Source organism: Oryctolagus cuniculus, chromosome 19, assembly GCF_051225735.1.
Source record: "Oryctolagus cuniculus isolate XC-2025 breed Fujian yellow rabbit chromosome 19, ASM5122573v1, whole genome shotgun sequence".
In the NCBI taxonomy this organism is placed as follows: domain Eukaryota; kingdom Metazoa; phylum Chordata; class Mammalia; order Lagomorpha; family Leporidae; genus Oryctolagus; species Oryctolagus cuniculus.
Genome location: NC_142885.1, coordinates 18,879,647 through 19,141,947, shown reverse-complemented (window position 1 = coordinate 19,141,947; position 262,301 = coordinate 18,879,647). Strand labels below are relative to the sequence as shown.

The 262,301-nt window shown below is 45.9% G+C and overlaps 1 protein-coding gene and 4 pseudogenes across 8 annotated transcripts; all 5 read right to left on the bottom strand.

Annotated features, from left to right (window-relative positions):
• Positions 1 to 60,565: 60,565 nt before the first annotated feature.
• Positions 60,566 to 61,873, bottom strand: LOC100339883 (nucleophosmin pseudogene; annotated as a pseudogene).
• Positions 61,874 to 94,491: 32,618 nt separating this feature from the next.
• LOC108175470 (serine/threonine-protein kinase LMTK3 pseudogene) lies at positions 94,492 to 98,915 on the bottom strand (annotated as a pseudogene). Its single transcript, XR_016225727.1, has 2 exons — positions 97,095 to 98,915; positions 94,492 to 95,756 (listed from the first exon to the last, which is right to left on the bottom strand). The product of XR_016225727.1 is annotated as a serine/threonine-protein kinase LMTK3 pseudogene (transcript).
• On the bottom strand, positions 98,912 to 99,690 carry LOC149120377 (serine/threonine-protein kinase LMTK3 pseudogene; annotated as a pseudogene).
• A 126-nt stretch (positions 99,691 to 99,816) lies between these two features.
• Positions 99,817 to 100,452, bottom strand: LOC149120376 (uncharacterized; annotated as a pseudogene).
• A 21,436-nt stretch (positions 100,453 to 121,888) lies between these two features.
• On the bottom strand, positions 121,889 to 236,818 carry LOC149120375 (uncharacterized). Of its 7 annotated transcripts, none has more exons than XM_089322000.1 (14): positions 236,729 to 236,818; positions 229,219 to 229,401; positions 227,967 to 228,135; positions 225,069 to 226,429; positions 201,665 to 201,945; positions 195,432 to 195,564; positions 179,497 to 179,623; positions 168,051 to 168,148; positions 142,277 to 142,815; positions 140,381 to 140,490; positions 137,192 to 137,420; positions 129,990 to 130,122; positions 125,625 to 125,836; positions 121,889 to 122,258 (listed from the first exon to the last, which is right to left on the bottom strand). In XM_089322000.1, exons 9-13 carry the CDS (start codon positions 142,354 to 142,356, stop codon positions 125,798 to 125,800), a joined length of 591 nt encoding a protein of 196 aa, XP_089178126.1. In that variant the 5' UTR covers positions 142,357 to 142,815; positions 168,051 to 168,148; positions 179,497 to 179,623; positions 195,432 to 195,564; positions 201,665 to 201,945; positions 225,069 to 226,429; positions 227,967 to 228,135; positions 229,219 to 229,401; positions 236,729 to 236,818; the 3' UTR covers positions 121,889 to 122,258; positions 125,625 to 125,797. The 7 variants fall into 7 exon arrangements, with proteins under 7 accessions (XP_089178126.1, XP_089178128.1, XP_089178131.1 ...); XM_089322002.1 differs by lacking the exon at positions 195,432 to 195,564 and adding an exon at positions 178,273 to 178,366; XM_089322005.1 differs by lacking the exons at positions 142,277 to 142,815; positions 195,432 to 195,564 and adding an exon at positions 178,273 to 178,366.
• Positions 236,819 to 262,301: the final 25,483 nt, after the last annotated feature.

Here is a 262,301-nt window from a genome sequence, read left to right as displayed (position 1 = left end):
CAGCTGGGACTTGAACAGGTGCTCATGTGGGATGCCAGCCCTGCAGGTGGTAGCTTTATCTGCTATGCCATAATGTTGGCTCCAGGAATAGATTGTTCTGAACTCTCATGCCTTAGTGGATTTAGTGAGCTTCCTGGACTCAGTTGATCAGTTACTGTCTGTGAATCTTCAAGGGGTTATGATTATATCAGTTGAGACTACTGGAGTTTGGGCTCACTCAGAAGACTGGTAGTTGACAGTTTATCAATGGAAAACTCACTAAGATTATAAATCAGTGTTAACATAAGCTCTCATGTGTATCACTGTATGGTGGCTAGTTTTATTATTATTTTTTATTTTCTTGTATTCTTTTTCTTTCTGCAGAATTTGGAATCACATTTCTAAAAATTTTATTTAAGTTATACAAGTTTCATTTATTTAATATATACAGATTTAGGAACACAGTGATACTTCCTACCCTATCCTCCCTCCCACCCATGCTCCAACCATTCTTTCTCTTCCCTATCTCATTCTCACTCTTAATTTTTATAAAGATCTACTTTCAGTTTAGTTAATGATCATCAAGTTAACCCTACCCTAAATAAAGGAGTTCAACAAATAGTATGAAGAAAAAAAACCCACTGCTCCTCAATAGATGAGACAAAGGCTGTAAACAATCATCAGATACCTCAAAATGTCCATTTCACTACAACATATTACAATTCAGGTACTCTATTAGTTACCTTGGATCAGGGAAAACATATGGTATCTGTCTTTTTGAGACTGGCTTATTTCAGTAAGTATAATGGTTTCCACTTGCATTCATTTTGTTGCAAAAGAGAGGATTTCATTTTTTTACAGCTGAGTAGTACTCCATAGTGTATATGCCATAATTCCTTTATCCAGTCAACAGCTGAGGGACATCTGAGTTGATTCCATATCTTAGCTACTGTGAATTGTGCTGCAGTGGACATGGGTATACAGATAACACCTTCATATGTTGATTTCTTTTGGTTTGGCTAAATTTCCAGGAGTGGGATGGCTGGGTCATGTGGTAGGTATATATTCAGACTTCAGAGGTATCTCCAGACTGTCTTGCACAGTAGCTACACCAGTTTACATTCCCAGCAACAGTGAATTAGGATACCTTTTTCCACACATCCTCACCAGCATCTGTTACTTGTTGAATTCTGTGTGAGTGCCATTCTGACTGGAGTGAGTTGAAACCTCATTGTGGTTTTGATTTACATCTCCCTGATGGCTTGTGATCCTGAGTATTTTTTTCAAATGTCTGTTGGCCATTTTATTATTATTATTATTATTATTATTATTTAAAAGGCAGAGTGACAGAGAAAGAAGGAGCGACAGAGAAAGAGGGAGTGACAGAGAAAGAGATGTAGAGGGAAAAAGAGATCTAGGAATAAATTTACCTAGGAATAAACATAGGATGTCAAAGACTTGTGCAATGAGAATTATAAAACACTAAAGAAAAAAAAGAAGACACATAAAATGAAAAAAAAAAAAACTTCTATGCTCATGGATTGGAAGAATCAGTATCACCAAAATGTCCATACTTCCAAGAGCAATTTACAGATTCAGTTCAATACCAATTAAAATACCAAAATCATTGTTCTCAGATCTAGAAAAAGTGATGCTGTAATTCATTTGGAAACACAGGTGACCTTGATCAGCTAAAACAATTGTATACCACAAACACAAAGCCTGAGGCATTACCATACCAGATTTCAAGACATATTAACAGCGAAGTCACTGTACACTTACTTCCCATGCAGGACCTTGGTCCTAAATAAGTCATACTATTAAATTCAACTGTAAAACTTGTTCTCAGTTTTTTATATATATTGTGTTCTTGTGTACAAATAGTTGAAATATTTACTTAGTATAGAGTTGGTCTTCTGTATATAAAGTTAATTAAAAATGAATCTTAATGGAGAATGGATCTGGGAATGAGAAGGAGTAGTAAGAGGGGAGGGAAGTGGGGTGGGAGGGTGGATATGACAGGAAGAATCACTGTATTCCTAAAGACATACTCATGAAATTTATACACATTAAGTAAATGGTTTCTAAAAAAATTAAACCTTCCGAAAAGTATAAAAAAAATAGATGTCTGCAAACATTACTGGATATAAAAGAGATACTTTTACATAAGAATTGTTTAACTTGCTATGAAAAAGGAATGAAATTTTGACATTTGCAACAAAATGGATGGAATGGACTTCATCAGCTAAGTGAATTAACCCAGACTCACAAAGACAAATATCAAATGCTTTTTATTATTTGTGGAAGTTGATATACAGAGAGTAAAATACATGGGCAAATGGGGGCTGGAATTTTGGTGCACCAGGTTAAACCATTGCCTATGACACCAGCATCCCATATCACAGCCCCAGTTCAAGTTTCAGCTGCTCCACTTATGATCCAGTTCCCTGTTAATGTGCATGAGAGAGCAACCCAAATACTTGGTCCCCTTGCCACCCATCTAGGAGACCTGGATGGAATTCTAGGTTCCTGGCTGTAGCCTGGCCCAGTCCTTGCTGTTGTGGCCATTTGGGGAGTGAACCAGTAGATGGAAGATGTTTGTCTCTATGTCTTTCTTTCTCTGCTCTGTCAGTCTGCCTTTCAAATAAATAATTAAAAAAAAATTGAAAGTGGCCAGCCTTGTGACAGCAAGTAAAGCCACTGCCTGCAATGTCCATCCCATATGGTTGCCAGTTTCAGTCCTGGCTACTCCACTTCTTTTTTTCTAAAGATTTATTTATTTATTTGAAAGTATGAGTTGCATAGAGAGATAAGGAGAGGGAGAGAGAAAGAGAGAAAAAGAGAGAGAGAGAGGTTTTCCATCTGCTGGCTCACTCCCTGATTGGCCATAATGGCTGTAGCTTGGCTCATGCAAAGCCAGGAGCCAGGAGCTTCTTCCAGCTCTTCAACAGTATTTTTGTTTTCTGATTTCTTCTTGCTTTTGGTCTGACTATAAAATTTTCAGGGATTTGTGTTCTAGCTTAGATATTCTTTCTTCTGCCTCACCTACTCTGTTGTTAAGACTTTTCACTAAAAATTTTATGTGAGCTATTGAATTCTTCATTTCTTGTATTTCATTTTGATTTCTCTTTAAAACCTCAATTTCAAATGAAAAATTTTCAATCATATATTTTTTCTTTAGTTCATGAATTTGCTTCTGATTGCTTCTATGTAATCCAATGATTAATTTTTTGAATTCTGTTTCTGGCATTTCCTTAATCTTTTCATCATCATTTTCTAATATTGACATATTGTGATGTTCCTTTGGGGGTCTCATAGTGTCATCCTTATTTTTGATTTTTTGATTGTTGCCTTTGTTCATGGTATTTGTAGACTTCTTTTCTCTCTGGTTATATCTGTGGTTTGTAGGCATGCCAGATACTCAATTGCTTCAGCCCCACTTGCCACTCAATTGTACTGGCTTGTAAAAGGCTCCCTTATGCAGCTTTCCCCCTCTTCTCTCATTACCAGACAACCAGTGGTGTGCAACTGACACTAAAGCTCCTTGCCTGTGTCCAACACTGGGTGTAGGCTCTCCCCCTGCTGGCCACAGGTCTCCACTGTAGCAGTGATGGCAGAGGGAATAGAGATGCACATTCCCCCCCGCTTTTTTTTTCCTACCCATGTGAGATCTGCATGAAATTCGAGTAGCAGTTCATTAAGCTTTCCCTCCCAATGTTCTACCACTCTGAGGTCCCTTATGAAACTTCTCTGAGTCCCTGGGGGCTAGTGATGTGTGTAACATATGCCTGGTGAACTACAACTGAGAGATGAACTTGGTCTTTATTCTTTGTCTCCTGTAGCATCTGGGCTGAGGTACATCTTGTGATTCAAGAGCCAAGGGAGCACACCAAAGAAAGAAAGCCTGTTTTGGGACAAGAATTAGACCAAGAAATAACAGATAACACTATATAAAATGTCACCAAAAGAGGGTGAGAATAATATAACCTGAATCAGAAACTTAAAGAAACTCTGACTTTTGTTTGATCTACTCCAGCTCCTCAAGGGGCAACCTGAGCTGAGCAGTAAGGATTGGGAGAGGAACTTACTCCACAGTGACTTGTGTACCTGGCCAGGGAGCTTCCCTGTTGGACCCAGATTAGGTTTATAGGGAGTGGATGCACCACTTCCTGTAGAATAAGAATATGACCATGAGGCTCTGGTCTAATAGAAGTAGTAGGACCTGAACACACTTCAACAAGTTGGAGAAGAAGCTTTGCCTGCAGGGCCAATTCAAGGTAATGAATTTGTTTGTGGGTGCAATAGGAAGAGACAGGGTGGTGTTCATAATAGCCTAGAGATACCGGAGGAAATGATCTATTGCTCTGGGACAAGCTGATGAGCTGGCTAAGAGAAAAACCTTAGAAAAAAACAATGAGAGAGTACCATTTGCCTCTGTAGACACTGACCATTTAGCCCACTTTCTACAGTCATCCTTTACAGATGATCCTCTTTCTGACTTGAGCCAGCAATGACTTCTGTAAGGGTGATAACACGTCAGCAGAGCAGTAATACACCAAAAATGAAAATGTGTTTATTCAAGAAAAGGTCACAAATAATGACTGAGCTTCTACTTCTCAAATTTTAGTTTCTGATCCAACCGAAGAAGTGTCTATTCTAAACTGTTACTGCTATAATTATGTGCATAAAACATTTATTAATTTATTTGAAAGTCAGAGTTACAAAACAAGAGGGAGAGACAGAGAGATTTTTTCAACTGCTGGCTCATTCCCCAGATGACTGCAACAGGCAAGGCTGGGCGAGGCAAAAGCCAGAAGCCAGGAGCTTCATCCAGGCCTTTCAAATGAGTTACAGGCATCCACGTACTTGGGTCATCCTTTCCTGCTTTCCTGGGCCATTAAAAATGTGTTGGATTGAAAGTAGGGTAGCCAGTATATGAAACAATGTTCATATGGATGCAAACATCACGGGTGGCAGTCTGGACCTGCTATACCAAAAGAGTAGCCACAGCATTAAGTGAATATAGCACTGTAATCCATAGATGCTAATAGATTTCACAGGTAGAATTACACCCTCTGAACATCCAACAGGATGCAGGTGGAAACAGACAGGAGACCTCATGTATAGAATTCTGTGTAAGTACATATACATGCTACAACCTGGATAACCCTTGAAAATGTTACACAAAGTGAAAGAAGCCAGGTGCAAAGTGTCAAATGTATTATTCTATGCACCAGAAATATTCCAAATGGGATCTTCAGAGAGAATGTGGGGGAGTGGATGCCAGGCATTGTAAGATAGAAATGGAGAGGCCGGTGCCACGGCTCACTAGGCTAATCCTCCACTTTGCAGCGCTGGCACTCCAGGTTCTAGTCCCAGTCGGGGTGCCGGATTCTGTCCCAGTTGCCCCTCTTCCAGGCCAGCTCTCTGCTGTGGCCAGGAAGTGCAGTGGAGGATGGCCCAAGTGCTTAGGCCCTGCACTCCATGGGAGACCAGGAGAAGCACCCGGCTCCTGCCATCAGATCGGCATGGTGCGCCGGCCACAGCACACTGGCCGCGGCAGCCATTGGAGGGTGAACCAGCGGCAAAGGAAGACCTTTCTCTCTGTCTCTCTCTCTCTCACTCTGCCTGTCAAAAAAAAAAAAAGATAGAAATGGAGAGTTTATCAAAATATTCTAGAATTGGGGATGATTGAAAACTCTGCAATATAACAAATATATGCTTAACAGTGGTAGATTTTATGGTAGCTGAATTTTACTTCAATAATAATAGCAATAATGTGTTTTTTCACATTATCATGCCTCAGTTTCTTATTTCTATAATAGCAACATATCTACTGATTTTAAAGGCAGAGAAAGGAAGAGGGGAACCAGTGAGAGGGAGATTTCCCATCCTCTGTGTTACTATACTAATTCCTGCAACAGCTTGGCCTGGGCCAGCCTTAAGAACGAAAAATAGACCTTAATTCAGGACCCCCACATTGATGGCAGTATTTCCCAATCTTCCTCCCAGGAATTGGAAAGAGGAAGCTGAACTGTGATGTTTGCCCAGCCAGTGATATAGAGTATGTCTTTACAAGCAGTATCTTAATCCTAGTGCCAAATATCACCCTCACTCTGCTCTTGTTCCCTGCATCTTTATCCAACAGTGCATCTCCAATTAATAGTGAGTGGCCAGAATGTGAGCTGACGATCCATTGTGACAAAACCTCAGAAGAAAATTTTGAATTTGTGAATGGCTTTTAGCAGAAATGAGGCAGAGGTAAGTGATGTTCCCATGTGGAAAGACTTCTGTCAACTTAATTGGAAATGTTTTAAGGGATTTGCAGGTAGAGGGATCTGTACCTGAGATCTGGCTCCAGTTCTCACATCAGGGGGACCTGGGCAATACTCACTCCACCTTGTTTTGTACATCAGCAGTAAGTGGAAATGCAACGCTTTCCTCACAAGTTGAATGCATTTGAAATAATAATCATCCCACCATGTGTGAATTCAGTGACATCAGAGGGTTCCAACCTGATAACTCCTTTGCTCTAATAAGTATGAGGAAGTATTACTTGTATACTTATTTAGTCTCTATAGAAATCAGAACAATTCTCGGTTCAGGGAAGAAAGCCTAAGCCACTGATTCCATCTTTCTAAGAGTAAAATATTCTCTATATGCATATATTGTGGGTCTAAAAGCCAAAAGTCTTCAGAGGGAATGCTAGGTATTAAAGAGTGGATTCCAGGAAAGCCATTCAAATGAAGACTCAAGTCTTGTACTTCTCTTGATATCCTAAAGGATAGTCTATGTCGCTGGAGTAGTTTCATGTCATACGGAAGAATGCTGCAGACGCCTGTGCACTTTGCTCCTGATGATCCAGGAGTGCAGTCCTCTGTACAGGCAAATGATGCTGCAATGAATACTTCTCTGGTTCACTGATCGCTCTGCATGAACCAGTGAAACACAAACATTTAAACCTCACTAAAAAGGTACTGCCTGTCCCTCTCCTGTAGGTGTGTTTGCTTCTGCTTACACTGCTATCTCAAGGATTGTAGTGAGAATGAAATGCCATCATGTGTAGAGTACTTAGCCAGAGGCCTGGCATATGCTACTCAAGTAGTTGTTACTGTTATAATGATCTTTCACTAGCACTTCCCAAGCTCATCCTTGTGTGAGATTGAGATATGTGACTTTGTGCCCCCCATGATTGTCATTTTGACAAGGAAGGTTTTGATATATATTACTTTCTGCCACTGAATGTCAAGTCTACTGACACAAGAAAATAAATTTTAAAAGAAACCTTTCATTCATCTCACAAAATGATACCATTATACAGTGTCTTTGGGAGACAGTGTAGGGTGGGTAGAGAGGCTTTAGAAGGTATTCGATCCATTCCACTTCTTCCTCTACTTGGAGAGGAATATTCAGCATCCCAATGTCAGTCCACTTGCCACCCCAAGTTAGATAAGTACAGCAGCTGAACTGAAGAAACCTGGACTCCAGGAGAGTCCCCTAAGTCTGAGGTTCATGAAAGCTGGTTGGGAATGGAAGCCAAGAAAGTGAGAAGGTGGGTGCTCCCACCACAGTATCAGCGTGTACTGAACATGCACACGGTGGATCACCAGGCACCACAAAAGCATACTCAGTGTTAACAGTGATTTTTAGTGGAATTCAGCCATCATTCAATAGGGTTCAACCATATAAGAAAAAAATCTGTCAGTTAACATTGCATAAGAAGTACCACTGGGCCCTGTTCAACTCTATATGTGTTGGAACCAAAGGAAAACATCTGAAAAGTAGCATCAGCTTCATATCTATTCTAGACATAGATGGTGACTATGTGTATGCAGGAGAATATAGATAAACTATTGGAGTGCCTTGGTATCTTTAAAATGATCTCTTTTGGGTTTAGAACAAAACATGCAAGTGACAAGTAGGAAATGCTGTATTTAATGACATTGAAAACAAAACAATGCCCCCAAAGTCTGAGGAAGGACTTAGGATGTAGGGAGGTCTAACTGATTTTAGTAGTGTGAAATGGCAACATGCTGCCTGTGTGAGGGAAAAGAAGCCATTACAACATTGAGTAGAGCCAAAAATATTTTGAGACAGAACAGGACACAAATTATTATTTTTTCATTCTGTACGTGCTTTACTCTGCTTTCTGACCCTATACTATTTAATGGCTATAGAAAGGCTTGCAGAAACCCAGAGAAGAGCATCTTGGTAGTTTATCATGTGACATGTCTCCCTGGAGGAAAAGCCTGGAGACCCATTTTAACAGAAAGGCAGGGTGAGTGACTTCCTGAGAGCGCTTTGAGAAAATAACACTTGTTTGGAAATGAATTCTTCCTTAGTGTTTTCCACACAGGGAGGGAGAGTGGGAAATGTGCTTAGATTTTCCTAGTGGAAAATGCAGGTGTTTAAAATCAGCACTGGGCGCGCTGCTCCTGAGAATGAGGAATGAGTTGGTGGTGCCTTTAAGAAGGGACCAGGTATCCTTGGCGACAGGAAGTCAACAACTCCTAACATTCCAGTACCGGCCATCTTCTCATTCTGCTATTGCTACTTCCAACAGTTACTTGGCAAGCTGGCAAGCAGGGAGTTCATTCTCTCACTTGTGACAGTGACTGAGTAATAAGAAGTCGCTTAAAAGCTGAGTGTTGATCACTTAATAGTGACAGGATTTTGATTGAAGACTTTGAAGTTCTGTGGGGTGTTTCCCAACAGTAAGTTCAGAAATATGGCTGTTGTCATCCCCCAGCCCTCATTAGAGCTATTGAATGTCATTTGTTGTAACTCATTCTGTTCTTGGGTATCTTCCACCTAGTCTCTAGCCCCCTGGTCTGCCAGAACCATCAGAATGGCAGTACCACTGAGCCCTTCGTCCGATCCAGCCAATAAAAATAATATGGTTGTGTGTAACCAGGCATCGCGTTGCCGACTAGCAGAGAACCAGCGGGAAATGCAAGATCTGAAAGAGATAGTTCATCATTTCAGCTTCCTCCTCCACCAAGAGGAAAACAGTGAGTTCCATAGGTCCTCTCACTAAAGTGGTAAATGATGATTTGGTCCCTCTGAGAAAATAAAGGCTTTCTAGGTTTGGTTCTTCCATTTATCCTAAGAAAATCCATTGTTAAAATACTCTGAGAACTGTATAAGCTATTTTCATGTCAATTTGGAATAACCAAGGCACTAGTTCAACAACCTTTCCATGTTTCCTTTAAGTGTGGGGTGAGATGTCAGTTAACTGGCAACCTCTTTGTCCTGTACCAGCTGGTGTGGGTTTCATGTATGGGGCTAATGAACTTCTACTCAATTCAAGCTTCTTTTGAGTTCCAGTTGGCAAATCCTTGTGCTGGTCACACAGAGAAATGTGAAGAGTCCACAAGATCTCTGTTATAGGTGCTAATGGAGTCTGTGCTGACATTGTGGTACTTGTAAATGACATTGTCTAGACCAGGGACTGCCCTGGTCAGGGGGAAACCCACTCATGGAACAAAAGCTCTTCTCGAAGAGGAAGAAGGCTCCTGAGTCTTTGTGGTAGCACAGAGCAGAATGTAGAGCAGGGACTCTGAGACCCTCCCTGGGCTTTTCTCCAACTTGCCAATCTCTGCATGCCTTAGACCCCTCCTCGGTTCCCACAAGTGCTGTCATAATTCCTACCTCTGTAAATTGTTGCCATGAAATATGGGATATATTTTTTGTACAATATGTAAGGCAATTCCTGGCCTGGAGTAGATTTATTCATTCCTTTTCATTTTTTTTCTAATTTAACAGGAGCTGTATTAGTAGGTGTGTATATTTCTTTCAGGGCCTTTGGGTGTTTAGCACTGTTTTTACACAATTCTACTTAGCTGTGATTTTGTCTTTGGAAACTCCCCAAACATGAAAGTTGAACTTCTCAGCACAGAAGAACCACTATCCCCAGTGCTAGTGTACTTTACCAACCATACTGGAGGTCACTGCTTCATGCTACAAGTTAGTGCTTGACTTAAAAATTTGCAAGGTGTGCTAACTACACTGCCATGATTCAGTCACAGCTTAGTGGAAGGGAATTCTGATTCTGTCAAATACTAGTTGAACTGCCTTGTCAGGTCACCATTCACCTTGAAACACTGTTCATTCTAAATGGGGGATTATCAGATATCCTGTTGTTGGGAGGTGGAGAGACAAAGATGAAGAAATGCTTACCTGGAGCATGGTACTAGAGTGGCTCCTCCCTAGAGACAGTGACCTCGGCTGCGTGTCCAGCTGTCCACTGAGGCACGTGTGTCTGTTTCAGATTATGGTGAGGGCCGAGAGGTGATTCAATCCAGGCTAAGGGAGAAGCCAGCACTTGGAACTCCACAGCTTGAGAAGCTGGCACCTGCCGAGTTCAAGTAAGTGGGGCTTGGGCATTACAAGCAGGAGGAAGATATATGTGGTATCAGTGAAGTGGGCCAGCTCAGCTGGGGAAACAGACTTGCATCAGGAGAAGGGCAGGAATTTACATGTTGGGGACCTATCTCATAAATATTTATAAAACATGTGCACAACAATGAAAATACTACATGATGGGCTGTGGTGCTTATCAAAGCTTCCTTTCCTCTTTCAAAAAACAAGGAATTTCTTGAGTTCAAATTCTCATAACTAACCAAACAGAGAATAGTGAGCAATGCATGGCGTGGTATGCACATGATGTGTTGTCATCACCGTGTCATTCTCTCTAGATCACCATCACCTCCTGATTGAGGATATTGTCTAAGATTGACCCTGCCAGCCTTTCATTTCTTTCTGAAGAACACCAGTAATAAGGGACATGCATCTGAGTGCGCCTTGGTGTTCAGTCACTGCAGTGGGCTATGTGTTTTACTTGGAAATGCCTGTGGTTAAACTGAGCAGCTAAAAGAGCTTCTGTGTGGGGGGGGGATGAAGGAAGAGTCCTGGCAATGTGGACTGAACACAGGGTCACCCTCTAACACAGAGGAAGCTCTCGTTTTGTCTTCTTCACCACAAGCATTTACCCGAACCTGTCAGTGCTGCTGTTTGCAGGGCTCTGTGAGAGAATTCTCCATGAAATCTGTTGAAATACAGAGATGGTATCATGCACATATTTCTATCCTTACATTTTCTCTCCTGTCCTACCTTAGGAAATGCCAGGTAAATAAGGCACGCACCCGCAAGCGGCGCTGGCTACGTAAGAAGTCAAGAAAACAGACACAGATTTGTCATCTCAGCCTACATCCCAGAGCCCTCCTCACCCAGCATGACCCTGACAGCCACTACACACGGGGCTTGCTGGAGCCACTGGTTGTTCACGTCAGGCTGGAAAAGCATCTTGTCTACAAATGTAGCCTGGGTAAGGGGACCTCAGGCTCTGATTTCAGAAAGTCTCACATTTACAGGAGACTCCACTTCCCTGCAGGAGACTTTTTCCTGCTACCTTGTTTTCATTGAAATATCTGTGGCCATGACATGATCAGGAATTCTGGATGAGAACCAGAGTGAGAAACGCACAGGCTTGAAGTTCCTAGCATTTCAGAAGTCTCCATTTTCCCCAGTGCAGGTGGCCTTTGATCAAGATGCAGTATCCATCCAGTTTGAAAGGACAGGAAGGAGGTTGGGGCAGGTGGTGGCTTGTAAGAGGGGGATTGAGCCCTGTGCTGAGAGTGAAAGGGCCCACCTGTGTCCTCAGCACTGTTTTCACTGATTGTAGAAAGATCATTGATTTCTTTTCTGTATTTCTGTTTCCTCTTCTACGGAGTGGGCCCATGAAATGTTTGCCTGGCAGTTGCGGCATTGCCATTAGGAACAATTACACATGTAATTGTTTTAAATAAGACACAGCCTTTGCCATGTGGCATCGTTACATATACTTGAGGCAGTAGAACCTGTCTCTTGACGATCTATGCTTGCACACTGCCAGAGGCATCTTGTCTACATCTCTGTTGCAGACATAACCCACATTTCTCCAAATATAGCCCATCCTCTGTATCTTTTAAGTTCTCTTCTTCCAGCTCATTATCCATCTAAACCTAGGACATAAAATTGAAGCCACTCCCATACTTCCAAGATTTCCAGAGGCAACAATGACCACTGTAGCTTGTAGTGGTCATGAATGACAACTGTTTCTGTGAAGCATCGAAGACTAATCTTGAGAAGAAATTGAATATATCTCATCCTCAGTCTCACCTCAGTGTATAGATTCCTCTAAATCATCTACATCCTGACATTCTAACAGGAGAAAAGTGAATAACTTTTAATTCTTTTAGAATGCAGATAGGGTAGTTTCCCAGAATTAGTGGGGAAAAGATGAGGTTCATTGTTTTCAAGACAAAGAGGTCTGGATATTGATTTTCATGCCAAGAAGGTTTTGCTCAAAGGGTCAGCACATGAAATATTTCTCTCACAGTATGCCATTGTCAAATAGAGTTTATGGGTATTACTGTGTCATTGTCAGGAACTGGATTGCACATGTACTAGGACCTCCCTAATTTGACCATCCCTGTTGGAATTTATTTGCAGCAAAAGAAATGACGCAAATGAAGGGTGGTTGCTGGGACTTAATCTGCCCCAGGTAAGACTAAGGAATCATGGATATTTCATTGATATTGACATCTGGGGACTCATATTTTAGGGAGAAACTGAATATGCTGAATGGAAGGATTTCACACACCCTAGGTGATCACACTGTTTCTCTATGAAGAGTATTATTGTAATCATTTTGGCACCCATAGAGATTGCCATTTCTTCCTCAAACACCCATGTGGTCTCCATTAGGTTGCTTCAGATCAACTGGACTTTACAGGGGTCTCCTGCAGTTATTACTTCTGTTGTGCATAGATTAAAAGGGTTCCTTATCTTCTTTTTTTTCTCATCTCTGTGTTTATGGAGATGGCTGATAGAAAGAAGTACAGGGGAAAATACCATACCAAAATGTTGAGAAAGCCAGCAGGGTGGCCACAGAACTAGAAGCCCACTGTGCTGTAGCAGGTACATTACCACACCTGAGATTAGTAATATTCAACTGATTTTGTCGAATGTGACAAACACTATTTGTTCTGCTTGTATCTGGGTGTCATGAGGATTCCATTACTGAGCATCACAGCTCTTTGTTCTTCAGCTGGAATCCTGGCCATCTTCCAACACCATCTCTCCATCCTTTTTCTGGTGCCTCCACCTGTAGCTCATGCTGTGCCTCCACGTCCTGCAGTTCCTCACTTTGCTCAGCAAGGGGAGGATCCTGCTCAGACAGCTGTTAGCTGAAAGGCCCATTTTCATTGGTGGCAGAATCAACCTGCCTGTGATGCAGGCCTGATAGGGCCCTCTAGTACCTTAACTACCATGATAACTTCTCTGCCCTTCCTAATCCAGCAGGATCAGTGGGTGCTTTCCACCTCAAGTAGAGCCTGAGTTGGTACCAGGGCTGATCATGGGTGAATATTGTTGGTGCATTGTCATGAAAGCCAAGCTGGCTATGCAGCAGCATTATCCTGGTGGTGGCTGGACGATAGTGCTGGAAGAGTACTCGTGGTGCACAAGGTTTGGAGGTGAGTACACCAACTGGGGGGGTGCTTCCAGTGCCACTTAGGGTAAGGAGTAAACCCCAGCATACTTGCCCTGCTCTCACAAAGACCCTGGCGTGGTTGGGAAATGGATGGGCTGCTCTAGTTGGACTAGAAAGGAAAGCCTAAGAACCCCCAGAGGGAGTTTGAAGCAAAGATGTCATGTGGGTCTACACCTGTGTGTTCACCCAGTAGCTCTGCTTCCCCAAAGGGTGGTTTTCCTCAGAACACTGCTGTGCTGCAGCTCCTCTAGCAGGGGTGACAACATGGCAGCAGTCTGTGGATCCCAGCGTGGTGTGCATCAGCCCTGTGCACATGGCATGGTGTGTTCCAAGCCTACACTTGTACTAGTGGATCAAGTGGCCAGTGGCAGTCTTCCTTGTGAGATCCCTGTCCCAGTCACATGCTATGACACACTGCCTGTAGGGGCCACTATCATCAAAGCTACCCTCTCCACTTGTGATCTCACGAAAGACCCAAAACCTCTAAACTGAGACACAGCATGTCACTCTCCCACATTGAGTTGATGTCACTCTTTCCTTATCTAGAGCCCTTGGCCATACCACTGATTGCCATGTGGAGGGAACCAGTCCGATCATTATGACTCTCACAGGTCCCTAACATTTGGGGTGTGTTCATAACCCTAAAAACCCCTATGGGAATAGGTTCCAGGGCTTTCCCCATCCAATCTATGGCACACTGCAACATGAGAACCACAAAGGCCTGGCTGTTGGTTGTGGAGAGGCTCTTTAGGGCAGCTGTTGAGGAAGAAACCAGCTGGGCCATTTGCAGTGATCCCACAGGGCCAAACAGCAGCTGATCCCTTTTGGAGTTTGGGGATGCCTGATATGCAGGAGGCAGGCAGACTGGAAGAGAGATGTGGTCCCCTGTTAATGGGCAAAGGCCACCAAGACAGCTGTCAGCAGGCATCTCCCTGGGCCTCTGGGGCTGTTCTGACCTATAATTGGGCTCTTTGTCTCACAGCAACTTCCCTATCTAAATTTTATTGTAGTCTATGGGAATTCCCTTGAGGACAGAGTGCCACATGAAGCCAAACCTGTGTAAGTCTACAGATGGATGGAGGGTTCTTTGGTATGGACATTTGGAGGTAGAAGGCATGGGGAGGAGAGAATGGGCCCCACGGAGTAATTACCCCCTCAGAGCTCATTCTGAGGACTCTGGTATCACCACTTTTCTCCATGTGCTGAGGTGGATCCCCACCTCCCACCTCCATTGGACATCTGCATGTGGTGGCCTGGGATCCAGTCATGTTTCCAGGCCATTGCTGCTTTCACAGCTTGTGTGGCCTCCATAAAAATTGGGGAGCCCTTCCCTAGGCCTCTCTGCTTCTCCTTCCTCAGTGTTCCCATGGGACTTTGATAAGGACAGAAGTGGCCAATGTCTTGGGTCATGCCCCAGTGCTGAAGGAAATGGGTCCAGGAGTCCTGCATTGAATCTGCATCCTGTTGGGTCTGTCCATTCCCTGTGAAGGCTCACTTTGTCTCAGAATGGGAAGTTCACAGTCCAATGGCTCTTAGATGATGGCATGTTTTCAATGAGTGACAGACCCTTTCTTCCTGCTAGGAAAGCCAGGTGGGACTGGGGTGGATAGGAATGCCTGTGTGTTAAACCCTCATCCTTTCCATCTCCCCTCTACATTTGCACTTCAGATTGTGTGAAAACCGATCTCTAGCTGAAGGGCATCGCATCATGGCACGCACACACCTTGCAGATGCATCTTACATGTGGCATGCCTCCTGGGGGGACAAGCTGGAAATACTGTTCCAGGCCTGGGCCAGGGTCCAGCAGCCCTTAGCCCAGCAGTCCATCCACTGGATAGAGGCCATTGAGGGTGAGTGTCCCACTGGGAATCTTGCTGCAGCCCTTCTGGAGTTCCTGCATTCACCATAACATTCTTGGCCCTCTGGTGAAAGGTGTGATGTGGTGGGAAATCCTAAGGGCACATGTGGATGGATGGAGGCAGACGTGAGGATGGAGTTTGCAACATAAAGATAGCATGGGTCTACACCTTTGTGTTAGCCTCGTATCCCTGGGTCACAAACACCTTTGGCCTCAAAGTCCCTGTTGGGTCTCCTTGCCTGAGGCCCCTGCAATGGCCATGGAGCCTTTAAAATGCATGTGGCATGGTTTCTGCCAGGCCTCCACTTGGGATAATGGAATTGTTTTTGTGTGCAGTGGCAGTCTTTCTTGTGAGATCTCTGCCCTAGCCACATGCCATGACACTGCATGGCTGCCAGGGTAGCTGCCATCATGACCAGCTTTCAGCACATGATCTTACCCAGGTCTCCCTGAACCAGTCTATACTCTGTCTTCCATGTTGACTTCACACTTCACTGATGTAGAACCCTTGGCCATGTCTTGAAGTTCCATCTTGAAGCATCCAGTGTAATTTTCATGCCTATCAGGCTACCCTGCAAACCCTGCAAACCCTGCATAACTGCAAGGACTCCCATGAATGGGAGACTCATGGGTTACACTTGTCCATCCCAAATACCCTCAGGTATTTGACCCTTAGAGCCCATAGCTCCCATTAGTTGATGTACAGGGGGGAGGCAGTTGGTATGAGCCTCCTATGTTGTATTTAATCTCTTAGAGCACACCTGACACATAGCCAGGGACCCTTAGTGAGGAAAGTGGCTGACCACTTGTGGAACATCAGGATGCCTATTGTGTGGGATAACATGCTACCCAGACAGGGAAGGAGGTCTCCATTTATTGACAGAGGACTTGCCACTGTAGGCATGACCTCCTGAGAATGAGACATTTGCTAACAGAGGCAGTGCCACAGGCAGACGGCATAGAAGTCCTCAGATGCTAATGGGACATTGCACAGTACTTGTACTTTACTTTACCATAGCATTTGCATGTCATCTCATTTACCATTTCCTGCTCATTTTTCTCCTTTGCAGGGTATGATACCTCCTCCCAAAAGGATGAAGTGGTATCTGCAGACAGAGCTGAGGTTATCCCCAGGTAAATCTACAGATGGGCTGAGGGTATTTTTGTATGGACATGTGGAGGTGGCAGACACGGAGAGGAGAGAAGTGCCCTGAGAGCCATTTATACCACTCAAAGGTCCTCCCATGAAGACTCCGGGAGCACCTCTTGGAAAATCCATGTGCTGAGTCAGGCCCCAAACACTGTGTCCTTAACCTCGCTGAACAACTGCATAAGTTCCCCTGGGAATGAACTGCTTCTGTGTGGCATTCATAAAGTGAGGAGCCACTCCCTCAGCCCCTCTACTTGTCCCTCATCCACATCCCTGCAATACAATGACAAAGACAGGGAATATCCTTGCCCTGACACACTCCACAGTGCTCACAGAAATGGGCACACAGTCCCAAGGTGGTCTGGGGTATAAAAGTGCTTTAGCTTCATTGGGACATTGAGCGCCAAGGGGATTCTATTCCCTGAAACTAGACAACTGGCTTCTGGCAAGCTTGTTCTTTCCTGTGCCAAGGGTGCTGGAAGAGGGGCACCAGAGCCCTCTGCTCCTGATGTGCCTTCTGGCCTTTAGCTGACAGCATCCTCTGCTCCTGTGTTTCTGTCTAACCCTCTCTATGTCCTGCTGGGTCTGCCCTATCTTTGTGAAAACTCACTTTGTCTGAACAAGGGGAAGATCTAGATTGGATGGCTCATAGAGGATGGTCCTGTCCCTTTGATTAACAGACCCTTTCAGACTGCTAGGAAGGTTTGGTGGAACTGGGTTGGAACTGAATGACCTTGTGCTGAGCCCTCATCTTTTCTACCTCTTCCGTCCTCCCCTCTGCATTCACACCTCAGGGTGTGTGGAGATCCACCCCCACTGGAAGGGCCAGATACCATCGTGCCCATCCTCAAGGAAGATGGATCCTACCTGCTCTGTGGATTTTGGGCTGATGAGCCTGAAGCACCAGCCCAGGCCTGGTCTGAGACTGTGAAATGTACAATCCAGCAGCCCATCTGCTGTGCTGAGGCCATTGTGGGTGAGTCCTCTGATTTGACTCTTGCTGCAGACTTGCCAAATCTGAGTGCACCCCAATGCACTGCTTGATCTAACCTGCCAAGGACAGGTGGTAATGTGAGAGGCTGTCCCCTGGCTACATCTGAGTGGACTATGGGAGAACCCTGGATGGAGTTCAAAGCACAGATGTAGTGTCATCAGGTGTTTCTTAACCTCAGAGCCCAGATTATGCTCTGTATTCCTGCACTGGACCCATCCATGTCTATGTAGCAGAGGCCAGAGTGATGGCATGGCCCCAGCTATGCAGCCTGTGCTCACTCATGCTTGTGAATTGGATGAGCAGGATGCCTTTGGGCAGTGGCAGGCTTCCCTGTGAGACCCCTGCCCCAACCATGTGACATAACACTGCATGCCTGATGGGAACTGTAATCATGGCTACTTTCTCGGCCTGAGATCCTAACCTGATGCCCCTGAACTAGGCCATGCTGTCTCTCTCATTCCTGTTCTATTGTCATCACTCCTCATCTGGAACCCTGGGCCATGTGCAGAGGGTTCCACCCTGGGGTAGCCTCTGCTGACCTGTCAGGATCCACTAAGTGCCACAGTGCTACATGGAATCAAAACGTTCCTGTGTGTGTGAACATCTATGGGCTTCACATGTTTATGTTGTGGCAGGGTGCTCATATGAGCCTGGGACTAGCCCCATGTTGTGCAGTCAGTCTCTTAGAGCACATAGACCAAGGACCCAGATGGCTGATGGCTGCTTCCCCCTTGTGGAAGATCAGGATGCCTAAAGTGTGGGATACCACACTCCCCAGATGAGGAGAGAGTTCTCCTTGGGTTGGCAGTAGACTTGCCACTGCAGGCATGTCCACATGGGTGTGAGGCTCTTATTAGCATAGGCAGTGAAACAACCAGACAGCATGGGCATCCTTGGAAGCTCTGTGACAGTGGGCAGCCCCTGAGCTTTATGATGCCATCTCATTTACATGTCATCGCACTTACCACATCCGGCCCCAATGGCCCTTTTTGCAGTGGAAGACCTTTCCTACAAAAAGAAGGAAGGGGAGGTGGCAACTGCAGTCCAGACCGAGCCTATCCCCAGGTAAGTCTACAGATGGGTTGAGGGTGTTTTATCATGGCCATCTGGATAAGGCAACACTGGAAGGAGGGAACGTGCCCTGTGAGCCATTTATACCATGGAAAGCTCCTCCCACAAGACTCTGGGAGCAACTCTTGCAAGCTCCCTGTGCTGTAGTGGGCCTCAAACACTATTCAGGTCAGCCACCTCTCTCCAACTTCCATTGGACAGCTGCATAAATTTCTCACAGAACCAGTCACCAGTCCGGTTTATTCCTAATGTACTGTTTCATGCGGCCTCCATTAAAAGTGTCCCTTGCCGGCGCCGCGGCTCACTAGGCTAATCCTCCGCCTTGCGACGCCAGCACACCAGGTTCTAGTCCCAGTCGGGGTGCCGGATTCTGTCCTGGTTGCCCCTCTTCCAGGCCAGCTCTCTGCTGTGGCCAGGGAGTGCAGTGGAGGATGGCCCAAGTACTTGGGCCGTGCACCCCATGGGAGACCAGGATAAGTACCTGTCTCCTGCCATCAGATCAGTGTGGTGCGCTGGCCATGGTAGCCATTGGAGGGTGAACCAACGGCAAAGGAAGACCTTTCTCTCTGTGTCTCTCTCTCTCACTGTCCACTCTGCCTGTCAAAAAATAAAAAATAAATAAATAAATAAAAATAAAAGTGTCCCTCATCAACATTGATGCAGTATGTTGATAAAGACAGGGAATGTCCAATGCACCGACACGCTCCACAGGGCTGACAGAAGTGAGACTCAATCCCGAGGTGGTTGAGGATACTAAAGTAGTTTAGCTGGGTGGCAGAATTCCATAAAGCTGATTCTTTTCCCTGAAGCTAGAGAACTGGCTTCTGGCCAGCTTGTCCTTTTCTGTCCCCAGGGTCTGGGAATGGGTTCTAGAGCCCTCTTCTCCTCGGCATGGCTTCCAGCCTTCCTTCTGTCTTTCTGTGCAGTCGTCCCTAAGTTCTACTGAGTCTTCCCTATCCATGTGAAAACTCACTTTATCTGAACCTGGGGATGATCCAGATCAGATAGCTCTTAGAGGATAATCCTGTCCCTGTTGGGTAACAACCTTTCCAACTCCTTGCAAGATTTAGTGGGACTGGGTTGGAACTGAATGACTTTATGTTAAGCCCTCATCTTCTCTACCCTCCTCTCCTCTCTACACTCACACCTCAGGGTGTGTGGAGATCCACCCCCACTGGAAAGACCAGATGTCATCCTGCCTATCCTGAAGGATGACGGGTCCTACATGCTCTGTGGATATTGGGCTGATGGGTCTGGAACACCAGTGCAGGTTTCTGCTGAGCCTTGGCACCTTACAACCCAGCAGCCCATCTGCTGTGCTGAGGCCATTGTGGGTAAGTCCTTTGATTTGAATCTTGCTGTTGCCCTACCAAAGTTCCTGAGTGCACCCCAATAACCCTGGCCTGCTTGCTGTAACTCCCCCAGGGAAAGTGGTGATGTGGCTGTCCCATGGCTACATCTGAATGGACAGAGGCAGAACCCTGGGTGAAGGGGAACAAAATAATTGTAGGCAGGTGTCTCTTAACCTTGGAGTCCCAGGTTATGTTCTCCTTTCTGGCACTGAAACAGCCAAGATGCTGCACCAGAGTCAAGTGTGATGGCATAGCCCCAGCTTGAAGTCATACACATGACAGGTTTATTCTAGGCCTACCCATGGAAGAGCTGGATGCCTTTGGCCAGTGCCAGGATCTCCTGTGAGACATCTGTCCCAGCTATGTGTCATGACACTGCATGCCTGCCAGGACAATTATAGTCCTGGCTATGTTCTTGGCCTGAGACCTTAACCAGATGCCCGTGACCTGGGCCATTCCTTCCCTTGTTCTCTTTGTGGTGACTGCAGTCCTCATCTGGAATCCTGGGCATGTTCTGAGGGTTCCATCCTGGGGTAGCTGGTGCTGGCCTCGTGCCTCTCAGGATCCACCAAGAAGCACAGTGTCTGCATGGCACCAGAAGGTTCCTGTGTGTGTGAAGCTCGATGGCATTCATATGATCATATGGCAGCAGAGTGTATGAGCTGGGGAGCCCCACTCTAGTGGCTGTTGAATGGGACAAGTCTTCCATCATGTGGTTGGTCTCTTAAAACATTCAGACAAAAAGGCCATTGACTGACATGGTTGAAAGTGACTGACTGTATGTAAGGTCAGAATGATATGTGTGGGGTGTCACACTCCTCAGACAGGGAGGGATTTCTTTTTGGTAGATGCCATCTCATTTGCTTTCCTTTGCAGTGGAAGATGCCTCAAGCCAAAAGGAGGAAGGAGAGGTGGCATCTCCAGACCTGGCCGAGGCAAACCCCAGGTGAATCTACAGATGGGTTGAGGGTGTTGTAGTATGGACATGTGGAGATTGCAGACACAGGGAGGAGACACTGTGCCCCATGAGTCATTTATACCATCAAAGCTCCTCCCATGAAATCTCTGGGAACACCTCTTGCAAGATCCATGTGCTGAGGTGGGCCCCAAACACTGTCCAGTTCACCACCCCCTTAACCTCAATTAGACACCTCTCTAAATTTCCCTAGGAGCCATTTAACTGTCCAGGTCATTCCTCATGCCCCTGCTCCTGTGTGTCCTCAATAAAATGTCAGGCACCCCTCCTTCGGCCCTCTGCTTGTCCCTCATTAGCATCCCTGCAGTATAGTAATTAAGATAGAGAATGTCCAGTGCACGGATACACTCCACAGTGCTGCAGGAAATGGGACTCAATACTAAGGTGGTCTGGGGTGCCAAAGTGCTTTAGGTGGTTGGGAGCATTCCACACAAAGGGGCTTCTTTTCCCTGAAACTAGACAACTGGCTTTTGGTCAGTGTGTCCTCCTTTTCTGCCCCCAGGGAGCTGTAAGGGGGGGGCACCAGAGCCCTCTGACCTCAGTGTGACTTCTGGCCTTCTGCTCCCAGCCTCCTCTCCTTCTATCTCCTGTCCTTTCCTCTCTGCATTCTACTGGGTCAGCCCTATCCAGGGGAAGGCACTTTTTGAACATGAGGAATATCAAGATCACAAGGCTCTTAGAGGATGGCCCCATCCCTATTGGATGAAAAATGCTTTCAGAATGCTAGGAAGGTTAGGTGGGTCTGGGTTGGAACTGAGTGACTTTGTGTTAAGCCCTCAACTTTTCCACCCCTCTCGTCTTCTCCTCTGCATTCACACCTCAGGGTGTGTGGAGATCCACCCCCACTGGAAGGGCCAGATGTCATCGTGCCTATCCTCAAGGATGATGGGTCCTACATGCTCTGTGGATTTTGGGCAGATGATGATGCTGAAGCTCCAATCTGGGCCTGTGCTGGGGCCTGGCACCCTACAATCCAGCAGCCCATCTGCTGTGCTGAGGCCATTGTGGGTGAGTCCTTTGATGGGAATCTTGCTGAGACCTGCCAAACCTCCTGAGACCACCCCAATAACTCTGACCTACTTGCTGTAACCCCCCAGGAAAGGAGGTGATGAGTAGGCAATCACATGGCTACATCTATATGGACAAATGCAGAACACTGGGTGGGGCTACAGCACACATGTCATGTAGGCAGGTGTTTCTTAACCTCAGAGTCCCTGGGAGGGAGTTCTCCTTTGGTTGGTAAAGACTTGCCATTGGAAGCGTGTGCTCCTGGGCGTGACACTCTTTTTAGCACAGGTAATGCCACAACTAGACGGCATGGATGTCTCTAAGTTGTGTGATGGGGGGCAGTACCTGAGCTTTACTGTGCCATCGCATTTGCATATCATCCTGGTTACCACATCCGGCCCCATTGTACTCTCTGCAGTGGAAAACCCCTACCACCAAAAGGAGGAAGTGGAGTTGGCATCTACAGACCAGGCGGAGGCTATCCCCAGGTAAACGTTCAGATGGGTTCAGGGTGTTTCAGCATGGCCATCTGGAGATTGCACATAGGAAGGAGAGAATGTGCCCCAAGGGCCATTTATACCATTCAAAACTCCTCCCACAGAGACTCTGAGAGCAGCTCTCCAAACCTCCATGTGCTGTTGAAGTCCCCAAAGACTGTCCAGTCAACTCCCTTCAACATCCACTGAACACCTGCATAGTTACTTTGGGAACGAGTCAGCAGTCCAGGTCATTTCTAATGCCACTGCTTCTGTGTGGCCTACATTAAAGTGAGAGGCCTCTCCCTTGGCCCCTCTTCTTGTCCCTCATCAGCATCCCTGTGTTACATTCATAGACAGGGATTCCAATGCCTGGATGCATGCTACAGTGCTGATGTAATTAGGACACATCCTGAGGTAGTCCGGGGAGCTCAGGTGCTTTAGCTGGGTGGCAACATTCCATGACAAGGGGATTCTGTTCCCTGCAACTAGACAACTGGCTTCTGGCCAGCTTGTCCTTCTCTGTCCCCAGGGGGTTTTGAGAGTGGGCACCAGAGCCCTCTGCTCCTCAGTGTGTCTTCTGGCCTTTGGCTGCCAGCCTCCTCTCCTTCTGTCTTCCTGTCCCATACTCTCTGCCTTCTGCTGGGTCTTCCCTATCCAATGAAGGCTCACTTTGGATCAGGGGAGGATCTAGATCACATGGCTGTTAGTGGTCGGTCCTGTCCCTATTGGGTGACAGATCTCTCAGATTGCTAGGATGGTTTGGTGGAAATGGGTTGGAACTGAATGACCTTGTGTTAACCCTTCATGTTTTCTACCTCTTCCATCCTCCCCTCTGCATTCACACCTCAGGGTGGGTGAAGATCCACCCCCACTGGAAGGGCCAGATGCCATCGTGCCTGTCCTCAAGGATGACGGGTCCTACGTGCTCTGTGCATATTGGGCAGATGAACCTGAAGCACCAGACCAGGCCTGGGCTAGGGCCTGGCACTTTACAACCCAGCAGCCCCTCTGCTGTGCTGAGGCCATTGTGGGTGAGTCCTTTGATTTGATCTTGCTTCAGACCTGCCAAACCTGATTGTACCTCAGTGACACTGGCCTGCTTGTTCTAACCCCCAGAGAAAATGTCCTGATTTGGTAAGATGTCCCTTAGCTCAATCTAGATGGTCTGAAGTAGAATCTTGGTGGAATTTGCAGCAAAGATGTTTTACAGGCAGGTATCTCCTAACCTCAGAGCCCCAGGTTATGCTCCATTTTCTGGCACCAAAGCCAGTCATGTCGGCACCCGAGGCAGGTGTGATGGCATGGATCCAGCGATATATACTATGCTCATGCATGGGGCGGGTTTTTTTCCTAGGCCTTACTTGGTAGAGTGGGATGCCCTTGGCCAGTTGTAGGCTTCCCTGTGAGACCTCTGCCCCAACTATGGCTAAGATACTGCATGCCTGCCAGGACAGCTGTAGTCTTGGCTTACCTTCTCAGCCTGAGTTCTTAACCACACCCCCCTAAACAGGACCACACTGTCTCTCTTATTTCCTTTGTGTGACATCACCCCTTATCTGAAGCCCAGGACCATGTACTAAGGGTTCTATCTGAAATTACCCGTGCTGGCCTCGAGCCTCTGAGGATTCACTAAGGGGCATGGTGTCTGCATGGCACCAAAAGACTTCAATGGTGTGAAGCTCCTTGGGTTTCCCATGTTCATATTGCAGCAGAGTGTGTGAGCCTGGGAGTCTCCCACATTGGCTGTTGCGTGGGACAGTCCTCCCATTGTGTGTTTGGTCTCTTAGAACATATCTGACCCACAGGCCAAGGACACAAAACATTGAAAATGGCTGACCAATTGGGAAGGTTAAGGTTCCTGTTGTGTGTTGTGAAACACTCCCCCAAAAGGAGGTAGAGCAGCATTGTTAGTCAGAGGACTTGAGCATTACTGGCATGTCCTCCTGTGAATTAGGCTGTCACTATCCAAGGCTGTGCCACAACCAGACAGTACAGATTTACTCTGAATATGGTGGGACAGTTGTGATACCTGTGCCTTACTAGCCCGTTGCATTTGCATGTCATCTCATTTACCATGCCCTGCCCCATTTGCACTCCTTTGCAGTGGAAGACTCCTCAAACAAAAAGGAGAAAGTCAAGGGGGCATCCTCAGATCAGGCTGAGGCTATGTCCAGGTAAGTTGACAGCTGGCTCCAGGGTTTTTAGTATGGTATGGCTATCTGGTGATGGCAGAAATGGGGTGAGAGAAAGTGCCCTGTGAGATTTTTAAAACATTCATTGCTCCTCCCCAGGAAGACCTGGCACCCCTCTTGAAATCCCCATGTGCTGAGTTACACTGTGCTGCTGCCCAGGTCACTGCCCAGTTATCTTCCCCTGGACACCTGCATAAGTTTCCCTGGAAACCAGTCACCTATCTAGATCATTCCTAATACCACTGCTTCTGTGTGCTTTTCCTAACAAGTGAAGGGCCACGCCCTCAGCCCCACTGCTTGTCCTTCATCAGCATCCCTTGTCCTTTTCTGTCTCCAGGGGTTGACAAGAGGTGCCCCAGGGCCCTCTGCTCTTCAGCATGCCTTCTGACAATTGCCTACAGCCTCCTCTCCTTCTATCTTCCTGTCCCATCCTCCCCATGTTCTGTTGGGTCTGCACTGTCCATGTGACAGTTCACTTTGACTGCACCAAGGGAGGCTCTAGATCAGATGGCTCTTAAGGGACGATCTTGTATCTGTTGGGTGACAGACACTTTTGGACAGGGAGGAAGGATTGGGGGGACTGGATTGCAACTAAATGACTTTGTGTTAAACATTCCTCTTTTCCTCCCCTCTTGTCCTGCCCTCTGCATTCACACCTCAGGGTGGGTGAAGATCCACCCCCACTGGAAGGGCCAGATGTCATCGTGCCTATCCTCAAGGATGATGGGTCCTACATGCTCTGTGGATTTTGGGCTGATGAGTCTGAAGCACCAGTCCAGGCCTGTGCTGAGCTCTGGCACCTTGCAACCCAGAAGCCCATTTGCTGTGCTGAAGCCATTGCAGGTGAGTCCTTTGATGTGACTCTAGCTGCAGACCTGATAAACCTCCTGAGTGCACCTGGTGACCCTGTTATGCTTTCTTGAACACTGCTGGGAAAGATTGTGATGGGGTAGGCTGAACCATGGGGCAGATCTAGATTGACAGAGACAGAACCTGGGGTAGAGTTTGCTGCACTAATTTAGGCATGTGTTATTTAACCAGAGATCCCCATGTTATGCCCCATGCTCAGCAATGAATCTGACCATGTCACTGTGCCCAAAGCAGGTGTGATGGCATGGCCCGGGCTTTGGAGCCTGTGCTCATTCATGTGACAGGGTTTTCTTCCAGGCCTCCACTTGAAGAGTGGGATGCCTTTTATCAGTGCAGGCTTCCTTGTGAAACCTCTGCCCCATTTGGTTACCAAGACACTACATGCCTGCCAGGACAGCTATTCTGGCTACTTTCTCAGCCTGAGATCTCCACCAGATCCCGCTGAGTAGGGTCACACTCTCTCACGTTCCCACTGTGGTGATGTCATTCCAGATCAGGAATCCTCAGCCATGTATTGAGAGTTCCATCCTGAAGTAGTCAGTACTGGCCTCGTGTCTATCTGGATGCTCTAAGGGGCACAGTGTCTGCCTGGCACCGAAAGACTTCAGTGCTGTGAGCCCCTGTTGGATTCACATGTTCACATTGCAGCAGAGTGTGTGTGCCTAGGAATCTCCCACTTTGGATGTTGCATGTGATGGTCCTCCCATTGTGTGTATGGTCTCTTAGAACATATCTGACTCACAGGCCAAGGACACATATGGTTGAAAATAGCTGACCACTTGTGGAAGATCAGGATGCCTGTTTTGTGTTATGAAAAACTTCCCAGGTAGGGAGGGAGGGCTACATTATTAGACAGAGGACTTGCCATTCCAGGCTTGTCCTCCTGTGAGTGAGGCTGTGGCTAACACAGGCAGTTCCACAACTTGACAGCATAGGTGTCTTCAGAAGCTGTGTGACAGTGGGTGGTGCCTTACTTTATGCCATCTCATGTACATGTCATCCCATTGACCACATCCTGCCCCATTTGCACTCTCTGCAGAGGAAGAGTCCTCCTGCAAAAAGGAGGAAGGGGACTCAGCATCTGCAGAGCAGGCCGAGGCTATACCCAGGTAAGTCGGCAGATGGGGTGGGGGTTATTTATTATGGACTCCTGGAGATGGCAGACATGGGGAGGAGAGAATGTGCCCCATAAGCAATATTTACCATTCAAATCTCCTCCCATGAATATTCTGCGAGTACCTCTTCAAAGTTCCATGTGGTGAGGCTGGCCCCAGGGGTCTGGGAGAGGGACACCAGAGCCCTCTGCTCCTAGAATGCTTTCTGGCCTTCTATTGACAGCGACCTCTCCTTCTGTCTTCCTGTCCCATCCTCTCTGCATCCTGCTGTGTCTGCCCAATCCTGTGAAGGGTCTCTTTGTCTGAACAAGGGGAGGATCTAGATCAGATGGCTCTTAGAGAGTGCTCCTGTCCCTATTGGTGAAAGACTGTTTCTGAGAGCTAGGAAGGGTTAGCAGTGCTGGGCTGCAACTGAGTGACTTTGTGTTAAGCCCTCATCTTTTCCTCCCCTCTTGTCCTGCCCTCTGCATTCACACCTCAGGGTGTGTGGAGATCCACCCCCACTGGAAGGGCCAGATGCCATCGTGCCTATCCTCAAGGAAGATGGATCCTACCTGCTCTGTGGATATTGGGCTGATGAGCCTGAAGCACCAGTCCAGGCCTGGGCTGGGGCCTGGCACTTTACAACCCAGCAGCCCATCTGCAGTGCTGAGGACACTTTGGGTGAGTCCATTGATATGATTCTTGTTGCAGGTATGATAAGCCTGTGAGCATCCCAATGACCCTAGTTGCTTGCTCTAAGCCCCTGGGGAAAGGTGGTGATGTGGTAGGCTTTCCCCAGGGCTACATCTGGATGGACTAAGGCAGAACCCTGGGTGGAGTTTGCAGCATGGATGTAGTCTAGGCAGGTGTTTCTTGCCCCAGCCCTGTGCCATGACCCTGCCATTTCTCCCAGGAAATCTGGACTCCTGGCTACCTTCTCAGCCCAAGATCTTAACCAGATGCTCTTCAAGTGGGCTGTTCATTCTCTTGTTCCCATAGTGGAGACTGCACTTCCCCTCTGGAACACTTAACCATGTACTGGGGGTTCCATCCTGAGGTTGTCAATGCTGGCCCCGTGCATCTCGGGATCCACTAGGACCACAGTGTCTGTATGACACCAAAAGGCGCCTGTGTGTGGGAAGCTCTATGGGTTTCCCATGTTCATTTTATGGCAGGGGATAGTAACCAGGGAGTCCCCACATTGCCTACAGGATCAGATGAGCCTCTAATTGTGCAGTTGAACACTGAGACACCTAAGAGAGCCAGTGGATTGAATGTGGCTGACCCCTGTGGGAGATCAGGATGCCTGATGAGTGAGTTGACACACAGGGAGGGAGATTTCCATTGTTGGGCAGGGGACTGGGCAGGGGACTTGTCAAAACATGCATGTCCTTATGGTTTGGTTCTGTTGCTAACCAAGATAGTACCACAACCAGACAGCATAGATATCCTTGGAATCTGGTGTGACAGTAGGCGGTACCTGTGCTTTAGCATGCCCTCACATTTGCTTATCATCTCATTTGCCATGTCCTGCCCCATTTGCACATCTTTGCAGTGGAAGAGCCCTCATTTCAAGAGGAGGAAGGTGTGGTGGCACCTGCAGACCAGGCCGAGGCTAATCAGAGGTAACCTAGAGATGGGTTGAGGGGACTTTACTAGGGACCCCTAGAGATGGAAGACGTGGGAGAAGAGAAATTGTCCCACTCAAATCTCTTCCTACAAATGCTCTGGAGCACCTCTTGAAGGCTCCATGTGCTGAGGTGGACCCCAAATCCTGCCAGGTGCCATCACTTATCCTCCTTTGGACACCTGCACAAATATTCCTGGGCCCAGTCTCCTGTTGAGGTCATTCCTCGTGCCACTGCTTCTGTGTGGCCTCTCTAAAAACTGAGGGCAACTCCCTCAGCCCCTCTGCTTTTCCTTCATTAGCAACCCTGCAATAAGATGATAAAGACAGGGATGCACTGCACAGTTCTGACAGAAATGGGACCCATCCTGGGGTTGTCTGGACTGTTGAAGTACTTTCCCTGGGTTGGAGCATTTCACATTAATGAGAATCTTTTCCCTGAAACTAGACAACTTGCTTCTGGCCGGCTTGTCCTTCATTGTCCTCAGGGGGCTGTGGGAGTGGGCACCAGCACCCTGTGCTCCTTCTTCAAGCCTTCTACTGACAGCTTCCTCTCCTCCTATCTTCCTGTCCCAGCCCCTCTTCATTCTAATGTGTCTGCCCTGTCCATGTGAAGGCTCATGTTGTCTGAATGAGAGGATGATTTAGATCAGCTCGATCTTAGAGGATAATCCTGTCTCTCTTGGGTGACAACCCTTTCAGACTGCTAGGAGGGATTGGTGGGACTGGGTTGGTGGAACTGAATGACCTTGTGTTAAGCCCTCATCTTTTCCACCCCTCCCAGCCTCTGCTCTGCATCACACCTCGGGGTGTGTGAAGATCCACCCCCACTGGAAGGGCCAGATGTCATTGTGCCTATTCTCAAGGATGATGGGTCCTACATGCTCTGTGCAGTTTGGATGGATGATCCTGAAGCACCAGTCCAGGCCTGGGCTGGGGCCTGGCACCCTACAACCCAGCAGCCCATCTGCTGTGCTGAGGCCACTGTGGGTGAGTTCTTTGATGTGAAACTTGGTGCAGGGCAGCCAAACCACAGGAGTACACCCATAAACCCTTGGCCTGCTTTCTGCAACACTCTGGAAAAGGTCTGAAATCTTAGGCTATCCACTAGACTTCATTGAGGTGGACTGAGGCAGAACCTTGTGTGGAGTTTGCAGCAACTGTTTAGTGTAGGCAGGTGTTTCTTAACCTCAGAGCCCAGGTTATTCTCCACTTTCTGGCACCAAAGCCAGCTGTGTCACTATGCCCAAGGCAGATGTTGTGGCATCGAACCACCATGAGCCTGTGCTCATGCATGCAACAAGGTATTTTTCTAAGGCTCCTCCTCTTGGAAGAGTGGGATGCCTTTTGCCAGTGGCAGGCTTCTCTGTGAGACCTCTGCCCCAGCAATTTGCAAAGACAATGTCTGCCCACTAGGCCAGCTATACTTCTGGTCACCTTGCTGAACTGAGATCTTAATCACATCCCTTTGAACAGGGCCATACTGTCTCTCTTATTCCTACTGTGGTGATGTCATACCTCATCTGGAACCCTGGGCCATGTCCTGAGGGCTCCATCCTGTGGTAGCCAGTGCTGGCCTATTGCCTCTCGGGGTTCACTAAGGGACACAGTGTCTGCATAGCACCAAAAGTCTTAGTAGTGTGAAGCTCTGAGGGTTTCACATATTCATATTGCAGCAGAGTGTGTGAGCCTGGGAGTTCCCACCATGGCTGTAGGATGGGATGAGCTTCTCATTGTGTGGTTGGTCTCTTAGAACATATCTAATTCATAGGCCAAGGGCCCATATGATTGAAAACAGCTGACCACTTGTGGAAGATCATGATGCCTGTTGTGTGTGATGAAACACTCCCAAGAAAGGGAGGGCTGCATTGTCAGGCAGAGGACTTGCCATTGCAGGCCTGCCCTCCTGGGAGTGAGGCAGTGGCTGACCAAGGTCATGTGACCACACCTTTCTTATGAAGATGCTAGAATATGGTGTGGTACCTGTGCTTTACTAGGCCATCGCATTTGCATGGCATCTCATTTCACATGTCCTGCCTCATTTGCATTTCTTTGCAGTGAAAGATGCCACCTACCAAAAAGAGAAAGTCATGTTGGCAACTGCTGATTGGGCTGAGGCTACCTCCAGGTAAATCGACAGATGTGTTCAGGGTGTTTTAGTATGGACATGGGGAGATATCAGACGTGAGGTGAGAGAATGTGCCCTCTGTGAGATTTATATCATTCAGTTTTACTCCCACAATGACTGGATGCACATCCTGAAAGCTTCATGTGCTGAGTTGCACTGTAACACTGTCCTGCTCACCGCCCATTTACCCTCAATGGACCCCTGTATAAATTTCCCTGGAAACCCGTCACCTGTCTAGGTCACTCCTAATGCCACTGCTTCTGTGTGGCCTCTCTAAAAAGTGAGGGCCACTCCCTTGGTCCCTCTGCTTGTCCTTCATCAGCATCCCTGTGGTGCGATGGTGAGACAGGGAGTGTGCAGGGCATGATGGCACCACAGTGCTGATGGAAATGGGACCCATCCCGAGGCTGTCTGGAGTACTAAAGAGCTTTAGCTGGGTGGGAACATTGCACCCCAAGGGGATTCTTTCCCTGGAACTAGACAACTGGCTTCTGGCCAGCTTGTTCTTCTCTGTCCCAGGATGCTGTAAGAGGGCCCTCTGGCCTTGGGCTGACAGACTCCTCTCCTATTTTCCTGTCTCACCTTCTCTGCATCCTGCTGGGTCTGCCCTGTCCCTGTGAGACTCACTTTGAATCAAGGGAGGATCCATTCTGATGGCTGTTAGTGGATGGTCCTGTCCCCACTGTGTGACAGACCTTAAGGACTGCTAGGAAGGTTTGGTGGAACTGGGTTGGAACTCAATGATTTTGGTTTAAGCCCTCATCTTTCCCAATCCTCTCATCCTCCCCTCTGCTTTCACCCCTCAGGGTGTGTGGAGATCCACCACCACTGGAAGGGCCAGATGTCATCGTGCCTATCCTCAAGGATGACAGGTCCTACATGCTCTGTGCATATTGGGCAGATGAGCATGAAGCCCCAGTCCAGGCCTGGGCTGGGGCCCTGCACCCTACAGCCCAGCAGCCCATCTGCTGTGCGGAGGCCATTGTGGGTGAGTCTTTTGGTGGGAATCTTGCTCTAGACCTGCCAAACCACCTGAGTGCACCCTAGTGACAGAGGCCTGCTTGCTCTATACCCCTGGGGAAAGGTGTGATGTGGCAGGAACTCTGCGCTACTTCTGGATGGACTAAGCAGAGCCCTGGGTGGAGTTTGCAGCAGGGATGTAGTGTAGGCAGGTATTTCATGACCTCAGAGCCCCAGGTTATGTTCCGTTTTCTGACAAGCAAGCCAACCATATTGCTGCATAAGAGGCAAGTGTGATGGCAGGGCCCCAGCCTGTGCTCCTGCATGTGTCAAGGATTTCTTCTAGCCTACACATGGAAGAGTGGGGCATCTTTGGCCAGTGACAGGCTTCCCTTGAGGCCTTTGCCCTAGATGCCATTACACTGCATGCCTGCCACCACAGCTCTACTCGGGTTACCTTCTCAGCCTGATATCTTTCTCAGATCCCAATGAACTGGACATGCTGTCTCTCTCATTCCAATTGTGTTGATGTCACTCTTCATCTAGAACCCTGAGCCATGTCCTGAGGGTTCCATGCTGAGGTTGCTAGTGCTGGCCTCATGCCTCTCAGGATCCACTAAGGGCCACTGTGTGAATGACACCAAAAGGCTCCTGTGTGTGTGAAGCTCTGTGGGTTTCATATGTTCATACTGTGGCAGGGTGTACGTGCCCAGGAGTCCCCCACCAATGACTGCTGTGGGGATGAGCCCCCTGTTGTGACACATCAGACATAGACCAAGGAGCCACGTGGTGAAAGCGGCTGGCCCGTCATGGAAGATCAGGATGCCTGATCTGTGGCTATCACACTCCAGACAGGCAGGGAGCTCTCCATTGGTAGGCAGAGGACTTGCCATTGCAGACATGTCCCCTGGGAGTGAGGCTGTTGCTAACACCTGTTCACTAAGTGAACAGCATAAGCGTCCTCAGAAGCTGGTGGGGCATTTGTGATACCTGTGCTTTACTATGAGAATGTGTTTGCATGCCATCTCATTGACCATCTCCTGCCCCATTTGCCCTCCTTGCAGTGGAAGATGCCTCCAGCCAGAAGGAGAAAATAGAGGTGGCATCTGCAGAGCAGACTGAGGCCACACCCAGGTAAATCTGCAGATGGGGTGTTTCTTTCTTTTTTCTTTTTTTTTTTTTTTTAGTGTGAATATCTGGAGATTTGTGACACGGTGGGAGACAATGTGCAACTGGAGTCCATTTATAGCATTCAAAGTTCCTCCCAAGTAGACTCTGTCTAAGGAGGGCCCCAAATACTTTCCACATCAGCCCCATGTCCAGCCTCCATTGGACAGCTGCAGAAGTTTCCCTGGGAAAGTCACCAGGCCAGGTCATTCCTAATGCCACTGACTCTCTGTGGCCCATTGAGAGAATGACCACTCGCTCAGCCTACTGGTTGTCTCTCATCAGCCCCCCCCCCACCCCACAGTACAATGGTAGGTACAGGGAATGTCCACTGCACCCATGCACTCCTTAGTGCTGAGGGAATGGGGACCATCCTGAGGTGCTCTGTGGTGTTAACGGGCTTTAGGAGGGTGTGAGAATTCCACCAAAGGGGACTCTTTCACTGAAACTAGACAACTGGCTTCTGGCAATCTTGTCCTTTTCTGTCCCCCCTGGGGAAGGGGGGTGAGTGTTGGAGAGGGGCGGTGAGCCCTGTGCTCCACAGTGAGACTTCTGGCCTTCTACTGACAGCCTCCTTGTCTCCTGTCTTGCTGTCCAGTTTCTCTACATCCTGCTGGGTCTGCCCTATCTGTGTGAAGGGTCACTGTGTCTGAAGCAGGGAGGATCTAGATCAGAGGCTTTTAGAGGGTGATCCTGTCCCTATTGGGTAAAAGATGCTTTCAAAATGCTAGGAAGGTTTGGTGTGACTGGGTTGGAACTGAAAGAATTTGTGTTAAGCCCTCATCTTTTCCTCTCCTCCTGTCCCCTCCTCTGCATTCACACCTCAGGGTGGGTGGAGATCCACCCCCACTGGAAGGGCCAGATGTCATCGTGCCTATCCTCAAGGATGACGGATCCTACCTGCTCTGTGCATATTGGGCAGATGAGCCTGAAGCCCCAGTCCAGGCCTGGGCTGGGGCCCTGCACCCTACAGCCCAGCAGCCCATCTGCTGTGCTGAGGCCATTCTCGGTGAGTCCTTTGATGTGACTCTAGCTGCAGACCTGATAAACCTCCTGAGTGCACTCCTATAACCCTGGCCTGGTGCTCTGACTCCACTCATCTTCTGGAATCCTAGGGAATGTACTGAGGATTCCATCCTGTGGTTGCCTGTGCTGGCTCGTGCCTCTCAGGATCTACTAAGAACCACAGTGTCAGCATGGCACCAAAAGGCTCCTGTGTGTGTGGAGCCCTGAGGGTACACATGTTCATATTTTGGCACGGTGGAGGAGTCTGGGAGTCCCTCACCATGGCTTAGGATTGGATGAGCCCCCATTGTGTGGTTGGTCACTTAAAACACATCTGGGTGTCAGCGCCGTGGTGCAGTAGGTTAATCCTCTGCCTGCGGTGCCAGTACCCCATATGGGCACCTGTTCTAGTCCTGGCTGCTTCACTTCCAGTATAGCTCTCTGCTATGGCCTGGGATAGCAATATAAGATTGCCCAAGTCCTTGGGCCCCTGCACCCGCATGGGAGAACAGGAAGAAGTGCCTGGCTCCTGGCTTCAGATTGGCGCAGCTCTGGCTGTTGTGGCCATCTGGGGAGTGAACCAATGTAAGGAAGACCTTTCTCTCTGTCTCTCCCTCTCACTGTCTGTAACCCTAACTCAATTAAAATAAATAAAATCTTTAAAAAAGTAACACACACCTGGAACTTACAACATATAGCCATGGGATTGAGAGCAGCTGATCACTTTTGGAAGATCAGGATGCCAAATGAGTGAGAGGGCACATGCCCAGCAGGGAGGGAGATTTCCACTATTGGGCAGAGGACCTGTCTAAACAGGCATGTCCTCCTGTTTGGGAGCTGTTGCTAAGCAAGGTAGTGCCACAGCTGGACAACATAGATATCCCTGTATGACTGTGGGTGGTACCTGAGCTTTAATATACCATCGCTTTTGTTCATCATCTCATTTACCATGGCCTGCCCCATTTGCACGTCTTTGCAGTGGAAGAGCCTTCATCACAAGAGGAGGAAGGGAAAGTGGCACGTGCAGACCAGGCCGAGGCTAATCAGAGGTAAATCTACAGATGGGTTGAGGGTGTTTTACTCTGGACATCTGGCATGGCAGACACGGGAGGAGAGAAAGGGACCCATGAGCCATTTTTCCCATTCAAATCGCATCCTACAGACTGTGGACCATGTCTTGAAAGCCCCATGTGCTGAGGCAGGTCACAAACACTGTGCAGGTCACCAACTACATATCCTCTTTGGAACCTACGTAAGTTTTCCTGGGGTCCAGTCATGCCGAGGTCATTCCTCATGCCACACTTCTATGTCACCTCCATAAAAAGTGTTTGGCAGCTCCCTCAGCCCCTCTGCTTGTGCTTCATCCACATCCCTGCAGTACAACAATAAAGACAGGGATGTCCAATGCACCAATGCTCTCCACAGTGCTTAGTGAAATGGGATCAATGCCAAGGGCATCTTGGTTGTTAAACTGCTTTCATTGGTTGGAAGCATTCCAGACCAAGGGGATTCTTCTCCCTGAAACTAAACAGGCTTCTGCTCAGCTTCTCCTTTCCTGTCCCAGGGGGCTGGGAGAGGGACACAGAACCCTCTGATCCTCAGTGCCTTCTGCCCTTCGGCTGCCATCCTTCTCTCCTCTGTCTTCCCGTCCCATCCTTCTCTGCATCCTGCTGGGTCTTAGCTATCTGTGTGAAGGCTCACTTTGTCTGCACCAGGGGAGAATCTAGATCAGATGGCTCATAGAGATTGATCCTTTCCCTGTTGGCTGACAGACCCTTTCAGACTGCTAGGAAGGTTTGGTGGAACTGGGTTGGAACTGAATGACTTTGTGCTAAGCCCTCATCTTTTCTACCTCTTCCGTCCTCCCCTCTGCATTCACACCTCAGGGTGTGTGGAGATCCACCCCCACTGGAAGGGCCAGATGTCATTGTGCCTATCCTCAAGGATGATGGATCCTACCTGCTCTGTGGATACTGGGCAGATGAGCCTGAAGCACCAGCCCAGGTCTGGGCTGAGGCCTTGCATGCAAAAACTCAGCAGCCCATCTGCTGTGCTGAGGCTTTTTGGGTGAGTCCTTAGATGTGAATCTTGCTGCAGACCTGTCAAAGTGCCCGAGTGGACTCCTATGATGCAGGCCTGCTTGCTGTTACTCCCCAGGGAAAGGTGGTGATGTGGCAGGCTGTCCCCTGGGCTATATCTGGATGGACAGAGGCAGAACCCATGGTGGAGTTTGCAGCACAGTTGTAGTGTGGCTGGTGTGTCTTAGCCTCATAGTCCCAGGTTATGCCCCCCTTTCTGACACTGACACTTGTTGTGCCTGAAGCACGTGATGGGGCATGGCCCCAGCTTTTGTTACTAAACTTTTGTTGCTGAACAAATTATTTACTCTTAAGTATTTATATCTCATTTGAGGGTTTTGGGAAAAAAAATCTGTATTCTTTCTGTTGGACTATTAAGTCAAATGGTTTTCAGAATGTCTGACTTAGAATTGTTTTGTAGGTTCTAGGTTTTCTTAGTAACTCATGCGCTGCAGATGAGCTGAGTTTGGTCCTAGTCTCTGTCACTGCTGAGCAGTCCCTCCAGACTCAGCTGGCAGCAGGCCCTGACCAAGACTCTCATTTGATTTCTTTCTGTCTCCCTCTCAGCTGCTAAGAACTTCCTCTGGTGGATACCATGAAACCTGACTCTGTTCATTCCAGTACCCCATTTATATTAAAGTTTGGTTTTGTTAATTATTTGGGTTGAATATTTTGCTCCATAATCTTTAAACCTCACAAATACATGGATTAGTATAACACTGGAACCTGGAATTCTAGGTGTCTTCTGATAACTGTAGTCAAGATTGCTCCTATGCCACAGGACGTGTCTACATGCATCAAGTCTAGTGAAAAAAGCCAGACATAGTCCAATACCATGTGAGTACAGGTTAAAGCAGACCTGCTAGGAGTGCACAGTAAGGAGGCAGTTCTAAGGTGAATGCAAGAATGCATATACTCAAGATGAGCATGAGAATCTCTCAAGACAGTGAGGGAGTGTCATTAGAAAGGCGTGTGGGACTCTTCTGGAATCTTAGTGGGGATATTCACTTTCAACAACATATTAATGTGTCCCCTTGAATTTCATGGGTCTTTCTCCATACTGGTTTACAAAACAAAGGAAAATGATCGGGCCGGCACCATGGCTCAATAGGCTAATCCTCCACCTAGCAGCACCGGCACACTGGGTTCTAGTCCCGGTTGGGGCACCAGATTCTGTCCCAGTTGCTCCTCTTCCAGGCCAGCTCTCTGCTGTGGCCAGGGAGTGCAGTAGAGGATGGCCCAAGTGCTTGTGCCCTGCACCCCATGGGAGACCAAGAAAAGCACTTGGCTCCTGCCTTCAGATCAGTGCGGTGTGTCGGTCACAGCGTGCCAGCTGTGGCAGCCTTTGGAGGGTGAACCAATGGCAAAAAGGAAGACCTTTCTCTCTGTCTCTCTCTCTCACTGTCCACTCTGCCTGTCCAAAAAAAAAAAATGATCATTTCCTGTCAGCACATCATCACAGGAAGCACACAGGGAACTACAAAATTTGGCTGTTTCTCTTCTGCACAGTGCAGTGAGCCTTGGGCCCCTTGCTGCCTGACTGTTGAGCAAAGGGTAGGAGGTGGCCCACATCCCAGCCAGGCCCCAATGGTGGTGTACAACTGGTGGAAGCCTCCCTCCAAGGGGAGTGTTGGCAACTGTAGAACCAAACTTATGTCCCTGGACTGACTCAGTGTCTCTGAGAAGCTGAGAAAGAGACAAAGAGAAACAGAGAGAGAGAGAGAGAGAGAGGGAGAGGGAGAGAGAGAGAAAGAGAGAGATATCTTCCATCCACTGGTATGCCCGTGACAAGTGCAATGCTACGACCACCAGGCAATAGGCCGGTGGACCCGTTAAATAGAAGAAGAGACAGAAACCCTGGAAAGGAAAGGACCCAACAACTGGAGCCGCTGCCTGCTGCCTCCAAGTGTGTGTTAGCAGAAATCTACACCTGGACGTGGAGCCGGGACTTGAACTCAGGCACTCTGATACAGGATGTTGCTGTCTCAAGGGGTGTAGTCCCTGCTGTGTCAAACAGCAGAAGTTAACCAGGGGAATCCTGGAAAGGGAAAGGCAGAGATGACCAGTAAGGTTCTTAAAAAGATATTACATCTTGGGCCAGGAACTCCATCTGCCTCATGAGCGTCTGAGCCACTGTGGCTCAGGGTCTGTATTTCTTATGACAGAGACAGCTGAGAAACCATAGAATGGTTCCTGAGCACTCTCAAGGGAGGAAAGTGAGAACATTTCAGGAGTGCATCCTTCCCTTGCCAGGTGGAACAAATTAGGAGCTCATAACATGGAGCTGAATCTTTAGTGCAGAGGTTAAGATGCCCGTGTCCCACCTTAGAGTTCACCTGGGTTCACTTTGCAACTGTGCTCCTATGAACCCTGTAATGCAGACCCTGGGAGGCAGCAGATGTCTCAAGTAATTATTGGATTCCTGTCACACACAGGATGGAGTTGGCTGGGGACCCCACCTCCTGGCTTTGGCTCCAACCAGGGACTACTTTGAACATTTGTGGGAGGAATCAGTGGATGAGAGGTCTGTCTGTTGTTCCTCTGTCCCTCTCTCTGCCTCTCTAGTGTATGCAAAAGGGGATTTTTAAAAAACACCTGGTACACCAGGTTGCTGTGTGGCCATTTCATGTTGTTGTTTGGGCAATGCTGGGAAGCATGTGCCAGAGATCAGCCCCCTTTGTACAATGGGAAGCAGTCATGTCTGCTTCTCTTCAAAGTCCCAAAGCATTCAGTAATCACAGAGAAAGGGGCCAGGACCTCCATTTGGGTCTCTCACTTGGGTGGCCCTAACTGGCTCATTAAGAGGAAGCTGGATTGGAATTAAAGTAGTCAGGACTGGAACCTGTGCTCCACAAGGGATGCCAATGTTGCAAGTAGTGGCTTAGCTGCCTATGCCACAATGCTCGCACCCATAAAAGGCATTTTTGAGACAACTGCAAAGCCTAGAAGTGTCCTGAGGCTCCAGTAGTAGTAACATGTTCCAATTGCCTGACTTCAGTCATTACCATTTGTATATACCAGAGACTGTCCCTGCTTTGGGAAATACACATTGATACACTTGGTGAGAACCCATGGAGTGTCAATGTACTCTGAAATGCCTTGGGAAAGATTGTTAGGAATAAAAATTTTCTATATATCTTAATTAAAAATACAAAAACAATTTATATCATTGGAAAAAGAATGAAAACAAAAAATAGTTTCTACTAATAAAATACTAATAGATGTTCAATAAATCAAAAAAGGAACATTTAAGACATACTTCAAAAATAATGAAAATACTTTTATAATTATTTGTTTCAACAAGTATAAGAAAATCAATTGGTAAATACATCATAAATATATCATCACACTGATGGTTATAGACTGGTACAAAGTATATTTCATATGGAAGTCATGAATATTTTAGATTCAAAATTCTGGACAGAATTAGGAAATCAGAAATTTAAGCAGTCTGAATCAATTGTAATTCTCAAGAGGAGGCTGGAAATACATGATTTAAATCTTGCTATGTATATACATTAAATTTATTGTAAATATAACAAAAATGAAAAAAACACCTGTGGATCTTTCCGATGCAACAGATATATATTAAGCTGAAGCTCACCAGTGGATTGCAAGATTTTAATGAATACCCAAGAAAAAGTCTAAAATATATGTACTATTATATCTGCATTTTGGTATAACAGTGTCCAATAATTTATGAAATTTCAAAGGAAACCATTGCAGTTCCCTTAGTACAAACTGCTACCACACTAAGCTGTATAAGCGTCACTATTGATTTGATGCTTCCTCTTCCACTATCATTTAACTTTTGAAAATTTTATTTAGTTGAGAGAGTGTGTAGGAGAGAGAGAGCATGCACATGTGATTTTATCTGATGGTTTACGATTTAAATGCCTGCGATGTTCAGGCCTCAGCCAGGACTGTAGTCTGGAGCCAGGATCTCAATCCAAGTACCTCCTTGGCTAATGGCCATTATTGTGTAACCCTGCGTAGAAAGAGCCTTGTGGGATGCTGCTGTTCTGCTAGGTCACCTGTGCTGCTGGTGCTGCTCCTGGCTGAATAAAGACTCTGCATCTGCTTACAGCTCTGGGAGTGTTCTTTCAGAATCTGGCCCAGAGTGCCTCAGCATCCCTGATGACTGTGCATGGGTTTGACATCTCTCACAGTCCACAGTATTTGGATTTCCTGCCAGGGAACATGTGGCCTCTTATAGGACCATAATACCTTGTGGCAGAGGTCCTAATGTCTTGGACTCCTCTTCAGGAGTGGAAACAGGTAAAATGGGCTTTGCATGTCCTGGAAGTCATAATGCTGGAAGGAGATCAGACCAGTGCTGTGTGGACAGGATGGATGTCGCTCACCATGTTAGGGTGGCAACATGAAGGCTTCCTCACTGTGTTAAGGTGTCAGTGTAAAGACACCCATATCACTGATGCTCAGGTAAAGGAGCTATGTGCTGGGGAGATGCAGCTGAATATCTGGGCACAGGCTTTGGAGCAGGACTGGCTGTGTCTGTACAGGGCAGAGTATGAATGGGAAGTGAGCAGCCCGGTGAGGAAGGACCCAGTGAAGAGCTGGGCCCCTGCCACCTCTGCATGCCCACCATGGGAGAAAGTGTCAGCTGGAGCTCAACCAGCATATAGCCCCAGGACGTGGGCCACAAGGCCTCCCTCAGGAAGTGAATTTGCTAATACTGCTTACACCCCAACCAAGCAGAGGGAGTTGGGGAAGCAAGCAGACAGAGGCCAGGAGAACCAAGAAAAGTATGGCTTTTGTGCTTGTGGAGTGATGGAGTTGATAGTCTCCAGTTGTCCCCATTAGAAATGAAGAAATTAACTTCCATTACATTTCACCCATTACTATGACAATGTCTGTAAATCAGCCATTGCCTTGGAGACTTGCAAGGGGATCATTCCCTGATGGAGTGCTTAAGGGCTACTGTGTGAGTAAATGGGCCATGCATGTGGACTTGGCTCACGTTATTAGATAAATGCCATGCCCATGTGGCAGGGTATGTTTAATGTGAATACTAGGGGCACTGGTGTTGAGCACTTAACCACTCAAATGAAAAATTTGGCCTCTTTACCTCCTCCTGCCTTTGGGTCTCTGCAGCCATAATAACCACCTATATTGACTGCCATGTTTGTGAGGTGACCCATGTTATGGAAAGATGTAGATGGTGTAGAGATAAAGCAGCAGGATGACAGGGTGGTACAACTGCTAGGAAAAAAGTAAAGGCAAACAAATGAAAATTCTGCCTTGGGGAGAGGGAAAAACAAGAAAATGGGTCATTAAAATGTCCCAGATATAAATTTGGATTGACCTGCCAATGGCAGGAATAAGAAAGGACAAAATCAATCACCAGCCAATGACGTGCTGTTAATGTTAGGTGACAGCTGCCCACTGGACAGCACTATTGGAAAATGCCCATGAGAGAAAAGAACTCAATTCACCCAATATGCCTCCAAGATTTCATGGGGGCTCCAAGAGAAGAGTTTTCCCTATTAGACTACTGGAAAGGCTGAGGAACTGAGTTGTGGGGGACCCAGGTGAATGGGAGGCCACATGTGGAATTAACAACCTATTGTCCCTCCTAATGTTCAGCATGTGCTGATACTGGTTGACACTGGAGCTGACTGCAGCCTTCTGTATAAGATTCCTGATTGCTCCAGTGTTTCTGTGGCATCCGTTGATGGCTATAGAGACCACACAATCTGGTGTGACAGGCAACAATGACTTTAGGCATAGGCCATCTTCTGCCCAGGCATACACAATTTATGTCTCCTCAGTACCAGAGTATATTTTAAAATAGATGTGCTCAAAGGATTGACTGTGCTCACCACACAGAGTGAATTCCCATTGTGGGTGTGAATTTTAAAGCCATGGTCAGGGGACACCTGCTGCATGTGGTAGTGACTTTGGAAGCACCCTAATTAGTAGTCTGGGTGTGACAATATTGATTGCTTAGAGGAAGTGAAGAAATTGGACAGACTATCCTGAAATTGGAGAAAGCTGACATTGTGTATCTTGCACACAGTCCCCACAACTAACTAATACGGCTGGTGTGGAAGCAAGATGGTACCTGGTGAATGAATATAGATTACTGAGAGTTAAACAAGGTGACACCACCTCTGCATCCTGCTGTTCCCTTGATTACCAACCTCTGGATCATTTGACTCTGATTTTGGGATGGTACTGCTATATAGTGGACCTAGCTAATGCCTTCTTCTCCATCAATGTAGCTCCTGAGAGTGAAGAGCAGTTTGCATTTACAAGTGAAGGGAGACATTGGGCCTTTGTTGTTCTTTCCCAAGGCTATCTACACAGTCCAACCATCTGTCATGGACTGGAAGCCAAGGACCTCATAGTGGGTGATCCCAGCAGTGAGCCTGAGCCCAGGCACATTTCTCCCCACCCCCACCTTCTGCCAGTCAGGCAAACTGCCCACATGGAAACCTATCCTCAAGCTGATTGGAGAGGCATATGGGCGCCAGTGTCAGTTCTGTCCTATAGTTAGTGTTCCCCAGAGTTAGTTGCACCCCTTCTCTTTCTCCCTGCCCTTTAAAAAGTGTACATGCTGCAAATAAAGTTGGACATGGTCACTGCAACTTGTCTCTGGTGCTTCTTTTGGGAAGGACACTGTTGCCATACTCTCCAATAATGTGGCTTTGCAGAACAAGCCACACCTGGTTACCTGAGAAAGGCCTTCCACTGTTGTATTCTTTCTTTCTGCAGACCCCAGGGCACAATCTGTGTGCTGCACTGCCAGTGTATGGAGGGTGTCTGCACTCATTGGCATGTGGCCCTGGCCTCACATGCTTCTTCCTCTGCTTCTGGGCCCTGCTGTCCTTTTAGAAGGGATCCAAGCTTACAGGGGACTAACCAGTCAAATGTGCCATCTTGGTGTCCCCAATCATAATGTCTGGCAAACCCCTTTTTCTGGGTAGGAAGTATATTCATAGGTGTAGGGATTGGGGTGTGGGCATCTTTGGGGTCACCATTCAGCAGCCCTCACACAGGTATCCATGTTATATCAACAAGACAGGTAAGTCTCACATACACCCAGTCTTGGAGGAACCTGGTGGTGAGATGATAATGCAGAATCCCTGGCCCCAAAACAACCCTGAGCTGCAGATATTTTGGGAGGAGTGATCCTGCCATTCAGACCACAGGACAGGGTGTACAAGTCAAGAATAACAGAGGAAACAATGCTTCTGTTCCACTTTGGTCACTGGAAGTCACACATCAAACTTGCTCTTCCAGTTTGCTTTTTTGTGTTGAGGACCTACTCACAGCATCCTGAAAATGCATTGCAAATGGAAAGAGAGCAAATATGTATGCACTGAGGTGAGTACCGGCCATGGGTGCCTGCACATGATGCTGGTGTGACACAGTGGCTGCAAGGACCCCCAGAGCGGCTTCTTCAAGTGAAACCCATGCAATGCCCATGACATTTCTACCATGCATTTATTGTAAGCAAGTAAAATATTGTGTAAAAATATCACTGGGTCTGGAATCTGGACATTGGGGGCTGCTGTGAGTGAAGGAACCACAACATAGGGGTTACTTCTATGGCATTGTTACAATAAAGTGGTGACTCTGTGAAGCTTTGCTCATCAAATTTAAGCTCCATCCATTGGAATAACTCAATTATAAGTAGTCATTATCTCTTTACCAGGATTCTAACAGAATCCCAGAAACATGCATTTTCTGGTTGATTTTTTTTACAATAAATGCTTTTTATTGTATGCTCATTTCAATGAGTAACATTTAGAAATTATAATCCCACATAACAGTGACAGTCTTATTTTATAGCATGTACATCATTTACAGCCACATAACACACAAGTTTAGCTGATTTTCAAAATTAATATTCTGAAGTTAAGAAAGATAAAAAATTTATTCTTTAGAAACTGTCTTATCTGTTGCCAAAACAGAAGATTTGAAACACAAAGCCACAATATATAGCATGAATTAAAATACATTTAAAGTATGTTGAACTGCTGAATGTAAACATGAAGCAACTAGGCATCCGCACTGCGTTCTTGAAGTTGTAAAGTTCCCAGCACACATGGACAAGTCCTTATGTGTGCTGCCCTGAGTGGACTCAGATTACAGCTCCACATTTGCCTCCAGGTGTCTGAAATCATTTCCCCAATATTTTAAAAACATCCCTTTCTTCCTGAGGCTCCATATCCTAACAAGAAGCAGCAGACAAAAGCAGGCCAGGGTGGCACACACATGTGTAGGAGATGCAACGGGACCACCACTGCCTCCAGAGGAGGGGTGCAGAGAACACAGGAGCCTCAGATGCTGAGCAGGGGCTACTCCAGTTCTCTTCTGGACCTGGCCAGAATGGGTGTTATCTCAGCCCTTGCGAGCAAAGATTCAGAAGATGAGTTACACACATGCAGCATGCATCAGCCGGCCCCATGTCACCTATGTTGGTGCAATTCCTCTTCCCCCATGAGGCAAACACTGGACATAGAGGTCCTCACCAGGCTGTGATCCAGTTCCCCTGTCACACAGTGAAAGAGCAGAACTGGAAGATGTGTGTGGATGGTGGGGGTGGAGACACTTGCTCAGCCCACCAGAGAAGAGGGGCTTGTGTGAAATTGGATATGGGGCTGGAAAGAGCCTGATAATTCTGGAGTGGGCAGTGTCTTTGATACTAACAGAATAGCATTCTTTCTTAGAGTTAGAGAATCAGAGCAAAAGTGAGAGTGAGCAAGAGAGAGAGTGAGAGAGAGAGATCTTTCATCCACTGACTCAGTCCCCAAGTGGCCTCAATGGCCAGAGCTGGGTCCATCTGAAGCCAGGAGACAGGAGCTTCACCTGGTTCTCCCACATGGGCACAGGAGCCCTAGGACTTGGGCCATCATCCACTGTTTTCCCAGGTGCAGGGAGCTAGAGCAAAAGTGGAACACCCAGGACATGAACAAGCACCCATATAGGATGCCATTTACCTGCTATGCCACAGTGCTGGGCCCTAAGTCCTATTTCTCCAAATAGAAGCTTTTTTTAATGTTTACTAGGATTTGTATATGTGATTACTATTCTGGTCTTGCTCTGCCTCTCTACAATTACACCAGTAAAATTTGTTTTAAAAATTGATTAAGTTGACCATATAATTTAGCAAGCAACAAGTGAGCTATATATGGATGATGAAACTTGATGCAACTGCACCTATAATTGTGTTCTTAGTGTCTCTAAGCCACAATTCTAATGTATTGTACTTGAGAAATGAATATATTTACTGTAATCATAGTTTTATTTAAATATCTAAATAATATCTGTAGGATTTTTATGTGTTTGTGGTTTGTAGTATTGATGGGGGATATTCTTGAACCTCAAGAGTTATTACCAATGTGTTATTTTTGTTTTTATAGAATAATTTAAAACAAGATACTAATTTTATAGGTAATATTTAGAGATTTTATAATTGTATATTTCACAACCTATTAAAATGTTTTTATATTGGAGCTTTTTTTACATTGTTGTAACATGCAACAGACACTTGTTTGTTTCAAAATAATGCATTCATTCAATAAATGCTTCATGTTATGGACCAGAAACCACAAGACTCTATGGATTCACAGAAAATGCACAGTGTTTGTTGATAGGCACCTAAACATTAGAAATGGAAAAATGTGAATTATCTTCTATAAATATTTCTTCTTTTAATTATTTGAACAAAATCTTTGGATTCAACATAGAGCAGAGAAACAAAATGACTAAGAATAATTACTATATATACTATAATTTAACAACTGAAGAAGTAGACCAGTGGGTGATGGAGCAACTGGTGAGTTCATGGACATGAAGAGTCTCCTTGGGATAAGGATGCGCTGGTGGCTGTCCTGAGCAGACACTGTGGAAGTGCAGTCCTTGGAGACACTGGACACTGTGGGCTCAGTTACTGGGCAAGCTGTGAGCTCACAGGAGGTCAGCGCAAGCAGGACCAAGAGGGGATGATGGAGAATCATCAGGCAGGAGTGTAGCAGCCTAAGAGTGGGTGGGGTCCAAGACTAAGCACAGGTTAGGTGAGGCCTGAATGACTGTCCTGGCAGGAGCAGGGCTGGGAGGCTTCAGGCTCCTCTGTGTGGGAGGAGCTGTGCTATCTCCTTAACCCTGATGGTCACATGCCCTGGCCAGGCCAGCAATGGTGTGGGGTTATCACAGCATGAGTCAGGGTTAAGGAGCAGGGAGTGGGACCCTGTGGGGCATCAGGAGGGTAGGACCGGCTGCAAGGACATGTTCATCATTACTCCCTCCTGGTTAGTCTCCAGTGATTCAGGTGGATGGCAGAGGAGGGCATGACAGATGGGAGGTGCCCCCATATGACCTTCTGAGTGACAGAAGCAATGTCCCTGAGGTGAGTTCTCCCAGTTCTCATCTTGTATTACTCAACCCATGGCCTGGTCAGCAGCACCTGGTAACCCAGCTGCCCTGAGACCTTGGGAAGTGGTTCATCCTTGGAGCCCCTGAATGTGATGATGTCTGGGGCAGGGTGGGGATCCCTGCCCTGCAGAACACACCCAGCACCACACCACAGTCACCTCCACCAGCCAGGGCCCAGCTTCCTCACAGGACCCTGCCCTTGGCCTCCCTCCATCCTCACCTCCAGGGGAGACCAGACAAGGGTGGTGAGGAGACAGGTGAATACAACAGCAGCAATGGAACCTGCATAGCTAGGAACACACATGGGCTTGTGCACACAAACACACACACAGGCTCACACTTGTCCCCAGTGGGATATTACAGCTCAGGCCCCCCAGGACAGGGAGAGTAGTGACAAGCTTGGCCACAGCAAGACCCAGGAGGCTCCACAAATCCTGCAAGGCATTCACTGTCCCTGCAGGACCAGAGGCAACCATGCCCAGCTGAGGAGCTGGAAGGGGACTAATGGTGCTGACGTGAAGGTGTCCCCCAGACATAGATGTCCCTCATCTGGGAGCCCTGGAGATTGTGGGTGCTCCTGCCCCATATGCTTATTGTCAACATCAGCCTCTGTGTGGTCAGCACCAGTGTCAGGGGCTGGTGGTGAAGTCATAGTGACTCAATACTTCACTCTTGCCTGTGTCCAGAACAGAGTTCTTGTTCCTTCTGCAGTCTGGTCCCTGCTGGCTCACGGTTCCAGGCAGGAGGCAGGCAGCCTGCCTCACCACTCACTCTAGTCCCTGGACTCTTTGACACCCAAAAGCAACAGCAGCAGCAAGGAAAGGCCAGAGGAGGACAGGAGGCACAGCCTGGATCAGCAGTGCTGGAGTAAGCCTGTCTTGTGGCAGGAGTTTGTGCCACTTGGAGTCCCCAATTCTGGTCATTTGCAAGGGTGGGGAAAGTAGGGAGACCTCAGGTAGTTGTATACCAATTGTGAGGGCACTCATTGCACTCATATTAATCCAAAATGCAAATGCTCAAAAGTCAATACAAAATATAATTGTAGAGGAGGAAAAGGAGGATGGAGGGTGGCATGGACCTGGGACCTTGTCCAGTGGGTGACAGAAGGCACTGGGACATCTGAGCCCATGACATACCTCCCACACATCTGTCCTTTTCTCTTGATCCCAGAAGAGACCACAGGCCCCCTGCTAGGGGATTCTTATTCCTCAGGGGGTTGGGAACCCTGACCCTGAGACCTGCTGATCTAGGAGGGTACCATTGTGACTGCACTCCATGATGTCATCATTGCCAAGCACTGCTCCTTCCATATTCTACAGCAGTTAGAGGCCACTCCTGTGTCAAGTGACCGGCTGAGCTGGAGTTTGTTTTCTAGGCAGCAAGCAAGTTCAGGACACGGGGATGGATTCAGGTCCAGGTGAGTGGGACTTGCTCTCTTCATGTCATGATGATTTGGGGACAGGTTGTCCCAGCTGTGTGGGCCTGGCCTCTCATGGCTACTGCAAAGGGCCATGCTGCCTGAGTGTCTCTCTCTCTCTCTCTCTCTCTCTCTCTCTCTAGCAAGTTTTCCAGCTACAAAACATGAAAAATTTGATTCTCTCTCTGAATACTCACAATGGAGATGTAGAACCTGAAATTAACTATGCCACTTTCAACTAATTTGAGAAAATGAAATGCTTATGTATAGTATTAACAAAATATGTATAATATTGTAAACTATAAATAACAAAATACTGATTTAAAAAAGACAAAGTACATCTAAAGAACTGGAAACCGTACTGTGCCCATGGATTACAGGATAAATGTAATAAAGGCACTGGTTTCCCCAAAATAGTAAATAACTCTAATACAATTCCATCACTATCCCAGCAAGATTTTTGTAGGTCTAGGTGAACTTATTCTAAAATTCATATGGAGAGTTAAGACAGTCTTGGGAGAGTGGGAAGAACAAAATGGGAAGATTCACTGCAGTCGATGTCAAGTCTCACTATGTAGATACAGTAATCAAGAATTTGTGACACTGGGGAAAGGACAGACATAGACAAATAGAACAGAGAACCCAAATAGGCCACACAAATATGCTCAATTGAATTGTTTTACTCAGTACCACAGGGAATTCAAAAAAGAAAGGATAACATTCAAAAAGTGGGGTTTCCCTGCCTCTGTTACACATCAGAGTGCCTGTGTTTGATGCCTGGCTCTGCTCCTGACTCCAGCTTCCTGCTACTGCAGACCCTGGGAGGCAATGCCAAAGGCTCAAGTAATTGGGTTCCTGCCCCCCACATGGGAGACCTGGAATGAGGCCCTGGCTCACTGCACTAGCCTGGCCCTGCCCCATCTGTTGCAAGGATTTCAGGAGTCTATCCATGGATGGAACATATCTCTGTCTCTCCCTCCTGTGCTGTCACTCTGCTTTTCAAATAAATATAAGGATCTTTAAAATATCTTTTAAAGGAAAAATACAGGACTCCAAGATGAATTTTCTCAACAGTTGACCAATGCATAATTTGTGAGTTTATTCAATATTCTATGCAATATTTAGATGCATTTGCATTTCTAATCAACCCAGATCAATTCACATGTCATATGAATGGAAAAAAATATATTTCATTCCATGGAACATTTAGGATATGATACACTAAGGGGTCATGTCATTCGAAGTTTATCTACAAATGGAACTGGGCATTTGGGTGTTATTGTTTCAGGTACTGCTGTTTTTTTCTTGGCTAAATCTGGCAGCCCTATCAGGCTAAACTTGGAAGTAGGGCCTTCTCTATACCAATTTCACCTATGACAAGTGTCAGACTGTCTTTTTTCCTCTCTGTAAAGTGGGGGTGATGACTTTTATTTTGCAAGGCTGCAAGCTTCCCAAATCACACAGCTCCACTAGCTGTTGGTGATGGTGAATGCTTAGCAATAAACATGCATGTCTGGGGATGATGGGTGGAGCACTGAATCTTTTTTTAAAAAAGATTATTTATATAAAATGGAGAGAGAGGGAGAAAGAAGGAGATGAGGGGAGAGAGAGAGATAGAGTGAGAGAATGATCTTCCATTTGTTGGTTCACTCCTCAAATGGCTAAAACAGGGCTGTACTAGGTCTTGAGCCAGGAACTCCACTGGGGTTTCCCATGTGGGTGGTAGGGAGCCAAGCACTCAGGCCATACCTCACTTCTCTCCCAGATATACACCAGCTGGATCAGGCACAGAGCATCAGAACTTGAACCAGTGCTCTGACATGGGATGCTGGCATCACAGGTGGTGCTTTAATGTGCTGTTTCACAACACAAGTCCTTAATTAAACACATCTTGCTTGTTACTGTATCCCTGGGTTAAAGCAAGTGAATACTAGCAATATTATGGGCAAATTTATTTTTCAGTTAAATTTTACATGTAGGCATTTATTTGAACAGCAGAGAGCCAGCAAGCTTTCATCTGATGGTTCACTCTCCAAATACCCACCACAACCAGGGCTCGGCCAGGCCAAAGCCAGGAACCAACAACTCTGTTCAAGGATCCAATCACTTGAGCCATCACTGTTGGTTCCCAGGCTGTGTATTGGCAGGAAGCTGGAGTCAAGAGCCATTTGCAGGACTTTACTCAAGCACTCCACAGTGCGACATGGGCTTCTTAAATTCCAATTAAACACCTGCCCCATAGGTAAACCTAAATGGCCTGTGGAGTTGGCAGGGCCAGTGTGATCACACCCTGTGTGACATGACAAGTGATAGAAGTGGAGGAAGCAGCTTCAACATCCTGGCTTTGCCTTCACTTTAACCACCCAGCTGGCTTTTCCAGGCTCAACTTGGTGCTCATTTCCTCCACTAACTGAGCTGGGACATTTCCCAGATGCCTCCAGGCTGGTTTTAGAAGAGATGACAATGTAATCCTAGGTGTCATTGCCTGTGTCTGCGGTAACTGTTTGTTGAAATTCTAGGAATGAACTTTTGCCAACACCTGCTCAGTGTCAGGGTTTAGGCTTTTTATTATGTTATTCATTTATTATTATTATTATTATTAGTATAAGAAAGAGAGACATAGATATCTTCCAACTGCTGGCTCAATCTCCAATGCCTGTAAGAGCCAGCCATGGCGGCCGGCGCCGCGGCTCATTAGGCTAATCCTCCGCCTAGCGGCACCGGCACACCAGGTTCTAGTCCCGGTCAGGGCGCCGGATTCTGTCCCTGTTGCCCCTCTTCTAGGCCAGCTCTCTGCTGTGGCCAGGGAGTGCAGTGGAGGATGGCCCAGGTGCTTGGGCCCTGCACCCCATGGGAGACCAGGAAAAGCACCTGGCTCCTGGCTCCTGCCATCGGATCAGCGCGGTGCGCCGGCCACAGCGCGCTGGCTGCGGCGGCCATTGGAGGGTGAACCAACGGCAAAGGAAGACCTTTCTCTCTGTCTCGCTCTCTCACTGTCCACTTTGCCTGTCAAAAAATAAAAAATAAAAAATAAATAAAAAAATAAATAAAAAAAAAAGCCAGCCATGGCAGGCAACACCCAGGAGCCTGGAACTCTATCTGGGTCTCCCACATTGTTGAGCCATCAACTGCTGCTTGCCGGGGTGTGTACTAGCAGGAACCTAGGGTTGGAGGCAGAACCAGGCTTCAAACCAAGGACTCTGATATAGGATGTGCAGTCCCAAGGAGCGTCTTAACCTCTAAGCCAAATGCCCACCCCCAAGTGTGTATCTTACACCACTCTAATGAGAATCAGAGAAGGGAAGTGCAAAGGAAAAAGCCTGTGTTTAGAGTGAGATGGGCCCAGGTTCTCAATGTTGCTTTACTGGTAGCAGCATCTTACTTTGTCAACTCTCTTCACCACTGAGCCTCCATATTCCCATTAAATTAAGTAGAAAAGCTATTGGAGGCACCTTGTTCATAGAGTTTGTTCCTGCTTGTATGGTTTACATGTTTCAGGTGCCACACAGAACATTCTAGGTTCATTCATGGCCTGAATTGTGTAGGCAGGCTCTGAGATAGCCACTGTTGATTCCCACCTCCTGGTACAACTTGTTTTTTAAAAATATTTGTTATTTATATGAAAGGCAGAGTTTCTCTCTCTCTCTCTCTCTCTCTCTCTCTCTCTCTCTCTCTCTCTCTCTTACACACACACACACATACACACAAACACACTTTCCATTCACTGGTTCACTCCCCACATGGACACAATGGCTGAAGCTTGGCCAAGATGAAGCTAAGATCCCAGAATTCCATCTGTCTTTCCCACGTGGTAGAGGCCCAAGCTCTTTGGCCATCACCTGCTATCTGCAAAGCAGAGTGTGCTTAAATAGGCAACTGCATAGGAAGTGGAGTAGCCAGGACTTGAACTGGCCCTCTGATATGGGATCCTTCTGTTGCAAACAGAACCTTAACCCTGAAGTGGGGTCTAATCTTATTCCAGGTCTTTGCCTTCTACCTAGAAAAGCATTTGAAGCACAGAAACATGTACAGTACACAAAATGATAACATTTATTTAAGGGATGATAAAGGAAACGTGAGCATGGGTGGGGAGTGGGCCGGGGAAAATGGAGGTAAGAAGAGAAGTGGAGAGACAGCACCTCAGCATCCGTCTCCCAAGAGCAGGACACACTTCTTCCAGTGCGGGCTGCTTTTGAGGTAGAAGTGTGGTGGAACTTCACATGGCACGTGCCCCACCCAGAAGGAAACACGCCCCAGTAAGGGGCAGTTTATTGGACAAGTAGGATAGAATTACATGGGGGCGAGCACTTGTGACTTGGGACTTCCAGCTCTGTGGCCCTAAGCTAGCTACCTGCCTTATCCCATCTCATCCCCCCGCAGAGATTTCCAACCCTTAATCTTAAGGGGGTGCTGAAGGATGATGATCTGTCTTCTGTAGCTACTTCCTGCTGGCCAGGGGCGTTGTCCCTACCTATCCAGGGTTTGGAAACCTCTTCTTAGCTCATCTAATTGATCCATCTCATGAGCTGGGGAATTTTCATTGTCACGGCCAATCGCTGTTGCCCTTGCATGGTCATCATCATTTTGAGAAGCTGTCAAATTCTGAAACAGAAAAGTTAGTCAATCAGGATGAGCATAATTGGAAAAAAGATAAATTGCAAGTTGAATCCCCTTCAGGATAGGAGGAGTATATTCCACTGTTTCCCAAAACATGGGCATTGATAGGTTGTCTTTGCCCAGATTATAAAACCATCTAGCATAGCCATAAAGACTGGTAGTATCCTTTTCAGTGAATATACAACTGTTAGAGTAGATGCTGCAGATTCCATTAATCACTGCACACGCTCCTGGTTTTGCCAGTATGCATTTTATGGCCAGCTAGTTGTCCATGACTAACTTAGAACACCCACGGACTCAAGCAATTGCTGTAAAATCTGGCCTGAAGTGTAGGCTCTAGTTTGGCCCACACAATAAACAGATTTTTAAATGGTTTTCTATGGCCTAGCAGGATCTCCTACTATCATACTACAAGAACTATGGAGTTTTCCTCACAACAGCAGCCTCCTGAGAGAATAAAAGATAGGCAAACCATGTGTGCCACTAAGTGTAGCAGGTTCAATATGATAAAAGCAAAGGTTTTACTCACCCTTTTGCCCCTTGAAGATGTATTCGAGATCTTGGATGCATTCACAAGAGTGAGCAGACTTGTTCTCTGTGTGCCCCTGTGAAGACTAAAGAGGTAGAACTGAGATCCTTGACAAATGTACCCAGCTTGGGATGCCCTGAATTTGACTTCAGTAGGAGTGCTGAGTAGCACCTGGTAGGATCCCTTTCATCTAGGCTGCAATTGATCAGAGGAAGAGTCTTTGCTCCAAGTGTCTCTTAAGACTTGGTCTCCTGGGCACAGGCTGTTCATGATTTTGGGACCTGGCACTGTGAGAATTTTATTACCACAGTCCATTAGCCTCTTGTATAGGAAAAAGATTAATAATAAACTCTTACCTGATCTGTATCCCTGAGTGAAAGAGGGTATCAGAGATGAAGAAGACCTTTTTATATAGCATTTTAGACAGGCAGTTTTAAAGCAGCCTTAGGTGCCACTTTCATCCTGAGGGCAATAGGTAAGAATTTAAGCCATCTTTCTGAGGTCTCTTGGCAAAGATTCACCAGGACATTCTTAAGAATATGATTAGCTTTTTGACTTTGATGACTAAGGTCTCCAAGGGGTATGGAGATAAGAAAAACCTAAAGCAGTCACCACATGCTGAGGTACTTTCTTTATGACAGTATGTAGCCTTTACCCTCCAAATACCCAAGGAACTCCTGGCATTAAACCTTCTCTTCCAAATAGGGAGAGTCATGTATTAATAACCCCCCATTCAGCACATGGCCTTATGACTGAACACCCACCTCCACTGGCGTCCTTCATGTTCCCTGGTTGAGGAGAACATTCTATGACAGGGTTTGTGTAGTGAGGATACTTAGTGACCAAAAAGCTCAGGTAGCAAAGCTATTTCTAGAACTTGCCCTGCAGCAGCGACTTTTGCTGCCTTATCTGCTAGCACATTTCCCTGAATAGCATGGCTATCTGTCTTCTTGTGTCCCCTGCAGTGAATGACAACCACTTTCTAAAGACTCCAGTGCTCCTCAAGGAGAGCTAACATCTCTTCTCCTTATTTAATGGGAGAGCTCTTTGAAGTCAGGAGGGCTCTTCCTTTCCAAATTGCTCCATGTGCATGGAACTCAAGGAAAACAAACTGGAGTCTGTACATAATAACTCATTAGCTCTTCCCCATTGCAAGGTTCTAGTTAAAGCAGTAAGTTTGGCCTTTTGTGATCAAGTGCTAGTTGGCAATGTCTGAGATTCTATCACCTGAGTAAGACCCACCATGGGTCCATACTTTGTGCAACTACTGCTGTCAGTAAACCACTCAGTATCTTGATTTTCTAGAGTTTTTTAAACTGTACCCTTAGGAGTCAGTCCACAGGGACGAATGAGGAGTCATATACAGCTGAAGTTTCGGTAGAACCTGACAAGACAAAAGTGATATGGCTCTCCACAAACCCTGTTATGCTTATACATGTGATACAGATCCCTTATATTAATTGTATTGGATACATTACAAAGTTTTTATACCCCAATTTGAGGTCCTCAGCTTTAAGCAACCTGCCTCCAGGGCTCCCTGTGGGTTGATCTATATCTAAGGGCATCTTCATTACCCAATGCCTTACATAATCTGGCCATTTGAAGAGTGCTGCTGCTTTTGCAAAGGTGCCAACAACTCAGGAGCAAATGCACATATAATTGGGGCATTTTCCCAGCATCCAACATGAGCTTATGGGATGTCATCTCTGCAAGAAATGATCTCTAGTGGGGCACTGTTCCTCACGCCAGGAGGAAAAGCTCCTGGGTTGTAAAAATAACACAGCCTATGCCTGAAGACCAGCTGCTAGAGGTTGTAAGCCCTGAAGCTTCTGTGTCCTGAACATTCTCTGGGGCTAGGACCAGCATATCTAGAGCTTGTGACCTCAGGTAGCATTGAAATCCATATCTGGGTGTGTATTCCAGGGCAGCAAAAACCAGCATAAAGCTAAGATAAATGGTAGTGCTGCTGACTAGGTACATGGCTTGCACTAGCTTTGGGGTCCACCATGGTCAGGTGGGGTCCATTTCCATCATCCACTGAAAAGCTGAAGTCACACTTGAGGCTTCCATGTTGGGCAAAGTCCCTCCCTGGGCTCCTGTTGAGGAACTCCTGCCATGTTAGGAAGTACCACCTGCTGACAGGGGGTGTGGCACATATACCCTGCACACCTGTTTTTAGGACCACTCCAGTCAGATGAAGAGAAGTTTGCTAGCAAAAGGCGAGTGCTTGGCCCACCTGCCCATCTTAATAAGGAAAACACCACGATTCAAAATCTCAAGACAGAACTTTTTAGCCAGGTGTATTGCATCCAGTAGAAACTAAATTCCAAGTTCCAGGTTTTTCAGCAGCAAGAATGAATTTAAAAAACACACTACAAACTAGAAACAAAGATTTTGGGCACAAGGCCACAAACTGTCCAACTCTCTTCCCATTCCTCTGTCCAGATCTTCCTTACAAAGACATCTCATTGTCGCCTTTCCTCCCCTATAGCTGAAACTTAGGAACAAGGTCCCCACAACTGCATCTTAACAGATCTGCCTGAGATCAAGAGCAGGGAGACTGGAGGAGACACTTTTGAATTTTCACAAGGAGGTAAAAGCTTAGCACAGCTGAGACAGAAACAAATTGAATTCCACTTACCACTGTTGCTTTTTTGGTTCACTGTTGGGCTTTCTCAGACACCTGGCTGGCTCACCCATAAGAAGTGAAGTAAGTGGGGTGGCTGAATGTGTATTCCAGGTCTGTGCCTTCTGCTTAGGGAGACATTCCAAGTACAGGCACATATACACTGTCCAGAATGATGAAGTTTATTAAAAAGGTGAAAGAACACACATGCATGGGCATAGGTGGGGAGTGGCCAGCAGCATAAACAGCGGGGGGAGGGGAATAGGAGAGGCAGCACCTCCTTCTGTCCTGGTCTCCAGCTGAAGAGCTTGCTTTTCCTGGACTCTAGACTAAGTTAAGGTCCCCATTCCATCTTTCTGCTCATGTGCACCTTGGCAGGCAGCAGGTGATGGCTCAAATACTTGAGTTCTTTCCACTCCCGTAGGAGACCAGGGTGGAGCTCCAAGTTCTGGGCTTCAGCCTGGCCCAGCCATGGCTGTTGTGAGCATTTGGGGAGTGAAGCAGAAGATGGAGATACCTCCCTCTCTCTCTCTCACGCTCTCTGTCTTTCACTCTCTGCTTCTGCCTCTGTAAATTTGCCTTTCAAATTAATAAATATATTTTAAAATTAAAAATAAATATAAAGCTATTTCCTTATAACCAAAAAAACTTATTGATTTGAAAGGCAAAGTCTGTGGCAGGGAGTGGGAGGAGAGAAAGAGAGAGAGACTCCTCCATCTACTGCTTCACCTCCCAAAGGACCAGAACAGACAAGCTGGGCCAGGCCAGAGGCAGGAACTTCTTCTGGGTTTCCCATGTAGGTGGCAGGGGCCCAAGTACTTGAGCCAACCTTCATGTCTTTCCCAGAAGCATTAGCGGGGAGCTGGATTGGAAGTAGAGCAGCTGGAACATGAACTGACTCCAATATGGAGTGTGGGTGCTCCAAGTGGTGGCTTAACCTGCTACACCACAAAATAGAACTGCCACCCAAATTTTTAAACATTGAATTGTCAAGTAGCCCATCTAGGTATATATACATCTAGGTGTATATATATCTAGGTATATGACTCCAAGAATTGGAAACAGGGGTGGGTGTTGTGGTGCAGCCAATGAAACTGCCACTTGGGAGGTCCACATCCCATACTGGTGTGTCTGGTTCCAGTCTTGGTTAATTTGCTTTCAATTCAGCTTCCTGCTAATACTCATGGGAAGGCAACAGATTATGGCTCCAGTTCTTGGGCCTCTGTCAACTGTGTGGGAGACCTAGATGGAGTGCAGGGCTCCTGGCTTTATCCTGGCCTGCCTTCACTGTAGTGGCCATCTGGGGAGTGAGGCAGAGCTCTCTTTCAGTCACTGTGTCTTTCAAATACATAAGTACATACATAATAGAAGAATTGAAGACAGGGTCTCAAGGAGTAATTTGTACCCATGTTCACAGTAGCATTATTCACATTACCCCTATATGCAAACAACCCATGGGGCCATCAAAAGAAAATGAGTGTGGGAAAACAATGTGGTCCAACTGAACCACGGAGTATTATTCAGCCTTCCAAAGGAAGGATATTCTGACACTTGCTACTGCAGGCATGAATCCTGAGGACTGGATAATACAAGCCAGCCACAGAAAGACAAACACCAAGGGCAGGCAGTTAAGATGCCTGCGTACCATGTCAGAGTTACTGGGTTTCACTCTCAGCTCTGGCTCCTGACTCCAACTTTCTGCTGTTGCAGACAGGGAGGAAGCAGCTGATGGCTCATGTGATTGGGTTCATTTCATGCACATGAGAGGCCTGAATTGAGTTCCCAGCTCCTGGCTTCAGCCCAGTCCAATACTTGCCATGACAGGCCTGCAAGGAGTGAACCAGCTGACAGGAGCTCTGCCTGTCTCTCTGCCTCTCAAAGAGCAAATACTGCATAATACTTGAGACAGAGTTGTCCCATTCATTAAGACAGGAGTACACCTGGGGGTGCCGGGCTGGGGATGGGGGTGGGGAGTGTTTCATGTGGAGGAGAGGAGTGGTGGTGATGTGCACACAACCCTGTGAATGCTCTTCATGCCACTACTGTATACTTAAAAAGGGTTAAAATAGTAACATTTGTGTTTTGTATTATTAGCATAATTTAAAAGGTAAAAGAATCCCCCACTCCAATATCTATCAATGCAGACCAAAGTTACTCAATTTGACTATAGCTGCCAATACTAGGCTGGACTTGATAGTGACCCCAGATATCACATACCGAAGTGGGCCACTGGGGCCAGCAGCTGCCAGTCATCCCCCAAGCAGCCAGTGGCCCCTGCACACATCCCAAAACAGCATGGGAGACTATTTGAGTATAACCTGAGAGCCCAGTACATTCATGCTAGAAGGAAGGCTTATCTGCCACACGTACCTGGGTTTCCCTGAGCAAGCACATGGCTGGATTTGTCATCCCAGAAACTCCAGACCTCACTGTGTCACAAGGACTTTTCAGAGCCTCCTCCCCAACTTTTTAGTGGTAACCAGGGCTCAGAATATGAGGTACTTGCACAGTACCACACACCTCATAGAGGGGAAGGCAAAGTTTGTACAGCTCTTGGAAGTCCCAGGGCCTGGTCTCTTTGTTCCTTTTTTCTACTTTTTATAGAATCAAGGAGATGTTTATGCATACAGTTCTGTGAGTTCTGCTGAATGCACACAGTGTGGCTCTGTCCTCAGAATCCAGATAGAGAAAGCCCCTGAGGCTGGCACTGTGCCCCAGTATGTTATGCCTCTTCTAAAGGAGCTTCTATAGTAAGTCCTTATAAATGGATACATTCACTACAGCGTTTCAATGTCAGGTGTCTGTTTTTCTGGTGCCTAGCAAATGGTCATGGATGCCAACCAATAAAAATGTTATTCTGCTTACTACTTGAACCATGTGACAACCGAGAAATGTCACTGACCTGACACTGAAGTGAGGTTATGCTCACCTGATCAGCTGCTTGCACATGAGACACAGGACCTGGTGGTGTGGTCTGGTCTGACGCCTGATCCTAGTTCCTCCTACGAGACCCATTGCCTTCACTCCCTGCCTGTTATTTATTACTGCCTCCCCACAATCCCTCCTCCCAGGCAGGGATCATAATTTCCTCTTGAGCATTTCCAGTGAATGAAGCTATGAGGCCACGTTTCTCCTCTGAATTCAGAGATCTTCCTCTGGGTCTGGCAGGATACAACACACCCACAGAAGGCAGTTCACCATCCTCCTGCAGACCCCCCAGCGGCCCTTGCTCTTGGCAGCTTTAGCAGGTGAGGTCCCTGCCTCCTCGTCCTGTTGGTTTTCTGGGAGGCTCTCATTCTCTGTCACTCCCTGGGAACAGCTCCTGTCTGCTAAGTGGTCTTCACTGCTGCTGGAGCTGAGAGTGGATACGGAGGACACAGGGCTGTTGTACCTGAGGCCTGGCCAGGGAATATAGGTCTCCCTCCTTATCCCAGGTTGGGGGCCATCTGTCCTCTCAGCCTCACTGCTGGTGACGCTGATAGTGGCTATGGAGGACAAGGAGCTGTTGTGGCTGAGGACTGGCCCAAGAATGTAGGTCCTCCTCCTTATGACAGGGTGGGGACCATCTGACCTGCAGGCCTCACTGCTGTTGGTGTTGAGAGTGGATGGAGAGGACACGGAGCTGTTGTACCTGAGGACTGGGCGAGGAGTGTGGATCATCATCATGCCAGGTGGGGAGCCGTCCATCCTGCGGGCTCCATGGCAGGCATTTAGCCCTGATGACGGGTCACCTTTGGGCAGCACTGGGGACGTGGCGCTGGCTTGGAGACTGGGTGTCAGGGAGGCTGCTTTACGGCTCAGCTGAAAGCCCAGCTCCACCAGGTAGCTTTGGGCCTCAGCATCCTGGGGAGATGCTAGAAGCTCCACTTCAGTGAGCTCAGGTCTCGCTGCTCCACTGAAGCCCTCCTGGGATTTCCCCCAGCTCAGAGCAGCGGACAAGCAGCCATCCTCCTCCTCACGGCCCAGCTGGAAGAGGAGGCCTGAGAGGTATTTCGGACCTTCAGTAACATGTGAAGGACCTGGGAGCCCCATGTAAATTTCGCTTCCTCCTCCTCTGAGGTGAGCCTGTAGCTGGGCTTTTCCCCACAGGGGGCCGTCCTGTTCTCTGAGGCCCTCCTGAGAGCTCAGGCTCTCCACACTTTCACTGAGGTCCTCGTCCTCGGTTGAACTCTGAGTCTGTTTGGCTGTATCTTCACTCAGTTTGGGCCCTTTCTGCTCCATGCTGAGCCACTTGTGGCCCATAGCATCTGCCACTGTGGGCCTCTCAGCAGGGTCACAGGTCATCAGCCAGTCCAGCAGCTGCTCCAGTTCCCCGCTTATAGAGGAGGGGATTAGGTAAGAGCCAGCCAGGATGGCTGCCTTCAAGTATGCAAAGCTGTCCCCTTCAAAGGGCAGCCACCCTTTCACCATGGTGTATAGGAGCACGCCCAGGCTCCACACGTCGGCCTTGTACCCATCGAATTCCTTCCCTAAAAATTCTTCCAGGGCACAGTATTCGAGGCTGCCACACAATGAATTGAGTTGTTGGCCTTCAGCCAATTTTTGGCTTAAGCCAAAGTCAATTAGTTTAATACACATGTTTCTGTCCACAAGGAGATTTTCTAATTTTATATCTCTGTGGACAATGTGCTGCTTATGGCAGTACTCCACTGCTTCCAGGGTCTGACTGAAATAGTAGCACGCTTCTCCTTCCTCAAGGTGGCCACGCACTGCCACTAACTTTCCAAGGTCCCCCACGCTAATATATTCCATGAACAGGTATGCTCTCTCTGCCATGTAGTCTACCTGCATTAGCTGTACAATGTGAGGGTGATGCAGAGAACTCATAATCTCTGCTTCTACCCTTGCTTGTGGGAACTCGGAGGAATCCCCGTGCCCTCTGGCAATGATCTTCACAGCCAACGTGGTCCCACTCTCCACATGGCGGGCCAGCTTCACCTTGCCGAAGCTGCCCTTGCCAAGGGTTCTGAGGACTTCATATCCCCAGAACACCTCCTCCTCTGTGTGGGAGGATCTGTCACCACTCATTGTGGGGATATCTTGGTATCTAGTGTACTGGGAGTAACACTAGCTAGTCTCCTACAGCACCTACGGTGACCTGGCAACCCAATGAGAAAGAAACAAATGAATAAGTCAATATGTTAATACTACTAACAGGTAACACTACATTTACTATACTACAGACTAATTCTATTCACTATACTCAAGTTACTAATATAACAAGAAAAAGAGAAAAAGAAAAGATATTTAAATTAAATACACAGAGATAAAAGGAAAAAAATTGAGTTGGGGGAAAAAACTAAGAATAAAAATAAAAAAATAAAGCTCTTAAAGAACAAATAGACAAAAAAACTGCATATGAACTTCACTGTACTAATCAATAAGACCAATTCTAATTCACTATGTGATATTTGAATACAGAAAGAGAAATCAAAAAAGAAATGAGATTTTTTTTACTTTATTAAAATACTGAGTTTATTTCACATGTATATTTGTCTCCCCACCATTTCCACGTCTGACCACTGCTACTACTGTGTCCTATCATAACATTCCATACATACTTAAAACCAAGCAAAGGGTGGAGTCCCTTCTTTTAAAAACTAAACAGGCATTTTGGACAACACATTCTTGGCAATGGAACCTGGACAACATTTATCAAACACGGTAGGGAAAGTTCTCACTCTGCATTATAAAAAGGACAGCCAGATATCAACTGTTACAGAAATGAAATAAGACGGAAAATTTTAACAAACTGTTTAAACTATTTTCTTAAAGAGACTTCCTCCACTGCCAAAGATCTTGAATAGCCTCCTGGTCAGTCATCCGGAAGCAATTCTTCACATAATTGATGAATTTGGCTTCCACTTTGGGAAGAGAACCACCTTTTTCTATACTTGCTTGCATTTTTGCTTTAATGTCTTCTACGGAAGTAGGTCCTTTTGGTGTTTTAGGAGTTTTTTCCTGTTTTTTGAAGGATTCTTGACCTTTTGATTTTGGTGTTGATGGTTTTGAGTCTTTCCCATTCTGGTTTGATTTCTGTGCATTTTTGGCTGGGGTATCTCGTATAGATTTCTTCACTGGAGCTTTTTCTTCAGTTTCCTCATCATCAAAATCATCATCATCATCATCTTCATCATCATCATCGTCGTCGTCGTCATCTTCATCATCTTCTTCAGCAGCAAGCTTTACTTTTTTCTGTGGCACCTTGCTGCCACCTCCAGGGGCAGATCGTTTTCCAGATATACTTAATAGCTTCACATCCTCTTCCTCCTCGTCTTCTGATTCTGCATCTTCCTCCACAGCTACTAAGTGCTGTCCGCTAATATGCACAGGCCCTGAACCACACTTCAACCTTAAGACCACAGGTGGTGTTATTTCAAAGCCCCCAAGGGAAACCGTTAGCTGTACAGACATTTTCAGCGTTGCCAGTGTGACTTTAATCGGGCTGCCTTCATAATTCATTGCCTCTGCTTCAACAATGTGCAGTTCATCCTTGGCACCAGCGCCTAAACTGACCGTTCTTAAAGATAACTGGTGCTCATTTTCATCATTGTCCACTTTAAAGTGATAATCTTTGTCAGCCTTTAGTTCACAACCGAAAAGATAGTTCTGGGGCCTCAGGGGGCTCATGTCCATGTCCATCGAATCTTCCATGAGGCGGAGGGACGAACTTGGGTAGGAGAGAAAGCGGACGGAGATTAGACGCCCACTGCTGCAAAGAACAGCCGCACAGGACGGAATCACGCCAGGCAAGAAATGAGATTTTTAAATAAAATACACACAGATAAAAAAGCAAAACTTTGAGGGTGAGAAAAGAGGAAAAAAAAAGAACAAAATAAACAGCACTGAAAAGAACAGACAAAACAGCAGTATATAACTACACTAATTATTAAGATTAATTCTGTTCACTATGCTAATATTTTGAACAAACAGTACATATGAATTACACTCTACTAATCATAATTAAAACAAAATAATCAAGCAACAAAACAAAAAAATAGAAAACCATAACAGAAAGTAAAACACCAACTCTTATAACAAACTTACAATACTAATCCTCCTGTGTAAAGCGATTACAGATGAGAAAAAAATGAAAAAGGTGAGATACACAAGAATTAAACTATTAGAAAATGAAAAAAGAAAATAAATAGAAGAAATGACAAGAGAAATCAAAAAGAAATGAGATTTTTAAATAAAATACACACAGATAAAAAGCAAAAATTTGTGGGGGAGAAAAGAAGAAAAACAAAAACAAAAAAACCCCAACAAAATAAACAGCACTAAAAAGAACAGACAAAACAATATGAAGTACACTAATTATTAAGATTAATTCTATTCACTATGCTAATATTTTGAACAAACACTATATGTGAATTACACTATACTAATCATTATTTCAAACAAAATAATCAAAAGTGACAAAACAAAAACAAATGAATGAAATAAACATGATAATAAATAAATAAATAAAATGAAAGAAACAAATGAATAAGTCAACTAACAGGTAACACTACATTTACTATACTACAGACTAATTCTATTCAATGTACTCATCTTACTATTATAACAAGAAAACGAGAAAAAGAAAAGATATTTAAATTAAATACACAGAGATAAAAAATTGAGTTAGGGGAAGAAAACTAAAAATAAAAATAAAAAAATAAAGCTCTTAAAGAACAAATAGACAAAAAAACTGCATATGAACTTCACTGTACTAATCAATAAGACCAATTCTAATTCACTATGTGATATTATGAACACAACAAGAGAAATCAAAAAAGAAATGCGATTTTTAAATAAAATACACACAGATGAAAAGCAAAAATTTGTGGGGAAGATAAGAGGGAAAACAAAAAGAACAAAATAAACAGCACTAAAAAGAACAGACAGAACTGAAGAGCCAAAGTGACTCTATTTTGAAACAATCAAAAGCAGCCTCTGTTTCCCATAGCAGACCCGAGTCCTTGTAAAAGCAGGCATTCAGGCATTCTGGAGATATCCAAGTTTACCAAGGACAGCTAGCTCAGCAGACCAAGGTCAGCTCAGTAGAGATTACCAACTGAGGTAACTTCCTGAACCCAAGCCAAACAGAGACACACACCCCCCACCCTGCCCAATCACAAAAGGTCCCTCACCTTAAGCCCTTGATGATGTATCTCCCCTTTAAAAGTGTCCCCAAACAAAGACCTGGGCCTTTTCTCCTTCCTCTGCTGCGCCGGTTGGTTGGATGAGGTCCCTGTCGCGGCTTGTACCTTTTTAATAGAAATCTTGCTTTTGGATTTCAGTGTGATGAGGTTGTTGATAGTTTATTGGGGGATCTACTTATCTGGGCATAACAAAAACAACAGTATATGAAGTACACTAATTATTAAAATTAATTCTATTCACTATGCTAATATTTTGAACAAACACTATAATGAATTACACTAATCAGTGATTCAAACAAAATAATCAAAAGTGACAAAACAGAAACATAGAGAACTGTAACAGAAAGAAAACACCAACTCTTATAGCTAAACTTACAATACTAAACCTCCTATGTAAAGAAAGTGATTACAGATGAGAAAAAGAAGGTGAGATACATAAGAATTAAAGAATTAAAAAATGAAAATGGAAAATAAAGAGAAGAAATGACAAGAAAAATCAAAAGAGAAATGAGGAGATATTTAAATAAAATAAAAATGCACAGATAAGAAGTAAAAGATTGTGGGGAAGGGAGAGGACAAAATGAACAGAACAATAAAACAGCAAAAACAACAAAATATGGAAAAACTTATAGCTTTGTCCAAGTCTCGCTGGCCAGCATCCAACTGCTTCCTGGAAAAAACGGACAAAGTCCTCTGCCCAGCCAGGGATTCAAACAGGCAGTTGGAATGACATCACAATGCACCTTCCAACGTCAGAGCAAGAAATGAACCAATCACAGTTGGTGATACTCCACGGCAGTTTCCAGAAGTATCTGTCCATTTGATTAAAGAGAAAGTACCCCCAAAAGATCTTTGCTTAGGTTAGTGATAGAAATTGATATTTATTTTTTGCAAAATTAGCACATGTAGAATGTTCCAATTGCCTCCTAAAGTCTACACCCCAAATAGCCTTTCCTTTCAATTTAACATCTGAGTGATAGGTCTCAACATGATGGGACCACTTTCCTGGCATCATGACACTACCACAAAATGTTCTGTGCCCGTGACAGCTCAGGTGCGTTGTTCATATCTGTAGAGCTGAGAGGGAGGTATCTTCCATCATTTCCCCTACGTTCATGAGCAAATTGCTCATCGGAATCCCTGGAGGACCACAAGGCAGAGGGCTGATGTGGTGCAGTGCAGAAGGCAAAATAAAGGCATAAACTGAGGAATCTGTAGCCCACAAAGCTATGCTTCAAATTGTAGGGAGAAAAGCAAGACATTCCTAGAGATTTCAGTGCTTTTTAGCTATTGTAACAAGACCTTGTCTTGGGTATTTGAAAATTTTCACACTGTTTTCAAGGCTGGGGAGAGTAAAATTGAGGACCAGCAGACTCAGTAACTTGAAAGGACTCACTTTCTGCTTCTATGTTGGTGCCCTCGTCAAAAAAATTGATAATGAAAGGGAAGGCTGGAGGCCTGCTATTTACCATATGTCTAAGAGTTGAAAGGGAGCATTGTACCCCTTTAAATATACCAGTATGACTGAGTTCAACATCCAAACATTAGGAAAAAGATGGCTCCTTTTTGAAGTGTCCTCACAAGGTGGAAGAAGTGAATGGACCCCTCCAAAGTCCTTGCAGAAAGTCCCTCCTCCTGGGTCTCATGTTGAGGTGCACTGGGTTAAGCTGCACTCTGCGATGCCAGCATCCCTCTACATGCACTGCGTTAAGCTGCACTCTGCTGCCGGCATCTCTATGTGTGCTTTAAGGATTCAATAAGTTGGGGGGCTAGGGAATGATACAATGAAGTTTGTGGTTTAGGAAAGTTCCTCTTGGGATGTTAATGCAGAACCTATAGGTAAAACCTCTTCAATACTGGAGCCACCAAGAGGCCCTAAAGTAATAAGATCTAGAGTCTAGGTCACAGACCCAACTGACTGAACAGAGGGAATGAGAGAGCTGGAAGCATCCAAGATGACTCTTCTAAAATGACTGAAAAACACAGAAGTGCACCTTAGAGAACTTTGTTTTTGAGAATGAATACTTATGAATATCCATAATGAAGAAGAAACTCAAGGATCTAAATAACAAAAAATTATCTGAATATAAAATGGGCAAATAACCTGTACCGATATTCTCAAAATAGGATTTACAGCAACCTACAAGTATATGGAAAAATGTACAATGTCACTAGTCATCAGGGAACTGCAAATCAAAATCACCATCTTATTCCAGTTAGAACAGTTTGATCAAAAGATAAAAGTAATAAATGCTGGTAAGGGTGTAGGGAAAGGGGATCTCTTTGTAGGAATGGAAATGACTGTCCTTGTTTTGGAAAACAATGTGGCCAATCCTGAGAAACCTAGAAACAGAACTGCTATATGCCTCAGCTATCCTACTACAGGGTGTGTATCTATGAGTTGAAAGTATGTTGAAGAGATGTGTGCACTCATGTGTAGCATTATTCACAGTAACCATGATGTAGAATCAGGTGCCCATCAACTGGAGAATGGATAATGAAAATGTGGTATACACATGCAAAGGAATGCTAACAGAGTGGGAGGCCAAGGCAACTTTGGCTTGCTGACAAGGACATAACAGAAGGTCTGTCTCAGCAAGGCATGAGAACAACAGCTGTGGTCCTCTTGGTGGTTTTAGGTTTGTTGGGATCTACACTCTGCATAAGAAAGTCAGACCTTCCTGGTGGTCCCATTAATGATTGTTATATTTCTAATTTTAGGGAAGAACTCTTAGTCTCATGATCCCCAAAATGTCCATTGCTTTGTAGAATTTTAATCAAGCAGAATGTTAGTGTAGGAGAAGGGATTAATGCTTTACGCAAGGTTGATCTGTTTGTGGAAAAGAATTACAAGGTAACAGGCTCCTTGGTATATTCTTCCCACTAGAAAAAAAATAAATGTTATTAAAACTTTAATTTAATATATGCAACAAACACAACAATGGTTAGGATGCCAAAACTGTGGAATAGATCTAAGGGAACCTTTAGATAAGTACAAGAAAGAAATTAAAGTGTTACAGAAAGAACTGCAAAAGAGGGGATATATTGAAAAAAGGGCCTTCTCTGAACATTGGGGCTTCTAGTAAAGATTTTATTAGGAAGGTAATATTCTAGCTTGTGTAGCCAATGTCTGCATAGCTAGATAGCACTCTAGGCCTTGGTTTGTGTGGGCAGCCTGTTATCTCGCATCTGTCTGTGATAGTAACCCATGCTCTGAACATGCCTTTGAAAATTGTCGTCTCACACCTGTGATTGTAACCCATGCTCTGAGTATGTCCTTGAAAACCAAAGAGATTGTGACTAGATAAAAGTGAACAACAAACTTGGTATAGTAAGAAGAAAGAATCATTATGGGACTTATATAAAGAAACAACCTGGTACTCCAGAGACAGAGCCATGCCATCAGCCTTGCTGTGAGTGTGTCTCTCATTTCTTCCTGTGCCAACACCTCCCACACCTTCAGGAACCCCTGGACTTGATGGAGCTGGACTCCACCATTTACTTCAATTTTTATTGGTTGGAAAATTTAGACGTATGATTCATGTACACTCATACTCCTTGCAGACTGCTGCTCTCTTTTCATACATAATCATTCTAAAATTCATCCATGGCATGTTTTTGCCTTTTCCACCTCTCTTTCCTCTCCCTCTATTAAATAAAGTAAATAAATACATCTTTTAACATGGCAGGGATTTGATGAAGCAATTACGATGCTACTTGGGACACTTGCATCCAATGTCAGAGTGCCTGGGGTTGAGTCCAAATTCTGCTTCTGAGTTCAAGTTCCTGTTAATGTGCATCCTGGGAGAGAACAGGTGATGGTAAAGGTACTTACGTCCCTGCCAACTACATGGGAGATGTGGATTTAGTTCCAAGCTCCTGGAATTAGCCTGGTCAAGTTCCTGGCTGTGGCAGGTAATCGGGTGGTGAGCCAGTGCTTGGGATTTCTCTGTCTCCCAAATGAATAAATACATATATTGACATATTTTTTAAAGATTTATTTATTTATTTGAAAGTCAGAGTTACACACAGAGAGGAGAGGCAAAGGGAGCAAGAGAGAGAGAGAGGGAGAGAGAGAACCATGGTACAGCATGTGAAGTGTGTATTTTGAAGGGAGGTTTTATTCACTATTTTCAAATAATGTTTTTGAGGATATTTTACATAGTTATAGAAAACTTATTTTTTTGCAAAATGTCCATTCAAATCTTTACTGATTTTAAAAGTTTTTTTCTGTTCTTTTAATTTTATTTGTTAGAGTTCATTATAAAATTAGTCACATTTTTCTTAATTTTCATTCTATGTATTTTTTGCTATTTTGAATAGTATCTTGTACTTTTTAAACATACAGGTATTTATTTGAAAAGCAGAGTGACAGGGTTAGAAAAAGAAGCAGGGTGTTGGGAAGATGGTGGTATAGCAGCAGGACGTTCCAAGTTGCATAGGAAAAAATGGATAGTGAGTGAGCAGAGAGGATACAAGCCAGTGGCAGAATAGCCAGAAATTCATAGAGTGGCCCAGGACTCCACCAGAGACTGCTCAGGTCTACACTGGGGGAGCAAAGAGGAGGGGGAGGTGGTGGATGTGCAGCAAAGGAGCTGCAGAGGGAATAAGCAAAGAGGTGCTGCCCCCACCACCAGCGAACCATGGGGAGAGGTTGTGAGTCCACAGAGCTGTGCATAGAGGCAGGCAGGAAATCTTGGTTAACTATGTTTGAAGTTCCAAGCAGGAAGAAGGAGAAATTGTAGAACAGGCAGAGAAATTGGAACACCATGGTCTGTCTGTGTCTCCCCTCTACCCACAACTGGACTTACAACCAGTGGAGAGAAGCCATATTGATAATTAACATTTTTGAGCATAAGCAGAGGGCTTCTGCATTTGCATCCCTCACACACACCCATTAATTGTGAGGTGCACCTCACAACATGCCCCAAAGGATCACAACATTTCAGAGTGATTTCTTCCACATTATGCAAGCTGTACAACTAGGATTAGTCCTAAATCTCAAAAATCCAAGATCACTGTACACACCAGTGAGAAGAGAGCCCAGCCCCTAGTAGGCAGGGCTTAGTGCATCAAAGCCCTGGTACCTATCTCCACCAGGATCTAGAAATAAACAGGACTCCAGGAGACAGGTCTGCATGATTTCACTTGCATAAACACATGGCAGCCAATAGCAGAGGGAAATAAATTTTAAAATAAAATCAACCAGAAATGCTGAAGAACAAAGGAAAAATATGGAATAAGAATAAGGAAGACTCTATGAACTCCCCAAAGGAGCAATAAAAATCTTCAATAATGGAGGCTGATGAAGAAGAGATCAAGGATATGCCAGAAAAGGAATTCAGAAAATTAATAGATTAATTATGTGGCACCGGCACACTGGGTTCTAGTCCCAGTTGGGTGCCTGATTCTGTCCTGGTTGCCCTTCTTTCAGGCCAGCTATCTTCTATGGCCCGGGAGTGCAGTGGATGATGGCCCAAGTGCTTGGGCCCTGCACCCACATGGGAGACCAGGAGAAGCATCTGGCCCCTGGCTTCAGATCAGCATGGTGCGCCAGCTGCAGCGACCATTGGAGGGTGAACCAATTGTAAAGGAAGACCTTTCTCTCTCTCTCTCACTGTCCACTCTGCCTGTCAAAAAAAATTTTTAATAAAAATAAAAAAGAAGGTCTTGTTAATGAAATAATAACTGTTAAAAGAGATGGAGAAGGGCACTATGTAATGATTAAAGGATCAATTCAACAGGAAGATATGACTATTATAAATGTATATGCACCTAATTACAGGGCACCTGGCTGTTGAAAAGAACAAGGGTTTTAAAGGGAGATATAGACTCAAATACAATACTAATGAGAGACTTCAATACCCCACTTTTAGCAATGGACAGATCAACCAAACTGAAAATCAACAAGGAAAAAACAGAGTTAATTCACTCAATAGATCAAATAGACTTAGCAGATATCTTCAGAGCCTTCCACCCTACAGCCACAGAGTACACATTTTTTTCTCCAGTGAATGGAACTTTCTCTAGGATTGACCATACACTAGGCCATAAATTGAGTCTCAGCAAATTCAAAAAAAAATCATACATGCATCTTCTCAGACCACAATGCAATGAAGCTGCAAATCAACAACTCAAGAATCTCTACATCATACGCAAACACATGGAAAATGAACAGCATATTTCTGAATGAACAGTGTGTCATAAAAGAAATTAAAAGAGAAATAAAAACATTCTGGAAAAATAATGAAGACAACAATGCAAAATACCAAAATTTGTGAAATATAGCAAAAATCGTGTTAAGAGGAAAGTTTATAGCAATAGCTGCCTACATAAAGAAACTGGAAAGGCACCAAATAAATAAACTATCTATGCACATCAAGGAGCAAGAGAAACAACAGCAAACCAAACCCAAAACTAGTAGGAGAAAAGGAATAAAATTAGAGAAGAAATCAATAACATTGAAAGCAGAGAAAGCATTTGACAAATACAATACCCTGTCATGATGAAAACTGGATTTTCATCAAATTGGGTTTAGAAGGAACATTCCTCAACACAACAAATTTAATTTATGACAAAACCACAACCAGGATCATATTGAATGGGGAAAAGTAAGCATTCCCACTGAGATCCAGTGCCAACACGGATGCCCACTCTAACCCTGCTATTCAATATAGTCCTGGAAGTTTCAGCCATTGCCATTAGGCAAGAAAAGGATATCAAAGGGATACAACTTGGGAATCAGAAAGTCAAATTATCCTTAACTGCGGATGACATGATTCTATATATAGGGGATTCAGAAGCCTCCTCTAGGAGACTATTGGAACTCATAGAAGAGTTTGGTAAAGTAGAAGGATATAAAGTCAATACACAAAAATCAACAGCATTTGTATTCACAGACAATGCCATGGCTGAGAAAGAACTTCTAAAATTAATCCCAAACAAAATAGCTACAAAAAAAATCAAATACCTTGGGATAAATTTAACCAAGGATGTCAAAGATCTCTGCAATGAGAATTACAAAACATTAAAGTAAGAAATAGAAGAAGATACAAAAACATGGAAATTTCTTCCATGCTCGAGGATTGGAAGAATCAATATCATCAAAATGTCCATTCTTCTGAAAGCAACTTACAGACTCAATGTGATACCAATCCAAATACCAAAGACATTCTTCTCAGATCTAGAAAATATGATGCTGAAATTCATATGGAGGCCCAGGAGAGCTCGAATAGCTAAAGCAATCTTGTACGCAAAAACAAAACCGGAGGCATCACAATACCAGGTTTCAAGACATACTACAAGGCAGTTATAATCAAAAAAGCTGGGCACTGGTAGAAAAATAGATGGATAGACAAGTGGAACAGAACAGAAACCCCATAATTCAATCCAAAAAACTGCAACCAACTTATATTTGACCAAGGAGCTATAACCAATCCCTGGAGCAATGACAGTCTCTTCAACAAATTGTGCTGGGAAAATTGGATGTCCACATTCAAAAGTATGAAGCAAGACCCGTACCTTACACCTTATACAAAAATCCACTCAATATGGATTAAAGAGTAAAATCTTAATCTACAACTTGACACCATCAGATTGATTGAGAACATTGGGGAAACCCTAGAAGACATTGGCACAGGCAAAGAATTCCTGGAAAAGACCCAAGACACACAGGGAGTCAAAGCCAAAATTAACAAATGGGATTACTTCAAATTGAGAAGCTTTTGTAAAGCAAAGGAAACAAGAAAATGAAGAGGCAACCAACAGAATGGGAGAAAGTATTTACAAATTATGCAACTGATAAAGAATTAATAACGAGAATCTACAAAGAGATGAAGAAACTCCACAACAACAAAACAAAAAACCCAGTTAAGAGATGGGCCAAGGACTTAAACAGACACTTTTCAAAAGAGGAAATCCAAATGGCTAACAGACACATGAAAAAATGTTCAGGATCACTAGCAATCAGGGAAATGCAAATCAAAACCACAATGAGGTTTCACCTCAGTCTGGTTAGAATGGCTCTCATACAGAAATTAACAAAGAACAAATGCTGGAGAGGATGTGTGAGTAAAAAGGTACCCTAATTCACTGTTGATGGGAATGCAAACTGGTAAACCCACTATGGAAGACAGTCTGGAGATACCTCAAAAATCTGATAATAGGCCTACCATATGACCCAGCCAGTCCACTCCTGGGAATTTACCCAAGGGAAATGAAATCAGCAAACAAGAGTTATCTGCACCTCCATGTTTATTTCAATTCAATTCACAATAGATAATACATGGAATCAACCTAAGTGCCCATCAACCAAAGACTGGATAAAGAAATTATGAGATATATGAATTATGGAATACTACACAGCCATAAAAATAAATGAAATGCCATGATTTGCAACAAAATAGATTAATTTGGAAAACTTCATCTTAGTGAAATAAGCCAGTCCCAAAGGGAGAAATACCATATGTTCTCCCAGATCTGTAAGAACTAATAGAACTCCTATAACAAAAGCTGTAGAAGTCAAATTGACACTCTGAGAAACAACAGTTTGAACAGCCTTCATCTTGATTGTCGAGGAACAGTTATTTTTATTATTTATTTATTTTTCTTTTTTAACTTTTATTTAATGCATATAAATTTCCAAAGTACAGCTTATGGATTACAATGGCTTCCCCCCCATAACTTCCCCCACCACCCACAACCCTCCCCTTTCCCACTCCCCCTCCACTTCCATTCACATCAAGATTCATTTTCAATTCTCTTTATATACAGAAGATCAGTTTAGTATATATTAAGTAAAGATTTCAACAGTTTGTACCCACATAGAAACACAAAGTTAAAAATACTGTTTGAGTACTAGTTATAGTGTTAAATCGCAATGTACAGCACATTAAGGACAGAGATCCTACGTGAGGAGTAAGTACACAATGATTCCTATTGTTGACTTAACAAATTGACACTCTTGCTTATGGCATCAGTAATCACCCTAGGTTCTTGTCATGAGTTGCAAAAGCTATGGAAGCCTTTTGAGTTCAAAGACTCTTATCATATTTAGACAAGGTCATAGTCAAAGTGGAAGTTCTCTCCTCCCTTCAGAGAAAGGTACCTCCTTCTTTGAAGACCTGTTCTTTCCACTGGGAACTCACTCACGGAGATCTTTCATTTAGGTCATTTTTTTTTTTTTGCCAGAGTGTCTTGGCTTTCCATGCCTGAAATACTCTCATGGGCTTTTCAGCCGGATCCGAATGCCTTAAGGGCTGATTCTGAGGCCAGAGTGCTGTTTAGGACATTTGCCATTCTATGAGTCTGCTGTGTATCCCACTTCCCATATTGGATCGTTCTCTCCCTTTTTTGTCTTTAATTTTTTCTTTTCTTCATACTATATGTTGAACTCTTAACATAGGGTTAATCATATATATATATATATATATTATATCTCAATTGAAACTAGATCTCAGTAAAAGATGAGAGGAGGAATAAGAGAGGGAGGAGGAAGTTTGTAACTGTTAAGATGTATAGTTATGCATACAGTCCTATGGACTTACTTTTTTAAAGATTTATTTTATTTATTTGAAATACAGAGTTATAGAGAGATGTAGATACATAGGGAGAGAGAGTGAGAGTGAGAGAGAGAGAGAGAGGATCTTCCATCTGCTGGATCACTCCCCAAGTGACCACAATGGCTGGAGCTATGACAATCAGGAGCCAGGAGCTTCTTCCAGATCTCCCACGTGGGTGCAGAGGCCCAAGGACTTAGGCCATCTTCTACTGCTTTCCTAGACATAGCAGAAAGCTGCATCAGAAGATGAACAGCTGGGAATAGAACCAGTTCCCTTATGGGATGCAGGTACTTCATTCCAGTGTTTAACCCACTGTACCAAAGCGCAGGCCCCCAGGCATACTTCTAAGGGTACAGTTTAAAAAGTTTTCATGGGACTCCAAATCCAATTAAAATAGGTGGTAAAATGCCATCTTAATTGTTCAAGTGGGAGCCAGTGCTATGGTGCATTAGGTTAAAGCCACTGCCTGCAGTGCTGACATCCCATATGGGCACCAGTTCCATTCCCAGCTGCTCCACTTCCAAACCAGCTCTCTGCTATGGCCTGGGAAATCAGTAGATGGCCCAAGTGCTTGGGTTCTTGCACATGCATGGGAGACCCATAAGAAGCTCCTGGCTCCTGGCTTCAGATCAGCTCATCTTTGGTCTTTGCAGCCATTTGGGAAGTGAACCAGCAGAAGGAAGACCTCTCTCTCTCTATTTCTCCTGCTCTACCTCACTCTGTAACTGTCTTTCAGATAAATAAAATAAATTTTTTAAAAAAAGTTAAAGGAACATATGTGTTAAAGTGAGCATATAGATATGATTAAATGTTAAAAAAATCATATAAATAGCATCATGTGCCTGTTAATAATAATAGAATTAAAAAGGAGGGAATGTCCAACATGGGAAGCAGTCCACATGGCAGACTTACAGAATGATAATCTCTTTAAGTAACACTCTGACCTCAGATTCAGTCCTTAAGGAATTTGGATGTGGTTGAAAAGTCCGTGAGAACATTTTGGGCATGGAAAGCCAAGGCACTGTGTCAAAAAATATCCAACATGAAGGATCTCTGTGACTGTGACCCCAGTAGAAAGAAGGAGCCATCAAAAAAGATATACTTTTCTCTGAAGCGAGGAGAGAACTTGAATTTTGTTTATGGCCTTGTCTAAATTCTGACAGAGGTTGTGGTATTAAAAGCCTTCCATAGCCTTGGCAGCTCATGGCAAGAGCCTTGGGTAATCACTGATGTCATAAATAAGAGTGTTAATTGTAAAATTAACTACAGAAGTCTCTGCATTTACTCTGCATGTAGGACCTCTGTCCTTAATGAGTTGTACTATGAGAATTAACTGCAAAACTTGATCTCAAACAGCATTTTATATGTTGTGTGGGGGGATGCAAACTGTTGAAATCTTTATGTAGTATAGAGTTGATCTTCTGTATATAAAGTTAATTACAAATAAGAAAAAAAATAAGAGATAGAGGAAATAGGAGAGCAGGAAGGGGAGGTGGAGGTGGAGAGAGATACCCTGTCTGCTAGTTTAATCCCCAAATACCCATAACACCTGGGCTGGGCCAGGCCAAGGCCAGGAGTTGAACTCCATCTGTGTCTCCCATGTGGCAGTCAGGAACCCAACTCTAGGCCATCATCTGCTGCATCCCAGGCACATTAGCAGGAAGCTGGATCAGAATATTTTAACATTCCATCCCAGGCACTCCAGTATGGGATGTGGTCATTCCAAGGGCAGCTTAACCCCTGCAAAATGCCCATCTCTGAATGGTATCAATATATTCTTAAGCACTGTACAGAATATTCATTATACTTTTCATAGAAATGTAATTTATTTTATACTAATCTCACACACTGCAACTTTGTAGAATTTATTAATTGGAATGGATTTTCAGTGAACTATTTAGTATTCTTTTATACTTAGGATTACATATTTATCACAAAAAAATCAAGTTTTATTCCTTGCTTTGCAGTCCAGAATCCTTTTCTCCATTTTCACCACATTACTTTTTTTTAGCAGAAACCTTCCTGATGACATTTAAAAGACATGCACAAGAAAATATTTGAGTCTTGTGGCTAACCATTTGGGGAAATCATTTTGCATTCCTCCATTATATGCGGTGTTTACTGTAGGCTTTCTTTTGGTGCTCTTTTTAAGATTTTGGTATTTTATACATTTTGAATGAAAAGAAAGAAACAGGGACAACCAGAGGAAAGAGAAAAAGTTATTTACACACAGAGATCTCTCCCATATGCTGATTTCCATAACAGATTCTTGTAACATCCAGAGCTGAGTCAAGGACAGAGCCAGGACGTGGGAGCTCCATGTAGCTCTCCCAGATTCAAACACTTGAGACATCACCATTACCTCCCTGGATCTGCATTAGGAGGAAGTCAGGAAATAGAACCTGAAATTGAACCCTTGCACTCTGATACAGAACTTGGGATTTCCTACATGTATGTGAATTACTAGACTCAATTCCTGCTCCCCACAGGTGATTTTATCTAGTTGTGGGAATTTCCTTTACATCTTAGTTTGCTTAGGGTTTTAATCATAAATGGGTGGTGGATTCAGCCAGATGAATTTTCTTTTAAGATGATCACATGTTCTTTAAATTCACGTTGGGGTTTTTCTTAATATGCATTATTTTCTGTCTTTCTTTCTTTCTGAGATAGTATTTTCTAAGAATTTTTTGAGGACCCTTCATATAAGCAAATTCATTTTATTTAGCACCAAGATTTTAATTAATTAGTATGATTCTTCTTGCATCAATTTTGATAATTTTTATTCTTGTAGGTTTTTTATCATATTCCATGTTTCTGAATTTTCATGGAAGTTGTGGGAAAAATAAAGTGAAAAAGAATGCACAGGGCAATCTGCCATCACACTCTACTTCAGTTTATACTGAGGTAGCATGCAGAAAATATCTAACTGCTCTATGTGCTACTCAGTTATTTTATAAGACAAATGAAATATTGTGCATAATGTAAACTGATATATTGTGCCATTTGACTTTGGGTTTTATCAACATGACAAACTGAATGTACATTTTCTTTTGTGTCCTAATTTAGATAATGACATTAAAATAAGAAAAACATAACATTGTACGAAGAACAACATAAACATGCTGATCTGATGAACCAATGCTTAAATCTGATATGTTACACACAGCATCCCATTTACATATATTTATGTGTAAGCATAATAGTATTTTAAATGGATAAAATATCAGGGTACATGGGTTAAACCACTTCTTGGGCCCCTCACATTCTTTTTTTTTTTAACTTTTATTTAATGAATATAAATTTCCAAAGTACGACTTATGGATTACAATTGCTTCCCCCCCATACCATCCCTCCCACCCACAACCCTCCCCTTTCCCACTCCCTCTCCCCTTCCATTCACATCAAGATTCATTTTCAATTATCTTAATATACAGAAGATCAGCTTAGTATACATTAAGTAAGGATTTCAACAGTTTGCTCCCACACAGAAACAAAGTGAAAAATAATAGATGATTTTTTTTAAATGATGATGAAATCAGATCAGACCTATTGTCATGTTTAATCCCAGTGAGAGTCAAGTTGGGAATTGATAATTTATTTTTTTTTTAAACAGAGAATCAGTTTAGTATGCATTAAGTAAAGATTTCAACAGTTTGTACCCCCATAGAAACACAAAGTGAAATATATTGTTTGAGTACTCGTTATAGCATTAAATCTCAATGCACAGCACATTAAGGACAGAGATCCTACATGAGGAGTAAGTGCACAGTGACTCCTGTTGTTGACTTTACACATTGACACTCCTGTCTATGGCATCAGTAATCTCCCTATGCTCCAGTCATGAGTTTCCAAGGCTATGGAAGCCCTCTGAGTTCTCCGACTCTTATCTTGTTTAGACAAGGTCATAGTCAAAGTGGAGGTTCTCTCCTCCCTTCAGAGAAAGGTACCTCCTTCTTTGAAGACCTGTTCTTTCCACTGGGATCTCACTCACAGAGATCTTTTGCCAGAGTGTCTTGGCTTTCCATGCCTGAAATACTCTCATGGGGCCCCTCACATTCTATTTGGAGTGCTCTTAGACTAAGTCCTACTTTGCTTCCTACCCAGCTTCTTACTAATGCACACCCTGTTAGGTGGAAGATGAGGACTCAAGTACTTTGGTCTCTGATACTCACATTGGATACTCACATGGAATTCCTGGCTTTTCATTTAAGCTTGGCCCAATCCCAGCTTCCGGGCATTTAGTCCTCTCTCTCTCACGCTCTCCTTCTCTGTCATTTTCTTTCTGTGTTACTTCACCTTTCAATTAAATAAATAAGATTTGGAAATTTAGAAAAATTCAAAATATTTATAGCATAGTGGTTCACTTTAAGAAGGATAAATTTATGTATTTAAAACCATAATAGGTGATATTAAACCTATCACAAGGCTGGCGGTGTGGCTCAGTAGGCTAGTCCTCTGCCTGTGTCACCGGCACGCCGGGTTCTAGTCCAGGTCGGGGCACTGGATTCTGTCCCGGTTGCCCCTCTTCCAGGCCAACTCTCTGCTGTGGCCCAGGAGTGCAGTGGAGGATGGCCCAAGTGCTTGGGCCCTGCACCCGCATGGGAGACCAGGAGAAGCACCTGGCTCCTGGCTTCAGAGCAGCACGATGAGCCGGTTGCAGTGCACCAGCTGCTGCGGCCATTGGAGGGTGAACCAATAGCAAAAAGGAAGACCTTTCTCTCCGTCTCTCTCTCTCTCTCTCACTGTCCACTCTGCCTGTCAAAAAAAAAAAAAAACCTATCACAAACTGATTGTTAGTATATTATAAACATACATATGAACATATAAATGATAAGTAACTTTACTAAATTAACAAGATATTGAGATACACTTATAGACAATATTTTAACCAGTTCACACAGAGAGAGAATAGTATTTCCAAATAGGAAGACATTTGAAACTTTCAAGGTTTATGGACCCAGTCATGTCATGAAGGCATAAATCTAAAAATCCTGTACTCTACCATCTATGAAATGATAGAAATACTACCAATTAAAGTGTTACCAAGAAGTCATTTAGACACATGCAAATTTTACTTAAGATTATCTTACATTGCATTGGTCCAGAATCATTTTTCAGGAATCAGGAAAGTATTAAGTGGGGATTGTGATTATTGCACTCAGAACATGAAATCAGGTAACTAATTCAGCTAAGAATTTTTAAAAGTTATCTTTATAAAACAGACAAATATTAAATGTGAAATGTGACATATTTTAGATTTGTCTGAAAATGTATAGCTATTCACAAATTTGTATAAAACGTAGCTTTGTATAAAGCATAAAATTATTTATAAAACATTAAATATGTCACCATTGTAAAATCATTATTAGTATAAAGTATATTACTTGGTCATTAGATGTTCCAAGATAAGAAATTTAGTATTTCTTTCTTTAAAAAAAGATTTATTTATTTACTTGAAAGTCAGAGTTACACAGAGAGGAGAGGCAGAGAGAGAGAGAGAGGTCTAGAGAGAGAGAGAGAGGTCTTCCATCCACTGGTTTACTCCCCAATTGACCACAATGGCCACAGTTGTGCCAATCCAAAGGCAGGAGCCAGGAGCCTCCTCCAGGTCTCCCAAGTGTGTGCAGGGGCCCAAAGACTTGGGCCATCTTCTGCTTTCCCAGGCCATAGCAGAGAGCTGGATCAGAAGTAGAACAGCCCAGACTCGATCCAGTGCCCATATGGGATGCCAGCACTACAGGTGGCAGCTTTACCTGCCATGCCACAGTGCTGGCCTGAGAAATTAAGTATTTCTTATGAGATCATGTTGTCTTGCACAAACTATCCCTGTGAAATATTCTATTCTTGTGTGCATTTGATGTATACATGCATATGATAAAACAAATGCCTCATTTCCTCAAACTCTTACATTGCATCCACTATGCTTACTTTCCAGTACAAAAATGATAAAATGTGCAAGATCATCAAAAGGAACATTGGAGAATTTCCCAGAGGCCAACATATATCAATAGAAATATTGAGAGGACAAATCAAGCTGAAGGACTATTTTTGTCCCCAGGACAGTTGCTGAATACTTGAGCCTCAAATCCCTTTGGGTAAACCAGATTTCCCTCTGGTGAACTGGAATAAATAAGAAAACATGCCAACTAGCGATTACCCAAAGGTTAGGCATAGCCAACATGTGCATTAAATTGGAACTAATGAAGCATACAAAGAAATAAGCTACTAGAATTGAGTTTCACAGATTAGATAATGTAATTACATTTCAAATATTTAAATAAACATCAAAAATGAATGAATTGAGATAATAATGAGCTTGAGAAATAAGAACAAGGAACAGCAAAATTGATCATATTTGGAAAAAAGCCAAATAACCATAAATATTTGAAAACTGTAATAAACAAATATACAATACAGAATTTAAAAATTAAGTTAAACTCAGGTTTTCCATGCCTGAAATGCTCTCATGGGCTTTTCAGCCAGATCCAAATGCCTTAAGAGCTGATTCTAAGGCCAGAGTGCTGTTTAGGTCATTTGTCATTCTATGAGTCTGTGGTGTGGCCTGCTTCCCACATTGGATCATTCTCTCCTTTTTCATTCTAACTATTGTCATTACCAGACACTTGGTCTTATTTATGTGATTCTTTGACACTTAATACTACCTATTTGATCAATTAGACACTTAATATGATCACTTTAACATGTGAGGTGGCATTATTACTACCCAGCTTAATGGGATTTGGTGTGTCATGAAAAGCTTTTAGCTTTACCCTAAAGGGTAAGTCCCTGAGAATATGTGCAGAACTGTACAGCTCCTCTCTCTCTTAGTCCCACTCTTATTTTTACTGGGGTTTATTTTCAATTGACTTTATACACCTATGATTACTTCTATGCTAGGTAAAGAGTTCCACCAATGGTATTAAGTAGAAAAAATAAAAATGATAATAAAATGAAATAACAAACTGTTATTTGTCAGTCAAGACAAAGGCTGTTCAAGTCATTGCTTCTCATACTATCAACTTCACTTCTGCAGATTTCCTTTTAGGTGCTCCGTTATTGTCACAGATCAGGGAGAATAAATACTATTTGTCCCTTTGAGACTGGCTTATTTCACTAGGTATAATGTTTTCCAGTTCCATCCATTTTGTTTAAAATGACTGGATTTCATTTCACAAGTGAGAGAAATAATACATTTACATTGCTAACAGAAATTAGTATATAAGCTACAATTGAATATTTACCTATTTTAAAGAGAATAAAAATATTTTCAAATGTAACAATCAAGAAAAACTTGATTTTTTTTAGTGGGAGGTAAAATAGCAAGGTTTATTAGGGCAGGGACATCATAAGGATGGATGGGCACCTCTCCAGACAGGACCTGGGAGACTGGGGAGGGGGGGACGGGGAAGGAGTGAGGTTACATGGTTGAGTAGAGAGATTACACCTGACCAGGCCAGGTGGGCGGCTCAGCAGAGAGGCAGAGGGCTGAGCGTGCAGTCCGGTTGAGGATGGGGGTTTTTAAGGAGATGGGTCTTGCTTCCCCACCTGTTCCTCTTGGAACAAAGGGCTTTTTGGATGCAAATGTTAAGGAACTTCTCCCTGAGTTTTCTCCTGAGTCTGAAACAAAGGAATTCAAGGATGCAAATGTTATCAGACAGGAGGAAGGGAGCAGGGTGTTTGAGTGCAGATACTAGGCTGCACCTGGGAGATATCAGGTAGAAGGGGTCAGGGCAGGGCAGGATGTGAACACCGGGCTGCCCCTGAAACACCATCAGGATGACCCTGAGATGCAGCATATGCTGGACACAGATGTCCTCTCTTTGGGCCTTTATGTCACACACACATAAGCTCATAACTGACTTTCCTACCTAACATTCCCCCCTCAAGAGGTAATACCCAAAATTCTTCTTTGGGATTATGGATGAAGTTCCGTTTTCTGTAACTTCTTCAAAGCTGGCATGTGGGCGTCGAGGGGGAAAACTTGATTTGTTATGTGTATTTCTAAAGTATTCATGTTCATAGTAACAAAGGTCTAGACGAACATTTTTATCATCAACAAAGGTCCAAGACAAACGTTTTTATCATCAGTCTTTTAAAATCAAAACCTTTTTCATGGTATATTGTGCAAAATATTGAGTATCCTCTTATCAGAACAAATAAACACCAATGGACTGACAGTGGCATAGACAATGACTACAACACATTGGACACCAATGATAACTGAGTCATATGACCACTGTGGAAGATTGAGCTGCCAAATTATATCACAGAATGACAATGCAGTAGAAAATATAAATTTCATTATATGACAACTAGAATGAGAATGAATAAGACACATTTATCTGTATCTTTAGATATAGAGAAATTATACAATTATGAAATATGCTAGCCCAGTAAAGCAATTCATAAATAACTAACACAGAGACATAAATTATTGATATCAGCATTTCATTGTATTAAAAATATATAAATAAACAGAAGTATTCAAACAGAAATAAATGTTGAACTGCATAACCAAGTAAGGGTAAAATTGGAGAATAGAGAAAAAGAAATACACCTAAACAATCTACACAGCCCTTAAATAATCCAAAAAAGAGAGATACAAAAATTATCATTGCTGACAAAAATTATTTTCTAGGTTATATTTGAATATTTACCTATTTTTAACTTAAAATGTAAAATAAAATATTTTCCAAAGTAGATCATGAAAGATTTGATTGCCATCAGAAATATCTAAGGTATTCAATTTAAGAAGAAAGAAAAGTTTTCCTGTCTGATTTTCTGAAATCAGAATGAATAAACAAGAAACTTATAAACATATGGAAATCTTAAATCATGCTGGATATAGAATTAAAGAAATGTAAATTCTGGACAAAATAGGTCTGAAAACATTTAGATATAAGAAAATATAATGAAATAAAATGGAATTGATTAGATAGAAACCTAATGTAATAGAATAATTTATATGTTCTCAGAAACATCTACACTAAGACAGTCATTCTTAAAATTATGTATTTGCTTTTTCTTTATTTAATGTCAGAGAGAACATAGATGATAGATAGATAGATAAATGATAAATAGGTAAATATTCATACATTTCATTGTTCATTGCTGATGTGCACAGCCAGGATCAGGCCAGGCCAAAGGCAAGATCCTGTCACTCCCATGTGGGTTACAGGAATACAAGTACATGAGCAAGCACATGTTGCCAATCACAGTGTGCACTAACAATTAGCTGGATCAGAAACAGAGGCAAAATTTGAAACTGGGCACTCCAATATGGGATGTGGGATTCCCAAGTGGTACCTTAACTACTGAAAAATATGCCCACTAAAAGACAATCATTTTTGTCACAAACTTGTTAAAATTGAAACCTTTTCCATGATATATTGTACTAAACAATGAGTATTCTTTTAACAGAACTGATAAGCTGTTCTGGACTAACAGTGGATTAGACATGGACCACAACAATCTGGACACCCAAGATAACTGAGTCACATGTCCACAGTATCAGGGAAGAGGATGAGATGATGAAGTCCACCCAGTACATGACCACAAAGAAAGTCACCAGCAACAGGATGCTCTGGATGACCCTTTTCTCTGGGGAGGATATTGGGGAGAGGCTGGTGCTGTGAAGATTCAAATTCTGCCTCTGTTTCTGATCCAGCTAATTGTTAGTGCACACTCTGAGGGGCAGCACATGCTTGCTCAAGTACTTGGGTTCCTGTCACCCACAACATCAGAGTGACATCTGGAGATCTACGATCTTGGTTTTGGCCTGGCCCAACCCTGGTTGTGCACATCAGCAATGAAGCAGCAAACTTATGATTACCTATATATTTATCATCTATCCATCTATCATCTATCTATCCTTCATCTCTCTTCTCTCTGACATTAAGTAAAAATAAATAATTTTAACAATGACTGTCTTGCAATAGCTGTATCTGAGAACAAATAAATTATTCTACTACAACAGGTTCCTATCTGATGAATTCAATTGTGTAGAATTATACTTTTCTTATATCTAAATGCTTTGATTCATATTTTGTCTAGAATTTACATTTCTTTACTTCAACATCCAGCATGATTTAAGATTTCCATGCATTTACAAGTTTCTTGTTTATTCATTCTGATTTCAGAAAATCAGATAGGAAAACTTTTCTTTCTTCTTAAAGAAGACATATGTTTTAGACATATCTGATGGCAATCAAATCTTTCATGACTTACTTTGAAAAATATTTTTATTTTACTTTTTAAATTAAAAATGGGTAAGTATTAAAATGTAAACTGGATATCCATTTCTGTCTGCAATGATAATTTTTGGTATCTATCTTTCTTGGATTATACAAGGGCTGTGCAGATTGTTCTGTCACTTTTTTAGGTTGTATTTCTTTTTTTCTCTTCTCTAATTTTATTTCTACCTGGTTATGCAGTGTAACACTTATTTCTGTTTGAATGTTTCTATTTATTTATCTCTATTTTAATGCAATGAAATGCTAAATCAATGCTTTATGTCTGATTGCCGTGTTTGGTATTTATAAATTATGTTATTGGGTTATTATATCTCATAATTGTATCAATTTTCTAAATCTAAAGATACAAATAAATGTGTTTTATTCATTCTCATTCTAGTTTCACCCTATATATAACCAAATTTATATTTGCTACTGCAATATCACCCTGTGATATATTTTGGCAGCTCGATCCTCCAGTTAATCACTCTCATCACCTGAGCTGAATGTCTAAATTCTGTGTTTACTTTATTTTGCTTACTTTATTACATATTTTTTCAAATATTTACATTTCACTTGGTTCTTATATAAATATGGCTAATCAAATTTGCAGTTCCCTCATCTTATTATTTCTAATTCTCAATACTAGTTCAATTTTTTTTCATTTTCTGTTTAATTAATTAAATATTTGAAACATAATTCTGATATATAATTTCTGTGAACCTTCATTCTTGTGGCTTATTTCTGTGTATGCTCCATTACTTCCAACTTGGTTTTCATATTTGGTCTATTTTGATCCTTGGAAATCTCCAGTTTTCATATTGCCTTGCTTCATCCAGTTGGCCAGAGGGAAAGTTAAGTGTTCAGCCAGTGTCCCTAGGATAGCACTTGTCTCTCAGTTTGATTTCTCCTCTCTCTGTTGATTTATGTTTGATCTTGGGAAATTCTTCAATTTTCCTTTTGACTCTCTTGGACATTTTAAGGATGTCTGGAACTTCTTGAGTACATGTAGTTATTTTTTTTTTTTTATTTTTGACAGGCAGAGTGGACAGTGAGAGAGAGAGACAGAGAGAGTACATGTAGTTATTATATTTGAAATGTTTTAGGAACACGTGGCATATATTTTATCATATGCATGCATATACCAAATGCACAGGAGTATAACATTTTACATAAATTGTTTGTGGCAGATAAAAGAGTCTTAAAAGACATACCAGGTTTCTCATTATGGAACCTTCCATGAAAGAATAATGTACAAATCCATTAATAATGATTTCTGGATTTGCTTATTTTTTAATGTTTTATGGGTAATTTTATGTTTTCTACACATTTATGGAAATCCAAATTTTTATAAGAGTGATTAATATGAGAATATAGTCATAATTAATATTTTTCATAAAAATATAATTTTTAGAAGTTACTAGCTGAGTTAGTTACCTGCATACATTATTTTCATGTAATCATCAAATTCCTACCTATGACTTTTCTGATTCCTCAAAAATAATTTCTTTGCATGTTTCATTTGATACAATGGTTAAATAAGATGATTTAAATAAATCATGAATTTTTCTGCATGACTTGCTGATAACATTTTAATTGGTAGTTCTGTCACTTCACAGTTGAGAAAATATAGAATTTGTAGATTAATATTTTCTTAACATTATTGGATCCTAAAATGTTGAAATTTTCAAAATGTCTTCTTACTATTTATAAATGGCATTCATTCTGTTTACTGGCTAAAATGTTGTCTATGTTCATATCTTACTAACCTGCTGATTTTTCCAATAAAGTTATTTAATTTTCATTATATTTATCCTTATTATATATCAAAAATTGATTTGTGATAGTTTTGATGGTGCTTATTATAATTTTAAATGTACTTCTTCATCTTCTTTTCATTGAAGCCCCATATATTTATAAAATGTTACTAACATTTCCTAAACTTATTTATTATTTAGCTGAATGGAAGAGTGACAAGAAAATGATAGAGAGAAAGAAAGAAAGAGAGAGAGAGAGAGAGAGAGGCAGAGAGACAGAGAGAGTGTATATTCCATCTCCTGGTTAATTCTTTAAGTGCCTACAACAGCTTGGGCTGGGCCAGGCTTTAGCCAGAGCCAATATTGGCTATGCATGCAAATGATATATAATATGAGACAAATTAGTAATAAGAACTCTGATTCACCAAATTATCATATGTTCATACTGTTCTTCATTTATAATTTTTTGTGTTTTTCTGATTCGAGTTGCATTATATAAATTTTGACTCAAAAGAGAATGTAACCTCAGTCTGTCATCAAAACACAAAGTCAAAGGGCAGACTTTATCAGTTTACATATGTGCAATCTTGCATGTGTCTCATAAGTCAGTCAGGGGAAGCACATAGTGCAGTGCTTTTCTCCTTCCTACATCTGAGTAAACAGAAACAGTGTATTAATAGATTACTCAATGTCTCCTTTCACTTTATCTTTACTACATCAACTTTCATGGAAATTAAGAATAAGGAATAGTACAAATTAAGAAAAAGTCAATAATGACAAAAATTATCAAACTTGATTAAAGAAAATTATATTAACTCATCTATAGTATATGAGAGAAGATGCTAATTCATTAAAATCTTCATACAAAACAATATGAAATTGCAAATATGAGGGATCTTCAAAAGCTCATGGAAAGCACATAATAAGAAAAATCTAGCCATGAATTTGAGTACATTTTGCAACAGAATGAACTTTTTTTATGAATTTTCCATTAACATTTGGACTACTCTTGTACATAACTTGCTTAATATGTGAAAAACAATGAATATAAAGTTAATGGAAATTAATATGTGATCATCTTAAGCATCTGGCTAAGCCTACCACCATTTATGATTAAAACCATAAACAAAGGATTGAAGATAACTTACACAAGTTGATAAAGAGCACCTGTATGGGGCAGTAATTTATCTCAGAGGTTAACATACTTTTTAGGAATCCCAGATCCCATATCACAGTGCCTGGGTTTAAGTTCTGGTTCTATCTCCTATCTCCTCCCTCCTAACACAGTCCCTGGGAAACAGTGGTGATGGGTCCAACAGTTCAGTTCCTGACACCCATGCCTGAGATCTGGATTGAGTTTTCAGCTCCTAACTCCTGTTCTTACCATACTCTGGCTGTTAAAAGCATTTGCCATGTAAACCAGCATTTAGAAGATAGCTCTGTGTGTAACTGTCTTTTTCTCTGTCGCTCTATCTCTCCCTGTGTCACTCTGCCTCATAAATGTAAAAACAAATATTTTTAAATAAGCACCTATGGGAAACCTGCAGCAAACTCCATATTTAATGTAAATGGTGAAAGACTAAATATTTCCCTAGATGATTCAGCGCAAGATGAAAATATTTTATTGGGCACTTTTTAAAATGTCACACTGGAGGTGTTTGGTTTAGAAAAAAAAAAAAAAAAGCATGTGATAAAAGTGAGAAAAAGGACTCATGACTGCAAGCCAAAGAGTAAAACTTGATTTTCATGTAAAATACATAATCCTATAAAAGAACTACTAAAGAATTCACTAAAAATCCACTTGAATTAATAAGTTCAGTAAACTTGCAGTGAATGATATCAATATATATTAGCAGTCAATAATATTTCTATAAGCTACTAATGAACATTCTGGAACAGTACTTAAGAATGTGATACCATCCTGAGATAGGCATATTTCAGGGGACTAAGCTGCTTCTTGGGATTCCTACATCTCATGCTGAAGTATATAGTATTAAGTGCTACCATATTTCTGATCCAGGTTCCAGCTAACATACCTCGGACGCAGGAGATGATGATCCAAGTAGTTTGCTTCCTGTCAACCACATAGGAGACACAGATGGACTTCCACCTCCTGACGTTGGCCTGGCCCATCGCCAACTGTTGCAGGTAACTAGAGAGAACACCAGAAGTTAGAAGGTTTCTCTTTTTTATTCTCTCTCCTCCCGCTCCTTCTCCTCCTCTTCCTTTTCTTAATATTGTCACTCTACCTTTCAAATAAATAAATCTCTTTTTATTTATTTATTTATTTATTTTTATTTTTTTGACAGACAGAGTGGACAGTGAGAGAGAGAGACAGAGAGAAAGGTCTTCCTTTGCCGTTGGTTCACCCTCCAATGGCCGCCGTGGCCGGCGCGCTGCGGCCGGCGCACCGCGCTGATCCGATGGCAGGAGCCAGGAGCCAGGTGCTTTTCCTGGTCTCCCATGGGGTGCAGGGCCCAAGCACCTGGGCCATCCTCCACTGCACTCCCTGGCCACAGCAGAGAGCTGGCCTGGAAGAGGGGCAACCGGGACAGAATCCGGCGCCCCGACCGGGACTAGAACCCAGTGTGCTGGCGCCGCTAGGTGGAGGATTAGCCTAGTGAGCCGTGGCGCCGGCCAAATAAATCTCTTTTTAAAAGGCGTATGATAGCATCCAAAGTAGCAACAGAATGAGTGCATATCTCAGGAAAAAAAATTTTAAAAAGCGATGCTGATTTCATAATGAACTCCACCACATAGAAGACAAATTTGAAATTAGTACTGATTTGAATTGACATGTTGCACTAACATACAAAAATTTTCACTAATTGTGTGAAATATTTTCAACATTACTGGTAATTTTTTTTTACAGGGAGAGTGGACAGTGAGAGAGAGAGACAGAGAGAAAGGTCTTCCTTTTGCCGTTGGTTCACCCTCCAATGGCCACCGCGGCCAGCGTGCTGCAGGCAGCGCACCACGCCGATCCGATGGCAGGAGCCAGGTGCTTCTCCTGGTCTCCCATGCGGGTGCAGGGCCCAAGCACTTAGGCCATCCTCCACCGCACTCCCCGGCCATAGCAGAGAGCTGGCCTGGAAGAGGGGCAACCGGGACAGAATCCGGCGCCCCGACTGGGACTAGAACCCGGTGTGCCGGTGCCGCTAGGTGGAGGATTAGCCTATTGAGCCGTGGTGCCGGCCCAACATTACTGGAAATTTGAGAACAGTAAATAAAGGAGTAAAACAGTAAATAAAAATTTAAGAAATAACACTACACAAGCTGAACAATGCTTCTAACAACAGTGAAAAACAATTCAAGGGAATGGAGAATATGGAATCATTGAATGTTGCTGATAGAGAGTAATGAAATAGTGCAGCCACTCTGAAAGCAACCTGGCAGCTTTTCAAAATGTCATAACAGAATTTTCATATGTAGGGGTTGGCATTTGGTACAGCAGCTAAGATGCTAATCTGAGACACCTACAGCCCACATTGGAGTATATTGCTTTATAGTTCTGTCTCAGTTCTTAATCCTGGCTTCCTGCTAGTGCACTCCTGAGAGACAGAAGATGATGGTTCAATTAGTTGGTTTCCTGCCACCCAGTTGGGAGACCTGGGTTGAGTTTCCAGATGCTGGCTTCAATCTGGCCCAGTCATGACTATTTTAGGTATTTGGGGAATAAACCAGGGAATGTGAGCTTTCTCTGTATGCCTATGTCTCTGTTTCTTTCATTTTCTGCCTTGCAAATAAAGAAATAAATATTTAAAAGGAGAATTAGCATATGATCCAGTAATTAAAATCTCACTTATATACCCAAAATACATGAAAACGTGGATCCACATAAAGGCTCACCACAGCCCTTACCACAGAGCTATATGTGAAAATAATCCAAGTATCTACCAATGAGTGGAAAAAGTGTGATATTTCTTTATAATAGAAAACTCTTTAATAATTAAAATTACTTAAATGGTGATATGTTTCAAGAAGAGATCTCAAAATGATTAAGATTACAGAAAGAAATTAAACACAAAATAATGCATACTATATGGTTTTGATAGCCAGAAAACCAAAAATGGCTAATCTCTGGGCAGAGAGTATAGATTAATGGTGGTCCTTAGGTTGGTTGGGGATGAGTGACACTCCATGGTCATGCAGCCTGTTGCACACAGAGAGGCAAGCAGCATGGAGTTTTGATTGTTTTAAGGAAAATATACCCTTACCTTAAATTGGTCAAGGCTGTCTCTAGACCTTCACACTTCAACCACACTTAGTAAACAAAATAAAACCTAATTTAGGAATTCATTTTTGATAGCGGGTCAGTTTCAGGCAATCACTAGCAACTACACACCAACCATGCTCAGGATGTCAGAATGAGGTGGATACTTACCCTTAGCCTAATGAGCTTGATCTGTACTGTGCTTCCATGTGCCATTTGTAAACACTTCCCACATGGCCAAGCCCAGCTATGTGAACCTTTCCTGGCCCTGAGTGCTGCCAAGTCACAAGTCATTCTCTGTGCAGAAACACAAATTTCATTCCTCAAGTTTCTCTTCTAATAGTATGCAACAGAGTGGGATTATAATTATAGAACCCATTCATACACCAAAATGCATGTAAGTTCCACTTATAGTGTGTGAGTATTGTGTTACATAGATCATGTCAAACTTTTTAAGCAAATGATTTATAAAATATTAAAGTGATGCAATTAATCAAATTTTCAAGCATCAGAACTAGAAAAAAACTATGCATTTAAAAATATATTTATATATTTATTTTATTCATTTGTGAGGCAGAGGAACACAGTGGAGAGCTCCCAAACAGTGGTCCACTCCCCAGATACTTGAAACAGCTAGGGGCTTGGCCAGGCTGAGTGAGGAGCCAATAACTCAATCCAGAATTCCATGTAGGTGGCAGGGACACAAGTACTTTAGCCATCACCTGCTGCCTCACAGGATGCACACTACCAGCATGAAGCTGGAATCAGGAGCAGAGCTGGGACTCAAACCCTGTCACTCTGAAATGGAAAGGGAATGCTTCCAGTGTCACAGTTAGTGCCATTTAAAATACTTTCTATTGAAAACATTATTTATTTATTTGATCTAAGAAGGAGAGAGGGAGAGGGAGAGAGAGTGTGTGCTATTCATGTCTGATCTATTAAAAGGATAAGAAGGAAAGGGTGGAGGAAAAGGCACAGATAGGACATGAATTGTGTTTAGAATGGTAACATAGGCAAAGAGAATAAAAAATTACAAAATATAAGACTAGACATAAATCATGTCCAATATTACCAGCCAATAAAAATGGAAGTGAAGGGTACACTCTATGACTGTTAGTGAAGTGGGGGAAACATGTAATGATATGATCAAGGTTATTTGCTGAACTCTTTATTTACCTTAGGATTAATCTTATAAAGTAAACTTAAAATACATCTTTCTAAAAATTAAGAATGGAAATAGGAGAGAAAGGAGGAAGAAGTGTAGAAGTATGTATAGCAGGAGGGTAGGGTGGGGAAAATCACTATCTTCCTAAATCTGAATATATGAAATGCAAGAAATTTGTATACCTTCAATAAAATTTCAAAAAGAATATACTTTCTCAAATAAAGCTCAAAAAAAACCACAATGTTATATAAAGATTTTTCACAGCATCTCTGTCTATGCATGAAGGGACTTTTACATTGCTCTCTTCCTGGTAATAATGCTGCATTGTCATAAACTCATTCCACAAGAATTGTGTCACCTAGAACTGATAATAATATCAAAATTCATTACTATAACATGTGTAAATTTACAATTTTCTTTTTCTATTTTTTATTTTTCTAAAATTTTTTAAAATTTTTAATGTGAAAACATTTTATGTAGTTTATATATACAGATTTAGGAGCATAGCTACCCCATACTCCCCCCCACCCACACACCCACCCTCCACTCTCCTTCCTTTCTTATTCATTCTTTCAATCAACTTTCAGTTTATTTTAACCCTACAGAAAATAAAGACTTCAAAAATTGTAATAAGATAAAAAACAATTCTTCAACAGTAGAGATAAGGGCTCTAAACAATCATTGAACCTTACAATGTCAATGTAAATTTTTGGTACTATATTGATGATCACAGATCAGGAAAAACATATGGTATTTGTCTTTGGAGGACTAGCTTATTTCATGAAGTATAGGGGTGTCCAGTTTTATCCATTTTGCTGCAAAAGACAGGATTTAATTCTTTTTTATAGCTGAGTACTAGCCCATACTAAATATATACCACCGTTTATCCCATCATCCATTGACACATTGATACATCCATTGATTTGATATCTTAGATATTTGAATTTATCTACAGTAAACATGGGAGTACAGATAACTCTTGCATATGCTGTTTTCATTCTGTTTGGTAAATTCTCAGGCATGGGATGGCTGGGTCATATGGTAGATTTATTTTCATATTTGTGAGATATACTGTCTTTGACAGTGGCTGTATTAGTTTACATCCCCACCAATAATGGATGAGGGAATCTTATTATAAGGGGAAAAGCTGTTATAATCCAAAATTGTACTTTCAAAATTTATATAAAATGAAGTTTATATTTATTAAATTTTATATTAATATTATATTAATATTTATATTAAATAAAAGTTAAAAAAGAAAGTTGACTACAATATGTCATGGTGAAGATCTTTTCTGATCACGTCTCTTAAGAGTTCTATGTACATCCCATACTTGGATTCCCTTTCTTTCTCCAAATTAGGAAAGTTTTCTGTTATTATTTCACTGAATAGCCCTTCTAATCCATTCTCTCTTTCTACATATTCACAAAGACTCAATTGTTGGGTTGTTTCATATTATCCAATAAATCTCCAATGCTGTTTTTAATTTTTCTAATTTATTTTTTATTTGGTCTTACCATTTCCAAAGATTTTTCCCCTAGCACAGATATTCATTCTTCTGCTAACCAAGTCTGTTGATAAGAATTTCCATTGTGGCTGGCTCCACAGCTCACTAGGCTAATCCTCTGCCTGCGGCGCTGGCACTCCGGGTTTTAGTCCTGGTCGGGGTGCCGGATTCTGTCCAGGTTGCTCCTCCTCCAGTCCAGCTCTCTGCTGTGGCCCAGGAAGGCAGTGGAGAGTGGCCTAAGTGCTTGGGCCCTGCACCCACATGGGAGACCTGGGGGAAGCACCTGGCTCCTGGCTTTGGATCGGTGCAGCACGCCGGCCATATTCGCCATTTGGGGAGTGAACCAATGGAAGGAAGACCTTTCTCTTGGTCTCTCTGTCTAACTCTGCCTGTCCAAAAAAAAAAAAAAAAAAAAAAAAAAAGAATTTCCATTGTAGTTTATTTGATTTATTGACTTCTTCATTTCTAATATTTGTTTCATTTCTCTTCAATCTTACAGGAAAAGTTTCCCTGTCATGTATGGATTTCTTTAACTCATGAATTTGTTTCCCACATCATCACTCTCCTGAATTCCTTTTCAGGCATTTCATCAATCTCTTTGTCTTCACATTTTTATTTGAAGTGTTGCTGTGTTCTTTTGGGAAAGTCATATTGTCTTCCTTATTCTTGCTTCTTGTATTTCTGCATTATTTTCAGATTTATCAATATACTTGTTGTTTTTCTCCTCTGATGGACTTTATACTTGAATTATGTCTCTGTGACTAAGTTGAGTGTCTGTTCTTTAAGTGAATACCAGAGGCATCTGCTAGTTGTGGCCAGTGAACTCTGGTGAGAGCTCAAGGTATGGTGAGAATCCAGGATGACACCCAAGATGGGCATGTCAGCAGGGGAGATGGTGATCATGCCTGTTGGTGTAATCTCAGTCTCACCTCCTCTACTATTCCAAGGTGATCAATGACTGGGGTGATCCCACAATGGGTACAACACCCATCCATGCTGGCACATGAATTGCATAACGGATCTGTGTGGTACTCAGTGTAAGCAAGGAACCTTTGGCAGTGACCCAGCCTACGCCATCAGGGACCTCTGAGCCTCTGATGCCACAGTGTTTGCCCAGAGACCCAGATACACCCTGTGCCCTATCATGCAGTCACAGTATTCCCGCAGTCACAGCTACGGGGTGCTGACCTGCATGTCTGTCCTGTCCAAAGAGAGAGCAAAGAGGTTCTCAGAGCCAGCTGCTCATGGGTGCTCTGCCTTGGGATTTTGAGTCTTGGAACCTGTGATATGTGGACAGGAAGGGGGCACCTCACAGTCCTATGTGGTTGCCTGGTCTCTAGTTTAACCCTTCAAGTGAAAGTCAGTGGGTAATGTGAATCTTTCCCTCACAAAATCCCCTGCACAAAAGCAAGCACCACCTCTACTGGTGTCAAGAGGGCACCTTCTCCCCACCAGCGCCAGGCACCTTTGTCAGGAGCTTGAAGAAATAAATGCCTTTTCTTTCACTGGATTAGGTGGATAAGATGCCCTCTGTTAGGGCTCCATTCCAGACTCAGTGTGGTCTGCAAAGCTCTTCCCCATACAAAATCACCAATGGCCTAGGCTGCGCAGTCTCTTCACACTGCGATTTCCGAAGCTGGCACCTCCTCCAGTCCCTGGCTGCGGGAGTCATGGGAGGTGTCCCCACTCATTGCTACAGGTCTGCACCTTCCCCACTACCTCTGCATCCCTCTTCCTTCTGTAGAGTTTTCACCGCAACTAGTCCCTGGGGATGCACTGCCTCTGCTTTTCTTCTGCTATTTTCCTGTAGTCAAAAGCAGCCATCTTTTCCCCATTCAGACATCTTGGAGTCTGCAATTTTTTTTCATTATGGAATTGGGCTTGTGTGCCATCACACGTTTTATAAGGACATATATGTGCTTTATTTAAATATAAAGAAATGAAAAAATGATAGTAGTAGGGATAATCAAATAAAACATGACTGGTATTCATCAAACAGCTCCAATTATTTTCATTAGTTTTATTACTGAGGAATTTGAACACTGGCTTCATGAACAGTTTTTCATGTTTAATGACTATTTGTATTTTTTGTAATATTCCAGTCCTATGTCTTCGCCTTCTCCTTTTTCGACAGGCAGAGTTAGACAGAGAGAGATACAGAGAAAGGTCTTCCTTCCTTTGGTTCACCCCCCCAAATGGCTGCTACAGCTGGTGCACTGCGCTGATCCGAAGCCAGGAGCCAGCGCACTGCACTGATCTGAAGCCAGGAGCCAGGTGCTTCCTCCTGGTCTCCCATGCGGGTGCAGGGCCCAAGCACTTGGGCCATCCTCCATTGCCTTCCTGGGCTACAGCAGAAAGCTGGACTGGAAGAGGAGCAACCGGGACAGAACCGGTGCCCCAACCGGGACTAGAAATTGGAGTGCCGGCGCCGCAGGCAGAGGATTAGCCTAGTGAGCCACGGCACCGGCCCTGCCTTTTTATTCTACCAAACTGTTTTTTTTCTCATCAGTTATTAAGAAAATAACTTTCATTATTTTGCCATGGTTTTAACTGACAATCCCTGTTATCCTAGAAGTATTTGAGGGGCTGGCACCGTGGCTCACTTGGTTAATCCTCCACCTGCAGCACCAGCATCCCATATGAGCACCAGCTTCTAGTCCCGGCTGCTCCTTTTCCAGTCCAGCACTCTGCTGTGGCCCGGGAGGGCAGTGGAGGATGACCCAAGTGCTTGGGCCCCTGCACCTGCATGGGAGACCAGGAGGAAGCACCTGGCTCCTGGCTTTGAATCGGCACAGCACCAGCCATGGTGGCCATTTGGGGAGTGAACCATTGGAAGGAAGACCTATCTCTTTGTCTCTCTCTCTCTCACTGTCTATAGCTCTACCTGTCAAATAAATTTTTTTAAAGTAGTATTTGAAAGCAAGTATGACATACTATATCACTTATTTTGTACATGTTTCAGTATTTACCGCTAAAGGATAAAAAAGTACAATAATCTCACTTGAAATTCAATCCCCTGCTTTCCAGGTTCCCCACCTGGTGGAAGAGGCAGAAGGTCAGGTCCCCGTGAAAGGAAACCATCTTGCACTTCCCCTCCAGAGCCCTGTCCTCGGGCTCATTGGCTGCACGCAGAGACTTGAGCAGCCCCTGCATTGGCAGGCCCTGTCCACAATGGCACTGCTCACCACCACAGGCACCAGGGCTGCCCACAACGTCCCAGGGCCATGTGGCCCTGCACCGCACCCACTGTCACTGCCACTGTGTCCCCCTCCTAGTCCTTGTCCTCATCCTCCCTGTCCTCTGCTGGCCCTGAGGACCCTGCCCCGCTGGCCTCCCCGCAAGCTGCCCTGGCATTCATGACCTTCCATGGGGGTCACTGCAGCCCAGGCCTGGGAACTGCGTGAGCACGAGCGGTGGCAGTGCCAGTGAGAGCCGCAAGAGCTTGGCTGCTAGGGGAGAGATACAGTGAGCCCTTTGAACCACAGAGACTGAGGCAGGCCTCCAGGCCTGGCTGTGCTCCAGTAAGCCCCCAGCCTCCACTCCCTAGCCACAGCTCCCAGCAGCAGCCAGCGCTCTGTCCAGGGGCCCTCAGTCTCTGTGCCCTGTACCTCTCTCTGGCCACAGGCGTCACCCCCCCATTCCTCTCACTTCTGAACCCATGCCTGCCAGGAACTTGCTTTCCTAAGGCAAGCCCTGCTTCTCCACCAGCTGGGGGCTTTTGAAGCCCCCAGACCCTCTCACTGTGGCAGGGAGACAGAGATGGAGCTGAACTCCTGGGAGGGCTCAGTCAGTGCCTGTGAAGTTAATGGATGAATAGTGCCCACAGTGTGACACTAGCTCTCAGATGCCAAAGCTGGGTTGTCCAATAGTCTGTAGGCCCCTCCTCTGCCCTAGCAGCCCCTGGTCTCAGGTCCCCACAGAAGGAAACCTGGCTTCGAACCCCAAGCCTGCCCTACTCACTTGCCGAGTGTCCCTGGCCAATCAGATCCACCCGTGTCCTCACTGCCAATGAACAGGGCTACTCAGTCCTCCATCAGTGCATAAATGAACTTTGGGCCTGTAGGGGCAAGATGGGGACAAGATGAGATTCCAGGTTGGGGGGGAGCATGGATGCAGACCAGGTCACTGTCCCCTCACTCTTGACCTTCTGCTCCTTGGCAGATGCACCTTGTTGGTGCCCAACTCAGTGCCCTTGACCCGACACCTGGACGCCCTCCCCTGGGTTGTGTATGGCTTCCTCCCTCCTGTCCACCTTTCCTGATGCCACCTCAGGGTGATGGGGTCCTGGGGGTGCCACAGAGGAGCAACAGGGGCTTGGGGGACCCCAGAAAAGAGTTGGGGTGACGGCCCTTAGAAATCAGGAAGGCCTCCCAGGGAACGGAACTGCGGGTAAGGTCTCGGAGGATGCATAGGAGTTCACCCAGTAGGAAAAAATAGGCCAGCACCAGCCTCTGCCCACCCAGGTCTGCAGCTGCTCCAGCTTTTGACAACACAGCTGGCCCCACGTTGCCCACTGTGGCCTGGTGAAGGTGCAGAGGAGACAGAGGCCTGTGCCCAGCCCCTTCCTGGCTCTCACCCTCCAGCCACAGGCTCACCTGGAGAGGAGAGCCCAGGCGTCCCCAGGACAGATAGGAGCCGCCATCACCTTCCAGGGATTCTGGGGGCCACCTCCCCCATGTTCACCTCTAGATGGGGGCCTCTGTCTCCTCTGACACAGTCCCCCAGGGGCGAAACACTCCTGCGTCCTTAGCACAACTGCCTTTCCAGGGAAGGCACTGCTGTGCCCCAGCTCACCAGGGCCGACGCAGCTGGCAGCTCGGTGCCTGGCACACTCTCCACTCCCACCTCGAGGCTGGCACAGTGGGCAGACACCTGAGCCCCCTACAGTTTCCCCCAGAGGCCCACAAGGCCCAGGATGTGCTGCCTCTGAGTTGGCCACAGCCATGGGGAAAACAAACAGCACTCTGGCTTAAAAGGAGGAAAGAGCGGAGGTGGGCTTCCTGAGAAGGAGCTGCCCCTCGGGACTGGGCGGTTTCTCTGGAGCCGAGCTGGCCCAGTCCTTGTCCCTATGCTGTCTGGCCCCTGTGGGCAGCTGAGCTGCAGCCCCTGACATGTGGGAGTGGCAGTGGCTGAAGCAGGTGGGCTTTGCATGCTCTAGTTCATCTCACTCCTTTAACCGCAGCCCTGGGAGGGAGGCGCTGTCCTGACCATCTGTCCTGGCAGATAGAGAAACTGAGGCATGCAACAGGAAGAACATGGGCCCCAGGCGGCAGAGCTAGAGCAGGACTGAGCCAGGGTAGTTGTGGCTTTTGGGTCTGCCATGCCCGGCCTGCCCAGCCTCTGCTCCCCCTCCCCCAACCAGGGCCACCACCTGAGCTCCTCAAGGCCTCCTCACCTTTGATCTGCTGGCTGTTCCGCTGTGGGGGTCCCAAGTCCAAGTATCCATGCTTCCCCCTGCCGGACCATGGCATCCCGGGGCCCTGCCTCTGAGGCTTGGGAGGGGTCCCGTCTCCACTGGGTGCACTGTCCAGGCCTTGCTGTCTGGGATCCGGGCTCTCCCTCTGACACCACCTCTGGCCTGGCTCTAGGGGGCGCTGGCTCCGGCCTCCTCAGCTGTGCTTCTGGGGACCGCAGCTGCTGCCGCTGCGGAGGCCTCCTGCTCTCTACTCATCTGACCTTTGCGTCCACATCGTCCCCGTGCCCACAGCGGCCCGGCCCCCACTCTCGAGGTCCAGCCTCCCGGCCCCGGGAGCTCTCGGCGCTCCCTCCCCCCAGTCTCGTGGGCTCTTCTCTAGGTCCCGGCTTCAGCATCCCATTCCTGGTGGCTGGGCCAAGAGGGCCAGGGCCGTCCCCGCGCTGCTCTGGGGTGAAGCCGCCATGCCTGCTGTGGGGGCTCTCCCCGGCGAGTGCTCTGAATCTGGTCCCTATTCTCCATCTTCTGCCAGGTCCTGGGGCTCCCCGCGCCCTAGTCTCTGGTGGCTTCTTCGCTCCTGGGCAGTCTCAGGCCCCCATTCTCTGACGCTTTCTCCTCCCTCCTTGGGGCCGTCAGCTCCCTATTCTCCAGTGCTTTCTCTGCTCTCTAGAGGGACCCTGGGCCCCCATTCGCTGCCGCCTCCTTCCCCTCATCGGGGACTCTCTGTGCCCCGCTCTCCAGCGCTGTCGCCCCGTTCACGGGAAGCCTCAGGCTTGGGGCTCTCTTCCCGCTGCCCAGGGCTGGCAGGTCCATGTTCAGGCCCCGGGGCTTTCTCTCTGTTCCCGGGGCCTCTCCCGGCCTTCCTGGGTCCTGCCTCCCGGGGTGTCCGCCCCTTGTCCCCTAGCAAGTTCCTTGTCAAGTCCTTCCGCAGGGACATCAGCAGCTGCTCTGTGCTCACTTGGACTACGAAGGTCAGCTTCTCCTGGGACCCCAGGAACAGGAAGGGACCCGGGTCTGCGGGCGGCCGGGGCGCTCCTGGGTCGGGTGGCTCGGGGGAGCCCATGGCAGAGGGGCCCCTTCCTCCTCCTCGGCCGCCCCTCACCTAGGAAGACTCCCCTCAGGGGGAGAAAAGGGTCTTGGTCTCGTAGCCTCTGTCCCCTGGCTTGGGAACCCGAGAGAACGGGCCTGAGCTGGGATTGGCCATGGGGTGGGGGGTTCGGGGGACGCAGCCAGGTCCGCGGGTGCCTGGGAAGGTGGTAGCGGTGGCGGCGGGGGGGGGGTGGCTGAGGAGTGGGAGGTGGCCCCCGCTCGGGGTACTGGGGGCTGCTGCTTTCATGAGCAGGTCCAGAAACACAGGGGGGCTGGGGGAGGTTGGCCAGGGAGCCCTGTTCTGCCCACAGGGAGGAGTCGTCCTCGGTGCGGGGTGGGGACAGCCAACTGCATGGTGCCCCCTCCAACTGCCAACCGTCAACCGCCCACAACTTAATGAGGCTCCAGCGGCTGGCAGGAGCAGGCCCCCTTGCGGCTGCACAGGGGGCACAGCACGGGCCCTCGAGGCTGGGGGAGGTTGGCCAGGGAGCCCTGTTCTGCCCCCAGGGAGGAGTCGTCCTCGGTACGGGGTGGGGACAGCCAACTGCAGGGTGTCCCCTCCAACTGCCAATGGCCAACCGCCCACAACTTAATGAGGCTCCAGCGGCAGGCAGGAGCAGGAGGCCCCCTTGTGGCTGCACAGGAACACGGCAGGGGCCCTCGCGGCTGGGGCTTCCCGCCAAGGGTGCTGTTGTCCTCGCGGGAGAGCTGCCCTCCTCCTCCTCACTCCCCCAGCACTTCGGCAAAGTCTCCCGCCAACGTCTTCCCCGCGCCCCAGCCCCTGGGAACTCAGCTGCTCAGCAGGAAGCTGCCTGATGCAGAGGACTGGGCCGGGAAGGGCCGAGGCACCGGAAGAAGGGGAAGGCCACTAGCTGGGGGACCACGGGAGGGGCCTGAGGGGCATGCGGGGCAGGCACGCCTTGGTCCAGAGGGTCCCAATCATTGGGGAAGAAGGGCTCCGGGTGGGAGCCGCGCTCCTACAGGTGCATGTAGTACTCGCTGCTCACTGAGGGGCTGTGGGCACTGATGACGGGCAGCACGCTAGGTGTGGACAGCGCCTTGTAGACGGGATCTGAAGGGTTGGCATGGCGGCCCGGGGGCGCGGACGCGGGCTGCCAGGGGGCGCTACGCCGCCCCGCCCCAGCCCGCCCCCCGCCGAGCCATCTCCCACAGCACTGGAGGTTCAGGCCGCGGCTGCTCTCAGAGATCCTTAGCACCTCATTGGGGTCAGCCCCGGGGAAGCAATCATCCCGAAGCAGGAGCTGGACGAGAGGTGCCGGGGCACCGCAGGCCTCACATGTGGTCCTGCCCCACCACCTCCCAGGCCATCCTGGTGCCCTGGACTCCCAGCCCTGCGAGGCATGGTGGGAGTGGGGTCCCTTTGGGTCCAGGGCTGGAGGCGGGACTACAGGACGAGGGGACTGTCCCTGGTCCCCCTTCTAACCCCAGCTTCCCCAACACCCTGGCCCTGCCTCACCCTGGTCCCCATCGAGTTCAAGACCCTGGCTGGAGGCCCTCATGGCTCCATCCCTACAGCCAGAAGCCTGCCTCTGCAGCTGGGGCCACCACTGCCTCCTTCCACCCCTGCCAGTGTGCCCCTCATACCCCTGCCCGATCAGAGCCCCACCCTCACCTCCTCCCACTGGTGTGTGCACAGGCCCCGCCCCCACCTCCCACTAGTGCGTGCATAGGCCCCGCCTTCACGAGGCTCCACCCCTGAGGCCCCTCCCCACACCTCCCACTGGTGCTGCACAGACCCCGCCGCAAACCTCTTTCCACTGGTTTGAGTACACGCCCCACCACCAAGAGGCCCCGCCCAGCCCCTCCTCCCACTGGTGCTGCAAGGCCACGCCCCGAGGCCCCGCCCCGCCCCTCTTCCCCACACTGGTGGATGTAGCCGTGACAGCCACAGCAGGTGTAGCAGGCTGAGGATCTTGGTGAAGCTCATGATGTGCAGGGCGCACGCCATCTTGCAGACCTCAAAGTCGATGCCCTTCTCCACGATGAGGAAGATGTAGTCCACGGGGATGGAGGACACGAAGACCATCAAGAACCACATGTGCAGGTACCTGCACTTGATCTTTTCAGGGTCCAGGATGATCTCCGTGTTGTCCTCCACCGATGCCCGTGGTCCAGGAGGAAGAAGGTGTCAGAGACCACGCTGAAGACAATCCAGGGGGCAGTGGTCTCCTCCTGAAGAAGGTGATGCCCTAGGGATGTTGATCAGGTTGCCCACCATGAGCAGCAGCATGGTGAAGTCCCGTAGAACCTGCGGAGGAAGGCCCGGGCCTGCGTGCCTGGACAACCAAGGATGGGGAGTCCTCCGCCCCCGCAGTGCTGACCACGTCTGGACCTCACCAAGGCGGTGCCTCTGCTCCCCTGCCGGTGCTGACCACCCCAGGACAACATCAAGGGTGGGGGCTGCAACCCTCCCCCCCAGCGCTAACCACCTCTGGACCTCACCAAGGCCAAGGGCACTCTGCACACAGAATATCACAAGGCCTGAAGGACAGCTGCCCCCAGGAGTAGGGGTGGGGAGGGCCCTGGGCACTGGCTCAGAAGGCGCTGGTGCAGATGGACCCAGCCCGTCTGGAGTCAGGGCCGAGGTGCCTGTCCAGGGTGTGGAGAGAGGTGAGAGGCTGAGGCCCATGGGACTTGGCAAGGTCTGGCATTGGCTCCGGCAGCCGCAGGGACAGGAACGATGGGCAGTATCCCGACAGCCCAAGGTCAACCCCAGGACTCCACCTGGGGGCAGAAGAGGCCCCGCCTCCCCGGGCAGATGGCAGGCTGGGAGAAAGCACCTGGCAGGGACGAGCACAGGTCTGTCGGCGATGGGGAAAACACCATCAACCCCCCAGGGGGGACACCAAGTGTCCTCCCAGAGCCGGGGCGGTCACTCTGCTGACAGCATCCTGGAGCACTGGGCACGGGGCCAGGACAGGAGCCTGCGTACCAGGGACGTGTTCACAAGGGACAGCACCTGACAGGCTGCCTGGCTGGGAGAAGCTTCCCTCCGGCTGGTGGCTTGGGGTTCAGGGTTCAACCCCAGGGTCCCCGGTGTCTGCCAACAATACAGTGGACAGTAAGCATGGGGAGAGTGGGTGCCTGGCGGCCTGCCAGCCCCTCCCGGGTGCTGCCCCCCCCCCAGCATCATCTGCCTAAACTCCTGGGGCTCCGCTTCCACAGCTTTGGGTTTTCAGTTTCTGCACAGGTTCACAGGCCAGGTTCTGTTCACACGAGTGTCCTGCCCAGGTCAAGGAACCCACGGCTGCGTCACAGCCCCCATGTCTACCATCCTGCTGCTCTGGGGCCTCACCACATCCTGACCACGTCCTTCCCACTGGGGCCCCGAGTAATCAAGACAGGCCATGAAGGGGCTGGTGCTGTGGCTTAGCGGGTAAAGCCACCGCCGCCTGCAGTGCCAGCATCCCATTTGGGCACCGGTTCAAATCCTGGCTGCTCCACTTCTGATCCAGCTCTCTGCTATGGCCTGGGATAGTAGTAGAAGATGGCCCAAGTCTTTGGGTCCCGGCACCCACATGGGAGACCTTGAAGAAGCTTCAGGTTCCTGGCTTTGGATTGAGACAGCTCTGGCCATTGTGGTCAACTGGGGAGTGAACCAGTGGATGGAAGACCTCTCTCTCTCTCTCACTCTGCCTCTCCTTCTCTCTGTGTGTAACTCTTTCAAATAAATAAATCTTTTTTAAAAAAATCCACGGGGTGGGCATGTGGGACGGGGCTGGCTGTTGGGGGCATTTCAGGAGTGAACCAAGGGATGAGGTGGTCTCCCTTTCTCTGCCTTTCAAGTAAAGTGAAAATAGGTAAAACTTTTTAAAAAACAAAGCCTGAGAAATTAAAAAGAAAGAAGCTACCCGCTTCCAAACAGCAAGGAGACAGGGCCGCAAGAGGAGGAGCACCATGGGTCTGAGCTCCACCTGCGGCCCAGGCTGCTCCTCTCACACGCCTCTTGCTGGGGGGCCGTACGCTGAACACCTGCCCTCGAAGGCCAGCACACCTGGGCCCGCGGGAGCCCCTGCGTGCAAGGCTTCCCCTGCACAGGGAGACGTCTCCAGAGAGCCATCTCGGCCCAGCACCGGCCAGGCTGCCAGCCCTCTGTGCCGGGCCCCCACTCCCCCGCTGCAGCCTGCTGGCCTGGCCGCCTGGCCCCCTGCAAACTCCCCGCCGTCCGGCACCGAGGGACCCTCGCCTCCATCGCAACCGCCCCCACCTGCCCAGCCTGTCTCGGTGTAGTTACAGCCCCACGGCCTTGGGCCAGTGTGCAGTGTCAGTCTTTCCCACATAAAAAGACGCCCACCGGGCACCCAGGAGGGCAGAAGGCTCCCAGCGTCTGAGGTCCAAGTCGAGCCGGTCTGGCTTCCCCCACTGGGCCCGAAAGCCAGGAAGCCAGGGACACAGACTCAGGTTAGGCCCCACCCCAGCCCCACCCCTCCAAAGCCCGCCCCAGTGGCCCCACCTACTTCCAGGGCCCACTCCCACCGGCCCTGCCTTCCATGCCCTGCCCCAAGCTGCTTGTCCGGTTGCAAAGAGCCTGGGATGCCCGCATCCTCCCTCTCTGCAGGTCCCAGCCTCTGGGGAACACCTGTCTGCCTCTCCGTTTCGGTAAAATAGTTTTTAAGTAAAGCAGACTAAGTTGGCAACCGAGTCGTTTTCAAACCACGCAGCGGTTTGCGGGCCTAGAACCGAGGGAGAGACAGAGGGTGTGGAGCTTCATGGGAACACTGGTGGTGGGGGATCAGGGACTCTCCAGGAGCAATGGTGGGGGGCTCAGGGACTCTCCCAGAGCCCTGGTGGGGGGGTCAGGGACTCTCCGGGAGTACTGATGGGGGGATCAGGGACTCTCCGGGAGCACTGGTGGGGGGGTCAGGGACTCTCCGGGAGCACTGGTGGTGGGGATCAGGGACTCTCTGGGAGCACTGGTGGTAGGAGTCAGGGACTCTCCGAGAGCACTGGTGGGGGGATCAGGGACTCTCCGGGAGCACTGCTGGGGGGGGTCAGGGACTCTCTGGGAGCACCGGGGGGGGGGTGTCAGGGACTCTACGGGGGGGATGGAGAGGGTCAGGGGCTCCACACAGGATTTGGGGTTGGGGGAAGAGGGTCAGGGGCTTCATGGTAGCACTGATGGGGAGGCTGAGGAGCTTCATGGGAGCTTGGGGGTGGGGCAGAGGCCGCCCAGGGCAGCCGTCCCATGGCTGAGCAGGCATCCATGAGCAGGGCTGGGCCTGAACCCACCGCCCTAGCTCAATGCAGGCAGAGGAAGGCCCGGATGTTGTCCTGGGCAGGAGCTCCCACAGGCCCCGCCCCTCCCCAGCACAGCCCAAGTGGTGCCTGGCAACTACCTCAGGGTCGGATCCTGAGGAAATCACCCAAAAGAAAGACAAAATCATTGAAAAGCAATTTATACCCAGGCATGCACAGCAGCTCTGTCTGCGAGAGCCAGAGGCTGGCCAGGGCCCAACTCAGGCTGGCCCGGGCTGGCCACTGCCCACCAGTGACCTGGGCACTGCGGGGGTGGGGGCAGAGGCTTCTGGTCCCAGAGACAGGGCCATGGGGAAGCACCTGCGATGTTGGGAAGACCCAGCCCTCACTTCAACCCCCACTGTGTAGCCTAGACCAGCCACTTTCCTGCTCAGGCCTCTGGGTCACCTTCTGGCCTTGGGAGCTCCCTGACCCCAAAGGTCATCTGGCCCCATGGCAGCTGGCTGATCAGACACCAGCTTGGGTGACGGAGGGGAAACTGAGGCGCATCAGGCCGTGAGGGGTCAGCTCGCAGCTCTGTTGCTCAGCCCCAGGGGTCCTCAGCTCCTGCTGAGACCCCAGCATGGAGACCAGGTCCTCCCCGTGGGGTGTGAGGTTGGAGTGGAGCTGGAGGCAGCCAGGAATCAGGGAGTAAATCCTGGAGGGATTAGAGGGATTAGGGTCTGAGCTGGGGCTGCACAGCAGGTGTCACAGATTAAGAGACAGAGATGCCACCTCCCCTGCCAGGGACACTCACTGGCCAGAGAAGCCTGGGGCAGCAGCAGCAATGAGACCATCCTGGGGCACCACAGGCAGGGGTGGGGGGGCGCAGGGCTGTGGCTCAGGTGCCCTGGGATGGCTGGATGTGGGGTGAGGGTCAGAGGCTGGGCAGCAGGAAGCTGAGCAGGGACCCCTAGATCACAGTAGGGCAAGTTTCCCGAGCAGGGAGTTGGGGAAGAAACAGGGGAGGAGAGCCCCCAGCCACCCTGATCCCTCCTCCCACGCTCCCTAGGAGACGCTGGTGACTGACACCTGACATGGCCACCCAGCAGCCACCGAGGGGGACTGGAGGATGTGGCCCCTGCCCCCTGTCTTTCAGCAGCATGGCACACATGTGCTGTGGACTGGAAGAGGCCCACGCAGAGCTGCAGGGTGGGCAGAGCTGGGGCCAGGACCTTCCCCTACCCAGAAGGAGGCCCTGAGAGTCAGCGCAGCTGCCACCATACCATCTAGCCCAAGCTCCCTCCCTCTCAAGTGTCCTCTGCCTGGGACCCCTCTTTCCACCTGCCCAACTCTGCCCGGGACCTCCTGCCCCTGGAACCAGAACAACAGCATCCCCAGCTTGGCAAGCAGGGGTCCTCAAGGGTCCTAAGTGGGCTCAGGCCGGTTTATTGAAGAGGAATCGGGGGCAGGAAGCAAACTTCACGCTCGAGGAGGGGACAGCACCGGCCTGGGATGGGCCCCGTGAGGAAGAAAGAACAACGTGAAGGGGACATGGAGAGGACCCTGGCCAGCACCCCACACAGACGGACACACAGACACAGAGGGACACATGAGACACAGACACATGCATGAGCACACACAGGTACTTGTCCAAGTCCATAGGAGAATGAACTTCAGTGTTTGCTTTGGTCCCACTCGGGTCCAGCAGCCCCTGGCACTCATGCTGTCCACTGCCTGTCCCTGGGTCTGTCCCATTCCCCACAGGCCTGGAGAGGGCCCCTGCCCTGCCGTGCACCTACCACACCACGGCAGAAGTCAATGTTCTGAATTAAGCCGGGCGCCCGCAGTGTGGCTCTGTCTCTCTGGGATCCCAGAGTCTGGGGGCACATGGTGACCACAGCAGGGCCTGAGGCCTCAGCGACTTTGCTGGGAAACTTTTAGGTCCCTTTTTAAAATGTGGCTAATCAGAGCCAGCGTCCCACATGAGCACTGGTTTGAGTCGCAGCTGCTCCACTTCTGATACAGCTCCCTGCTATGGCCTGGGAAAGCAGTGGAGGGTAGCCCAAGTGCTTGGGTCCCTGCATCCACATGGAGACCTGGAAGAAGCTCTTGTCTTCAACCTGATCCAGCCCCAGCTTTTGCCAACTAGGAAGTGAACCAGCAGATGGAAGACCTCTATCTCTGTAACGCTGCCTTTCAAATTAATTAATTGGTTAATCTTAAAAAAATAATAAAATAATGTGGCCACTGGGTCTCATGTTGCCCCCCCCTCAGCCCCCAGGGACGATTCATCTGTCTGGCTGGCCCCTCACTTGGTCACAGCACTTGGAAGAGCCCTCGCCGCTCACAGCATCTCCCACCCACCCTGGGGACAGCTGCCCCCAGCACCAGAAAGTCCAAGACCTCTTACTGCCCAAGGAAGGGATGACTGACTCAGTGCCCAGCCTCAGCCCTGTACCCACTCCCCGCCCATAGGCGTCCTGCTGGGGGTGGGGCGGTCATGCTGGAGGCAACTGGGCTGGAGGGGAGATGCAGCCCTGTGACCAGATGGCACTGGGCCTGGGCCAAGAGCAGGAAGCCCATGGCTCCTGACCGTCCTGCGTCAAACACGGGACCACTGAGCCGACCCATCTGAGCTTTCCTGAGCTAGACAGGGGTTGGCAAGTTCAGGCTGCTGGCGGGGTCTGACTGTACCGCTGGGAACCGGACTTTGTTCCATGGCCCTGGACCCCAGAGTCTGCAGTTCTCAAGCACTGAGGGTGGGGAGGAGTCGGGAACCAGAAGTTCCCACAGACCCTGCTCCGCAGGCCTGGGTAGGGGGCCTCCGGGAGCAGGAGAATCCGGGATCGGTGGGCCCAGGCTTGGGCGAGGACTGCCAGGGCAGAGGGCGCGGCGGGCCTGGGCGCTGTCGGCGGTGCTTTGTCGCGCGCTCCCTGAGCGCAGGCAAGGAGGGCCCCAGAGGCGCCCCACTCACCCCGCACGCAGCCCGGACACAGCCGGTGCATGACTCCAGCACCACTGGGCCCGCGTCCCGGAGCCCCGCGCCCGAGGCACAGCTTATGTTCATCTCGCTCCGCTCCGGCGCCCGGGGAGAGAGGAGTCCACTCACAGCGGCCCGGCTCTGGACCCTGCCCGGCGCCTGGGCGCGCACGAACCGTTCTCACGTCGGCGGCTACATGCCCACCTTCACCCCGCACAGCTCCCGCGGGTCTTCATGCCAGACACTGAGCCCCGCCCCCTCTCAGGCTCGGGGGGGGGGGGGGCCCACTTAACCCCATCCCCACAGCCCTTCCTTCCTCCTCCTCAAAGGCCCGGTCGCCTTCCACTCCTCCTCAGCGCGCAGCCCCGGGCTCTGCCGCCGCGTCCTGCGACAGGGCGCGGGGAGAGGGGGCGCCCCCCCCCCCCCCCCCCGCTCGCGCTAGCTTAAGTCGCCAGGCTTGTGGATGATCCAGGCCCTGCGAACTTGATGCGCTCTTGTTCGCACTCCACCAGCTTCTGGCTGCTGAACTTGCGCAGCGAGAATTTGTTGACACCAGGCCGCAGGAGCGCGCCCAGTTGGCGCTGCATGAAGCTGACCTGGCTGCCACGCGGTTCCCCGCCCCGCCTGCCTCCTCGCTGCCCGCCTCCTCCGCTGGCCCGCGGTCGCCCCGCTGCAGGAGAACACCACCTTGGGGCCGTGCGCCGGGCCCTCGGGCCCCGCAGGGCTGTACTGCAGCTCGCCGCGCCCGCATTCGCTGTTCGGGCTGCCCTTGGCCGCGCTAGCGGCGCCGGGGGTGCCCAGGCCGCTGCACCAGCTGTCGCTGCTACAGAGCCCGGCGCGTGAGCCGCCCTCGTGCGCTGCCCTGGGGGGCCTTGGGCTCGGGCTGCGGCGGAGGCGGTGTAGGGGTCTCGCCCGGACTCCCTGGCAGCCCGCCGCCCCCGCGCGCGTCCATAGCGAGGCGGCACTGGGCAGTGTGGAGCGGAGCAGCCGCCGCCACTGCCGGCCCGAGCCTGAGGGAGGGGCGCGGAGTCTCCTAGGCGGGGCCGAGGTTGGGGGCGGCCGCCCCGCCTCTGCCTGCACCCCTTGCCCGCGCGCCGCGCTCTGGCGGAAGAAACTGAGGCTGCGGGGTCAGACGCCCAAGGTTACGCAGCCCTGGGCCCGCGGAAGCAACCAAGGGGAAATTGAGGCCCGCACCGCCAAGCGAAGGACAAGCCCAAGGTTAAGGCTCGGCCTGCAGATTTCCGCCACAAAAGTGCGTTCGTCGCGGCCATCAGGCGCGCTCTGGGCACAGACTCCTGAGGCATGCGGGGAGGGCAGGCCACTGGGGGACCCGTGGGTCTCCCCCTCCCCAGGACCTGCACAGTGGGGAACCGAGGAAGAGTCCAGCACGAAGAGGGTGGTGGTCGTGGTTATCACGGGCTCTGGAGACCCCCCTACCCCCGCAACAGTGCGCTGGAGCCCAGCGAGGACCTTGACGGGGTGCCAAGGCCAGAGGGCTCAGCCCCTGGGTCTCCCCCTCTTCCCAGCCTCTGGGGCTGAAGCCAGGGACCCCAGTGATCTTGGCCCCCTCCCCTGGCTCCCACAGAATGGGTGAGGAAGGGGCAGTGAGGGGTCTGCCACTCAGCAGGTTGGAGCCTGCCCCCCTGACCACCTGTGGTCCTGCTGGGCCACCAAGGTGTTACCTGCTGGGGTATGTTTCCAAGGGTAGAAGTTCAAGAGGTCCCTGCACTTGCAGATGCCGGCCGGGTGCAGAGGGTGTGTGGGCTGGCGTGCCATCCCATGCCCTGCCGGACTGCCCCACACCCTGGGGACTCTGTGCTGGCCACAGGGCAGCTGTCTCCCTGCAGGCTCTCGGTGGCGGGATTGGTAGTGCCATGGCCCACCCAGCAGAGGTATGCTCCAGCCGAGGTGGGCTCTGTATGTCCACCATGGGGATGTGCCGGGTAGGCCAGCTGCCAGAGCCCTGAGGTGCATCTGGGCACCAGGAGAGGTGGACACAGCCAGCTCAAGGGCCTGCCATGCCCACAGCAAAGGCCCAGAGGTCACCAGGTTCTTGACACCACAACCTGTGCCCCCAGCCGGGCCACCAATGAGAACACCTGCCCCATCCACTTAGGCTGCAGATGCAGGTTAAACACCTGAGCCTGGAGCCACAGAGGCAGGACACACAGCAAGGTGGGTGCTGCCCTGTCACTGACCACCGACTGAACATGCCATGCAGGACAGGGGCCAGCAGGTACTCTGGATAGGGCCTGGCCTTAGCAGAGTCCTGAGGCCTTGTCGCACCTTGTGTGTGTGACAGAGGTCCAGGTCCTGGGCCCCCTGGGAGCAGGATCAGGGCTGAGATGCTGGCCTGCTGGCCCGCAGCCCTGAGCAGACCCGGTCCCCCACCCCGGCACAGCCGGCACTCACTCAACTTGGTGCTCAGGTCCTGCAGGTTGTCCTCCTTCAGCAGCTTGCCCCCGTTTCAGCCAGCGGTGCCTGGTGACGGCCGTGGCTCTGTTGTTGAAGGTACAGGTGAGCCACACCCAGGACTCCCCACTCTGCATGGAAGTCGTGCCAGTGCCCGCTGGAAGGCCACACGAGAGGTCAGCAAGGGGCAGGAGAGGAGGGTTGGCTCCCCACAGCCCACCCCCGCCACCCCAAGGCCTGGTTCAGAGGGTGCCTTCTGAGGGGCCCTCGTGCACGGGGGTGTGGCCCGGCATCAGCTCGTGGGGGTCGGTGCCAGCACAAACCTGGAGCTCCGGCTAGGAGCATGCATGCAGCCTGGCTGCCGCTCCCCAGGCCCCAGCCCTCCAGGAACCCCCTTTGTCGGGAGGGGCTGCCCCTCAGGAACCCCACAGCGCATCCACACCCACCGCACCCGCCCAGCACAGGCTCTACCCCAGGCTCCAACACAGTGGTTTCACGGTCAGCTGAGCATGCTCCCATGGGAGGTCCAGAGAACCTTGAGCCTGGGCTGACCCAGGGAGCAGACCCAGCCCCACCAATAAGGACAAGGCCAAACAGGCACCCACGGAGGGAGGGAGCACGGATGGAATGGGTCAGGGCGATGGACGGTTGGGTGGACAGGACACGGGTGATGGCCAGAGACTGCTTGGGCAGGGTGGGAGGGACGGAACCGGGCAGGAGAGGGCCTGGGCTCTACTAGGTGGGAGCTGATGGCACAAGAGGGACACTGAGGCAGGGTTCTGCCACTCTCATCCCAGAACTGCCAGGCCGGCCTGGGCACGGACCCACTTGAGCCTGGGCGGCTGGGTCAAGTGGTTGCGGTCAGGGTCGTTTCTGGCCTGGCACTCACAGGTGCCTCGGCGCTGAGCTGGGCAATGGACATCGTGCTGGCCGTGTGCTCTCGGTAGGCAGCATGGATGTGCACGCGGCCCTGCTGGGCGCCATCCCAGAGCTGGGAGCTGCCGTCCTCCGGGGCCATTCCCTTCAAATCACCACTGGATCTCAGGGACCAGGTGGCCCATGGCCTCACAATGCAGCTACACGCTGGCCACCGCCCACCCCTCCTACGACAGTGGAGGCCTCACAAAGCCAGCTATGGGGAGAGGGCGAGAGTGTGAGGCCCCCACAGAACAGGAGCAGGCCACCCCTGCAGAAGGCAAGCAGGGGGAGCACATGCATGTCCAGCTAGGGTTGACCCCCTAAGGTCATAAGACGGGCACTGGGCTCTGCAAACAAGGCATCTGTGGGGACAGTGAGGGGTGCAGGGCCCTCACCTAAGGTCACAGGATGGGTGCTGGGTCTGCGACCCAAGGCAGCTGTGAGAACAATGAGGGGTGCAGGGCCCTCACCTCTGGCCACCTGCAGCTTTCTATTTGGCCCAGGCAATCAGGCCATCATCAGTGGCTGGACCCCAGCTTTTTTTTTTTTTTTTTTTTTGACAGACAATGAAAGAGAGAGAGAGACACAGAGAGAGAGAGAGAGAGACAGACAGAAAGAGAGAGACACACACACACAGAGAAGGGGTCTTCCTTCCGCTGGTTCACCCCCCAAATCGCTGCTACAGCTGGCGCTGCGCCGATCTGACCCAGGAGCCAGGTGCTTCCTCCTGGTCTCCTATGCGGGTACAGGGCCCAAGCAACTGGGCTATCCTCTACTGCCTTCCAGGGCCACAGCAGAGAGCTGGACTGGAAGAGGAGCAACCAGGACTAGAACCCAGTGCCCACATAGGATGCCGGCGCCGCAGGCGGAGGGTCAACCAAGTAAGCCACGGTGCCGCCCCCTTTCTTTGAACACAACAGAGTATCCTGGACACGGCCAAGGCAGACAGGGTCAGGCAGGGGCTCCTGTCCATAAACACCCTCCCCTGGGGGCAGGGTCCTGAAGCTCTAGGGCTCCTGTGCAGAGTGCAGCTCCCTAGGGACCAGGCACCTGCCTCTTTCGCCCACCTGGAGGTCGCAGGAGCAGCCCAGGAATTCTGGTGGCCCCGAGCAAAGGGTCCCTTCCTAGCTGCAAACCCCACAGCCCCGGGCAGAGCTGAGTCAGGCCAGAAGTGAAGCCGGAGGTGTCCCCCAACACGCCAGCCACCCACCGGTGCCAGGAGAGGCCGTACTAGCCTGGCTGTAGCTGCCCCAGCCCCAGTGTCCAAGGACCCATGTGGACACCTTGTGGAGAACCAGGCTGCCCCTCCACAGGTCTGCACCACCTGGCACTCCTCAAGGGACAGACATGGCCTCAGACGAGAGCAGCTGGACGCCAAGGGGACACCGGTGGCCCAGATCCCTGGGGTGAGGGCCCTGGTCGCTCCAGTCCACGCCACATCCAGCCACCAGGGTCTGACCCTGGACCACAGACTCAGAAAAGCCACAGCTCAACTCCGCCCATGTGATCTGCAACCCAGGTTCGAGTCACCTTCATTAGAGCGACCAGGAGGGCAGGGGGCCAGGCACGGCCTCTATATACAAGCCCACCCTAAGGCGGGATTGCAGCTCCAGAGCGTCCCACCCGCTGGGGTCCTTGCCTCTGCCGCCCCACCCCAAGCCAAGGCTCCCCCAGAGGCCAGAGATTAAGGGTTTGCTTGGGGCGGGCCAGAGTGCGGCCCTCCTGGGCTAACCCCCGCGGGGGACCACGGCTGTGCATCTGGAGAACCGAAGCTGGCCAGGCCCCGACCCGGGAGGGAGCAGGAAGTGGCCAACCCAGCGTGGCCAGGACCCACACAGGAAACAGAAGCTTGCAAGGGCAAGACCCAAACACCCATATAAGGCGCCCGGGAGCCAAGTTGGAAGCAACAACCCACCACGAACCGCACGCCCATGCACGCCGCTGCTCTGCACACCTCCTGAGCCTGAGGTACAGTCGACTAAGCCAGGCAGGGCCAGAGCACGCTCCGCTGGGGCCCCGCAAGGAACCCGGCACTGCCTGGGGGTGCCCCGTGTTCCCCACACTCGGTCGAGGCTGGGGACCTGGAAGAGGAAGCCACCAAAGTGGGTCAGCAGCAGCCCGGGAGCTCTAAGCTGGGCCCTGGGGCTCCAGGCGGGGCTCCCTGTAGTGGCCTGGGTGACCTCGCGGTGACCTTGGGAGACCCACCCCCAAAAGGCAGAGGAGAGAGCCCGCATGCCCCCGCAGACCCCGCAAACGCGGGGTCAAATCCCCGCAAGAATGATAATCCCGGGGCCCAGCCTGCCCAGGCAGCAGCCGTGATCTGCAGCCGAGGGCCACAAGCGGGGTCCCAAGTGGGGGTCAGCCCTGGCTGCGTGCATCTTGGAGGGGGACGGCGGCCCCACCCGCGGGACCTCCAAGACCCAGGGCCCTGCCCTGCAGGCTGACCACCCTCCTGATGCGAGCCCAGGCCCGGGGCCCCCAGCGCGGTGGCGGCAGCTCGTAGCCCCCTCCCCTGGTTCGTAGCCTCATCCACAGTCCCTGAGCGGTGCCCACCTGCCACAGAGGTGCCCCTGGCGTGCAGCTGTGGGAGCCCCAGCAGCGCGAACAGCACAGCCACCATGTCCCCGCTGTAAGCCATCCACTGAACGCCATGCCTGCCGCAGGCAGGCTAGGGCCCCTGTAAGACCGGCCGGGCCCACATGCTGGGCCCGCATACACAGGGCGGTGCCCCGGGGACGGGGCACACACGGTGTGTGTGGGGAGAATACAGGCGCTCTGCACACGCGTGCACACACACGTATGCGGGCGACAGGCAGGCGGCCGCAGGCTGCGGAGGCCGGGGGCGGGCACGTGACCCTGGGGGCGGCCAGGCGTTGCTAGGAACCGGAGCAGGGCTGGGGTGGGGTGGCGCCAGGGTGTGCGTTCAGATGCACACATTCCTGCCATACCCCTGCTAGTGATGACACTGGGACCCCACTACCCAGGTGCTCTCACCCAGGTGCAGTTGAGTCTGGCAAAAGTTAGGCGTCTGCGCAAGCATGGGAGCGCGGCCTGGGAGGGCCAGGAGTCCAAGCCCTTGAGCCCGCGGGGAAAACGGCCCTGAGTTTTACACCATGAGATCCCGCCCAAGCCCCATACTGCACAGGAAGCCGTTCAGTGCCCGGGATCGCGTGGGCTCCCCGCAGGACAGCGCTGAGCCGGGGAACCTGTGGCAGATCTTCCCTCTTACACCTGCACCCCCTCACCTGGGGTGGATGTCCCCTCCCTCATTCCTGCACCCCTCATCCGGGGCAGATGCCCCCTCCATCACTCCTGCACACCTCACCTGGGGTGGATGTCCCCTCCCTCACTCCTGCACCCCTCACCCGGGGCAGATGCCCCCTCCATCACTCCTGCACACCTCACCTGGGGTGGATGTCCTCTCCATTACTCCTGCACCCCTCATCTGGGGCAGATGCCCCCTCCATCACTCCTGCACCCCTCACCTGGGGCAGATGCCCCCTCCATCACACCTGCACCCCTCACCTGGGGTGGATCTGCCCTCCCTCACTCCTGCACCCCTCACCCGGGGCAGATGCCCCCTCTGACACTCCTGTACCCCTCACCTGGGCCAGATACCCTGTCACTCCTGCAACCCTCACCTGGGCCGGACGCCCCCTCAATCACACCTGCACCCCACACCTGGGGCGGATCTGCCCTCCATCTCACCTGCACCTCTCACTTGGGGTGGATGCCCCCTCTGTCCCTCCTGCACTGCTCACCTGGGGCAGATCTGCCCTCTGTCCCTCCTGCACCACTCACCTGGGGCAGATCTGCCCTCCATCTCACCTGCACCTCTCACTTGGGGCGGATGCCCCCTCTGTCCCTCCTGCACTGCACACCTGGGGCAGATCTGCCCTCTGTCCCTCCTGCACTGCTCACCTGGGGCAGATGCCCCTCTGTCACTCCTGCACCCCTCACCCAGGGAGGATCTCCCCTCCATCACTCCTGCACCCCTCACCTGGGGTGGATCTGCCCTCCATCACTCCTGCAATCCTCACCTGGGACGGATGCCCCCACCGCCACTCCTGTGCCCTTAATATCTAGGGAAAAAGTAACTCAAGATAAAGCATACCATTCTATGAAGATAAATAGTGAATATATCAATGAGCTATAGCACTATAATACTGTAAGTTCAAAATATTTGAATTAAAATGTAGCTGAGAAAATAAACTGATAAATCTCCAATCATAGTTGGAGATTCTCACATAATTTTTGTAACTGTTGAAATTAGAAAAAAAGAGCACAAAACATGCATTTCAAAAATCATTGTTATGGCTGGCGCTGTGGGGCAGCAGTTAAAGCCTAACTTGCAGCACTGGCATTCCATATACGCTCTGGTTCAAGTCCCAGCTGTTCCACTTCTGATCCAGCTCCCTGTTAATGTGCCTGGGAAAGCAGCAGCAGATGGCCCAAATCCTTGGGCCCTTGCACCCATGTGGGAGACCCAGAAGAAGCTTCTGGCTCCTGGCTTCGGATCGGCTCAGCTCCAGCACTTCCAGCCCTATGAGGAATGAGGCAGCAGATGGAAGACCTCTCTTTTCTCTCTCTACCTCTCTCTGTAACTGTTCCTTTCAAATAAATAAATTAAATCTTTAAAAAAATCATTATCAATAAGCTCATCCTAATCAACATTTATAGAATTCTATTTGCAGAAATGTAAATACATGTTATTTTCAGGTACACATGAAACATTGACTCATTAGACAGTATTTTAAAGTGTCATAGTTAGGCCGGCGCCACGGCTCACTAGGCTAATCCTCCGCCTAGCGGCGCCGGCACACCGGGTTCTAGTCCCGGTCGGGGCGCCGGATTCTGTCCCGGTTGCCCCTCTTCCAGGCCAGCTCTCTGCTGTGGCCAGGGAGTGCAGTGGAGGATGGCCCAGGTGCTTGGGCCCTGCACCCCATGGGAGACCAGGAGAAGTACCTGGCTCCTGCCATCGGATCAGCGCGGTGCGCCGGCCGCAGCGCGCCGGCCGCGGCGGCCATTGGAGAGTGAACCAACGGCAGAGGAAGACCTTTCTCTCTGTCTCTCTCTCTCACTGTCCACTCTGCCTGTCAATAAATAAATAAATAAATAAATAAAGTGTCATAGTTAAATCTCAATAAATTTGAAAGAGATAAAGTAAAACAGTCCAAATGTAACAGGACTATATTAGAAATCAGTAAGAAGGAAATATTTTTAAAATATCCAACCATTTTAAGCAATACACTTCTAAATAAATCTTCAAATCCAAAAGAAATCTCAGGACTGAAACATATTTTGAGTTGAATGATAATTAAAACATGGGTTTTTGAAATCTGTGGCATGCAGGATAGCAGAATTTATAGGAAAATTAATGTTTAAAATGATATTATTAGAAAATGTTTAAATCGATGATACACCCTAAGGAAGTAAATGAAAGTAGATAAAACCAGTAACAACAAAAGAAAGAGAAGTGGAGTGGAACAAAATTAAATTGAAAGCAAAGAACACAGGAAAACTAATGATGGTAACTATTGTCTATGGGGAAAAAAGGGGAATTTCTAAAACTTTACTAGAATAATTTAACAAGGAAATACAAAAATAACAAATAGCAGAAATAAAAAATTTTATCCTACAGATATTGAAATAATAAAGAAATAAGGTGGAATTCATGCTGACCAGTTAAATAATTTCGATGAAATGAATAAACTCTTTATAATACACAGAATTAGTGTTAAATGGGATGATGATACTCCACTTTCTGTAGATCACACCCACAGCAGTTGATACTTGCTCTGTAGGCACTGATAGGTTGGCAAAGTCACTATGAAAACTTCCACATTTATGTTCATCATGAAGAGGTAAGGGAATACCAATTGATTACCTATTTGCCTGGACCCAGTGAGCACAGAGTCTAATCCATTCTAGTTTCTATAACATAAGTAATATTATTAGATCAGTCCTTAAACACAGAATAAAAGAAAAAGACTGTGTTTTAGCATTAGTTTGTAAGTGGATTAAGGGTATTTAAGAAAGTGTGCTTCATATCTTAAAATACAGATGAAAAGGATTTTATTGACATCAACCTGCCCAGGATTGTAAAGGAAATGAGGAAAGGTCTTCTAAATGACAGTTTAAGGGACTTTGATTTCAGAAAGAGCTGATGTGCAAACTGCTCTGGGGCCTGTGTTATGGCGGTTTCCTGCAGAAACTAGAGGGTCAATATTCTTTAAAATTTTATATTTAGGTTTCATGTTTTATTTGAGAAAAAGAATTCTATGTGTCTTTTTCTCTTTGAAAATTGCTTATGGTTAACAACTTTGACCTTGCAGTGCTACCAGAGTGTGTGGGGCTGTCTGTGAAAACCAGCAGCTTGGTTTGTTAGACATGGTGTGGAGGGGATAGCAAGAAACCCATGTTTAAGTACTTGCCAGTAAAAAGAGCAAACTTCAAAAGACAAGAATGCAGGAAAGCGCCAGTCCTGCTGGCCTGAGGTTAGAGGCCCTTTGGGACAGGGAAGACCAGTGTGACAAACAATTTTTTTATTTTTTTATGATTAGGTACTTATTTGAAAGCCAAAGATACACAGAGTGTGACATAGAGAGATCCTCCATCCAACTGGTTTACTCCCAGGTGGTTGCATCAACCACTATGGGAGCAGGCCAAAGCCAGGAGTCAGGAGTCAGGAGTCGAGACTTCCCGGTCTCCCAAGAGGGTGGCAGGGCCCCAAGCACTTGTTCCATGTGCCACTGCTTTCCCCAGGACATTCGGGAGAATCCTGATCAGAAGTGGAACAGCCTGCATACAAACCAGTGCCCATATGGGATGCTGCCATTACAGAAGGTGACTGAACCTACTATGCTACAACACTGGCCCCCAATTTTTTTATTGATTGGAAAGGCAGGGACACACAAAAGAGAAAGGGCCAGATGGGGAGAACGTCCATCCTTGTTTAGCCCTCCAAGTATACACAACATCCATGGCTGGGCCAGGCAGAAGCCAGGACCCAGGCATTCAACCTGGGTCCATGTGAGTGGCAAGGACCCAACAACTTGAGCCACTACCTGTTGTCTCCCAGGGTGGGTATTACAGGAAACTGGAACTGGAAGGAGAGCTGGGACTTGAACTCAGGCCCTCTGTTATGGGATGGGAGCGTCCCAACAGGTGGTGTCATTGCTGTGCCACACACCCTCCCCCAAAGAGAAGTTTTCCAGGAGAATCCTGGATGCCATGGTTGAGCTAGACTGAACTCAGCAACCAGGAGCTTCATTCACATCTCCCACGTGGGAAAGCAGAGAAGATGGCCCATGTCTTTGGGCCTCTGAATCCAACTGGGATACCTGGGGGAACCTCTCTGAGCCATGGCGTGCAGAAGATCTGCTCCACCCATCCATGGAGAGAGCCATGTTCCCAGAACCAGCTCTCTGTGGCTGCTCCACCTTGGGTTTTGAGCCCCTGAGCCTCTGATATGTTGAGTGCCTGGGAGTACCTCACAGTCCTACCTGGGTGCACAGCCCCCATCAATCCTCCCAGCCAGACTCAAGGTCAGTGGGGAACAGGGACTTTGTTCTCTGGCAATATCCATGGATCCCACACGTGCACCAAGAGTCACTCGCCACAGCCCCTCCTCGTTTCATAATGGCATCTCCTCCTCCCCACCATCTGTCCAACACCTGCTCAGCTGCTACTCTTACACCCATAATTCTACCTGCCCTCTCTCAGCCACCTGTTTGTGGGGAAATGGGGAGAGGGAAATGTGCCCCTTTTTCCCACTGGGTAAGTGGGTGCCCTGTCCCACTGAGGACTCCAGGCCGCATTCACAGACAGTGCAGTCGACCAGGCTCTCCCTCCAGCTAGATCACCAGTGTCACAGGTTTCTGCAGACTGATCTTACCTCACTCTCCAAAGCTGGTGCAGTCTCCCGCTCTCGGCTCCTGGGGTCATGTGCTGTGTCTGTGCTTGCTGCTTTGCATCCACGTGGGCTTTCCACCATGATCCACGGTGTCCTTCTTCCTTCCTCAGCACTTCCTGTAGTTTGCTGTCCAAGTCTCCGCTAAGAATATATTTCATCCACTATTTTTTTTTACTGTTTTCCCCTAGCCTAAAGCAGTACACCCTTTCCCCATCCTGCTCTTCTGGAATCCCCAAGATGCTTTACTTTAAAATAGTTATGCCTCATGAATGGGCATAGCAACATAGCAGAATACAATTTATTTTTTAGAGGTATGGCATAAGCAAATTCAGTTCAGAGTACTAATGTTAGATTTCGTGGCATTTATTCTCACTAGTGAATTTTCAGAAGTCTTACTAACAGTAAGGAATTCCTTTGGGAAATTTAACAGTTTCCTTGCTGAAAACCACTGGGTACATTGTTTTGGGAGTAGAATATTCTGCCCTCGTCAGAACATTAGTCAATGCCATCATATTCACTCTTTGGCAAATAACTCTTTTCTGAAAATACAAAGGGAGAGACATGAAGGAAATTTTCATTCTGATTTAGATAATATTTTGTTCTCAATTATTTCTGATCTCCTTTCCTCTTCAGAATGCACTTGTACATGCACACACACATGCACACATTCATCTGATATAAAGTATTCTGTACAGAGAATTGAGCCTATTAACTGAGATGTGACCAATTTAAAGACTAGAGTCTTAGGAGAGAAAAATACACTGCTCTACAATTATATTCAAACATGCTGCATATTCACTGCCTGTCTGATATTTGTTTAAGGGATCATTTGATAACAGCTTTTCCCCTTTTCGTTTTTTCATTCACATGTTCTTACAGATTTGCTTCATGTTGCTGGTAATTTTCTAGAATATCTGTCCAAGAGTTAACATTGCAATGTGGCATTGCTATCAGTACTCTGCTATGTGATAATTATTTTAACATCTTTGATATTCTGAGAAAATCTGATGGGTAACATTTTTTTCTGGAGCAATTCCTTTTACTTCACGTATTTTAACCCATTGCTTATGGTAGTCCTGTTGAACAGGAGCTGCCTTCACTTCTTGCACCAGAAGCACCAGGAATCTGAATATTCTGTTTTCTGACTCTCAGCAGGTCAGGTGAGATGACTCAGCCTTTCCAAAATTTTACTGAGCAGTTGCACTCCCCAGAATACTTTCTGAGTTCTTTCAAAATATTTTAACCAAAAAAATTAGCTATTATTATCATTAGTTTTCTGGGCAATCTTGGCAGCATCCATTTCTGTGTGTCAGCAGTGAGTCAAAGTGATTATAATACCCTGACAGACAGACTCCTTCCCTAAGGTCCTGTCAAGTGTACTGTGCTCTCAGCACAGATGCAGCACGATCCCTTCATGAAGGAGAACTCTGCCCTACACCATCCAAAGATAGTGAACTCCTCTTTGGGAGCTATGATAAAAACAGAAAAATACACTGCTCTACAATTATATTCAAACATGCTGCAGATTCACTGCCTGTCTGATGTTTGTTTAAGAGATCATTTGATAACAGCTTTTCCCCTTTTGGTTTTTTCATTCACATGTGCTGACAGATTTGCTTCATGTTGCTGGTAATTTTCTAGAATATCTGTACAAGAGGAGTCCTCTCTTCATCTTACTGTCATGACCTCCAATGTGCTTGTCCTACCCTGCCAGGCTCTGGGCTGACAGAATCCTCCAGTGTATCAGAAACATCACATTGTTAGCAAAACAACCTGTGATATACCATTCACGGTCTTGAGTTTCTGCAGCGACACATTGATAGCTGAATCCCAAATACTTGTCACAGCTAAAAAGTACTGTGTGTAAAGTCTTTCTCAACTCAAAGCCCGGAAGAATATCCTTAGTACCAACACTTCAGAGGAAGGGTCCCATTACCCTGATATACCTGACTTTAGGGAAGAACTATTCAATGTAAGAACAGACATGCCCATCCCTTCCTCAAGTTCCACCTGCTCTCTCTAAGTCAACTCTCCTTAGAGGGCATCACCTGCAAGGACAGCCCCAGAACTGAGGCTCCTGTGTCTGGTCAGAGCCTCAGGCTCACAGCCTCATCCTCCAGGAGGCAGTGCATCCACTCCCTGTAAACCTAATCTGGGTCCATCAGAGCAGCTCCCTGGACAGGTACACACGTCACTGTGGAGTAAGTTCCTCTCCCAGTCCTTACTGCTCAACTCAGGATGCCCCTGGAGGACTTGGATGGTGGATCAGGCATATGTGAGAGTCCCCTGAAGTTTCTGACTCGACTTATCCCTATCTGCACCCTCTTTGGATGCCACTTGCTCTAATGTCACTTGGTGTTGCTTGGGTTAACTCCTGTCCCCCAAACATGCTTTCTCTGATGCACTCCCTCAGCTCTTGAGCTCAGAATGTAGACTAAGCCCATGCTGCTGCAGGAGACAACAGAGTAAAGACAAACATCAGGTCTCAGACTCTCAGAAAAGAAAATAGTACAACACACACCAATTCTCTTCTTAGATTAGCCTAAGAATTGAGGTCATAACGAAAAGAGCATCCCTGAACATGAGAAATATAGGCCACTACGAGAAATACCAGCTTACCAGGAAGAGAGAAGCTGCTGAATGCAGCAAATGGTAAGGACACTTCGATGGTAACTGTCCAACTGCTGGAGGCTGGAGGTGACCTGCCTTGACAGTTAAAAACATTGTTGTGTGTGGGCATTTTGCCTTGTAGTTGGAACACTCATTGAGACACCCACAATTACAGAGCCTCAGTTTGAATCCAGCTTTCTGCCAGTGAAGACCCTGGGAGTCAGCAGATGACGACTCACAGAGATCTATCACTGCCATGCAAGTGGGAGACCTGGATTTAGTTCCCAGCTTCCATTTCTGGCAGAGTTGGAATCACCCAGTGGATCACAGTTTAGTGGAAGTGAACAGTTAAAAATCATTCTGAGTCTCTCTGCTTCTTAAATTAGGGTCAAGCTTCTAAGACCATAAAGGAATGAAATTGGAAATTAGCAACTCAGGAATGGACACACAGAACTCAGTAACCAAGTGGCCAAGAGCATCAACACCAGCTTTGGAGAGTGAGCTGAGATCACTGAAGTAGCCCGAGCCACTGGCAATAAAGCTGAGGGAACAGCCTGGAATGAGTTTGGCTTGGAGCCCTGTGGGGGACAGTGTACCTGCCACCTAGAAGAATAAAGGGGGGGGGCATATATTTCTATCTCCCTGAGCCACCCTGCATCGGTATCCTGTAACTAGCTGAGGTATGGCGGGAACCACTTTGGACATATTTATCAGCAGTTCCAGCTTGTGTCCAGGTACCCAGCAACCAGCTGAGATGAGACGCCTGAGTCTGCTGGGAGAACTGACAGGGGTCTGGGCAGTTTTGACTGCGGGAGCCTTGTGTGCTGGGACTGTGAAAACACTGTGGCTGCATGGAAGGGTGCAGGGTGTGGCTGGGTCCCTGGGCAGTCATTCTGGGCTGCTCCACATGCTCAGGTTGCCCTGATTCTCTGGTGAGAGTCATTGCTGCAGGATCCAGGCTCACACTGTGAACTGCACCGATGCTTTGTGTGTTCTTGTGGCAGTGTGGACGAATACAACACTCACTGGGGCTAGAGCTCTGCAACTGGTCTCCTTGGAGCAGAGAAGGTGAGCATGAGAGTATGACAACAGAAGTGGTAAAACTCTCTCCTCTTATAAAAAAAATAAAAGAGATTGGCTGGTGTCACGGCTCACTTGGTTAATCCTCTACCTGTGGTGCTGGCACCCCGGGTTCTAGTCCCAGTTGGGGCACCAGATTCTGTCCTGGTTGTTCCTCTTCCAGTCCAGCTCTCTGCTGTGGCCTGGGAAGGCAGTGGAGGATGGCCCAGGTCCTTGGGCCCTGCACCTGCATGGGAGACCAGGAGGAAGCACCTGGCTCCTCGTTTTGGATTGGTGCAGCACACCAGCTGTAGCAGCCATTTGAAGGGTGAACCAACAGAAAGGAAGACCTTTCTCTCTGTCTCTCTCTTACTAACTCTGCCTGTCCAAAAAAAGAAAAAAAAAAACAGATACCACCACCACCATGTTTATTGCAATATGGTTCACAGCAGCCACAAGGAATAAACAAGGATTTATTTATGAAGATTAAACAAAGATTTCCATCATCAGATGAATTACTAAGCAAAAAAATGTTATAGATTAATGATCAAATGTTATTCAGGACTTAAAAATAATGAAATTTTATCAAGTGCATCAAAATGGAGTTACTGGAGGACTTCATCTTAGAGAAATCAGCCAGAAAAAGAAAAATACCACATGTATTACCTTACATGTGGAAGTTAACTTTTTGAAACATTCAAAACACAAAAACAACAAAAAAAATGCCAATGTGTATCACTATTGCTGCAAATATACTCCTAGAAAACACTGTTTGATAACTTGGACAAACCAGTGGTTAAGAACAGAACACTGGGGCCGGAACTGTGGCATAGTAGGTTAAGCATCCATTGTGGTGCTGGCATCCCATATGGGCACCAGTTCAAGTCCAGCTTCTCCACTTCCGATCCTTTTCCTTGCTGATGGCCTGAGAAAGCAATGGAAGATGGCCCAAAGGCTTGGGCCCCTGCAACATAGTGGGAAAGACAGAAGAAACTCTTGGTTCCTGGCTTTGCACTGGCCCACCTCCAGACATTGTGGCCATCTGTGGAATGAACCCATATTTATGGAAGACCTCTAACTCTACGCCTCCCTCTCTCTGTAACAATACCTCTCAAGAAAACTAATGTTTCTTTTTTTAATTTAATGTCCTAAAATAAAAGATCATCATACTGCTCCGGTGGAACTTTATTCTTTCTACCTTTTTCCTATGAATATTATGGTTACCCTGAATAGTACATGGATTATAATCATATCATGAGAAATAGATGAAAAGAGGAAAGGGGAAGAGAGGAAATTCTGGGTTTATTCTTAGAACTGTACCTCCACAATTCATGAAATATGATCTCTTTGCATTCATTTTAAAAATAATTGAAGGGGCAGGTGCTGTGTGGCAGTGTGTTAAAGCCCAGGCTTGAAAGGTGGGCATCCCACCACATGGGCATAGGTTCTAGTTCATGCTGCTCCTCTTCTGATCTAGCTCTCTGCTATGGACTGGGAAAGCAGTAGAAGATGGCCCAAGTCCTTGGGCCCCTGCATCCACGTGGGAGACCTGGAAGAGGCTCCTGGTTCGTAACTTGCAATCAGCTCATTTCTAGCCATGTGGCAATTTGGGAAATGAACCAGCAGAGTGAAGACTTCTCCCTCTATCTCTACACCTCTTTCAGTAATTCTGTCTTTTAAGTAAGTAAAAGTAAATTTTAAAAAATTTTAAGAAGAAAAAAGAATGTTACATTAGTATAGTTTTAATGATCTGTGATTACTTTAAATTTAGGGTGTATAAATAAAATGGTCAATTTTCCATTCAACTGATTATACTTGTTACTTATATTCCCTATAAATGAGGGTTTCTAATCTTTCCTTATTTTTGGAAGATCTATTTTGTTTATTACAAAGACATTGTTACATACAGAGAGAGAGAAAGAAGGAGAGATCTTCCATCTGCTGGTTCACATTTCCAGGTCTTCCACATGGGTGCAAAGTCACAAGCACTTGGGCTGTTCTCTCCTGCTTTGGTGCATTAGCATGGAGTTGGATCAGAAATGGAGTACAAACCGGTGCTGTGGCATAATGAGTAAGGGTGCCTCCTGCAGTGCCGGCATCCATATGGGTGCTGGTTTCAAGTCCCAGCTGGTCGACTTCTGATCCAGCTCTCTGCTATGGCCTGGGAAAGCAGTGGAAGATGGCCCAAGTCCTTGGGCCCCTACACCTGCACTGGAAGACCCTGAGGAAGCTCCTGGCTCCTGGCTTCGGATCAGTGCACCTCTGGCCATTTGGACCTTCCAGGGAGTGAACCAGTGGATTGAAGACCTCTCACTCACTCTCTCTGCCTCTCTACAACACTGTCTTTCAAATAAATGAATATGTCTTGAAAAAAAAAGAAGTGGATTAAATGGGACTTGAACAATCACCCATAGGGGGATGCCAAACATTGCCCCCCCCCCCATTTTTTAGTATCTGAACTTCTTACTTGGTAAAGAATTTAGCTTTTTTTACTAAAATGCAAATATAGAAACTGTCCAAAATGGATGAAAGTAAGGAAGGGAGGAACAAATGGAGAAAGGAAGGAAGAGGTACACTGGGAGAGACAGCGTTGGAAGGAGAGCAGAAAGAAGGGAATGTTGATTCATAATTGTTCTATAGAACATATTGAAGAATTTTTTTAACCTAAAAAACAAATACATCTACTGGGATGTATTAATCTTTGATGGAGATTTACATAAAATAGGTAAGCACTCAAATTGCAGGAAAATTAAAAATGTAAAATGTGCATGTTCACAAAATTCTGTACAAGGAAAACATGACTTTTATAAAAACGTAAGTTTGAAAATCTTTCTCTAGAAATAAACTATAAAGTGAGAGTATAAAAGCTATATAAATTCTGCATAAGTGTTACTCAAAAATAACACTGCATTGAAAAGAAAAACATAAGGAAGAATTTGCATTCCTAACAAATGTGACAGCGTGAAATAAGACAGGGTATAATGGCTCATAAAAGCAAACGGAAACATCAGCGATGGTATAAAAAAACACATGAGGAATAGGAAGTACTACAAAGTATACATTCCTACATAAGGGGAAGATATTTCAAGAACTCCTACCTGGTAAGGTCCTGCAGGACTAAGTCATCCCCAGCCCCCAAACAGCAATCAGAACAAACACTCCATGAAAGCAGAAGCTTTCACACAGAGCTGCCTAGAAGGATATGGAAAACATGCACCACGACAAAGCTGTGCGCAGTTTATCAAAATGTCTTGAAAGACAACAAACTCATAACTGCTTCTTTCCACAAACTTTTCAAAGTACCTCATGTTGGCCCCTGCATTACATTAAATAATGAGAACAAATGCTGGCACATAACAGAAACATCTTTGAAAGACAAGAAATACACCATTACCAAGAGAGAGTCCTCTGCCCAAATTCAGACTTCTATAAGCTTCCCTAAAGCCTCAAATTTCAGTCCAGCCTAGATCAGGTTCTTGTCTTCCTAAGCACAACACCAACCCAGTTTTCTCCCAGATAAGCCTCTCCCATCCCTGGTATTCCAGAGAACTTTGTCAAAGTTTCCTAATTAACCGTGCACCCATACCACAGTCCCTAAGAAAGACCACACTATACCCCTCACCATTTTCTTACCCTCACTTTTCCTAAGGTTGCTGCCCAGGCCCTGTCCCAGGTCTAACACTTGGAGACTCCACCAGTTCTACTAGTAGACCTACAAGCTCCTCCCTATTACAACTCTACTGACTAAAGTCACCAGACCTCCTCCATACACTCCTTCCATTTCCCTGTCTATATCACAGAGTGGCAATATACAGAAATTACCTGATTTCAGCTCCCAACACCTTGCATGCCCCAGGCATCTAACAATCCAATCACCATCACACTAAATACCTCCATCCCGTCATTCTTAGTCCTGGAATCTAAAACCCAAACTTTTATTAACACGTCTCTCCAAACCAGACTTCTTGGGTTTTGTACTCTGACTCGACAGCACACACTTTTCCTCCAGGTCTCCCTCCCAATTCCTGGATACCCAAGTCTTCCCCTATTACCATGTTCTTTGGCCCCTAATTCTCTACAGTGCCCGGGGGAACTCATTCCCCAACATCCTATCCATCCCTGTCTCCATGCTCTTCAAATCTACTGAAGCCCACCAGGCCCCTACATTTCTCCCCATGCCTGTGGGGCTGCCCCACATGACCCTCCTTGCCACAGGGTAAGGGAACATCACTGTCAGCCTGGGCCGCCCAACCCCAGGGAACGGGCTTTCCCTTCCCTTCCCCTTGTGCATCCAGACATGGCCACCACTGGGGCAGCCACATCTACTCACCAGTTGCTCCTCTCCAGGAAGAAGGCCCAGCTGGCATTGAGCAGGAAGCTGTGCAGTCTCTCTGGGAATGGGAGATTACTTGGCAGCTGAGCTTCAGCATCCACTCTGGGTTAGTTTCACATCCAGGTCCTCTGGGAGGGAGGAGGGGAGGCAGACATCGCTTCTTGGCTTCCTCATGGCTGAGCCGCTGCCCACCCCCGCTGCCGCCGAACCTGTGGATTTCCGGGGAGAACGCTGCTGGGAAGTCACGGGATCCCATCTCCTTTGAGGCAGCCCCTGGGCATCTCTGTCCTGTTAGCTTAAATACGCAAGTGCCATCCAACTAACACCTCCCCCTTCCTCCCAGGAAACACAGTGTCAGTGGAGGAGGCCAAGCTACCTTGATGAACCAGGGGAAGTGGTCTTAGTTCTAAATGGCACTGCGGCCCTGTGCTCATCACAATCAGAAATGCTCCACGGACATTGTCGATTCCCATCCAGCCCACCAGAATCTCAGGGCAGTATGGAGCTCTCTAGACCTTGGGGCTGACACCCAGACACTGCCGTTGGTGCAGCGCTCTGACAAACTGCCCGCGGTCAGGGTACTGAATGGAGGATACCAGCCTAGCATCCTTGGCCTAGTCGGTGGCCGGGGCTGCTGCCCTGAGTCAGACAAGCAGGCCTGGTGCTGTGTTACACCACGTTAAAGCCATGGCATGCAGTGCTGTCTTTCCATATGGGTGCCAGTATGTGTTCTAGCTGCCCCACTTCCAATCCAGCTCCCTCCTAATGTGCCTGGGGAAGCGGTGGAGAATGTCCCAATTCCTTGGGCCCCTGCAGCCACATGGGACACCCAGAAGAAGGTCCTGGATCCTGACTTCATATTGGCTCAGTTTGGCCATCACGGTCATTCCGGGAGTGTACTGGCAAATGGAAGACCTCTCTCCCTCTCTCACTCTCATACTCTCTCAATCTCGTTCACCTGCACTTGTTCTGTTTCTCTCTAATTCTTTTTTTATTTTATTGATTTTTTTTTGACAGGCAGAGTTAGACAGTGAGAGGGAGAGACAGAGACAAAGGTTTTCCTTCTGTTGGTTCACCTCCCAAATGGCCACTATGGCCAGCGCTACATCAATCCAAAGCCAGGAGCCAGCTGCCACCTCCTGTTCTCCCACGCGGCTGCAGGTGCCCAAGCACTTGGGCCATCCTTCAATGCCCTCCTGGGCCACAGCAGAGAGCTGGACTGGAAGAGGAGCAGCTGGGAATAGAACCTGGTGCCCATATGGGATGCCGGCATTACAGGCGGAGGATTAGCCAAGTGAAACACGTTACCGGCCTTCTCTCTAATTCTTAGAAACAAATGAAATAAATGTTTTTATTAAAAAAACCCACATTATTATCTCATTAGATAGAGAAATAACCTGAAAGATCCAATCCCATTCATGATAAAAAAAAAAAAAACTTCCACAAAGTAGGTATAAAAGGAATAGGCATCAAAATCTTAAAGGCTGTGTATCACAACACAACAGACAATGCCATGCTGGATGGGCAAAAAGTGAAAGCACTTTTGTCAAACATGTAACAACACAAGGATATCCCCTTTTAAAATTCTTACTGAATGCAGTACAGTAAATTTTCACAAGAGAAAGAAAGGAGAAGAAAGAAATAAACAGCACCTAGATTATAAAAGAGAAAGTGAAATTCTAAAAGCTTACAGGTGGCATGATATGGTACCAGAAAAAAACTAAAACAATCCACCAAAAACACTGCTAGAACGGGTGAAACAATTAAGTGAAGTTTCAGGTTATGAATAAACATAGTGTGTAAGCAGCAGTGTTTATACATTAATGATGAACTCACTGACAGAGCAATCAATAAATATCCCAAGGACAATAACCACATAAATAAAAAGTTTATGAAAAAATTTAACCAAAGAAGTCAAAGAGCACTAAATGAAAATCACCATACACTGATGAAAGAAATCACCAAGGACACAAAAGTGGAAAGATGTCTCTTTTGGTGGATTTGAAGAATCAGTATAATTAAAATCTCTACCTTGCCTAATGCTACCTAAAGATTCAATTAAATTTTCATCAAAACACCAATGACGTTTTTTACGAATTATATACCACAAACCTATAATTCAAACAAAATCACAGAAGATACAGAATAGATAAGGTGTTTCTGAGCAAAAAGTGAAACAAAGTTAGCCTGGATACCTCACAACACCTGATTCAAAGCATTCTACAAATGACACTAAACAAAATATCATAGCACTTGCATAAAAAGTGACACACAGACCAATGGATGAGAACAAGGCGAGCTCCAATATTAATCAAAATATGTTCAATACCATATTTTTACAAAAGGTCTCAGACCATCCATTGGAGTTCTTCAACAAGTGGTGTTGCCAAAAATGGATGTATTTGTGTAGAAGATTGAAATTAGATTCATAACTCCAATAAAATATAAAAATCAACTCAAAATGGATCAGAGTCCTAAATCTATGACCCAGGACTGTGAAGCTTTTTGAAGGAAATACAAAGAAAGCTCCAAGACACTGGAATAGGGGATGACTCTTAGACAAGACCCTCAAAGCCCAGGCAGCTAAAGCAAAACCAAACAAATGGGATCAAATGAAATGAAAAGCTTTGCCCAGCAAAGAAAATCATCATAGAGTGAAGATTCATTCACAAGAATGACCAAAGGATACTTGTCAGCAACCTATATGAAAAGGGTTAATATCAGGAATACATCTGCAACTTAAAAAAAAAAAACAATAAAAAACCCAACCAATCCAGTTATGAAGTAGCCAAAGGAGCTCAACAGACAGTTCCCCATAGATATACAGATGGCCAAGAAATATAGGAAAAATGCGCAACATCACAAGCTATCAGGGAAATGCAAATCCAACCCACAATGAGATATCAGCTCACACGTACATACTGGCTAAAACCCAAAGGACGGAGAGTCACAATGAGGAGGAAGATGTGGGAAAAGGGAAAAACTTACCCACTGGTGGTAAAAATGTAAATTAGTGCAGACGCTGTGGAAAACGGTATGGAGATTTCTTAAAAAACCAGACAGACTTGCCATACGATATGGAGCAATCCCTCTACTGGCTATAACCCAAAACACATGAACATATTGTATCAGAGAGATACGTCCACCACAATATTTATTGCAGTATGCTTGACGGCAGCGAAAACAAGAAATTGACGAAGTCTAACATCATCGTTGAATGGGTAAGAATAATACTATACACACACACACACACACACACACAGTGAAACAACCTTACAAATCCCTCTTTCCACAAACTTTTTCAAGGACCCTCATGATGCTCTCTGCATTACCTTAAGTAACTAGAACAAATGTGGGCACATCACAGACACTCCTTTGAAACCCAAGAAAAACACGTTTACCAAGAGAAAGTCCTCTGCTATAATTCTGACTTCTACAAACTGAATACAAGCCACAAACTTCATTCCCAGGCTATGTCAGGTTCTCCATGTACCTAAGCCCCCTATCAACACTTATCTTATTTCAACTAAGATCTTCTCCATCTCTTGGTAGTCGGGACACTTTAGTCAAATTTCCTGATTAACTCAGCACCCATTCCCCAGTACCTTCTGAAAGGTCCCTCTGACCACCTCCTGATATCCTTTCCCTCACTTTAACTAAGGTTTCTCCCCAGGCCCTGTCCTGGATCTAACACTCTGATGCTCCACTAGTTCTTACAAGTAGATCTACCAGCTCCTCCCTATTACAACTCTCCTCAAAGTCACCTGCCTTCCTCCATGCAACCCTTCTATTTTCCCTTTCTATCACTGGATGGTGACATACAGAAATAACCTGTTTCCAGCTCCCCAAACCTTGCATGAACCAGGTTCTTCCATGGCATCTAACCCTCCACTCCCGCTGCATGAAGTACTTGCAATCCCATCATCCTTAGCCTGAAAATCTGAAACATAACAACTATTACCACGTCTCTCCAAAGCAGACTTCTTATCTTTTGTACTCTGAGTCAACACATGCAGTTTTCCTCCCAGGTCTCCCGCCCACTGCCTGGAGACACAATCTTCCCTTATTAACATGTTCTTTGGCCCCTAATTCTCTGCAGTGCCCGAGGGAACGCATTCACCAACATCTTATTCACCTCTGTCTCTGTGGCCAACACTCTATTCTAGGAATGCTAGGCCCCCACATTTCTGTCTCCACATGTCTATAGGGCTCCCCCACTTGACCCTCCTTCCCAAAGCTTGCAAGTCCACCTTGCTCTCAGCCTCGCCAGCCCAACTCCAGGGAGCAGAGGTCCCTTCCCTTCCGTTCTCTCCCCCTTGGCCCAAAGGCTGCCATCTACAGGATGCAGCCACGTCTACTAACCAGTTGCTCCTGTCCAGGGTGAAGGCCTAGCCGGGTTTTACAAGGAAGCTGAGCAGGCTCCAGAAATGGAAGATTACCCAGCAGCTGAACTTCAGCGTCAACTCGGTGTCCAGTTTCATATCCATGAAAATGTCTACAATGAAAATTAGTAAACATTAAAGAAATGGAAGAAGACACACAAAAATGGAAAAATCTGCCATGTTCATTCATTGGTAAAATCGACAAAATGAAAATTTCCATTCTACCATAAGCAATTTAGAGATACAATGGGATCCCAACTAAAGGACAAATAACATTTTACCCAGATAGAAAGAAAACAATGCTGAAATTCATATGAAAACACAGAACATCCAAATACTGAAAGCAACCTTATACAACATTGACAAAACTCAAAGCGTCGGAATAACAGATTGTAAGACACAGAACAGGGCAGTTACGATCAAAACAGCTTGGTACAGGCAAAAAAAAAAAAAAGACATATAGAACAATGGAACAGAAAAGAAACACCTGAAATAACGCACACATCTACAACTACTCTGTCTTTAAAAAGTGCTAAAGATCAATCCCAGGTGCAAAGGACAGTTTCTTCAAAAAATAGTCCTGAGAAAACTGGACCTCCACATGCAGAACTCTGAAAGAAGCCCGATACCTTACACCTTATACAAAAAGCAACTAAAAACACTTCAAGGAACAAAATCTAAAACTCAGTATCATCAAATTACTAGAGAACACTAGTCCACTATGGGTACAGGTTCACATCCGTGTCCTCCGTGGGGGGAGGGGAGGCTGACACCAGCGTCTCGGCTTCCTCACAGTTGAGCTCCCAGCCACCCCCGCTGCCTCCCAACCTGTGGATTTGGGGGGAGAACACCGCTGGGAAGCCCCGGATCCCGCATCCTTTGAGGCAGGCCCTGGGCATTTCACTGTCCATAATCTCAAAAGCAGCAAATCCCTCTCGCACTCTCCAAGCCTCCCGTGCTGCTGCCGCCAATAACACCGCCAGCCTACCACGACGCCACTCCCGCAGACATCTCCTACTTCTTCCCCAGACCTACTGCGCAAGCGCCATCCAACTAACACCCGCCCCTTCCTCCCAGAATACACAGCGTCAGTGGAAGAGGCTGCACTGCCTTGATTAACCAGGGGCAGCGACCTGAGCCCCAGCCTGGCTTGACCGCCCTGTGCTCACCATGACCAAATGCGCTCCAAGATCATCGTTGCTCCTAATCCAGCCCATCAGAAGCTCAGGGCAGTGTGGAGCTCTCTAGACCTCCAGGCTGACACCCAGCCACTCCTGCATGGTGCAGCGCTTTGCCAAACTGCCCCTGGTCAGGGTACTTAACAGCAGATACACGCCCAGTACCCTTGCCCTTGTCTGTCCTGGGGCTGCTGCCAGGAGTCAACCAAGTGCACGATGTGTTGCGCTCTGGACAGAGAGGTAGGGTGGGGACAATCACTGTGTACCTAAATTGCATTTATGAAATGCATGGAATTTGGATCTCTTAAATAAAAAACATATCTTATGAGAACACCTGCACTGTCTTCTCTTGGTCATTTCCTCGCCCCTCCCCTTATGTCACAATTGTAGGTGACTCAGTCGCTCATCACTTTCTCCCTGGGAACAGACTGCCTTGCTGGAAGTCCTAACTCAGAACTTTTCATCCCACACTTGCAGAATACACATTCTTCTCATCAGCCCCTGGAACTTTCTCTAGGACACAACATATGATAGGCCATAAAACAGGCTTAGTAAACTCAGTAACTGAGATCATTTCACGCATCTTCTATGACCAAAATTCAAGGAAATGGGAAATCAACAACTCAAGAAACTCCAGAACATATGCAAACACATGGAGACCAAACAACATGCTCCTGAATGAATGGTGGGTCGTAGGAGAAATCAAAATGGAAATCAAGAAATTTCTGGAAATGACTGAAGATAACAACAGCACAATACAGCAAAACGTATGGGACACAGCAAATACAACGTTAAGAGGACACTTGATAACAACTTGTGCCTACCACAAAATATTGGAAAGGCATCAAATAAATGAGCTTTTCAATGCATCACAAAACCTGGAAAACCAACAATATCAAACTCCAAATTAGTAGGATGACAGAAATCATGGAAATTTGAGAATAAACAAAGTTGAAGCAAAAACATTACAAAAGATCACTGAAATGAAAAGCTGATTAAAAAATTTTTTTTACAAAATTGCTGAAAATCTCCAAAACAAACAAACGAAAAAACAGGAATAAGACCCCAATCGGTAAAATCATAAACAAAAAACAAACTGTAATAACAGAAACCCAATAAATAAAAAAAAAATCGGGAATTACTACAATGTACTACAATGTACAATGTACTACAATGTAACCCAAAACACTGCTAGGACTGGTGAAACAATTAAGTGAAGTTACAGGTTACAAATAAACATACTGTAGAAACAGCAGTGTTTAATACATTAAAGATGTATTAAAGCTCTATAATCAAAATTACCATATCTTGATAAAAGAAATCACCAAGAACAGAAATAATGAAATGATTTTTTTTTGATGGGTTCGAAGAATGAGCATCATTAAAATGTCTACCTTGGCCGGCGCCACAGCTCAATTGGCTAATCCTCCACCTGCGGAGCCGGCACACCAGGTTCTAGTCCCGGTCGGAGCGCCAGATTCTGTGGCAGTAGCTCCTCTTCCTGTCCAGCTCTCTGCTGTGGCCCAGGAGTGCAGTGGAGGATGGCCCAAGTCCTTGGGCCCTGCACCCCATGGGAGACCAGAAGAAGCACCTGGCTCCTGGCTTCGGATCAGCGTGGTGCACTGGTCACAGCGTGCCGGCCGCAGCAGCCATTGGGGCGTGAACCAAAGGTAAAAGGAAGACCTTTCTCTCTCTGTCTCTCTCTCTCACTGTCCACTCTGCCTGTCAAAAACAATGTCGACCTTACCTAATGCAATATAAAAATTCAATTAAATTGTTATCAAAATATCAATGACATTCTTTGTGGAAAAACAAAAAAAAAATGCCTAAAATTCATACAAATCACAGAAGATCCAGAACAGCTCGGGGGTTCCGTACCAAAAAACAAAACAAAACAAAAGTTCCTGGATGCCTCACAACACCTGATTCAAAGCATACTACAAATCAACACTAGTTAAAACATCACAGCAGTGGCATAAAATGTGACACATTGACCAATGGAAAAAAAACAATGCAAGTCCCAAAATTAATACCAATATGTAGAGACATCTGATTTTTGATAAAAGGTCTCAGATACTCACTGCTGTAAGGAAAATCTCCTCAAAAACTGGTGTTGGCAAAACTGCATTTATGTACGAGATTGAAATTAGATCCATTACTCACAGAAAAGAAGAAAATCAACTCAAAGTGGATCAAGGACTTAAATGTAAGACCAGGGACTATGAAGCTTTTGGAAACAAATGTAGAGTAAGTACTAGAAGACACTTAAGTACAGATTGACTCTTAGAAAAGACCTTCAGGGCAAAGCAACAAATCAAAACTAATCAAATGGGATTATATGAAAGTCAACAGCTTATGGACAGCAAAGGAAATCATCAATAAAGAGTCCTCCAACAGAATGAGCAAAAATATCTGTGAGCTACCTATCTGAAAAAGGATTAATGTCCAGAATACATCCGCAGCTTAAAAAAAATAAAATGAAACAATGAATCCAGATATGAAATGGCCAAAGGAGCTGAACAGAGTTCTCCAGAGAAATACAAATGGCCGCTGGTGCCATGGGCCACTAGGCTAATCCTCCACCTGCGGCACCAGACACCGGGTTCTAGTCCTGGTCAGGGCGCCGGATTCTGTGGCGGTTGCTCCTCTTCCAGTCCAGCTCTCTACTTTGGCCCGGGAGTGCAGTCTCGAAGGATGGCCCATGTCCTTGGGCCCTGCACCCGCATGGGAGACCAGGAGAAGCACTTGGCTCCTGGCATTGGATCAGCTCGGTGTGCCAACCACCGTGCACCGGCCACAGCAGCCATTGAGGGTGAACCAACAGCAAAGGAAGACCTTTCTCTCTCTCTCTCTCTCTGTCCACTCTGTCAAAAAAATTTTTAAAAAAATACAAATGGCCAACAATTCTATGAAAAAAATGCTCAATATCATATCACAAGCCATCATGGAAATGCCATCCAAACCACAATGATATGAGCTAACCCTTTCAAAATGGTTAAGCTCCAAAGGACAGAGTCACAATGATAAGGTGGAAGTGGGAAAAGGGGAACACTTAACACACTGATGTTAAATATGTAAATTAGTGCAGCTGCTATGGAAAACTGTAGGAAGACAACGCCCTGGGGGCTGGAGGAACCTGAGAGAATGGCCTTTGGGGCCGGTGCGCCTGAGGCACCTGAAGCACCTGTGGAAGGGTCAGATGGAGAGGGGAGGAGAAGACAGGTGGGGGACAGGGGAGGGTAGCATGGTGTGTGCAGGCTGGGCTGCAGACTCCCACTGGAAGGCAGGGCCTGGGGGAGGTCCTGGTCTCAATATAGGTCCATGAGGACCCCAGGTCTTCATTTATAAACCTGCCAGCCATGCCTAACTCCACCACTCAGCCTGCACCTCTATCTCTACAGCTCCCTTCTGGGTCCTGCTCAGAAGAGGGGCACCCTAACCCATCTCCCACAGAGCTGCAAGTGACAGGGTGAGTGGCAGATGCCACCATGGGGGCCAGAACTCCCTTCCCACATCCCCCAACAGGCAATCCCTGGAGACCACTAGGAGGTGGCTGGTCAGGTGCCCACCAGTGGGAGCTGCCACCCTGAAAACTAGAGCTAGACACAAAGCAGGCCTGGCTCGACACCTCCTCCTGTCAGTGGCCACCTGACCAGAGAGGCCCACACTGTTGCCCTCTCCTGTCCACTGAGCTGAACACAGGTTGGGAAGGTGAGGTGAGGGATCAGTGCTGGCTGTGGTGGGTGGAGTGGCATCATCATAGGCACCTGTTCTAGTCCTGGCTGCCCCGTGAACACACCTGGGAAGGCAGGGGTCAGAGGATGCAAAAGCCCCACCCCTAAACCACTCTTCAGGGAATGTGGCCATGGCTGAGCCATGGTGGCCACAAAAGCAACAGACAGCAGCCATGTGGAAGCCAACGGTAAGAGCAGCTTCAGACCCCATGTTAAGGACCCAGAATCACCTGAGAGGCCCTAGAGATGCCAGGGACCAAGGACACAGCATTACTGGTGCTGACAAGGGGCAAGGGAGAGGTCCAGATGTGGACAGACCTGGGGCAGCCAGGAATCCCAAGTACCTGCACCACTCCACAGCCTCTCTCCCGGCTCACAAGCACCCAAGACAGGAGCTGGGAACAGCTGGGACTCAAGCTGGCACCTGAAGGCCATGCCAGTGTTGGCTGTAGGCCCAGCTGTGCCACCTCGCTGTCCCTGATTCCACCAAACGTCAAGTGCCTGAGCTCCTAGAGCTATGAAGGCGTCCCCAGTGCTGAAAATGGTGGGGTTTTAGGGTTTTAAGATTTTTTTTATTTAAGATGCAGATTTGCAGAGAGAGAGAGAGAGAGATCTTCCACCTGCTGGTTCATTCCCCAAATGGCTACAGCAACAAGAGCTGGGCCAGGATGAAGCCATTAACTATGTGCCCACCACACACTTGCACAGTACACATACACATGTGAACCTACATGCACACAGAACATACACATACACACACACTAACATCACCGTCACGGTCCACACAGGTGATCTTACTCCAGGAAGGGGGTGGCCTGCCTGCTGTGGTCCACAGGGAAAACAGAAGCAGTAACCGCACCCAGGAGCCACCAGGGTGGGCGTAACTCTGACGCTGGGGCTCTGAGCAGAGTCCAGGGGCAGTAATGTGCTCTGCCCCTCCCCGCCTTCAGAACGTGGAGTCCTGGGGCCCTAAGGGGCAGCTGCGAGGACTGGGTTTCACATTGGTTTTTGTAGGAACGTGTGGAACCCCTTGGCACTGAGAACGTTCCTGGTCCCAGGTGGGTCTGGGCCAGGAGGAAGACTCCCTGACCAGGCCAGCTCTGACTCTTGCTCAGGACCTGCATGGCTGCTTCTCCTCCAGTGCAAGACACAAACACATCCAGAGAGAGGGAACAAGAGGCCAGGGCCAGCACACTGAGGACAGGCCTCTGCCTGGGACCATGGCCTGGCCCTTCAGGGTCTCCGACACTCACCAGGATGAAAGCAGCCATGGGGTGTGGGTGGAGACTTAGGGTCCTGGGTTCTCCAGTGCCGGTACCAGCATGGAGACTTAGGGTCCTGGGTTCTCCAGTGCCGGTACCAGCATGGCCCTGCATCCTCTCCAAGGTGAGCAGCACAAGGAGATTGGCAGGGGGAGGCAGCCCCTTAACCTGGGCCCTTTTGGACATCTGCAGTCACCTGTGTCCACGACAGGTGCTGGTGTCCTTTGCGCTTTGCTGGGTCCCTTCTCAGGGTGCATTTCTGAGTGGAGACCATGGACCCCCCAGCCCACTGCCCCCTCCTCAGCACCCCTCCACTAGGGCCAGTGACCCGCCTGCTGCTCAGGCTCACTGAGGGGGTCTGTCCCACACACACCCCAGCCCATGCCAGTTGAAGCATGTGCAGGAAGGGCCTGTGGGCTGAAGTATGCATCCGGGCACAGCCCATTCAGAGTTCACTTCTGGACTGAGTGTGTGTGCGCTGCATATGTGTGACTGCAGAGCTCAGAGCCAGGCTACAACTGGCTGTATGTAAAACAAACTCAGGAGCTCCAGAGGGGACAGTGTTCCAGAAGCCGCATTCAAAACTCCATAGGGAATAGGAGGGACCTGGGCTCCTCTTCCTTTAAGCGTACTTCAGGGCACCCACGCTCAGCAGCTGCCCCCAGTGTCCACCAGCTCCTGAGGCCATCGCCTGTCCTCTGGCAGCTCCCAGCCTCTAGCGCCCAGCAGGTTCCTAAGGGTGGGGCCCACATGCTTGCAGGGTACATACCTATCAGCGAAGGAGCCCGTGATCTGAGGCCACAAATGCCAAACCAACCATGAAACACTGTGGGCGAGGACAGGTTAGGGAGGCCCATGGCTACCTTAGCTGGCTCCTGGACACCAGTGACCACCTCTCTCCCTGCAGGGTTCTCACCCCCAACTCCACACCCCTGGACCCCCTCAGCCAAGGCTTCGACCAGCGTTCTTCGTAGAAATGGTCCAGGCGGCTGTAGACACTTCACTGACCTTGCTGAGGATGGCCCACAGAAGTGCAAGTCCTGGGACGCGGGGTGGTTTCTTCCCACTTGAAAAGCTGGAAATGCGGCCAAGGGTATGGCGGCCCATGGTCTGCAGGAGGCCGGGGTCAGCAGGATCGTCGGGCCACACAGAGCCTGGCTCTGAGTCCCACAGCTTCGTCGAGGATGAGGCCCCGCCATGAAAAAACTCCTCCAGCAGAGAACGGGAACAAACATTCCTGGGGAGAAACCAGGTTTTGCAGGGGCCAGCCAGGCCAGGGCAGGTGGGGCAGGGATACAGAGGCTACAGGGGTTGGGGCACAGTGTCAGCTTCTGTGGCTTCTGTCTCCCTCTAACTGTGCCCCTTCCCCCACTGTGGTTGTGGAAGCTCCCCAGGAGGGCCTGGCCTCGCTGACAGATGCACCAGGGACCCCAGCAGCCCAGATCCTGGAAGGCAACTTCCCACACCACAACACAGTCCCAGTTGCTGACTCTGGAGGTTTCAACGGGTGGGTGTGGGTGGCAGAACCTGCTGTCCCTCTTGGCACTGGGTCCATGTATATGAGCCCCTCACCCAAAGTCACTGAGGGGCAGAGACCTGGGTGGGACCCCTTGGGGTGGGGAGGGAGAAATGGTTCCAAGAGGGTGGGGGGGTGTGGCCTGGCAGCTGGAGGTACTCTAGTGGCCGGGCACGGTGACTCTTGGGCAGGTGCCTGTCCATGGGCAGTTTGCTCCACTGCCCACTGCTCCAATTGTTCTAGGCCCTTCCCTTGGCACTGGGCCAGTGTGGAGCCGAGGCCAGCATTGATGTTCAATCTGCCTAGACTCTATAATTTGAAGATTTTGTTTTCTAAGAATTTTTTCTTTATTTATTTAAGAAGGAGGGAGCGAGAGCGCACGCTCCTCCTAGGTGTCTGAAGTTGCTGGAGCCCCAGGATGAAGCTGGAAACCAGAGTGGAGCCTGGATGGAAACCCCAGGTCTCATCCTGGTGCTCTCACTGCTGGGCCCAAAGATTGCCCAAGCAGTTTACACACACTGCATCATGGGTCTAATTAAATGCATCATGGGTCTACTCATGTGTATGAAAATAGGGAAGTAGAGTTTAGAATACCTTGGCAACTGAAACATCATACTGTCCTTAGCTAAGATCTTAGATAACATAAAAGATTTGGGCAAGGTTCATCTGCCAGTGTCCTTGTCCCACTGTGGTATGTTCAATTTGTCATCGCTTTCTGGTGACTGTCAATTGAGGGTAAAGCCCACAGCACTGACCTCTTACCCAGCCTGAGGAAGACCTGCGAGCAGAGAAGGGGCAGCTCTGTTGTGATTGATTTGAAGGAATGCTGTACACTTACTCATCCCTGCTCTGGGGTTAGTTTACAACTACGTTCCATTGGTCATGAGCCCTGTAAGAGCCCGTCTACACCTGCCACCCCGTGATGGGCTGGGAAGTGGACCAATGTGGAGAGAGTGGCCACTGCACAAGAGCCAGTGTGCTCCACATGTGGCTCACAGTCCCACTGAGGGCAATGACCTCACCTGCACAGAATGTTGGCACAGGCCAGACTTCTGTGATGTCATCCTCCGTGGCAGTTATTAGGCCTTGCTGCCAGCACAGTGGCACAGGGACAGGCGCCGAGGGCAGGGACAGAGCAGGGAGAGCAGGTCTGTGGGGAGAGGGCCTGGGGAGCAAGGGAGTGGTGGACATGGGTGAGGGAAGGGAGAAGGCAGGATGGGGGTATGGGCACGGGCAGGGTAATGGAGGATGGGGACAAACAGAGTGGTTCAGGGGTGGGCCAGGGTGGGCTGAGGGAGGGCGAGGGAGGGCGAGGGTGGGCCGAGGGAGGGTGAAGGTGGGCGAGGGAGGGCGAGGGAGGGCGAGGGAGGGCGAGGGAGGGCGAGGGTGGGCCGAGGGAGGGCGAGGGTGGGCCGAGGGTGGGCCGAGGGTGGGCGAGGGAGGGCCGAGGGTGGGCCGAGGGTGGGCCGAGGGAGGGCGAGGGTGGGCGAGGGTGGGCGAGGGTGGACCGAGGGAGGGCCGAGGGTGGGCCGAGGGTGGGCCGAGGGAAGGCGAGGGTGGGCCGAGGGAGGGCGAGGGTGGGCGAGGGTGGGCCGAGGGAGGGCGAGGGTGGGCGAGGGTGGACCGAGGGAGGGCCGAGGGTGGGCCGAGGGAGGGCGAGGGTGGGCGAGGGTGGGCCGAGGGAGGGCGAGGGAGGGCCGAGGGTGGGCCGAGGGAGGGCGAGGGTGGGCGAGGGTGGGCCGAGGGAGGGCGAGGGTGGGCCGAGGGTGGGCCGAGGGAGGGCGAGGGTGGGCCGAGGGAGGGCGAGGGTGGGCCGAGGGTGGGCCGAGGGAGGCTGAGCATGGGCTTCTTGTGGAATTGGGAGGGAGAAGGGGAACACGGGGTGATGGTGGTGGCAGGCATGGAATGGGGCACTGGATCCAGGACAATGGGGAGAGCAGTGGAAGAGGAGACTGGGGGGGCAATGCGGGGCTCTCTGTAGCATTCATGCTGCACCATGGGTACGTGGGGGAGAGTGTTGGGTATTCCTCAACCCAACCTGGCCTTCCCTCCCTTGTGAAATGGCAAGGGTTTGAATCCCTGGAACCAGATCCAACTCATTGCCTGTGTTTATAAATAAAGGTTCCACATTGATCTGAAAACTACCATGTGGTGTGTAATTTTTCCACAAAGATTTATGCATTGGAAACAGAAATGAGCAAAAGAGGTGGTGACAGAGAGGTCTTCCTTCCTCTGGTTCACTTCCCACAGGACCCCAACAGTCAGGTAGGGGCCAGGATGGAGCCTGGAGCAGGGAACTCCTACTACTCTCCTAAATGGGTGGTAGGGCCAAAGTACTTGGGCCTGGATCTGCTGTATTCCTAGGCACACAAGCAGAAGACTGGATGGGAAGTGGAGCAGCTGAGACTTGAAATAGTGCTCCAACGTGGGAGCTTAGCTGAGCAGAAGCTCCAAAAAGGTTGGCTCCCTTGTGAAATGTCAGTGAGTGTAAGAGTTTGCACACCCTAGGGATGAAAGGTGGTGTTCCATCTGCTAGTTCACGTGCACACCACACTGGGTACTACTGCCTCAGACAGTGTTGGGACCCCCACAGGCATACATAAAATCTTTGGCACCTCCCCTTGCCAGCTGAGGGAGGCCTGGTTTTGAGTGGAGAGCTTCACTGAAGAGGGCTGACTCACCTCGTGGGACTAGAGATGGGAGGGGAGGTCCTGAGCCCAGCAGGATCCTAGGCTGTGTCCGGTGCTGAAGGAGGCTCATGTCTGGCTTTCCCCAGCAATGTGTCCGACAGCTATGAAACAAGACAAAACCAACAACTTTTAAGGCCTCTGGGAATCCACCAAAAAAACCCCAAACCAACCAACCACAAAACAGACAGCACTGATTGATGGAGAATTGCTGACTGCCCAGGAAAGAAGAGTGGGAGAAGGTGGTGTGCTGGCCTGGAGCTGTGTCCCTTTCCTCCCCACCCTGAGCTTGTGGTGCTACCAGGGTGGGTAAAGGTGTCTGTCAAAACCAGCAGTTTGGTTTGTTGGACATGGTGCTGAGGGGAGAGCAAGGAACCCATGCTCAAGTCCTCGCCAGTAAAAAGAGCAAACTTCACAGGACAGAATGCAGGAAAGCGGCAGTCCTGCTGGCCTGAGGTTGGACGCCCTTTGGGACAGGGGAAGACCAGTGTGCCAAACAAATGTTTTTATTTTTTTATGATTAGGTATTTATTTGAAAGCCCAAGATACAGAGACTGTGACATAGAGAGATCTTCCATCCAACTGGTTTACTCCCCAGGTGGTTGCATCAACCACTATGGGACCAGGCCAAAGCCGGGAGTCAGGAGTCAGGAGTCGAGACTTCCCGGTCTCCCGTGAGGGTGGCAGGGCCCCAAGCACTTGTTCCATCTGCCACTGCTTTCCCCAGGATATTCGGGAGAATCCTGATCAGAAGTGGAACAGCCTGGATACAAACCAGTGCCCATATGGGATGCTGGCATTACAGAAGGTGACTGAACCTACTATGCTACAACACTGGCCCCCAATTTTTTTATTGATTGGAAAGGCAGGGACACACCAAAGAGAAAGGGCCAGATGGGGAGAACGTCCATCCTTGTTTAGCCCTCCAAGTATACACAACATCCATGGCTGGGCCAGGCAGAAGCCAGGACCCAGGCATTCAACCTGGGTCCATGTGAGTGGCAAGGACCCAACAACTTGAGCCACTACCTGTTGTCTCCCAGGGTGGGTATTACAGGAAACTGGAACTGGAAGGAGAGCTGGGACTTGAACTCAGGCCCTCTGTTATGGGATGGGAGCATCCCAACAGGTGGTGTCATCACTGTGCCACACACCCTCCCCCAAAGAGAAGTTTACCAGGAGAATCCTGGATGCCATGGTTGGGCTAGACTGAACTCAGCAACCAGGAGCTTCATTCACATCTCCCACGTGGGAAAGCAGAGAAGATGGCCCATGTCTTTGGGCCTCTGAATCCAAATGGGATACCTGGGGGAACCTCTCTGAGCCATGGCGTGCAGAAGATCTGCTCCACCCATCCATGGAGAGAGAGCCATGTTCCCAGAACCAGCTCTCTGTGGCTGCTCCACCTTGGGTTTTGAGCCCCTGAGCCTCTGATATGTTGAGTGCCTGGGAGTACCTCACAGTTTTACCTGGGCACACAGCCCCCATCAATCCTCCCAGCCAGACTCAAGGTCAGTGGGGAACAGGGACTTTGCTCTCTGGCAATATCCCTGGATCCCACACGTGCACCAAGAGTCACTCGCCACAGCCCCTCCTTGTTTCACAATGGCACCTTCTCCCCACCATCCTCCAGCTGAACTGCCAGCTGCTGGGCACATGCCCGAGACCTGCTCAGCTGCTTCTTACATCCATAATTCCACCTGCCCTCTCTCAGCCACCTGTTTGTGGGGAAACGGGGAGAGGGAAATGTGCCCCTTTGTCCCACTGGGTAAGTGGGTGCCCTGTCGCACTCAGGACTCTAGGCCGCATTCACAGACAGCGCAGTCGACCAGGCTCTCCCTCCAGCTAGATCACCAGTGTCACAGGTTTCTGCACTCTGATCTCACTCACTCTCCAAAGCTGATGCAGCTCCTGGGGTCATGTGCTGTGTCTGTGCTTGCTGCTTTGCGTCCACGTGGGCCTTCCGCCATGATCCACGGTGTCCTTCTTCCTTCCTCAGCACTTCCTGTAGTTTGCTCTCCAAGTCTCCCCTAAGAATATACTTCATCCACTTTTTTTTTTTGCTGATTTCCCCTAGCCTAAAGCAGTACACCCCTTCCCCATTCTGCTCTTTTGGAATCTCCAAGATGCTTTACTTTAAAATGGCTTGCCTCATGAACGGGCATAGCAACACAGCAGAACACAGTTTATTGTTTAGAGGTCTGGCATAAGCAAATTCAGTTCAGAATACTAATGTTAGATTTCGTGGCATTTATTCTCACTAGTTAATTGTCAGAAGTCTTACTAACAGTAAGGAATTCCTTTGGGAAATTTAGCAGTTTCCTTGCTGAAAACCACTGGGTTACATTGTTTTGGGAGTAGAACATTGTGCCCTCCTTAGAACATTAGTCAAGGCCTTGATAGTCACTCTTTGGCAAACAACTCTGCTGCTGAAAATACAAAGGGAGAGACAGGAGTGACATTTGCATTTTGATTTAGATAGTACTTTGTTCTCAACTATTTATGGTCTCCTTTCCTCTTCAGAATGCACTTGTACACGCACACACACACACATTCCTCTGATATAAAGTATTCTGTACAGAGAATCGAGCCAATTAACTGAGACATGAGCAATGTAGAGAGTAGAGTGTAAGGAGAGAAAAATTCACTGCTCTACAATTATATCAAACACGATGAAGATTCACTGCCGGTCTGATGTCTGTTTTAGGGCTCATATGATAACAGCTTTTCCCCTTCTGGTTTTTCATTTAGCTGTGCTTTCAGATTTTTTTTTTCATGTTTTTGGTAATCTTCCTTTAAATATCTGTACAAGAGTTAACATTGCAATGTGGCATTGCTACCAGTACTCTGCTATGTGATACTTATTTTAACACCTTTGATAGTCTGAGAAAATTTGATGGGTTAGTTTTTTCTGGAGCAATTCCTTTACTTCACTTATTTTAACCCACTGCTTTTGGTAATGCTGTTTATGAGGAGTTGCCTTCACTTCTTGCTCCTGGAATCACGACTATCATGAATATTCTGCTTTCTGACTCCTGGCAGCTCAGGTGAGATGACTCAGCCTTTTGAAAGCCTTACTCAGCAGTTGCACTCCCTAGAATATTTTCTGACTTCTTTCAAAATATTTTAACCAAAAAAGATTTTGAAGGCAAAATGAGAAAAGGTTGAAATTAAGTTATATACATATATTGCATATCTTATCTTTGTTTTTCAAATTTATTTCTGTAGTGGAATATAAGCACTCTAAGGGCTAAGCCATGCATATACTACAATAAACATTTATGGAATGTGGTATTTATTTTCAAAAGCCTCAACAAAAAGCAGCAGTAAAGCTGAAATATCATATGTTTGAGAATAATATAATAATACCAATATCCAAAATGTTAGAATGATGCAATTATTTGTTTCTGACTACAGATTTCCTGATATGATCACGGTATATAGTTTAGCATTAGACCAAGATTTATTGCCTCATAAAAACAACATTAAAATAATTTATTTTGTGTGAATTAGAATTCTAAGACATAAAATTAATTAAAAAATAAAAGAATTAAATAAAAAATAAAAGAATTAAACCTTGATTCAAGAAATTTTTGAAAAGTCCATTGAAGGATCATAGGCAGCATACAAAAGAACCCCTGAAGAAGATAGTGAACCACAACCAGGAGCAAGACACAAATAGAGTCCTCTGTGTGGCAGAGATTCTAAACTACAACTTGTCCACAGATCTTGATCTTTCCGATTTGCTTACCGAAGGCTCCCACTGTCACTGATGCAGGCTTTTGGTGTCACTATCGTACCAGTGCAGGCACTGCTGCCTGTGAAAGCTCAGTGACCTTACAACTGCTGAAGTCACTGCCAGAAATGACAACTTAGCAGCTTCTTTCCAGCTGAGGGTGTGGGGAGCAACCCAGACTAGACTGTTACTGGAATTAAGACTTATTCTATGCATCTGCTCTCCCACAATATGGCGCTGGGAGAGAAGAAAACAGCTTCTGCACAGCTGCCTCCAGTTCAGCCAATAAACTGTAGGACTTGCTCCTGATTGGAGGAGAGCAGCGTACTCGGCGTGTGGGCAGCCAAGTTGGGATTGGCAGAGGAGGACTATAAAGGAGGAGAGAGACGGCATACACCGGGGAACATCTAAGGGGAACATCTGTGCAGCCCCCGAGAGAGCCGGCCGGCGGAGTGCCGCTCCCCTGCGGAAGTGGGGAATGTGGCCAGGGGGAACTGCCATTCCACGGAGGTGGAAGGGACAGTAGCCAACCCGGGAAGAACCAGCAGCAAACCCGGGGAGGGCCGAGCAGACGAAAGAACAGCGCAGGGTCCTGTGTCGTTCCTCCACGAAGACGAGGAGCGACATAATGGTGCCGTGACTCGGATATGAAGCCTAGGCAGGGTTTTGTGTCGTTCCTCCATGAAGAGGGGGAGCGACATAATGGTGCCGTGACTCGGATAGGAAACCTAGGAGGGAAGAAACGGGAAGAAGTGGAAAATATCGGAGAGAGAGACTAGCAAACAGCCTAGGGAAAAGCCGGACGAAAAAGGTGCCGGAAGAAGCTATTGAAAGCCTAGGCATAGACTCAGATACGGACTACAGGGGGAAGCTGGGAGAAATCTCTAAGGTCGAAAGCAAAAGTGAAAGCTAGAACAAACAGACTCGGATACGGACTGTGGGGAGAGGCCAGGAGAAATGAGGGAGGAGTATTGTTGGAGGAAAGCCTGGGGAAACATACCGGGTAGAGAAAAATGTTAGGGAAATTGAAGCCGCGGGGGGCAGGCTGAGGCAGAGACGAAAGCCACTTTGGGATTCTCCAGTTAGTCCGGGAATGGGGGGCGAAAAGTTGAAACCAGAAGCGGAAACGTAAGCCAGATTGGGATCCGTCTGATTAGCCCGGGGAGCAAAGGACGGGAAGCCAAATCGTGGGGCGGAGACGTGAGCTGGGTTGAATTCGCCAGGCTAGCCCGGGGAACTTGGATTGAATGCTAGTGGCGGAGACGTGAGCTACGCTGTGTGACTCGTGGAGACTGCCGCGCGCAGAGAGAGTGCGCGGCTCAAGTAGATAGGGAACGCGGGGCTAGTGAGAGACTGCGGAGTGTGCACGCGAAGCCGAGCCACGCAGAGCCGCGAAGCCGCGCAGATGAGAGAGTCGCGGGCTGAAGCGGCTCAGCCGGGAAGCCGCCGAGAAGCAGCCTCGGGGCGGGCGCCGGGGAGCCGCGGGGATAAGAGAAACAGAAGTTTAGAAGTAAAATGAGAGAAATAGGAATGCTGGTAGATAGAAGTAAAATAGGAGAAATAGGAATGCCCGGAGATAGAGAAACAGAAAAATAAGGCCTCCCCACAATACTGCAATGAGAAGGCTTGGATTCGGTCTGCCTGATTAGTGAGGCGATGAGCACCTGCGGGCGGCTAGCAGCTTATGCGCCGCAGGTCACCGAAGACAGGCACGAATTAACATCAATAAGGCCTCCCCACAACACAGCAATGAGAGAGCTTGGATTCGGTCTGCCTGATTAGTAAGGCGGTAAGCACCAGCAGGCGGCTGAGTATGAGCTGCAGGTCACTGAAGATAGGCACGAACCAACACTAATAAGTCTCCCCCAAAATATGGCAATGAGAAAGCTTGGATTCGGTCTGCCTGATTAAGGCGGTAAGCACCAGCAGGCGGCTCGACCAGAGTATGAGCCGCAGGTCACCGAAGACAGGCACGCATCAGCGCCTAAAAACCTCCTCACAACATGGCGAAGAGAGGACCCGGATTCGGTTTGCCTGATTGATAGGACTTGTAAGAACCTGTGGCAACTCTAGCAAGTAGAGCAGAGTGTGTGCTGCGGGACACCGAAGACAGGCGCGTATCAACGCCAAAAAATAAAAAGAAAGGGGGATCTGTGGGGAGCAACCCGGACTAGACTGTTACTGGAATTAAGACTTATTCTATGCATCTGCTCTCCCACAATATGGCGCTGGGAGAGAAGTAAACAGCTTCCACACAGCTGCCTCCAGTTCAGCCAATAAACTGTAGGACTTGCTCCTGATTGGAGGAGAGCAGCGTACTCGGCGTGTGGGCAGCCGAGTTGGGATTGGCAGAGGAGGACTATAAAGGAGGAGAGAGACGGCATACACCGGGGAACATCTAAGGGGAACATCTGTGCAGCCCCCGAGAGAGCCGGCCAGCGGAGTGCCGCTCCCCTGCGGAAGTGGGGAATGTGGCCAGGGGGAACTGCCCTTCCACGGAGGTGGAAGGGACAGTAGCCAACCCGGGAAGAACCAGCAGCAAACCCGGGGAGGGCCGAGCAGACGAAAGAACAGCGCAGGGTCCTGTGTCGTTCCTCCACGAAGACGAGGAGCGACATAATGGTGCCGTGACTCGGATATGAAGCCTAGGCAGGGTTTTGTGTCGTTCCTCCACGAAGAGGGGGAGCGACAGAGGGCAGCTGTCTGTGTTTGGCTACATTGACAGCATATGTCTACCCTAGGGGTAATACACACCAGGAAATCATGTATTTGGCATATTCTACTTCTTCTTGGCAACAATTCCAAAACTGGAAAACAACGTTTTCCAATATAAAAGATGTTACACCCTCTGCACATTCACCCAGCATTCTGTAATATCATTTGTAAAAGTCTTTATTTTTTTGAAAGGCAGACAAAGAGTGAAGGGGGGGGGGTCCCCTATCCACTGGTTCACTCCCCAGATGGCTGCAATGGCAGGAGCTGCGCTGATCTGAAGCCAAGAACCAGGAGATTCCTCCAGGTCTCCCACGCTGGGGCAGAGGCTCAAGCACTTTGGCCATCTTCTGCTGCCTTCCCAGGCCATAGCAGAGGGCTGGATCAGAAGTGGAGCAGCCAGGACTCAAACCTGTGCCCATATGGGATGCTGGTACTCCAGGTGGCAGCTATACCTGTACATCACAGCGCCTGCCCCCAATATCTTCTGAACTCTAGTTGGCCCCATAATATATTCTTGACCAGTAAGGTGCACCTGGAAAATGAGCTGAACATGGTCCAAATACTTAAGTGCTACCACTCACATTATAAACTTGGATGGAGTTCCAGGCTCCTGACTCCATCAGGGATTACAGCCATTCTGTTAGTGAACCAGAGAAAGATCTCTTTCCCCACTACGTCTCTTTGTCTCCCCCTCTTTCTCTGTCACTCTGCCTTTTAAATAATAATAATAAAATGGCCAACAAACACTTGAAAAAATACTTAGGATCACTAATCATTAGGGAAATGAAAATCAAAACCACAATGAGGTTTCATGTCACTCCACATAGAATGGCACTCACACAGAAATCAACAAATAACAGAGGCTGGCGAGCATGCGATGAAAAAGGTACTCTGGTCCACTGTTGGTGGGAATGTAAACAGGGGCGGCCACTGTGGAAGACAGTATGGAGATACCTCTATAGACCTACCCTATGATCCAGCCACCCCACTGCTGCAAATTGTCTTCAAACAGTACTTTATACGTTTTGTGTCTGTGTGGGTGCTTTGTGTCTGTATGGGTGCAAACTGTTGAAATCTTTACTTAGTATAGACTTGGTATTTTATATAAAAATAATTAAAAATGAATCCTAATGAAGAATGGGATGGGAGGAGTATGAGGTGGGACGGGAGTTGGGGTGGGAGGGTGGCTCTGGGGGGGAAGAACCACTATATTCCTAAAGCTGTACCTATGAAATTTGTATTAATTAAATAAAAGCTAAAAAATTAAGAGTGGGAATGGAATAGGAAGAAGGGTTAGAGCATGGGTGGGAGGGAGGATAGGGTAGCAAGTATCACTGTGTTCCTAAATCTGTATATATGAAATACATGAAACTTGTATAACTTAAATAAAATTAAAAAATAAGTGATTCCAAGATCTGCAAAAAGAAAAATAAAACAAATACAAGAAAGCAGAACACATTATAATCTTAGTGTCCCATTAACAGACAGTGTCAACTACCAGTCTTCTGAGTGAGCCCAAACACCAGTAGTCTCAACTGACATAATCATAACCCCCTGAAGGATCACAGACAGGAACTGATCAACGGAGTCCAGAAAGCTCACTAAATCCACTGAGACATGAGAGTGCAAAACAAACTATTCCTGGAGACAACATTATGGCATTTCAGGTAAAGCGACCACCTGCAGGGCTGGCATCCCATACAAGTATCAGTTCAAGTCCCAGCTGCTCCCTGCTAATGTGCCTGGGAGAGCAGCAGATGAGCCAAGTCCTTGGGACCTTGCTACCTATGGTAAAGATCAGGATGCAGTTACAGGCTCCTGGTTTCAGAGTGGCCCAGCTCGAGCTCTTGTGACCATTTGGGGTATAAACCAGAGGGTATAAAATGTCTCTCTGGGGTCCAGTGCTGTGGGGTAGTGGGTAAAGCCACCACCTGCAGTGCAAGTGCCCATGGTGCCAGTTTGTACCCTGGCTACCCCACTTCCAATCCGGCTTTCTGCTGTGGCCTGGGAAAGCAGTAGAAAAATGGCCCAGGTACTTCTACCCCTGCACCCGTGTGTAAGAACCAGAAGAACATCTTGGCTCCTGGCTTCAGATATGCCCAGTTCTGACCATTGAGGCCATTTGAGGAGTGAACCAGCAGCCAAAAGACCTTTCTCCACCCCTCCCCTCTCCCTCTCTGATTCTCTGTAACTGTCAAATAAATCAAGAAGAAAGAAAAGTGGCCCTGATGAGGGATGCAAACATTTCTTAAAAAAATAAAGAAAATGTCTATCTTTCCCTCTCTCTGTAGCTTTGCCTTTCAAATAAATAACCCTTTTAAAAGAATATTATTCAGGACGGTGCTGTGGCACAGCAGGTTAAGGCCCTACCCTGAAGTGCCAGCATCCCATATGGGCGCCAGTTCTAGCTCCACTTCCAATCCAGCTCTCTGCTATGGTCTGGGAAAGCAGAAGATGGCCCAAGTCTTTGAGCCCCTTGCACCCACATGGGAGACCCAGAAGAGGCTCCTAGCTCCTGATTTTGCATCAGCCCAGCTCTGGCTGTTGTAGCCATTTGGGGAGTGAACCAACGGATGGAAGGCCTCTCTCTCTCTGTCTCTACCTCTCTCATCCAAATAAATAAAGATAAATCTGTAAGAAAATAATATATTATTAAGTCATCACATTTTGAAATAATGTTACATTAGATATAAGAAAAGAAAGTAATTTTGCAAATGCAGAAGTAGTGTGCCTATCTCCACAGAAAGAAGGTAGAGGAGGAGGAGGAGGAGAAGAAAAAGGAACCAAAATAAAAGATACAGGGTAACTACAGATTTAGGAATCAGAGGTAGACATCTGGCCTAGAGGTTAAATTGTTGGTTGGGTTGCCCATGTCCCATACCTGAGTACTTGGTCTCAACTTCCATCTTTGCCCTAGATTCCAGTTTCCTGCCAACACAGAACCTAGGAAGCAGTGGTAATGACTCAAATAATTTGGTCCTTGACATGCACTTTGGACAAAGAATAAACAGAAACAATTCTGCAAATTATAACTGGCCCTGTTTCCTTCAAACCACCAAAAGCAGACAAGATAGTAACTGAAAAATAGTACCATTTCTTGAGTGATAGGGACTCTGCTAGATGCCTCCTGTAAGAGTCTTTATTTTTCTTTACTGTTAATAAATCATTGATCACAATTTTAAGATATGCCACTTCTTGTTATAAGGTTAAAAAAAAAACACAAGCTCAGAGAGGATAAGTAATTTTCCCATCATTACACAGCTTAGGGCTGCCACACACCGATTGTGGAGGTAAGTCTTTCTAAACCCAAAGGCAAATTTTAACTGGCAACACTTGGCAGTTTTTTTTCCTGTTATTCAATAGCCTGAAGCTGGCTCAGCAGAAGCTGCGTGCTTATTTCAAAGGGAAAGATACAACATCAATCAGTTCAAAGCTGAGTGTTTAGAATCACCAGGTGATTTTGAGAAGACAATACTAACTCCTGGTGAGGTGTATTTCCACCTGTGTGTCTAGAATCATGAGCAATGCTAGAGCTGGAGCTCTCTACACCAAATTACTACCATTGTAATACAATTGACTCCTATCAATATATGCCTTCAGAACCATTCTGAAGACTTACAAACTACCCATTTGTCCATAGGGTATGTCTAACCACTCAAAGATAAAGGATAGCAGTTATTGGTGGAATAAATGTAGCAATGGGTAAAATTGCTCAAAAATCACTATTTATTTATAAAAAACAGAAGTAGTGTATGATCGTGGGGTCACCCACTGAGATTCTTACTAAACTAAGTTGGCTTTGTAATGAATACTTGCCTTGGCATCACTGCTAGCCAGTTGTAACAGGCAGCTGTAACAATGAATATATTCTGTGAAAGGATGATTGCAGATTGTGGGCTCAATGTGCAATGTCTACCAAGGCAAAAATTTTCTCTCCTTGTTGATTCAAAATTATGTAGTGCTGCTCTCAGTCAGTTCATCTCAAGGATATTATTACCTCTATTCTACCACCTTGTATGGCACTCCCAATGAAACCAATTCTATTGGAAGGCCCCTGGAGGCAGAGCTGTTTTTTCAACTTGGTGAAATGCATTCAGGTCCTCCTAGTTCTGTAAGACCAATGAAATCAAGTAGTTCTTTTTCCTATTTGGCATGGACAACCATCACAACAGGAGGGGCCTCCGTTGCTGAATGCTGAGGTATCTTGCACTGAATTAAACTTCATTCCATCTATGTGCAGTATTATGTAAAATTTCACTTTCTGAGCAGACCCCCAGTGATTTCTTTTTAAGTCATGCGCTACCCAGGCAGTACAACTGTTTACTTGTCTATCCCCATACTACAGGGGACACTCAAGTACTGTGCAGGAGAATCTTTAGACCTTTCTGGTCCTCAATTTTTGGGAGGATGAGCGGCATCCATGACAGACAACAGCATTCATTACCATCTTCCTGTTATGCGACAAGAGCCTATGCATTTTTACTACTGGTATTCTCACCCACAGATAACCCAGGCTAAACTAGAGAAAGGGACACTAAGATATTTTTGACAGGACTGCTCTGTGATACCCCTATCTCCCCATAGCCCCATTAACTGGCACCATGTGTGACCCTCAGTTTGCTCAGGAAATACCTGAGATGGGCCTGATTCATTTAGAATTCAGGTTTTTTCAATAGGCAGTGAGGGACAGGTTACAGAACTGGATTGGAAAAGCAGATAAACAACACAGAGGTCATTTCTTTTCTTTCTAAGCATAAAAACCATGATGGAATGACCTTCAACCCCAGATTCTGCTACATGGACCTCACTATCAACTTTGGAGTTACTTTACTTCTACTTACATAAATTATAATTTGATGATAAAATACTGAATTATAAAATTTTCATAAGATGGCTGATATACACTTATTTTTTTATATTGAGAGAGAATCTTGAGGGCTGGATTCTACTTAACTTATAAAGGAGAGAACAAATCCTATTTCATCAGTATGAAAAAGATGTCCTTTGATTTTTTTATATTATCTTCATATTTCCCTGGCTGGCCAGGACATAATAGTTACAATTAACATTAGTTTCCTGGGCAATCTTGGCAGCATAAATTTCTGTGTGTCAACATAGAGTCAAAGTGATGGCAATACCCTGAGAGACTGACTCCTGCCCTAAGGCCCTGTCAAGTGTACAGTGCTCTCAGCACAGAGGCAGAAAACCCACTTCATTAAGGAGGACCCTGCACCATCCAAGGAAGGACAGTGAAATAGAATGTCACAGGGGCTGGCGCCTTGGCTGACTTGGTTAATCCTCTGTCTGCGGTGCCGGCATCCCATATGGGTGTGACGTTCTAGTCCCGGTTGCTCCTCTTCCAGTCCAGCTCTCTGCTGTGGCCTGGGAAAACAGTGGAGGATGGCTCAAGTGCTTGGGCCCCTGCACCCACATGGGAGACCAGCAGGAAACACGTGGCTCCTGGCTTTGGACCAGAATAGCTCGGGCCGTGGCAGCCATTTGTGAGGTGAACCAACGAAAGGAAGACCTTTCTCTCTCTCTCTCTCCCTCCTCTCACTGTCTAACTCTGTCAAATAAAAAAATAGAATGGCACAGAGGTTTCCTCTCCTCATCTTACTATCATAACCACCAACATGCTTGTCTTACCCTGCCAGGCTCCAGTGTATCAGAAACATCACATTGTTAGCAAAACAACCTGTGATCTACCATTCACGGTCTTGAGTTTCTGCAGCGACACATTGATAGCTGAATCCCAAATACTTGTCACAGCTAAAAAGTACTGTGTGTAAAGTCTTTCTCAACTCAAAGCCCGGAAGAATATCCTTAGTACCAACACTTCAGAGGAAGGGTCCCATTACCCTGATATACCTGACTTTAGGGAAGAACTATTTAACGTAAGAACAGACATACCCATCCCTTCCTCAAGTTCCACCTGCTCTCTCTAAGTCAACTCTCCTTAGAGGGCATCACCTGCAAGGACAGCCCCAGAACTGAGGCTCCTGTGTCTGGTCAGAGCCTCAGGCTCACAGCCTCATCCTCCAGGAGGCAGTGCATCCACTCCCTGTAAACCTAATCTGGGTCCATCAGAGCAGCTCCCTGGACAGGTACACACGTCACTGTGGAATAAGTTCCTCTCCCAGTCCTTACTGCTCAACTCAGGATGCCCCTGGAGGAGTTGGATAGTGGACCAGGCATATGTGAGAGTCCCCTGAAGTTTCTGGCTCGGCTTATCCCTATCCACACCCTCTTTGGGTGCCACATGCTCTAATGTCACCTGGTGTTGCTTGGGCTAACTCCTGTCCCCCAAACATGCTTTCTCTGATGCACTCCCTCAGCTCTTGAGCTCAGAATGTAGACTAAGCCCAGGCTGCTGCAGGAGACACAGAGTAAAGACAAACATCAGGTCTCATCTTCAGTTCCCCAGGCGTGTTTTACGCACATCCCTGGTCCCCAGGAACTCAGAGAAATCTCGGAAGAAGGGACCCCAGAGAGGTACAAAGATCTTATCCTATTTCTTGACAAACTGAGGAAAATGATTGCCGTGAGAATTTTGCAAATTCCTGTGGCAACTGATTGGCAGCAGAATTCACACACAAGCCTTGCCCTCAAGGCTCCCTGTCCCAAGAATGTAACTCATCACCCAGAAACCACTATCTGTATTTCATCTTACTTTATTTAGATCAAACATAGCTACTTCCACTGTTCAAATATATGAGATGGGACTACTCTTTTATCAGAGCTCAGAAAGTCCTATTATTAATACTCAGCTGATTTTCAACCACTCTCTGACAGGCTGAGACTAAGGAACACACTAAATACTACTTAAGAAAACACATTCACTATGACTTTACTCCACCATTCTCCTTTAGGTTTTTCAGTTCTGCTCTATTAGATGGCTTGTTTCCTTAAATTATTCCCAATAGATATAATGAGATATCTCCTCTGTTTATCTCAAAAGTAGGAAAAAGATCGATTGGATGAAGGCATAATCTAATAAAATTCAAATTTAATGATTCAAATTTGATGATACCTGTTTTCTAGATTTTTGATCTTTTCAATTGCAGCCATGGTGATCAATGAATGGGAAATGAATGACTACAAAGAGGATTCCCTGGTCTTTGGAAGGCATTAAAAATTTTCACAACAGAATGCTAGTGATGGTTGCACAATTACATGAATCTACTAACACCAAGGTGTTATACATCTGTAATTGGTGATTTTTCTTTTAAGTAATTTCAAAGGAAATTTTAAATTTCTGCTCCAAAATGTAAATAATGGAATAGTCACTTGTAAAGACAAGAAAATAGTACAACATACTTAACACCAATTCTCTTCTTCGATTAGCCCAAGAATTGAGGTCATAAGGAAAACAGCATCCCTGAACATGAGAAATATAGGCCACTACAAGAAATACCAGCTTACCAGGAAGAGAGAAGCTGCTGAATGCAGCAAATGGTAAGGACACTTCCATGGTAACTGTCCAACTGCTGGAGGCTGGAGGTGACCTGCCTTGACAGTTAAAAACATTTTTGTGTGTGGGCATTTTGCCTTGTAGTTGGAACACCCATTGAGACACCCATAATGCAGTGCCTCAGTTTGAATCCAGCTTTCTGCCAGCGAAGACCCTGGGAGTCAGCAGATGACGACTCACAGAAATCTATCACTGCCATGCAAGTGGGAGACCTGGATTTAGTTCCTAGCTTCCATTTCTGGCATGGTTGGAATCACCCAGTGGATCACAGTTTAGTGGAAGCGAACAGTTATTAATCATTCTCTGTGAGTCTGCTTCTTAAATTGGGGTCAAGGTGGAGTTTTGGAAATAGTTTTGGAAATTTTACCACAAGAAACACAAACAGGTTCTCTTTAAGAGTAGAAAAATTGGCCGGCGCCACGGCTCAATAGGCTTATCCTCCACCTGCGGTGCTGGCACACTGGGTTCTAGTCCCGGTCAGGGCACCAGATTCTGTCCTGGTTGCCCCTCTTCCAGGCCAGCTCTCTGCTATGGCCCGGGAAGTGCAGTGGAGGATGGCCCAAGTGCTTGGGCCCTGCACCCGTATGGGAGACCAGGAGAAGCACCTGACTCCTGGCTTTGGATCAGCGCGATGCACCGGCCACAGCGTGCTGGCCGCGGCGGCCATTGGAGGGTGAACCAACTGCAAAAGGAAGACCTTTCTCTCTCTCTCTCTCTCACTGTCCACTCTGCCTGTAAATAAATAAATAAATAAAAGAGTAGAAAAATCATCAGTGCCCAGCACCAGCACTACTCCTGTCACTTCTGCCCCTCTGGAGGTCCTGTGGCCTGCAAATCTCAGCCCCAAATACAATATAGCAGCTCCAGCCCCACCCTCTGGCAGTGACTAGGGGTCTGCTTGCCCCATCTAATGGGCTTCACTGTGACTCCTGGGGCTCTGGCCCATCAGGCAATGGTCTCTAGCACTTCTTGTATCACATTTGGGTGATGGGTGGTGAGCCGTCACTGGGCCCACTCACAGAGCCAGCCACGTGTGCTTCCAGAAAGAATGTCATTTCTGCAACTCTGTTCCCTCACTCTAGTGGTGGCTGAGAGATTCCATACCATGGGGCCAAGCAACTCCAGTGGACCCCACACCCTTGATGCTGCTGTACTGAACTACAGCAAAATAAGCTATACGGAGAGGCCGCTATGGTATTTAACTTGAAATGGAGACAAAAACATGCTACATAGTCAACACCTAAAGACAGACATTCAGGAAAAATCCTTCAATCCTGGAAAACCATCCCTTAAAAATGATACAAAAAAACTGATCTATCAGATGTACAACAATCAACATAGGGACAGAAGAGTGAAAAGTAAAACAATATGCTACCCAAAAAGAATATAACCACACTACAGTACAAGAACACAAAGAAAAGGTGGTGAGTAAAATGCCAGATAAAGAATTCAAAAGACAGGCTATAAGGATCTTCAGAGAGACACAAGAGAATATGGACAGTTAGCTGAATGTTATGCAAGTGATGCATGATATCAATGAATGAAAACTTCAACAGAGACAGAGACCTTGAAAAAGAACTAAAGTGAAATCTTAGAAAGCATGAAGTGATTCAGTCAAAAAAGTGAATCTCAAACACATCTCAACAACAGAGACTAGACTGAGCAAAAGAAAGAATACCTGAACTCAAAGATGAGTCTTTTTAAATATACCAGTCAGACAAAAGGAACAAAAGAGAAGATGGCCTCCTGAGACCAGCGGAACACAACATAAACAAGTATTCAAATTTCCGCAGTCACTAGGGAGAGAAGAAGAACCAGTGCAGTGAGGTAACAGCTGAAAACTTCCCCAGGCTGGAGAAATATATGGACAGTGATGTACAGGAGGCTTCAAAAGTCCTTGAGAGAAGTGACCAGGAAAAGTTCTGTCACCTTATGCTTGTACTCAAAAGAACACCACAAAAAAAGAAACAGAATTGAATCAGAAATGCACATGGTCCCTTTTAAGGGAAACCCCAATTAGATTATTAGCACATTTTCCCCACAAAGCTTAAAGGATTCATAAAATAGAAAATCCATTCATGATTAAAATCATGAACACATGCATATGGAAAAAAATTTCTCAACTTAATAAACCCATACATGACAAACCCACAGCCAATATCATATGAAATGGGGAATTCAAAAACATTCCTCTAACATCTTTGACAAGATAAGAGTAACAGTGGGCAGAGAGTACTCTTACTGGTCTGATTCAATATGAAACTAGATAGCTTGGCCGGTGCTGTGGCTCACTTGACTAATCCTCCGCCTGTGGCGCCAGCACCCTGGGTTCTAGTCCTGGTTGGGGCGCCAGCTACTAGTCCTGCTTGCTCCTCTTCCAGTCCAGCTCTCTGTTGTGTCCCAGGATGGCCCAAGTGCTTGGGTCCCTGCACACGCATGGGGGGGGGGGATCTGGGAAGAAGCATCCGGCTCCTGGCTTCAGATTGCTGCAGCGCCAGCCATAGCAGCCGTTATATATATATATAAAATCTGAGATGGTTTTTCTGCATTGAAGTAATGCCATTTTCTGTGACCTTTCTGAGACTCCCTTGCATTAAATTGTTATAGAATTCAGATGTGAATGAGAAAAACCTGGGGCCAAAGTGATAACAAATGGAAAGCAGAAAACAAAATGTGGACCCAACCTCCTAGGGCATTCAGAGTGTAAGATGCTCCTATGTCACCTGCCAGCCTGAGGACAAGCAAACTGGATTGGTCCATAGAGGATGAGGGTGGGGGCTCGCCAAACAACTGAGTTGTGCTGTGGCAGAAAAGCATATAATGCATAATAAATATTACTAATATAGCATTGTAAAAATCAGAGTGGCATTTAGTACATCCACAGTGTCACACAACTGTCATATCTGATCCTGGGACTTCTCCACCTCTACCAAAGGAAACCCCATACCACTAACCAACAGGCCTGGGGCCGGCGCTGTGGTTTAGTGGGTAAAGCCACTGCCTGCAGTGCTGGCATCCCATATGGGCACTGGTTCGAGTCCCGGCTGCTCCACTCCCCATCCTGCTCTCTGCTATGGTCTGGGAAAGCAGTAGAAGATGGCCCAAGTCCTTAGGCCCCGACATCCGTGTGGGAGAACTGGAAGAAGCTCCTGGGTTCAGATTGACACAGCTCCAGCTGTTGGGACCAATTTGGGAATGAACCAGCAGGTGGAAGTCCTCTCTCTCTCTCTCCTCTCTCTGTGTAACTCTTACTTTCAAGTAAATAAATAAATCTTAAAAAATGCCTTTGTTCAGAATTTTTTTCAGAATTCTGAATACAGGATGTTTATGAGATCATTGGCATTCCTGGCTAATGCTGATGTACTCAGTAACAAGCAATAAACACTCTCAAGTGTGGGTGGCATGTAAAACATCCTCAAGTATATTTTAATTATTTTACTGAGATGAAGTATGCTATTTTGCATGCATAATATTATCAATATTACATTAAATCTCTTCATTAATTAGCACTAATGCTACTTAGAAGAGCTGTCAATCAAATAATTCATTCTCATAACATAACCTGGATCAGGAGTACATGCTGGCTCCTATCTATTATGCTGAGCTAAGAGAGGGCTTCTGTTATAATATCAATTTATATTCTAAAAATGACTCTGTGAACAAGTGCTTTCATGTGCTAGAGTTCCATCTCAATCACAGTATTTGAAGACAAGTGGGGATGATAGATAACTGTTAAACAACCCCTTTGTGCTAATGCCCGTGACCTCATCCAAACACACCATTATCTGTGCAAATGCAGTACACATTTACATGCTGTGTATTAAATTTTTCATGAGATTTAAAGTGTTAGCTAAATACCATAACATACATTGACCACAAGGCCTTCTTCATAACTAGGTGATGAGGACACAGCCTGCAACTCCCTGTTAGAAGTCTGCTGTCTGGGGCGGGCATTTGGTGCAGCAGTTAGGACACCACGTAGGACACCAGCATCCCTCATCCCAGTGTCTGGGTGTGAGTCCCCACTCCACTCCTGAAGCTTTCTGCTCATGCACATCCTGGGAGGCAGTGGTGATGGCTCCAGTACTTGGGTCCCTGACACGCATGTGGGAGGAGATCCAGATTGGACTGTAAGCTCCTGGCTCAGCCCCAGCTGTTGTAGGCAATTGGGAAATCAATCAGCTGATGAGAAATTCTCTTTCTCTCTCTCCTCCCCACCACTACTAGACTCTCTGTCCTTCAAATACAAAAATAATTAAGTAAAGAATTGAATAAAATATAAAAAGAAAGCAAAAGTGTGTTGTCTTTGGCTATATGTAGTTTTTTCTTTTAAAGATTTTTTAATTTATTTGACCATTAAAGTTACACAAAGAGAGAAGGAGAGGCAGAGAGAGAGAGAGAGAGGTCTTCCATCTGTTGGTTCATTCCCCAGATGGTCCCAATGGCTGCTCCATTTCTGATTCAGCTCCCTGCTGATGGTCTGGGAAAACAGTAGATGATGGCCCAAATGCTTGGGCCCCTGGACCGGTGTAGGAGACCTGGAAGAAGCTCCTGGTATCAGCTCAGCTCCAGCCATTGCAGCCATTTTGGGGTGAGTGAACCAGCGGATGGAAGACCTCTCTCTCTGCCTCTCTCTCCATCTGTCTGTAACTCCATCTCTGAAATAAATAAAATCTTAAATAAATAAGATTTTCTCTTGGTCATAATCTCTGTAACTCTGACATAAATAAATAAATAAATAAATAAGGCCGGCGCTATGGCACAGTGGGTTAAAGCCCTGGGCTGAAGCACCAGCATCCTGTATGGGTGCCAGTTCTAATCCCAGATGCTCCTCTTATGATCCAGCTCTCTGCTATGGCCTGGGAAAGCAGTAGAAGATGGCCAAAGTCCTTGGGGCCCTGCACCCACATGGGAGACCTGGAAGAAGCTGGAAGGCTGATCAAGGCTTGTTTATTCTAAAGTCTCAGCAGCATTTATACATATCCAGCTGCAGAACAAAGAATCACAAAGAACCACAAAAAATAATAACATATGTAAGCAAGTTTTTGGGGCCTGTGGCAGCAAAGATAATTTTAACAGGTGTTCTTTTTTTAATTTTTATTTATTTATTTATTTTTTATTTTTTGACAGGCAGAGTGGACAGTGAGAGAGAGAGACAGAGAGAAAGGTCTTCCTTTGCCGTTGGTTCACCCTCCAATGGCCGCCGTGGCCAGCGCGCTGCGACCGGCGCACCGCGCTGATCCGATGGCAGGAGCCAGGAGCCAGGTGCTTTTCCTGGTCTCCCATGGGGTGCAGGGCCCAAGCACCTGGGCCATCCTCCACTGCACTCCCTGGCCACAGCAGAGAGCTGGCCTGGAAGAGGGGCATCGGGACAGAATCTGGCACCCCGACCGGGACTAGAACCCGGTGTGCCGGCGCCGCTAGGCGGAGGATTAGCCTAGTGAGCCACGGCATTTATCCATATCCAGCTGCAGAACAAAGAATCACAAAAAATAGTAACATACGTAAGCAAGTTATTGGGGCATCCGGCAGCAAAGATAATTTTAACAGGGTGTTCTTGATTATCATCCTCCTTCAGGATGGGAGTATGTGACTTTCTTATCCTAGGAATTCCACAAGCCAAGATTGGCCCTGATTTGTCCAAAGGCTGCCTACATCTCCCCCTTTTTTATTTTATTGAGAATGGCCTCTGTCTTAGGTTGCCCTCAGTCATCTCTGCCCTTACCCGTCATTGGTAACTCTGGCAGCTTGGCCTAGAGTTCTGTCTTAGATTGGTACAGGATGCTGAGTGTCTTACCCATCTCTGAGGACCATTCCCACATCTCTGTCAAATGATGACTAGGTAAAGAAATTATGGGGGCAGGCACCATGGCAAAGTGGGATAAGTCTCAGTCTACTGCACCAGCACCCCATAGTGGCGCCGGTTTTAAGCCTGAATGTTCCCTGATGATGGCCTAGGAAAACAGTGGAAGATGGCCCAAGTCCTTGCACCCGTGTGGGAGACCCAGAAGAAGCTCCTGGCCCCTGGCTTCGGAACAGCCCAGTTCTTTTGTTTTGTTTTGTTTTGTTTTCTTTTGTTTTGGCAGGCAGAGTTAGGCAGTGAGAGAGAGAGAGAGACAGAGAAAGGTCTTCCTTCCATTGGTTCACCCCAAAATGGCCACTATGGCTGGTGCACTGTGCTGATCCGAAGCCAGGAGCCAGGTGCTTCTTCCTGGCCTCCCACATGGGTGCAGGGCCCAAGCACTTGGGCCATCCTCCACTGCACTCCTGGGCCACAGCAGAGAGCTGGACTGGAAGAGGAGCCACAGGGACACAACCGGCACCCCAACCAAGACTAGAACCTGGAGTGCCATTGCCAAAAGATAGAGGATTAGCACGGTGAGCCGAAGGGCTGGCCACAACAGCCCAGTTCTAGGCATTGCAGCCATTTAGGGAGTAACCAGATGGAAGACCTCTCATTCTCAGATAGAAGACCTCTCATTCTCTGTCTCTCCCTCTCTCTTACTCTGCCTCTAAAATAAATAACTCTTGAAAAGAAGTAATTGTGGTATACACACAATATGGGATACTATTTAGCAGGAAAAATGCAGTGCTGTCTCTTGCAACAAAATGGATGCAACTGGAAACCATTATACTTAGTGAAATAACCTAGTCTCAAAAAGAAAAATACCATATGTTGTCCCTGATCTGTGGTAACTAACAGAGTACTTAACACGTGTGTAGGAGTGAAATGGGCATTTTGAGATATGGTGCTTTTTTACAAGCCTTGTCTCACTTTGAGGAACAATTTATTTTCTTCAGACTATTTGTTGAACTTTTACTTAGTGTATAGTTAATATTATGAGTATAAAGTTAACTGAAAAATAGATTTCTGTAAGAATTAACAGTGCAAATTGGAGACGGATGAGGAAGAAGTATGGAAGCATGGGATATAGGAAATATTGGATGCGAAGAATCAATATGTTCCTGAATATGTATATAGCAAGTACATGAAATTTGTTTACTTTACATAACATTTTTAAAAAATAGATAATCTGCTAACAAGACTGACAAAGAAAAAAAGAGGAAAAACCCTCAAAACTTCAAGTAAATAAGATTAGATGAAAAAGTAGACATTATAACAAACACTACTGAAATACAAGGCTTCAAAAGGCATTTCCATTCAATACTATATGCTAATAAACTGGAAAACCTTGGAGAAGTGGAGAAGTTTGTAAATACAAATAACTTACCAAATTAAATCCAGAAGATAAACACAATCTGACAGACTCATAAAAAGTAATGGGATTGTAGCAGTAATCAAAATTCTTCCATCAATGAAAAGCCCAAGACTTGGTGGTTTTACTATCAAATTCCACAAAACATTTAAAGACAAACTCCAACACTTTTCAAAGTATTTGAAAACACTGAACAGGATGAAACGCTGCCAAACTCCTTTTAGGAGGCCAACATCACTTAGACACTAAAAACAAAGACACAAAAGGGAAAGAAGACTACAGGCCTATATCCTTGAAGGACATAGATGCAAAGATTCTCAACAAAGTGCTAGCCAAAAAATTCCAAACATCAAAAAGCTCATACATAACTATCAACTGGAATTTATCCAGAAAAAGCCACGGTGGTTCCACATTTGCAAACCAATCAACAGCATAAATTAATCAACATATTGGGAAGAATGAAAACCATACTCTCATTAGATGCAGAGAAAGCACTGGGTATGATTCATTACCCTTTGATGGTAGATATAGAAGGAATATGCCTCGGGGCCAGCGCCGTGGCTCACCTGATTAATCCGCCACCTCCGGCGCCGACATCCCATATGGGTGTTGGGTTCTAGTCCCCGTTGCTCCTCTTCCAGACCAGCTCTCTGCTGTGGCCTGGGAGGGTGGTGGGGGATGGCCCAAGTGCATGGGCCCCTACAACCACGAGGTAAACCTGGGGGAGGCTCCTAGCTCCTGGCTTTGGCTTGCACAGTTCAGGCCATGTCGGCCATTCGGGGAATGAACCGATGGAAGGAAGACCTTTCTCTCTCTCTCTTCCTCTCTCTCTCTCTCTCTCTCTGTCTGTAACTCTGCCTGTCAAATGAATAAAGAAAAGAAGGATTACTCCTGAAAATCATAAAGGTTATATTTGACAAACCAACAGCCAATTTTATGCTGAATGAGGAAAAGATGAAAGCATTTCATCAAAATCTGTAAAAACACATGGGTGTCCACTTTCACCACTCTGACTGAATATAGTATTGTAAATTTTGACAAGAGCAATTGGAGAGCAGAACAAAATAACACGCACTAAAATTAGAAAAGAACAAGTCAAATAATCAATGTTTGCAGAAAACATGATGTTAGGCCGGCGCCGCGGCTCACTAGGCTAATCCTCCGCCTTGCGGTGCCGGCACACCGGGTTCTAGTCCCGGTCGGGGTGCTGGATTCTGTCCCGGTTGCCCCTCTTCCAAGCCAGCTCTCTGCTGTGGCCAGGGAGTGCAGTGGAGGATGGCCCAGGTGCTTGGGCCCTGCACCCCATGGGAGACCAGGAAAAGCACCTGGCTCCTGGCTCCTGCCATCGGATCAGCGCGGTGCGCCGGTCGCAGCGCGCTGGCCACGGCGGCCATTGGAGGGTGAACCAACGGCAAAGGAAGACCTTTCTCTCTGTCTCTCTCTCTCACTGTCCACTCTGCCTGTCAAAAAAAACAAAAACAACAACAAAAAAAAACCCATGATGTTGTTCCTGGAAGAACACAAACATTCCACCAAAATGCTGCTTCAACTGATAATCCAATTCAGTAAAGGTTACATACAAATAAATAGACAAAAATAGCTGCCTTTTTACATATTAACGATGGCCTCACTGACAAAGAGAGCAACAAAAATCCAATTCACAATAACCACAAAAATTAGCATATTTAGGAATAAATTTAATCAAATGAATGAAAGATCTTTATAATGAAAATTATAAAACACTGACCAAAGAACCATCAAGGACACAAAACTGGAAAGGTATTCCTTTTTTTGTGGATTGGAAGAATCTAAATCATTAAAATGTCTATCTCATAAAGAAATCTACAGAATACCAATGACATTCTTTACAGAATTAGAAAAAAAAAAACTCAAATTCATACAGAACCACAGAAGATCCAGAATTGCTAAGGTGATCCTGAGTAAATAAAAATCAAGCTGGAGACATCACAATACCTGACTTCACAGCATACTAAAAAGCTACACTAATTAAAACATCATGTGACTGGCAATAAAAAAACTGAGACACAGACCCATGGAGCGAAACCGAGAATCCCAAAGTTAATGTAAATACATATAGCCACCTGATTTTTGACAAAAGGGTTCAGACCATTCATTGGTGTAAGTATAATCTCTTCAACAAACGGTGCTGGCAAAGCTCGATGTATTCGTGTAGAAGAATGGAATTAGATCCATATCTCTCATCATTTATAAAAATCAACTGAGATGGGGCAGCCGTGCACTTCTCAGAAGACTGTTCTTACAAGTATGGTCAAAAACAGTGAGGCCAGATACCAGTGCTGTGGTGTAGTGGGTAGGGCCACCAGTGGCGCAGGCATCCATTGATCAGACCAATTCCTGCCCTAGCTGCTCCACTTCTGATCCAGCACCCTTTTAGAGGCCTGGGGAACAGCTGTTGAGGATGGGTCGATTGTTTGGGCCTCTGTCACCCTTGTGGGGAGACAACATGGGGCCCCTGGCTCCTGGCTTCTTATAACCAGTGGATGAAAGATCTCTGTCTCTTAATGCTATAATGAGTACTCAAACAGTATATTTCGCTTTGTGTTTCTATGGGGGTGCAAACTGTTGAAATCTTTACTTAATGTATACTAAACTGATCTTCTGTAAAAAAAAAAAAAAAAGAAGACGAAATTATCAATTCCCAACTTGACTCTCACTGGGATTAAACATGACAATAGGTCTGATCTGATTTCATCATCATTTAAAAAATCATCTATTATTTTTCACTTTATGTTTGTGTGGGAGCAAACTGTTGAAATCTTTACTTAATGTATGCTAAACTGATCTTCTGTATATAAAGAGAATTGAAAATGAATCCTCATGTGAATGGAAGGGAAGAGGGAGTGGGAAAGGGGAGGGATGCGGGTGGGAGAGACGATATGGGGGGGAAGGCATTGTAATCCATAAGCCGTACTTTGGAAATTTATATTCATTAAATAAAAGTTAAAAAAAAAATCTCTGTCTCTCCCTCCCTCTCTGTAACTCTGACTTTCAAATAAACGAACAAATCCCCCAAACAAACCAAAAACTCTGTAGTGGTTTCTCATTAAGGGCAGTCCACCTGAGGAAGACAAACCATTCAATCAGATCTGTGTGAGATTCCCCATTCCGCAGAGTGTGAGACTCCTCGTTCCCCAGTCTGCAATGAACATTTTCTCTTGGACTGCTGCTGAGCTGCCTTAGGTTTGCCAGGGCAAGGCAGGCAGACTATTTCCTTGGGAAGTCTGCAGTATGGTTATCTTGTTATCTTTCCTCCTACCTTGGTCATTTTCTTGAGGGAATTCACATCTAATTTTTTGCATGGAGAGCGGAAGTCTGACATTCAAATTCTTAAAATCTCAAATATATTATTTTGGCTGCAGTGTATTTTACCCACTAGTGTTGTAGACAATGAAACTGAATGGGTGGTTACATGGATGTATGAAATATATTTGCTTGAAAGAGACTGAAATCTAACGTTTCTGCTATAAATTGAATCTGGTCTTAATGCCTGTCTATTTCAGGTATTTCTATTTAGGAAACATGATCTACTAATAAAATTTAAGAAACAAAATATTTGGAAGTTCAACTAGTAAAACAAAATAAGAGGAATGTAAATCGGAAAGTTCTCTTGGCAGAAGTCATGTACTCTGATAACTATGTGTCTTCCTCTAAAATACATTAAATGCATGAAGTAGAGATTTTGAACATGCAATGAATTTTTGTAAAACTCCTTTATTCTTTACCAAAGTCACATTGCCTTTAGCAATGATAAAGTAACATCACAAGGGATTTTGTTATGGATGCATTTCCTACATGGTTGATGAAAATTATGTACAGCAATAAAACCAATTTTTATGAAATAGCAAAGTAGAATGATCTTGTATATATTTATTTGATGCATTCATCAAGCCACTTTCCTCTAAAAAATGTGCTGACGAGCATTAATTGATCAAGGGAAAGAATCTATTTATTTAATAAACAGAACAAAGATAGGTCAGAGACCAAAATTTAAGAACTGAGACTATGAAGCTTTTGGAAGCAACTGCAGAAGAAATGCTCCAAGACACTGGAGAGGGGATGACTTCTTAGACAAGACCCTCAAAGCACAGGCAACAAAATCAAAACTAAACAAATGGCATTATATGCAAGTCAAAAGCTTCTGCACAGCAAAGGAAATCATCAACAGAATGAGGAAAAATATTTGTAAGCTAACTATCTGATAAAGAATTAATCATCAGAGTACATCAGCAACTTAAAAAAGAGAACAAGAACAACAGAAAACCAACAACCAGTTAAAAAGTGGCCAAAGGAACTCAACAAACAGTTCTCTAAGGAAATACAAATGTCTAACAAATCTTGGAAAAAATGCTCTACACCGCTAGCCAACAGGGAAATACAAATCAAAACTGCAATGATAAATAACTGCCTTTTCTTAACTGTTAAAATCCACGATATAGAATAACAAATGATGAGAGGATATGAAAAAAGGGGAACTCTGGTACACCATCTGTGGGAATGTAATTCGTTCAAGGACCGTGGAAAATAGTATGGAGATTTCTTAAGAAACCAGAAGGAATTTGTCATATGATCCTGAAATCCCACTGGGTTTATACATATAAGGTATTAGCATCATGTATCAAAGAGATACCTCCACCACCATGTTTTTTGCAGCACTGTTCACAACAGACACAGCAAGATAATACATAAGAAAAATACAGTATATATCTATAATGGAAGTTTTATTCAGGTATAAAACATAGCAACACTTGGTCGGTGCCAAGGCTCACTTGGCTAATCCTCCGCCTGTGGCGCCGGCACCCCATGTTCTAGTCCCAGTTGGGGCACCGGGTACTAGTGCCGGTTTCTTCTCTTCCATTCCAGCTCTCTGCTGAGGCCCAGGAGGGCAGCGGAGGATGGCCTAAGTGCTTGGGTCCCTGCACCCTCATGGAAGACAGGGAGGAAGCACACAGGTTCCTGGCTTCAGATCGGCACAGCGCCGGCCGTAGCGGCCCTTAGGGGAGTGAACCAATGGAAGGAAGACCTTTCTCTCTCTCGCTCTCACTGTCTATAACTCTTTCTCTGTCTCTCTCTCTGTCTGACTCTGCTTGTCAAAAAAAAAAATAACAACACTGGATGCAACTGAGGACATCAGTTAGTGAAATCAGCCAGAGAAATACAAATATCACATGTCTTCTCTTATATGTGGAAGCTAACATTTTTAAAATCAAAACACAAAATCATAAAGAATGCTTTTGTATATCACTATTGCTCAAAACTTTGTTTTATAACCTTGTCAAACCTATGGTTAAGACAATTATACTACTCTTGTGGAACTGTAGTCTTCCTACCTTTCCTTGTTGAATACTATGGATAGTGGTGAATTAAGACTGTGAATAATAAAGTGGATTAAAACTATACCTCATAAAAATAATGAAAAGAAGAGAGACAAGGGAGGGAGAGGACGGGGGAGAGAAGAATGTGGCTGTCTTCCTGGAACAGCACCTATGAAATTCATGAAAATTTATTTTAAAAATAATTTAAAAATAAAGAACATTACACTAGTATAGTTTTAATGATCTGTGATTACTTTAAAATTTATGCTATATGGGTAAATGGTCATTTTCCATTGAACTGTTCATACCTGTTGCTTATTTCCCACTAAACTAGGGCTTCTGTTTCTTTTACCCTTTTTTTTTAAAAAAAAGATTTACTTTATTTACTGTATTTACTTGAAAGGAACAGTTACATACAGAGAGGGAGAGACAGGAAAAGAGATCTTCCATCTGCTCACTTCACTCCACAAATGGCCACAACAGCCAGGGTTCAGCCAGGGTTCAGCCAGGATGAAGCCAGGATGAGGCCAGGAGCCCCTTGCCCCTTCCCCCTCTCCCTCTCCCAAGCACTTGAGCTATCCTCTGCTACTATCCCAGGTGCATTAGCAGGGAGATGGATCAGAGGTAGAACAGCCAGGATTTGAACCAGAGCTTGTACGTGATACCACAGTGCCAGCCCCATGTTTTACTTTTTAAACTTCTTACTTCAAAAAGCATTTACCAAAGTCATATCATCAACGATGTTTTTCATAAGGTTTATGGGTTCATTTGCCAGGCAGAGTGACAGAGACACAAAGAGAGAGCCTCCACCTCATGACTGACTTACTCCACAAATGCCCCCAAAAGCCAGGACTGGGCCAGGCAGAAGCCAGGAGCCAGGAACTACATCTCTGTCTCCCATGTCGGTGGCAGGAACTATGCACTTGGGCCATTGTTTGTTGCCTCCCGAGGAATTACCAGGAAACTGAATTGGAAATGGAGGAGCTGGGACTCACAACAGGCAGGTTGATGCAGGATGCTGACAACCCAAATGCCAGTTTAACCTGCTGTGCCTCAATGCCCACACATTTCTAAACTTTTCAGATTATTACTCCATCTTAGTCCATTTTGGATGCTGTAAGAAAACAGATTACACTGGGAAGTTTATAAACAACAGGGATTTATTACTCACTCTTTTGGAGGCTGGTCACTCCAAGGTCACAGTGTTAGGGGACGCGGTGTCTGGTGAAGCTTCGGTGGCTAATGTCCGTGCACCGTCATATGGCAGAACTGCAAAGGTATAAACAAGCTGCTCCATCAAGCCATTCTTAAAAGGGTGCTGTGGCATAGTGGGTAAAGCCACCTTCAGGCCTGGCATCCCACATTGGCACGGGTTTGAGTACCAGCTGCTCCACTTCTGATCCAACTCTCTTCTCTGGCCTAGGAAACCAGTCGAAGTTGACCCAAGTCCTTGGGCCCCTGCACCCACCTGGGAGACCTGGAATAAACTCCTGGCTCCTGGCTTCAGATTGATTCAGCTCTGGCCATTGTGGCCATTTGGGGAGTGAACCAGCAGAAGGAACACTTTCTCTCTGTTTCTCCCTCTCTCTGTCTGTAACTCTGCCTCTCAAATAAGGAAATAAAACCTTTTTTAAAAAATAAGGGCAGTGACAGCATTCTCAGATTTGCCCTCATGATCTAGTCAGCTCCCAGCATCTCTGCTCCTAAATAACAACACACAGAGTATTACATTTCAACACATGCTCAAAAATTGGCTTTTTGAGAAGATAAACAAAACAGATAATCCTCAGAGGGGGTTCCATAAGGAGGAATAGGGAAAAGGAGGACTGCTATAGGCTAGGATAAAATAGGAAAAACAGACAGAGATTCCCAGGGGAGAGTGGAGATTCTGGAAGAGGAGGAGAGATGCTGTGGATCTGTGTGGAAGCTGCAACAAGCACTGATACAGCACAAGACCCAGCAGCCGAGAGCTGGAGAAAGTGCCGGCTCTGAAGAACAAGGTGAGATCACACTGCAGTGGCCCATGCCACTGCTGAAATAGCTGCAGAGACAGCCTAGCAGACTGTCTTGTATATGTCATGGACCCTGTGAGTAACAGGGTATCCTCTACCCCAGCAGAAAAGAGAGCAATTCTCCCCATCCCCTCACAACAGACCCTGACTAGCAGCTCAGAGAGGGCAGGCACCATGTTGGATGTAAGTAGCTAGTAGCTGCAGCAGCTCTCGTGCAGGCTCCCAGCAACAGTCAGGGAAAAGGCGCCATCTTGTCTCAAGTAGCAACAGCCCAGGTGCACACACCCAGCAACAGGCAGGGAGAAGGAGCCATTCAGACATCATCACTAGCTGCAGAGACTCTTCTAAGTGTCCATAAACTGGCGGGGAGAAGCATGATTGTGAAACAAGCAGTGCTGTGGCCAGTAGCTCTTGTGGACATGTATGACCAGGGATTTCACCACAGGGAAAAATCTGTGTTCCCCAACGACTTTCAGTCTGGCTGGAAAGACTGACAGGGGGCTGCAAATGCACCTATGACTATCACGAGCCCTTAGCCTCTCAACATAATGCAGGCTCTGGAGCTCAAACTGCCTAAGTGGAGCACCCATAGGCAACTGGCTCTCAGAATTTCTCAGCCTCTCCATGGACAGAGCAGGTTAGTGGGGTGGGGTGGATCTTCTGCACCCTGTGTCTATGGGAGCCCTGGTACTGAGACTGTGGGAACCCATGCATGCAGGAGAGGCTGCATGGAGCAGCTGCGTTTCTGGGAGATTACTGTGTGTAGCTCCACAAGCTCAGCACCCTGGCTGCCTGGGGTGGGTCACTGCAGCAGGATCTGTGCTCACAATGAAGACTGCACAGATCCTTTGTGCCATTCATGCAGAACCACAGAACAGAATAGTACCCACTGAGGGCTAACACCTGGGTTAGTCTCACCTTGGAAAAGAGGAGTGAGGGTGTGATTATACCAACAGCAGTGACCGTATCCTCTTTTCTATTAACAAGAGGAGATCTAACATGCCCAATATGGGTGTCATCCTGGACACTGGTCCCACCCTGGAGCAGTGACCAGAGCTGCCTAGTCACAAGCAGCACACACCTCTGGGTATTCATTGAAACAGCAGACACTCCACTAATTCACAGAGACACAGTCCAATAATAAAAGCCATCAGAGGGAAAAAAATTAAGTGTCTCCACAAATGCATAAATATAAAATGCAGAAATTCAAGAAACAAGAATAAAGAAAATAACATGATGCCCCCGAAAAAAAAACACAACACTGCAATATTGGAAGGTGAAGAAATTCATAAAATTCAGGGAATATATTTCAAAAAATTAACTGTAGGCTTACTCAGAAGTAATCAGAAGCAAAACCACAAATTAAATAAATCCGTAACTGATATGCATGAAAATTTTCCCATGAAATTGAGATTTGAAAGAAAAATCAAAATTAAATATTAGAAATGAAGAGTACAATAGATCAAATTTAAAAAATGCGATGGAAAGCCTTAACAACAGACTCCATAAGGCAAATCTCTGTAAAATTAAGAGTAAAACAAAAAGAAGAAGAAATTAGAAAAATGTAAAATAGGGTTGGAGATTTATGGGATACTATCAAATGACCAATATATAGTGTCTTAGGGGTTACTGAAGGCATGGAGAGGGAGATTGGATTAGAAGGCCTTTTAGTGAAATAATTACAGAAAACTTCCCGAATTTGGAGAAAGAAAGTGATGTCCAAGTACAGGAAACACACAGCACTCTTTTTTTTTTTTTTTTTGTCAGGCAGAGTGGACAGTGAGAGAGAGAGAGAGACAGAGAGATAGGTCTTCCTTCTTCCATTGGTTCACCCAATAATGGCCACTGCAGCCAGCGCACTGCAGATGAGGCACCATGCTGATCTGAAGCCAGGAGCCAGTTCCTTCCCCTGGTCTCCCATGCGGGTGCAGGGCCCAAGCACTTGGGCCACCCTCCACTGCACTCCCGGGCCACAGCAGAGAGCTGGACTGGAAGAAGAGCAAATGGCACAGAATCCAGAGCACTGACCAGGACTAGAACACAGGGTGCCGGTGCCACAATGGGAGGATTAGCCTACTGAGCCATGGCGCCAGCCATACAGCACTCCTAATACACATGACCAGAAAAGACCTTCTCTACAACATATTGTGGTCAAATGCTCCACAGTAAAACATAAAGAAGACTCCAAAATGTGCTAAAGAAAAATATCAGATTACTATCAGAGTATCTCCAATTAGACTCACAGCTGACTTCTCATCAGGAATTACTACAAAGAGCTATAGCCCAACAAATCAGGAAACCTAGAAGAAAAACATTCCTGGACACACACAACCCACCAAAATTGACACAGGAACACACAAAAAAGCAACCATACCAATAAACAAAAAAGAAATTGAATCAGTAATGAAGATACTCCCCACAAAGAAAAACCTAGGATTGGACAGTTCCACTGCTGAATTCTATTAGACATTCAAAGAAGAACTAAAACCAATTCTTCTCAAGCTATTCAAAACAACTGAAAGAGAGGGAAGCCTTCCAAACTCCTTCCATGAAGACAGCATCACCTTAATTCCTAAATCAGAAAAGGATACAACAGAGAAATTACACACAAATGTCCCTGATAAGCACACACAAAAAAAATCATCATCAAAATACTAGCCAATTGAATACAACAACATATAAGAAATGATCATTCATCTGGACAAAGGGGGTATTATCCCTGGTACAGCGATTATCAACATTCCCAAATCAATGTGATACACCACATTAACAAACTGAAGAACAAAAAACATATGATTATCTCATCATTAGCATGGAAAGCATTTGATAAAATACAACACCCTTTCATGATGAAAACCTGAAGCAAATCAGGTATAGAAAGAGCTTTCCTCAACACAAGCAAGACAATTTATAACAAACCAATGGCCAGCATCTTACTGAATGGGAAAAGTCGTAACCATTCCCACTAAGATCTGGAACCAGAAAACGGTTGCTTCCCTCTCACATCACTGCTATTCAATACAGTCCTGTATGTCTGAGCAAGCGTCATTATGCAATAAAAGAAATCAAAGGGGTAGAAATCAGGAAGAAGGAAGTCAAACTATCCCTATTTGCAGATGCCATGATTATGTATATAGAGGATCCAAAGACTCCACTCAGAGACTATTAGAACCCATAGGCGGTCCCAATATGGCAGAGCAGGGAGGAGCTTACTGCTGTAGCCCAGGAGATTATAGTTTAAAAAATGTGGAGAGGGTAGTCTCAGGGAAGAGTTAGGGAGAAAACGGCAGAGGAAAGTCTACCAAAATTAGAGAGACAGGGTGGACCTACGTGGCAGGCATGGACGCCCATGGCTCAGGACTCCAGCCTACCCAGCCAAGAGCCTATGGACCAGCACTGGAAAGTGAAGTGAGACCAGACCACAGCAGACCAGCCACTGCTGAAAAAGCTGCAGGAAGAGTCTAGAGGGAACCAGGCTTGGAGCCCCATGGGAGATACTGTACTAGACAAACTACAGGAAAAAAAGAAAAAGAATGGGATGGACACGTTTCTCTCTCCCCAATAACTTTACAACAGCATCCTGTAACATGTCAGTAGAGGGGTGTGATTTTGGATATACATCACAGGTGAGCCAGCTCGTGTCTCTACCCATCAATCAGCCAAGTGGAGACTCTTGATTCTGCTGGGGAGAACTAACAGGGGGCCGACAGCTTGTGACTGTGTGAGGCTTCTGTACTTGGACAGGGAAAAAACTCAGGGTGTGTGGGAGGACTCACAGTGTGGCTAGGACTTTGAGCAGTTACAATGGGAGACTCCATATGCTCAGGGTTTCCTGGTTACCTGTTAGAGATACTGTTAGGGAAACTGATCTTACACTGAGGAATGCACAGATCCTTTGTGTGACCCTTGGGACAGAGCGAATAAATGTATCACAAACTTGCGCATGCCCTTATCCCTGGAGAACTGAACAGAGCTCTTGGCCAAACCCACTATAAGCCTCTAGATTTTCACTGAAAAGTAGACTTTCCACTATCTTAACAGTCATAGTCCAAAGATAAAAGTTGCCACACACCCCCCAAAAAAAGAGAAAGTGGAAACCAACAAGTATCTCCACAAATGCCAAACAATAAATGCACCAATTCTAGAAACAAGAATAGGAAGACAACATAATGTCACCAAAAGAATGTGATACTTTGGGGCCAGCACTGTGATACAGTGGGTAAAGCTGCATTTGCAGTGCCAACATCCCATATGGATACTGGTTCGAGTTCTGACTGTGCTGCTTCCAATCCAGCTCTCTGCTCTGGCCTGGAAAAGCAGTGCAATATGGTCAAAGTCCTTGGGCCCCTGCAGCCACATGGGAGATCCCCAGAAGAAGCTCCTGGCTCCTGGCTGCAGATCGGCATAGCTCCGGCCATTGCAGACAACATGGTAATGAGCAGCTGACAGAAGACCTCTCTCTCTCTCTGCCTCTCCTTCTCTCTCAGTAGTGCTGACTTTCAAATAAATAATAATCAAACCTTAAAACAAAGAACATGACACTTCAATGCTAGATTGTGAAGGTGATGAGATAGAAGAATTGAAAGAAATGGAATTCAAAAAATTGATCATAAGATTACAAAGAAGTAGTCTGGCACTGTGGCTCACTTGGCTAATCCTCCGCCTGCAGCGCTGGCACCCTGGGTTCTAGTCTCAGTTGGGGTGCCGGGTACTAGTCCCGGTTGCTCCTCTTCCAGTCCAGCTCTCTACTGTGGCCCGAGAGGGCAGTGGAGGATGGCCCAAGTGCTTGGGAGACCGGGAGAGAAAAACAGCTCCTGGCACCAGTGCAGCCTTGGCTATTTCAGGTATCTCAGAATTCAATCAGTGGATGAGATTCTTTCTCTAATTCCCATTCTCTCAAATAAATGAATAAAAATTTTCAAAAATTTCAAATTTTCAAAAAATGTTGACTTTATCCCCAGCCCATACTTTGCTTTGCCTAAGTGTTGATGGCACGTATAAATATAAAGCTTTACTATTTCAATTTACACTGGAAGAAGACACTAAAGAAAAGGAAAGGAGGGGCTGGCACTGTGGATAGCAGCCTAAACCTTTACCTGCAGCACAAGTACCCCATATATTCATCAGTTCAAGTCTCAACTGCCCCACTTCCAATTCAGCTCCCTGCTGATGGCCTGCATAAAGGAGTGGAGGATGGTCCAAGAGCTTGGACATCTGCATGCCCATGCAGAACCGTGGGTACATGGGTAGGGACTCCTGGCTCCCAAGTTTGGCCTGGCACAGCTTGGGCCACTACAGCCATTTCAAGTGTGAACCAGCTGATGAAGGACCTTTCTATCTGTCTTTCCCTCTGTCTGTAACTCTGCCTCTCTAATAAACAGATCTTTAAAAAAACAGAAACAAACCAGCCATATGCTTCAGCAATCCCACCACTGGGTCTACACCCAAAAGAAATGAACATTATTCTATCAAAGAGATACCTCCACCACCATGTGGATTGCAATATGGTTCACAGCAATCACAAGGAATAAACATGGATTTATTTATAAAGATTAAACAAAGATTTCTATCATCAGATGAATGCATAAGGAAAACATGGTATAGATATACAATGAAATGTATTTCAGGATTTAAAAATAATGAAATTTTATCAAGTGCATCAAAATGGAGTTACTGGAGGACTTCATCTTAGAGAAATCAGCCAGAAAAAGAAAAATACCCACATGTATTACCTTACATGTGAAAGTTAACTTTTTGAAAAAAAAATCAAAACACAAAAAAAGAAATATAAATGTGAATGTGTATCACTACTGTCGCAAATATACTCCTATAAAACTTTGTTTGAAAACTGGACAAAACAATGGTTAAGAACAGAATACTGGATCTGGAATTATGGCATAGTAGGTTAAGCATCCATTGTAGTGCCGGCATCCCATATGGGCACCAGTTTAAGTCCAGCTGCTCCACTTCCAATCCTCTTCCTTGCTGATGGCCTGAGAAAGCAATGGAAGATGGCCCAAAGGCTTGGGCCCCTGCAACATAGTGGGAAAGATGGAAGAAACTCTTGGTTCCTGGCTTTGCACTGGGCCACCTCCAGACATTGTGGCCATCTGTGGAATGAACCCATATTTATGGAAGACCTCTAACTCTACGCCTCCCTCTCTCTGTAACAATACCTCTCAAGAAAACTAATGTTTTTTTTTTTTTTAAAAATTAATTTCCTAAAATAAAAGATCATACTGCTCCAGTAGAACTTTATTCTTTGTACCTTTTTCCTATGAATATTATTGTTACCCTGAATATTACATGGATTATAATCATATCATGAAAAATAGATGAAAAGAGCAAAGGAAGGAGGGGAAAGGGGAAGAGAGGAAATTCTGGGTTTATTCTTAGAACTGTACCTACACAATTCATGAAATATATTCTCTTTTCATTCATTTTAAAAACAATTGAAGGGGTAGGGGCTGTGTGGCAGTGTGTTAAATCCCAGGCTTGAAAGGTGAGCATCCCACATGGGCACAGGTTCTAGACCCCAATGCTCCTCTTCTGATGTAGCTCTCTGTTATGGCCTGGGAAAGCAGTAGAAGATGGCCCAAGTCCTGGGGCCCTGAACCCACGTGGGAGACCCGCAAGAAGCTCCTGGTTCATAACTTTGGATCGGCTCATTTATAGCCATTGTGGCCATTTGGGGAATGAACCAGCAGAGGGAAGACCACTCTCTCTACCTCTACACCTCTTTCAGTAATTCTGTCTTTTAAGTAAGTAAAAGTAAATCTTAAAAAAAATTTTGAAAAGAAAAAAGAATGTAGCATTAGTATAGTTGTAATGATCTGTGATTACTTTAAATTTAGGGTGTATGGGAAAAATGGTCATTTTTCCATTCAACTGATTATACTTGTTGCTTATATTCCCTATAAACTAGGGTTTCTGTTCTTCCCTTAATTTTATGAGATTTACTTTGTTTATTACAAAGACACTGTTACATACAGAGAGAAAGAGGGATAGATCTTCCATCTGCTGGTTCACTTCTCAAATGGCCAAGACAGCCAGGACTGCACCAAGATGATGACAGGAGCCAGGAGCTTTTTCCAGGTGTCCCACATGGCTCCTAAGTCACAAGCACTTGGGCTGTCCTCTGATGCTTTGGTGCTTTAGCATGGAGCTGGATCAGAAATGGAGTAGAGACCAGTGCTGTGGCATAATGAGTAAGGCCACCTCCTGCAGTGCCGGCATCCCATATGGGTGCCAGTTCAAGTCCAAGCTTTTCAACTTCTGATCCATCTCTCTGCTATAGCCTGGGAAAACAGTAGAAGATGGCCCAAGTCCTTGGGCCCCTACAACTGTGTAGGAAGACCCTGAGCAAGCTCCTGGCCCCTGACTTTGGATCAGTGCACCTCCGGTAGCTGCGGCCTTCCAGGGAGTGACCCAGTAGATGGAAGACCTCTTACTCGCTCTCTCTACCTCTGCCTCTTTATAACACTGTCTTTGAAATAAATAAATAGATCTTGAAAAAAAAGAAGTGGAGTAAATGAGATTTGAACCAGCACCTGTATGGGATGCCAAATATTGCCTCAACCCTACTTTTTGGTTACTGAACTTCTTATTTGGTAAAGCACTTAGCCTTTTACTAAAATGCAAATATAAAAACCATCCAAAAATGGATGAAAGGAAGGAAGTAAGGAAGGGAGGAACAAAGGGAGAAAGAAAGGAAGAGGTACACTGGGAAAGACAGTTTTGAAAGCAGAGCAGAAAAGGGAATGTCAGCCGGCGTCGTGGTTCAACAGGCTAATCCTCCGCCTAGGAGCACCCGCACACTGGGTTCTAGTCCTGGTCGGGGTGCTGGATTCTGTCCCAGTTGCCCCTCTTCCAGGCCAGCTCTCTGCTATGGCCCAGGAGTGCAGTGGTGGATGGCCCAAGTGCTTGGACCTTGCAACCCACGGGAGACCAGGAGAAGCACCTGGCTCCTACCTTCGGATCAGCGCAATGTGCCAGCCGCAGTGCACTGGCTGCGGCGGCCTCTGGAGGGTGAACCAGGCAAAGGAAGACCTTTCTCTCTGTCTCTCTCTCTCTCTCTCACTGTCCACTCTGTCAAAAAAAAAAAAGGAATGTCGTTTATTCTTAGAATTATTCTATAAAATATACCCAAGAATTATTTTAGCCTAAAAAACAAATACAGGCCGGCGCCGCGGCTCACTAGGCTAATCCTCTGCCTAGCGGCGCCGGCACACCAGGTTCTAGTCCCGGTTGGGGTGCTGGATTCTGTCCCGGTTACCCCTCTTCCAGGCCAGCTCTCTGCTGTGGCCCGGGAGTGCAGTGGAGGATGGCCCAGGTGCTTGGGCCCTGCACCCCATGGGAGACCAGGAAAAGCACCTGGCTCCTGGCTCCTGCCATCGGATCAGCGCAGTGCGCCGGCCGCAGCGCGCCGGCCGCGGCAGCCATTGGAGGGTGAACCAACGGCAAAGGAAGACCTTTCTCTTTGTCTCTCTCTCTCACTGTCCACTCTGCCTGTCAAAAAATAAAAAAATAAAAAAATAAAACAAAAACAAAGACAAAAACAAAAACAAAAACAAACAAACAAAAAAATACAAGTCGGCGCCGTGATTCAATTGGCTAATCCTCCACCTTGAGGTGCCGGCACACCGGGTTCTTGTACCGGTTGGGTCACCAGATTCTGTCCCAGTTGCCCCTGTTCCAGGCCAGTTCTCTGCTATGGCCCAGGAGTGAGTGGAGGATAGCCCAAGTCCTTGGGCCCTGCACCTCATGGGAGACCAGAAGCACCCGGCTCCTGCCTTCGGAGCAGCATGACGCGCCGGCCACAGCACGCCAGCCGCAGCGGCCATTGGAGGGTGAACCAACAGCAAAAGAAAGACCTTTCTCTCTGTCTCTCTCTCTCACTGTCCACTCTGCCTGTCAAAAATAAAAAAATAAAAAACCAAATACATCCACTGGAGACAACATCAATCTTTAATAGAAATTTATATAAAATGGGTAAGCACTCACATTTCAGGAAAATTAAATACATAAAATTTGCACATTCATAAAATTCTGTACATGGAAAATCCTGACTTTCATAAAAATGTAAGCTTGCAAATCTTTCTGTAGAAATAACCTAAAAAATAAGAGTATAAAGGCTATATAATTCAGAATAAGTGTGACTCAAAAATAACACTGCATTGTAAAGAATGACACATCCTATAAAGTAAAACATAAGGAAGAATTTGCATTCATAAACAATGTGACAGTGTAAAACAAAAAGACATGGTTTGACAGATCATAAAATAAAGGAAATATCAGAGATGGAAAAAATCAAATGAGGAATAGCAAGTACTAGAAAGTATACATTGCAACATAAGGGGAAGATATTTCAAGAACTCCTACCTGGTAAAGTGCTGCAGGACTAAGTCATCCCCAGCCCCCAAACAGCAATGGGAACAAAAACTCCATGAAAGCAGAAGCTTTCACACAGGGCTGCCTAGAAGGATATGGAAAACATGCACCATGACAAAGCTGTGTGCAGTTCATCAAAATGTCTTGAAAGCAAACTCACAACCACTTCTTTCCACAAACTTTTCAAAGTACCTCATGTTGGCCCCTGCATTACATTAAATAACTAGAACAAATGCTGGCACATAACAGAAACATCTTTGAAAGACAAAGAAATACACCTTTACCAAGAGAGAGTCCTCTGCCCAAATTCAGATTCTATAAGCTGACCTCAAGCCACAAATTTCAATCCAGGCTAGATCAGGTTCTTGTCTTCCTAAGCACACATAAATCCAGTTTTCTCCCACATAAGCCTCTCTCCATCCATGGTACTCTGGAGACTTTTGTTGAAGTTTCCTTATTAACCGTGCACTCATACCACAGTCCCTAAGAAAGACCACACTATACCCCTCACCATTTTCTTACCCTCACTTTTCCTAAGGTCTGTCCCAGATCTAACACTTGGAGACTCCACCAGTTCTACTGGTACACCTACCAGCTCCTCCCTATTACAACTCTACTGAAAGTCACCTGACCTCCTCCATACAATCCTTCCATTTCCCTATCTATATCCAGGATGGCGATATACAGAAATTACCTGATTTCAGCTCCCAACACATTGCATGCCCCAGGTTCTTCCATGGCATCTAACAATCCAATCACACCACACAATTTACTTCCAATCCCATCATTCTTAGCCCCGAAATCTAAAACCCAAACTTTTATTAACACATCTCTCCAAACCAGACTTCTTGGGTTTTGTACTCTGACTCAACAGCACACACTTGTCCTCCAGGTCTCGCTCCCATTTCCTGCATACCCAAGTATTCCCCTATTACCATGTTTTTTGGCCCCTAGTGCTCTGCAGAGCCCTGGGGAACTCATTCTCCAACATACTACCCACTCCTGTTTCCATGCTCTCACACTCTGCTGAAGCCCACCAGGCCCCTGCATTTCTCCCCATGCCTGTGGGGCTACCCCACATGACCCTCCCTGCCACAGGGTGGAAGTCTACATCGTGTCAGCCTGGGCCGCCCAACCCCTGGGAACGGGCTATCCCTTCCCTTCCCCTTGTGCACTCAGGACATGGACACAACTAAGGGGGCCACATATGCTCACCAGTTGCTTCTCTCCCGGAAGAAGGTCCAGCTGACATTGAGCAGGAAGCTGTGCAGTCTCCAGAACTGGAAGAACACCCGGCAGCTGAGCTTCAGCGTCCACTCTGGGTGAGTTTCACATCCGTGCTCTGTGGGAGGGAGCAGAGTAGACAGACATCCACTTCTTGGCTTCCTCACAATAGATCTGCTGCCCCCCCGTGCCTCCAAACCTGCAGATTTGGGGGGAGAATGCTGCTGGGTAGATGCCCTGGGCATCTCTGTCCCATAAGCTTAAATGCAGCAAATCCGGCCGGCGCCGCGGCTCACTAGGCTAATCCTCCGCCTTGCGGCGCCAGCACACCGGGTTCTAGTCCCGGTTGGGGCACCGGATTCTGTCCCGGTTGCCCCTCTTCCAGGCCAGCTCTCTGCTGTGGCCAGGGAGTGCAGTGGAGGATGGCCCAGGTGCTTGGGCCCTGCACCCTATGGGAGACCAGGAAAAGCACCTGGCTCCTGGCTCCTGCCATCGGATCAGCGCGGTGCGCCGGCCGCGGCGGCCATTGGAGGGTGAACCAACGGCAAAAGGAAGACCTTTCTCTCTGTCTCTCTCTCTCACTGTCCACTCTGCCTGTCAAAAAAAAAAATGCAGCAAATCCCTCCTGCACTCTCCAAGCCTACCATACCGCTGCAGCCTATAACACCTCTCTCTCTCTCCCTCTCTCTCTTGCTCACCTGTTCTCACAATGTTTCTCTCTCTGTAATTCTTGCAAAAATGCAATAAAGCTTTTTTTTAAAAAAAACACATTATCATCTCATTAGATACAGAAAAATAACCTGAAAAGATTCAATCCCATTCATTATTAAGAAAAAAAAAACCGCCACAAAGTAGGTATAAAAGGAATAGGTATCAAAATCATAAAGGCTATGTATGACAATTCGAAGCCAATGGCATGCTGGATGGGCAAAAAGTGAAAGCATTTTTGTCAAACATGTAACACAAGGATGTCCCCTTTTACCACTCTGACAGAATGCAGTACTGTAAATTTTCACAAGAGAAAGAAAGGAGTAGAAAGAAAGAAATAGCACCTAGATTATAAAAGAGAAATTGAAATTCTAAATGCTTGCAGGTGACATGCTATGGTACGAGAAAAAATGAAAACAATCCACCAAACACGCTGCTAGAACTGGTGAAACAATTAAGTGAAGTCACAGGTTACAAATAAGCATACTGTGTAAGCAGCAGTGTTTATTCCTTAATGATGAACTCACTGACACAGCAATCAAAAAAATCCCAAAGATAATAACAACAGAAATCAAATGTTTAGGACTAAATGTAACCAAAGAAGCCAAAGAGCTCTATCATGAAAATCGCCATACACTGATGAAAGAAATCACCAAGGACACAAAAAATGGAAAGATATCCCTTTTGGTGGATTTGAAGAATCAGTATAATTAAAATCTCTAACCCACCTAAAGCTACCTAAAGATTCAATTAAATTTGTATCCAAACGCCGATGACATTCTTTACAGAATTACATAAAACAAACTGAAAATTCATACAAAATCACACAAGATCCAGAATAGATAAGGTGTTCCTGAGAAAAAAGACAAAACAAAATTAGCCTAGATGCCTCACAACACCTGATTCAAAGTATTCTACAAATCTACACTAAACCAAATATCAAAGCACTTGCAGAAAAAGTGACACACAGACCAATGGAAGAAAACAAGGTGAGCTCCAACATTAATCCAAATATGTACAACACCAGATTTTTAGGATTCAGACCTATCCATTGGAGTAAGGAAAAACTCTTCAACAAATGCTGTTGGCAAAAATGAATGTATCTGTGTAGAACATCGAAATTAGATTCATAACTCCCATAAAATAGGAAAATCAACTCAAAACGGATCACAGACCTAAATCTATAACCCGAGACTATGAAGCTTTTTGAAGGTAATACAAAGAAAAGCTCGAAGGCACTGGAATAGGCAATGGCCCTTGCAAAAGACCCTCAAAGACCAGCAGAAAAATCAAAACTAAACAAATGGGATTAAATGAAATTAAAAGCTTTGCACAGCAAAGGAAGTCATCACAGATGGAAGAGACATACAACAGAATGAGCAGAAGATATCTGTCAGCTACCTATCTGACAAAGGATTAATATCAAGAATACATCTGCAACTTAGAAAAAAATAGCAGCAAGAAAAACACAACCAATCCAGATATGAAATGGCCAAAGGAACTCAACAGAAAGTTCCCCATAGATATACAGATGGCCAACAAATACAGGAAGAAATGCTCAACATCATAACCTATGAGGGAAATGCAAATCCAAACCACAATGGGATATCAGCTCACACGTACAGACTGGCTAAAACCCAAAGATCAGAGAGTCACAATGATGAGGAAGATGTGGGACAAGAAGAACACTTACACACTGGTGGTGGAAATGAAAATTGGTGCAGCTGCTGTGGAAAATGGTATGGAGATTTTTAAGAAACCAGAAATAGACTTGCCATATGATGGAGCAACCCATCAATTGGCTATAACCCAAAACACATGAACATATTGTATCAGAGAGATACGTACACCACAATATTTATGCTTCACGGCAGCGAAAAAAAGAAATTTTCATCAGATGAATGCGTAAGCATAATACTCTACATACACACACACACACACACGCGCGTGCGCACTCTCACACAGTGAAACAACCTTACAAATCCCTCTTTCCACAAACTTTTTCAAAAACCCTCATGACGCTCTCTGCAATACCTTAAATAACTAGAACAAATGTGGGTACATCACAGACACTCCTTTGAAAGCAAAAAAAAAAAGAAAAAAAAACACATTTACCAAGAAAAAGTCCTCTGCTATAATTCTGACTTCTATAAGCTGACTACAAGCCACAAACTTCATTCCCAGGCGAAATCAGGTTCTCCATGTACCCAAGCCCCCTATTAACCCTTATTTTATTTCAGATAAGATCCTCTCCAACTCTTGGTACTCTGTAGACTTTGGTCGAATTTCATGATTAAATCAGCACACATTCCCAGGTCCCTCCTGCAAGTTCCCTCGGCCTGCCTCCTGATACCCTTTCCCTCACTTTTCCTAAGGTTGCTCCCCAGGCCCTGTCCCGGGTCTAACACTCTGATGCTCAACTAGTTCTTTTTTTCCTTTTCTTTTCTTTTTTTTGACAGGCAGAGTGGACAGTGAGAGAGAGAGACAGAGAGAAATGTCTTCCTTTTGCCGTTGGTTAACCCTCCAATGACCACCGTGGCTGGCGTGCTGTGGCCGGCGCACCGCGCTCATCCGAGGCAGGAGCCAGGTGCTACTCCTGGTCTCCCATACAGGTGCAGGGCCCAAGCACTTGGGCCATCCTCCACTGCACTCCCAGGCCCCAGCAGAGAGCTGGCCTGGAAGAGGGGTAACCGGGACAGAATCCGGCACCCCTACCGGGACTAGAACCCGGTGTGCTGCTGCCGCAAGGCAGAGGATTAGCCTAGTGAGCCGCAGCACCAGCCAAAAAAGTTACAAAACATTAAAGAAATGGAAGAAGACACACAAAAATGGAAAAATCGTTCATACTGATTCACTGGCAAAATTAACATAATGCAAATATCCATTCTACCATAAGCAATTTACAGACAAAATGGGATCCTAAGCAAAGGTGTAATAGCATTTTGCCCAGATGGAGAGAAAACAATGCTAAAATTCATATGAAAACACAGAACATCTGAATAGAGAAAGCAACCTTACACAACATTGACAAAACTTGAAGCATCGCAATAACAGATTGCAAGACACAGAACAGGACAGTTACAATCAAAACAGCTTGGTATAGTAAAAAAACTGACATACAGAACAAAGGAACAGAAAAGAAACATCTGAAATAACACACACATATCTACAACTAATCTATCTGTCAAGAAGGAGCCGAAGATCAATCCCAGGTGCAAGGGACAGTTTCTTCAAAAAATGGTCCTGAGAAAACTGCACAGATAAGCAGAACTCTGAAAGAAGACCCATACCTTACACCTATACAAAAAGCAACTAAATGACTGGCGCTGTGGCTCAATAGGCTAATCGTCTACCTGCGGCACAGCACACCGGTTTCTAATCCCGGTCGGGGCACCGGATTCTGTCCCGGTTGCCCCTCTTCCAGGCCAGCTCTTTGCTGTGGCCCAGGAGTGCAGTGGAGGATGTCCCGGATCCTTGGGCCCTGCACTCACATGGGAGACCAGGAGAAGCACCTGGCTCCTGGCTCCTGGTTTCAGATCAGTGTGGTGCGCTGGCCACAATGCGCCGACTGCAGTGGCCATTGGAGGGTGAACCAACGGAAAAGGAAGACCTTTCTATCTCTCTCTCTCATTGTCCACTCTGTCAAAAAAAAAAAAAAAGCAACTAAAAACACTTCAAGGAACGAAATCTAAAACTCAGTATCATCAAATTACTAGAGAACACTAGTCTACTCTGGGTTAATTTCACATCCGTGTCCTCTGGGAGGCAGGAGGGGAGGCAGGCATCTGCTTCTCGGTTTCCTCATGGCTGAGCCACCGCCCACCCCCACTGCCTCTGAACCTGCAGATTTCGGGGGAGAATGCCACTGGGAAGCCCCGGTTCCCAAATCCTTTGAGGCAGGCCCTGGGCATCTCTCTGTCTGTAAGCTTAAACGCAGCAAATCCCTCATGCACTCTCCAAGCCTACCGTAACACTACCGCCAATGCCACTGCCAGCTGGCCTCAACCTCGACACCACTCCCACAGACATCGCCTACTTCTCCCCGAGGCCTACTATGCAAGCACCATCCAACTAACACCTGCCCCTTCCTCCAAGAATACACAGTGTCAGCGGAAGAGGCCACACTACCTTGAAGAACCACGGGCTGCAGCCTGAGCCCCAGCCTGACATGCCTTTCCTGTACTCACCATGATCAGGAGCACTCCAAGGGCATTGTTGCTCCCAATCCAGCCCACCAGAAGCTCAGGGCAGTGTGGAGCTCTCTACACCTCCCGTGCTAACACCCAGCCACTCCCACATGGTGCACAGCTCTGCCAAACTGCCCATGGTCACGGCTACTGAATGACAGATACCCACCCAGCATCCTGGCCTGGTCAGTTCCGGGGCTGCTGCGTGGAGTCAGACAACCAAGTGTGCAATGTGTTGTGCCACAGACAGGGAGGGAGGGTTGGGACTATCACCGTGTATCTAAATTGCATTTATGAAATGCATGGAATTTGGATCTCTTAACTGAAAAACAGTATCTTACAAGAACACCTGAACTGTCTTCTCTTGGTCGTTTCCTAGCCCTTTCATTATGTCACAATTATAGATGACGCAGTCACTCATCACTGTGTCCTGGGGAACAGGCTGCCCTGTTTGAAGTCCTAACTCAGAACTTTTCATCTCACACTAGCAGAATACACATTCTTCTCATCAGTCCCTGGAACATTCACTAGGACACAACATATGATAGGCCAGAAGCAAGCCTAGTAAACTCAATGACTGAAATCATTTCACCCATCTTCTATGACCAAAATGCAAGGAAACGGGAAATCAACAACTCAAGAAACTCCAGAACATATGCAAACACATGGAGACCGAGCAACATGCTCCTGAATGAATGGTGGGTCGTAGGAGAAATCAAAATGGAAATCAAGAAATTTCTGGAAATGACTGAAGATAACAGTACAACATAACAAAATGTATGGGACACAGCAAATGCAATGTTAAGAGGGAACAAAAATCAGTATATTTAGGAATAAATTTAATCAAATAAGTGAAAGAGCTCTACAATAAAAATTATCAAACACTGACCAAAGAATAATCAAGGACACACAAAAAAAAGGAAAGATATTCCTTACTTGTGGATTGGCAGAATGTGTATCATTAAAATATCTATTTCATGGAAAGAAATCTACAGAATACCAATGACATTCTTTACAGAATTAGAAAAAACACCCTCAATTCATACAGAACCACAGAAGATCCAGAACCGCTAAGGTGATCCTGATGAAATAAAAATCAAGCTGGAGACATCACAATACCTGACTTCACAGCGTACTAAAAAAGTGTACTAATTAAAACACCATGTGCCTGGCAATAAAAAAACTGAGACATACCAATGGAGCGAAACAGAGAATCCCTAAGTTAATCTAAATACTTATGGCCACCTGATTTTTGACAAAAGGGTTCAGACCTTTCATTGGTGTAAGGATAATCTCTTCAACAAACGGTGCTGGCAAAGCTCGATGTATTCGTGTAGAAGAATGGAATTAGATGCATATCTCTCATCATTTATAAAAAATCAACTGAGATGGGGCAGCCGTGCACTTCTCAGAAGACTGTTCTTACAAGTATGGTCAAAAACAGTGAGGCCAGATACCAGTGTTGTGGTGTAGCGGGTAGGGCCACCAGCAGCGCTGGAATCCATTGTGGGGAACAGTGCCTGCCCTGGCTGCTCCACTTCTGATCCAGCACCCTTTTAGAGGCCTGAGGAATGGCTGTTGAGGGTGGGTCGATTGTTTGGGCCTCTGTCACCCTTGTGGGGAGACAACGTGGGGCCCCCGGCTCCTGGCTTCTTATAGCCAGTGGATGAAACATCTCTGTCTCTCCCTCCCTCTCTGATACTCTGACTTTCAAATAAACAAATAAATCCCCCAAACAAACCAAAAAATCTGTAGTGGTTTCTCATTAAGGGCTTGAAGTCTTGTGGGGGTAAGTTCATCAGGCTAACTAGAGGAGAGAGGAAAAAAAAGGGGGGACCAGTATGGACACAAGTCTCTCTCTCTCCGCTCACCTCTAAAAAGCAAGCAAGACAAAGAGCAGGCGTCATTTTGGACATACTTAAAGCAGTGCCCGCCATCAGCCAACCAGAAAACCCTGACTCTGGGGGGGGTGAAATAACAGAAGGTTAGGACCTAGTGAATGCATGGAGCTAATGAACTGAGATTGTGAAAAAAGAGATGGTGGGTGAGAGAACTCAGAGTTTATGTGAGTACTCGCCAGAGACGCTACAATTTGGTAACCTTGGCAACCTGGTGGGAGACTGCAAGGGAATTTGAGCCCACAGTCGGGGTACCACAGAGTCTTGGTGTCATCCTTGGGAAAGAGCAGATGAATGTTGAACCCACAGGAGCCAGAGATCAGAAGCTGACTGCCTAATATTCCGCTCAGCTGTGCGGAAATTCTTCCCTTCTGAATCAAAAAAAAAAAAAAAGAGAGAGAGAGAGAGAGAGAGAGATTTACCATGCCTAACCTGGGTGTGTCACCTTTGGCAGACCCTTAACCCTGAAGAACCAAACAGAGCACTCTGGCCACACCCATCTCAAGCCTCTAAGGCTCCATCAAAAGCAGACAGTCCACTTAATACAGTCATAGTATATAACAAGAAAAAACACCACAGCGAGGGAAGAAGAATCCAAAGAATATCTCCACAATGCCAAGCAACAAATGCAGAAACCGAGGAAACAAGAACAAGGAAGACATTATGACACCCCCAAATGAACAAGACACCCCAAGCCAAGATTATGAAGATGATGAGATAGAAGAAATGCAGGATACGGATTTCAAAAAAATTTATGATAAAAACATTTAGAATTTTTCAAAAACAAATTCTTGAACTGCAGAAATCCTTTCTGGACAGGATAGAAAATCTCTCTCATGAAAATGAAATCTTAAGGAGGAATCAAAATGAAATGCAGAAATTAGTGGAAAAGGAAAGTGTGATAGTGAAGAGAAATCTAATCTCCAATTAGACTCACAGCACCTACAGGCTAGGAGGGAATGGTGAGACATTGCCCAGATATTAAGAGAGAAAAACTGCCAGCCCAGAATATTATATCCTGCAAAGCTCTCATTTGTGGATCAAGGTGAAGTAAAGACCTTTCAGAGCAAACAGAAATTGAAAGAATATGTCGCCACTCATCTAGCACTGCAAAACATGTTTAAAGATGTGTTAAACACAAAGATATAAACACGGGCATCAATATGAAATAAGGTAAAGTAAGGAAACCTCACAGCAAAAGATCAGAGGAAGTTCAAAGCACATATTAGAAAATATCTTTGAGAAAATGGCAGGGCAAAGTTACTACTAATCAATAGTCACATTGAACGTTAATGGCCTCAACTCTAGGGTTAAAAGACACAGATTGGCTGAATGGGTTAAGGAACAAAACCCATCTATTTGCTGCTTACAAGAAACACATCTTTCCAACAAAGATCCATACAGACTGAAAGTGAAAGGCTGGAAAAAGATATACCATGCCAACAGAGATGAAAAAGAGTGGGTGTAGCCATCCTAATATCAGACAACATAAACTTTACCACAAAAACTGTTAAGAGAGACAAAGATGGACACTATATAATGATTAAGGGATCAATTCAACAGGAAGATATAACGATTATCAATGTATATGCACCTAACTACAGGGCACTGGTTTATTTAAAAGATATGTTAAGGGACTTAAGGGGAGAGTTAGATTCCAATACAATAGTACTGGGGGACTTCAATACTCCATCTCAGAAATAGACAGATCAACAGGACAGAAGATCAACAAGGAAACAGTAGATTTAAACAACACTATAGCCCAAACAGATCTAACAGATATATACAGAACTTTTCATTCTACATTTAAATAATTTACATTCTTCTCAGCAGTACATAGAACCTTCTCTAGGATTGACCACATACTAGGCCATAAAGCAAGTCTTAGCAAATTCAAAAGAACTAGAATCATACCATGCAGCTTCTCAGACTATAGGGGAATGAAGTTGGAAATTAGCAACTCAGGAATCCCTAGAGCATACACAAACACATGGAGATTGAACAACATGCTCCTGAATGAACAATGGGTCACAGAAGAAATCAAAAGAGAAATCAAAAACTTTCTGGAAGTAAATAAGATAAGAGCACAACATACCAAAACTTATGGGACACAGCAAAAGCAGTGTTAAGAAGCAAGTTTATAGCAATAGGTGCCTACATCAAGAAATTGGAAAGGCACCAAATAAATGAGCTTTCAATGTATCTAAAGGACATAGAAAAACTGCAGCAAACCAGACCCAAATCTAGTAGGAGAAGAGAAATAATTAAAATCAGAGAAGAAATCAATAGGATTGAATCCAAAACAACATTACAAAAAAAATCAGCCAAATGAGGAGCTGGTTGTTTTTTTTTTATTATTATTACTCAGCATCTTTATTCTTAAGGCAATGATTTCCAATAATTAAAAATTGTGAAGACAGTACAAATGCCTATAGGTAGATCACTTGGTTTGGGGGCATAGTAAGACTCCACATGACTTAACTCTCCTTCAGGAGCTAGATTTTATTTTTAACTTTTATTTAATGAATGTAAATTTCAAAGTACGGCTTATGGATTACAATGGCTTCCCCCCCATAACGTCCCTCCCACCCGCAACCCTCCCCTTTCCCATTCCCTCTCCCATTCCACTCACATGAGGATTCATTTTCAATTCTCTTTATATACAGAAGATCAGTTTAGCATACATTAAGTAAAGATTTCAACAGTTTGCTCCCACACAGAAACATAAAGTGAAAAATAATAGATGATTTTTTAAATGATGATGAAATCAGATCAGACCTATTGTCATGTTTAATCCCAGTGAGAGTCAAGTTGGGAATTGCTAATTTCTTCAACAGAAGATCAGTTTAGTATGCATTAAGTAAAGATTTCAACAGTTTGCACCCCCATAGAAACACAAAGTGAAATATACTGTTTGAGTACTCGTTATAGCATTAAGTCTCAATGTACAGCACATTAAGGACAGAGATCCTACATGAGGAGTAAGTGCACAGTGACTCCTGTTGTTGACTTTACAAATTGACACTCCTGTTTATGGCATCAGTAATCTCCCTATTCTCCAGTCATGAGTTTCCAAGGCTATGGAAGCCCCTTGAGTTTTCCGACTCTTATCTTGTTTAGACAAGGTCCTAGTCAAAGTGGAGGTTCTCTCCTCCCTTCAGAGAAAGGTACCTCCTGCTTTGAAGACCTGTTCTTTCCACTGGGATCTCACTCACAGAGATCTTTCATTTAGGTTTGTTTGTTTTGTTTTGTTTTGTTTTTTGTTTTTTTGCCATTGTGTCTTGGCTTTCCATGCCTGAAATACTCTCATGGGCTTTTCAGCCAGATCGGAATGCCTTTAGGGCTAATTCTGAGGCCAGAGTGCTGTTTAGGACATCCGCCATTCTATGAGTCTGCTGAGGATCTCGCTTCCCATGTTGGATCACTCTCCCCTTTATTTATTCTATCGGTTAGTATTAGCAGGTACTAGACGTGTTTATGTGCTCCCTTTGACTCTTAGTCCTTTCATTATGACAATTGTGAACTGAAATTGATCACTTGGACTAGTGAGATGGCACTGGTACATGCCACCTTGAGGGGATTAAATTGGAGTCCCCTGGTATGTTTCTAACTCTACCATTTGGGGCAAGTCAGCTTGAGCATGTCCCAAATTGTACATCTCTTCCCTCTCTTATCCCCACTCTTATGTTTAACAGGCATCACATTTCAGTTAAATTTCAACACTTAAGAATAACTGTGTATTAATTACAGAATAAAACCAGTCACATTAAGTAGAACAGACCAAAAAAAAAAGAACTACTAAGAGGGATAATGAATTAAGTACTTCATTAACAGTCAGGGCTATGCTGATCAGGTCACCGTTTCTCATAGTGTCCATTTCACTTCAACAGGTTTCGTTTTTGGTGTTCAGTCAGTTGTCACCGATCAGGGAGAACATATGGTATTTGTCCCTTTGGGACTGGCTTATTTCACTCAGCATGATGTGTTCTAGATTCCTCCATTTTGTTGCAAATGACTGGATTTCATTGTTTCTTACTGCGGTATAGTATTCTAAAGAGTACATACCCCTTAATTTCTTTATCCAGTCTACCGTTGATGGGCATTTAGGTTGGTTCCAGGTCTTGGCTATTGTGAATTGTGCTGCAATAAACATTAGGGTGCAGACTGCTTTTTTGTTTGCCAATTTAAATTCCTTTGGGTAAATCCCAAGGAGTGGGATGGCTGGGTCGAACGGTAGGGTTATATTCAGGTTTCTGAGGAATCTCCAGACTGATTTCCATAGTGGCTTGTCCAGTTTGCATTCCCACCAACAGTGGGTTAGTGTCCCTTTTTCCCCACATCCTCGCCAGCATCTGTTGTTGGTAGATTTCTGTATGTGAGCCATTCTAACCGGGGTGAGGTGAAACCTCATTGTGCTTTTGATTTGCATTTCCCTGATTGCTAGTGACCTTGAACATTTTTTCATGTGCCTGTTGGCCATTTGGATTTCCTCTTTTGAAAAATGTCTATTGAGGTCCTTGGCCCATCTCTTAAATGGGTTGTTGGTTTTGTTTTTGTGGAGTTTCTTGATCTCTTTGTAGATTCTGGTTATTAACCCTTTATCTGTTGCATAGTTTGCAAATATTTTTTCCCATTCTGTTGGTTGTCTCTTCCGTCTCCTGACTGTTTCTTTTGCAGTACAGAAACTTCTCAATTTGATGCAATCCCAATAGTTGATTTTGGCTTTGACTGCCTGTGCTTCCCGGGTCTTTTCCAGAAATTCTTTGCCTGTGCCAATATCTTGAAGGGTTTCTCCAATGTTCTCTAATAACTTGATGGTGTCAGGTCGTAGATTTAGGTCTTTAATCCACGTTGAGTGGATTTTTGTGTAAGGTGTAAGGTAGGGGTCTTGCCCATGGATGGGAAGCATCAATATCATCAAAACGTCCATTCTCCCAAAAGTAATTTATAGATTCAATGCAATACCAATCAAGATACCGAAGACCTTCTTCTCAGATCTGCAAAAAATCGTGCTGAAATTCATATGAAGACTCAGGAGACCTTGAATAGCTAAAGCAATCTTGTACAACAAAAACAAAGTCGGAAGCAACACAATACCAGATTTCAGGACATACTACAGGGCAGTTGTTATCAAAACAGCATGGTGCTGGTACAGAAACAGATGGATAGACCAATGGAACAGAATTGAAACACCAGAAATCAACCCAACCATCTACAGCCAACTTATATTTGATCAAGGGTCTAAAACCAATTCCTGGAGCAAGGACAGTCTATTCAATAAATGGTGCTGGGAAAACTGGATCTCCACATGCAGAAGCATGAAGCAAGACCCCTACCTTACACCTTACACAAAAATCCACTCAACGTGGATTAAAGACCTAAATCTACGACCTGACACCATCAAGTTACTAGAGAACATTGGAGAAACCCTTCAAGATATTGGCACAGGCAAAGACTTTCTGGAAAAGACCCGGGAGGCACAGGCAGTCAAAGCCAAAATCAACTATTGGGATTGCATCAAATTGAGAAGTATCTGTACTGCAAAAGAAACAGTAAGGAAAGTGAAGAGGCAATGGACGGAATGGGAAAATATTTGCAAACTATTCAACAGATAAAGGGTTGATAACCAGAATCTACAAAGAAATCAAGAAACTCCACAACATCAAAACAAACAACCCACTTAAGAGATGGGCCAAGGACCTCAATAGACATTTTTCAAAAGAGGAAATCCAAATGGCCAACAGGCACATGAAAAAATGTTCAAGATCACAAGCAGTTTCACCTCACCCCAATTAGAATGGCTCACATTCAGAAATCTACCAACAACAGATGCTGGCGAGGATGTGGGGAAAAGGGACACTAACCCACTGTTGGTGGGAATGCAAACTGGACAAGCCACTATGGAAATCAGTCTGGAGATTCAGCAGAAACCTGAACATAACCCTACCATTCAACCCAGCCATCCCACTCCTTGGAATTTACCCAAAGGAAATTAAATTGGCAAACAAAAAAGCGGTCTGCACATTAATGTTTATTGCAGCTCAATTCACAATAGCTAAGACCTGGAATCACCGAAATGCCCATCAATAGTAGACTGGATAAAGAAATTATGGGAAATGCACTCTATAGAATACTATACAGCAATCAAAAATAATGAAATCAGGTCATTTGCAACAAAATGGAGGAATCTGGAAAACACCATGCTGACTGAATTAATCCAGTCCGAAAGGGAAAATATCATATGTTTTCCCTGATCAGTGACAACGAACTGAGCACCAAAGGGGAAACTTGTTGAAGTGAAATGGACACAATGAAAAACAGTGACTTGATCAGCCCTTGTCATCACTGTTGCTGTACAATTTAATACTTTATCCCTTTTAGTACATTTTGTTCTAGTACTATTGGGTTGAACTCTGTAATTAACACACAATTATTCTTAGGTGTTTAAATTTTAACTGAAAAGTGATCCCTGTTAAATATAAGAGTGGGAATAAGAGAGGGAGGAGATGTACATTTTGAAACATGCTCATTTGAACTTGCCCCAAATGGTGGAGTTAGAAATCTGCCAGAGGATTCCAATTCAATCCCATCAAGATTGCATGTACCAATGCCATCTCACTAGTCCAAGTGATCAATTTCAGTTCACAACTGATCACAATGATAGGTCCAAGAATCACAGGGATCACAAAAACAAGATTAGTGTCTGCTAATACTAACTGACAGAATCAAAAAGGGAGACAACAATCCAACATGGGAAGTGGGATACACAGCAGACTCATAAAATGGCAGATGTCCTAAATGGCACTCTGGCCTCAGAATCAGCCCTTAAGGCAGTCAGATCTGGCTGAAGACCCCATGAGAGTATTTTAGGCATGGAAAGCCAAGACACTCTGGGGTAAGAAAAAAAAAGAAGACCTAAGTGGAAGATCTCTGCGAGTGAGATCCCAGTGGAAGGAACGGGGCCATCAAAGAAGGAGGTACCTTTCTCTGAAGGGAGGAGAGAACTTCCACTTTGACTATGACCCTGTCGGAATAAGATCGAAGTTGGCGAACTCAAAAGGCTTCCATAGCCTCAGTAACTCATGACTAGAGCCTAGGCAGATTATTGATGCCATAAACAAGAGTGCCAAATTGTTAAGTCAACAACAGGAGTCACTGTGTCCTTACTCCTCATGTGGGATCTGTCCTTAAGGTGTTGTCCTACGTGAAGTAATGCTATAACTAGTACTGAAACAGTATTTTACACTTTGTGTTTCTGTGCAGGTGCAAACTGATGAAATATTTACTCAATATATACTAAATTGATCTTCTGTATATAAAGATAATTGAAAATGAATCTTGATGTGAATGGAATGGGAGAGGGAGCTGGAGATGGGAGAGGTGCGAGTGGGAGGGAAGTTATGGGGGGAAGCCATTGTAATCCATAAACTGTACTTTGGAAATTTATATTTACTAAATAAAAGTTTAAAAAAAATAGAAAGAAAGAAAAGAATATATTTGCAACTTAAAAAAAACAGCAAAAAAACCACCAATCAGGTTATGAAATTGCCAAAGGAACGCAACACACAGTTCCCCATAGATACACAGATGGCCAACAAATATAGGAAAAAATGCTCAACAGCACAAGCTATCAGGGAAATGCAAGTCCAAACCACAATGGGATATCAGCTCACACGTATATACTGGCTAAAACCGAAAGGACAGAGAGTCACAATGAGGAGGAGGATGTGGGAAAAGTGGAACACTTACACACTGGTGGTAAAAATTTAAATTAGTGCAACTACTGTGGAAAACGATATAAAGATTTCTTAAGAAAATAAAAACAGACTTGTCATATGATGGAACAATTCCTCTACTGATATAACCCAAAATGCATGAATGTATTGTATCAGAGATACGTTCACCACAATATTTATTGCAGTATGCTTCACGGCAGGGAAAACAAGAAATTGTCAAGGACTTCAAACATCATCAGTTGAATTGATAAGAATAATTCTCTATCTCTCTGTACACAGACACACACACACACACACACACACAATGAAACAAACTTACAAATTCCTCTTTCCACAGACTTTTTCATTGACCCTCATGATGCTCTCTGCAATATCTTAAATAACTAGAACAAATGTGGGCACATAGCAGACACTCCTTTGAAAGCCAAGAAAAATATATTTACCAAGAGAAACTCCTCTGCCCATATTCTGACTTCCACAAGCCACAAACTTCATTCATAGGCTAAAACATGTTCTCCCTGTTCCCAAGACCCCTATCAACCCAGTTTTCTTTCAGATAACATCTTCTCCATCTCTTGGTAGTCTGCACACTTTGGTCAAATTTCCTGATTAACTCAGCACCCATTCCCCAGTCCCTCCTGAAAGTTCCCTCTGCCCGCCTCCTGATATCCCTTCCCTCACTTTTCGTAAGGTTTCTCCCCAGGGCCTATCCTGGACCTCACACTCTGATACTCCACTAGTTCTTACAAGCAGACCTATTACAGCTCTTCCCTATTACAACTCTCCTCAAAGTTGCCTGCCTTCCTCCCCACAATCCTTCCATTTTCCTTTTTCTATCATAGGATGGTGACATACAGACACAAACTGTTTTCAGCTCCCAAAACCTTGCACGCCCCAGGTTCTTCCATGGCATCTAACCCTCCACTCCCACTGCATGAAGTACTTGCAATCCCATCGTCCTTAGCCTGAAAATCTAAAACCCAAACAACTATTACCACATCTCTCCAAACCCGACTCTTATGTTTTTACTCTGATTAAACATTTGACAGTTTTCCTCCCAGATTCCCCTCCCACTGCCTGGACAACCATTCTTCCCTTCTTAGCATGTTCTTTGCCCCCACAATTCTCGGCAAAGCCCCAGGGAAATCATTCGCCAATATCTTATTCAACTCTGTCTCTGTGGTTCCTCTATTCTAGGAACACTAGACCCCCACATTTCTGTCTCCACATGTATATAGGGCTCCCACCACTTGACCTTCCTTCACAAAGTCTGGAAGTCCACTTTGCTGTCAGCCTGGCAGCCCAACCCCAGGGCACAGGGTTCCCTTCCCTTCCCTTCTCTCCTCCTTGGGCCCAAGGGCTGCCATCAACAGGACACAGCCACATGTACTACTAACCAGTTGCTCCTGTCCAGGGTGAAGGCACAGCTGGGTTTTACAAGAAAGCAGAGCAGTCCCCAGAAATGGAAGATTACCCAGCAGCTGAACTTCCGTGTCAACTCTGTGTCCAATTTCATATCCATGAAAATGTCTACAATAAAGTTACAAAACATTAAGAAATGGAAGATGACACACAAAAATGGAAAAATCTTCCACGTTGACTCATTGGCAAAATCAACATAATGCAAATATCCATTCTACCATAAGCAATTTACAGACACAATGGGATCCCAAGCAAAGGTCAAATAGCATTTTGCCCAGATGGAGAGAAAACAATGCTAAAATTCATATGAAAACACAGAACATCTGAATAGAGAAGACAACTTTAAACAACATTGACAAAACTTGAAGCATCACAATAACAGATTGCAAGACACAGCACAGGACAGTTACAATCAAAACAGCATGCTATAGGCAAAAAAAAAAATGACAACAATGGAACAGAAAAGAAACACCTGAAATAACGCACACATCTACAACTAATCTATCTTTCAAGAAGGAGCTAAAGATCAATCCCAGGTTCAAAGGACCATTTCTTTATAAAAAGGTCCTGAGAAAACTGGACCTCTACATGCAGAAGTATGAAAGAAGACCCATACTTTCCACCTTATACAAAAAGCAACTAAAACACGTCAAGGAACAAAATCTAAACCTCAATATCATCATATTATTAGAGAACATTGGGGAATACTGGAAAACATTGGCTTAAAGAAAGATTTCTGGGAAAAAATGCCAGTAGCACAATAAAAGCTGAAACAAACAAATGTGATTCCATCAAGCTGAGAAGCTTCTGCACTACAAAAGGAACACTCAGAAAAGTAAAGAGGCAACCAAAAGGATGGGAGAAACTATTTGCTAACTATGAAACTGATAAAAGATTAATATCCAGGCCAGCGCTGCCGCTCAATAGGCTAATCCTCCACCTGCAGCACTAGCACTCTGGGTTCTAGTCCCGGTCAGGGCGCCAGATTCTGTCCCTCTTGCTCCTCTTCCAGTTCAGCCCTCTGCTGTGGCCAGGAGTGCAATGGAGGATGGCCCAAGTCCTTGAGCCCTGCACCCGCATGGGAGACCAGGAGAAGCACCTGGCTCCTGGCTTTGGAGCAGCGTGGTGTGCTAGCCGCAGCAGCCAATTGGGGGTGAACCAATGGAAAAAGGAAGACCTTTCTCTCTCTTTCCCTCTCTCTCACTGTCTAACTCTGCCTGTCAAAAAATAAAGATTAATATCCAGAATCTAAAAAGAGCAAAGTCAAGAGGCTTTGAATAAGAGAAAATAATCTGCCAACTATAAAACTTATAAAAGATTAATAGCCACAATCTACAAAGAGTTCAAGGAACTCAACAACAACAAAACAAAAATTCCATTTAAAAATAGGCAAAGGACTTGAACAGGCATGTTTCAAGAGAGGAACTTCATATGGCCAACAGACACATGAAAAAAGGCTCAGGATCGCTAGCCATCAGGTTTCACCACACCACAGTCAGAATGGCTCTCATACTAAAATCAACAAATGATAAATGCTGCTGAGGATCTGGCACTATGCTACCCTAATACACTGTTGGTAGAAATGTAACCTGGGGAAGCCATTGCCTAAGACAGTATGGAGATACCTCAGAAAGCTGAAAATAAATCTTCCATATGACTCAGCAATCCTTCTCCTGGTGATTTACCCCTAGGAAATGAAATCAGCAGATTTTAAAGGGTTATCTGTACCTCCAGGTTTACTGCAGCTCAGTTCACAATAGCTGAGATACGGAATAAAACCTGATGTCCATGAACTGATGACAGGAAGTCGAGAGTCTCCAGAAGAACAAGATTGCCTGGCAGCTGAGGTTAAGTGTCCACTCTGCATTAGTTTCACATCCGAGTCCTTCTTAGGGGGGGAGGTGAGGCAGACAGCTGCATCATGGCTTCCTCACACCTGAGCCCCTGCCCAACCCCTGCTGCCTCTGAACCAGTGGATTTGCAGGGAAAACACTGCTGGGAAGCACCGGGATCCCCCATCCTTTGAGGCAGGCCCTGGGCATCTCTCTGTCCAAAAACTTAAACACAACAAGTCCATCCTGCACTCTACAAGCCTACTGAACCGCTACTGCCAATGCCAGCCAACAACGACACTGCCTTGGATATAGCCTACTTCTCCCCTAGGCCTACTGCGCAAGTACCACCCAACTAACACCCATCCCTTCCTCCCAGAAACACAGCGTCAGCAGAACAGGCCGCACTGCCTTGAAGAACCAGGGGCCACAGCCTGAGCCCCAGCCTGACATGCCTTTCCTGTGCTCACCATGATCAGGAGCACTCCAAGGGCATCGTTGCTCCCAATCCAGCCCACCAGAAGCTCAGGGCAGTGTGGAGCTCTTTACACCTCCCGGGCTAACACCCAGCCTCTCCCACATGGTGCACAGCTCTGCCAAACTGCCCACGGTCAGGGCTACTGAACGGCAGATACCTGCCCAGCATCCTTGGCCTGGTCGGTGCCAGGGTTGCTGCCCGGAGTCAGACAAACAAGTGCACAATGTGTTATGCCCCTGACAGGGAGGTAGGGTAGGGACTATCACTGTGTACCTAAATTGCATTTATGAAATGCATGGAATTTGGATCTCTTAACTAAAAACAGTATCTTACAAGAACACCTGAACTGTCTTCTCTTGGTCGTTTCCTAGCCCCTCCCCTATGTCAAAATTGTAGGTGACACAGTTGCTCATCACTTTGTCCCTGAGAACAGGCTGCCTTGTTTGAAATACTAACTCAGAACATTTCATCCCACAACTTGCAGAATACATATTCTTCTCATCAGTCCCTGGAGCTTTGTCTAGGACACAACATATGATAGGATATAAAGCAAGCCTAGAAAACTCAATAACTGAAATCAGTTCATGCATCTTCTATGATCAAAATGAAAGGAAACAGGAAATCAACAACTTAGGAAACTCCAGAACATATGCAAACACGTGGAGTCCGAGCAACATGCTCCTGAATGAATGGTTGGTCTTAGGAGAAATCAAAATGAAAATCCAGAAATTTCTGGAAATGATTAAAGATAACAGTACAACATAGCAAAACGTATGGGACACAGCAAATGCAATGTTAACAGGAAACTTTATAACAACTTGTGCCTACAACAAGATATTGGAAAGGAATCAAATAAATGAGCTTTTCAATGCATCACAAAATCTAGAAAAACAACGTATCAAACTCCAAATTAGTAGGATGACAGAAATCATGGAAATTTGAGAAGAAATGAACAAAGCTGAAGAAAAACATTATAAAAGATCATTGAGGCCAGCGCCATGTCTCAATAGGCTAATCCTCCACTTGCAGCGCTGCCACACCGGATTCTAGTTCTGGTCGGGGTGCCAGATTCTGTCCCGGTTGCACCTCTTCCTGTCCAGCTCTTTCCTGTGGCCCGGGAGTGCAGTGTAGGATGGCCCAAGTGCTTGGGCCCTACATCCGCATAGGTGATCTGGAGGAAGCACCTGGCTCCTGGCTTCAGATCGGCGCAGTGCACCAGCCAGAGCAGCCATTTAGAGAATGAAGCAACGAAAAGGAAGACCTTTCTGTCTCTCTCTCTGTCTAAATCTGCCTGTCCAAAAAAAAAATAAAAAGATCACTGATATGAAAATCTGGTTAAAAAATATTTTTTAGAAAATTGCTGAAAATCTCCAAAACAACAACAACAACAAAACAGGAATAAGACCCCAATCAGTAAAATCAGAAATGAAAAACAAACTGTAATAATAGAAACCCAATAATAAAAACAACTATCTGGAATTCCTACAATGTACTGTTTGCCAATGAATTGGAAATTCTTGGAAAATCTCCCTCACTCCATAAATCTGCCTTTCAATTAAATAAATATTTAAAAAACATAATTATTTCAATAGATGAAAACAGCTGGAAAATATGCAAAAACCTTTCAGAAAGAAAACCTCAGGGAATCTGACAACAGAAAGAACATTCCTCTACACAATCAAGGCAATTTATGTCAAACCGACTGATAGCATCTTATGAATGGGGACAAGTTGGAAGCATTCCCAACTACGATCTAGAATCAGACAAGGATGCACTCTCATTATTGCTATTCAATATAGATCTGGAAGTTTTAGAGCCATTAGGCAAGAAAAAGAAATCAAATGGATACAAATTGGGAAGGAGGAAGTCAAGCTATCCCTCCTTCAAAAGGACATGATTTTATAAATGGGGGAACCAAGAAACTCCACCACGAGACCATTAAAACTCATAACAGAGTTTGGAAAAGTGGCAGGATATAAAATCAACACACAAAAATCAATAGAATTTGTATACACACAATATCAGGGCTGAGAAACCACTTCGAAGATCCATTCCATTCACAATAGCTACTAAAATTTAAATAACTTTGAATAAAGGTATCCAAGGAGCTTGAAGCTTTAAAAAGCAACTCCAATACTTTTACAACTATTTCAAAATAATAAACTGGAAGCAGTAGGATTCAACTCTAACAAACACTTTTTGAGAGGCCGGCATTACCTTAACCACAAAAGATAACAAAACATGAAATACAAAGAAAACTGAAGGCCTATATGCATAATGAAAAAGATGCAAAGATTCTTAACAAAATTCTAGCCTAACAAAACCAAAACCACATGCTGAAGCTCACATAAAACCTTCAATTGGAATTTATATCAGAAATGCCATGATGTTCCACATTTGCAAATTAATACACATGATGAATTTTATCAAAAAAATGGAAGAATAAAACCACATTGTCTGGACTGGCGCTGTGTTACAGAGGGTTAAATCCAAAACACATAATGCCGGCATCTCATATGGGTGCCATTTAGCATCCAGGCTGCTCCACTTTCAATCCTGCTCCCTCCTAACATGCCTGGGAAAATGTCGGAGGATGTCCCAATTAGTTGGGGCCATGCAGCCACATGGGAGACTTGGAAGAAGGTTCTGGATCCTGATGGCTCAGTTTGGCCATCAAGGTCTTTTGGGGAATGAACTAGCAAACAGAAGACCTCTCTCCCTCCCTCCTCCTCTTTTGCTCTTGCTCTACCTATATCTCTCTGTATAAATCTTGCAAACAAATGAAATAAATCTTTTGAAAACCACATCATCTAATTAGATACAGATATCAGTAGAATAAAAAATGATTAAAAACTACACAAAATATACACAGAAGGAATACATATCAATATCATAAAGGCTATGTATGACAAACCAACAGCCAATGTCATGCTGGATGGGGAGAATGTGAAATCATTTTGTCAAACATATAACAACACAAAGATGTCCCTTTTACCACGCTTACTGAATGCAGTCTCCATATGGGAGACCTGGAAGAAACTCCTGACTCCTAGCTTTGGATCAGCCCAGCAATGGGCCCTGTGGCCATTTCGGGAGCAAAGCAGCAGATGGAAGACCTCTATCTCTGTGTTTCCCTATCTCTGGATCTCTGCCACTTAAGAATATATATTTTTTTGAAAAAAGATCACTACGCAGCTCACGTGGAACTTGCCCAACCTACCTTTAACTGATGAAGAATTAAGAGTGGGAACAAGAGAAGGAGGAAGAAGAAGGCTGGGAGTGCAGGCTTGAGAGATGCTAGCATGGGAAGTAGTATCAGTATGTTTGAATCTGTATATAAGAAATACATGAAATTTACATACCTGATATAAAATTTTAAAAAGTACATAATCTTCTAACCAGACTAACAAAAATGATAAAAACTCCAGTAAATAAAATTACAGAAAAAAAGCAGAGATTATAATCTACATCACTGAAACAAAGGTTTCAGAGAAATTGCTATTCAGTACTATATGCTAATAAACTGGAAAACTAGAAGAAACAGAGGAATCCCTGGATAACAAATACACGTGACCTACTAAGATTAAATCCAGAAGATATAGACAACCTAAAAAGACTCATAAAAATCAATGAAAACTAAAACACCCACCAAAAACACTGCTAGAACTGACTAAATAAATAAGTTAGAGGTTACAAATAAACATACCTTGTAACCCGCAGTCCTGTCCTCCAGCGCAAGCCCAGTCACCCGCTTCTCCGCTTCCCACAGCTGAGCCGCCGCCTGCCCCCACGGCCGCCAGCCTGCGGACATGAGTGTCTACACTGCTCCGAGGAGCCACGACCCCCCCCCCCCGCGACGAGGTCCCAGGCCTCTCATTGTTTCATAAGAAAAACTCACCTTCACTCCCGCACTCTCTGGGCCAGTACAGCTGCCGAAAACGCCGCCATCAGCCGAGAATTCCGGCAGCCGACGACATGCCGCCACCAGCAGATAATACCGTCTTGCTCTCCACCAGGCCGACTGCGCAAGCGCCAGCCATCTAGGACCCGCCTCTTCCTCCCAGTAAGCACAGCAGCACCGGAAGCTGCCAGGCAGCGTCAAAAACGTGGGTGACAGCAGTCTTGGCTCCGGGCTAAGACTGTGTTGATCTCCGATGTGCTCCAGGTAAGAAACGTTTTCTGGTAAAAAAAAAAAAAAAAAAAAGAAAGAAAAAAGAAAAAAGAAAAACCTGTCATTTCCAAAAAGAAAAAAAATGGATGCAACTGTAAAACCTTACACTTTAAAATAACCCTTTCCAAAAAAAGACAAACACTGTATATTCTCCCTGATCTGTGGTAACAGAGTACCTAAAAGGTGAGCTATATTAGTGATATTGATACTTTGACGTACAATGATTTAGACAACTCTTGTCTTGCAGATAGAATGATTTTAAACAAACCATGTCTTGCCTCTTCAGGAACAGATTTTTTTTTAATTCTTTCAAACTGTTGAATTCTTTACATAGTGCAGGCTTTATATTATGAGTATAAAATAATTGAAAATAGATTTTTGTATAAAATAAGAATAGGAATCGTGGATAGAGGATGAAGAGGGATGGGAAATAGGACCGGTGCTGTGGCCAAGCAGGTTAACACCCTGGCCTGGAGCACCAGCATTAAATATGGGCGCCAGTTTGAGACTGGCTTCTGCACTTGCGATCCAGCTCTCTGCTATGGCCTGGGAAAGCAGTGGAGGATGGCCCAGGTCCTTGGGCCCCTGACCCATTGGGAGATGCAGAAGAAGCTCCTGGCTCCTGGCTTCAGATCAGCACAGCTCTGACCATTGTGGCCAATAGAGGAGTGAACCATCGGATGGAAGACCTCTCTATGCCTTTCCTCTCTCTGTGTAACTCTGACTTTCAAATAAATAAATAAATCTTTAAAAAAATGAAGAAGGATGGGAGCATGTTCGGGTCGGTGGGTAGGAGTGAGCGAGGGTAGAGTGGGAATAATTAATGTTTCTAAATTTGTATATATGAAATACATCAAGTTTGAATACTTTAAATCAAGTTTCCAGGTAAAAAAGGGAGGTAAAATTTTGAATGATTCATTATGAGAGAGAGAGCTAGAGATAGCTCTCATCTACTGAGTCACTCCCCAAATGCCCTCAAGATGGGACTAAAGCTGAGAAGTAGGATCTTCATCCACGTCTCCCACATGGTTGACAGGAACTAAGGCCTTGAGCCACCCTCCAGGATACACAATAAGGTAGGCCATAAGTCTCAGCTAATTCAACAAATATCAAAATCATACCATGCATCTTCCACAACTACATGGAATGAAGGGGCGAATGACCACACCAAGAACCTCAAGAACATATACAACCACATGGAGACTGAACATGCTCCTGAATGAACTGTGAGTCAGAAAAAATTAAAAAAAGATGAAAACGAATAAAGATGACAGTATAACATATCAAAACTTACCAGATACTGGAAAGTTTAGAGAAATTGGTGCCTATACCAAGAAATTGGAAAAGAATCAAATAAGTGAGCCACCAATGTAGCACCCTTTAAAAAAAATGAAATCAAATGCAAAATTATCAAGAGGAAAGAGATATATAAATTAGAGGAGAAATAAACAAAATTGAAAGCAAAAAAGAATATAAATATCAGTGAAATGAAGAACTTGCTTAAAAAATTTATACACTCTTGGTCCAACTATCCTTAAAAAAAAAAGACCCCAATCAGTAAAATCAGAGATGAAAAATGAAAGGTAACAACAGATACCACAGATGATTAAAAGACTTACCCATCAGGAGCTAATACAAAGGACTGTATGCCAACCAATTAAAAAGTCTGTCTCTCCTACTCCGTCTATAATTCTGCCTCACAAATAAATAAATAAAACTTTCAAATAAACCATAGGCTTATTTCAATAGATGCAGAGAAAGCATTTGACAAAATACAACATCCTTTCATAGTGAAAACCTTAAGGAAACTGAGTGTAGTAAGAACATTGCTCAACATAATCAAGGCAATTTATGACAAACCTATAGACAGCATCTTATGAATGGGGAAATGTTGGAAGCATTCCCTGAAGAGCTGGAATCAGACAAGGATGACAACTTGTGCCCTTGCTATTCAATATAGACCTGGAAGTTTTAGCCAGACCTATTAGGCAAGAAAAAGAAATCCAAGGATACAAACTGGGAAGGAGGGAGTCAAATTACCCCTACTTGCGGGTGACAGGATTCTATATATAGGGGAAATAAGTCTCCACTAAGAGATTACTGGAATTCATAAAAAGAGTCTAGGGGAGTGCCAGGATACAAAATTAACACAAAAATCAATAGTCTATGTATAAAATGCCATGGCTGGGAAAGAACTTCTAAGATCAATCCCATTCACAATTGCTACAAAAAAATTAAACACCATGGGATAAAATTAATCAAGGATGCCAAAGTATCTAATATGAAAATTAGCAAACATTAGTGAAAGAAACAGAAGACACAGAAAATGGAAAAATCTTTAATATTCAAGGACTAAAATAATCAATATAATCAAAATGTCCATAGTACCAAAAGCAATTTACAAATTCATGTGATCCCAATTGAAATGCCAATTACATTCTTTTCAGATCTAGGGGAAAAAGATGTTAAAATTAAAATGGAAACACAAGAGACCCAGAATAGCTAATGGAATCTTATATGTGAACAACAAAGCCAGAAGCATCACAATACCAGAATTCAAGACATACTTCAGGACAGTTACAAACAAAACAGCCTGATACTGGCAAAGAATAGACATGTGGACCAATGGAGCACAATGGAAACTCCAAAAACTCAATCCACACATCTACAAATAATTTATCTTTGACAAAGGATCTAAAATCCAACCATGTGACAAGGTCAGTCTCTTCAAAAAATGGTGCATAAAAGGTGGATCTCCCATGCAGAAGTATGAAAATAAAAACCTACCTCATTCTTACAAAAAACAAACTCAAAAAAGGATCAAAGACCTAAATGTACAACCTAATACCATCAAATTCTTAGAGAACATTGTGGAAATGATGCAAGACATTGCCAGATGCAGACTTCTTGGAACACAGACGTACAGGCAATAAAAGCAAAAACACACAAATGGGATTACATCAAGCTGAGAAGCTTTTGCACTGTAAATGAAAACTCAGCAAAGTGAAGGGCAACTGACAGAATGAGAGAAAATATATGCAAACTATGACCTGATAAATTGTTAATATCCAGAATGTATAAAGTGCTCAAGAAACTCAACAACAACAAAACAAACAATGCAGTTAAGAATGGGCAACAGGCCGGCGCCGCGGCTCACTAGGCTAATCCTCCGCCTAGCGGCGCCGGCACACCGGGTTCTAGTCCCGGGCGGGGCGCCGGATTCTGTCCCGGTTGCCCCTCTTCCAGGCCAGCCCTCTGCTGTGGCCAGGGAGTGCAGTGGAGGATGGCCCAGGTGCTTGGGCCCTGCACCACATGGGAGACCAGGAAAAGCACCTGGCTCCTGGCTCCTGCCATCGGATCAGCACGGTGCGCCGGCCGCAGCGTGCCGACCGCGGCGGCCATTGGAGGGTGAACCAACGGCAAAGGAAGACCTTTCTCTCTGTCTCTCTCTCTCACTGTCCACTCTGCCTGTCAAAAAAAAAAAAAAGAATGGGCAACAGACTTGAACAGACATTCCTCAAGGAAGGAAATGCAAATGACCAACAGACACATGAAAAAATGCTCAGGATCACTAGCCATTAGCGAAATGCAAAATGAAACCACAATGAAGTTTCACCTCACCACAGTTAGAATGGTTTGCATACAGAAATCAACAAACAACAAATGCTGGAAAGGATGTGGTAAAACAGTACACAAGTGGCCAGTGCCGTGGTGCACGAGGTGAATCCTCCTCCTGCGGTGCTGGCATCCCATATGGGCACCAGGTTCTAAACCCAGCTTCCCCTCTTCCAGTCCAGCTCTCTGCTGTGGCCTGGAAAAGCAATGAAGGATGGCCCAAGTGCTTGGGCCTCTGCACCCTTATGGGAGACCAGGAAGAGGCACCTGGCTCCTGGATTTGGATCGGTGCAGCTCTGGCAATTGTGGCCATTTGGGGGGTGAACCATTGGATGAACACTTTCTCTCTGACTCTCACTCTCACTGTCTGTAACTCTTCCTGTCAATTATTAATATAATTATAATAATATATTAATATTATTAATATAAATAACATAATAATAATAATGCAGTACCCTAATCCACTGGGAATGTCATCTGGTGAAGCCATTGTGGAAGACAGTATGGAGACACCTCAAAAGGCTGAAAATAGATGAATCATATGAACCAGCAATGCCACTCATGGGAATTTACCTAAACAAATTGAAATCAGCAGATGAAAGAGTTATCTGTACCCACGTTTATGGCTGCTCAATTCACAACAGCTAAGATATGGAATCAATCCAGATGTCTATCAAATGATGATTAGATAAAGAAATTATGGAGGCCAGCACAAAGTGGGTTAAGCCTCCTACTTGCTGCACCAGCATCCCATAGGTGTTCCTGTTCGAAGCCTGGATCCTCCCTGATGAAGGCCTAGGAAAACAGTGGAAGATGGCCCAAGTCCTTGGGCCCTTGCACCTGCGTGGGAGACCCAAAAGAAGCTCCTGGCTCCTGGCTTTGCATCAGCCCAGTTCTAGCCATTGCATCCATTTAGAGTGAACCAGAAGGAAGACCTCTCATTCTCAGATGGAAGATCTCTCGTTCTCTGTCTCTCCCTCTCTCAACTCTGCCTCTCAGAAAAATGAATCTTGAAAAAAGTAACTATGGTATATATACACTATGGAATACTATTCAGCAGGAAAAAATGCAATGAAGTCTTTTGCAACAAAATGGATATAACTAGAAAACATTATACTTAGTGAAATAAGCTAGTCCCCAAAAGACAAATACCACATGTTGTCCCTGATCTGCGGTGACTAAGAGAGTATTTAACAGGTAATAATGTGTAGGAATAAAATGAGTATTTTGAGATATGATGCTTTTTTTTACAAGCCTTGTCTCACTTTGAGAAACAATTTATTTTCTTCATACTATTTGTTGAACTTTTTACTTAGTGAATAGTGACTATTTTGAGTATAAAGTTACCTGAAAATATTTTTCTATTAAAATTAACAGTGGATCAGCTTAGTATACCTTAAGTAAGGATTTCAACAGTTTGCTCCCACACAGAAACATAAAGTGAAAAATAATAGATGATTTTTTTTTAAATGATGATGAAATCAGATCAGACCTATTGTCATGTTTAATCCCAGTGAGAGTCAAGTTGGGAATTGATAATTTCTTTTTCTTTTTTTTTTTTTTTTACAGAAGATCAGTTTAGTGTACATTAAGTAAAGATTTCAATCGTTTGCACCCCCATAGAAACACAAAGTGAAATATACTGTTTGAGTACTCGTTATAGCATTAAGCCTCAGTGTACAGCACATTAAGGACAGAGATCCTACATGAGGAGTAAGTGCACAGTGACTCCTGTTGTTGACTTTACAAATTGACACTCCTGTTTATGGCATCAGTAATCTCCCTATGCACCAGTCATGAGTTTCCAAGGCTATGGAAGCCCCTTGAGTTCTCCGACTCTTATCTTGTTTAGACACAGTCATAGTCAAAGTGGAGGTTCTCTCCTCCCTTCAGAGAAAGGCACCTCCCTCTTTGAAGACCTGTTCTTTCCACTGGGATCTCACTCACAGAGATCTTTTTGCCAGAGTGTCTTGGCTTTCCATGCCTGAAATACTCTCATGGGCTTTTCAGCCAGATCCGAGTGCCTTTAGGGCTGATCTTCTGTATATTAAGATAATCGAAAATGAATCTTGATGTGAATGGAAGGGGAGAGGGTGTGGGAAAGGGGAGGGTTGTGGGTGGGAGGGACGGTATGGGGGGGGAAGCCATTGTAACCCATGAGTCGTACTTTGGAAATTTATATTCATTAAATAAAAGATAAAAAAAAATTAACAGTGGAAACAGGAGAGGGAAGAGGAAGAAGTATGGAAGCATGGGTTAGAGGAAGCGTTGGGTGTGAAGAATCAATACGTTCCTGAATATGTATATGGCAAGTACATGAAATTTGTTTACCTCACATAAAATTTTTAAAAACTAAATAAGCCTCTAACAAGACTGACAAAGAAAAAAAGAGAAAAAAACCTCAAAACCTCAAATAAGTAAGATTAGATGAAAAATCAGACAGTATAATCAACACTACTGAAATACAAGGCTTCAAAAGAAACTGCCATTCAATACTATATGCTAATAAACTGGAAAAAGCAGAAAAATGGAGAAGTTTTTTCAATACAAATAACTTACCAAATTTAATCCAGAAGATACGGATAATCTAGCAGACTCATAAAAAGTAATGGCATTGTAGCAGTAAGCAAAATTCTTCCATCAATAAAAAGCCCATGACTTGATGGCTTTACTATCCAATTCTACAAAACATTTAAAGACAAACTCCAACAATCTTCAGACTATTTGAAAACACTGAACAGGATGGAACACTGTCAAACACTTTTTAGGAGGCCAACATCCCTTTGATGCCAAAAACAAACAAAGACACAAAATGGAAAGAATACTACAGGCCTATATCCTTGAAGAACACAGAAAAAAAGATTCTCAACAGAGTACAAAATAAACAATTGAAAACATCAAAAAGCTGATACATAACTATCAATTGGAATTGATCCTAGAAATGCAAGGGTGGTTCCATATTTGCAAAACAATAAATATCATAAATTAATCAACATAATGAAAGAATAGAAACCATACTCTCATTAGATCCAGAGAAAGCATTTGATATGATGCATTGTGTTTCATGGCACAAAAAAAAACCTCCACAAATTAGGCATAGAAGGAACATGCCTCAAAAACATAAATGTGATATTTGACAAAGAATCAGCCAATATTATACTGAATGAGGAGAAGATGAACGCATTTTGTCAAAATCTGTAACAACACAAGGACGTCCACTCTCACCACTCTAACTGAATACAGTACTATACATTTTCACAAGAGCAATTACAGAGGAGAACAAAATAACAGGCACTAAAACTGGAAAAGAACAAGTCAAATAATTAATGTTTGCAGATGACATGATGTTGCTCCTGGAAGAACACAAACATTCCAGCAAAATGCTGCTTCAACTGATAATCCAATTCAGAAAACTTTAGAAGTACAAGTAAACATTTGAAAAAGCTGCTTTTTACATATTAATGATGGCCTCACTGACAAAGAAAGCAACAAAAATCCAATTTACAATAACCACAAAAATTAGACTATTGAGGAATAAATGTAATCAAATAAGTGAAAGATCTCTATAATGAAAATCATCAAACGCTGACCAAAGAAACCATCAAGGACACAAAACTGGAAAGGTATTCCTTTTTTTGTGGATTGGAAGAATTTGTATCATTAAAATGTCTATCTCATGGAAAGAAATCTACAGAATACCAATGACATTCTCTACAGAATTTAAAAAAACAACCCTCAAATTCATACAGAACCACAGAAGATCCAGAACCGCTAAGGTGAACCTGAGGAAATAAAAATCAAGCTGGAGACATCACAATACCTGACTTCAAAGCATACTAAAAAACTGTATTAACATCACATCACACTGATACTTAAAAAAAAAAAAAAACTGAGACATAGACCGATGGAGTGAAACAGAGAATCCCAAAGTTAATGTAAATATATATAGCCACCTGATTTTTGACAAAAAGGGGTCAGACCATTCATTGATGTAAGGATAATCTCTTCAACAAATAGTGCTGGCAAAGCTCGATGTATTCGTGTAGAAGAATGGAATTAGATCCATATCTCTCATCATTTATAAAAATCAACTGAGATGGGGCAGCCGTGCACTTCTCAGAAGACTGTTCTTACAAGTATGGTCAAAAACAGTGAAGCCAGGTGCCAGTGCTGTGGTGTAGTGGGTAGGGCCACCAGCAGCGCAGGCATCCATTGAACGGACCATTGCCTGCCCTGGCTGCTCCAATTCTGATCCAGCTCCCTTTTAGAGGCCTGAGGAATGGCTGTTTGAGGGTGGGTCGATTGTTTCGGCCTCTGTCACCCTTATGGGGAGACAAGGTGGGGTGAACCAACAGTAAAAGGATGACCTTTCTCTCTGCCTCTATCTCTCACTGTCCACTCTGCCTGTCAAAAAAAATAATTATTAAAAAAAAGGACAATTATACTGCTCTTGTGGAATTGTGGTCTTCCTACTTTTCCTTGTTGAATACTATGGTTAGTGGTGAATTAAGATTATGAATAATAAAGTGAATTAAAATTATATCTTGCAAAAAATAATGAAAAGAAGAGAGACAAGGGAGGGAGAGGAAGAGCAAAAGAGGAATGTGGTTGTCTTCCTGGAACAGCACCTATGAAATTCATGAAAAATTATTTCAAACATAATTTAAAAATAATGAAGAACATTACACTAGCATAGTTTTAATGATCTGTGATTACATTAAAATTTATGCTATTGGGTAAAATGGTCATTTTCCGTTCAGCTGTTTATGCCTGTTTGCTTATTTCCCACTAAATTAGGGTTTCTCTTTTTTTTTTTCTTTTTTACTTCTTTTTTTTTTTTTTTTTTTTGACAGGCAGAATGGACAGTGAGAGAGAGAGAGACAGAAAGGTCTTCCTTTTTTGCCGTTGGTTCACCCTCCAATGGCCGCTGCAGCCGGAGTGCTGCACCCAGGGCACCGCGCTGACCCGATGGCAGGAGCCAGGTACTTATCCTGGTCTCCCATGGGGTGCAGGGCCCAAGGACTTAGGCCATCCTCCACTGCATTCCCGGGCCACAGCAGAGAGCTGGCCTGGAAGAGGGGCAACTGGGACAGAATCTGGCGCCCTGACCAGGACTAGAACCCGGTGTGCCGGCGCCGCAAGGCGGAGGATTAGCCTATTGAGCTGTGGCGCCAGCCTTTTACTTTTTTTTTTTTTTTAAAGATTTACTTTATTTTCTTGGAAGGCACAGTTACTTACAGAGAGAAGGAGAGAGAGAGGAAAAGAGATTTTCCATCTACTCACTTCACTCCACAAATGGCCACAACAGCCAGGGTTCATCCACAATGAAACCAGGAGCCAAGAGCTTATTCTAGGTCACCCACAAGGGTGCAGAGGCCCAAGCACTTGGGCTATCCTCTGCTACTATCCTAGAGGCATTAGCAGGGAGCTGTATCAGAGGTAGAACAGACAGCATTTGAACCAGAGCTCATATGTGATACCACAGTGCCAGACCCATGTTCTTAAACTTCTTACTTGATGAAGCATTTACCAAAGTCATGTCATCAATGTTTTTCATAAGGCTTATGTATTCATTTGCCAGGAAGAGTGACAGAGACACAAAGAGAGATCTTCTACCTGCTGACTTACTCCTCAAATGCCCCCAACAGCCAGGATTGGGCCAGGAAGAAGCCAGGAGCCAGGAATCACATCTCAGTCTCCAATGTAGGTGGCAGGAACTACGCACTTGGGCCATTGTTTGTTGCCTCCCAGGGGAATTACCATGAAATTGAATTGGACATGGGGGAGCTAGGACTTACAACAGGCAACTTATGCAGGATGCTGACAACCCAAATGTCACATTAACCTGCTATGCATCATGCCCACCCATTTCTAAACTTTTCTGATTAGTTACTACATCTTAGTCTATTTGGGTTACTGTAAGTAAACACATTACACTCGGAAATTTATAAACAGCAGGAATATATTACTCTCTTTTGGAGGGTGGTAAGTCCAAGATCACAGTGTTAGGGGCTCAGTGTCTAGTGAAGCTTTGCTGGCTAATGTCTGTGTGCCTTCATGTGGCAGAATAGCAAAGGGGTAAACAAGCTGCTCCATCAAGCCATTCTTAAAAGGGTGCTGTGGCATAGTGGGTAAAGCCGCCTTCAGGCCTGGCATCCTACATTGGCACGGGTTTGAGTACCAGAGGCTCCACTTCTGATCCAGCTCTCTGCAGCAGCATGGGAAACCAGTGCCAGTGGAAGATGGCCCAAGCCCTTGGATCCCTGTTTCCATGTGGGAGACCTGGAATACACTGGTTCCTGGTTTCTGATTGGCTCAGCTCTGGCCATTGTGGCCGACTGGGGAGTGAACCAGAAGATGGAAGTCTTTTCTCTCTGGCCCTTCCTCTCTCTGTCTTTAACTCTGCTTCTCAAATAAGTAAATAAAATTTTTTTAAAAAAATAAAGGCAGTGATAGCATTCTCAGAAGATCTGCCCTCATGATCCAGTCACCTCCCAGCACCCCTGCTCTTAAATAACAACACATTGAGTATTACGTTTCAACACATGCGTATTGGGGGTCACATCAGTTAGCAACAGCTACCCCAAATCATTTATTATGAACCCCCAATGCATATTTAATTATAAAAACTCATTATAAAGCTTGTAAAATATGCATTAAAATACTACAGATGATATGATTCTGTAAAGGTAACTTCTATTACTAATATATTTTTACCTGGCAACCCCAAAAAGAATCTGAAACTACATAGATACTAATGGGAGAATTCTAAGATTGCCCATATGCACTGTGCAATAAGACTACTGTTTTAGTCCTGTTCACTGGTCATGTGAATGATTTTGGTGAAAATTTACCAGTGGTTGCATGGTTGATATTTTTTCAGTTCACAAATTATTGTCAAGAATCAGTTTAGGGGCCAGCGCTGTGGAATAGTGGATGAAGCCACCACCTGCAGTGCCGGCATGTATATGGGGCACAGGTTCGAGTCCCGGCTGCTCCACTTTCAATCCAGCTCTCTGCTACGGACTGGGAAAGCAGAAGATGGTCCAAGGCCTTGGGCCCCTGAACCCAAAAAAGGTGGAAGACCTCTCTCTCTCTCTCTCTGCACCCCCACTTCTGCATCTGCCTCTGTCTCTCTGTACCTCAGCCTTTCAAATAAATAAATAAATCTTTTAAAAAAGAATCAGTTTAAACCAAGGGTACATTTGTCAAGGTCTTTAATATAGAAATTGGATATCATCAATGAAGCATATCATAGTATGCTTTCTATAGAAATTTGTAAAAAGAGATAAAATTGACATTGTATTCTGATAAAACTTTTGATTCCAAAAGAAGACATAACAATCATAAATATTTATGCACTGAATACAAGACCACCGGTTATATACAGAAAATACTATTAGACCTAAAGAAAGAGAGACACTCCTAGACAATAAAAGTGGGTGACTTCAACAATGCACTCTCATCAATGGACAGATCATCTAGATAGAAAATAAGTAAATACACATCAGAGTTGAAACATAACATCAAACAAATGACCTAACGGACCAAAAGCTACATTCTATTCACCACATTGAACATTTTTTCAGGGTATACCAAAAATTAGGCCACAAATCAACTCTCATTTAATTTGAAAAGACTGAAATCCTATCAAGTAACTAGAAATAAACGAACAAAAAGAGAATACTCAAAAAATATATGGAAATTAAACAAGATGCTCCTGAATGAACAATGGGACACTGAAGAAATTTAAAAGGAAATAAAATCTTTCTTGAAATAAATGAAAATGAAAACACAACATATTAACTCCTGTGAGTTACAGCAAAAGCATTATTAAGAGGTAAGATTATAGCATATAGTGATTATATTAAAAAAGAGAAATGTTTCAAATTAAAGATCTAATGATGCATCTCAAAAACTTAGAAAAATAAGATCACAACCTTTAAGCAGAAGGAGGTGAGAAATAATCTATGTCACAGCATGAATAAATGAAATTAAAAAAAGATCAAGAAATCAAAAATTCATTTTGAGAAGGTAAACAAAATAAATAGTCCTCAGAGGGGATTCCAACATGGAGGAATAGGGAAATGGAGGACTGCTATAGGCTAGGATAAAATAGAAAAAAAGGCAAGAAAGTGCATTCTCAGGGGAGACTGGAGATTCTGTAAGAGGAGGAGAGATGCTGTGGATCTGTGTGGAAGCTGCAGATGCCCAGCAACAAGCACTGATACAACACAAGTCCCAGCAGACAAGAGCTGGAAAAAGTGCCGGCTCTGAAGACCACGGTGAGATCAGACTGCAGTGGCCCATGCCACTGCTGAAATAGCTGCAGAGAGAGCCTAGCAGAATACACTGTCTTGGGGTGTGAATTGGACCCTGAGGGTAATGGGTATCCCCTAACCCAGCAGAAAAGAGAGACAATTTCTCCCCATCCTCTCACAACAGCCCCCAACAACCAGCTCAGAGAGGGCAGGCACCATTTTGGATATGCTAGTAGCTGCAGCAGCTTTAATGCAGACTCCCAGCAACAGTCAGGGAAAAGGCGCCATCTTGTCTCAAGTAGCAACAGCCCAGGTGTTGCCCAGCAACAGGCAGGGAGAAGGAGCCATTCAGACATCATCACTAGCTGCAGGGACTCTTCTAAGTGTCCATAAACTGGCGGGGAGAAGGCATGATTGTGAAACAAGCAGTGCTGTGGCCAGCAGCTCTTATGGACATGTATGACCAGGGATTTCACCACAGGGAAAAGTCTGTGTTCCCCACCGACTTTCAGTCTGGGTGGAAAGACTGACAGGGGGCTGCAAATGCACCTATGACTATCATGAGCCCTTAGCCTCTCAACATAACGCAGGCTCTGGAGCTCAAACTGCCTAAGTGGAGCATACATAGGCAGCTGGCTCTCAGAAGTTCTCAGCCTCTCCAAGGACAGAACAGGTTAGTGCAGTGGAGTGGGTCTTCTGCACCCTGTGTCTGTGGGAGCCCTGGTACTGAGACTGTGGGAACCCAGGCATGCAGGAGAGGGTGCACGGTGTAGCTGGTTTCTGGGAAAATACTTGGGTAGCTCCACAAGCTCAGCACCCTGGCTGCCTGGGGTGGGTCACTGCAGCAGGATCTGTGCTCACACTGAACACTGCCAGACCCTTTGTGGCAATCATGCAGAGCCACAGAACCACAGATGAGAACAGCACCCACTGAGGGTTAACAACAGATTTCATGAGGCAGATCTCTGGAAAATTAACAGTCAAACAAAAAAATGAAGAAGAACAAATTAGAAAAGTGAAAAATAGGGTTGGAGATGTATGGGATACTACCAAATGACACAATATAGGGTCTTAGGGGTTACTGAAGGCATGGAAAGAGAGAATGGATTAGAAGGCCTTTTAGTGAAATAATTACAGAAAACTTCCCGAATTTGGAGAAAGTAAGTATGTCCAAGTACTAGAAACACACAGCACTCTTAATATACATGACCAGAAAAGACCATCACCATGACATATTGTAGTCAAATGCTCCACAGTAAAACATAGAGAAAAGATTCAAAGATATGCATAAAGGGAAATGTCAGATTACTTTCAGAGTATCTTCAATTAGACTTACAGCTGACTTCTCATCAGTAATTACTACAAAGAGCTGTAGCCCAACACATCAGGAAACCTAGAAGAAAAACATTCCTGGACACACACAACCCACCAAAATTGACCCAAGACACAGAAAAACCTAACAGATCAATAAACAAGACACAAATTGATTCAGTAATAAAGACACTCCCAACAAAGAAAAACCTAGGATTGGACAGTTTTACTGCTGAATTCTATCAGACATTTAAAGAAGAACTAACTCCAATCTCAAGCTATTCAAAACAACTGAAAGAGAGGGAAGCCTTCCAAACTCCTTCCATGATGACAGCATCACCTTAATTCCTAAATCAGAAAAGGATACAAGAGAGAAATTACACACATATGTCCCTGATAAGCACACATAAAAATCATCATCAAAATACTAGCCAATTGAATCCAACGACATATAAGAAATGATCATTCATCCGGACAAAGTGGGTATTATCCCTGGTACACAGCAATTATTAGCATTCACCAATCAATGTGATACACCACATTAACAAAGTGAAGAACAAAAATGATATGATTATCTCATTAATAGCAGGAAAAGCATTTCATAGCATACAACACCCTTTCATGATGAAAACCTGAAGTAAAAACCGTATATAAAGGATCCAAAAGACTCTCCTCAGAGATTATTAGAACTCGTAGGAGGTCCAAATATGGCAGAGTAGGGAGTGAGCTTAACTCTTCGCTTCTAGCCCAGGAGATGATAGTTTAAAAATGTGGAGAGAGTGTAATCTAAGGATAGAATTAGTGAGTCAATGGCAGAGGAAACTCTACCGAAATTAGAGAGACAGGGTGGACCTACGTGGCAGGCATGGATGCACATCGCTCAGGACTCTAGCCTACCCAGCCAACAGCCTATGGACCAGCACTGGAAAGTGAAGTGAGACAAGACCACAGCAGACCAAGAAGAGGCAAAAAAGCTGCAGAAAGAGTCTAGAGCGAACCAGGCTTGGAGCCCCATGGGAGACACTGTACTAGCCAAACTAGATGATAAAAAGAAAAAGAATGGGGTGGACACGTTTCTCTCTCCCAAATCAGTTTACAACAGCGTCCTGTAACATGCCAGTAGAAGGGTGCCATTTCAGAGATACATCACAGGTGCACCAGCTCGTATCTCTGCCCAGCAACCAGCCAAGTGGAGACTCCTGATTCTGGTGGGGAGAACTAACAGGGGGCCGATAGCTTGTGACTGTGTGAAGTGTCTGTATTTGGACACGGGAAAAAACTGAGGGTTTGTGGGAAGACTCACGGTGTGGCTAGGACTTTGAGCAGTTACAGTGGGAGACTCCATATGCTCAGGGTTTCCTGGTTACCTGGTGAGAGATACTGCTAGGGAAACTGATCTTTCACTGAGGAATGCACAGATCCTTTGTGTGGACCTTGGGACAGAGCGGATAAATATAATACAAACTTGGGCTAGCACTCTAGCCTGGGTCTCCATTGAGGAGAGGAGCTCAGCTGCACAGAATAAATTCCCTTTTGATGAGAGAGAGAGAGAGAGAGAGAGAGAGAGAGAGATTGATTTGCCACAACAAACCTGGGTGTGTCACCTGGGGCATTCCCTTATCCCTGGAGAACTGAACAGAGCTCTCTGGCCACCCCCACTACAAGCCTCTAGATATTCACTAAGAAAACCTTCCACTTATCTACACAGTCATAGTCCAAAGATAAAAGTTGCCACAGCAAAAAAAAAAAAAAAAAAAGAGAGAGAGAGAGAGAGACAAAGAGAAAACCAACAATTATCTCCACAAATGCCAAACAATAAATACACCAATTCAAGAAACAAGAATAGAAAGACAATATGATGCCCCCAAAAGAACAAGACACTTTGGAGCCTGAACTGTGGCATAGTTGGTAAAGCCGCCATGTGCCGTGCCAACATACCATATGGGTACTACTTCAAGTTCTGGCTGAACGATTTCCAATCCAGCGCTCTGCTCTGGCCTGGAAAAGTAGTGTAATACAGTCAAAGTCCTTGGACCTCAGCACCCACATGGGAGATCTCCATAAGCTCCTGGCTCCTGGCTGCAGATTGGTATACAACGGCCATTGTGGCCAACTGGGTAGTGGCAAGCTGATGGAAGACTTCTCTCTATCTCTCTCTCTCTTTCTCTGCCTCTTCTTCTCTCTCTGTGTAATACTTTCAAATAAATGATAAATAAATCTTAAAAAAACAATGAAACTTCAATACTAGATTGTGAAGATGATGAGATAGAAGAATTGAAGAAATGGAATTCAAAAAATTGATCGTAAAATACATAGAAGTAATCAGAAGCAAATGCATGAACTACTGAAATCCATATTGGACATGAAAGAAAATTTGTCCCATGAAATTGAGATCTTAAAGAGAAATCTCAATGAAATGAAAAATGCAACAGAACAAACAAAAATGCAGTGGAGACCGTTAACAATAGAATTGATGAAGCATAAGAAAGATATCGGCATAGAAGACCAAGCACCAGAAACTATATAATCAAACAAAAGAAAAAAGAGGAATTTAGGAAACAAAAACAATTCCTTATTAGAATGCGAACATGAAGAGATTGATGCAATGCTGGTTAGGGAATTCGAAAAACTGATTGTAGGTTACTTAGAAATCATCAGAAGTAAATCCACGAATTAAAGAAATCCATACATGACATGAATGAAAAATTTTTCCATGAAATTGAAATTTTAAATAGAAATGAAATTAAATGTTAGAAATCAAGAACTCAATAGCTCAAATAAAGTACGTGGTGGAATATCTTAGAAACAAACTCAGTGAGTCAGAAGAAAGAGTATCTAACTTAGAAGACAATTTTCTGGAAATTTTACAGTGAAACCAAAAAAAAAATGAAGAAGAAGAAATCAGAAAACTTAAAAACAGTCTTGGAGATTTATGGGAAAATATCAAATGACCAAACATACAGGTCTTAGGCGTTTCTGAGAAAGACAGAATGGATTTCTGAGAAGGCCTTTTTAGTGAAGTAATTACACTAAACTTCCTTAATTTGGAGAATGAAAGGGACATCCAACTACAGGAAGCACACAGGTCTCCTAATAGACATGAGCAGAAAAGATCCTCACTACAGCACATTGTAGTCAAAATCTCCACTGTGGGCCGGCGCCGCGGCTCACTAGGCTAATCCTCCGCCTAGCGGCGCCGGCACACCGGGTTCTAGTCCCGGTCGGGGCGCCGGATTCTGTCCCGGTTGCCCCTCTTCCAGGCCAGCCCTCTGCTGTGGCCAGGGAGTGCAGTGGAGGATGGCCCAGGTGCTTGGGTCCTGCACCCCATGGGAGACCAGGAAAAGCACCTGGCTCCTGGCTCCTGCCATCGGATCAGCGCGGTGCGCCGGCCGCAGCGCGCCGGCCGCGGCGGCCATTGGAGGGTGAACCAACGGCAAAGGAAGACCTTTCTCTCTGTCTCTCTCTCTCTCACTGTCCACTCTGCCTGTCAAAAAAAAAAAAAAAAAAAAATCTCCACTGTGAAACAAAGATTCTAAAATGTGCATAAGAGAAATGCCAGATAACTCTCAGAGGATCTCCAATTAGACTCACAGCTGACTTCTCATCAGAAACCCCACAGGCTAGTAGAGAATGGCACAATATATCCCAAGTCTTAAGAGAAAAAAAAAAAAAGGTCAACCCAGAATACTGTACCCCACAAAGCACTCATTTATCAATGAAGGGGAAATGAAAACCTTCCACAACAAAGAAACTGAAAGAATTTGACATCATTCATCCAGCCTTACAAAAGGAAGTGCTTACTTAAGGAAGCACTACACACACAAATATACAAACATGGTCAGCACTATGAAAGAAGGTGAAGGCAATTCCCCAATAAAACAACAAAGGAAATCCACAGGAAAACCAGGAATATTTGTGGGAAAATGGTAGGGTCAAGTCACTATCAACAGTCACCTGGAATATAAATGGTCTCAACTCTCCAGTTAACACACAGACTAGCTTAATGGGTTGAAAACAAGACCCATCTATTTGTGCCTACAACAAACAAATGTCACCTACAAGGATTTGCACAGACTGAAAGTGAAATGATGGAAAAAATTATTCCACACTAACAGAAACCAAAAAAATAAAAAGCTGGTGTAACCAACCTAATATCAGAAAAAATAGACTTTAACACACAAACTGTTAAAAGAGACAAAGAAGGACACTGAGGGATTAATTCAACAGATGTGACTATAGTCAAGATATATGCACCCAATAATTACAGGGCATCTGACTACCTAAAATAAATGGTAATGGACCTAAAGGGAGTAATGCACTCCAACATAATACAAATGGGAACGTTCAATACCCCATGTTCAGCAATGGACAGACCAACCAGATGGAAAATTAGCAAAGAAACAACAGAGTTCATTGACATATAGAACAGATGCGCCTAATAGATATCTACAGAAATTTTCATCCTACAGTTGCAGAATACACATTCTTCTTACCAGGGCATGGAGCTTTCTCTAGAATAGGGCACAGAATAGGCCATAAAGCATGTCTCAGGAAATTCAGAAAAATCAAAATCATACCATGCATCTTCTCTGACCACAATGGGGTGAAACTGGAAATCAAAAACTCAGGAATCTCCAGAACACATATTAACATGTGGAGACTGAACAAAATGCTCTGAGTGAATAGTGGATCATAAAAGAAATCAAAAGATAAATCAAAAAATTTCTGTAAAACGAATGAAATGGCAATAGAAAATATCAAAGCTTATGGGATAAAGTAAAAGAAGTGTTAGGAGGAAAGTTTATACCAATTGGTGCCTAGATCAAGGTATTGGAAAGGCACCAAATAAGTGAGCTATCAACAGCTCTCAAGGATCTAGAAAAATACAGGAAATGAACCAAAAATTAGTAGGACAACAGAAATAATTAAAATTAGTGAAGATATTAACAAAATTGAAATACAAAACACAATACAAAAGATCAGTAAAAAAAAGCTGCTTTTTTGGAAAAAAAATATACCATCAGGCCAACTAAACAAAAAGGGAGAATACCCAATTCAATAAAATTAGAGATGAAAAAGGTAGCACAACAACATATACCATAGAAATAAAAGGAATCATCAGAAATGATGACAAGAAACTGTATGCCAACAAATTGGAAGACCTAGAAGAAATGGATAAATTCCTGGATACATGCAACTTACCTAAATTGAGCCATGATGAAACAGAAAACCTAAACAGACCATTAACCAAGAAGGAAAGTGAATCAGTAAGACCTTCCCAATAAATAAAAGCCAAGGACTGGATGACTTCACTGCTCAATTCTATCAGACATTTAAAGGAGAACTAACTCCACAATTCTTCTCAAGCTATTCAAAACAAATTCATTGGTGGGAATCCTCCAAAACTCCTTCTATGAATCCAGCATGATTCAATTCCTAAATCAGAAAAACATACAACAGAGAAAGAGAATTACAGAACAATTTCACTGTTGAATATACACACAAAAATCCTCAGCAAATGCTACCTAATCAAAAACAACAATAGATCAGAAAGATCCTTCACCCAGACCAAGAAGGATTTATCCCTCGAATGCAGGGATGGTTCAACTTTCACAAATCAAACAATGTGATACACCACATTAACAAACTGCAGAATAAAAACTATATGATTATCTCAGTGCAGAGAAACCATTTAACAAAATACAACACCGTTTCATGATGAAAATTCTAAGCAAACTGGGTACAGAAGGAACATTCCTCACCACAATCAAGGCAATTTATGACAAACCCAGGACAAGCATCCTACTGTATGGAAAAGTTAGATGCACTCCCACTAAGATGCAGAACCAGACAAGGATGCACACTTTCATCATTGCTAATCAATACAGTCCTGCGAGTTTTACCAGAGCCAACAGAAAAGAAAAATAAATTAAAAGGATAAAATTAGGAAGGAGGAAGTCAAATTATCCCTACTTGCAGATGACATGATTCTGTATTTAGTGCATCCAAAAGACTCCAATAAGAAACTACTGGAACTCATAAGAGAGTTTGGTAAAGTAACAAAATATTTAAAAAACCGGAAATTAATAGCCTCTGTATACCCAGACAATGCCAAGGCTGAGAAAGAACTTCTAAGCTCAATCCCATTCACAACAGCTACAGAAAAATTAAATACCTTGGAATAAATTTAACCAAGGACAGCAACTAAATCTAACATGAGGATTACAAAACAATAAAGGAAGAAATAAAGAAACAAAAATGGACAAATCGTCCATGTTGGTAGATTGGAAGAATCATTATCATCAAAATGCCCACACTACCAAAAGCAATTAATAGGTTCAATGTGATATCAATCAGAACACAGATCTAGAAAAGAGATGCTTAAATTTATTTGGAAACACAGGAGACCCCAAAATGCTAAAGCAATATGAACAACAAAAACAAAGCCAGAGGCATCACAATATCTGATTCCAAGGCATATTATAGGAGAGTTGTACAGCCTGGTACTGGCACAAACAGATGGATAGACCAATGGAGCAGAACAGAAACTCCAAATATCAACCCATGCTTCTACAACCACCCTGTCTTTGACAAAGGAGCTAAAATCAATGCCCAGAGCAAGGAAAGTCTCTTTAACAAATAGTGCTGGGTAAACTGGATCTCCACATGCAGAAGTATGAAGCAAGACCTCTACCTTACAGCTTACACACAAATCCACTCAACATGGATTAAAGATTTAAATCGACAACCAAATACCATCAATTTATTACAGAACATTCAGGAAAACCGGCAAGACACTATCATAGGCAAAAACTTCTTGGAAAAAACACCAGAGCACTGGCAATCAAAGACAGCATTTACAAATAGGATTACATAAAATTGAGAAGATTCTGCACTGTAAAAAACACTCAGCAAAGTGAACAGCCAACCAACAGAATGGAAGAAATTGTTTGCAAACTATGCAATTGATAAAGGATTAATACTAGATATATAAAGAGCTCAAGAAACTCAACAACAAAACAATCTAGTTAAGAAATAAGTGAAGGAGATAAACAGACATTTTTCCAAAGAGGAAATCCAACAGACACATGCAAAAATGCTCAGGATCACTAACCTCAGGGAAACGCCACCCAAAACCACGGTAAGTTCTCACCTCACCTCCATTAGAATGGTTTTCATATAGATATCAACAAACAACTAATTGCTGGTGAGGATGTGTGGAAAAAGGTACCCTAATCCACTGTTGGTGGGAATGTAAACGGATACAGCCACTGTGGAAGATGGTATGGACATTCTTCAGAAACCTGAATATAGATTTACAATATGACCCAGCCATCTCATTATGGGGAATTTACCCAAGGGTAATGAAATCAGCCTATGAAAGACTGATATGTACCCCCATGTTTACTACAGGTGAATTCACAATGGCTAAGATGTGGAATCAACCCAGATGTGCTTTAACTGAAAAAAGATAATGAAATTTTGCAATATGTACACCACAGAATACTACACAGTCCTAAAGAAGAAAAAGAAATCCTGTCATTTGAAGCAACGTGGTTACAACCGGAAAACATTATACTTAGCAAAATAAGCCAGTCTCAAAAGGACAAATACAATATGTTCTCCGCAAATTTCTGTTAATAATTAATAGTGTATCTATAATGTAATCCACAGAAGTTAAACTGCCAATTTACGATGTGATTACTTTGAACAGCCATTATCTCAACTGCTGAGGAACAGGTTTTCTTTTTTCATACTATGCCTTGAACTCTTTACTTACTATAGAGGTAATCATATGTGCATAAAGTTAATTGAAAATAGATCTTATGGGCCGGTGCCATGGCATAGCAGGTAAAGCTGCCACCTGCAGTGCCATCATCCCATACTGGGGCCGGTTCAAGTCCTGGCTGTTCCTCTTCTAATCCAGCTCTCTGCTATGGCCTGGGAAAGTTGTAGAAGATGGCCTGAGTCCTTGGGTGCCTGCACCTGTTGAGAGACCCAGAACAAGCTCCTGGTCCTGGCTCCAGATTGGCACAGCTCCAGCAGTTGCAGCAAACTGGAGAGTGAACCAGCAGAGGAAAGACTCTCTACCTCTCCTTCTCTCTCTGCGTAACCCTTTCATATAGACAAATAATAAATATTTAAAAAGAAAAGAAAATAGATCTTCACAAAAAATGAGAATGCGAATAGGAGAGGGAGGAGGAAGAAAGGTGGGAGTACTGATAGGGTAGAAAATAATCACTATGTTCATAAATTTATATTAATGAAATTTATGAAGTGTGGGGCCAGCACCGTGGCTCACTTGGTTAATCCTCTGCCTGGGACACCAGCATCCAATAGGAGCGCCAGGTTCTAATCCTGGTTGCACCTCTTCCAGTTCAGCTCTATGCTGTGGCCCGAGAAGGCAATGGAGGATGGCCCAAGTGCTTGGGCTCCAGCACGCACATGGGAGACCAGGAAGGAGCACCTGGCTCCTGGCTTCGGATCAGCGCAGCACCTGTCAGTGCGGCCATTTGGGGAGTGAACCAATGGAAGGAAGACCTTTCTCTCTGTCTCTCTCTCTCTCTCTCTCTCTCACTGTCTATAGCTCTACCTTTCAAATAAAAAAATTTTTAAAAAAGAAATTTATGAACTTTGTGTACCTTAGATAAAATGTTTTGAGCAAAATATTTATAATAACAGTAAAAAATGGTAATCTATAAAAATAAAAATGACATTGAAATGCTATGGTTTGAACAGGCTTTGTCTCAACTGTTGAGAAGCAGTTTTATTTATTTCATACCATTTGCTGAGCTCTAATAAGTATATGCTTAATCTTATGCATTTAAAGTTAACTAAAAATAAATCTTACTAAACAAATAAGAAAGGGAATAGAGATAGAGGAGGAAGAAGGGTTAGAGTGCGGCTGGGAAAAAATACTATCTCTTTAAATTTGCATTTATGAAATGCACGAAATTTATATAACTTAAATTTTTAAAAAAGTGGAAAAAATCTCAAGAATAAAAGTTTGAAATAAATACAAAAGGCCCCACTATATAATATCTATAAGAAATTCACTTCACAAGAACACACATAGACTGAAAGTGGAGGGCTAGAAAAAGATATTCCACACAAACAGAAAATAAAAACGAGGAGAACTGGCTATCTTGATAACAAATAAAAAACTTGAAATCAAAAATTATAAAAAGAGACAAAAAGGACATTGCATTGATTAAATTTTATTCAGCAGAAGATATAACAATCATTAATATATAAGCAACCAACACAAGACCACCAAGATATACACAGAAAATACCATTAGACCGAAAGGGAGAGACATTCCTATACAACAATAGGGAGTAAGTTGAACAATGCACTCTCATCAATGGACAGATCATCCAAATACAATATAAATAATGACATGTGTCAAAGCTAAAATCTTACATCAAGTCAATGACTTGACAGAAATTTATAGGACATTTAACCTAAAAGCTACATTCAGCACACTCAACTTTTTTTTGGATATATTATATATGGGTCCACGAATCAATCCTCAGCAAATCTGAAAAGACTGAAATCCTATCAGGTAACTAGAAATAAACTATAAGAATAAAAATTGAACACTCATAAATATTTGGAAATTTAACTAGATGCTACTGAATGATGAGTGATCACTGAAGAAATTAAAAAGCAAATAAAACCTATCTTGAAATAAATGAAAAGTAAAACAAAACATGTGAAACACTGTTGATTACAGCAAAAACATTAAGAGGGAAGTTTATAGCATACAGTAGTCATATTTAAAATGAGAAATGCCTAAAATTCAAAATCAAGTGATACATCTCAAAAATTTAGATAAACAAGAAAAAACAAAACCCCAAACAAGCATGAGATGAGAAATAAAATGGATCAGAACATAAATCAATGAAATAAAAAATATACTAGATCAGCAAACCAAAACTTACCTTTTTAAGATGATAAAATAGATAATCTTCAGAGAGGATTCCATTTTAACAGAAGAGGAACATGAGGCTTGGAAACTCATCCTTCCACGAACATCTCCCCCAGCTACCAAACTCTCAACCACCGGGAAATGTGGTCTGTTCCTCAGTTTCATGGCAGAAGTTCAAGGACAGAAACAATCAAGAAAGAAAAGCAATGTAAGTGCCCCGAGGTGGAAGAGAACTTGGCACCGTCACGGAACTGAGAGGCCAGCATGGATGGGGCAGAGGAGGAAGCTGCATAAGGTCAGATTTAGAGAGGTCTCATGAGGACACTCCTGCTGGTGCCTTGGGACTCATTCTGCCCCACCAGTCTCACTTCTCTGCTCACAAGGACTCACTCCCTGATTATGCAACACAGGCAGCATCATGCTGTGTCACCAGGGGCAAGTCACTCAGCCTCTCTGAGCCCCAACTTCTGCATGTGAAAATGAGAATAACGTGTACGGAGCAAAAGCCCCACTGTGAAAAAGTGACTACCTGTGACATTCACCAAGGGGGAACCCAGAGAGGTAGACCTGCCCTTCATTTCCAAAATGAATTCCAAGACGACCATATCATGGAGAGGTGGGAGGGTTCACAAAGACAAATGACAAATCAGAGATAACAGTGGCTGTAACTCAGTGAGAGAAAGCAGTGAAGTAACATGGTGATGAACAAAGCACTTCTGCCTCCAGGTGCTGTGTGGGTTGGCCGAGGACTCCTCACTCACCCAGCACAGCCGTGACCCCCTGGCTGGTTAGTTAGCAGTCACTATTTTCTCCTGTGCATGGTTCCAACTGTTCCCGCAGGGGCATGCCATCATGAGAAATGTCACCTCCCTGGGGTCTGTAAAGAACCCACTTTCCTAATCATCATAACCGCCACAAGATCAAGTGCGGCAGAGAAGCACCTGTGCCAGCCAGCACAGCCCAGGTGCCTATTGCACCTGCCCGCGTGCTGCACCGACACATGGGGCACTCAGCCTGTATCTCTGCTACTTTTTGCTCAGAGAAGGAACTGCAGGAACTGGCAAGAGTTGCCACATTCCTGCCCTCAGAGTCCCAACTCCAGATGGCCCATGGTGTTGGTGCCCAAGCAGAAAACCGGGCAACCCTGAAAGGTGAGGCTTGGGCCTGACAGAGCCACACCTGCCCAGGTGCTCCAGGACCCTCCCCGTGCCCAGCACGCACTCACCGCTCATGTTCACCCACACTGTGTACCCCAGGAGTGGGAGTCTCTGCAGTTGCCATGGGGCCTGGGGGTCAAGTGCTACGGGGAAACCTCACGCCCAGCTCAGGCCAGTGGACACCTCCTCTCCAGCAGCCACAGCGATGTGCCTGGAGCTTGAAGAAAGTTTCAAAGAATCAGGAATGGGGTAGAGGAGCCGTGTCCCAGCCTGGCCGCACACATGCAAAGGTTCCCATGGGAGCACACACACACACACACACACACACACACACACACCCAAGCCAAGCTGCAGCTCTCTCACAGACACGCTCCCGTGTGGGTTTGTCTCCAAAAAAGTGGCCAACCAAGGACTGTGGGCACTTACAGGCCGGACAGCCAGGAGCTGTAGTCTCTTGGTCCCTCCCTCCTCACCTGGGGGCCACTGGGACTTGCACCCTTAGCTCACCACCTGTGGGAGGCCGGCTCCTTGACAGGCCTGGCCCCCATGTCCAATGACTGGAACCCTCCTGAGCTTCCCCAGGATGTCTGCATAGATCCCACCTGGGGCCCAGCCCTATCCTTTCTGGAGCAATAGTAGACAAAACATGTCAGTTTCTTGAAAGAGGATGCTTGGCCTCTCCAGGTGAACAGTCCTGGCAACACTGTTTTGCAAAGCTGAAATACAAGTCTTACAAAATCCACTTTGGTAAAGAAACAAGTAAAGCAAGGGCCATGAAGGCTTTGTTCTACAAGACTCTGCAAAGCAAAAGCAAGGCTGCAGAAGCACTCAGAGTTGAGTTTCCCTGGTGAGCTCCCAAGCAGGATATAAGGAGAGGCAAAAAGCCCTTCTCACTCATGCTGCAAAGCCCTGGGAAACAGCAAATTCCATGTGCCTGTCTTCCTAACCCTTTGCCATTCATTCACTCATTCATTCATTCATCCTTTTGTTGGGTATTCAACATTGATATGGGGGGGTCATATGGCCCAGAAGTAAGATTTGTCTGGGGATGCTCCCAACCTAATGGGGGGGTGCTTTGGTTGCAGTCCCAGCTCCCTTGTGGATTCCAGCAGCTTGCTTATGTGCACCCTGGGAGGCAGCAGTGCTTGGGTTCCTGCCATCACATGGGAAACTCTGAGTTCTGGCCTGCTGGGCCTGGTCCTGCTCCTGCTGTTGTGGACATTTTGGCAGTGAATATACAAAGAGTATTCTCTCTCTCTCTCTCTCTCTCTCTGTGTGTGTGTGTGTGTGTGTGTGTGTGCATGCGCGTCTGTGGATGATGCCTTTCAAATAAAATACAATTAAGGCAGTTTCTCAAATACACACATAGCAATGAGTATTTTGGCTCAGCAGGTTCAACAGCTGCTTGGGATATGCATATCCCATAGTGGAGTGCCTAGTTGAGTCCTGGCCACTCCACTTCTGATCCAGGTTTTGTGCTAATATACCCGAGAGATGATATATGATGGCTCCAGTACTTGAGGACCAAGGTTCCTAGCTCCAGGCTTCTGGCTTCAGCCTGGCCCATCCGCAGCTGTTGCTGGCCTTTGGGGAGTGAATCAGCAGATGGAGGATCTGAAAGTATCTCTTTTTCACCCCCACTCCTCATTTTAAACAAATAAATGTTACAAAACATAGCAACCACACACACTGATCATCAACTCCTATAAAGCCAGTAGGAATTTGATGGACAAAGGTGTGCAGAGTAAACTTACTGGGGTCACAGGTGGCCTCCTCAGAGCCAGCCCTTGAGCTGAGACCTGGAGGATGGGGAGGAGTCACCACAATAGCAATCCCAAGCGAAATGAAGCCGGAGGAATGACTCTTCAAGGTCAACACTAGTTACTGCTGACCAGTAGGAACAGAGACTTAATTCACCACATTCTGTAAGAACCAAAGCACAAAGCACAATACCTAAATATTTTGAAAGTTTTTGTGTTGTGAAACAGAGGGACAAAGAGGGACTGCATTTTGTCAACCCAAGTTTTAGAACCAATTATATGGCCACCTTTCTGCATACTGTGCAGAAACAACAGTCCCTGCCCACTCAGAACTAAAAACGCTCTAAGAATGTCATAGTTAAAATAATTCCAGCATTTCAACATCTAATCTGGAAGTAAAAATAACCTGTACTGAGGTATCCAGGACCTTAGTTTCCTAAGTGCAACAAATATCCTCAGCAATTGATGCTTACTTCTTAAAATTCTAGAGCCATTCTCTGATCTAGTTGCCTCTGTTGAGCCCCATAGTCCCAATTAATGTAATAATATGACTGGGATACATACATTTTTACATTATGTGTTTCCTCATATAATTACATTCATAAAGATAATATAACAGAATACATTCCTCAGGAATTTTCACAAAATTAGGGAAACACTGGGTATCACAGAGGAGAATCAGAGTTCAGTGGGCGATGACACACACACAACTGTCTACTTGGGTTTCCCAGTCAATGCTATCACTGCTGTGCTGGAGAACCTTCAAGGCACACTGAGATAAACCATCTTAGCAAATCAGGAAAAACAGGAGTCAAAGCCTGCGAGCAGAAACTTCCTTTCTGGATGACCAGATCCATTTCTCAGTTCCTATCCACTAAGTAGAACTCTAAATCCAGAAAATAATACCAAAAAAACCTGGAAATTAACACAGTGGCTGGGCGTCTTCATCGCCCACCTGGTGGTTCACCCATCCTGGCATCAGCATTCAGCCACGCAGGTTCATTCCTTCTGGAACTATATGTGATACCTCTGAGCACATATACATTTTAAAGTATACTTATAACAACATACAATTTATGATATGTAACAAAAATAATTTATAATATAAAATACACTATTTAATTTGTAGCATACAATGTAATACACAATTTATTCTTCCTTCCATCTGGCTCCTGAAGGCCTGAGTGTCCCTGACCCATGTTCGGGGCCATCACATGATATGCACAAAGAGTTCAAAAAGACTCACCAGGCAAGGATGGATGAACCTGAGTCAGAGGCCCAGTGAATCCACTACCACTCCTCAGACACCAGCGGCCCAGCCTTCCTGCAGGTGTTGCTCATCATGGAGCTCACCTCCTTGTTCCAAGTCCAGCGCCGGGGCTCTACACAGCATCCGAGGAAGAATGCTGCAACGCTGGACACCAAGAAGCTAAAGGGAAATAGTAGGACTGAGCAACACTTTTATAAAATTGGTATTCAATGGCAAACTTCAGTTCTGATGGGAATACTTTCTGGTGCCAACCAATCAGAAAACAAAGACCCAGATTGTGTAGGCTGGCACAGGGAGCATGGCTTCAGGCAGCTCCTGATCTGGAGCTGTCAAAAGTAGGCAGCAAGGTGAGGCGAGCTCAGGGTAGTGGGGCCACAGGTCTTTCATTTGTTTCACTTTGTTCTTTGAAATTATACTGCGATTCATTTTAAAATTTGACAGAGCATTTTTCATTAGGCACCTCTCTAATAAATAAAAAGAAATAACATTATATTTATGTACATATAGTATATGTTTTTTTTAACATTTGGAAATTGCCAGGAACCACATGGGATACCAAAACACAATGGTGACCAAGACACAAATTTGCCAAGTTCTCTGTCTGTTGTGTGGGGAGCAACTGGGAGTAACTCGGACTAGACTAAGTTACTGGAATTAAGACTTATTCTGTGCATCTGCTCTCCCACAATATGGCGCTGGGAGAGGAGAAAACAGCTTCTACACAGCTGCCTCCAGTTCAACCAATAAACTGTAGGACCTGCTCCTGATTGGAGGAGAGCAGCGTACTCGGCATGTGGGTAGCAGAGTTGGGATTGGTGGAAGAGGACTATAAAGGAGGAGAGAGACAACATGCACCAGGAACATCTAAGGGGAACATCTATCTGAAGGAACACCTGTGCAGCTCCCAAGAGAGCCGGCCGGCAGTGTGCCGCTCCCCCGCGGAAGTGGGGAAAAGTGGCAGGGGGAACCGCCCTTCCACGGAGGTGGAAGGGACAGTAGCCAACCCGGGAAGAACTAGCAGCAAACCCGCGGAGGGCCGAGCACACAAAAGAACAGCGCAGGGTCCTGTGTCATTCCTCCACGAAGAGGGGGAGCGACATAATGGTGCCGTGACTCAGATATGAAGCCTAGGCAGGGTTTAGCGTCGTTCCTCCATGAAGAGGGGGAGCGACATGTTGTACTCTATTTTACTCTATCCATCCCCAAACCCTTAAGGAGAAAGAGTCTCCAGTTGCTATTTAAAAAATCAGATGAAATTAAACATCAGGAGAAGCCCGCAAATGAGAATACAAAGTGCTGGGGAAAGTATGGTTGAGAGGCCGAGACCACCCTCCTTCAGGAAGCTGTGGAGCAACCTGCAGCACCTTACTCTGTAACAGAGCGCTGGGGCTCAAGGTGCATAAGTGCCCTCTGCTAGACACCTGGCCAGTACACAAGTACAAGTATGCCATATTCTATGAGATGACCCAATCAGAGCATGGGAGAAGTGTGTATATCCCTGCCTCCCTCTCAGTAACTCTGCCTTTCAAATTAAAAAAAAAAATACTATGTATTGGGTATGTGGCTGCACACGAGGGTACTTCAAAAGGTTCATGAGAAATGGAATTAAAATAGCTTGCAGGAGCAGGCATTTGATTTGGAAGTTAAGATGCCAGTTGGGAAGCACATGTCCCACACCAAAGTGTCTGGGTTCAGCTCCCAGTTCCATCTTCTCAATCCAGCTTCCTGCTATTGTGCACACTATGGTGCAGTGGGTTTTATATCTCCCTCTCTCTCAAATAAACAAAATATTTAAAAATGCTTCAAGATCCTGCACAATCTCCACAAACTTGTTAGAGATCCGCACATGCTGAAACTTTAAGTACAAAACATGTCCATTAATCTGCATGAACAGCAAATGCCTCCCAGCGTGTTCCCTCCAGGGACCAGGGGAGGAAGCTGGGACTGGGGTCTGAGCAGGACTTCTACATTATCATTAATGTTTTACTGCCTTTAAAATGTTGAAACCAATGTGGCATGTCAGTCTTCCTTCTCCACGGTGAGTGCTGGGGTGGGCATTTTATCAGATTCTGCACTCCTGGTTTGTTTTTTTTTTTTTTTTGCTCAATATTGAACAGAAGAATTCTTGTTACTTGACTGTGTCCCTAGACATGCTTCCCCCATCTTCATGTCAGTGTATGGTCTCCAAGGACTGAAGTTATTCCCTAACTCATCTGAACATGCCAGGGACATGCATCAGGACTGCGCATGCAAGGAGGGATGGTGGAGGGTGGAAACCCAGAGACATCTACAAGCGTTGTTCTCGATGGGCTTCTTTGGGCTTGCTCTAGCTATGGCCAACGGCACGTGGCCCACACCCTCCTGGGGTGAGTGTGGGAACATTGGGCTTGTTGGGGTTGAGGGGTTTAACAAAGATTCCAGTGCCCTTTCCCAACCTTACACCCTGTGTGAGTACCCTGGATCCTCCATGGTGCAGAGATGCCTGGCTAAACTCCAGGAAGTGGATGACAACTTAAATTGCCCTTGATGTGTGTTTCTCTGGGGACTGAAATCACCGTTACAAACTTGCTGCATTTAAAGGCTTAACTTCTGGAAATGGCACAACAGAATTTTACAACGTCAGGATTTTCAAGAATGGAATCCAGGGTGGCCACTGGAAAGGGAACAGAATATTTGCCAATTCTCCCACCCAAATTTCTTCTCCTGTATGTATTTCAACTGCCCTACAATTGAGTTACATTTCCATCAAGATTTCACATTTCTGAGTATTCCACCTGCAGGGCACCCCTCATAAAAGGAAGAACGAATTCATTAGCCCAGCTCTTGTCTCTGCGCTGGCAGCAATCACACTCTCTAAGAGGATCGCGTGTCTCACATGGATTTACCTGAGGTTTTTCCTGGCATTTGGACAATTACTTAAAATGCTAAAAAGGGTGATGCAGAAACAGGATTATTGAGGTGAAGAAGAGAGGAAGGGAAGTTGTCACAGGACCATGACTTCCCAATTGAATAGTTCCTTTCTCAGGTCTGTGTTAATTGTAAAGAAGTATACTGCCTACCACACACACACACACACACACACACACACACACCGCTCAAGCCCCAGGACAGAGAGGAACTTGACCTCTATGCTAGAGGTTGATATTTTAGAGCGACCCTGTACTCTCCTGCCATAAACTCACATGATCTGCTGACTGTCATTAACGATGGCCAGAAACTTCATGCATTGCTCAAAAGTTATTACCTAATTACCGAGGGCAACACAAGCATGGTGCTAAGCAGCATTGTTCATGCGTCACCTCAATTAATACTCACAATAGCTTCTCAAAACAAAATCCTCAGGAAGCAAGGTCAGCATCACCCAGGAAAATGCTAGAATCACAAATGCTTGTACTGTTGCTACTTGAGACATGCCAACATGCGGAGCCCAGTCTCTGATGTAACAAGCTCTCCCCAAAATAATGATGTGTGCCAAAGTTGGGGAATGATCACTGAGAGAGTGGGGGCTGTTATAATTTCACAATGAACACCTCAGGCCCAGAAAGGTAAATTGATCATTCAAGGCACAGAGAAAGCAGAAGACACCATATTTGAAACCAGACAGGCTAAATCCAGAGCCCAGTCCCTCAATCACAGTGCTACAATGCTCATTATCCGAGGAATGAAGTATGGATTGAATCAGTGAGCATCAGACAAAAATATGCCAAATGAGTCTGCAGTGATAACTCTAAATCTCAACAGCTGAGCCAGTGATGGGCCACAAGAACAATGAGACTTCTCAGAAACATCAAATTGACTCTACATCCACCAAGTTGGTAGCAGTCAAATAAATTAGGAGCTGTCCATTTGATGGAATACAATTCAGCTCTAAGTGTGATGGTTGCCAAGACGTCCCATGGCCCATAAAAATACTTAGTGTATAAGGAGGCAAGAAATACTAAGTCTGAGACCAGAAGCACCAGTATGGGCCAGAAGCACCAGTATGGGCAGTTTTTCCCCAACAGTCACAAGTGGCTGAGGACTTGGGAAACTGGGGGATTTAACAACCTGTGGGTGTGAATGCAAATTGGCAGTTATTCTGCACCAAAACTGGGTCATAGATATTTAAATTTTAAAACTTGCATGACTTATGACCCCAAACCCCCACTTCTTAGAAGGAATCACATGTGCATAGTCAAGCTGGATCATTATCACTGCAGATCAACACTTCTAAGGGGGAAAATCTCACAAAACGAAACTGCAATCATTACGTGGATTGGATAAATAAATCAGGTTTCTTCTATATTGAAGAATGTGATCTGTACATTATAAGGAACCTAGATATCCCTGAGATACAGAGAGAGAGAGAGAGAGAAAGAGAGGGAGGGAGGGAGGGAGAGAGGGAGAGGGAGAGGGAGAGGGAGAGGGAGAGAGAGAGAGAGAGAGAGACTCTCTATACCATTTGTGAGTTTCTTGAATACACGTTAGGAATAAAGCATAAAATTAATTATCTTAAAAGCAAAAGGATTTGAGATAAAGGGAGAGGAAAGCAGAGTGAAATTAAATACAACAGAAATCCCAAATGCACACACATCACATTATCTATTTTCAGTGCATATTTTCATCAACAAACATCTAAACAAGCGACCACTAAACTGCAATCTCACTTTAGGAGATAAGCAAAGAGCTCTCTCTTACTGGCAAAGAGTATGCAGTGGGGCCTCTGGCTTCTCGGTCTGCCCGTAGCAGCTAACCTTGTCCTCGAGGATGTAGGAGAACTTCTCCAACATGGAAGACATGGCAGTGGTTAGGATGCTGAGACCGCCCCTAACTCTCACCTCCAGGCTGTAGTCTCAATCACTGGAGGAGACTGAAATGAGTCATGAGGGAAACTCTTTGGAGGTGTGAACTTTATGCTTATAGCAAATTGCAGCATGGTCCAGCCACACCTCTAGTGCTCAGTGGCCACATCTTATACAGTACAGGTCTCTACAGTCAAGATGATCTCTCAGCAGCTAGGTCCAATCAGTCTTTTTGGGATTTATAGTTCTGAAGCATTTATCCTGCTGAGTGTCACCTTCCTTATCCTGGCCATACTTGCTTCCATCACTTTCCAAAACATCTCTGCTTCTTGCCCTTCTCTTACATCCCTGATGACTTCTTATGGAAGCCTCTTCCTTCACTCACCTCCCACTCCATTAGCACTCCTCCCGGGTTCTGTGTTACAGCCACTGTTTCTCTCTCAGTTTATCATTTTCTTGGATATTTTAGCCATTTTTAGAGTTAAACTAGAGATGATGATGGCTCCCAAATCCTATATCTAGCCCTAATCATTCCCATATCAAAATAACTGGACATTCATTGTACCTCACCAACCAATTCAACTCAACAAACTCTAAAACTGACCTTACCATTTACCAACTCAAAACTCAGTGCATGATACTTGTCTACCAGCCAGCCAGAATCTACAGGAATGGGTCCCACCAAGCAGAGGCTGGAGAATTTACCTGTCACAACTTGGGGGTGAGGTACAACCAACACTTAGTGTATAAACACCAGAGAGGATGCTAAAGTCTTTAATGCATAAAACAACTCCCCACGGCTATGAATTACCCAAATGTCAAGAGACCCACTGCTGAAAATCAGCTTTTTTTTTCGTCCTTTCTATTTATTTACTTTTAATATAAATTTTATAAATAAAACCTGAGGAATACAGTGAATCTTCCCACCATACCCATCCTCTCACCTACACTCCCACACCGCTTCTTCCTCCCTCTCCCCTTCCCAGTCCCATTCTCCATTAAAATTCATTTTCAATTAACATTATACACAGAAGACAAATTATATATTAAGTAAAGATTTCAGCAAGTTGCACACACACGTGCTCACACACACATACACACACACACAGTTTGAGAACTAGTTTTTCGGCCGGCGCCGTGGCTCACTAGGCTAATCCTCCGCCTTGCGGCACTGGCACACCAGGTTCTAGTCCCGGTCGGGGCACCGGATTCTGTCCAGGTTGCCCCTTTTCCAGGCCAGCTGTCTGCTGTGGTCAGGGAGTGCAGTGGAGGATGGCCCAAGTCCTTGGGCCCTGCACCCCATGGGAGACCAGGATAAGCACCTGGATCCTGCCTTCGGATCAGCACGGTGCGCCGGCCACAGCACGCTGGTTGCAGTGGCCATTGGAGGGTGAACCAACGGCAAAGGAAGACCTTTCTCTCTGTCTCTCTCACTGTCCACTCTGCCTGTCAAAAAAATAAAAATAAAAAAAAGAGAACTAGTTTTACAGTTAACTCTCATAATGCAACTCATTGAGGACAGAGATCCTGCATAGGGAGTTAGAACACAGTGACTCCTGTTGTTAATTTAACAATCTCACATATGAGGTCAGTGAAACAGCTTTAAAGCCATAGCTGTACCTGTATGGTGTGGAGCCCAGTGGCTATGCTTATTCCTGTCCCTTTCACAGACTCTGGAGTGGGGCCCAGAGTCAGCGCTTTAACAAGCTCCCCAGTTGACTTTTAAGTGCACTAAATGGTTAAGAGTCACTGCTATGAGGCAGAGCCAACCTCAACGTCAAAGAGATTCATGCATTCTTCTTCAATGACAAGCACTGGATCACTTGATACACAATAAAAAGCTGAAATTCAAAGTCTGAGTAATCCCCTAACTTCAGCCTTTAGGATCAACACCCTCAGCTTTCATGGGAGTTACTTTATTAGCACAATCCCAGAGAAACTGACCCATAAACTTCACAGTACAAAGTAAAGAGTGTTCACTGCACAATTCGCTTCTTCAGTCCTAAAGCTCACAACTTGTTTCTTGCCAAGTTGAAACTTGGAAATACAGAGCCATGTTTGGTGCTCTGCCCACTGGAGAGGCTGCAGCAAAGGCCGCTGCAGAAAAATCTTCAAACCTTTTCATTTTATTAAGCTTAGTATATATTGTGAAACACACGAAAGATACTGCTCTTGAGATACAAGGATAAAAATAGGAGATGGACGCAACAGCCGGAGCTAAGCAGATTTGAAGCCAAGAGCCAGGAGCTTCCTCCAGGACTCCCACACAGGTGCTGTGGCCCAAGGACTTGGGCCCTCTTCTACTACTTGGCCAAGCCACAGCAGAGCTGGGACAGAAGTGGAACTCCTGAGACTCGAACCAACTCCCATATGGGATGTTGGTACTGCAGGCGGCGGCTTCATCCACTATGCCATGGCTCAGCCAACCTGCTGCCCCAAATACCTAGGCTGTTCCCTCTTGTAATCCAGCTTTCTGCTCATACCCCTAAGGAAAGCAGAGGAAGCAGCCCAAGGGCTTAGGCATCCAAACCCACACTGGAATACTGGATAAAGTACCTGGATTCTGGTCTGTCCTGGCCCACCCCCGGGACACTGTAGCCACCTGGGGTAGGGACCCATACATTGAAGATCTCTCCTGCACTGCCTCATCTATAACTCTGCCTTGCAAACCAATCTTTAAAAAGTAAAAAATATCTAGTACTTACTATGAGGTGTCAGAACCTTGGACAGGCTGGAACAGAGCACAGAGGGATTCTTGGTGTTTCTCTAAGCTTCTGCTTTCTCCTCCGTGTGTGTAGTCTGTGAAAATTCACTGGATTATGTACCAGTTAATTCAAGTGCCCCGTGCCCCTGTGCCCCTGCACATATACCTTACACTGCTGCACAACCCACAGCAGAGGCCGTGAGTCAAGGCCTCTTCTCATGGATGTGGCCAAGGCTACATCTGGCCAGGCACAGGAAACCCCCAAAACAGTACCAGGACCATGGGAAAAGTTCTTCCTCTCCCAACCACCCACCACACCCTCTAGGACTCCTGCCACACTCCCCCTCCCTTTCCTTTCTGCAACACGCCTTTCTTAGCTTCGTTTCACGCCTCCCCACATTCATGCCACCTTTTCATTCTCTCCCATTCCTCTCTGTTCCCACCTCTCCCTTGACACTCTTCCTCTTCCTACTATCCCCATAACCCCCTTGCATGCACACCCCAGCCCCCACCCACACCATGACAGAAAGGCCAACACGCCAAACTCAACACAGAAAGAGCATTTCTGTTCTTCTGGAACAGGAACTAAGTAAGAGGCATTCTCTTCTGGAAGGAGCCAAAGAAGAGAACCGAGCCTAGTAATTTCCAGAAGCCCAAGGTAACTGATGTGGCCGCCTCGGGTCTGGCCTCTCCAGATCCAGGCCTGACCCTGGGGCTGCTGGGTCTCCCTCATGCTCCGCCAGCAGGGTCGAGGACGGCTCTTCATTGCTTCAAAAGGCTCTCGGGTTGTGCCAACGCACTGCGGACTCCCACCTGAGCACATCGGGCCAAAAGGGGCCACGCATGTGCACGCACTTCCAAGGAACAGTGCTGGGCGCAGGCGCAATCCCCATGGGCGGCTGCCATGGCACCAGGGGACACATTGGCATGCTGCTGCATCCAGGGTCTGACGCAGCAGGGCCACTTCCAGTCCCTCTGCTCCAGACTGTGACCCAGGGGGGCTGTGGCTGATGACCCAGGTAGTCTGGACCCTACCTCCAGGCCTTGTGGGAGTCCTGAATGGAGCTCCTGCCTCCTGGATTCTGCCTGGCCCAGCCCTGGCCATCAAAGCCATGTGGGGAGAGAAGCAGTGCAGGGGCCATCGCGAACAATATTTCTCTCTCTTAGTGATCATCCATATAGGGGTTCACTCCACAGATGACTACAAAGGCTGGCACTGGGACAGACCAAAGCAGAAGCCAGGGACATTTTATCTGGTGCTCCATTCTGGGTTCAGGGGCCTAAGTCCTTGGGCCTTCTCCCTCTGCTTTCCCAAGCTGCTTAGCAGACAGCTGGATCCCACAGGGAAGGGCCTCTAGGAGAGGCAGGCACTGAGGGGTCAGGTGAAGCCACTGACCACAGTGCCGGCATCCCATATGGGCGCTGGTTTGAGTCCCAGCTGCTCCAGTTCCAATGCAGCTCTCTGCTGTGGTCTGGGAATGCAGTAGAAGTCCTTGTGCCTCTGTACCCATGCAGGAGACCCCAGCGATTCTCCTGGCCCCTGGCTCCTGGCTCTGGATCCCCTCAACTCTATCCATTGTAGCCAATTAGGGAGTGGACCAGCACATGGAGGACAACTATCTCTCTCTCTCTCTCTCTCTCTCTCTCTCTCTCTCTCTGTCTCTCTCTCTAACTCCTAATTTCAAGTAAAAAATACCTTAAAAAAAGCAAAATTCTTTTAAAAAAGGAAAACATAGCTCTAAATAAAATACTACATCAAGGCCAACTAGTAGAGTTTATCTAGAATTTGATACTATATGCACTACATGCCCTACTAACAAAGAATTTGAAAAAGAGTTTAACTGGGTCTTAGAAAAGGTTTTGGTACCCATTCATTCTCTTCTTCCTTACAAACATTCTGTGTGGTATTATTTCTGAAATATACATGAGGAAATCTTTGGAATTTATTTATTCAGACACTTACATACCCATTCGCACAAGGACTTGAAACACCAACGATCTACACGGTTCTCCACGGAACACAGGTCTGCTTCCCAATCTCCAATCTCCATAACTAGCCTTGCATTTAAAGTATGGATCGTGTTTGAAATAGGACAAATCCTGTGTTCCACGAAGCAAGATAGAATATAAAGGTAGCATCTGAGGTCACTGTTGACATTTTCTACGTGCATGTTATCCTGTTGGTACTTTTTCTCTCATTTCTCAATGTTAGATACAAATGGGGATGGAGAAAGTTCAACTATCCCTATGTGCAGATGACATGATTCTATATATATAGGAGATCCAAAAGATTCCACTAAGAGACTCTCGAAACTCATAGTAGAGTTTGGTAATGTGGCAGGATAGAAAATCAACAGCCTTTGTATACACCAACAATGTCATGGCTGAGAAAGAACCTCTATGACCAAACCTGTTCAAGTAGCTACCAAGAAAATAAAGGACCTTGTAATAAATTTAACCAAGGAGGTCCAATATCTGAGAATCACAAAAGATTAAACAAAAGAATAGAAGAAAACAAAAAAATTGAGATGCTTCTGCACTACAAAAGAAACAGTCAGCAAAATGAAAAAGCAAATAACAGAATGGGCAGAATTATCTTCAAACTATGCAACTGATAATGGATTAAGTACCAGAAACTTTCAAGAGACTCAACAACAGCAAAACAAACCACCCACCAAGAAATAAGCAAGGGACTTCAACAGGCATATTTCAAGAAAGGAAATCTAAATGGCCAACAAACACATACAAAAATGCTCAGGATCACTAGCCATCAGGGAAATGCAAATCAATACTACAATGGCCTTCAGGAAGTGGGGGAAAGACACCCTAATCCACTGCTGGTAGGAATGTAAACTGCTATAGCCACTGTGGAAGACAGTATGGAGATACCTCAGAAATCTGAAGATAGATGTACCATATGAGCCAGCCACTCCAGCCAAGGGAATATACAAAAGGGAAATGAAATCAACATACAAACAGTGATCTCTGCCCTCATATTTACTACAGCTAATTATAAGAGCAAAGATAGGCAAGCAACCAAAATGCACATCACCTGAAGACTGAATAATGACATTATGGGCTATGTACACCATACATGCATGTACAGACAGCACAGCCTGGCTATTCTGCATCCTGCTGCAATGAGCATAGGCCTGTGAAAACCTCTGCCTACATAATGATTCGTTTCCTTCAATATGTTACCAGTACTGTGTACATCCATACAGTTTTCCATGTTGACAGGACTTGTTTCACATGACAAACTGTATTGCTATACATGTATATATTAAGGAATACAGATACCAGATCAATAAACCCAATTTTACCTTCAAACACTAGAACAGAAAAGTAAATCTTAAGAAACTGGAAGGAGGAAAAATACACAAATTGAAATAAATCCAATGGAATAGAAAATATCACAACAGAAATTCAGTGAGACCAAAATACTATTCTTGAACACTCAGTGACATGGACAAAACGTTTATCCGCAGGAAACAAAGGAGAAAAGGGAACAGACTCAAGTGACTTCACAACAGAAACGACAGAGAAGACACTATTACCTACCTTACCAAAATAATCATCAGAAAACACTATGGAAAAGCCAAGGCACAAGGATTTGGTCAATGTTGATACAGTGTGGACTGATTGTCAGAAAGACACAAACCACTAAAACTGAATACAGTAAAACAAGAAACCCTAAATACACTTATACTTTGAAAAGAGACTGCAGTAGCAGGGAAACAAAAATAAACAAACAAAAAACATGAAGAAAAGTCCAGGACCAAATGGCTCTACTGGTGAGAACTCCCATTTAAAAGATAATTATAATCAGTTCTTTGCACACCCTTCCAAAAAGGAGATGAAGAGGAAAAGACTTCCATTTTATTCCATCAGACCAGCATTATCTCAACATCCAAAACAAGCACACATCACAAAGAAAATGGCACACAAATATCCGTCATGAATGTGTCACATGCCTCAACAAAATATTACCAAATGCCATCCGGGAGCACAAACAAAGCTTAGCACACTGTGTGCAACTGAGAGTTACTCTGGGAATGCAAGGACGGCTACCATACATAAGCAATTTATCCCAGAACAGAACAAACATGGGAAAAACCCACAGAGTATCCCGATAGACACAGAAAACCTATTTCACAAAACCTTCATTACTTTTGCAGTATTAAAAACAAATCATCAAATTAGGAACGCAAGGTACACCTCGGCCTGACAAGGCTCTTTCATGAAAAACCCACAGAGCGCTAACATCACACCCAATGCCAGGAACCCGAAACTGTCCTCCTAGACCAGGACACAGACACGCACTTTCACTCTCCTTCCTCCCGACAACAGTCTCAGAGATCTAGAGCAGGGTGGCTGGGCCCTCAAAAAGCAAACAGACAGGAACATGGGGCAGTTCCAGGAGATGGAGCCACCTCTGCTCTCGCACAGCTGCTCGCACCCTGGGGACCCTTCCAGAATGTCCGCACTGCATGACCGCGACTCCACCCGCGCCTTTGGGACCAAGAGCAACATGCACGCTGGCACCCAAGACCCCAGCGGGAAGCCGCAACAGCCACGGGTCACTCACCTCCAAGGGGGCCCAGTCTGCAGGCAGGATAGAGGCCTGCCAAAGCCGTTGCTTCCGGAAGGGGCCGAAAAAGAGAACCGCACCTGGGAAATGGCTCGGCAGCCTCGGACACGCAGCCTTTCCTGATCCCGGCCTGACCCTGGGGCTGCTGGGTCTCCCTCAGGCTTGGCCACCAGCGTCGAGGATGGCTCCTCACCTCATAGCTTGTGCAGTCTTTCGGGCAGCAGCAGACGCAGGCGCTGACTCCTACCTAGGCGCCAAGCTCAGACGCGGCCATGCCAGAGGGTGCACTTCCGGGTCAAAGTGCAGGACGCAGGCGCAGGCCCCAGTGGCCGTTGCCATGGCACTACAGAACGCATCTGTGCACTTCAGCATCCAGGGACAGAAGCCCCAGGGCCACTTTAGTCCCGCTGCTCCAGACTTTGACCCAGAGAGGCAGCTGCTGATTGCCCAGGTTCTCTGGATCCTGCCTCCCTGCTGCTCGGAGTCCTGAATGGAGCTCCTGCCTCCTGGCTTCTGCCTGGCCCAGCGCTGGCCATCAAAGCCACGTGGGGAGAGAAGCAGTGCAGGGGCCATCGCAAGCACTGTTCTCTCTCTGATAGTCCATATGGGGGTTCAACCCTCAGGTGTCTACAAAGGCCAGCACTGGGACAGGCCGAAGCAGAACCCAGGGACTTTTTATCTCGTGCTCCATTCTGGGTTCAGGGGCCTAAGTCCTTGGGCCATCTCCCTTTGCTTTCCCAGGCGTGTTAGCAGTCAGCTGGATCCCAGGGGGAAAGGCTTCCGGGAAGGGCCGGCACTGTGGGGTAGTGGGTCAAGCTACCACCCGCTACCACCCGCAGTGCTGGCATCCCATGACGCCAGTTCGAGTCCTGGCTGTTCCACTTCCAATGCAGTTCTCTGCTGTGGTCTGGGAAGGCAGTAAAAAATGCCCCAAATCCTAGTGCCTCTGCACCCATGAAGAGACCCCAGGGAGGCTCCTGGCTCCTGGCTTCAGATACTCAGCTCTGCCCACTGCAGCCAATTTGGTAGTAGACCAGCAGATGGAAGACTCCTTCCCTCTCTCTCTCTTTCCTCCCTCCACCTTCAACTTTCAAAATAACTAAAGAAATAAACTCAACCATCCAGTGATCTAATACCCAAGGAATGACAAATTAAAATGACAACCTGGAGAAAGAGTGCCTTGGATGACAGCACAGAGTCAGGTCCCCAAAGCACCAGACTACGCATTGTTTGTGGTCAGTGTTCATTTAAATATTTTTAAAGTAAAGTAAGATTATTTCATCTGGAATCCCAATTTTAGGCTTTTTGCTGCTTTGTGCCTATGACTTCCAGCAGGGTGAGTCTTCCCCATGGAAGGTACAGGAGCAGAAATCCATCTGCCATAAGGGCTGTCCTGTTACTTTCCTCAACACATGCACTTGCCCACAGGTTAAGACAAACTGGCGCTAAAGAGAAAACAGAGTATCGGGCCACAGTTCCCCCCAGCTCCTGCCCACTATCACACCCTTTCCTGCACACACATCCACATTTTTAATAAGGACAAAGACTACTTAAAGAGAACGTTGGGTGTACCAGGTACTACCGCAAGTACCTGAACTTATTTATCTTCACAACAAACGGATGAAGAAACCACGATTATCTCCATTTTGAGGAAGAGGAAGAGAAGGATGAAAGATGCCATATAACTCCCCTAGAAACAGGTCAAGCCACGGACTGACCTCAATTCAGACTTACATCAACTCAGGTCCTTTCCATAATGCCACAGGCCCTCTGCTCACTTCTGATCCAAACCATAAACACGTTAACCAGAGTGATGAGAAAAGTCCTCTAAGTAACCCTTGTTTCCACCGGAAGTGGGGATTAAGGATGTAATATACTGGTACATTTTACCACTGCATCTCTCTGTCTGTGATGGGGGCTCGGGCAGTGGTTTAGAACTCCCTGAATATGCACTCTCTCTGCCCAACGATCTGAAATAGAAGTTGGAGGAAAACATGTAGAGAGGCATTGCTTCCCTATGCAACTGTGTTCTGAACGCTGCATTTTTTTGCCTGTCTCCTTCTCATAAAGGCCACGTGCAGGAGATAGCCTGGCTGACAGTCTGTAAGGCAGGTTTTGGAAGACACAGTTTCCTTGTTCTAACAAGTAATCTGATGTTCCTAAGATGCTACTGTACCTATTAAAAAGAAAATGGGGGAAAAAAAGTAAATGAGTGGCATTTCTTAATGAGCACTATACTTCATGTGTTGTACTATGCGAATTAATGGTAAAACTAGTACTCAAACAGTACTTTATACTTTGTGTTTCTGTGTGGGTGCAAACTGTTGATATCTTTACTTAGTATATATTAAGTTGATCTTCTGTATATAAAACTAATTGGAAATGAATCTTGATGAAGAATGGGATGGGAGAGGGGGTGGGAGATGGGATGGCTGTGGGTGGGAGGGAGGTTATGGGGGGAAGAGCCTCTATAATCCAAAAGTTGCACTTTTGAAATTTATATTTGTTAAATACAAATTTAAAACATATACATAAACAAAGCTCAAAGCATCGCAACGACAGACTGCAAGACACAGAACAGGGCAGTTACAATCAAAACAGCATGGTATAAGCAAAAAATTGACATATAGACCAATGGAACAGAAAAGAAACTCCAGAAATCTGTGCACACATCTACAAACAAATTCTATTGGACAAATGAGCTGAAGATCAATCCCAGGTGCAAAGGACAGTCTCTTCAAAAAATGGTCCTGGGAAAACTGGACCTACACACGCAGAACTATGAAAGAAGACCCATGCCTTACACCTTATACAAAAAACAATTAAAAATACTTCAAGGAACAAAATCTAAAACCCAATCTCATCAAACTACTAGAGAACATTGGGGAAAACCGAAAGGTATTGGCATAGGCAAAGATTTCTAGGGAAAAAGATCCCAGAAGCACAAGCAATAAAAGCAGAGACAAATATGATTCCATCAAGCCGAGGAGCTTCTGTGCTACAAAAGAAACACTCAGCAAAGTGAAAGGGCAACTGAAAGTATGGGAGAAAATACTTGCAAACTATGAAACTGATAAAAGATTAATATCCAGAATCTATAAAGAGTTCAAGGAACTCAACAACCACAAAACAAAAAATCCAGTTTAGAAATGGGAAAAGGACTTGAACATGCATTTTTTCAAGTGAGGACATTCATATGGCCAACAGACACTTGAAAAAATGCTCAAGATCACAAACCATCACAGAATTGCAAATCCAAATGACAATGAGGTTTCACTGCACAACAGTTAGAATGGCTCACATACAGAAATCAACAAACAATAAATGCTACTGAGGATATGACAACTATGGGAACGTAATCCACTGTTGGTGGGAACATAAACTGGTGAAGCCATTGTGGAAGCAAGTAGAGATACCTCAGAAAGCTGGAAATAAATCTACTATATGACTCAGCAATCCATCTCAAGGTGATTTACCCCTGGGAAATGAAATCAGCATATTTGAAAGGATTATTTGCACCTCCAAGTTTAGTACAGCTCAGTTCAAAATAGCTAAGACATGGAATCAACCCTGATGTCCATGAACTGATGACTGGATAAAGAAATCATGGCCTATATACACTAGGTAACACAACCCATTGGGGATTACAGAGATGCTGTCTTTAGCAACAAAATGGATATAATTGGAAACCAGTATATTTAGTGAAATAAGCCATTCTGAAAGGACAAATTGTCGCTCCCCCTCTTCATGGAGGAACGACGCTAAACCCTGCCTAGGCTTCATATCCGAGTCACGGCACCATTATGTCGCTCCCCCTCTTCGTGGAGGAACGACACAGGACCCTGCGCTGTTCTTTCATCTGCTCGGCCCTCCCCGGGTTTGCTGCTGGTTCTTCCCGGGTTGGCTACTGTCCCTTCCACCTCCGTGGAAGGGCGGTTCCCCCTGGCCACTTTCCCCACTTCCGCAGGGGAGCAGCACACCGCCGGCCGGCTCTCTCGGGGGCTGCACAGATGTTCCCCTTAGATGTTCCCCTTAGATGTTCCCCTTAGATGTTCCTGGTGCATGCCGTCTCTCTCCTCCTTTATAGTCCTCCTCTGCCAATCCCAACTCGGCTGCCCACACGCCGAGTACGCTGCTCTCCTCCAATCAGGAGCAAGTCCTACAGTTTATTGGCTGAACTGGAGGCAGCTGTGTAGAAGCTGTTTTCTTCTCTCCCAGCGCCATATTGTGGGAGAGCAGATGCATAGAATAAGTCTTAATTCCAATAACTTAGTCTAGTCCGAGTTGCTCCCCACACAAATACCATATATTACCCTGATTTGTGGTAACTGATAGAGACCTAAAGGGTAATGGGTAGGAGGGAAACTGACATTCTGTGATAGATGATTTTCTACAGTTTTTTTTCTCCATACTGTTCTCTACTTATTATATGGTTAAACATATGAGCATATAGTTAACTGAAAATAGATAATTATTAATAATTAAGAGTGGTAACAAGGCCGGCACTGTGGCTCAATAGGCTAATCCTCCGCCTTGCGGTGCTGGCACACTGGGTTCTAGTCCCGGTTGGGGTGCCGGATTCTGTCCCGGTTGCCCCTCTTCCAGGCCAGCTCTCTGCTGTGGCCCGGGAGTGCAGTGGTGGATGGCCCAAGTCCTTGGGCCCTGCACCCACATGGGAGACCAGGAGAAGCACCTGGATCCTGGCTTCGGATCAGTGCGGTGTGCTGGCCGCAGTGTGCCGGCCGTAGCAGCCATTGCAGGGTGAACCAACGGCAAAGGAAGACCTTTCTCTCTGTCTCTCTCTCTCTCACTGTCCGCTATGCCTGTCAAAAAAAGAAAGAAAGAAAGAAAGAAATACTTTAAGGAGAGACTTTTTAGGATGCTGGGGGATGACTGAGCACCATGGCTAAGAACACAGCTGGAGTCAGCCATACCTCTGGATGGCTTCAGCCGTGTTCTCCAACCTGCCCATAATTCAACTGTATCAACTGTAAATGGCAAACGCCCTCACCTCATATGGCTGTGAGAATTTAACGGATGTAAACTTAGTGCATCTCCAGGCAATCATAAACATAGGCCCATTGCTAACACTACAGCTATCACAACAGTGTGTTCTGTGTTACGTTTTATAGTACAGATGCTGTTGTGATCAGTGACTTGCACTATGTGACAGGCGTGGGCATGTCCAGACCACAGCCTCCCTGGCACTCACTTGATTTTGATGAACTTCCGACACGGCACCGTGTTCCACACACACGCCTCAGTCAGCGGGTTGATGTCTTCCACGATGACGAAGGGGGCCTCCTCCAGGGTGATGATGCTCAGGTGGTTGTGATCCAGCTCACAGTCAGAGAAGGACTTGTACCGGGGCCTCACCGTGGGCCTCGGGCTCAGGGTCTGGTTCTCCCACTTACCCACCTGCACCACAAACACAGAGATACACCAGTGCTGCCTTGTGCCTCTGACTTCTGGCAGGGCAAGTCCTTCCCACGGAAGGCGTGGGAGCAGAAATCCATCTGCCGTAAGAGCTGTCCTCTTACTTTCCTAAACATGTGCTCTTGCTTACAGGTTAAGACAAACTGGGGCTAATGAGAAAACAGAGTATTGGGTCACAGTTCCCCCCAGCTCCTCCACAGAGGAACTGAACATGCATGTCTGGGAGTGGCACCAAAGCATGATGTCCTGCCAGAGCTCATTGTCACGGATGTGACGGAAAAAGCGTAGACTTCTGAAAAAATCAGCAAGGTCTATGTCCAGCCCTCCAAAAAGGATGCGGGTGTCCCAGGAAGTGACCTAACTGTTGCACCAAACGCCTGCTCCGAAAAAATTGATTTTGGTATAAAAAATTTTGACATGGATACCTATGTGAGAGATCTTGAAAAAACTTCATGAAAATGTCTATTATTAAAAAAAACCGACATTGTGGAATTCAAACATTTTTGCAACAAAATCAAGTTATCTTTGAATTCCATTTTCTAGGAATTCATTGAAGTACCTTCGTTCTAACTGAAATACTCTAGGCACACGCTTCATCACTGACAGCTTCGTATTCCCAGCTGTAAAATGTACACAATCCCATCTTCTTCCTAAGAACATCATGAAAATTAAGTAAGGCAGTGCTGGAAAAGCAAAAACACGCATTAGGGACTCCATACTTTTTCCTCCTTAAGTATACAATAGATAAAGTTGAAAGGAGAAAGCTGGAAAGTTGCTTAGAAAAAGAGAAGGAAACAGGAAGGGGGAATGGTAAAAAGGAGATGAGAAATGGGAGAAGAGGCAACACCAGCGGACAGAGCAGGAGAGGAAATCAGCTCATTCCAGCCCCACATAGGCTTCCACTTATGTTGCAAATTCAGGTGAACTTGTATTAACCCAGCACAGGGCGGAGATGGTTACTGCTTAGCGTACATCAGGACCTGTCAAAACAGAATCAACTGTGCTCCCTCTGAGCTTCTTGAGCGTCTTGGTGAAAGTGAATTGAAGGCTGTGGGCTGTATTTTTATTTTGACAGACAGATTTAGACAGTGAGAGAGAGAGACAGAGAGAGAGGTCTTCCTTTTCCATTGGTTCACCCTCCAAGTGGCTGCTTTAGCTGGCATGCTGTGGCTGGCACGCTGCGCAGATCTGAAGCCAGGAGCCAGGTGTTTCCTCCTGGTCTCCCATATGGGTGCAGGGCCCAAGGACTTGGGCCATCCTTCACTACGTTACTGGGACACAACAGGGAGCTGGACTGGAAAAGGAGCAACCGGGACAGAACCAGCGCCCCAATCAGGACTAGAACCCTGTGTGCCAGCACTGCAGGCAGAGGATTAGCCTAGTGAGCCATGATGCCAGCCGGCTGTATGTTTTAAACCATAATTTTTTTGACAGCTTATTGGCACTGCTCACACACACCGAGAATAAGCTGCCCTGACCAGCGCCGGCTCCTTCCTCCTCCTGCTCCTGCTCCCACACGTGATCACTTGACACCGCAGGTCAGTGCTGTGTTTGTGACAGTAACCTCCGGGGAAGCACCTCGTCTGAAAAGCTAAGTGCCAAGTCCATGCTCGGCTGGGTGGCTGTGACCCCTCCCCACCCCTCCAGTAACATCAGCATCACATGAAATGAATGGTGGACAAGCAGGGCACCAGGAGTCTGAATCTGAAGGTGCTTTCCGATTCTGCAGTGTGCTTCTGTTAACTGAGCTACAGTAACTGTGTCATAGCCACAAATCCGACCTGCCTGGCACACTAGGCTCCTAAATCCCCAAGGCAACATAAACTAAGGCAAACATAAACTAAGGTTGTGCAGCCAGCACAACCTTTGATGATGTCACTGACCACATGACACAGAGGACTTCACAGCAAAATTCCAGCCAAAGCTGGTCTGGGTCAGATCAGTGCAGCTCCAGCCATTGTAGCCAACTGGGATTGACCCAGCAGATAGGAGCCCTCTTTCTGTTTCTGTTTCTGTTTCTGTTTCTCTTTCTCTTTCTCTTTCTCTTTCTCTCTCTGCCTGTCCTTTTCTCTTTGTGCACCTCTGACTTTCAAAAAATAAATAAATAAATAAATTTTTTTAAGAAAGCTAATATGGTGGGCTGCTATTTGGTGAATTGGTTGCAACATGGCTTGGGACACCCACATCCCATATCAGAATGCTTGGGTTCAATTCCCAGCCCAAGCTCCCAATTCCAGCTTTCTGTCAATGCAGACCTTTGGAGGCAGCAGGTGATGGCTCTAGTACCTGGAAACTGATACCCATGTGGGAGACCTGGATCGAGGTCCCAGATCCTGTATTCACCTAGGTCAAAATCATAGCTCTATGAGGAGTTATCATTGTATATTCATTCAGTAAACATTATTAAGTGTCCACAGTATAACAAGTACTGGCCTACAAAGATATAATGGGTAAAGTCCCTGGAGTTCATCCTCATCCTCATCCTCATCAACATCATCTTATTATTATCATGATCATTATTATCGATACAGAACCTAGAAAGAAAGAGGACTGGTGTAGTGGACCCAACACATATAATTCTAGAAGAAAGAAAATGTTTTCTCTTATCCTATCTTTCCTATTAATTGGTGAAAAACTAACCCTGTATGTTTGGGCTCAAATTCACCATCTATAATACAGCACAGAAAAGAAAATTGCACTTTTGATGTTGTAAGACTACTTAAAATAATGTATTAAAATTCATGTTATTTTTATAAATTTGAGTTGAATTTTCTGAATTAGCTACTTAAAAATATTTCAGACCAGAGTTACTGTCATCAGTCACTTGTATTCTAATATTTACCTGAATAGGAAAAAAAGTTATAATCACTGTTTAATACCCTAGGGACTATGATGATGTCACATAAACACTCCTAGTCTTCTTATGTACAAAAAAGAAAAATCTTTGAAAAATTATTGTCCTAACTGGTCTCTAGCATCTTTTTCTTCTCTGCCATCATGAAATTTAAATCCAAATGACAACACCAATCTGTTAGATGAGAAAGATGACACATGGAACATTTCAGAATTTAACAAGATTTTGGATCTTAATTCCCCAAATCTTGCTTTGGGTACTACTTTGACCATCAGATAAAAACTCTCATGAAGACAAGAAATGTAGCTTGCCTGGGACTATACCCACACCCATGTGGATACAGTGTTCCATTCTTTGTGTCAACAAACACTTCCTCTATGCCCTCACACATGTAATTACTGTGTGGCCATCTCCTGACTATCCTGAGAAACAATGACACAGGCAGCCACACGCCCTATCTCTTAGCTAACTGAGGATGTCATCCCACACCTGAGGGAAAAACAGCTTCCCCAAGAGCCTGGGGTTGCTGGTAGGAGATAACATAAAAAGTTGTCTTTTAGTCATTATTCTTTGACTCACAGGTTATTTAAAAGTATTGTTTATTGTGTTAACAATGGAAAATTTTCCAGAAATCTTTGTCATTCAATTATAGCTCTCATGTATTCCTTGAAGCACTAAGTAAATCCTTCTAAATTTATTAAAACTTCCTTTATGACCTAAAGAATTACATCCATATATATTTTCTGAGTGCTTTCAAAACATGTGTGTTCTGTTATTGATTTCAGTGTTCTACATATGTGTATTAAGTCAACTAGTTTGTGATGTCTTTAAGACTGTTTCCATACCAATTTTTATCTGTTTGCTCTACTGATTACTGAGATAAGAATATTGAATTTCTTTAGAGTACTATACCGCAGTAAGAAACAACGAAATCCAGTCATTTGCAACAAAATGGAGGAATCTGGAACACATCATGCTGAGTGAAGTAAGCCAGTCCCAAAGGGACAAATACCATATGTTCTCCCTGATCGGTGACAACTGACTGAACACCAAAAAGGAAACCTCCTGAAGTGAAATGGACACTGAGAAATGGTGACTTGATCAGCATAGCCCTGACTGCTAATGGACAACTTAATACATTATCCCTCATAGTATTTTTTTTTGTCTGTTCTACTTAATATGACTGGTTTAATTTTGTAATTATCACACAGTTATTCTTAAGTGTTGAAAATTAACTGAAATGTGATCCCTGTTAAACATAAGAGTGGGAATAAGAGAGGGAAGAGATGTATAATTTGGGGCATGCTCGGGCTGACTTGCCCCAATTGGTAGAGTTGGAAACATACCAGGGGATTCCAATTCAATCCCATCAAGGTGGCATGTGCCAATGCCATCTCACTACTCCAAGTGATCAATTTCAGTTCACAATTGATCATAATGAAAGGACTAAGAGTCAAAGGGAGCACATAAACAAGTCTAGTATCTGCTAACACTAACCGATAGAATAAATAAAGGGGAGAGTGATCCAACATGGGAAGTGAGATACTCAGCAGACTCATAGAATGGCGGATGTCCTAAACAGCACTCTGGCCTCAGAATCAGCCCTAAAGGCACTCGGATCTGGCTGAAAAGCCCATGAGAGTATTTCAGGCATGGAAAGCCAAGACACTCTGGCAAAAAGATCTCTGTGAGTGAGATCCCAGTGGAAAGAACAGGTCTTCAAAGAGGGAGGTGCCTTTCTCTGAAGGGAGGAGAGAACCTCCACTTTGACTATGACCGTGTCTAAACAAGATAAGAGTCGGAGAACTCAAGGGGCTTCCATAGCCTTGGAAACTCATAACTGGTGCATAGGGAGATTACTGATGCCATAAACAGGAGTGTCAATTGGTAAAGTCAACAACAGGAGTCACTGTGCACTTACTCCTCATGTAGGATCTCTGTCCTTAACGTGCTGTACACTGAGGCTTAATGCTATAACGAGTACTCAAACAGTATATTTCACTTTGTGTTTCTATGGGGGTGCAAACGACTGAAATCTTTACTTAATGTACACTAAACTGATCTTCTGTAAAAAAAAAAAAAAAAGAAAGAAAGAAATTATCAATTCCCAACTTGACTCTCACTGGGATTAAACATGACAATAGGTCTGATCTGATTTCATCATCATTTAAAAAAAATCATCTATTATTTTTCACTTTATGTTTCTGTGTGGGAGCAAACTGTTGAAATACTTAAGGTATACTAAGCTGATCTTCTGTATATTAAGATAATCGAAAATGAATCTTGATGTGAATGGAAGGGGAGAGGGAGTGGGAAAGGGGAGGGTTGTGGGTGGGAGGGACGGTATGGGGGGGGAAGCCATTGTAACACATGAGTCGTACTTTGGAAATTTATATTCATTAAATAAAAGATAAAAAAAAAGAATATTGAAATCTCCCATTCCAGTTATGGATTTTTTTCAGATAAACCTTGCAGTTCTATCAACTTTTGCTTCAGCATCTTGAAGCTGTGTTACTAGGTCTATAAATACTTAGATTGATGTCTTACTGATGGAGCAAATCATTTATCATCATGGATTGACTTTCTTTATCATTGAAAATATCCCATGATCCTAAAAGTATTCCATGATCTGTGTTGCTAATGTAGCTAGTCAAGTTTCGCAGATGACTAATGTGTATTTCTTTCTCCATATTTCAATTTTCAAGCTATTATATTCAAACTGAACTTCATTTAGGGAGCCTATACTTGGGTCTTGCTTTTTGATTCAATGTTATAATCTCTCTGCCTTGTAATTGAGTTCCTTATACCATTTACATTTAATGTAATTAATGAAATAGCTAAGTTTAAATTAATCTCCTAGTTAGGTGTTTTCTATCTGTTCTATGTTCTGTTTTTCCTCTTTATCTGCCTACTTTTGCATCAGTTTCTTTTCCACGATCCCATTTTATTTCTTTTATGGGTTAATTATAGCCCTATTTATTTAACTTTAGTGGCTTCCTTAGGTTTCATGGTATATATTTTAAATTTATCACATTTATCTTCAAGTGATATTGTACCATGTCAAATGGTGTATTTCCATTTCACTCTCCCTACAGTTGTACTACACTTGCCACACATTTAACTTTAAAAAGCTATAAACTGTATGCTACATGTTTAGTATTTTTGCTGTAAAAAAGTCATTTATCTTTTAAAGTGACTAAACAGATTAAAAATCTGTATACATTTAACCATGTAGCTTTCAATTCTCATGTTTTCATCTTCTGTGTTGATTCAAATACCCACTTAGTAACATTGTCTTTCTCCCTAAAGGACTTTTTCTATATTTCTGGCAGTGTGGATCTGCTGGTGATGAATTATTTCTGTGATTCTATGTCTAGAGTCTTTATTTCACTCTCACATTGGAAAGATACATTCACTGTGCAAAGAATTCTATGCTGACACTCTTTATCTTTCAGTACTTCAAAGAGTTTCTCCGTTCTCTTGTAGCATATGTTGTTTCTAATGATAAAACTACTGACAATCTTTTCTTTTAAAAATTTTATGCATTTATTTGAAAGGCAGAGTTGCAGAGATATAGAAGCAGAGGGAGGGGTCTTCGATCCAAAATTGACACAATGGCTGGAGCTGCGGCAACCCAAAGCCAGGAGCCAGTAATTTTTCTGGGTCTCCCAAAGTGGGGATTTTACCTTAAAACACTAGAACAGAAAAGTAAATCTTAAGAAACTGGAAGGAGGAAAAATATACAAACTGATATAAATCCAATGGAATAATGGAATAGAAAATATCACAACAGAAATTCAGTGAGACCAAAATACTATTCTTGAACACTCAGTGACATGGACAAAATGTTTATCTGCAGGAAACAAGGGAAAAAAGGGAACAGACTCAAGTGACTTCACAACAGAAACGACAGAGAGGACATGATTACCTACCTTACCAAAATAATAATCAGAAAACACTATGGAAAAGCCAAGGCACAAGGATTTGGTCAATGTTGATACAGTGTGGACTGATTCTCAGAAAGACATAAACCACTAAAACTGAATACAGTAAAACAAGAAACCCTAAATACACTCATAATTTGAAAAGAGACTGCAGTAGCGGAAAACAAACACACATGAAGAAAACTCCACGAACAGACGGCTCCACCGGTGAAAACTCCCATTTAAAGGATAATTAAAATCCCTTCTTTCCACAGCCTTCCAAAAAGGAGATGAAGAGGAAAAACTTTCCTTTGTATTCCATCAGACCAGCGTTATCCCAACATCCAAAACAAGCACACATCATAAAGAAAATGGCACACAAATATCCATCATGAATGTGTCACATGCCTCAATAAAATATTACCAAATGCCATCCGGGAGCACAAACAAAGCTTAGCACACTGTGTGCAACTGAGTTACTCCGGGAATGCAAGGATGGCTACCATACCAAAGCAATATATCCCGGAACAGAATCCACATGGGAAAAGCCACAAAGTATCCCGATAGACACAGAAAACCTATTTCACAAAACCTTCATTACTTTTGCGGTATTAAAAAAATAAAATCATCAAATTAAGAACAGATGGTACACCTGGGCCTGACAACGGTCTTTCATAAAAAACCCACAGAGCACTAACAGCACACCAAACGTGAGTAACCGGAAACTGTCCTCCTAGACCAGGACACAGACACACATTCTCGCTCTCGTTCCTCCCAACAACACTCTCAGAGGTCTAGAACAGGGCGGCTGGGCCTTCAAAAAGCAAACAGACGGGAACGTGGGGCAGTTCCTGGAGGAGATGGAGCCATCTCTGCTCTCGCACAGCTGCTTACACCCTGGGGACCCTTCCAGACCGTCTGCACAGCACAACTGCGACTCCACCTGAGCCTTCGGGACCAAGAGCAACAGGCACGCTGGCACCCAATACCCCAGCGGGAAGCCGCAACAGCCATGCGTCACTCACCTCCAAGGGGGCCCAGTCTGCTGGCGGGATAGAGGTCTGCCAAGGCCGTTGCTTCCGGAAGGGGCTGAAGAAGAGAACCACACCTGGGAAATGGTGCGGCAGCCTCAGACATGCAGCCTCTCCTGATCCTGGCCTGACCTTGGAGCCGCTGGGTCTCCCTCAGTCTTGGCCAGCAGCGTCAAGCACGGCTCCTCACAGCTTGTGCAGGCTCTTGGGCAGCAGTAGACGCGGTGCTGACTCCCACAAGAGCGCTGGTGGGCAGTCGGGGTACGCATGCGTGCGTGTGTACTTCCGGGTCAAAGTGCAGGACGCAGGTGCAGTCTCCACTGGCCGTCACCATGGCGCCACGGGACACATCTGCGCACTGCCGCATCCAGCGTCCTTCTGATGCCCCAGGCCCGCTTCAGTCAGCTTCTTCTGCTCCTGGTGTGACCCAGCCAAGGTGGTGCTCGGCCCAAAGCTCAAACCCTGTCTCCGCGTGAGTGGCAGGGACCCATGGAGCGCATTCACAGGAAGCTGGATCAGAAGAAGAGGAGCCTGAACTCAAACCAACTCCAGTGTGGGATGCAGGCATCCCACTGTGCCGGATGGCTGCAATGTCCATCTGTTAACCAACGTCTCCCTCAACACTCATGTATCCATTTCACACACAGATCTACTTCCATCTGAAAAGGAAAGGGGCAGGGAAAAAAGAAAAAAAAATTAAACAAAGAACATTTGGCTTTCTCCAACACACGTTCTCTATGAACACATTCTCTACCCTGCCCCAGACGTTATCTCCCAGGATCTCTGTGGACAGGAGGGCCCTGCAGGGACAGCGATCCCAACAAGGAAATCTCCTCCAGCCACCAGAGTCACCTTCCCTGCCTCCAGCCCCTGCTCCTCGAGCAGCCAGGTTCAGCCCGTTGTGGAAAAAGCCCAGCTGTGTGAGTCATTACAGCCATCCCAAGGGGCCTGCGCAAAATCCAGAGTACAGCTGGAAACAGCTGTCATGAGATCAACTGCCACTGGGAGGGATGGCAGAAAAAAAGGATGAATTCATCATTTATTACCACATGAGCCCCTCTGGCCTAGAAAAGCTGGTTTTCATTTTCTCTCTCCAACAAAAAGAGTCTTTTCCCATCTTACTTAGGATTCTTCTAATGAGCAAAGCAGCACGTGACTCACCGTGGAAGACTCCCTCAGACTAGAATCCAATGGGGGACACCCCCCCCCCAGGCATCTCCTGAAACACAGGAGAAATGAAACTCCATCAGGAGAGGAAAGAATTATTAGGAAGAAGCTATAAATGCAGATACCTCTGACTTGAATAAACTCTTAAAGAAAAAAAAAAAAAACAGCACCAAGAAACATGAGGCGGCTGAGATCCAGCAGAGAGAGGTCCAGGGCAGAGGTTCCTCTCTGGTTCCTACGTGCCCATGACATCAGGAACACTCTGCAATTAAGGAAGACACGCACAGGGTGTTTCTGTGCACAACTAGAAAGCACTCAGCCTCCGGACTTCTAAGTCCTCCTCCCACGGGTCTCCTCACCCATCAACCTGAGAGGTCCTGAAGAAAACAGGGCTGAGGCCTGGTCCAGGTGCGGAACTGACATGAAGAGCAGATGCTTCTCCTCAACAGAAACGTCTGTGTCTGTTGGGGATGAGAAGAGGGCTCACCCGGCACTTGGTGCAAAGCAGCCTTGATTTCATGGCTCTGGCAGCAGGAGACAGGGAAATCGGCGCATTCTCCTCGGCTGCATGACACCCAAATGTCCATCAAGTCCCAGGGTCACACCTCAAATGATGCCATCAACACACCCCCGGGGGGCTCAGCCATGGGGTCTTTCAGTCAGCTCCAACAGTGACACTGAGGCAGCAGTCCCCGCCCTTCAACTGTCCAGCCAACCACACAAGGGAGAGGAGGAACGGCTGCTCGGGAGAGGTCCAGAGATACTTGCTGCACCCACCCACCACCAGGGACACACACCCCGTTCCTCACGCAGAGCACTACAATTCCAAAGGGCTCCACACATTCCCTCCTCCTGAGTGTCGTCTTCTCACAGCAGAATTGTGTTTATTTCTCACCAGTACAAAGCAGTTTCTATGACATCATGCTGCAAGACCTCGAGGCTGCTGTGGAGCCTGTGTGAGCGGGAAGGAAGTGAGGAAGGCAGGGAGTGGAGAGGAAAGTCTGAGGCAGCTTTGGGGCCAGAGGAGAGCTTCCCTTCACCTCTCAGGTTTAAGATTACACAATTAATGGGAATTTCATTTAAAAAGAATGCAATCATTATTAAAACTTTTCTAGTTGCCTCGGCTGTCATTGTTTCTCATTTCTAAGTGTAAAACAAAAATCTAGAATTTTAAAATGTATTCTCTTTTTTCACCAGCAAGATATCAAGGTAATACCTTATACCATATTTTTTTTTTTTTTGACAGGCAGAGTGGACAATGAGAAAGAGAGAGAGAGAAAAGGTCTTCCTTTGCAGTTGGTTCACCCTCCAATGGCCCCGCGGCCAGCGCGCTGCGGCCTGCGCACCGCGCTGATCTGATGGCAGGAGCCAGGTGTTTCTCCTGGTCTCCCATGGGGTGCAGGGCCCAAGGATTTGGGTCATCCTCCACTACACTCCTGGGCCATAGCAGAGAGCTGGCCTGGAAAAGGGGCAACTGGGACAAAATCCAGAGCCCCGACCGGGACTAGAACCCGGTGTGCCAGCGTCGAAAGGCAGAGGATTAACATAGTGAGCCATGGCGCCAGCCACCTTATGCCATATTTTACAACATCAACATTCAGTTAGTTGGGTTCAACTGCTTTACCAGCTCCCCAACTAAGTCAAGGCCAGGGCCCTGTCCTGGGCACCCTAGGCGCGACCCTGCCCCTTGCCCGGCTCCCCAGCTTCGGCAGGCAGGGCGAGGGCCCCACCCTGGGCACCCCAGATGCAACCCGGCTCCCCCGTGCCTGGGGCCCCAGGCCTCGCAAGCCCTCTAAGTGCCCTGCAATGGCCACCACAGTGGGGACCCCGCCACCTGCCCGGTTCCCAAGCCCCTGCTGGCATCCCAGACGAACCCATGCCCCTGCCGGGGGCCCCAGCCCCTGCAGCACAGCGAGGGCCTGCAGCCACAGCGAGGGCCCCGCCCTGGGCAACCCAGATGCAACCACGCTCCCCACCCGCATCCCAGCCCCTGCAGGCACCACGAGATTCCCGCTCTGGGCAACCCAGAGGCGACCCCGCCCTGTTCCCAGGACCCCAGCCCCAACAGGCATGGTGAGGACCCTCAGGCACAGGAGGGACACTCCCTGGGCATGCTATACGTACCACGCCCCCTGTCCAGATCCCCAGCCCCTGCAGGCACAGCGGGGGCCCTCCCTAGGTACCCCAGACGGGACCCCGCCCCATCCGCCCAGGTCCCCAGCCCCTAAGGCACAGAGAGGGCCCCACCTTGGGAACCCAAGACGCGACCCCGCCCCGCCTGCCTGGGGCCCCAGTCCCTGCGGCAAAGCGAGGGCCCTGCCCCGGGCACCCTAGGCACGACCCTGCCCCTTGCCCAGCTCCCCAGCTTCAGCAGGCAGGGCGAGGGCCCCACCCTGGGCACCCCAGATGCAACCCGGCTCCCCCGTGCCTGGGGCCCCAGGTCTCGCAAGCCCTCTAAGTGCCCTGCAATGGCCACCACAGTTGGAACCCCACCACCTGCCCGGGTCCCAAGACCCTGCTGGCATCCCAGACGAGGCCATGCCCCCGCCGGGGGCCCCAGCCCCTGCAGCACAGCGAGGGCCCGCAGCCACAGCGAGGGCCCCGCCCTGGGCAACCCAGATGCAACCACGCTCCCCACCCGCATCCCAGCCCCTGCAGGTACCGCGAGATTCCTGCTCTGGGCAACCCAGAGGCGACCCGCACCCTACCCGGGTGTCCACAACTGCAGGCAGTGGGAGGGCCCCGCAGGCACAGTGAGGGCAGTTGCAGCAAGGGCCCACCTACCCCCCGGGTCAAAAGCCCCTGCAAGCATGGTGAGGGCCACACCCTGGGCACCCCAGATGCAACCCGGCTCCCCCACGCCTGGGGCCCCAGGCCTCGCAAGCCCTCTAAGTGCCCTGCAATGGACACCACAGTAGGGACCCCGTCATCTGCCCGGGTCCCCAGCCCGGCAGGCACAGCAAGGGACGCTCAGGCACTGGGAGGGTCCGCCCTAGGCACCTCACACGCGACCATGTCCCCCGCCGGATTCCCCACCCCTGCAGGCAAAGGCGAAACCCGTCCTGAGCACCCCAGACTCGACCACCACTCACCTGGGTCCCAAGTCCCTGCAGGAATGGTGAGAGCCCCGCCCTGGCCACCCCTGAAGGGACCCCGCCTCCTACCTGGGTCCCCACACCTGCAGGCAGGGCAAAGGCCCCGCTCTGGGCACCCGGACACAACCCCGCCCCCTGTCCTGGACCCCAGCCCCTACAGGCATGGCCAGGACTCTCAGGCACTGCGAGAGCCCCGCCCTGGGCACCCCAGATGCTACCTCCCCCTGCCCGGATCCCAGCCCCTGCAGGAATGGCGACAGCCCAGCCCTGGCCACGCCAGATGGGACCCCGCCTCTTACCCGGGTCCCGACCCCTACAGGCAGGGTGAAAGCCCAAAATTGGGCACCCCAGAGGTGACCCCGCCCCCTGCCCAGGACCCCAGCCCCTACAGGCATGGCGAGGACCCTCAGGCACAGCGAGGGCCCTCCTGGGCACGCAGGACGCGGCCATGCCCTCCGCCCAGATCCCGGACCCTGCAGGCATGGCGAGAGCTCCGCCCTGGGCACCCCAGATGCTACCTCCCCCCGCCCGAATCCCGGCCCCTGCAGCAATGGCGACAGCCCAGCCCTGGCCACGCCAGATGGGACCCCGCCTCCTACCTGGGTCCGACCCTTACAGGCAGGGTGAAGGCCCAACACTGGGCACCCCAGAGGCGACCCCGCCCCCTGCCCAGGACCCCAGCCCCTACAGGCATGGCGAGGACCCTCACGGGGCACGCCAGACGCGACCACGCCCCCCGCCCAGTTCCTGGCCCCTGCAGGCATGGCAGAGCTCCACCCTGGGCACCCCAGGAGCAACACACCCCTGCCTGGGTCCCAAGCCCCTGCAGACAGGGCGAGAGCCCCGCCCTGGCCACCCAAGACGCGACCCCATCCGGGTCCCCAGCCCCTGCAGGCACAGTGAGAGCCCTCCCTGGGCACCCCAGATGGGACCCCGCCCTGTCTGCCCGGGTACCCAGCCCCTGCGGCACTGCGAGAGCCCCACCACGGGCACCTCAGATGCCTCCTCCCCCGACTCGGTCCCAAACCTCTGCAGGCACTGCGAGAGCCCTGCCCTGGACACCCCAGACACTACCGCCCCACCGCCCGGATCCCCAGACCCTGCAGGCACAGCGAGAGCCCCGCCCTGGGCAACCCAGACCCGGCCTCGCCCCCCACCCCCCGCCCAGTTCCCACGCCCCTGCAGGAATGGCGAGAGCTCCACCCTGGACACGCTAAACTCCGCCCCAGCACCCACCTGGATCTCAAGCCCCAGCATGCTGGCCAAGAGGCCTGCCCTGGGCACCCCAGACGTGACCCCGTGCCCTGCCTGGGCCCCCACAGCTGCAGGCAGGGCGAGGGTCCCGCAGGCAAAGCAAGAGTGGGCGCAGCAGGGTCCTGGCCCTGGGCACCCAAGACGTGACCCCAACTCGGCCGCCAAGGTCCCCAGCCCCTGTGGCACAGTGAGAGCCCCACTATGGGCACCCCAGACGCCTCCTCCCCCCACTTGGTCCCCGCCCTGGACACCCCAGACACTACCGCCCCACGGCCTGGATCCCCAGCCCCTGCAGGCACAGCGAGAGCCCCGCTCTGGACAACCCAGACACGGCCTCGCCCCCCACCCCCGCCCAGTTCCCACGCCCCTGCAGGAATGGCGAGAGCCCCACCCTGGGCACCCCAGAGGCGACCCCGTCCCGTTCCCAGGACCCCAGCCCCAACAGGCATGGTGAGGACCCTCAGGCACAGGAGGGACACTCCCTGGGCATTCCATACGCGACCACGTCCCTGCCCAGATCCCCAGCCCCTGCAGACACAGCGGGGGCCCTCCCTGGGCACCCTAGACGGACCCCGCCCCATCCGCCCGGGTCCCCAGCCCCTAAGGCACAGAGAGGGCCCCACCTTGGGAACCCAAGACGCGACCCCGCCCCGCCTGCCCGGGGCCCCAGTCCCTGCGGCAAAGCGAGGGCCCTGCCCCGGGCACCCTAGGCGTGACCCTGTCCCTTGCCCGGCTCCCCAGCTTCGGCAGGCAGGGCGAGGACCCCACCCTGGGCAACCCAGATGCAACCCGGCTCCCTGTGCCTGGGGTTTAGGCTTCGCAAGCACTGTAAGAGCCCTGTAGTGGGCACCAAGTGGGGCTCACCACCTGCCTGGTTCCCAAGCTCTTGCTGGCACCCCAGACGCGACCGTGTCCGCCTCCTGGAGCTACAGCCTTTCCAGCACAGGAGGGCCTGCAGCCACAGCCAGGGCCCTGTCCTGAGCAACCCAGATGTGACCAGATGTGACCACGCCCTCTACCTCCATCCCAGCCCCTGCAGGCACAGCGAAATTCCCGCTCTGGGTACCTCAGTGGGCACCCACACCCTACCCCATTCTCCACCCCTGCAGGCAGTGGGAGGGCTCCGCAGGCACAATGAGGGCAGTTGCAGCAAGGGCCCCACCACCCTGAGCAACCCAGACCCGACCCCGCCCCTGATCCAATTCCAGCCCCTACAGGTACAGGGAGAGCCCCGCCCTGGGCACCCCGGAGGTGACCCTACCACCTGCCCGGGCCACCGCTGCAGGAGGCAGGGCGAGGGCCCCATGGGTATAGCAAGGGCGGGAGCAGCTGGGTCCCCGCCCTGGGCACCCAAGATGCGACCACGCACCCCCCTGAGGTCCCAGCCCCTATAGGCACAGCAAGGCATGCTCAGGCACTGTGAGAGCCCCGCCCTGGGCACCTCACACGCAACCATGTCCCCCGTCCGGATCCCCCACCCTGCAGGCAAGGCAAAACCCGTCCCGAGTACCCCAGACTCGACCACCACTCGCCTGGGTCCCAAGTCCCTGCAGGAATGCAGAGACCCCACCCTGGCCACCCCTAATGGGACCCCGCCTCCTACCCGGGTCCCCACACCTGCAGGCAGGGCGAAGGCCCCACCGTGGGCACCCAGACGCAACCCCGCCCCGTTCCCAGGACCCCAGCCCCTACAGGCTTGGCCAGGACTCTCAGGTACAACGAGGGCCCCACGCTGGGCATTCCAGATGCTACTTCCCCCCTGCCCGGATCTCCAGCCCCTGCAGGCATGCGAGAGCCCCTCCCTGGGCCCCCCAGACACTCACTACCTCCCCCGCCCGAGTGCCATGCCCCTGCAGGAATGGCAACAGCCCCACCTTGGCCACGACAGATGGGACCCCACCTCCTATCCGGGTCCTAACCCCTACAGGCAGGCTGAAAGCCCAATACTGGTCACCCCAGACGCTACCTCCCCACCACCCGGGTCCCAAGCCCCTGAAACAATGGCGAGAACACCACCCTGGCCACCCTAGACGGGACCCCGCTTCCTACCCAGGTCCCCAGGCCCTACAGGCATGCTGAGGGACCCTCAGGCACAGCGAGGGATGCGCCCTGGGCATTCCAGACATGACCACGCCCCCCCACCCAGATCCCCAGCCCGTGCAGGCACAGCAAGAGCCCTCCTTGGGCACCCCAGATGGGTCCCCGCCCCCCCCCTCAGGTCCC

Bases quoted from the DNA above. Each gene is read 5' to 3' on its own strand.
- LOC149120375 (XM_089322000.1), bottom strand. From the start codon at position 142,356: ATGGCGGAAGGCCCACGTGGACGCAAAGCAGCAAGCACAGACACAGCA. The intron at 140,491-142,276 runs GTGAGTGAGATC...CTTGTTTCATAG, and splicing joins AGCTGCATCAGCTTTGGAGA to CTGTCGGACACATTGCTGGG. The intron at 137,421-140,380 runs GTGAGTCAGCCC...GTTTCTCCCCAG, and splicing joins CCCATCTCTAGTCCCACGAG to GAATGTTTGTTCCCGTTCTC.